The sequence below is a fragment of the Moschus berezovskii genome, chromosome 3 (assembly GCF_049115385.1).
Source record: "Moschus berezovskii isolate FMDL1 chromosome 3, NW_MosBer_1.0, whole genome shotgun sequence".
Taxonomy (NCBI): domain Eukaryota; kingdom Metazoa; phylum Chordata; class Mammalia; order Artiodactyla; family Moschidae; genus Moschus; species Moschus berezovskii.
Window position 1 is genome coordinate 11758702 of NC_142462.1, and position 288358 is coordinate 12047059.

Below are 288358 nucleotides of genomic sequence, written 5' to 3' on the forward strand. Positions count from 1 at the left end.
CCCTTACCACTCCTCCGAGAAACAAGGGTCCCCCATTTGCTTTCTTCAGCATGAGGCACCAATAATGCAAATTGTCCAGCCTATTCTTTTCCTCAGTTTATGGCATTATGTAAAGTCATGCTTCGAAGAAGTAAACTATGTGAAATGACATATTTGTGTGCATCTAGGAAAGGTTGGGGGCGGGAGGAGAAGGGGACGACAGAGCATGAGATGGCTGGATGGCTTCACCAACTCTGTGGACATGAATTTGAGTGAACTCCGGGAGTTGATGATGGACAGGGAGGCCTGGCGTGCTGTGATTCATGGGGTCGTGGAGAGTCAGACACGACTGAGCGACTGAACTGAACTGAACTCATGGACCATAGCGTGGGAGCTATGAATGAACAGAAAAATAGTGTATTAGTTACCTTTGTACCTGCATCTCCCAAATGACTGAGCATGGAGATAATAAAAGCAGAAAGTTACAAGAAGGAAGGATTAATATTTGTGTGAATTAGACCGGATCTTTTCCCTGGTGGCTCAGAGGTAAAGCCTATGCCTGCAATGTGGGAGACCTGGGTTTGATCCCTGGGGCAGGAAGATCCCCTGGAGAAGGAAATTGCAACCCACTCCAGTACTCTTGCCTGGAAAATTCCGTGGCTACAATCCATGGAGTCGCAAAGAGTCAGACACAACTTAGCAACTTCACTTTCACTTAAGAATCAACACTACATACATCTCTGTAATGAAACAAACAGGATCCCACCTGAAACTATCACAACATTGTTAATCAGCTATACTCCACTGTAAAATAAAAAGTTAAAAAAAAAAAGAATTTGGACAGGATCTCAGGAAAAATCCATTCTCTTATCTCATGATCCATTCATGGGTACAGTATTCTCAAGATTTGAAGGCGCATCAGCAACCGCAAATAACCTCGTGTGATGGAATCAGGACTGAAAAAGAAAGGCAGGTACACAGCTCGGACAGTTGACAGCACAGCATTTTTAATCTGTATCTATAGAAAACATGTACAGAAGCTCTCTAATAGAGGGATTATAGAAATACATTTCATATATAATAGTGGACTTCAGTGGACTTACTGTGAAAATAGCACATTTATTTAGAGACGGATTTTTTTTTTTTTTTTGCCCAAAGTTCTTGTGGATGTTTTGAAATATGTCCGGTTCTTTCTCTTGCAGTCTTTGTGACCCAGAAAAGCAAAAGGACCAACAGTGTTTCACGATTCCTCATCGAAAGTCTTATCCGTTTGGCCGGTGTTCCCCAGAGTCGCCCAGAAGGCCCAGGCTGGGGCCGGGTTCCGGAAGGCCCAGGCTGGCGGCGGGTTCCGGAAGGCCCAGGCTGGGGCCGGGTTGCGGAAGGCCCAGGCTGGGGCCGGGTTGAGGAAGGTCCAGGCTGGGGCCGGGTTCCGGAAGGCCCAGGCTGGCGGCGGGTTCCGGAAGGCCCCGAGGCGCGGGCGGCCGGCCCTACATCTGCCTGCACTCGTGTCTGGTGCACATGGCCTGGCGCTCGATCCTCCAGGTCCCCTCCTCGTAGGTGCAGTGACAGATGGTGCACTCGTCTGTCTTCACCTCTCTCCCGGCAGGGATGACCGCAGTCTCCGCAAAGCAATTTGGGCCTGAAAAGAAGAAACAGGCTGTACTGATGTATGACCCGTGTGCATACGTATACAACAGATTTAACTGGGGACTTTGCTCTCCCCTACAGGTTTTATCCACTCTCTTTCAGAAGGACAGTGAAAAAGTTACCATTTCAGCCTATGAACTGCTCCCACTTTTTTCCTGAAATGCAAGCCAGGTTGTTGAAAAGTTTTATGAGTGACAATCCTGTGATTTTCATCGACAGACTATTCAGTTCTGGGGCCAAATCTGCAATCGCTTGATTGAATTAAGTCCAAGTCATCACAGAAAAAGTTGATTAATTGGGACTTTCAGAGAACCAGGCTTATTAGGAGAGATAGAAGAAACAAGCAAATTGCTCAAAGTGACCTAAACTCAGTGTTACCGCCACACCTCTTAGAGCAGGTTTCAAAGGTCAGCAGATGGAACAGCCACCTGGAGGACTCTGGAAACCCTGACTGCTTGTCCCAGGACTTCTGACTCACAGGTTTGGGCTGGGGCCATGGAACCTGCTTGGATAACAAGTTCTGGGTGATGCTGATGCTGGTCTGGGACCACATTTTGAGAAGCAGCAGCTTAGCCGGGACCAAGGGTCCATTGTCAGTAGTCTTTCTTGAGAACTGAGGACCATTCAATTCTCAATCCACACCCCATACACGCTTCCCTACCAACAGAGGTGCCACATGCATTTTACTCCATGTAAAATCCAGGACACAAAGAGATGGGTATCAGGGAGATCTCCAGTGTGAAATATTTCCATTGAAGCAAATGGTTTCTATATTACGGTTCACACCCCCAACTCAGAGAGGAGCAACTGTGCAGACTCCAGACCTTCTAAAATGAAGACTTAGGTCCTCACTGCAGCCCGTCCTGACTCTGAATTTTAGCCCGGGGCTCTCATGCTCATTCTTCCTTCCTTTGCTTCTAAAGTCTCTGATAATGTGCTCACACCAAAGCATGTTCAATGCCACTTTTCAAGTCATCAAAAAAACAATCACAAAATTAAAAAAGATAAATTACTCCACTAAAACTCCAGGATAAAAACTGGCCTTTTTATAATTCTGATTAGAATAATTCTAAGCAGAGTACTCATGCTTCAGTGGCTGCGGTCACTGTAGGACTCTGGATCACTTTGTCAATGATTTGCAACCACTGCAGTCTTTATATTCAATTGTCCCCAATTCAGCTGGTGAGAGAGGCCAGAACGTCAGGCTGCCCTGCTCCCAGGTCCTTTGACTAACTCCGTCAGCTGCTCTCAGCTTCCTCCATGTCTGTACCAACAACACGTTTCAGCTCACCTTGGCTCCTCTGGAATCAACCTCTTCTCTGAGGGGCCTGGGGTCCTTTGGTAGAAAGGAATATTGAGGATCCGAGACCTGATTATTGCAAGTGCCTGATATTACTGTGGTGATACTGCTCCAAGCCCCTCTCAGTGGGCACAGGTGGGAAGGAACACACACACACACACACACAGGTTTTAAATTGTAAGTTTACGTTATTAGAATTCAAAATCCTTTCCTCTTAGATTTTATATATGTATATATTTTCTCTTACAATGAAACACTTCAAATTTAACATAGTTATTTGAGTGATTCCATTAACTCTTCGTTTAATTGTACTTGGATTTTAAATTATTTACCTTCTCTTGCACTGAGACTCTTGTTTATTAAAACCATATACATGTTTGGACTTCCCTGGAAGTCCAATGGTTAAGACTCCCCACTTCTACTGCCGGGGATGCCGGTTCAATCCGTGGTCAGGGAACTAAGATCTCACATGCCGCATGGCCAAAATAATAATAATAATTAACATATTCATCTATTTTCTCTCTTACACAGTTACATAAATGTTTTAAAATGACACCGTGTTATTTCTAGTAAACAAATTTAAATTTTTATAGTTCTTACAGTCAGTGTATTTTATTCACAAGTCGCTCAGTCTTCTGTCTGTGTGGTCCTAGGGACAGTGATGTGTGGAGTGAGGTTCACCTATTTCACTGTATCTTCCCCCTCCAATCCTTCCTCCTCTGCCACCTGCCACCCCAGCCACTGCAGTAACCACTTTTACTATTTCTAATTTATCCCCTAGTGTAACTTTTTTTTAAAAGAGTAAGCAAATTATTCATCTTTCTTTCACAAAAGATAACATTCACAAAAGATAACTATGTATTTGGCTTTTTCACTTCTAATTTGTCTCAGGGGGTCACTTCATCTGTACACAGAGCTCATGTGAGGCAGCGGCCCTGTGTTCCCCAATACACGTGGTCAGTGGGGACTTGGAGACAGCCCCCTCACCCTGTCATATGTAGGAAATGCTTAAATGCAAAGTGAGTTTGTTATCATTTGTCTCAGGCAAGGAAGAGCTATGGTAGAGCCAGGCTCACAAGAAGCTGCCGATAGCCTCCTAGTAAAATCTGTACTCATGAGGAAAAGCGAAATCCCACATAAATACCACATGTTCAAAAAGGAAAATTAGGGCGATTCCCTGGCCGTCCAGTGGTTAAGAGCCAGCCCGTTCACTGTTGTGGGCCTGAGTTCGATCCCTGGTCAGGGAACTGAGATCCCGTAAGCCCAACGGTGAGGCCAAAAAAAAGTAATTTAAACACATGATCCGAGAAGGGGACTGCAACAATTCACACTGTCTTATATAGGAAAGTTTTTGCTCTATAAGCTTTCAAAATGCTTATATATAATGTCATCTCCCTATTGCTGATTGATGAATAGTGAGAAGAAACTCTGATTCTCGGCCTCACGGAGATCAACTCTGGATAAAATTCGGGGCAAAGTGCTACAAGCATCTGGACCATCAGAGGTTTATCTCCCAGGCCTGCAATTAAAAGAGTAATTATTCCTGGTAAAATTTTATTATGATATAATTCGTATATTTTTGACCATTGTTTCCTGTGGATTATGTCCTATAACCCCTTCCCAACACCTTGTAGAACCATCTGTGTTGGTACACACACCATGAGGGGACGGTTTTGTCCAACATGGCAAGATTGACAGAAGGGGAGAGGGATTTGTGTTCCAACCATGTGCATTTTGTTCAAAAGTCACTTAACTTTTGTCTCTGTGTGGTCGTATCAGTGACACACAGTTAGGCTGCATAAATGTTGACCCCTGAAGAATTTATAAAATAAAATTTATATATATATATAAAATTTATTCTATATATAATTTATTTATGCATATATTTTATATAGGTTTATATATATATATTTTATGGGCTTCCTTGGTGGCTCAGATAGATTTATATAAATATATAAATACAGATTTATATATATATATATTTATATAGATATTCATATTTTTCTGTATATATCTCTATATAAGTCTATATAATATATATATATATATATATGTATGCATATATGGTGGTGCTTTAGTCACAAAGTCTTGTCTGACTCTTGCAACCCTTGTTCTGTACCTGGCCAGACTCCTCTGTCCATGGGATTTCCCAGACACGAATACTGGAGTGGGTTTCCATTTCCTTCTCCAGGGAACTTCCTGACCAGAAGTTGGAATCCAGGTCTCCTGCACTGCAGGTGGATTCTTTACTGACTGAGCTGTGGGGAGCCCCGTACATGTATAGATAGATAGATGTCCTCACACATATACCAAAGGAACTGATGGGTACAGTGGGTGTGTACACGTCTGTGTCACTTTGTCACAGGTGTAGCTCTGTGTGACCACCACCAGAACCAGGACAGAGCTGTTTCATCACATTAAACTCAGAGTTGAAAACCCAGGTTAGGTTTTCATCAAGTTTTCCTACTAGGCGCTGATTCCCACGGAGCTCTCTGCTCTGCTGAGTTGTGACACTGTATATCTGTCTCTATATGTCTGCAATTTTAGGGGGATTCAGTTTGCTTTGTGATCTTACTTTTCTGATGGATCTAAAAAATATTACTGATGTTTCAGTTTGTAGAGCTTCTCACTTGTGTTTAGGAAGAAAAAGTGACTGGAAATCCTATAGATTGATTTTTGAGGCCAGTTTGCATTCCTGGATAAAACAATCCCACGTTGTCAGAACATAAAATTCATTTCATATATTGTTGCATTTGACTTGCTAATATTTTGTTGAGAAATTGTGTTAGCACATATTCATTAAAGATACTGATTTGTACTTTTAAAAAATATTGTTTTTGTTGAGTTTTGGTATCAGGATAATACTGACTTCATAGAATGAGATGGGAAGTATTTCCTCCTCTTCTATTGCTGGAGGGCATGATATAAGTGATATTAATTCTTTAAATGTTTGGTATTTTTCTCCAGTGAAAACCGTAGGACCTGGAGTTTTGAGGGGAGTTTAAAATTATGAATTCAATTTCTTTAATAGCTTTTACACAGATTAAAAAATTAGCTGATCAATAGTGTTGCTCTTTGCAACCCCATGGACTGTAGCCCACCAGGCTCCTCTGTCCATGGGATTCTCCAGGCAAGAATACTGGAGTGGGTAGCCATTCCCTTCTCCATGGGATCTTCCCAACCCAGAAGTTGAATCTGGGTCTCCTGTGTTGCAGACAGATTCTTTACCATCTGAGCCACCAGGGAATCACCCTTCATATAGATTATCTGTATCGTATTAAGTTGAGGTAGCGCATATTTTTCAAGGAGTTGGTTCATAACTTCTAAATTGTTAAATGTGTGTGTGCAGAACTGTTGTTAGTATTCCTTTATTATCCTTTTAATTTCGTGAGATCTATAACAACATCTCCTGTTTTATTCCTAATCTTAGTAATTTGCATCTTCTCTATTTTTTTCCTATGTCTTCCTAGGTGTTTATCCATTTTATTGATCTTAGAAAACCAGCTTTTTATTTCATTAATTTTTAAAACTGATGTTCGGTTTTGCTATCTTTTTGTTCTTCTCTTTACTATTTTATTCTTTCTATTACTTTTATTTAGTTTACTTTTCCTTTTCTAGTTTCTTGAGTTGATGGCTTATATTATCAATTTGAGAATTTTCCTATTTTCAAGTGTAAGGTTTACTTCCATAAATTTCCCTTTCAATTCTACTGTAGCTGTGGTTTCATAAGTTTTGATGTGTAGTTGTTGTCTTTTCATTTTCATGGAACACGTACTTTAATATTATAGACTTGTAGCCCAAGAACCACTAAGAGACTTGAGAAAAAATACTGCATATGAGAATTTAACGAACTAAAAGATAAGTCACTGAAGAGAACCATGACATACAAAAGCAGATTCTGGTCACCACAGTAATTCAGTGTCAAATAAAACTTCATTAGAAAGTAGGGGAACAGAGAAAAATAGTTTTTAATCTTGACTAACTAATCTAACTATAATATCTAACTTTCTTATTTATATGGTACTTTAGAAGAAATATGAAGCATGCAGAGTTTTATAAATATGGAAATGAGGTTTAGACCATTAGTCCAAGTCACATGGCTCATAACTAATTACTGATACATTAAATTCTGTTGATCTGGCCTGGCTATTATTCAAGGACCCTCAGGCTAAAAATGGCTAATTTCGAAATGAACACATCATATAATGTTTTCTTGCTGAAGATCAGTTGTGCAAGTAGGTAGCTGACGGGCATTGCTGAACTGAACTTTTCTGTGTCCCTCTGACTTCAGAGCAGGGACTGCTCATGGTGGGGGCTGGCTGTTGTTCACATCACCTGGACCGTGTTAATATGGGCACCCCTTCACTGTGACTGACACACAGTGTCAGAACAGTTAGTGTCAGGCCCAGCCCAGGACCCGAGGTGCCAGTGCAGGGGCTGAAAGACAAGGAGGTCTCTCCCCTCGTTATGGGCCCAAATCAAATCTCCTGAAGGGAGTCTGTGTTGATTCCCCAGCTTTGTCCTAATTACCAATGTGAGTAAAAAGGCGTGGCTGCCATATCATTACACAAAGGATACTGCAGCCATCAAGCCATCACATTACAGCCTCCAGATGTGAGCCCTGGGGGAACACAGCATGGAGACAGGAAGCCCACCATCTGGCCCTCATCCACTGCTGCCACCCCAGCCCACCCCCCAAGATAGACCCTGAGGAGACTCAGGTTGAGAAAGCCCAGGACACTGGCCCCAGGTAGCTAAGGTGTAGATCAAGGGAATGATTTCAGTGAGCCCAGACCTTGCATCTTCCCACAAACAGAAAAGTGCTAAATTCCTTAACTTGAGATGTCTGGTTTTCCTTAATTAACAGTAATCGTTTGATGTTCTGACCAACTTGTCTCTGTGGCAAAAGTTCTTATATATCCTGGTTCCTCCCTTACCTCCTCTGAGCAGTCCCTCAGATTACCCTGAGAGGCTGATTCCTGGGCTTAAGTCCTCAGTTTTGTCCATCAAATAAAACATCATTCTCAACTTCTAGGTTGTGCTTTTTTTTTTCAGTAAACATTTGTACAACCCAGCCCAAGATAGGTGCATTCACTGAACTAACAATAAACTAGGCTGAGACTCATGAATTTTAAACCCAGCCTGGTCGGCTGACACCTGTAATTAAGCATTCCTCCTGGCTGCTCCTGTGTCTCCCACAGAGCTGCCTATCACCGTGCCCCCTGCTCCCCATGCTCCCCTTGCTCTCCCTGATGGGGTGCTCCTGGGAGCCAGAGCCACGATCACCTTGGAGTTGAATCCCAGGGTCCAACACTGCACCTGCACAGAGCCAGAGCTCAGGACGGGTACACCTGAGTGACAGTTTTAGAATTAAATAATGAATTGACACAAGAAAAATAAAATCCCTGTGGCTATATTGATGGGTAAGCTGCCAACATGGTATAGATTTTACAAGGACTGGTGAGTCACAGGAAGACAGGATGTTAATGAAGAAGGCCCAAATGGGTACCTGGGGGCTCCTCCTCCTCCTCAGAGACTGAACACTGAGGAAGAGAAACCCAGGCAGCTGACCTTGTATAGGTTTCAGGTGACTTTAGATATGTCAATTAAACAAATGCACTGTCTGAAAGTCGCAATTATGTTTCATTTGGCACATTTTTGAGGACTGTAGCCCAGGAAGCAGCCTCTCAGTGAACTCCAAGGGTTGGTTCTGAAGAGATAAAGGAGGAGCCAGGACACATGGGAATTTTTGTTGAAAAAAATATGTAGTTGAACATCAAAAGATTATGCTAATCACAAAATCCAAACATCACAAGTTAGTGATTTTAGCACTTTTATGTGTATAGAAAGATGCAAGAGTCTGGGTTCATTGAAAGCACCCCTTTGATGTGCATCTTGGCTATCTAGGGCCATCGTCCTGATTTTCTCCATCCTGAATCCACCCAGAGGGTTCATGTCAGGGGTGGGGGGGCAGCTACAGTGGGCAATGCCTTGGTGGCCCCAAATTTGTTCTTTACTGGAATGGCAGGTGACATATTTTTGTCCACAGATATATGAATTGTATTTGGGAAAAGGACTATTTCCTGGAGTTGCCATTTCTTCCACTCTTTATGATGCTGCTGAGACTTCTGTTTTGAAGGCTAAACTTGATGATGTACCATTGTATTGAGTAAAGCTGGGCCTAACTACCAGAGGAAGATGAATCATTTCAACAGCCTGGCCACAGCATCTGTGTTTCCACAAGTAGATGAATGTTTGCACCCTGTGTGTGGGATCAGAGGGAAGCAGGGGAAGGCAGAAGATGCTGTCAGAATCTGGGACCTCTGCCAGTAGACTGGTCCCTTGAAGGAGGAGGTCCCAGGACCTGGGGACCCAGAGCTGTCACGGGAGAGGAAACCAGGAGGCGGCTGCAGGCTGGTGGCCTAGATGGAATCTTTGGACACTAATGGGCATCCCTTTGGATCCTGCTTGCACCCCAAGAGTGGAGAGTGAGTCCCAGGAGCTCAAGCCTCCCTCATCAGCTTTCCACATTGACCACTAACACTGTACTGGAAGAAATGGTGTAAGTTGGAAATAAGTGACAACAGTTAACGTAACCTCTAAATAGTCTCTCTGAATTCAGTAAGCCATAGAAGGCCTTTGGCAATGGCAAATGTGTACCCTGTGTTCGTCATTCACATGTAGGATTCTGAACTAGGAGGGCCAGCTGGCATATTAGATTATACCAGAAACTTTGCAGAGAAAGATATATGTTTTGCAAAAGAAAGTCAGATATGCAGTCTGAATTCAAATCTCTAGATTTCTCTAAGTTTCAACTTTCCCATCTCTGTGTTGAGGGAGTCTGAATAAGAGATCTCCAGAATCTAATATTAGTAGTGTGAACATTCTTCACCTCAATTTTTCCACCTTGCAGTTAATACTCAGGCATCTCTTGTAGAAGAAACGGAGAGTGAACAAATAAATGGAATATTTCCTGTCATATCAGTAAACAAAGATGTCACAGTCAGCAGGAATTCCAGCCACCACAGATGATGAGCTGGTGCGCCCTAAGGAAACTCAGGAAGGAAGGAACACCCGCCCTCTAGCAGCCATCAGACTGCAGCCACTCCCTATGGTGAGCCCTGAGGAAACTCAGGATTTGGAAACACAGGATACTGGCCCTAGATAGCTGAGGTACATAACAAAGGATTGATTTCAGTGAGCTCAGACTCATAGAAAAGTCCTAAATTCCTTAACTTGGGATATATGATTTTCTTTAATTCACAATAATCTTTTGATGTTCACACTATCTGCCCTTTGCTGAAAAACTTCTATGTAAACTTGATCCTCACCTTGCCTCCTCAGAACAGTTCTCTCAGGGTCACTTGAGATGCTATCTCCCGGGCTTTAAGTCCTAAAAGTTCCCACTATATAAAACATAACTTTTAGGCCGCATGTACTTTTTCAGTCAACACTGTCCCACAGGGTTCCTTATCATCTTCTCCTTACTCATTTGGGAATTGATAGTGTTGAATAAAAAAAAAAACCACAACCTAAACGTTGAGAATTATGTTGTATTTGGTGGACAACACTGAGGGCTTCAGCCTGGGACACAGCCTCTCAGATAACAGTGAGGCTCAGAAGAGGCAACAGGTGGTGGGACAGATTTTAAAACAAGACCAGGGAGTTGGAGCACCGAAAGATTACTACTAATTAAAGAAAAGTGGATATCCCAGGTTAAGGAATTCAGTGTTTTTCTATCAAGGGAAAGATGCAAGAGTCTGGGCTCGCTGAAGTCATCCCTCTGATCTGCACCTCAGTTCTCTGGGGCCAGCATCCTGTGCTCTCTCATCCTGAGTCTCATCAGGATGCACTGAGTGGCAGCGGCTGAGGACTTGCCAGCAGGCAGGCAGCCTGTTTGTCTCCATCCCGAGTGCCCTCAGGCCTCGCCTTTGGGGCAGCTGTAACGTGATGATGGCTTGATGGCTGCAGCATCCTTTGCTTGGCAGTGACATTTTCCATTCACACCATGATAGAGTGTATGAAAAACTCTCCCATTGAGATCAACTGTAAGGTTTGGATAAAATATACATGCATTAAAAAAAATGGTTTGACGATGTCAGACAGCAAAGGACTAGGAGGTCTAGCCATCAGAGAAAAGGCTGGTTCACTGAACTGAACTCCACACTCACAGCCCCAGTGCTCAGGGTGCAAACGCAGGATCTGGAGCAGAGATGCATGTCTGCTGAAAACGGAGCTCAAGGTGGCAGCCTTCTGACTGAGCTGGGAGATGGGAGTTAGCACTGGAGCTGCCAGGACAGCTGGGATCTGAGAGGGAGGCTGTATCTGAGAAGAGGAATCACAAAAAAGTGAAGAATTTTCCTTCCAGGCATTTACAGACTGCAGTTCTGCGATGTGTCATGCAAGACAAGCAGAACCCAAGCAGAAAGCAGTGACTGGGTGGCTGGAGCTTGCAGAGACCCACCAGGACTGCAGTGCTCAGGAGGGAGAGTGGAAGGGCCCTGACAAACAGCAGGGGTTTGCAACCAAGACTTCAGAAAGGCTGTGTCCTAGGAGGGGCAGGGGGAGGTGGTGGGAAAGACATGCCTGAACAAAGCCTCACATCCATCCGCAGCCAGATCACTGTGCCCTCCTGTATTCTATCAGCCCAGAGGCTCCATGCAGAGCCTGTACAATGGCCCTTTCACAGTATCTGTAATTTAATTAAAAATAGCCAGGTAAGCCAAGAAATAACCCCAAGCCAAGAGATACACAAAATAGGAAATGAGAGACTCACAGGTTATCAAGATATGTAACAGGTGACTATTACAGAAGGTTTTTTTAAGCAATAGATTAACATGATCCAGAAAAACAGAAGAAAAGTTGGAGAATTTCACTGAGAACTGCCTATACTGAAACAGTTGAAACTGCAAGATGCAATAACAAATTAAGAATCCAGTAGAGGGTTTGCTGAAAAGATGAGGCAGAGCAGAAAAGGGTATTATTGATCTAGAAGACTGGGCTCCCGGCAATACCTGTGAAGTGAATGTGGTGAGATCAGAAATACGAGGACAGCCCCCTGGGATGCACCAGCAGCCACAAAAGATACTTGTCCTGTGAACGCCTGGCCTTGCAGTTCCACATGCAGAGTTGGCTGGTCCATGCAGTCCATCCATCCAGGCATGATGGGATTCTGAGCAACCCCCAAGGTGGTTCCTGGATTGGGTGGACCCCAACCACCACCACCACCATACTGGGCTTCTTCAAAGGCCTAGAGGGTCTTGTTGATTTTTAATGGTAAGCTGTGCAATCAGTAATAATGTTATGAATTAGAAAAAAAAATCTATACTCTTAATGGCATAAAATGTATTGCAACCAGAGTTTTCCTCACCCTGTTTTACACATAAATTGATATCTGAAAAAGAACTGGATTTAGGAAACCACTGAGCAGCTAAACAACAGCCACAGAGCTAACCACATGGATCAACACTAGGTTATTATTAACAAGTATCGCCGAAGAATTGATGCTTTTGAACTGTGGTGCTGGAGAAGACTCTTGAGAGTCCCATGGACTGCAAGGAGATCCAACCAGTCCATTCTAAAGGAGATCAGTCCTGGGTGTTCATTGGAAGGACTGATGCTAAAGCTGAAGCTCCAATACTTTGGCCACCTCATGCGACGAGTTGACTCACTGGAAAAGACTCTGATGCTGGGAAAGGTTGGGGGTGGGAGGAGAAGGGGACGACGGAGAATGAGATGGCTTGATGGCATCACCGACTCGATGGACATGAGTTTCAGTGAACTTTGGGAGTTGGTGATGGACAGGGAGGCCTAGCGTGCTGTGTTTCATAGGGTCGCAAAGAGTCGGACACGACTGAGCGACTGAACTGAACTGAAGGAAAAGGAAACCAAGGACTGTCTCTGTCACATGAGCCAGGATTCAACCTAAGCAGGGAAAAGCTGAAAGGAGATCTAGTGTAGGTCTGGAAAACTTTTAGCAGGTGGCTCTCAGATACGAAAGGAGAAGGAAAGAAGACCCAGGAAACTGAAGCACCATTTATATGTTTACCACATCCACCCCAGAGCTGCAAACACGTGACTCCGGATGGAGCCACAGACTTGGAGACAGATGTGACCGACCATGTGGGCACAGAACCCAGGCTGTTCAAGTCAGAGAACAGTGCCATTAACATGACAATTATTTGATAATTCTAGTCAATTCTATGGAAAGACAAATTTTATGGCATACAAAACAGGAAATTACGAGACATTTTTAGTAAACCCAGACATATTCCACTTCATTGAGAGTTTAATGAAAGTTGCAGTTGTACAAAGTATTCTCCTATAACTTTAAATTCAGCCCTACAACTATTATATCCTCCTTATATTCCCTAATTTTATCAAATTATGTGCGTGCATGACTGCGTGTGTGCTCAGTTGTGTCAGACTCTTTGCGACCCTAACGACGGTAGCCCGCCAGGCTCCTCCATCCATGGGATTCTCCAGGCAAGTATACTGGAGTGGGTTGCTGTCCTTTCCTCCACGGGATATTCCCGACCCAGGGGTTGAACCCTGGTCTCCTGTATCTTCTGCATTGCAGGCAGATTCTTTACCACTGAGCCACTGGCAAGTCCTAATTTTATCAATTTAGTGTTTTTCATCTGTTTTTAATTTGATATGTTACCAGTTATGATTTTATTTTTTGGTCACAAAGATAAGTTTTTTTGTTTTGTCATTTCTATTTTTTAAAAGTTTCTAATTCACTATTTTTCTATTTGTTTTATAAGCTACTAACTTCTGTGTTATTTTTAGACTTTCTGTTTTTCCTGTCTGTTGGAACCTTTGCTTGATTTAATTTTATCCTTGTTTAGAAACGGAAATATTTAAGACAGTGAATTCCCTGAGGAATAGTACACGTTCACAGCTGACTAACTCGTGGGTTTTTTGTGTAGAATCTCTTCCTTCATTCGGCTCTGTTCTCTCTGTCCCTTTAGTTCAAACTGACCATGTTCCTGCTGATATAACCCGTCTCTATCCCTGGCTTTCACTGGGGTGGCCGATTTAGTCCAAGAGTCACCAGCATCACTTTTTCAAATGGTTTCAGCCACATCCTTAGTCTTCTCTTTAGAACCAGCGTTCTCATTTTTTGAAATACAGATACACTGAGAATGTTACAAATTCCCACGTTCTAACTCCCTTCTGCTTCACAGTTGTTGGACTCTTCCTTTCATAGTTCCAGAAATTCAAGTGTTAGCTACTTTATGTCCACACATTGGACCCTCTTCAGTGCTTTTCACTGACGCTCGGTGAGCCATTTCCATTAACAAACTGAAACCTCTCTTCAACCGGAACCTTTCAGGACTTAATTTGTGTTCATGAGTTCACTGTTCTGATGCCTCCTTCAGGAAGTGAGATTGCATGCTCTTCCTGGCTTTCCTGTCATCACATTCCCCTCCATCCTTACACCGTTTGCCCAGCCACACTTCTGAGCTAGCTCACTTGCCCAATCCTATGTGTTTGCCACTCCAATTTTTCATTTTTAGATAATGGCAAGTAAGATTTCAATTTTCTAATGGGTTTCCTAATCTCCCTGAGTTATTTTAAATCTAATTTCATAGATAGGTCATTCTTTTCATTTATTTTGAAAACTCGAATTACCTCGATTCCATTTTTCCCCCTGATTGTTTAGAACATTTATTTTATTTAGTACATTTACTTTTGCATGTGAGTTTCTGTTTTTGGATCCACAGGGTACCTGGCCACACGTCCATCAGGCTGAGCTGCTTCTCCATGGCAGGGCCTTGCTTTAATGTCCAGTGACTGATTAGTCTCCTTAGACCGGGTTTCTGCTTGTTGGTTCAGATGACCTCACCTCCTTTTTTCCCTCTGTCCTCAAGAACAGACAGCTCTAGGGCCTCCCTCTTCATTTCCTCAAAGATGATTCTTTTTGAAAATCTCCTGTCTGTCTAATCCTTTCTTGGTGTCTGTCTCAGAGGGTCCGGATCAGCACAATGAGGAAGAGAAAGTCCAGGTAACAAGGTTGGGGGTGGGGTGGGCAGAGAGCAGGGACATGAAACACTTTTAGACATGTTGAGAGGACAGAGTGGGAGTGGCCTGCTGCTTGACGGCAGGTGAGGGGCAGGAAAATGCAGACAAGAAAGTGATGTAGATGCAGCTTATGAATCATCTCAATTCCCTTTAAGAAATTAAAGAATCTGATTCCTTTTAATAATTTTTTGCTTGTGCTTGTGGAATGAGACTATTCTGATCTCAGGGCTTTAAGAGACCCATATTAGTCTCTTCAACTGCAGTCTGGGGGCGGGGACACTACAAGCTTTCAGGAAACTGGACACAATGACTTCCTAAACCTTTCCTGTCTCTCCTTCCCCATCTACCCCTCCCTCCCTCCCCTGCATTCCCTCCTTTCTTCCCCTACAAAGCTTGCAGAATTGTATCCAAATTACAATATTGACACTCTGAATTACAGGGACCAAAGCAGAAGTGACGCCAGCGACTCCGAGCATGCAGAAACGAGGCCAGCGAGGCCGACTCTGGCACCGACCACATGCAGAAGCATGGCTCCAAGAGGAGCACAGCCAAGGTCAGGGGCAGCAGCCGAGAGGAGCAACCCCACGTCCAAGTGGCGGCGGCTGTGCGGGCGCAAGAGGGCCAAGAGGAGCTACTCCACGTTCAAGGTCAGGAGGGGTGGCCGTGAGGAGATATCCCTCTTCCAAGGTAAGGTGCAGTGGCTGCGCTTTGCTGGAGGAGCCATGAAGAGATATACTCCACGACCAAGGTAAGAGAAACCCAAATAAGATGGTAGGTATTGCAAGATGGGTTCAGAGGGTAGACACACTGAAATCATAATCACAGAAAACTAGTTGATCTCATCACACAGACCACAGCCTTGTCTAACTCAATGAAACTAAGTCATGCCATGTGGGGACACCCAAGATGGGTGGATCATGGTGGAGAGATCTAACAGAATGTGGTCCACTGGAGAAGGGAATGGCAAACCACTTCAGTATACTTGCCTTGAGAACCCCATGAACAGTATCAAAAGGCAAAATGATAGGATACTGAATGAGAAATTCTCCAGGTTGGTAGGTGCCCAGTATGCTACTGGAGATCAGTGTAGAAATAACTCCAGAAAGAATGAGGGATGGAGCCAAAGCAAAAACAATACCCAGTTGTGGATGTGACTGGTGATAGAAGCAAGGTCCGATGCTCTAAAGAGCAATATTGCATAGGAACCTGGAATGTCAGGTCCATGAATCAAGGCAAATTGGAAGTGGTCAAACAGGAGATGGCAAGAGTGAACGTTGACATTATAGGAATCAGCGAACTAAAATGGACTGGAATGGGTGAATTTAATTCACATGACCACTATATCTACTACTGTGGGCAGGAATCCCTTAGAAGAAATGGAGTAGCCATCATGATCAACAAAAGAATCCAAAATCAGTACTTGGATGCAATCTCAAAAATGACAGACTGATCTCTGTTCGTTTCCAAGGCAAACCATTCAATATTACAGTAATCCAAGCCTATGCCCCAACCAGTAATGCTTAAGAAGTCAAAGTTGAACTGTTCTATGAAGACCCACAAGAACTTTTAGAATTAACACCCAAAAAAGATGTCCTTTTCATCATAGGAGGCTGCAATGCAAAAGTAGGAAGTCAAGAAACACTTAGAGTAACAGGCAAATTTGGCCTTGGAGCATGGAATGAAGCAGGGCAAAGGCTAATAGAGTTTTGCCAAGAGAACGCACTGGTCATAGCAAACACCCTCTTCCAACAACACAAGAGAAGACTCTACACATGGACATCACCAGATGGTCAACACCGAAATCAGATTGATTCTATTCTTTGCAGCCAAAGATGGAGAAGCTCTATACAGTTAGCAAAAACAAGACCAGGAGCTGACTGTGTCTCAGATCATGAACTCCATATTGCCAAATGCAGACTTAAATTGAAGGAAGTAGGGAAAACCACTAGAACATTCAGATATGGCCTAAATCAAATCCCTTATGATTATACAGTGGAAGTGAGAAATAGATTTAAGGGACTAGATCTGATAGACAGAGTGCCTGATGAACTATGGATGGGGGTTTGAGACATTGTACAGGAGGCAGGGACTGAGACCATCCCCATGGAAAAGAAATACAAAAAAGCAAAATGGCTGTCTGAGGAGGGATTGGGGGTGGGAGGAGATGGGGAGGACAGAGAATGAGATGGCTGGATGGCATCACCGACTCGATGGACATGAGTTTGAGTGAACTCCGGGAGTTGGTGATGGACAGGGAGGCCTGGCGTGCTGTGATTCATTGGGTCTCAAATAGTTGGACATGACTGAGCGACTGAACTGAACTGAGGAGGCCTTACAAATAGCTGTGAAAAGAAGAGAAGAGAAAAGCAAAGGAGAAAAGGAAAGATATAAGCATTTGAATGCAGAGTTCCAAAGAATAGCAAGGAGACATAAGAAAGCCTTCCTCAGTGATCAATGCAAAGAAATAGAGGAAAACAACAGAATAGCAAAGACAAGAGATCTCTTCAAGAAAATTAGAGATACCAAGGGAATATTTCATGCAAAGATGGGCTCGATAAAGGACAGAAATGGTGTGGACCTAACAGAAGCAGAAGATATTAAGACGAGGTGGCAAGAATACACAGAAGAACTGTACAAAAAAGACTTCAGGACCAAGATAATCACAATGGCGTGATCACTCACCTATGGCCAGACATCTTGGAATGTGAAGTCAAGTGGGCCTTAGGAAGAATCACTACGAACAAAGCTAGTGGAGGCGATGGAATTCCAGTTGAGCTATTTCAAATCCTGCAAGATGATGCTGTGAAAGTGGTGCACTCAAAATGCCAGCAAATTTGGAAAACACAGTTGTGGCCAGAGGACTGGAAAAGGTCAGTCTTCATCCCAATGCCAAAGAAAGGCAATGCCAAAGAATGCTCAAACTGCCACACAACTGCACTCATTTCACAGGCTAGTAATGTCATGCTCAAAATTCTCCAAGCCAGACTTCAGCAATACTGTGAACTTCCAGATGTTCAAGCTGGTTTTAGAAAAGGCAGAGGAACCAGAGATCAAATTGCCAACGTCCGCTGGATCATGGAAAAAGCAAGAGTTTTCCAGAAAAACATCTATTTCTGCTTCATTGACTATGCCAAAGCATTTGACTGTGTGGATCACAATAAACTGTGGAAAATTCTGAAAGAGATGGGAATACCAGACCACTTGATCTGCCTCTTGAGAAACCTGTATGCAAGTCAGGAAGCAACAGTTAGAACTGGACATGGAAGAACAGACTGGTTCCAAATAGGAAAAGGAGTACGTCAAGGTTGTATTTTGTTACCCTGCTTATTTAACTTATATACATCATGAGGAACGCTGGGCTGGAAGAAGCACAAGCTGGAATCAAGATTGCTGGGAGAAATATCAATAACCTCAGATATGCAGATGACACCACCCTTATGGCAGAAAGTGAAGAGGAACTCAAAAGCCTCTTGATGAAAGTGAAAGCAGAGAGTAAAAATGTTGGCTTAAAGCTCAACATCCAGAAAAGTAAGATCATGGCATCTGGTCCCATCACTTCATGGGAAATAGATGGGGAAGCAGAGGAAACAGTGTCAGACTTTATTTTGGGGGGCTCCAAAATCACTGCAGATGCTGATTGCAGCCATGAAATTAAAAGACACTTACTCCTTGGAAGGAAAGTTATGACCATCCTTGATAGTATATTAAAAAGCAGAGACATTACTTTGCCAACAAAGGTCTGTCTAGTCAAGGCTCTGGTTTTTCCCGTGGTCATGTATGGATGTGAGAGTTGGACTGTGAAGAAAGCTGATCGCCGAAGAATTGATGCTTTTGAACTGTGGTGCTGGAGAAGACTCTTGAGAGTCCCTTGGACTGCAAGGAGATCCAACCAGTCCATTCTAAAGGAGATCAATCCTGGGTGTTCATTGGAAGGACTGATGCTAAAGCTGAAACTGCAATACTTTGGCCACCTCATGCGACGTGTTGACTCACTGGGAAAAACTCTGATGCTGGGAAAGGTTGGGGGCGGGAGGAGAAGGGGATGACAGAGAATGAGATGGCTGGATGGCATCACCGACTCTGTGGACATGAGTTTGAGTGAACTCCGGGAATTGGTGATGGACAGGGAGGCCCGGCGTGCTGTGATTCATGGGGTCACGGAAAGTCGGACATGACTGAGCAACTGAACTGAACTGATTCAAAAAAGATACCAAGGCCAGGTAAACTAACAGTTGATTTTAAAGTAACCTTTAACCCCAGTGTATTTAAATTATCCTGTCATAGGAAAAAATGAAGACCACCTCCCAAGAAGTCAGGAAAACTTTACTACAGAAGCCTAATAAAGACAATAATGATATCCTGAGAAATGCAAGTATGGATCAATTTAGAAAATTTATTAATGTTTCATATTAATATGTATAAATTTTATCATGAGATAATTTGATAAAATTTAGCAGATATACTTTGTAAAATATTGCAAAAGCAGAAAAGTTCTTAAATTAAAAAAAAAACTATTTTACCAAAAAAATCTAATTAGAATTATCTTCTTAAATGATGAGACACTAAAATCATTTCAGTTAAAATCAAGGACTGAAAACAAGCATAAAACAAGGACTAGAAAAGCATGTCCCCTGTCATAACTGTTTTATTTATATTTGAAGACTATAGATAATGAAAAGGGACAAAGAATGAAATCACTCAACAAATACTGGGAAACCACCAAGGAGTCTAACATCCTGCTGCAAGTTAAGATGAGACACACAGAAAACCAAATAACTCTCCTTTTGTAAAAGGAAGTAAGAAACAATTCCATTGACAATAGTGATCACACTGAACGATTCTAAGAAATGATATTAGCAAAGTCAGCAAAAGCTTACTGAAAAAGATAACTGCTGAAAGAAATGACACAGGAACAAAAGAGAAGGATACACTGTACACCAGCAATGAGATGTCTTACATCACAGATACTGTGGCTTGGGGCCTGCCCACTGCGGCTGGGGCAGGGCTGCTTGCAAAGGCCACCATCTTTGAGTCAGGGCCCTGAACTGCTGCCCCTGGGAAGTAAAAGTGAGATAGGAGTAGCTGCGCCCTCGTGGGACAGAAGCGCTCCTTGGTCAGCTTGATCACAGTATAGCAAGCTGGAACATGCAAACAGAAACCCAACATCATCTTTAGTCTCAAATGATTTCTGCAATTTTGCCAAGAGTATGTAGCAAATAATAAAAACGAATAAACACATAAGGAGATTAGTCAACAAGAATAAAACACACAGAATAGAAACATAATTGCTTCAGATATTGGAATTACCTGACACAGAAATTTTTTTTTATACTCAAGTTTAAGGTAATATTAAGCGTATAGTTACTATTATTGCATTTTATACAAGACTGTAGTTGAATCTGTATGGAGAAAGAAAATCCCATCTACTTTTCTGTCTCTAGTCCCAGATCATGTTAGAGGGTTTACGGGACATAATTGGCTATACTTAGGTAACTGTACTTCCATCTCTCCATGTCCTGAGATAGAAATTCTCCAAGACCAGAAAGGAATGAATGTAAACTCAATACATTAGTATAGATCTCCCACACACACGAAAATGTCAATCATAAAGGAGACTGATCATCTATATCAGCACATGAAGAAAACAGTCACAAAGATGAATGTCCAAGGAAGTCACAATAATTTGAATCTTATAAATAGTCCCCCTGGTTCTAAGTCCAGGCTCACTATGCAGACATTTTTGATTAGTGTTATACCTTTCAATTGTTTATGCATTATAAAAGTGACAGAGAATTTAAATGCAATTTGCTCATTATAATAAAGAAGGGAAAGGATAAAAATTGAGAGTTTTGGCAGAGACTAGAAACTATAGAGAAAGAATCAAGTGGAAATCCTAGCACTATAAAAGTAGTACTTGATACTGTCGTGGCATGGGAAGAAATAACACAGAGCAAGCATATCTGAAGACAGAGTGAATGAGCTGGAAGACAGTTTGGAGGGAAATATGCAGAATGAGTCACAAGCAGACGAAAGAGGAAACCCATGGAGAGCACGCAGCAGACACGAAGGGCTCGAGAGAAGATCCAATCAAACAGGGCTCCACACGCCATTTCTTAAAGCACCACAAGGAGCAGACGTCCTCCGCCTGTGAGCTAAGCAGTCTCCAGCACACTCAGCTCCGCCACTGGGAGCATGAAGCCAGCCAAGCACAACACAGGAATTTAAGTACAGCTGTGTTCCAATAAACTTTATTTACAGAGACAGGCAAAGGGTCAAATTCAGTCAGCCAGCTACATTGCTGAATCCTGGTCTAACCGATGAAAAATTAAAATACCAGCAGTCAAGGAGAAAATATGCATAAGCGATTTTTTAAAAGATTATGGCATAGAGACATAGGCAGACATAGAGAACAGAATTTGGGCACAGTGGGTGGGGGAAAGGATGGGAGGAATTGAGAGAGTAGCACTGAAACATACACATTCAGTTCAGTTCAGTCGCTCAGTCATGTCTGAATCCTTGCGACCCCATAGACTGTAGCCCGTCAGGCCTCCTCATCCATTGCCAACACCCAGAGATTACTCAAACTCATGAGTCAGTGACGCCATCCAAAAATCTCATCCTCTGTTGTCCCCTTCATCTCCTGCCTTCAGTCTTTCCCAGCATCAGGGACTTTTTTTAATGAGTCAGCTCTTCGCATCAGGTGGCCAAAGTATTGGAATTTCAGCTTCAGCGTTAGTCCTTCCAATGAATATTCGGGACTGATTTCCTTTAGGTTGGACTGGTTGGATCTCCTTGCAGTCCAAGGGACTCTCAAGAGTATTCTCCAACACCACAGTTCAAAAGGATCAATTCTTTGGTGCTCAGCTTTGTTTATGGTCCAACTCTCACATCCATACATGACCACTGGAAAAACCATAGCTTTGACTAGACAGACCTTTGTTGGCAAAGTAATGTCTCTGCTTTTTAATATGCTGTCTAGGTTGATCATAACTTTTCTTACAAGGAACAAGTGTCTTTTAGTTTCATGGCTGCAGTCACCATCTGCAGTGATTTTGGAGCCCAAAAAAATAGTCTGACACTGTTTCCATTGTTTCCCCATCTATTTCCCATGAACTGATGGGACCAGATGCCATGATCTTAGTTTTCTGAATGTTGAACTTTAAGCCAGTTTTTTCACTCTCCTCTTTCACTTTCATCAAGAGGCTCTTTAGTTCTTCTTCGCTTTCTGCCATAAGGGTGGTATCATCTGCATATCTGAGGTTATTGATATTTCTCCCGGCAATCTTGATTCCAGCTTGTGCTTCCTCCAGCCCAGCATTTCTCATGATGTACTCTGCATATAAGTTAAATAAGCAGGGTGATAATATACAACCCTGACATACTCCTTTCCCTATTTGGAACCAGTTGGTTGCTCCACATCCAGTTCTAACTGTTCCTTCCTGGCCTACATACAGATTTCTCAAGTGGCAGGTCAGGTGGAGAATTTTCCAGAGTTTGTTGTGGTCCACAGAGTCAAAGGCTTTGGCATAGTCATAAAGCAGAAGTAGATGTTTTTCTGGAATTCTCTTGCTGTTTTGATGATCCAACAAATGTTGGCTATTTCATCTCTGGTTCCTCTGCCTTTTCTAAATCCAGCTTGAACATCTGGAAGTTCATGGTTCACATACTGTTGAAGCCTGGCTTGGAGAATTTTGAGCATGACTTTACTAGCATGTGAGATGAGTGTAATTGTGTGGTAGTTTGAGCATTCTTTGGCATTGCCTTTCTTTCTTTGGGATTGGAGTGAAAACTGACCTTTTCCAGTCCTGTGGCCACTGCTGAGTTTTCCAAATTTGCTGGCATATTGAGTGCAGCACTTTCACAGCATCATCTTTTAGGATTTGAAATAGCTCCACTGGAATTCCATCACCTCCACCAGTTTTGTTCATAGTGATGCTTCCTAAGGTCCACTTGACTTCGCATTCCAGGATGTCTGGCTCTAGGTTGGTGATCATACCATCATGATTACCTGGGTTGTGAAGATCTTTTTTGTATAGTTCTGTGTATTCTTGCCACCTCTTCTTAATATCTTCTGCATCTGTTAGGTCCATAACATTTCTGTCCTTTATTGTGCCCATCTTTTCATGAAATGGTCCCTTGGTATCTTTAATTTTCTTGAAGAGATCTCTAGTTTTTCCCATTCTATTGTTTACCTCTGTTTCTTTGCATTGATCACTGAGGAAGGCCTTCTTATCTCTTCTTGCTGTTCTTTGGAACTCTGCATTCAGATGCTTATATCTTTCCTTTTCTCCTTTGCCTTTTGCTTCTCTTCTATTCACAGCTATTTGTAAGGCCTCCTCAGACAACCATGTTACCTTTTTACATTTCTTTTCCTTGGGAATGGTCTTAATCACTGCCTCCTGTACAATGTCACATACTTCTGTCCATAGTTCTTCAGGCACTCTGTCTATCAGATCTAATCCCTTAAATCTATTTCTCACTTCCACTGTATAATCATAAGGGATTTGATTTAGGTCATACCTGAATGGTCTAGCGGTTTTCCCTACTTTCTTCAATTTAAGTCTGAATTTGGCAATAAGGAGTTCATGATCTGAGCCACAGTCAGCTCCTGGTCTTGCTTTTGCTGACTGTATAGAAATTCTCCATCTTTGGCTGCAAAGAATATAATCAGTCTGATTTTGGTGTTGACCATCTGTTGATGTCCATGTGTTGCATCTTCTCTTGTGTTGTTGGAAGAGGGTGTTTGTTATGACCAGCGCATTCTCTTGGCAAAACTCTATAAGCCTTTGCCCTGCTTCATTCCATATTCCAAGGCCAAATTTGCCTGTTACTCCAGGTATTTCTTGACTATAATGAAAAGGAAATTTTTTGGGGGGTATTAGTTCTAGAAGGTCTTATAGGTCTTTATAGAACTGTTCAACTTTAGCTTCTTCAGCATTACACATTACCATATGTGGAGGTTGCTGTATAGCACAGGGAGCTCAACTCAATGCTCTGTGACAACCTAAAGTGTGGGGGGACCTAGAGGAAGGGTACACATGTATACCTGCGGCTGACTCAGGTTGTTGTACAGCAGAAACCAACACAACATTGTAAAGCAATTATCCTCTAATCAAAAAAAAAAAAAAGACTATAGCAGAAAACTTCCAAAACTTATGAAAGACATTATGTCACTGATCAAAGAACTCCTATAAAACAAAAAGTATAAATTTTTAAGAAATTAGTAAACAGCTTGGAATACCATTATAAAAATGCTCAGAAAAAACAAAAACATGCAAAAAAAAATCAAATACAAAATCTTAACAGCAACCAGAGAAAAGCAGCAAAGAGTAGCCTGAATGTAAAGCTGAATGCTGGGAATTAAATGATCGAAAACAATGAAAAAGATATGCTCAGAGTTTTAAGAGAAAATGACAGTTAAACTAGAGGACACACTGAGCAAACATTATTTAAAAATTATTTCCATAAATTTTGGGAGACTTTTGGAGGTTTCACATTTGGGTGGGTTTCAAATGAACAAGTACTGAGGAAATTCATGACTACCAGGACCTTACTAATGGGCAATCTTTCAGTTCAGTTCAGTTCAGTCGCTCAGTCGTGTCCGACTCTCCGCAACCCCATGAATCACAGCACGCCAGGCCTCCCTGTCCATCACCAACTCCCGGAGTTCACTCAAACTCATGTCCATCGAGTCGGTGATGCCATCCAGCCATCTCATTCTCTGTCGTCCCCGTCTCCTCCCACTCCCAATCCTTCCCAGCATCAGAGTCTTTTCCAGTGAGTCAACTCATCGCATGAGGTGGCCAAAGAATTGGAGTTTCAGCTTTAGCATCAGACAATTACTTTCCCAGAAGGAACTCAGACTGGCAGAAACTCAGAAGAGCACCAAAATAATAAATATGTGAGTGGATACAAATGAACATCATCTGAGAAAGTGAAAGTATTAATGTATTGCTATATATAAAATAAAGCTGGAGGCAGGTTACCTGATTTCAAATTATATTACAAAGTTATAGTGATAAAAACATAATGGTATTGGCATTAGAGAATGATATATAGGCCAACAGAACAGATGAAGTTGCCCAGAAATAAACCCACACAAATAAACTCAACTACTCTTCCCAAGAGGCTCAAGAATATACAATGAAGAAAGGATAATTTTTTTTCAAAAATGACATTGGAAAAACTGGATTTACAGATGATAATGGATAAAATTGGACCTCTAATTTATACCATACAGAAAAATCAACGCATAATGAATTAAAGACCTAAAAATAAAACTTAAACCCATAAAACTGCTAGAAGAAAACTTAGGTAAAAACTCCTTTGACAGTGGTCTCAGCACTGATTTCTTGGATGTGACACCAAAAGCACAGGGGAAAGAGTAAGAATGAATAAAGGAGGCTATGTCAAATTGAAAAAAAAAACACAACAACTTCTGTACGTAAAGGAAAACATTAGCAAAGTGAAAAGGCAACCTACAGAGTGGAAGAAAATATTTGAAAAATTATATTTTCAATAGGGGTTAATGTCCAAAATACACAAGGAATTTATATCACTCAGTCACAAAATCAAATGAAGAACCCAAAGAAAGCAACTGGCAGAGGACCAGCAGAGACACCTTTCTAAAGAGGGACTCAAATGACGATGAAAAGATGCTCAACATCATCAGGGAATTGCAAACCAAAACCACAATGAAATACCATGTCACATCTGATAGAATGCTGCTGCTGCTGCTAAGTCGCTTCAGTCGTGTCCGACTCTGTGCGACCCCATAGATGGAAGCCCACCAGGCTCCCCAGTCCCTGGGATTCTCCAGGCAAGAACACTGGAGTGGGTTGCCATTTCCTTCTCCATCTGATAGAATAGCTATTCTTAAAAAAAAAAAAAAAGTCTTTGCAAAATGTGGGGGAAAAGGAACCCTTGTGCACTGTTGGTGGGGACGTGAGTCAGTGCAGCCACTGGGAAACAGTATAGAGGCCCCCAAGGTTTAAAACAGTTCTACCATATGCTCCAGTAATCCCGCTCTGAGCGCACATCCAGAGGAGATACAATCACTACTCTAAAGAGGTATCTGAACTCTCACGTTCATTGTGGCATTACTCACAATATGCAAGATAAGAACCAACCTAAACAGTCACTGCTGGACAAAGAAAACGTGGCTTATATACAGTGGATTACTATTTAGACTTAAAAGGAAATCCTGCCATTCTACAACAGCATGGGTGTAACTGGATGGCATTACGCTAAATCACCTAAGCCAGACATATAAAGACAAATACAGCATGATGTCATATGTGAAATTTCAAAACATAGAAACTCATTGAAACAAAGAGAAGAACTGTGGTTACCAGGGATTGGGTGTGGGGAGATGTTGGATAAAAAGTTCAAACTCTCAGTTATAAGATAAATAAGTTCTGGAGACCCCGTGGACAGCATGGTGACTAAAATTAATAATCATTGCATGTTTGTGATTACCTTAACACAAGGTCACCATGTGAAGTGATGGACAGCTTGAGGTAATGGAAGGTGAAAGCAGTAAAAGACCCCCAAACAACCAAAATAAATCAAGAAAGGAGAAGCAAACTTAAGCCAAATGACACAGGATGCAGGAGGCTGACCCCTGTAACATGGGAATACGTGCTCTCCCACAACATTCACAAAACTCAGCACACACTCCAGGGGAGGGAGAAGCAGACGGGGCAGCCACAGGTGCCCACCAGGGGTGGTGGGGAATGGTGGCAGCATGGAGACCACTACCTGCTTCAAAAAATACTGATCAAGTCTTCCATAGTGCAGGCTTTGCCTGAAGAATGACAATGGCTCTCCAGGTGTAAAGGACCAGATAGGAGCTTCTCTGTGTCATCTCCCTGATGGAAACATCACAGCTAAAGACTAGTATTTGTCCATCCACGAGTCTGGGCTTTATTCACGGTAGGGTCCTGACGGAGGAAGGCAAAGGATGGATGGATGGACGAGTGAGTTGGGGAACATCTCTGAGCATCAGCTGTGTGCCAGGAAAGTGCCGTGTTCTTTCTTCCAGTGTATTCTCATTGGGTCTTCACACCACAGCGATGGATGCTAGTGGTGACATCTTTCCTCCTGCTCCCTTCTGGCAGCATCTCTCGTTCTGGCAGAGACTGACATTCAAATAGAAAGTTCTGCAACTCCAGGGTGTTGTGAGGAATAAATGTGGCTAAATGCACTTGAACCCCCCCAAGCCTGTCAGAAGGGATTGGGCAAAACCACCATGAAATGAGCACATCAAAAGCATCTTGCTGATAAATTTAGACTTTGTGTTTTAAGTTGACTTGGCAGGTCGTGTCATATTCCTTGGATATGAAGGCTGAGCAAATAAAGGAACTCTACCACAGTAATTAAGAGCATAGTTTTCTAGCTAATTAAGCCATATTTATGCATACCTAATGAAGCTGTGTTGACAGGTAATGACTGAACACAGATATAGGCTGTCAAGAGAAAGCAGGGGAAGGGGGATCTGAAAATAGGATAACGTGTCAAGGACTGTGAAAGGAGACTCTTCCCCTGACCCTCGCCCTGGAGCTGCTCCCCATTAGTGCTCATACACTGCTTCAAATAGGTATTTAATTGAAGTACTGAATTAAACATGAATTATATAAAAAACATGGGCTTCCCAGGTGGCTCAGTGGTAAAGAATCTGCCTGCCAATAAAGGAGCTGCAGGAGATGAAGGTTTGATCCCTGGGGTGGGAAAATCCCCTGGAGGAGGGCAGAGCAACCCACTCCAGTATTCTTACCTAGAGAATTCCATGGACAGAGGAGCCTGGAGGGCGACAGTCCATGGGGTCGCAAAGAGTTGGACACGACAGCATGTACATAACGATATATAACAAGCCTATCTCTGAATACATCTTGAGAGCTACCTTATATTTATCTATGAGTTTGTAGTCTTAAAAGGGCTTGTACATATGTTTGATTATTTTTAGAACTCCATGAGGCAGGTGTTCCTTTCCCATTTTACAGATGTGAAAACCAAGGTGTGAAGCTGTTAAGCTATTTGCCAATGTGTCAATCACAGTGTGGCAAGCAGAAAAATCAAAATCAGGACTCTTAAATGAAAAGCATATGTATTTTCCAGTGCACCAACCATAACTGCTGCCCATGTGGAAAAGTCCCCTGTTTTGTCTAACTTTCTTAGACAGTGCATCTCAGTGTCCTTCCATGTGGATGTGACTTAGCCACTGACCCTGGACCCACTGACCCTGGAGTCCAGGTGCTCAAGAGTAACTCACACTCCTGAAACAGCTCCTGTATAAGTCGAGGCCTATGAAGTAGATTATTTCCTGAGAATGAACTTACAGAAGTAGAATCCCTGGGTCACCCATTCTGAAAGTTTTTAATGCTTTATATATGTGATCAAGTCGCGTTTCAGAAATGCTGTGTGATTCCCCATTCCTGGTGCAGAAAATGAGGGCTTGAGTGCAATACAGTATCGGGGCCTTCTGCTCCTTCTTAGAGCTACTTGTTAGCTGTGGTAGCAAATGCCAAGGAGACAGTGGTGGAAACCATGGGCATGATTTCCATCCTGGTGGAACCGAGTCTGGGGTCCGGGCGGGGCAGACAGACGCTTTGACAGTGGTAGTAACAGGACTCCGTCTGGGAGTACTGACTGTGGCCAGCTGTGTCCCAGGCACTGAGTACATAGTCAGTGATGCCACCCTCATCCGCTCTCATCAGACCACTAATACACCCCCTCACTGTACAGAGGAGAAAAGTGGGTACTGGGGTGAGGTGCTGACCCTGAGCCTCAGAGCTGAGAAGGAGAGGGGTGTGCTCCCCTGACCTCTGACTCTCCTTCCTTTAAGGGAGTGCAGTAAGTCCCCGACATAACAATGAGTTCTGTTCTAAGAGCACATGAGTAAGTCCAGTTTGTTCATAAGTCCAACAAAGTGAGCTGAGGAACCCAAATAACTCAATCGGCTCTGTAGTACAGCACTGTAATGGGGTGTAATTCTTTTCACACAAATAAGACTTTAAACACACAAACAATAAAGCATGTTTAACCTTGCAGTACAGCACCTTGAAAAGTACAGCAGTACAGTACAGCAGCTGGCCTACAGGGACTGGCATTGAGTGACCAGCCTGGAGGGGATGGGAGATGGCAGAGCCGAAGGATCGTCAGCAACAGGAGATGGAGGCCAGCCGCGATCTCATCCATGCCTGTGTCGATAGAATGCATGTTTGCACCTTCAAAAGTTCACAACTTGAAGGTTTCTATGCAGGGGACTTACTGTGATCACTCAGATGGATGCTCCCCCTTGCAGCGTGCTCCCCAAGGACACAGCTTTCCTAGACCATTGCTAGCTCAGCACTGGGGCCCCACATGGTAAGTGTATTGGATCCAAATGCTTGTATTTTTCCACTGTATAATTCCATTAAAAATTTATTTCCCATAGAAACAATATCATAAACAGTCTCTAGCCTTGTCCCCCAAACTTATTTTACTCATCTGAAATGATATTAGAATGCTAAAATTATTTTAACTACATCTTTGTGCAATTTAAAACTCATTTGCATAGAAGTTGGGAATTCCAGGAATCTGGTTCCTCCTACAAAGAGGGGCGGGTGGAGGGCAGGTTGGAAAAGATGGACTCAGAAGATATAAAGCCCAGGGCTGACTCATCACCCCACATCCCTTAGAAGGAGGGTGGCCTGCCCAGAGCTGCCAGGGGGGGTCTTCCACGTGTACAGTGAACTTCAAACCCCAGGAAAGACAACAGAGTAAGACAAATGCCCAAGGTCCCCTCACCCAGACTTGACAACTCTGATTGTTTTAGATGTTTGTGTGGTGTGCGCCGTTCCTTGATTTTGCAAACTGTGGCTACAACACCTAAGGTGAGGGTCTCTTCTCCCCACTAATTCCAATCCCATTCTTCCTCATCCCCAGAGAAAGCCTGTATCAATCTCTACTGTGTGTGTTCTGGCTCCATCAACAAAACCACATACACACGCACACACACACACACACACACACACAAACACTCCAATCATAATAATCCACCAATTTTAATTTGTTCAGTTTTTACATTTTAACAAGCATATTATAAAATATGGGCTTCCCGGGACACTCAGTGGTAAAGAATCTGCCTGCAATGCAGGAGACACAGGAGATGCAATTTCAATCCCTGGCTCTGGAAGATCCCCTGGAGGAGGAAACAGAAACCCACTCCAGTATTCTTGCCTGGAAGTCCCATGGATAGAGGAGCCTGGCGGACTGTAGTCTGTGGGGTCACAGAGAGTTGGATACGACTGGAGCAACTGAGCATGCCACAGCATGGTACAGCACGCTATAATGTATGGCATTAACATATCTTGCTTTTAACTTTTTTACTTGGTTATGCCCTGACATTTCTCCATGTTGACATACATTCAAATTCTATAAAGCAGTACATTTTGTGTTTGTACTGTTTGGTAATGAATGTACCCCAATGAGCTCATCCACTCTTCTGCTGATGAACACCATGTAGACTGTTTCCATTTTCTGTATCAAAAACAATGATTCAACAAGTATACATGTTCAAGTCTCCTTGTACTAGTATGAAATCCAGGGGGCTCTCTGTGTACCCAGAATCAGAAATACACGTTCACTGCACATTGCCTTGCTATGTGTGTGTGCTCAGTTGCTTCAGTCGTGTCCGACTCTATGCCGCCCTACAGACCTGTAGCCCACCAGGCTCCTCTGTCCATGGGATTCTCCAGCAAGAACACCAGAGTGGGTTGCTGTGCCCTCCTCTAGGGAATCTTCGCAACCCAGGGATTGAACCTGTGTCTCTTATGTCTAGCAGGTAGGTTCTTTACCACTAGCACCACGTGGGAAGCCCGTTGCCTTGCTATACATATTTACAATTTAAAAATCTTCTGCCAAACTTCCCCCAAAGCAACCTGCATGCTCACCCCAGCTATGTGCAGCATCATTTCCCTACGGTGAGCCAAGAGCTGTTACTCTAATTTTCCAAAATACTGGGTGAGAACTGGCTTTCTTCTATATTGTTTTGTAGTTCCCCCTGAAAACTAAGGTTGAATATTGTTTGGTATAATTTTTGTCTCTAGTATCTGCTTTCTCCTCCTACTCGTTTCCCAAATATTTCTTCTTATTAATTTATGATTTAATTCATTTGAGGTACCAAATCCTTATTTTCATGGTATTTTTGTATTCTATTATAGAAAAATATTACAAGCAGATATATAGTTTTTAACCTTGAGAAAAATTTCACCATCCCATATGCTATAGATTCTTATAGGTGCAATGCCTGGTTTTCACAGATGGAATCCTAAACCATCTGGGATTGGTGTTTTCATCTGGAGTTAGGATCTGCGAGCCCCAAATGTCCACTTGTTGGCCGCTGCCCCACAGGCCTTTTCTCTCGGGGTTCCTCTACCTCCTCTCCAGGCTGGGATAGGCTAAACCAGGGTGTTCCTACACATACTGGGATATCCCGACTGTTGAACATCATGTTTGTCTTTTTAAAAATATGTATTTATTTATTTGGCCGTGCCAGGTCTTAATGGCAGCCTGCAGGCTCTGCAGGTTCTGCAACTCTGTTGCTGGATGTGGGACTGGCTTCCTGACCAGGGATTGAACCTGGGCCCCCTGCATTGGGAGCATGGAGTCTTAGCCACTGGACCACCAGGGGAAACCCTATAAGTCTTTTTCTTTGGGGACATTCTTGCAGATCCTTCCTGCAAGAGCTTTGCTTTTCTGACTGAGGTACGTCTTCCCTACATCTTCCTGACATAATTCGAGGGCTTGGTTCTTGTAGATGAAAAAAATGCCTTCACTTCAGCCTTATTCTCGAATGCGAGTTTTAATCACTACTGAATTCTAATTTACAATTCTTTTCTCTCCACACCTCCAAAAATTTAAAATGCATGTTGCCTGTTCACATCCATTATCGTTGGGGGATGAACTGATGTCACTTAATCCACTGGTGTTTTATAGGAATCAGCCTTTTCTCTCTGGGACTTTGCAGGAAGCTCTCCTGAAGCAGGGTCAGTGGGACATGACTGGCGGTGAGCTCTTGCTCCCAGGACACCCAACCAGATACTTGGTGGACACTACCGGTGCCAGTAAGCTTTTCTCAAGACACACTAAACTGACATCTATAAGCTTTCCCGAAGCTTCTTCATCAGCTGCCTGTCTGCTGCTGCACCCACTCGTCCTCCCTGCACTAACTTGCTCTGCATTTGTCACTAATCAATTGGAGTTTTTTAAAAAAAGAAAGTGGTTTTTAAATTTTTATTTTTAAAGTATAGTTGATTTAAAATGTGCAAATTGTACAGCAAAGTTGATCAGTTATACATATATTCTTTTTCAGACTCTTTAACATTACAGGTTACTACAAGTTATTGAATATAGTTCCTATGCTATAAAGTAAACCCTTGCTGATTATCTATTTTATATAAAATAGTGTATATGTGAATTCCAAACTACTCATTTTTATCCTCCCTACCCTCCTTTCCCCTTTGGTAACCATGTTTATTTTTTTATGCCTGTAAGTCTGTTTCTGTCTTATAAATAAGTTCATTTGGAAGGAAAAAGGTCAAATTGTCATTATATTCTGATGACATGATGCTACATATAGAAAACTGTAACAACTCCACACACACACAAAATAGAATTGATAAACAAATAAGGTAGCAGGATACAAGATTAACATACAGATATCTGTTGCATTTGTCCATACTAACAATGAAATATCAGAAAGAGGAAGTTAAAAAAAATCCCTTTTAAAAGTATATCAAAAATAAATAGTCAGGAAAAAGCTTGACCAAGGAGGTGAAATACTTATATGCTAAGAACTATAAAACATTGCTAAAGGAAACTGAAGTTGATTCAAAGAAATGGAAAGATATCCCACGCTCCTGGATCGGAAGAATTGATACTGTTAAAATGGCCATGCTGCCCAAAGCAGTCAGCTTTAATGCAGTCCTTATCAAGTGACCCACGACATTTTTCACAGAACTAGAACAATAATCCTAAGAGTTATGTGGATTTTTAGTTTCAATGAGCGTATATTTCACTTGTAGGATTTTATTTTTACTTCTTTCTATATCTTAACTACCTTTTTCTGTTTCATAGTTTGCTGTTCTTTCAATGTTTTATCCTCCATTACTTTTAATTTTGTTTGGTTTTTAAAAGTTTTCCTATGTGTTGTCTTGTTACTCTTTCTCCTTCTCTCTGCTCTTTCCCCTCTCTCTCTGTCTCTGTGTGTGTACACACACACACACGTGTACATGGATGTGTTTGGGGGTGTAATTTCCCATCAGCTTGATTATGAGGTGTGCTCTACTTTCTGTGGTCACTACTTTTTTTTGAAGAAATCATTTGTTTTAAGTTTTCTCCTCCACCTATTCATATCTCTTGCCTCACATCTGCACAAACCCAGGCATCACCCCGTGTTTCCTTACACAATACTCCATTATCACATCCTGTGGTAACAAAATGAATAAAAGCACACAGAGGTTTTCGCTTTGTTTTCTGCAGTGCTTCTCTTAGGAGAAACAACTTTTCTCTCACCTATTTTTCTACCTAAAAAGGTAATATGGAATCTCCACCAAGCAACTCATCTATAACTAAGTCGTCCCTTCTAATTACTCTGTATTTGTTCATGCGTGCACACACCATATTTCCTTTAGTCTTTCCATTCACCACAATTCATTATTTTTTCTGACTGTACCAATAACATATGAAAAAGAAATCCATGTCATGTCTGGAGGTTTCACTGTATGGTGGTCTCAGGGGTTACACTGTTGGGTTGAAAGGCACATGAGATTTCAGTTCTAGGCAATCACACTCTGCCTTTTACCCAGGAGGCAGTAAAAGTCTCATAAAGATACGAATGACTGGAACTTTTCTGGTTGCCCAGTGGTTAAGAATCCTCTTGCCAATGCAGGGGATGTGGGCTCCATCCCAGGTTGGGGTATTAAGACTCCACATGCCATGGGAAAAGCCCATGTGCCAAAACTAAGACCCAACATAGCTAAATAAATAAAAATAATATTTTTTAAAAAGATACAAGTGATAGGTATCAGCACTCACTTTTATTTTCACAACTCAAATCCTGCTATAAATTGATACTATATTTCTTGATCACTTTATTTTACAAGTACTTTCTTCAAGTCCATTTTGGAATGTCCCGCTCTCCGGACATCCTTAGGGGCAAATCTCCAGTTTGTTGGTTCTGTGGGATATTTTTCATGGCTTTGTATTTTTTTTTAGTATGTTTTACTATTGTTGATAAAAACTCATATTCCAAAGCAGTTGGAGAGCCTAAGAGAGCCCAATCCATGCCCTGGAGCTGTTTCATGGACATTTTGCCTGGGCACTAAGGAGTTCACCTGCTTTAATCAGCTTTTTGATAGTTTCTTGAATTAAGGTTGCCCCACTAAAATCATTATGAAAGAAGTGGTGGATCTAACTTTCCCTCTTGAGGGTGACTCTGTTCCAGTCCTGGCTTACTGTGCATGATGCGTCTACAGCTGTCTAGATGGATGCAGGGCAGGAATTTCTGTTAGTTACTCACAGTACTGTCATGGTTGCCCAGCTCTTGCTTTAAAAGGAGAGCTTTCTCTGAACTTCTTGATGCACATGGGCTTCTAGAGCCTCAGCTCACCTGTGCAGGTGTGAAGATTTCAACCTGCAAGATAGACCCTATCCTTTATTACCCAAGTAACTATCAGACTACCATCTACTCATCATTTAAAATGTTTAGCTATCTATATGCATGCATGCATGCTAATTTGCTTCAGTCATGTCTGACTGTTTGCGACCCCATGGACTGTAGCCCGCCAGGCTCCTCTGTCCATGGGATTCTCCAGGCAAGAACACTGGAGTGGGTTGCTAGGCCCTCCTCCAGGGGATCTTCCCCACCCAGGGATCGAGTTTGCGTCTCTTACGTCTCCTGCATTGGCAAGTGAGTTCTTTACCACTAGCACCACCTGGGAAGCCCCGGTTTTCTGTATAGTAGAAGATATAAATGTTGCAGGTTGATGAATATTTGCACACGTACATACTGGTGAAGCTACCACCCTGATCATAAACTACGACGTTTTTATGTCCCCAGGAAAGTCCCCCTCACGCCCCTCGCACCACGGTGTTCTTCTCTCACCGCCCATTACTTACCTTGTTCTTGAACTTCAAATAAATGGGATCATAGGTTATGTACTCTTTTTTAAGGCCTCTTTTATTCAGTGTAGTATTTTTGAAATCCAACCGCCTTGCATGTAAGAAGCAGTTCATGCCTTATGACAGCCGAGTGGTTCTCTGCTGTAGGAATTTGTCATAGCTTGTTAATCCGCTTGTCTCTTGATGGGCACCGAGGCGGTTTCCGGTCTGGGGCTACTCTGACTGAAGCAGACACATACATTTCTATAAACATCTTTCAGTGGACCTGTGCATAGTTCATGGGCATGTATCTAGGACAGCTGTGTGCATTCGGAGGCTTGGGGTTAAGTTTGCAACATCAAGTTAAGAGAACACCAGGTGCTTTTCTGCAGCAGTCAGGATGGTGTGATAGGATGGTGTGATATTGGCACAAAAACAGATGCATGGGTCAATGGAACAGGAGAGAAAGCCCAGAAATAAACCTGAACCTGTGGTCAATTAATCTGTGCCAAAGGAGGCAAGAATATACAATGGGAAAAAGACATTGTCTTCAGAAACTGGTGTTGGGAAAGCTGGCCAGCTGCATGTAAATCAGTGAAATTAGAACATTTCCTCATGCCACATACAAAAATAAACTCAAAATTTATTAAAGATTTAAACATAAGACAATGCCATAAAACTCCTAGAAAATAACATAGGCAACATGTTCTCTGATATAAATTGTAGCAATGTTTTCTTAGGTCAATCTCCCAAGGCAATAAAAATACAAATAAACAAATGGCATCTAATCAATCTTTCAAACTTTTGCACAGCAAAGGAAACCAAGAACAGATTGAAAAGACAGAACTACAGACTGGGAGAAAATACTTGCAACTGATGTGACTGACAAGGGCTTACTCTCCCAAATATACAAACAGCTCAGACAACTCAACAACATAAAACAACAGACAACTCAATCAAAATATGGACAAAAGAACTAAATACCTATTTTTCAAAGAATACATACAGATGGCCAATAGGCACATGAAAAGATGCTCAACATTGCTAATCATGAGAGAATACAAATCAAAACCACAGTGAGGTACCACCTCATATCACTCAGAATGGCCAGCATCAAAAATTTACAAAGAATAAATGCTGGAGAGGGTGTGGAGAGAAGGGAAAGCTGTTACACTCTTAGTGGGAGTGTAAGTTGGTGTAGCCACTGTGGAGAACAATACAGAGGTTCCTCAAAAAGCTAAAACTAGAACTGCCATCCATAGCCATCCAGCAATCTCACTCTTGGGCATATTTCCAGACAGAAGTATAATTAAAAAGATACTTGCACTCCAATGTTCACAGCAGCAATATTCACAATAGCCAAGACATGGAAACAACCTAAATGCCCATCTTAGAGGAATAAATAAAGAAGATGTGATTTATGTACACAGTGAAATATTACTTGGCCACCAAAAAGAAGGAAGTCATGCCATTTGTAACAACATAGATGCCCCTTAAGATTGTCATACTGAGTTCAGTAAATCAGAAAGAAAGACAAATATCAAATGCTATCACTTACATGTGGAATCTACAGACAGAGGGAACAGACTCACAGACGCCGAGAGGAGACTTGTGTTTGCCAGTGGAGGTGGGCAGGGTAGGAGAGGGAAGGACGGGGAGTTTGGGATGAGCAGATGCAAACTCCTGTATACGGGATGGATAAGCAACAAGGTTTCATTGTATGCCACAGGAAGCTCTATTCAATATCCTGTGATAAATCATAATGCAAAAGAATATATAAACATGTACATATGTGTATAACTTAGTCACTTTGCTGCCCAGCAGAAATAAACACAACATTGTAAATCAACTACATTTCAATAAAAAAGAGTTTTTTAAAGAACCAGCTGCTACACATCCTTGAGATCACTTTCTATTGGCAGGCTTTTTAAAATTTTAACCATTATGGGGAAAAACATATCCTTTTTTAAGATATCTTTTATTTTAACTCCTTTGACCAAAAGATATCAAAATAAGGATTTAACATTTTGCAAAAGGTTCAGTATAAAAATCTAAGCAATTTAAAACTTGGAAATAATCAGGACACAGAGATTGCAACACCTATTTGGCAGTATCTGAAAGTCGCTCAGTTGTGTCTGACTCTTTGTGACCCCATGGATTATACAGTCTGTGGAATTCTCCAGGCCAGAATACTCGAGTGGATAGCCTTTCCCTTCTCAGGAGGATCTTTCCAACTCAGGGATTGAACCCAGGTCTCCCACATCACAGGCAGATTCTTAACCAGCTGAGCCACAAAGGAAGTCCAAGAATACTGGAGTGGGTAGCCTATCCCTTCTCCAGGGGATCTTCCCAAACCAGGAATTGAACCAGGATCTCCTGCATTGCAGGTAGATTCTCACCAAATTTGAAGCATCTGAGACCATTCTGTTTTCCTATCTGGAATTTTCCTACCCTACTGGAGGCTTTGATTTTCAGTCTTTCAATCTATCTGAATAATCCTTCTCCATTCTCCACCTGGACAGATGGACACAGCCTTTCGGATGACCCGACCATACCTCCCTGGAGTCCTGGGTGGTGTGAATCCTCCACCCACTGTGTTTTTTGAAAATGCTTAATTTAATTATCACATGGAATTATGGTCAATATTGCCTCTTCTCCTAAACTTTCGGATGACATATGTTACTTATATTTACAGCCACAACTTACTGCAGCATTTAAGCACCTACTGTTTCATGAATTTCATGGAAAAAATGAATGAAAAAGTAAATGATCCCTCACTTTCAGGGTTTTCAAAAATTTCTTGTCATTCAGAAAGATAAACAACTGATATTCTTCTAAGTTGTGGTTTCTTCCTCTGGAGATTATATGCTAGGAAACCCTATATACATTTGAGACCAAAAAACCCTTCCATATAATACCTTTCTTACCTCCCTACATGAGACTGTTTAAATGAGGCATGTGGATGCTTATAGAAACTGGGCATAGGCATATGATCATCCATGCATAGGAATGTTTGTAGCCACTTTCTCTACTAGGTGATTCTGATGTTTTACAAAATATAATCCTCTGTGAAATAAGCCAGAAAGAGACAAATGCCATATGATATAATTTGTATGTGGAATCTAAAATATGCCACAAATGAACAGAAACAGACTCAGGGGCAGAGAGAGAAGACTGGTGTTCGCCAAGGCAGGAGGGAGGTGGGGGAGAGACGGGGCGGGACTTAAGGATTGGTGGATGCAAACCGTTATGCAGAGAATGGATGAACAGCAAGGTCCTGCTGCATGGAACAGGGAGCTATATTCAACATCTTGTGATAAACCATAATGGAAAAGAATGTAAAAAGAATCCATATATGTATATAACTGAATCACTTCGCTCTACAGCAGTAATTAACACAACACTTAATCAACTGTACTTCAATAAAAAATAAAAGCACACTGTGTCCAAGTAGACATGGTGGCCCCGAATTAGATGTGCATCATCTCACAGTCACTAAGTGGCATCCTCAGCTGACTTGTGAGCAAGGAAACAAATCACCAATGGATATTTTGAAACGTATACAAAATTTATTTGGCAAAAGAAGCTGGTGTCTGCTTTAAAACAAAGCGTGCATGTCTGTTACTAATTAAACCGAATCGTTCCTTAAGCTCTAGAGAATCTATGTGCGTTATCACAAAAGATAAGAACACAGTTATCATAAGGAAAATGGATTATTACCTGAGTCTTCACCCCTTTGATGGAATTTTCCTGACATAAAACCCATGCTGCTGTAGGCAGTGGGCACCTGAGTCTGTTTGGGCAAATCTCGCTCCCTGCTTCTGTACACGGGGCCTTGGGAGCAGTCCCATGCCCTCAAGTTCATGCTTGATTGACAGGTGTACCTCAGGACTCGTCTCCTGTGTCCTCAGCCCAGAGCTCAGAGGAGCTGGTGCCTTAGGCTTTCAGGCCTTCAGGCATAGCCCAGGACCTGGATGTCTCTGTGAGCTTTCCATTCATTTTTTAAAATTTATTTAATTGAAGTATAGTTGATATACACCATTGTGTTAATTTCTGCTGTACAGCAAAGTGACTCAGTTATACATGTATATTAATATACGCTTGTTCATATTCTTTCCCATTATGGTTTATCAAAGTATATTGAATAGAGTTCCGCGTGCTTTACAGTCTTATTTTTAACAGCAAGTAGGTGTCAGTGCGTGGGGCATGTTTCATTTAGTGTGGAGCATCACTCTGCTAACATTTTTCTCAAGCTGGGCCGTGCAGCCCCACCCTTCCTGGTCCTGACATCTGGGCCATTACTATGCTCTCCCCGCTCCCACCCCAGTCTTTGCTGAGCGGCAAATTTTGACACAAAATAGATTAATGAGAACATAGCCTGTCTCATTTTCTCCCAACTCTCCCTTCCCAGCGATCTCCAGGAATGAAGAATCTTTAAACGTGTATTTTAGTGAGGACTTGGTCAATATCATTTCCTTGTGGAATTGTTCAAGGACGTGGACAAATACAGTCTCGATCTCTTTGCAGGAAGTTGCTACAATGCAAAGGCTTTCTTCCCCACTCTTCTGTGTCCAGTGAACCCTGGGGAGACAGCCATGGGATATGCGCGGGAACTTTGGGTGTTGCCATTTAAATTTCATGAGCCTCCTGCTCTCCGCTGTGAGTTACGAGGATAGCAACGCCCTCAGTTCTGGATGATCCCTACTCTGGGCTAATGTCTCATTTGGGAATCTCTTAGAAAGAGGAGGACGCAGAAGGCTTCCAGATCTCTCTATCCTGGGAGGAAAGGGGGCTCTGCCTCCCCCTCCGCTCACTGGGACTACTCTAGGCACATTCCTGCCCCAGAATGTCCAAACTAAAATGAAGCAAATGCAGAGCCAATCCAGCAACAGAGGAACCCACAGGTCCTAAAGTGGAGCTGGACACTGCCCAGAAACAGCCCCCAAGGTGGTGTTTACAGCCATCCTGTGAAGTAGCATCTCATTTTATCCCCTCCTCCTAACAAATGAGGAAATACCAGCATCCCTGACACTCGCAGCGACCCGTAGAAAAAACCTACCTCTGCCTAAGCGTCCTTGGTCCCCCTGGTGGGACAGAGGTGAGCCAAAGGAGCAACCATTTAGCTTAAGGCAGAATTTAGAGCAAAACTGGAGCAGCTAGAACCTTCTGAATTGAAAAACAGTTTCACATTTCTAATATCACCAACTGGCAGGAAAGTCTCAAAGGAAGAAATGGCCTTGGAGAAAAACATAAAATCGAGGCATGGCCTTAAGGTCTTCGACAGACCTAAGAAAGATCTCAGGTGGTGTCGTGCAGAGTTTCTGCTGGACAATGGGTGCTGAGAACCACAAGGACCTTCTCTCACAGTCGAGATGCTGCCATAGTAGAGGAATTCCTGGGTGCTGAGACCTGTGTGGTCCAGGTGAACTGGGAGGAGTTGAGAGGCAGCTCTTTACTTGAGTGTTGGCGATGGAGGCGGGTGGATCATTGGTGTTGTGGTGGTCGGGGCTGGGCTGCTGCCATGGCTGCCCCCTTGTGGACACTTCTCCAAACTGCACCCTTACATGAAAGTGAAAGTGTTAATCTCTCAGTTGTGTCAGACTCTTTGCGATCCCATGGATTGTAGCTCACCAGGCTCCTCTGTCTATGCAATTCTCCAGGCAAGAATACTAGAGTGGGTTGGCATTTCCTCCTCCAGGGGATTTTCCCGACCCAGGGATCGAACCTAGGTCTCCCTCATTGCGGGCATACTCTTCACCCTCTGAGCCACCAGGGAAGCCACATCCTTAGGTGGTCTCCACCAATCTGATTCTCTACTCCACATGTGACTTGCTTTTGATAACGTGATAACAGCAAGAGATGTACAAGCAGAAGGAGGGTTGTCTTCTCTTGCTGTTTTTCAGAACCCTGGGCCCCTCAAGTGAAGGAGCCTGGGTGAGCCTGCCTCCCAGAGAGGGAGGGGCCACCATTTTTTTAAAGAGGGGGGCTGGTCCTCAGGCTTGTAGGATGTGGGGTCTTAGTTCCTGGACATGGGATCAAACCTGGGCCACAGCAGTGACTCCTAACCACCGAACGGTCAGAGAATGTAAAATGTACATGCTTTGGGTCATGTTTTCTAACTGAATTTTTTTGTGTGTTGAAATATAATTGATTTTGTACACTGATCTTTTAAGAATATGAAAAGGAGAGACCTTTAAGAACATGTGGAAAGAAGCCTCGCATGCTAGCCACCCCCTCACCATCTGCAGAATCATGAGCTACAGAAAATAAGTTTCGCTTGAGACACTAAACTTTGTGGTGGTCGGTTATACAGCAAAAGCCAATTGTTCAGTACTCATGTTATTCCCATTTTTCAGCTGAGAAAACTGAGGACCAAAAGTTTAAGTAATATATCAAAGATGACAAAACAGACAGGAGAGAACCCGTGATTTGGTCCAAGGTGATCTGATTTCAGAGTCCAGCTCTTGAATCACCACCCATGGTCCAGTCCTCCTAAACTTCATAATCATACAAAATCAATTACATTTCTATACAACAAAAATCAGAAAACATAACATCCCATTTACAATAGTTTAAAACAAAAAATTAAATCTTTAAGAATAGAGAGAGAACAAATGCATGAACACCAAGGGGGAAGAGGGGAGAGCGGGAGGGATTGAGAGATCGGGACTGACATATATACACTGCTGTGTGTAAAATGGGCTGCCCTGGTGGCGCAGTGATAAAGAATCTGCCTGCCAATGCAGGAGACACATGTTCGATCCCTGGATTGGGAAGATCCCCTGGAGAAGAAAATGGCAACCCACTCCAGTATTGCTGCCTGGGAAATCCCATGGACGAGGAGCCTGGCGAGCTAGGCTAGTCCGTGGGGTCACAAAGAGCTGGACGTGACTTACTGGACGAACAACAACAAGTGCATAAAATAGTAACTGATGGCAGCCGACTGTGAAGCGCGGGGAACTGTACTCGGCGCTCTGTTGAGACCTAAATGGGACGGAAATCCCCAAAAGTGGGGATGTATGTGTCCGTGTAGCCGACTCACTTTAGTGGACGGTGGAAACCAACACAACTTTGTAAAGCAACTCTACTCCGATGAAGATTAATAGGAAGAATAGAGAAGGGTGTCGGCGAGAAAGCGGAGGAGACAGCTTTACATCCACCCCCACAGAAGCCAGCGGCCGCCGGTCAAGTCTGCCGGCGTCACAGACGGCTTCCAGAGGCTTTCAGCGCCAGTGAAGCAGGACAGAGGGAAGTAGTGGCTGAAGAAAAGCCCCGGTGGGCTTTCGCTTGCGGTCCCCAGTTCAGCCTCGGTGTGGAAGCCTGCGGCCCGCCTGCCCGGGTGGGGACGCAGCCCGTGGTTTCCCGGCAGCAGAGCTGACCGTGTCTGCACAGTGTCGTGTGTGTCTGTTTGAAGCTGTCTGGGGCAGCCCGAAGGAGCCACACGGGGCCCCTGCTCGGCTCACTCATAACTCACGAGGGCAGAGAAGCAGCAGACTCTGTAAGACGACGAACAGCCTGCAGCCATGGAGGCAGCACGTGACTGCTGACGAGTTTCTGCGGGGTCAAACGACCACAAGCACCAGGCCACCGGAGCACGGAGGACCGGCCTGTGAAGAGTCTACGTGGATGTTAGGGCAATCAAAAGGGTCCATGCTGATGGGAGTTCTGGAAAACCACGCAGAAGCCCAGAGCAAGACACACGGTCAGAAGTTCCTAAAACTGCAGGCTGATCCCTATGCTCCGCAGAAGCCTCGCTAAGGCCTGAGGGAGGGCCCCAGCACAGACCCAGGCAGTCTGCAGAGACTGGTTTTTTTCCTATCTCTGCTCTGACCTTGATGCTGGAAAAGACTGAGGGCAGGAGGAGAAGGGGATGGCAGAGGATGAGATGGTTGGATGGCATCACTGATTCAAGGGACATGGGTCTGAGCAAACGCCAGGAGACGGTGAAGGACAGGGAAGCCTGGCCTGCTGCAGTCCATGGTGTCGCAAAGGGTCGGACACGACTGAGAGACTGAACGACAAACACAAATTCTCAGATAACATAGGAAATCCTGGAGAATCCACGAGTAAGCTGCTAGAGTTAATAAGTGAACTCAGCAAAGTTGCAGGTTACAAGATGGACACACAGAAATCATTTGTATTTCTATATACCAGCAAACAATCCCAAAGAAACGTAAGTTAGCAATTCTCTTTAAAATAGCATCTAAAAGAAGAAAATTTTTAGGAATAAATTAAATGACTAGGTAAAAAACCTGTTGACTGAAAGCTATAAAACATTGCTGAAAGAAATTCAGGAGTCTACAAACCAACAGAAAAAATCCCATGTTCATGGTTTGGAACACAATATCGCTAAGATGGCAATATTCTTCAAAATAATCCATAGATTCTATACAATACCTTCAAAATTCCACCAAATTTTAAAAAATAGAGATACAAAGCCAAACATTAAATTCCTATTGAATTGTAAGAGGTCTCAACTAGCCACAATAATCTTTAAAAAAAAGTCATAAATCCTCACTTCCCAATTGCAGAACTTAATACAAAGCTATAGTAGTCAAAACAGTGAGGAGAACAAAAAACAATGAAACACAATTGAGAGTCCAAAAAGAAACCCAGACATCTATGGCTACTGATTTTTGAAAAAGTAAAGTGTTAGTCTCTCAGAAGTCTCCGACTCTTTGTGACCCCATGGACTGTAGCCTGCCAGGCTCCTCTCTAGGTCCATGGAATTCTCCAGATGAGCATACTGGGGTGGGTAGCCATTCCCTTTTCCAGGGGATCTTCCCAACCCAGGGATTAAACCTGAATCTCCCACATTGCCGGCAGATTCTTTTTCAGAGATCCATAATTCCCGCATTGTGGCAGATCTGAGCCACCAGGGAAGCCCCTGATTTTTGACAAGGATGCCAAGTCTATTCAATAACATGAACAGTCTCTTCAACAAATGGCATTGGGAAAAGCAGGCAACCACATGTAAAAGAATGCAGTTGGAATCCTACCTCATACAATATACAAAAATGAACTGTAAATGCACTTTGACCTAAATATTTAACAGCAAAACCATAGAAGTCATAGAAGAAAGCAAGTACATCTTCATGTCCCCAAATTTGGCAATGGATTCTTAGCTAGACCACAAAAACAAGAGCAACAACAGCAAGCAGATAAACTGGATTTCATCAGAAGCAAGAACTTTTGTGCATCAAAGGACATTTTATCAGACAATGCAAAGATAACCCAAAGAATGGGAGAAGATATTTGAAACTATCTCTGATAATGGCTTAATATCCAGAATATAAAGAATACCTATCATTCAGCTCAAAAAGACAAACAACCTAATTTTTTAAAATAGACAAAGGACTTGAATGGCTTCACTGTGACTTATTTACTTGTTTATCAATCTCCCATCTCCTTTCTGCCTTCCCATCCTATCAAACACCCTTCTTTGAATAGAAGCCCCAGGAGAGCAGGGAACTCGTCTGCTTGGAACTCATCATTGATCAGTCTACCTCTGTGTCTAGAGTGGGAGGCTTGGAATAAATATTTGCTGAATGAACTGTATGAATGAATAAATAAACTCTCCTTTTGTTCCCCAAAAAGAACAACAACAACAAAAAAAAACCCTGGAAGTAAAAAAAAAAAAAAAGAATGCAAATCACATTATTCGGGCCAGAAAGCTTTATTGATGGGGAAGGGCAGAATGTCTGTTGGTAATCAATTTCATTCTCATAAAAGAAATCAAGTCTGTGGACAGCAGCTGTCCCAGGCATGGACTGATCTGAGATAACAGGAGGACGATCTAGAAAGTTCTGAGGAGGGTGTTTGTGGGCATGGAAGGGGCGCCTTACACACCCGCACAAAGCGGAGGCTGGGTAAACTGCAGGGCCTGTTCCTCGCTGGCTTGAGTCTCCTCTCGCCCTGGCTCCGGCTGGACCCTGCCTGCCTGTGAGGAAGGCGGGCCTGTCCAGGAGGCAGGGAGCCTGGAGGCTGAGGACCGAGCTGGCCCGAGGGGACGATTCTGGCTGAGTGACTGCTCACATCTGCTACCACAAGACCCCCAGGAACGGTTGTGGAGAACTGCCCTGCCCTCCAGCTCAAGCACCAATCCTGATAACTTAAAGGAGCAGGATTTTCCTCACACCATCCTGACTGGCCTCCTATTGTCACCTCTCCTGGACCCTACCCTCTTTCACTCCTGGACCAATCAAACCGAACCCTCATCCCATGAAAGGTGAACTCCCATTCAGAGGCAGTAGCTGGGTCCCTGTCAAGTCCGTGTACCCCACCATTAGCGATGCAGTGTCTAATTAATCCAAGCTGTCAGGGATAATGAGAAGGATCCTGAAATATCGCTAAGAGAGAAAACGGACTGTCAGGAGACTATTACCAACCACTGTAATCGATGATTGTGAAAAATCCCAACTTCAAAGACAGTAACATGTCCAAAAGAAAGCGGTGCCTTTTGGAACTATGAGATACACCCTTTATTCTAGTAGGAACCAGATGTGAGCAAGCTTTCCACACCATCATCTCACTGATTTCTATTTTCCCAGCTTTACTGAGGACCACAGTCATTTCTGTTTTAAAATATGACAGCTGAGAACTCCTCATCTCTCCCAGATAGAATATCGTACCTGGTCTCGCGTCTCTACAGTACGTCCTATTTCTCTCGAGACAGTGAGTAATACTTCCTTCCCTGACCCTGAACCAGCCAGTCACCAATGCCAGTCACTGGACAAATAAGCTTTGTGAGCTTCAGCTGCCTCATCTGAACAAGTGTGGATGACAGCAGTGCTGTCACTCAGCGTTGTGACAGATGAGACCCGGTTAGAGCGCTGAGCACATGCTTGGCTCATGCAAGAGGTACAGCAAGCGACAGGCAGAAAAGCAAATGTACTAAACGCCCTTTATGTAAATCCTCTCATTCAGCCTCATCCTAAGGATCGGGTGCTACCACCGTCAGGAAATGTTCGCACCTGGTTTATCACACTGCATCCTTGGAATGGCGGACACAAGACTCAAGAGTCTGGAGTCTCAATCTTCTCCCAACAGGCAGAGCAGATCAGCCCCAGGGAATCCACCCAGGCCACGGCCCATTCACGCAGACCCCCATGGGCCCTGGGAAGGACAAGGTGGACACCTTCACGGTGGTGCTGGCGATCAGCCACCCTCCTGCAGCCGCCTGGGAGGTCTGCTCCTCAGAGCCTGGGCCCCCCACCCAGCAGAGGGACCCCGGTTTTCTGGGCTTGCTCCCTGCTTCTAAGGGGATCCAGGGGACACAGCACAGCACAGCCATCCCTGGGGACTGTCCTCACTCAGAGACTCCCCCCGCACCCCTCACTGCATTTTGAATTCCTGTGGCTTTTGGTTTGGTATTTGTTACTGCAGTTGTTTTCAGTGTGAAGAGGAATGAGAAGAGGGTTGGGTTGGAGGTGTGTAGTAATATGGACTCTTATGGAGGTCGAATGACCGCCTCTCCCCCACCGCCAGCTTCTCACTGTCACCGGAGTCGTCAGAGGGCCACCCTCTGCAGGCGGTAGTCTGCGCATGCAGTTCAAGGATGCTGCCAGCAGATGGCGTCGCTGTCTAGGTCGTCCCCTAACACTCGTTCTGTTTGGGCTCTGTTGACCGGCTCCTTGGGGCATGGCCTTGGCTGACCCTCCAGGGCGGGTCCCGGTCGTGGGTGGGTGGCGGTGCCATGCCCGCTGCATCCCCAAGAGGCTCACACCACACGTAAGAGTGTGGTGCACGACTGCAGGACCCTTTCACTTTCCGGCTTCCCCAGCCAACATGGTCCAGGGCGACGCAGGGCATCCAGCATCCCTAACAGATGCCTGTAGGATTTCTCCCTAGAGGTTGGCCCAGGCTGGTACCCACTCCGAGAAGAGGGCTGTGGGAAGGGCTGTTCCATCATCCAGTCTTTATCTCCTGTGTTCTGAGGCTTTGACTTCTGGTTGCTGTTGTTCAGCTGCTAAGTCGTATCCCACTGTTTGTGACCCCATGGACTGCAGTGCACCAGGCTTCCCTGTCCTTCACCCTCTCCCGGGGTTTGCTCAAACTCATGTCTATTGAGTCTGTGATGCCATCCAACCATCTCCTCCTGTCGTCCCCTTCTCTTCCTGCCTTCAATATTTCCCAGCATCAGAGTTTTGGACATCTGACATATATGTGTGTATATATGACCAGCTTCACTGGTGACTCAGATGGTAAAGAATCCACCTGCAATTGCAGGAGACGTGAGTTTAATCCTTGGGTCAAGAAGACCCCCTGGATGAGGGCATGGCAACCCACTCCAGCAGCCTTCCCTGGAGAATCTCATGGAGAGAGGAGCCTGTCCATAGAGTTGCAAAGAGTCAGACACAACTGAAGCAACTGAGCATGCAGGGATGTACACACACACACGTACACCCACTCAGAGCCCTGGTCTGCACCACCTGCTCTACGGGCCACCACTCAGACCACCGCTCCCTGCCCTAATTCCCCAGGGCTGGGTACCAGACAACCAGGGGTCGCCCTGTGCCCCAGCCCTGAAATGATTCGAAGTGTCAGTCCTAAGCCTTGCCACCCCCCCCAGGGGACCAGACAGCAGAATCAAGCCTCTGGCCCACAGCTCCTGCTCGCTCAGCCCCCAGTGGCGCACGTGCTCCTTCCTCCTGGGAATCTATGTTTCTGGCTCTCTTGTGACTAGCAGTCATCAGCTGACCTGCTGGCCTCACCATTCCAATAATCACAAAACCGACATGGTGAAGCCCATCCCTCCATGGGGTCACGGGTCTGGCCTGGGGCTGGCATACACAGAACACCACGCAGGTCTCACTCACTGTGTGAACCTCTAAAACTCTACAACACAGACAACGTTGTGGTGCCAATTTCAATAGGAAAAACCGGGTCTGACAGTTAACACGCACACTGTCCGAGTGCACGCAGCTGACACCAATCAGAGAGGGACCTGTGATTGGTATCGCAGCCTCATCAGTCATTAAGTTAGCAAATCAACTTGTTTTTCTTTCCTAACACTGCATCCCACAGAAGACTCTTATTTCCTGGCAGTGACTTCTACTTTTTTCATCTACTCTTTTAACAAGATCATCGCTACATCTTCTGCTGTTTTGAAGCACCTTGCGAATAATAAGCCAACATTTTCAAAGACATCCAAGGTTTGTAACACAGACCTTCTGCTCCCTGCAAGCTAGAGAGTTAAATTCTACATGTAGGAAATTCACAGCCTCACACTGAATAATTCACGTATGCAATCTGTCAAACTGCTAATTATTCCTTCAAAGAAAAACAATCAGATATTTCTATCATAATATTTTACCTCATCTAGGTAAAACTGCCAAGGTGTCAGCATGATTATGAAACGTACTTTCCTGCCTGTCAAGTGATGCTTGGGGAAATTTACATATGCATCTGTACACAAGAAGGGGAAACGTGCTCCTTCTTATGTTATGAAATTGTGAGTTCATTCGACACATGCGGTGGGGGAGGCTAATGTGTCAGGACCTCTGGGCACCATGGATACAAGACGAAAGTCTGTCTGCTGCTCATGGCCCAGGACAGGAAGTGAGTAAGGCAGTACTAGTAACACAGCCTGATCAGGACACAAGGAAAGAGCGGTCTGTCTTAGACTCCCAGGCTTTCTGCATTTTGCAGGACCACATCCAAATTAGGAAGGTGGGGAAGGGCATTCCAAACCCAGGGAAGGGCAGGTGCAGAGACAGAGGGGAGGGAAACTCTAGCTGTTTTCCAGATGTCAGAATATCCCCTGGGGAACAGGGCGCAGAGCTCACGCATAGAAGCGAGAAGCCTCCACGTGTGACTGTCCATCCGAGGCTGCCCAAAGTAGGAAGCGCTTGTAATGGGCAGGGGTGAGGTCACGTCTCATCTTAGGTGATGGCTCAGCTGTGGGTCCTGTGGCAGGTGAACGGGAAAAGGAGATGGGAGGTCAAAGTGATTGGGTTTGACGGGTGGAGAAGAGAGGAGAAATGCAGAGACGTGGAGGAGGCAGGGAATACAACAGGCAGGACTAACTGGATGAGGGGCAGCTGTGGGTACCAGGAAGAGAAGGCAGAGAGTCCATGAAGATTTCTGGGTTTGGGCCAGAGGAGAGGGTTCCTGGTGCTCCCAGGGAAGCCCTGGCTGTGGAGGAGGATGGAGTATGAGTCCTCTGAGGGCAGTCGTGCTAATCGCTCCACCTTTAGAGCAACTCAGAACCCGCAGTGTTCCATCTGGGCCTCTTGCTTCAGTCCTAAGGCCCCGTTCTGTCTGCGCAAGGGAAGAAGCCCGTTGGGTTGGTGGGCTTTGCTCCAATGGAGTCAGCTGGCTCAGACATCCTTCTGAAACCTTCCTGTAAACCCTTCCCTGGGCCATCTCTACACCACATGACTCAATGAATTGCATGCTCATTAATGAATATAAATGGCTAAAAGAATGTGCCTGGAATGCAGGAGATGCAGGTTTGATCCCTGGGTTGGAAAGATCCCATGGAGAAGGGAATGGCAAGCCACTCCAGCATTCTTGCCTGGAGAATCCCATGGACAGAGGAGCCTGGTGGGCTGCAGTCTATGAGGGTCACAAAGAGTGGAACACAATTTCGTGACTGAACAACAACAGAACTAAAACCCCTCAATAAATGGAAGATGTCAGCACTCTTCATTCTTAAAGATCAGAGTTTGGTAACCTCGGGAAGCCAGGTTAAGGAGTCCCGGCCCTGCACACACCCTGATCCTTATAAGCAACCTTGCCCTTGGACCACTGCTACAAAACTCCTCACCAAATCTCCCTGGGTTGGGACATACAGTTTATGAGGCAGGAGTCTGCTCTTTCCCCCTTTGTTTGGCAAAGCAACAAAGCTATTCTTTTCTATTTCACCAAAGCTCTGTCTCTAAGATTTGATTCGGTACCAGTGCCAAAGAAGAGGCTGGGATTTAGGCATTACTGCTGCGTGAGTATTGGGTTATCTGTTTAAGGAAGGATCCTACAGGCAAGACTCACTGTCATGTCATGGAGGTGGCCTTCTCCAACATTAGTATCCTGACCCTAATTTGTTCTCACCTCAGCTCTAAACTTTTAGGGTTTTCCTTATATTGTTTAAACTACTGTATAGTTTCAGTGGTCACACCTAACAGGCATCCACTTAAAAACGAATGTGACAGCATATTTGTTTTCTTTCTTACTCTAAGTGAGCTAGAGTGGATGGGTCATATATTTTTAGATTTTTTTGTTTCCTGAATGATCTATTCTCATATATGCTGTGGCGTTGCAACAGCCACTTTTTTCATTCATGTCTGTACACTAAACTTTAGCATGCATTTATTGAGTATAATGTTAACAACAGCACTTAAAAGGGGTTAAAAGGTTCTCCTCATGAGAGCTGCACATTGTCTATGAAGCACGTGACATAAAATTCATATTTTGTAGCAAGACAAGAAAAACGTAAATATAAAGGTTTTTGTCTGCCCTTTGGCCCTCTGTCCCCCCAGCACTGTGAACTGTGTGTCTGCAATCATGCATCCACCAACGTCCCCCACAGGCGGGAAGACCTGCTCGAATGCACACAGCGGCATTCTCCAAGTGTCAACAGGACAACTTCTTAACATAACATTGCTTCTTGACCTTATAAGTGGCCACGTGACCCACCACGATGATGCTTAGATCTGGATCATGTAAACTGTCAATAAATGTAATTAGATGTTGAGCCCTCTGTCTCTAAAAGTTATAGAACTGTGCCTTGACTTCTAATGGATGGAACAGCTCTCAGAACTTTCTGAGATGCTCTTCCTGGGTTATAATCCTCAAATTTGTCTCGAATAAAATTTTCCATGTCTTAGATCAACTAATAAATTTCCCTTGACAAATAGAATGTAAAATTTGTTTGGTGATCACTCAGAACTGATGAGAAAAGAGGCCCTGCACACAGGCTCTCCAGGCTAAGAAACTGTAATAGGCGAACATGATTTCCTAAAAAATAGGGCTCTATGAGACATGTCTCCATAGACTTACACATCGTTGGACACATGGATGAGAACAGTGAATGGGAAGAGGGATTACAAGAGAAACAGACCTTTCTGAGTCAGCCTGCACCACAGCCTTGTTAGGGAACCGCCGACTAAAACTGCCCATCTTGGCTAGCACCATGATGACAACTTGGCTGAGTTGTCTCACAACAGGAAGTCCCAATATGGAACACAGTGCTGATGGTAAGAACTAATTGGAAGTATTCAGGAGGGGCAGAAAGCAGGGAGCAAACACTAGCTCATAACATGCCCTGCCAACCTGCCAGAATCCTTTGCACTGGAATCCATCTTGGCTGAGAGATGAACACACCACCATACCAGGAAGGACCCTGAGTCTGAATGAATATGGGCCAAGTAAGATGACTGTCGGGAGACAGCCTGGAAACTAGTCCCATCGCCATAAAGTCTGAGACTGTGAGCTCTGTTGAAGCGTGGTTCTCCTGGGTTCCCTTGCCCTCCTCCTCTCCACCTGGGCGCCTCTTCCCAGTCAGGTTTCTTGATTCTCGTCATGCGTGTCTCCTTGGACAATCCATTTCTGTGTGAGACACAGCCCACACTCGGGTCCTGGAAGGGATCCCCTTTCCTGCGGGCCCATAACCGCTCTCTCTTACCAGAATGTCTGAGGGAAACAACTCCACATCCAAACCTGTTCTCAAAGCGTGTGACCCATTCTGCGGTCTCCAGTCACACTGGCAGGTCAGAGAGGGGCCATGAGCTTCCGAGGTAACGATACCTACAGCTGTGTCAAGGGAGGACTTCACATCCAGATTTAAACAGTGAGCCTGTCCTAAAACTCACCAACACATTTAATTTCTGCTCCCCACTCTGAAACCTTTTACTTTTGCTCACCTATAGTTCTGTGCACGCTCAGTTCTGCTTACTGCTTTTGCCAGATTCTCTTAACAAAAATGATGTGTAAACATCTCAGACTGTCTCAACAAACACTAGTGTTCACAACAAAGCCTCGGCCTTGGTTGTGTTCTCATGGGCCAGTAGGGCGCTGTCCCTGCTCCTGTCCCTGAGGCTGCCACACAAAGGCCACTGTCTCTGGAACCCCTCCTGGGCAGACAGACAGCTTTGCTCCTGTGTCTTATGTCTCATCACTGGGACAGAAAAACCAAGACACCCTCCTCCAGGCACCCAAATCAAACCAAGTGTCTCAGCTCTCCTCTTTACAGGGGTCCAGTCAGGACGGAAGCGTTTGTTCTCCTTCTCCTGATGCCCTTTCAGGCTGCCCGTCCCCCTCCCTCTGGTGCCACTGGCTCAGTCCCAGTGACCAGCAGCAGTGCTGACCAGAGACTCACGCTTGGATTGGGTCCCCCACTGACTCAGGGCTAGAGAGAGGGCAAGAGAAACCAACCAAATACGAAAGGGGCTTGACTCACCATGAACTTGAGGGCCCCTGAAGCTACAACTGGACATTGACGACAGTCTTCCAGAATGGCACGCCAGTGTTCACTGCAGCACTGTTTACAGTAGCCAAGACTTGGAAGCAGCGTCAGTGTCCACTGACAGGGGAGTGGATAAGGAAGACGTGGTACATATATACAGCGGGCTATTGCCCAGTCATTACAAAGAATGAAATAACGCCTTTTCAGCAACACAGACGGACCTAGAGGCTGTCACAGAGTGAAGTCCATCAGACAGAGAGAGGGGAACATCGGATGATGCCCCTGGACGTGGGATCGATAAGGGAATTATACAGATGAGCTTACAGAACAGAAAGAGACCTACAGACTTACAGAACAAACTTAGGATTGCCGGGGAAAGACGGGGTGAAGGGGCAGTTAGGGAGTTCGGGATGAACATGCACTCACTGCTGTATTTAAAACAGATAACCAACAAGGAGCGGCTGTCAGCACAGGGAAGTCTGCTCAGTGATATGTGGAGCCTGGATGGGAAGGGAGTTTGGAGGGGAATGGATCCATGTGTATATATGGCTAAGTCCCTTGGCTGTTAATCTGAAACTATCACATTGTTATTGGCTATACCTCATACAAAATGAAAAGTTTGAAAAAGAAAAAAGAAACAGTAAAACAGTGAATAAGCAGAATATGCTGCTTATTGTACATAAAGTTTTGAACCGTCACTGAAGCAAGTTTCTTAGATATTTGGGAAGAAAAAGTACTAATTTTGAAAGCAGGCAGGACCCGTGGGGACCTCCTGGGTACAAAAGCCCCTTTGTTTCCTTTTCTTGTTTGTTGAAAAAGACTTTAGTCTTTGAGGCCTGCCCTGAGTTCCAAAGAGGAGATTCAAACAGTTGCTAATTAGGGGAGTTAGGGGATGCAGAAACAGAGGAAAAGCAGTCAAGCAAGGAAAGAAACGACAATAGTTGAACATAATAATACCTCTGAGTGCTTCTTCAGGAACCAAGGCCCCTGCCCCAGTGGAGGACGGTGGCTTCAGACTGAGGCCCCGCACCTGGAGCACTGCCTTCTGATCTCACCCCCAACCCATATGAAGAAAGTCACACAGCTTGCAGCCCTCACCTCAGTCTGCCTTTGAAAACTCTTCCCTGAAACCCCTCCAGGAGTTTGGGTCTTCTGAGCATGAGCCACCCATGTTTCTTGCTCAGCCTTGCATAAACCTTTCTTTGCTCCAAACTGACTGACATTTCCATGTGTTTAGCCTCCCTGTGTGCGTCACGAACATAAACTTACGCTCCACGGTGTTATCAATATACCTTCTCTTCCCGAAATAAGTAAAAGCAAAGGAACTCCCCAGCGATTATTGATTTGGGCGCCTGACACCCTGCTCTGTGCTCAGTGACCCCCAGCACCCCTCCCACGCGGGACCTCATCATTCAGCAGGGACCTTGACTAGAGCAGCAGAGCGGTCCCGGAAGCCATGGTGGACACAGAGTCGGTCCTGACAAGGTAGGACATGTAGTCCCCACCACGCAGAAGCTCCAGGAGAGCTGTGACTTCGCTGCCGCTGGAGTGTGTCTGCTACCACGGTTAGGACACTGCACTGGCCACCCCGACACTCAGTGCCGTCTGCCCCTCACCGTGCCCTCCAAAGCTCTAGAACACGATGAGGATTCTAATGGTTTGCATTTGGCTTACAAAGAAATGTGTATTTCTCTACCCGCTGCCTTAGGAAATAGAATAGCTTTCAAGATTGACTCTACCTTCAACCTGAGGATCCTGGCTCTTCTCAGGCAGCCTGTCCTCATGGGGAGAGTAAGGTGGCAGGAAGGAGGGACTTCAGGGCAGGCCCTGTGGGGTGAGTGGTCCCTTACGTGAGAGAGACACGCCCCCGTGTCCATCTCCCAAAGAAAAGCATGATGTCCACTCCAGGGGACTCGGCACGGCCTTGACGTTAGGAAGACACAACTTGGAATCACTCATGTAGCAAAATCATCAATAAAATCTTAGTTCAGAAGCCACTACACTACATCTGTTTAGAATACTTCTAACGTTAGGTTCTTGAAACCTGGGATCTCACAATTAGCAACGTGGTTCCAACCCCAGCGTTCAACTTGGGCTCCTGTCAGAAGACTCTTCCTTTGTGACTTTCTTTCTCATCTTAAAACAGGAGGGAAGGGGGCAGGGCACAGCCTTTAACAGAATGAAACAGCCATCGAGGACACGACAGAAATTGGTTAGAACCAGCTAGGTCCAAGAGGACAGAAGTTTCGACTTCCAGTGGACCCTGAGCCTCCTGATGCGTTTGCTGTAATACATCAACTCAACGACACACCAGCAGGCGCCGTGACTGTTCCACGGCTGACCATAAAAGGCCAAGAAGCAGGCAGTGGCCCAACTCCTGAAAACCTCTGCCCCTTCTCCAAACCAGCTGGAATAATCCTACCACTCGTTAGCCGATGAAATTACCAGCCCATAAATCTAATCACCCCATATTTCGGGGCCCCTCACCTTCTGCAGTGGCCCACACTCTGTCCATGCAGTGGGTTTCTCTGTAAATAAATTCACTTTTTACCTATCACTTGGTATCTCACTGAATTTTTTCTGCAATGACACATTGAGAACCTGAGCTTCGTTAAGACCTGAGACCAGATGCGTGATCTCAGAGAAAAGGCAGTGGTTCAGGTCCCAATCTGGGCTGAGTGGTTTCAACCTTATAATGTTTTCAGCCATTTTGGGGCTCCTGGCTGCACTGGTCCAACATACCTGGTCCTGGACCTTTCAGGCCTGGGCCACATGTGGGGACTTTGATCTCAGGAAAGGAAAGCAGACCGAGATTCCACAGCCCAGCCCTGCCTTTACTGAAGGCGCCAGCCTCCCCAGCTCTCCTCTGTGATAAGCCCCAGGCTTCTCTCCACTCCAGTCAATAAGAATGTGAAGCACAGTTCAGTGCAGGCAATTCTGGAGGGACTCCAGACATTTTGGAACAAGCGAAGCCTGGATGCCCCTCCGTGCTGACGTTATGAGAGTGTGTGGGACAGAGCCTTGCAGGTGACAGGGTGTTGCTGACGGCAAGGGGGCACCACTGCCCAGGGGGATCCCAGCAGCACTGAGGACCTCAGGACACACGCAGACTGCACCCATGCTCTGCCTTTGCATCCTGCCTTACTCAGCTCAAGGGGCCATAACAAAGCAACACGGACTGGGAGCTTTAAACAACAGAAGTGTGTTCCTCAGAGTTCCACGAGGTAAGAGGTCAGGGGCTGGTGATTCCGCTTCCGAGGGAGCCCTGGGCTGCAGATACCTCCTCCTCCTCGTGTCCGCATGTGGCAGCAAGGGGGTGTTGGTGTCCCTTCCTTTTCTGGTAAGGACCCTGATTTGATAGGGTCCTCTGCACGACCTGTTTGAGCCTTCCCACCCCTCACAGGCCATCTTCAACCACAGTCATATTGGGGGTGAGGGCTTCAACACAGCATTGCAAAGGGAAACTGTCCAGTCCCTAGCAATCCTTAACAGTTGTCTGACATGGGCACCTTATACACCACTGCTAAGACTTGTTTTTTTGATTTGTGAAATGCACATTATATTTATTTTGTAGACTCACTGTGAGGCTTAAAGGATAGATTAAAAATTCACAGACAATCCCGGAAAATTTTGGGTCTTGAAGAATACATTACAGTTATTTTCATGACATCCTAACTTGACGAGGATGTTGGTTATGCTGGTCAATCTCTCCTGCAGGTTTGATCACATCCTGCTGCCCTGTCCTCCAAAAGCAGACAGAAACCGCAGGCAATTTCTAGGAGGAAGGCCCTGGGGGGCTCCCCACCCCCACATGAACGGTAAGGGTCCCTGCTCCCACATCCTCTGCAAGGATCCCAGCTAGGAACATCTTCTCCACAGATAAGGCCTGGAGAGACAGGAGTCTGCTCAAATCCTGTCCTGGCTCACATGCCACTGCCAGCAGCCAGACCCCCTGAAAAGTCCAAGCAGTTCTCCTAGAAAATGAAACCGAGGACTCATCTGCCAAAAAGACACTCTTTAAAGAAGAGATTATAGGTAAATCTGACTGCAAGTCTTTAACACAAGACCCTTCAGGAGTCCTGGATGAAAATGTCTCACATCCGAAGAGCAGCTCACCTTTCCTGGTTCTGTGTTCCTGGCACCAACCAGAGACACTGCCCGACCCTGCCTCCCAGCGCCCATCACCAGGCTGGCCCGCATGGAAGGGCGCCTTTGGGACCCCCTGGCCTCAGCCCACCGCTGCTGTAAAGTAATACTCGGATTAACCAGACCATCTGAGACTTGCTTATCTGCCCGGAGAGGCAGCTTCTCCTGGATCTGCTTCCACTGAGCTGTTCGGCACGTTCCCATCACAGACACAGAAGGTGGAAAGCAGATTTTCAAACTTTATGCTTGCATTTCCTGCAAGGAGTTCCAAGATGTTTTTTATTTTATATCCCAAGAACTTAATGGGAAAATTTCTCTGGGGCCTCAAAAAACAAACAAACAAAAAGAGAAATTGGTATGCCCCTCTTCCAGCAACGCATTTATTTACATTATTAACACCATGGATCATGGAAGGTATTAGATTTCCCCCCTTTGGCTACTAGTGAATGCAAAACAAAATGTGTATTCTGTCTCTAATAAGTGTATATGACCTTCAGAAAGCGTTGGGGGGTCCTGACTTTGCTATTAGATTTATTTTTTTCCTCCTCTCTTTCAAATTGCATCAGTTTTTAAATCTTAAATCGCTTCATATTCTGTATCTTTCATTAGCCTTGTCAAGTACTTTTTCAAATGAAGTGGAATGAAGCAGATGAAACTCCTTTTTCATGCAAGTTTCCCAACTTTGACCGAAGAACACACACAAGCCAGTGATTCCCGCAGGGCTGGGCCAAGGGCAGGTGGCCTATTCTGATGGGGTGGTCAGGATCCACACCCTAAACTCTCCACTTCCACGCCCAGTCTTCAGGGTTCCAACGCAACAGTTCACGTGAAGGATGACTCTTCACTTTAAGCCGGTAAGAGAGGACCCTCAAGGTCCTTCCTGTGTCCTGGAGATACCCATTCTCCCACCTGGTATGGCAAGTTCATAACTGAGGTTATCTGTCATTTCTGGCTTCTTTGTATTTAATACTAGTGTTTTATTTTTTTTTGTATCTATCTTTCTGATAGAGAAAATTTCCAACAGTTATTCTAAGATGTCTGAACTTAATTAAGTTATGAGAAACATTTGCATGGTTCATTGAGTTTCACAGAGCTCTTGTTATTTTAATATCCCTCATTGAATATTGCAGTTGCAATTCTTAAAGTCCTCACATCTCTATGGAATATGTTTAAAATATATTTGAAAAGAACTGGGTCATTTTTTTAAGGTTCTCCATTCACTTCAATAGCTGCCACATATTTTCATCTATAAAGCCAATTTTTAATGTCACACAAACCAAGAAACTGAGACTTCAAAGACTCAAGTTTCAAGTCACTAGTGACTGCATTCTTCAGCAATTAATTGTGCACCCGTCCTTGTCTTTTGAAATTTTGTTCACAGGCAGAACAAAGGTGGTGTGAACTTTTAACCTGGCTTCTGAGAAAGTTGATCTACAGGTAGCTATATCTATAACTAAACAATGGTTTATTTTCTTTTTCAGAATACACAAATAGATAAAATTATTTTTTTGGCACCCAAAACTCTGAAAGAATGTTGCCTGACTCCAAGAAAAAAATGTGTGAATTCTGTGCATGCCTAAGCATAGATTTTAAATATGGTTGGAAATAAAGCCATAGACAAGACATTACTTTCAGTGTAAAAATATTAATGAATGCCAACCTACACATTATCTATTTTAATTAATTTTTTTTTTTTTTTTTTTTTTTTTTACCAGTTGAAGCATCCTTCTTTAGTTACTGGGCTAAAATAGTCTGTCTAAATTAAATTTGATGACTTGATGCTATATTGCATAAATATGGGGACAGAATCCCAGACTTCGGTTAAACCCAGAATGAATATGAAATACCCAATATGTCCCTTTCTCTGGCTTCTGTTGACGATGTCTTCATGTTATCACTGAATGTCCACGAATGGATAACCAAAGAGTTGTATTTTCTCCTAAAGCAATTTAACTATCTTCTACTGTCTTGTATAAGGAACTTAGTCATGATGTTATTTTAGAGGCTTTGTTTTTGTAAAAAAAAATAATAACAATAATAAACAGAAACAACAAATAAATAGAGCTGGGGGGTCAGCAGGGGGAGCTCTCACACCCAGAGACCTCAGCCTGAAGCACAGAAAGACCCCTCCTTTTTTCTGGCAAAGACTCAGCCAATGAGAAGCCAAGGATTCTGTTTACTAAGCCCTCCCACCTTCCTTTATCCTCCATTAAAAGCATCTTCCTCCCCGTGTGGAAACTTGCACCTGGCTCCCCAGGGTTGCAGACTCTGTTTTGCAAGTCTCTGCTGATCACAAATAAACCCACAGTCTATTTATTTCAGGTTAATAATTTCTTCTGGTTTAAAATACAATGGTCATTATAACAAAGTGAAAGAAATATGTAAATAAAAAGCCAAAAGGTTTAATAACTTTCTAAGACAAACAGCCAATACCATTGGCTTGTATATGTCCTTTTGGTGAGAATAAACAAATCTCTAGCCTATTTTATCACACTTTCTGATTAGTTGGACCTGGTTTACAGGAATACTACTGACTTTTTTGTATCAACAATTTAGTGAACTCCTTTATTAGTTGCAATGGCTTATCAATAGATTCTTTGGATTTTCTACATTTTGTCTTCTGTGAATGAAATGTTTTTCTTCCCCTTGAAATTTTTACTCCATTTATGTTTACTTGTTTCATTATATTTATTAGAATTCTCAATAAGGTTTTGAATTTTTAAAAAATGATGAGAGTGGTTATTCTTTTCTTTTCCTTGAAAAGAATACTTATTATGCACCTTTAAATATCTTTGCTTTAGGTTTTCTTCATACTACATCCAGATTGTTAAACTTTGTTCTTGAGATGATTTTTATTCTTTAGCCATGAATGGGGACAGAATTTTGTCATATTTTTCTATTGAATCTTTTGAAGCAATCACACATTTTCCCATTTAATGTTTTAATGTGACTGATACCTCACTGACTTTCTCGACTATTTGTAAATTAGGAAGTAAACTCTACCAGACATAATTCAGTTTTTGTTTCATATTAATGGATTTGGTTGGATGGTATTTTATATAGTAATTGTTTTATTTATGTTTGTAAATAAGATTGAGTTACAGATACTGTCTTTTATCAAGGTTTTCTGGCCTCTCAATTCTTTATGAATTGGGAGAATTTCCTATCCCTTATTCAAAGAAACACAAAGTTTGTCTCTTTCTGGGAAATTTGATGAAGGTTTCCTGTGAAACAAATGAGACCTTATTTTTGTGAACAGATTTTTAAAAACTAAATCATCAGTTCTATTTTTTTTAAAGTTTACATTGCTATTTAGGGCTTCACATTTTTTCTTCAGTCAATTTTGGAAACATGTTTCTCAAAAAATTCTTTTTTTACTTAAGTTTCAATATTTTCACATAAACTATTTACTGTATTCTTTTTCTAAAAGAAAAAGAACACATTGCATTTTTTTATTAAAACAATAATGCGTTGTATTCTCTTTTATAACCTTAATTACTGTGGTAATTGAGTCTCAGATCTTTTCTCCTAAATATCACCTGTCTTTTCTTGATTTTCTGCTCAAGCTTGTGAGTTTCTTACTATTTTGAGTTGCAGTGTCACCTTCAGTGCAGTTTGATAATTCCCGGGATTATTTCCTTATTTCTGACTTGTGAAAATGCCATCACACGGTCTGCGCTGTCTTCTGCCAGAATCCCCCATGTCTGCGTGTTCACCTGTGATCTGGGAACAGCCGGGAAGCGTGCTGGGCCACCGAGCACGGCGCTGAGACCAACCCGTCCGTGGCCCTGCTGCTACCTGTGCTGCTGTCCCCAGGGCCACCCCGGCCCCCTTATTCTACCGAGTCTTCGCTCAAAAAAATGCAAAGTTGTTAAAGGGCCCCTGTCCAGCCCAGAGCCCAGCCACACGGAGCGACTCCCCACCACGCATCTTCTGCCGTCTTCCGTTTCTCCAGGGTCCACATGCCCTTTCTGCTCTCTCTCCTCGCCTTAGAAACCTCCCTCACCTTCCTCCACCTGGAGGTGACGTCCTCTACATTGGTCTCTCCCACTGCCCTGGCCTGAGATCAGTCTTGCTGTCTTTAATCAGTGCCTAGTGTTTTGCTCGGGCTTCCCTGGTGGCTCAGAGGTTAAAGCGTCTGCCTCCAATGCGGGAGACCCGGGTTCGATCCCTGGGTCAGGAAGATCCCCTGGAGAAAGAAACGGTAACCCACTCCAGTATTCTTGCCTGGAGAATCCCAAGGACGGAGAAGCCTGGTAGGCTACAGTCCGCGGGGTCGCAAAGAGTTGGACACGACTGAGCGACGGAACGGAACGGAGTGTTTTGCTCATTGACGGTCTTCAATCCTGCTTTTTTCTGCTCCCCGCTCCTCACAGCAACATTTGCACCCCTGGCCCAAGTGTGTGAAGAGGAGCAGAACAGGTCTCTTTGGAATAAAGATGTTGGGGACTGATCATTTTGAGAGGCTGCCAACCCAGGAGAGTCTCAAAAAAGCACAAATTATGCTTTTGTGAAGGAAATCTATATTTATATGGGAAATCTACATTTTAGGGGTGTTTCCCTCTAGGTATCAGGAAGAGAAGGATAACTCATCAGAAGAAACTCTCTTTCACAGAGAAAGCTCTCAACTTAAAGTCTGCAGGACAACCTAACCCTTGTTTTCTGTGCTTTTCCTGGTCATATGCTAACTGACCCCCACTCACCACCCTCAACCTCATTTGCCTTTAGTTAATAATTCTGCTTTTCTCCTGTTAATCTGTTATTATAGGGGGTCTCAGGCAAGAACTTCCAAAGGGAGTGGAAAAATTATTTTTCCTTCCTTACATGTGTCACCTGTTGATATATCTCCCCCCTCCACTCACCACTGAACACAGTCTATGTTAGGAAACTTTATTGAAAGGGTGTGTTTTAGGTCTTCTGAGTCACAACATCTGCAGACAAATTTCCTGTCCACACAGGAGGTCACAAGCCAATCCTTGGGTCCTCCACAGTGCTGTAACTCAGTCGTGTTCAACTCTGAGACCCCATGGACTACAGCTCACCAGACTCCTCTGTTCATGGGATTTCCCAGGCATGAACACTGCAGTCGGTACCATTTCCTACTCCAGGGGCTCTTCCCAGCCCAAGGATTGAACCAACATCTCTTACGCCTTCTGCATTGGCAGGTGGGTTCTTTGCCACTAGCGCCCCCTGGGAAGCTCCAGCCAGTTTCAGGCTGCCAGAGTCACTGGCAGCGGTTGTCTGATATTCCTTTAGAGTTTACTTCTTTCTTCACCTGTAGCCCTTGTGTGATTTTACTTACATGTTTCCTTTCAAATGAAATTATATTTTTCAAAAAGAAAAAATCTGTATTTACTCAGCATTTTGTATCTGCCGTAGGAGAGGTTACACCCGCTGTGTTGCCAGAAATGCTTGCCTTTTCCATGGATTCTTCAGCATATTTTACAGACACTTAGTGGGACTAACAAATCTGCTGAATAATCAGTTTCTTATTAACTTGTTCCAGGCATTTCTATGTATATAATTGGAATCCGACTCTGAAAGCTCTGAATGTTGTTGCCAGCCTGGGCTTCTTAATGTGTGAAGAAAACTCTCTGCCCAGATTCATCCTCCATATAATTGAACTATTGGATTCCCACAGAGTCCCTCATGGAAATGAATTAGCCTCTGGGGATGATGAATAGAAGACAAAGAACATACAAATGAACCATATCAAGTCAGCCTTGAAATCTGCCCCAAGGCCTGCATAAGCCACACAGTTATTCAGTGGATCAGAGCAGTCCTACTGCAGAATGAGGGAAGAGTTGGAAAGTACAAGTGGCCATCACTCCCGAATCCTACACATCAGCCTGGACCTCTGCTGGTCTCACCCTCCCAAGGTACCAGCCCCCATGTACAGGTCCACCTTATAGACCTTGGCTATGCTAAGGGTCGGACACGACTGAGCGACTTCACTTTCACTTTTCACTTTCACACATTGGAGAAGGAAATGGCAACCCACTCCAGTGTTCTTGCCTGGAGAATCCCAGGGATGGGGGAGCCTGGTGGGCTTCCGTCTATGGGGTCGCACAGAGTCGGACACGACTGAAGTGACAGCAGCAGCAGCATGATGACCCAAAAGCCACGTCCACAGACACCTCTCTGGCCTGAACTCCTCCTCTGAGTTCCAGAATAGAAATTCCTACTTGATAAAACCACCTGGATTTCTAATAGGCTTATCAATAAGCTTATCTAATAGGCTATCAATAATAAATAATCTCATCCAAAAGTGAACTCCTAACCTGCCTGACCACCACCCTGCTGTGCCCACATCCTTCTCAGAATCAGCACAACATCAATCCCTGCATCTTGTTGCTCAGGCTGAGGTCCCTTCAGGGTACCTGGACCTCTTTCTGTCTTGAATCCCTGGATTCAACCCATCAGCAAAGATGACTGTTCTGATCTTTGATCTTCAGCCGTCTCTGATCATCCTAATTTCCTGGATTTTGCACATTTCCAACTCAAGATATACGTGGTCCATAGCTGTGATTCTAGAAAAGTTCTTCTCCCTGGGACATGTGTACAGTGTGGTCTCCTTGAGGACCACACTTAAACCCCGGGGCCTGATGAAGTCCCTGAGAGAAGCAAAAGAACCCCTGGGAACAGTTAATTGTCAAGAAGCTAATAGAATCTGAGAAAGTCTTGCTAATGTTGAATGTCATTTGAAAGTCAAGAAATCCCCCTATTCTTTTGTGTTCTGGTAAACAGTGGACTGTAAAGCATTCCTCTTCCCCAAGGGACAGATGAAACTCACAGAGGACCCCTTGTTACCCAGGAAAAGGTCATACCTAAACCCTCCCATTCTTGTCTCATAAATGATTAGCTCAACTGCTTTATCCCCAAGGATCAAGCAGAATGAAATGTATGCTAACCTCTCTCCCAGGCCTTGACATCATATTACATCTTCTAATTTGATTTGCAGATGGTGAGAAAATGATCCATAAATAAATAGTAAATAAAATGAAAATTTTCATATTAACTGAAAATCCTAAGACTAGACTGGCTACAAAGAATCTGGATGCATAAACAGAATCAAGCATTTATATTTTATTGTGAGGAAAATGATCAATTAAAAATCATGGTTATAAGCTCTTTAGTCAAATTATTAAAACACACACATTTATACAAATGTGGGCCAATAAAATAAAAAGGAAGTTTTTCCAAAAATACTTTTTCTTACTTCCAAACTGTCTCTCAGTTCCTGATGGAGTATGATAATGCATTACCTTTCAGCCTGAGCAGCAGACAGCCCCCCAGAGGACAGCCTGGCCTCAGGTAGAATGTTCTCTGACCTTCTGTCCAGTCATCCTCCTTTCACTGCCCCCATACCCAGACCCAGCTCTGTCCGCCATGATCACTCTTCTCCTATCAGAGCAAACCTACCTGGCTGGGCTGGAGACACTTGCAGGTGTGATGGTATGATATTGCAATGGTCCTTTTTCCCCCTTGCAATAATTCTACTGAATAAATGTCTCTTCTCCCTCACTTGAGAGTTTACTGGTAGTCTGTTGTCCTGTTAATAGAACAGGATGGTATCATCGTTGCCCTAGTTGGGCCTTGCTCTCACTGTCACAAAGGCATGGCCACCCAGTCTTCACCCACCCCTCCAGTGCTGGAGGTCATGGCCCCCCAGTGTCTGTCTCAATGGGGAACAGCCCCCATTACTGGGAGCATCTCTTTACACTGAGACAAAATCTGCCACCTGTTTATTCCACACATGTAGGCCCTCAGAAGCTAAGAAAAACAAATCTAATCCCTTTCCCAGGAAATAAGTACTCAAATATTACATTTCTTCCTTGAAACCTCAGTAGATTCTCGTGTTCAGGTTAAAAAATTTAAAAAAGACATACACTATTTGTCATATTGTTCCTAAATCCTGGTGTCTGCAGCATGGCATGATCCTCTTTAGGACTGCCACTGAAAAAAATATTTAAATTAAGCTATCAACAATCTGAAGCACAGGATATTATTTCACAGACAGAACATCCACATCAAAATAAATTAGAATGGCTCCAAAGAGTGATAAGAGATTAAAAAACCAAAACCACCCATGACAAACCAGTTTGATGGGAACACAGGAGCAGAGTGGGCAGTACAGGACAAGGACGCTCCACTCAGGGCCCAGGAGAACCTCCTCAAAGCAAAAGAACGGTGTTCCCTGGAAAAAGGAGACAAGCAGATGCTACTGCTCTAGCCATGCTAAAGAAGGGAATTCCAGGGTACTTGACAATTAATAAACTTTTCCATGAAAAATACTGAAAAGTGAGAAATAACGAGAGTAACGTCAAATAAACAGCAGCCCAGGAAAACTATCATTGGCCAAATAGACGTGTGTGTGTGCTTCGTCACTTGGTTCTATCCAACTCTTTGCGACCTCATGGACTGTAGTCCACCAGGCTCCTCTACCCATGGAATTCTTCAAAAATGCTGCAGTGGGTTGCCATTTCCTTTTCCAGGGGATCTTCCTGACCCAGGGATCGAACTCATGTCTACTGCATTGCAGGCAGATTCTTTACCATCCAAGCCACCAGGAAGCCCCCCAAATAGACACGAATCACAGCAATAACAAGGTGAGCTTGCACATTTGAAATTGCTTCCAGGTAACCCCATGTGGGTAAAATCAGAGCCTCAGCACAGTACCCAGCACCCCGAGGAGGAGGGACTCTGAAAGAAACTGCTTCTGTCTTCTTGCAGGACTCATCAACTTGGAAAGGTATTTTTTTAAACTTTAAAAAAAAAAAAAATGAAGATCCAACAACTTGCCAGGAAAAAAAGGAGAAGGCGTCAGGTTTCCTCCTGGGGAGTTTAAAGAAAGGGTTGCGATGAGCACGGTGAGAAGAAAGCGAGGCCCCCCTGCAACTACGCATCCCATGATGCTGACTCTTGGTTTGAAGACAGAAGAAAAATGTCTCAGTTGCTGGAGGACATGAGAAAAATCTGTAAACACATTCCTGAGACTGTAAAAAAAAAAATCACTACACGCAGCAATAGAGATCCAAGAGCAGATCAACTAGAGAAAATAACACTAACTCAAAGGACAATGGATGAGAGTCAAAGGAATCACGATGAAGCTTTGCCTTCAGTTCAGTATAAAATGTCTCAAGAGAAGACCATTCCCACCCCACAGAGAAGGAGTTGGGGAAACTATAAAACCTCCGCTGGTTTGTTGTGGCTGTCATTTGTCTAATGTGTTAAGCATTAGAGCTGCGTCTGCAGAAAGACCCAAGTGAACTAAATCCAGAAAGGGAGAGCCTTGTATGAGACAAGAGATGCCTTTACAGTGGCAGAGCGAGGAGGAGGCAGTCAACGTGGTCACCAACTGGAAAGATCGTGAGATCAAGGACCAGCCTGACACTCAGACCCCAGGAGAACACCTGCCTTGGAGGTGCGTGCCCACCGAGGCCTGCAGAGCAGAGAAGCTGCTGAAGATAAGGAAGCCAGCACCTCAGCTGGGGCACAACACTCAGAGCCCCAAAAAGTCAGTGACCAGGTTGTAAATGGAGAGAGACTCAACGTTTCAGAAAGTTGGTTGTTGGAATTTAACACTCAGCAAAACACAAACAAAAAACCTCCAGGCAAACTGTGTTCAAATCCCAAGCCTTGCGAGAGGGCAAGTCCTGACCCCACCCTGAAAACATCCAAAGCCAGTAGATGGCTTGACCCCACCTGGGGGACAGCAGGGTGAGGACACACTGGGGGGATCACCACCTGCCAGCTGGAAGGGCTGCACTTAGAAAGTCACAAGATCAAGTGCTAGTGAAGGGCGGGGTTGACGGAGGCAGAACATGGCGAAAACTCTTCTTGTGACTTTAAATACAAACCCAACCCACAGCCCACTCCATATATACCTGAGTCGTGGAGGGCATGCATATGTTTAGGGCAAGACCAGCACGAAGTCCACAGCACTGAGCTCAGCACAGCCCAGACCGGAGGGGCCCAGAGGCCCATCAGATTGTAGGCTGTTTATACAATAGGTATTATTCTGCGAGAAAAAGAAGCTGAAAGACAAATAGCACCGTGAATGAAGCTAAACATGTTACCCTGAGCAGAGGAAACCAGATACAAAACTTCTCTCCATGTGTATGAAGTCTAGAAACACACAGAAATTACCTCTGGAGACAGAAACAGGGACATACGTTCCTCTGGTGAGTGGGGCAGTGTGGGGATTAAAAACGTGATGAACGTGACGAGATTTTCTGGAGTGATGGTTAGGTGGCTGGACATACTTATCAACACTAAGACGGGCTGATTGAGACCGTGCGTTGCATCATACCTAAACTGTGTCTCACTAAAAGCTTGATCTCAATAGAGAAGCAGACAAAATTCATTCCAGAAACGTATGCACAGAAGAGCTTGGGGAAAGTGTTGCATTTCATGGTGGAAAACTACAGGACCAAAACGTGACGAGCTGTCCAGAGGGCCTGTCCCACCACAGGAGTCTCCCAGTAGGACGGTGGGGACCCAAGCCATTACGTGCCAAGACCGTAAGATAGTTCCTTGTACAAAGCAGGCTTTCTAAATGTGATTACTCTTAAAAATAGGATGTAGGAACTTCCCTGGTATTCCAGTGGTTAAGACTGCATTTTTACTTCAGGAGGCATGGGTTCCATCCCTCGTTGGGAACTAAAATCTTATATGCTGTGAAGCACAACTGAAAAAAAAAATGAAAAGTAAAAATAGGGTGTAATGGTAAGAATGGCAGAAAATAATGAAAGCAGCTTTTTCAAATGCAATAAAATCCGACAGATACATTTGGCACAGTGTGTGGGTTCAGTTGTGTCTGACTCTTTTGAGACCACTGGACTGTAGGCTGCCAGTCCATGGGATTTCCCAGGCAAGGATACTGGAGTGGGGTGCCATTTCCTCCTCCAGGGGATCTTCTCAACCCAGGGATCGACTTGTGTCTCCTGAGTCTTCTGCATTGGCAGGGGCTTCCCCACGTGGCACTAGTGGTAAAGAACCTGCCTGCCAGTGCAGGAGGGCACGCCACCCCACTCCAGTATTCTTGCCTGGAGAATCCAAGACAGAGGAGCCTGGTGGGTACAGTCCACAGGGTCTCACAGAGTCGGACACGGCTGAAGTTACTTAGCACCAGTTAGTCACACGATAACCTCTTTTCTCTTACAAAGAAAAGAGGGTTACTGCTCCAATGATAAATAAATACAGAAACAAAAAGAGACTACAAAGGCTGGCAACAAAGTTGAACACATCCGAAAATGGGTTCAGTGTTGATAAAACACTCTGACGAGCTGGACTCTTCCACGAAAAGGAAGATACTGCTGCATTTCAGATGAATAAAACAAATTAAAGATGGTCAAAACAATTTCACTGAGAATAAACACAAAATCAAAATAAATATTCTAAAGTTGTAGAATGGACAAAGGTTCACTCTATTTGCATAAGTATAAAAGCTTCTGAATTGACTATCAAACTCCAAGATTATTAAAAACTACATAAAACCTCAATATAAAAAGTCCAAGACCTACTCAAAAATACAACTGCAAGCTGAGATATCTAATTGGGTGATCAGAGTATGAAACACCAGGCTAAGCAAAGATAATAAAAATATTTGAATATTTAAAAGACATATGAAAACATGTAAAAGTAATAAGGAGGAGATGCCATTGATGTGCAAGTGACTATAAGACCAGGAAACAATAATTGTGGATAAAAACTTTTTCTTGAGTGGCTAAAGATGAACGTTTTGCCTAAGAAAATATATCAAATTCACATAATATTAGGTTTACCATAAATCAAATAATATCAAGTACTTTCTGTGAAAAAACACACATTTTTATTTATATAATAAACCTATTAAGTGTCAGCCTTCATTAAAGAACTTAAGTTGTCTTTATGATGTTTTCCAAACGTTCAAACAAGTACTTCAAACAATAGATTTAGAGACCTAAACAATCTGTTAAAGACTTTTTAAATGCTGAAAACCTCACACCAGATTTGCAGTATATAAAAAACATTAATAATAAAAATATCACTGGTTTTGACATGTAATATTTATTTCCATTTACTTCTAAACAGTGTACAATTTCAGTATGATTTCTTTTTTAAGCTAAAAATAAGTGAGAGAAGGCTTTTCCTGTTTTTCATCTCAGACACGTACTCCAGCCTGTGGATCTGCAGACTGTACCCTTAGAATCACACCTGGATTATCATGAGTCTTCAAATGAAACTCGTTGAATCACTAACTATAAATTTCACACTTTAAAATCAATGAATAATTCATTTGTGCCTAGTTCAGTTCAGTTCAGTCGCTCAGTTGTGTCTGACTCTCTGTGACCCCATGAATCACAGCACACCAGGCCTCCCTGTCCATCACCAACTCCCGGAGTTCACTCAAACTCATGTCCATCGAGTCGGTGATGCTATCCAGCCATTTCATTCTCTGTCGTCCCCTTCTCCTCCCGCCCTCAACCTTTCCCAGCATCAGAGTCTTTTCCAGTGAGTCAGCTCTTCGCATGAGGTGGCCAAAGTATTGCAGTTTCAGCTTTAGCATCAGTCCTTCCAATGAACACCCAGGATTGATCTCCTTTAGAATGGACTGATTGGACCTCCTTGCAGTCCAAGGGACTCTCAAGAGTCTTCTCCAGCACCACAGTTCAAAAGCATCAATTCTTGGACGATCAGCTTTCTTCATAGTCCAACTCTCACATCCATACATGACCACGGGAAAAACCATAGCCTTGACTAGACGGACCTTGGTTGGCAAAATAATGTCTCTGCTTTTTAATATACTATCTAGGTTGGTCATAACTTTCCTTCCAAGGAGTAAGCGTCTTTTAATTTCATGGCTGCAATCAGCATCCGCAGTGATTTTGGAACCCAAAAATATAAAATCTGACACTGTCTCCACGGTTTTTCCATCTATTTCCCATGAAGTGATGGGACCAGATGCCATGATCTTCGTTTTCTGAATGTTGAGCTTCAAGCCAACCTTTTCACTCTCCTCTTTCACTTTCATCAAGAGGCTTTTGAGTTCCTCTTCACTTTCTGCCATAAGGGTGGTGTCATCTGCATATCTGAGGTTATTGATATTTCTCCCAGCAATCTTGATTCCAGCTTGTGCTTCTTCCAGCCCAGCGTTCCTCATGATGTACTCTGCATAGAAGTTAAATAAGCAGGGTGACAATATACAGCCTTGACATACTCCTTTTCCTATTTGGAACCAGTCTGTTGTTCCATGTACAGTTCTGACTGTTGCTTCCTGACCTGCATACAGGTTTCTCAAGAGGCAGGTCAGGTGGTCTGGGATTCCCATCTCTTTCAGAATGTTCCACAGTTTATTGTGATCCACAGTCAAAGGCTTTGGCATAGTCAATGAAGCAGAAATAGATGTTTTTCTGGAACTCTCTCGCTTTCTTCATGATCCAGCGGATGTTGGCAATTTGATCTCTGGTGCCTCTGCCTTTTCTAAAACCTGCTTGAACATCTGGGAGTTCACGGTTTACATACTGCTGAAGCCTGGCTTGGAGAATTTTGAGCGTGACTTTACTAGCGTGTGAGATGAATGCAATTGTGCGGTAGTTTGAGCATTCTTTGGCATTGCCTTTCTTTGGGATTGGAATGAAGACTGACCTCTTCCATTCCTGTGGCCACTGCTGAGTTTTCCAAATCTGCTGGCATATTGAGTGCAGCACTTTCACAGCATCATCTTTCAAGACTTGAAATAGCTCAACTGGAATTCCATCACCTCCACTAGCTTTGTTCGTAGTGATGCTTTCTAAGGCCCACTTGACCTCACATTCCAAGATGTCTGGCTCTAGGGCAGTGATCACGTTATCGTGACTATCCTGGTCGTGAAGATCTTTTTTGTACAGTTCTTCCGTGTATTCCTGCCACCTCTTCTTGTGCATATACTTGTGCCTAGTATATGACTTAAATGTTCTAAGCTGTTTAGCCATTGATTTTCTTTGTTGACTATTAGATTTTTCTTGTGATAAAATAGAGATAGCTTGTTAAAGAACCTTCATTCTGAAAACTCAAAGTAGAAGATTTCGCTAACGGTGGTGGTAGAGCTGCAAAATCCTCCTACAGAGGAGAACTAGATGACATACTAACAATCAGAAGGCACTGGGAATCAAAAGCGGGAAAATGTCCGAGAGACTTTACTCTGAGTACACACTGAGAACAGAGGGTGAGAATCATGCCTTTGCATCTTTCTGCTGATGGAGAGCCCAACACGCACTTTCCACTCCACTCAGAAATATCAGTGCTACTGCCTCCAGGAGAGAGTCAGGGAAAGCTGGAAACCGGGCAGGGAGGGCCCTGCAGTGCGAGAATCACACAGAGGTGCAGCATCTGAGCCCTGAATCTGTCTCCCTGGGACCAACAAAGAGGGATCTGCAGGCAAGAGTCTGAGGAGCTGGCCTGAAGGAGGTGTGTGAGAAGGGCATCCATCCTGAAGGACAGAGCACCCTGAAATACCCTCCTGTCTGAGGACGCAGGTGTGATGCGCAGGGGAGTGGGAACACGGGGAGAGGAACCTGAAGCAGGAAACAGAGGCAGGATGGGCTGAAACACGAGCATGGACAGCACAGGCGCATGGCCCCCAGAGGGCACAGGTAGACCCCGGGATGTGGGACTCTGGAGGGGGAGCTGAGGCATGAAGGCCTGGGCAAAGCCCCTGCAGGGGCACGAGAGACACACACGTACAGTGGGAGTCCAGGAAAGCCAGGGCCCCCTGGGCAGACACCAGCAGTCCTCAGACACACAACAGATCTGGAGGCGCTGAAGCATCCATCTACACTATATAGTTTTTAAAGAATTTTTAATTGAAGTATAGTTTATTTACAAAGTTAATTTCTGCTGTCAAGCAAAGTGTTTCCCTTATACACATATATACACTCTTTTAATATCCTTTTCCATTCTGGTGTATCAAAAGATCCTGAATACAGTTCCCTGTGTTGTATAGTGGAATCCGGTTGTTTATCCATTTTTAAACAAAAGTAAATAGCCGTAAAAGAAACAACCTCAAATACGTCTACCCGATGCTGGAGGGTAAAGGCTGGAGGAATTAACTCTGACAGGATCTAAATGTTGGATGTGCAAAGACAATAAAGCAGCTACTAAAGTAAGCAGAAAGAATTTTTTAAACGTGGTCTTAATGAGTCAATGAGAGAACATATATATTCAAAACTGAAAACTGAGAACTGCAAAAATATTTCTGTAAAATCTCTAGAGCTGAAAGGACAATAACTGAAATGAAAAACTCACTAGATTAACTCAGTAGCAGACTGGAGGGGGCAGAAGAAAGAACCAGTGAACCTGAAGGTGTATCAGTGGACACTGTCTAAGCAAAAAACAGAAGAGAAAAAGGTAAAGGACTAATGAGCAGATTCTCAAAGCTCTGTGAGACAATGTAAGACATTTTCACACGCGCACTCGGAATCCAAGAAGGACAAAGGAGAGAAAAAGAAGCACAATGAATAACTAAATTAAAAAATCTCACAAATTTGGTGAACTTAGCAAGGTGGTAAGACAATGATTAATAAACAGAAATAAAATGTATTTATACCTTGAAGCAGCAAGCAAGTGGAAAGTGAAATATAATAGTATTTGCATTTAATATTAGAGACAATAATATAAGAAACTATACAGCTCACTGAAAGAAATTAGAGACCTAGATAAATGGAAAGAGATGCTATACTGGTCACCTGGAAGACTCAATCAGTTCACGGTATCTATTCTCCACTATTAACCTGTAAACTCAGTGCAATCTTAACCAAAATCCAAATAGGCTTCTTGTAGAAACTGAAAGTTGACTTAAATTTTTTATGACAATGCAAAGTCCAAAGCAATCAAAAACACAAGATTTATAATAATTCCATAGGCATGCAGAGTCCAACACTAGCAGAAATGTCAGTGTAACAGAATAGATGGTCCAAAAATAGGCCAAACTTATATGGTGAGTGTTTTTTACAAAAATGTCAAGGTAATTAAATGGAAATAACAATCTTTTCAACAAATGATTCTGGGACAACTTGGTATCACTATGGGGGAAAAAACAAATATTACCCCTTACCTCTCACCATCTACACCAAGTATGAACTACAGATGATGTGTCTGAGACATGAAATAACAAAAATTCTGAAAAGCAAAACAAGAGAAACTTTAGCAATTTGTGTTAGCCAAATGCACCATTGAAAGATACAAAAAATATAAACCACAGAAGGAAAACTGATACAGTCCGTCAGTTCAGTCTCTCAGTCATGTCCGACTCTTTGAACCGCATGGACTGTAGCATTCCAGGCCTCCCTGTCCATCACCCACTCCCGGAGCTTGTTCAAATTCATGTCTATTGAATCGGTGATGCCATCCAAACATCTCATCTTCTGTTGTCCCCTTCTCTTCCTGCCTTCAATCTTTCCCAGAATCAGGGTCTTTTCTAATGAGTTGACTCTTGGCATTGGGTGGCTGAAAAATTGGAGTTTCAGCTTCAGCATCAGTCCCTCAATGAATATTCAGCTCTGATTTCCTTTACGATTGACTGGTTTGAGTCTCTTGCTGTCTAAGGTCTCTCAAGACTCTTCTCCAACACCACAGTGCAAAGCATCAAATTTTTGGCTCTCAGCTTTCTTTATGTTCCAACTCTCACATCCATACATGACTACTGGAAAAACCACAGCTTTGACTAGACAGTTCTTTGTTGGTAAAGTAATGTCTCTTCTTTTAAATATGCTGCCTCGGTTTGTCATAGATGTTCTTCCAAGGAGCAAGCGTATTTTAATTTCATGGGTGCAGTCACCATCTACAGTCATTTTGGAGCCCAAGAAAATAAAGTCTTTCTCTGTTTTCATTGTCTCCCCATCCATTTGCCATGAAGTGATGGAACCAGATACTATGATCTAGTTTTCTGAATGTTGAGCTTTAAGCCAACTTTTTCACTCTCCTCTTTCACTTTTATCAAGAGGCTTTTTAGTTCCTCTTCACTTTCTGCCATAAGAGTGGTGTCATCTGCATATCTGAGGTTATTGATATTTCTCCTGGCAATCTTGATTCCAGTTTGTGCTTCTTCCAGCCCAGCATTTCTCATGATGTACTCTGCATATAAGTTAAAAAAGCAGGATGACAATATACAGCCTTGACGTACTTCTTTCCCCACTTGGAACCAGTCCATTGCTCCATGTCCAGTTCTAACTGTTGCTTCTTGACCTGCATACAGGTTTCTCAGGAGGCAAGGCAGATGGTCTAGTATTCCCATCTCTTAAAGAATATTCCACAGTTTGTTGTGATCCACACAGTCAAAGGCTTCGGTGTTATCAATAAAGAAGAAGTAGATGTTTTTCTGGAATTCTCTTGCTTTTTCTATGATGCAACAGATGCTGGCAATTTGATCTCTGGTTCCTCTGCCTTTTCTAAATCCAGATTGAACATCTGGAAGTTCTTAGTTCATGTACTGTTGAAACCTTGCTTGGAGAATTTTGAGCACTAATTTGCTAGTCTCTGAGATGAGAGCAATTGTGCAGTAGTTTGAACATTCTCTGGCATTGCCTTTCTTTGGGATTGGGATGAAAATTGACTTTTTCCAGTCTTGTAGCCACTGGTGAGCTTTCTAAATTTGCTGGCATATTGAATGCAGTACTTTAACAGCATCATCTTTTAGGATTTGAAATTTCTTAGCTGGAATTTCATCACCTCCACTAGCTTTGTTCGTAGTGATGCTTCCCAAGGCCCACTTGACTTCACATTCCAGGATGTCTGGCTCTAGGTGAGTGATCACACCATGGTAGTTATCTGGGTCATTAAGATCTTTTTTGTACAGTTCTTCTGTGTATTCTTGCCACCTCTTCTTAATATCTTCTGCTTCTGTTAGATCCATACCATTTCTGTCCTTTATTGAGCCCATCTTTGCATGAAATATTCCCTTGGTATCTCTAATTTTCTTGAAGAGATCTCTAGTCTTTCCCATTCTATTGTTTTCCTCTATTTCTTTGCATTGATCACAGAAGAAAGCTTTCTTGTCTCTCCTTGCTATTCTTTGGAACTCTTCATTCAGAGCATATATCTTTCCTGTTCTCCTTTGCCTTTCACTTCTCTTCTTTTCTCAGCTATTTAAAGACCTCCTCAGACAACCAGTTTGACTTTTTGCATTTCTTTTTCTTGGGGATGGTTTTGATCACTGCCTCCTGTACAATGTCACGAACCTTTGTCCATAGTTCTTCAGGTACTCTATCAGATCTAATCCCTTGAATCTGTTTGTCACTTCTACTATAAAATCGTCAGGGATTTGATTTAAGTCATACCTGAATGGCCTAGTGGCTTCTCCTACCTTCTTCAATTTAAGTCTGAATTTGAAGCTGAAACTCCAATACTTTGGCCACCTCATGCGACGAGTTGACTCACTGGAAAAGACTCTGATGCTGGGAAAGATTGGGGGTGGGAGGAGACGGGGACGACAGAGAATGAGATGGCTGGATGGCATCACTGACTCAATGGACATGAGTTTGAGTGAACTCCGGGAATTGGTGATGGAGAGGGAGGCCTGGGATGCTGTGATTCATGGGGTCACGGAGAGTGGACACGACTGAGCGACTGAACTGAACTGAACTGAACTTGCAATAAGGAGTTCATGATCTGAGCCACATTCAGCTCCTGGTCTTTTTTTTTTGCTGACAAAAATATATAGAGCTTCTCCATTTTAGGCTCCAAATAATATAATCAATCTGATTTCTGTATTGCCATCTTGTGAAGTCCCTGAAGTATAGAGTCATCTCATGTGCTGTTCAAAGTGGGCATTTGCCATAACCAGTGCATTCTCTTGGCAAAACTCTGTTAGCCTTTGCCCTGCTTCATTTTGTATTCCAAGGCCAAACTTTCCTGTTACTCCAGGTATCTTTTGACTTCCTATTTTTGCATACCAGTCCTCTAAGATGAAAAGGACATCTTTTTTGGTGTGTTAGTTCTAGAAGGTCTTGTAGGTCTTCACAGAACCGATTAACTTCAGCTTTTTGGCATTAGTGGTTGGAACATAGACTTGAATTACTGTGATATTGAATGGTTTGCCTTGGAAATGAACAGAGATCATTTTGTCACTTTTGCAATTGCATCCAACTATTGTATTTCAGACTTTTGTTGACTGTGAGGGCTACTCCATTTCTTCTAAGGGATTCTTGCCACGGTAGTAGACATAATGGTCATCTGAATTACATTTGCCCATTCTGTCCATTTTAGTTCACTGATCCCTCAAATGTCAATGTTCGCTCTTGCCACTTCCTGTTTGACCACTTCCGATTTACCTTGATTCATGTAATGCTTTTTACGACATTTGACTTTACTCCATCACCAGTCACATCTACAGCTGGGCCTTGTTTTTGCTTTGGCTCAGCCTCTTCAATCTTTCTGGAGCTATTTCTCCACTCTTCTCCAGTAGAATATTGGGCACTTATCAATGTGGGAAGTTCATCTTTCACTGTCATCTCTTTCGCATTTTCATACTGTTCATGGGGTTCTCAAGGCAAGAACATGGAAATGGTTTGCCACTCCCTTCTCCATTGCACCAAGTTTATTCAGAGCTCTCTACCATGACTCATCAGTCTTGGGTGGCCCTACATGGAGTGGCTCATAGTTTCATTGAGTTAGACAAGACTGTGATCCATGTGATCAGCTTGGTTAGTTTTCTGTGATTGTGGTTTTCAATCTGTCTGCTCTCAGCTGGATGAGGTAAGAGCTTGTGGAAGCTTCCTGATGGGAGGGACTGGCTGTGGCAGAACCCGAGTCTTGCTCTGATGAGTGGGGACACGTTCAGTAAATCTTTAACCCCATTTTCTGTTGATGGGTGGGGCTGTGTTCCCTCCCCGATACAGCAGATGCCACTAAAATTAAACTACCTCTGCTCTTTGAAAGAGGCCATTAAGAGAATGAAAATATAATCTACTGACTGAGAGAAATATTCACTATATATCAAAAGATTTGTATTAATCTCTTTAAGTCAGTAATAAGGATCACATAACTCTATAAAAATTGAGCTAAAGATCTGAAAAGGTTCTTCACAAAATGAGCTGTACAAATGGTATTTGGCTACATGAAAAGATGCTCAGTAGTCAAAAGGAAAAAGCACATTTACCTCTACCTGAACTACCAGAATTTCTAAAAGTAAACACTGCCAAACCAAACGCTGGTAAGTCTGTGGAGGTAATGGTGTGATATGGTATGGCACAAGGGTTGTGTTGACCCTGTTCTGAAGTTGGGGCTGAAATCTCTCAAGTACCCGCCCTGTGCAGTAATTAAGCTCCTATCCTAACTTTTTCCCTTCTCAGGCTCTGACACTGCTAACTTAGAATGCACATGCTCCACCTGCCCCGACACTGTACACTCAGGAATGGCCTCTTCTTACGGGCACACGGGATTATTCAACATCCCAACTGCTAGGAAGCCAACTAGCTCCACCTGCAGGCCAGCTCAGTGCAGGCGCTCAGTCCTGTCCAATTCTTTCCAACCCCATGGACTGAAGCACGCCAGGCTTCCCTGACCATCACCAACTCCCAGAGCTTACTCAAACTCACGTCCATGGAGTCGGTGATGCCATCCAACCATCTCGTCCTGTCGTCCCCTTCTCCTCCCACCTTCAATCTTTCCCAGCATCAAGCAGGGTCTTTTCAAATAAGTCAGTTCTTTGCATCAGGTGGCCAAAGTATTGGAGTTTCAGCTTCAACATCAGTCCTTCCAATGAATATTCATGACTAATATCAATAACCTCAGATATGCAGATGACACCACCCTTATGGCAGAAAGTGAAGAGGAACTCAAAAGCCTCTTGATGAAAGTGAAAGAGGAGACTGAAAAGGTTGGCTTGAAGCTCAACATTCAGAAAACAAAGGTCATGGCATCTGGTCCCATCACTTCATGGGAAATAGATGGAAAAACAGTGGAAACAGTGTCAGACTTTATTTTTTTGGGCTCCAAAATCACTGCAGATGCTGATTGCAGCCATGAAATTAAAAGACGCTTCCTCCTTGGAAGGAAAGTTATGACCAACCTAGATAGTATATTAAAAAGCAGAGACATTACTTTGCCAACCAAGGTCCATCTAGTCAAGGCAATGGTTTTTCCCGTGGTCATGTATGGATGTGAGAGTTGGACTGTGAAGAAAGCTGATCGCCGAAGAATCGATGCTTTTGAACTGTGGTGTTGGAGAAGACTCTTGAGAGTCCCTTATACTGCAAGGAGATCCAACCAGTCCATTCTAAAGGAGATCAATCCTGGGTGTTCATTGGAGGGACTGATGCTAAAGCTGAAACTGCAATACTTTGGCCACCTCATGCGACGAGTTGACTCACTGGAAAAGACTCTGATGCTGGGAAAGGTTGGGGGTGGGAGGAGAAGGGGACGACCGAGAATGAGATGGCTGGATGGCATCACCGACTCTGTGGACATGAGTTTGAGTGAACTCCGGGAGTTGGTGATGGACAGGGAGGCCTGGCGTGCTGTGATTCATGCGGTCGCGGAGAGTCGGACACGACTGAGCGACTGAACTGAAATGAACTGAACTGAACTGAACTTCCTTTAGGATGGACTGGTTGGATCTCCTTGCAGTCCAAGGGACTCTCAAGAGTCTTCTCCAACACCACAGTTCAAAAGCATCAATTCTTTGGCGCTCAGCTTTCTTTATATTTCAACTCTCACATCCATACATGACTACTGGAAAAACCATAGCTTTGTTGGCAAAGTAATGTCTCTGTTTTTTAATACGCTGTACAGGTTGGTCATAACTTTTCTTCCAAGGAGCAAGCATCTTTTAATTTCATGGCTGCACTCACCATCTACAGTGATTTTGCAGCCTAAGAAAATAAAGTCTCTCACTGTTTTCATTGTTTTCCCATCTATTTGCCATGAAGGGATGGGACCGGATGCCATGATCTTAGTTTTTTGAATGGTGAGTTTTAAGCCAACTTTTTCACTCTCTTCTTTCACTTTCATCAAGAGTCTCTTTAGTTCCTCTTCACTTTCTGCCATAAGGGTGGTGTCATCTGCATATCTGAGGTTATCGATATTTCTGCTGGCAATCTTGATTCCAGCTTGTGCTTCATCCAGCCTGGCATTTTGCATGATATAATCTGCATAGAAGTTAAATACGCAGGGTGACAATATATAGCCTTGACGCACTCCCTTCCCAATTTGGAATCAGTTTGTCGTTCCATGTCCAGTTTTAACTGTTGCTTCTTGACCTGCATACAGATTTCTCAGGAGGCAGGTCAGGTGGTCTATTATTCCCATCTCATTCAGAATTTTCCACAGTTTGTTGTGATCCACACAGTCAAAGGTTTCGGTGTAGTCAATAAAGCAGAAGTAGATGTTTTTCTGGACCTCTATTGCTTTTTGGATGATCCAGCAGATGTTGGCAATTTGATCTCTGTTTCTTCTGCCTTTTTTTAAGTCCAGCTTGAACATCTGGCCATCCAGAACCTGCAGGTCATCCCCATGTGTAAGTTTCCCCAGGTTCCTGTCACCCTGCCCCTGGAGGCAATCCCTCTGGAGTGGTAAGTGACAAAGAGTTCTGCCTTTCATCATTCCAATGTCTTTTGATTGTGTTCTTCCATTCAGGGACCCCAGTATCATTTAATTATGAAACAGAATGGAGCATTCATATTTACTGAAGAGAAAACAAAATGGAAAAACCACTTTGGAAAACTGTTGGGCAGTTTCTGACAAAGTTAAACATGTTCATGCATTCACACTTAGAAGTTTCAATTCCTTGGAATCTACCCAAGTTATCACATTTCTGCACAAAGGCTTATATGTCAGTGTTCGTATCAGCATTAGTGATATTTGTCAGAGATGGAAAACAACTCAAAAGTCCATCAAGTGGTAAATGGATAAATTGTGGTATACTCATAAATGGGATGCAACAAATATGCGGTTTATCCGTACAATGGAATATAAAAAATGTGGTACATTTGTACAATGTAATACAGTAAGATGTAGTTTATACTTACAACAGAATATAATAAAATGTGGTATATCCCTGCAAAGGAGTATAATAAAATGTGAGCTCCTATAATGGAATATAATAAGATGTGGCATATCCATCCAGTGAAATATAATAGGATACGGTGTGTTTGTATGATGGAATGATACCCAACAGGAAAAGAATGTGGCTGATACATGCCACAGTAGTGTCGATGGGTCTCAGAACATGATAGATGAAAGAAGCCTGACAGAGACCCATCTCTCTGACTGCAGTCACATGAAATTCTACAGAAGGCTACTTGAAAACACCATCACAACAGAAAGCAGGTCGGCAGCTGCTCGGAAACAGAGTGTGTGGGTTAGGGGGTTAGGGGTGAGAGCCAAGAATGGAACTGCAGAGCCAAAAAGAGGCCTTTTCTTACATGCAACTAAAAATGCTAAACAAAACAACAAAACAAAAAAACCACACATTAAAACTAAAGTAAAAACACTACATAATTTATATATGATGAAGCAAAGTTGACTGAACCATGAAGAAAAATCTATACAAACAAACTTGTTAAAGCCACCCTTATCTTCCTACTTAATTTATCATTTACTACCCTTAGCTCCAAACTCTGTCTTGTCAACTCTTCAAAAATGTATGGTTTATTTGTCCAAAGGTAGAAGAGCCTCCTCCTTGATCACTTCATTGGATCTTTAACTCTCTTGTGAAGGCTCCCACATATGTGTAAAATTTTAATATAGTCTGTATAATTTTCTCCTTTTAATCTGTCTTTGTCAGTTTTCTTTTCAGACACAGCCATGAACACTAAGAGGATCAAGAAAATGCTTTCCTCCCCTACACTAGGAGTAATTATTTTTGGTATAGTTCATAAAATCTATTCAATTTCTTAACTATATAATCTCAATTTGAGAGATCTTTTTAAGTTACCTATGTTTTAAAATATTTCATCAAATTATCTGGACTTTTTTTTTCCAGTTACATTTTATGTTAAATGGGAGACATCTTCCTTTTTAATCGCTACTTTAATGGATATGCCAAATATTTTCACAGGTAACTATACAACACTGTATAGGAACTTTCCTTAATAAAAAGGTTTGAAGACAAAAATCATCAAGCAATTCATCTCTATTTGTGATTTTTTTTTTTGAGTGCTCACTGAATTCAAATGTTAGAAAAGTCATGGGCTTTCTCAGTACAGAATATCTAGAGATCCAGCAAAACATATAAGCTCAATCAAAGCATTCTGCGCACAAACTGATATAGCCTAAAACACACTAAGAAAATTTGAAAATTAAATGTTAAACATACGGGGGGCCCACTGTATGCTTGGCTCAGTTGCTCTGGAGACATCTCAGTACTGTCTGATTCACAGGTTTTGTTGCAACAATGGTAATATTTTCAGACTTCAAAAGCAGATTTTTTTCCTACTGTTGAATACTGACTAAGGATCTCCAGTTGCTTTCAAAAGAAACATGCAGCCAAAATACAGAGAATTCATCTACAAAAATAAATCAAAAATTGTTTTCAAGCACTTAGCTTGACTTCACAGTGGTTCTTCCCAGGTTCAGAAATTTCTAAAGAAAAAAATCCAGCTGGCAAAATCAGCGCTATTGCCAAGCTGAGTTTTTATTCACAAAAAGACATGCTTAGAAAATTATTTAATAATTTTGACAGTTATAGCTTCTGTAGTTATTTCTAGCATATCAATTTGTTGGGACACAATTATGAATAATATATGCACCACAATCAACTTCAAATCTACCCAACTGATTCCTTAAGTTAGGTAGGTCATGTTTTTATAATGATGCTCTTTTCTGCAAAATTGAATTCATAGTAGCAGTTAAAAATAACTTTACTTTCAACATCCAACTTCTCAAAATGCACCTAAAATAGAATTAGCAATCTCACTAGATGTTTTGTCTTTGATGAAATTAATTTCCAAAAGCTTGGCTTTGATTCATGAAACTGAATTGTAAAAAAAGTCAACTGACTTTGTTTTTGAAAATAGCTGAACCGATCTATCTTAAGCACATGAAAAACTGATATAACACTGACATTATTTAATTTTTTACTGTTTTCCTATTTCTATTGGAGACAACTTATTGATAGCTGTTGTTTTACTTTCTGTACAGATACATGAAACCCTGCAGTTGAAAAGGAGTAAAGTTAATCCGGATAGATTAAGTGACTCTCTTTTTTTTTTTTTTTTTAGGTAATTAATTTATTTTCTATTGGAGGCAAATTATTTTACAATATTATATTGGTTGGTTTTGCCATACATTGATATGAATTTGCCCCGGGTTTACATAAGTTCCCCCTCCTGAACCCCCCTCCCACCTCCCTCCTCCCTTTATCCTCCCTCTGGGTCATCCCCACATGCCAGCCCCGAGCATCCTATAACAGGCATTGACCCTGAACTAGTGATTCGTTTCACATATGACAACATATGTGTTTCAATGCCATTCTCCCAAATCATCCCACCCTCACCCTCTCCCATAGAGTCCCAAAGACTGTTCTATACATCTGTGTCTCTTTTGCTGTCTCGTATACAGGGTCTCTCAATGAGAACTCACAGCTCAGAGAATGAGAGCTTTGTCACGTCTTCTACTGTTAAATCACTGTCTTTAGATGGTCTTCTTAAAATGACTACCAACTTATGAACTAGAAGCTGATGCTTTTCAAATAGATGGATGTTTTCTAGTTGATTCCTATGTGTTTGGTGAGCTTACTACAACCCTCCAAAATAACTAGATAAAGTTTGTGCGAATTGCAAGTTCATCACCAATAGCTTTGAGAAACAGAAAATCAATACTAAAGGTTTTTTAAATGTTCACTTTCTTCCTAATTTCATTCCTTTAAAAATTTTTGTTTAAGCCTGATGCTAAGAAAATCATTATTTACCGGCTGAGCCACAAGGGAAGACCAAGAATATTGGAGTAGCCTATCCGTTCTCCAGGGGGTCTTCCTGACCCAGGAATCAAACCAGGGTCTCCTGCATTGCAGGCAAATTCTTTACCAGCTGAGTTATCAGGGAAGCCCTATTTCCTAAACAGTGAAGAGCATTATTCAGACTTGCATGGCAGGGGTGGAGGAGTCAGGAGAGTAGGGGGGCAAGGCTCAGCTGCTCATTCCCGTCCAATCACCTTCTCCGGGAGTCCCATCCTGCCAGACTACTGCTCCCCTTGGGGCCCGTGTGTGTGCTAAGTAGCTTCAGTCGTGTCCGACTCTTTGCGACCCCGTGGACCGTAACCCACTAAGCTCCTTTGCCTGGAGAATTCCTTGGGGTAGAACTGGCCTTTTTCATCTTTTTATCAATTTCAAAAATTTTTTTTGAAATTCTGGATTTTTGCCCATTTAGTGAGGTGTTGTACATCACTGTAAGTCTAAATGATGGGGAAGAAGAGCCAATTTCAGCTTTTCTTTGCATTCCCAGTATATGAACACGCCATCAGAACACAGAACAAAAACTAGATTCTTCTCTGTTTGATTAGAATTTGTGAAGAAAATGTTCCTAGTTAAGCATTTCCCCCACAGGTAAAAGACCACTTGGAGGGCACTGGATTTCATTTTTCTTTTTTTTTTTAAATTTACATTCTCTCCAAATTTCCTCTAAAGTAAGACCAGACTGGATGAAAATAGCTTTCCTTAAAACAAATATCCTTTTATTCCCACCCCCCACCCTACCCCGGCTTATAAAATCTTAATGAATGAGCCCTTCCTGGAGGCTTTTCATTACTCAGGGGCCAGAGGGAACAGCCTCACATCTTCATTATTTCGATGCTGTATCTTACATAATGAACAGCAGGCGGCCTTGGTGATCATGATTTCCTGGAGCCTGGGGTTTGAAGCAGTTGGTGTGAGATGTTACTGGCACTCAAGATGGGTCAGTGTCCGGAGAGACAGTGGGGCTGAGGGTCAGGAAGGTATTTACCAGGGCTGAAAAGACAAAATTTCTTTCCAGGGTTCGGGAGCTTGGTATAGTCACTCTTTCGAAGTCCGGGCAGGGAGACTGGTCTTATTTAGAAGGAAATAAGATCCCATAAACATATAAAAAATTCTGTAATTGACATTTTATTCTCAACAGCTAAGAATGGACAATAAAACAAGCAATCCCCTGACCTCGGGGCCGTTCACGGCTGCACAAGAAGGAACCAGCCAACGAGGCGTCTCTCCTAGGGAAGCCAATGTCCGGGGGCTGCAAGGTTCTCTGTGAAGGAAGGTGAGAAGCGTGCATCATACAGGACACAGACATGGGCACTGGCCCTGGAAAACAGGTCTGTTCCAGAGTGTTCTGACGCAATCCAGGTGGAGGGAGCAACTACAGCAGAGCAGGTGAGGGATACGGCTGAAGTTCTGGGCAGGGTCAGCGCAAGCAGGCAGGATCTGCGGGACAGCCGGGAGGCTGTGTGCTGGGCCTCTCCAAGGGGTGGCGAGGGGCCTTCGAAAATCTAAATATTAGGAGATAACTGAATTGGGGACTTTTAGGGGGAAATGTATGATACTTTTGAAAATATTAATCACTTATTTCCTAAGGCATGCTGCTGCTGCTGTTAAGTCCTCCTTTAAATTTTATATATATTTTGTTGTTATTCAAAATAACAACATGTGGTTCAGTCACGTCTAACTCTTTGTGACCTCATGGACTACAGCACCCCAGGTTTCCTTGTCCTTCACCATCTCCTGGGGCTTGCTCAAACTCATGTCCATTGAGTCAGGGATGCCATCCAACCATCTCATCCTCTGTCATCCCCTTCTCCTCCTGCCTTCAGTCATTCCCAGCATCAGGGTCTTTTCTAATGAGTTGGCTCTTTGCATCAGGTGACCAAAGTATTGGAGCTTTGTTTTCAGCATCAGTTCTTCTAATGAATATTCAGGTTTGATTTCCTTTGCGATGGACTGGTTGGATCTCCTTGCTGTCCAAGGGACTCTCAAGAGTCTTCTCCAACACCACAGCTCAAAAGCATCAGTTCTTTGGTGCTCAGTCTTCTTTATGGTCCAATTCTCATATCCATACATGACCACTGGAAAAGCCAAAGCTTTGACTATATGATTTCAGTGTTCTCACCAGAGAAGAAGAGCGCACATCCTTCTAGCCCACCATCTTTAGTATACACATATACACACATACATAAATACATATACACATGGCTTCCCAAGTGGTGCTAGTGGTAAAGAACCTGCCTGACAATGCAGGAGACATAAGAGATGCAGGTTTGATTCTTGGGTTGGAAAGATCCCCTGGAGGAAGAAATGGCAACCCACTCCAGTATTCTTCCCTGAAAAATCCCATGGACAGAAAAGGCTGGTGAGCTACAGTCCATGGGGCTGGTCGCCAAGAGTCAGCCTCAACTGAGCATATGAGCATTATATATATGTAAAATTTATAAAGGCAACTCCATATATATTCTCCCCCATTTTGTTTATCGCCTTTGACATAATGAAAGTGAGGTCCAGATGAGCAGCACAGGAGCATGGCGGAACCCAGAGCCAGCAACCCTGCTGCTAGCTCTCGGCCCCTGGGGAGGCTCCAGTCCCCCTGCCTGGATTTTACACGTCTTTCTACTCACTTTAGGGGAAGGTGATACAGGATCTTCTCTCTGTGGGTATTCAAAGAGGAAGTGTTTTAACTTTTATCTTGTTAATCTATGGAATGACTTGCTGATATAAGGACGATGGGAAAAAACAAGCCAACATCTGAATTAACCAAAGAAACGAATCTTGTTCCTGCCACGTCCCCAAAGTGGACTGTTGAGTAAGGCTGCCTGGGACAGGTCTGCATTAGTGTCAAAGAATACTAGAGTTATTATTATTGTGAGACACTAAATATATAGTGTTGGTATATACATAGCGTCAAATAATAACAGAGTTTAAGCACTGAAGGGCTCTTCGAGTCATCTGGTCCAATTTGGAAAGTATTTATTAATCTCTGAATCGGGCTCCTCAGCCTCTGAACACTGCTGAGGAATAGTTCTAATGGTCAGAAAAGAGTACTGGGCATTGCATCACTGTCTGCCCTCTTTCAAAGTCCAGCCATTTTTAGTCAGTCCCCTCCAAAGGACCTGGATGCAGGGGTACCAGCATCTGGTGCTCTTGAGGGGTGAAGTTTAAAGTGTTCTTTGGTACCCACGTGACCGCACATCCTCAGGTGACCAAAGCATTGTTCAAACTACTGCATTTTCATCCAGTGTTATGAGAATCAGGGCATCACATAGGTTAAAATACAGACGGTCTATTCAGAGGCCCACGCCTCCTATTGTCTAAAGCATGTGAGTGCTCCTGATTAAAGAATGGTGATGTCTCTTTCCCTACAATAATGCTTTACTCGGTGATGGCTGACATGCTTCCCGTACACACTCAGAAAATGTGTGATGAAAGATAAATTCAGTTCACAGCTGTCAGGATTACCAAACTGTAACTGCTCTTAAGTGAAGGCATTTGTCTCAGAAAAGATGAGATGCAATTTTCAGAACCAGTGGTTTATGGGTACCTCCCAGGGTAATGGGCTCTTTTATACCTGGAGTTTATCTTCCTGAAAGACAAATAAGAGCTTTGGGTTTTGCAGTTAGTGTAAGAGCAGAATGTGTCTGCTGATCATCAAAGAGGATATTTTACATCTCACGGACGCACCCATTGAAGGTCTTCGAGGAGAATATTCATTGGCTTGTTCTCTTCGGGATGGAGACAGATTGGGTGAGCTGTCCATGGGGCCATTTGTCTCAAACTGTCAGCCAGTGACAGCTCATTTCTACCAGAACACATCCCATGGAAGGGTTCTGAAAGCAATTCAAGTTACCTCTGGTAATGGCAGTATTGATCAAGCTGTGAATGGGGTGAAGGTACCTGCCCGCCTTGGATGAATGGCTTTATTGTATCTTGTGACAATTGATTTCCCTTTTGCTGAGGACACAGGCTGGAGATATGTGAGACAACAGTATTAATGACCGAGCGGCTTTTAACAGATGAATGATGGCGAGGGAGTATGTACGGATAATCTTACAGAGGACAGATAATCTTGCTCGTGAAATAAGGAGGAAACGTGACCTCTTTTACAGCTGGGGTCCTCACTCCTGGCTGAGGCTGGACAAGCTGCCAGAGCATTTGTGGTACAAATTTAGGGTTTTCTTGAAAGAAAAACTGGTGACAGAAAAACAGGTGGAATTTTTAAGAAGCACAACATTTTTTTTAAAGTATTTTTAAAACCATTTTTTAATTGGAATATAATTGATTTACAGTGTTGTGTAGTTTCAGGGATAGAAGAGCAAAGTGATTTAGTTATATGCACATATATACATTTCTAGTTTTCTCAGATTCTTTTCCCATATAGGTTATTACAGAGTATTGAGTAGAATTCCTTGTGTTTTACAGGAGGTCCTTGTTGATTATCTATTTGATAAGAAGCACAATTTTAAATGGAGCCCCTAGGAGGCCAAGGATGGGAGAAAATGGCTCTGAGGCTTGACTGGGCAGCAGGCACTTTGCATTTAATCCTCATGACAAGTCTGGTGGGTACCTAGGAATAAGCATCCTTCATCCTAAGTAGGTGAAGACAATAAGCAAGTCCAGTCAGGGGACAGGGGTTCAGCTGGAGACTCACATGTGTCCAGCTCCAAAGCCAGGGTTTTCCATACTGCCTCTCAAGTTTAGTCTAAATTGACAGCTGCACACGCTGGACAAAGAGTATCCATGAATCATGGTCTTTCTTCCAACAGAACCTTCAACCTTCCCTTCTGAGCACCCTGGGTCTCACCAGCAGAATAACTGCTTCTGTTCAAATACAAGTGCACCTCTTCCACCCTCCAGGCCCTTCTCTGGTGCCCTGAGGCATTAAATCAAGTTACCTCTGGTAATGGCACTATCGATCAAGCTGTGAATGGGGTGAAGGTACCTGCCCGCCTTGGATGAATGGCTTTATTGTATCTTGTGACAATTGATTAAAATCTGATTTTAATCAGATTTAATACCTCGGGATTAAATCTGATTCCCTAATATGCCATAATGGGCTTCCCTGGTGGCTCAGAGGTTAAAGCGTCTGCCTCCAATGCGGGAGACCCGGGTTCGATCCCTGGGTAGGGAAGATCCCCTAGAGAAGGAAACGGTAACCCACTCCAGTATTCTTGCCTGGAGAATCCCATGGACGGAGAAGCCTGGTAGGCTACAGTCCACGGGGTTGCATAGAGTCGGACACGACTGAGCGACGGAACGGAACGGAATATGGCATAATGGTCATTCGAGAGCTAGTCTGTGCCATCCTCCTGCCTCTGCCTCTCAGGACCCAGCTGTGCCTCCACTGGCAGGCCTGTGGGGCTAACCCAGCCCACAAACAGGGGCATCTTCACCCCTCCATAGCCTCCCAGGACTGCAGTCCTCCCTGCCCCCATCACAGCCTCCTCCCCCCAGCGAGATCACTCTGGTCCCTCCTGTGATCTTCTCCATCTGCCATCTTATCTCCTGGAACACAGCAGAGGATCAAATAGTATCTGCTGATTGGATAAATGAAAGTCATCTAAACCCACCTCCTTACTTAACTGTCAAAAAACATCCACAGATGTAGCTACATTTAATATGCTCATTTTCCAGAAAGGATTACAGAGAAATGAGGTTACTTGATCAAATTAGTATTCTGAAGACCTCATTGTATTCCAGGGCAGTCCAATAATTGTTTTTTAATATGATTTAAAAAAATATTCATTTATTTTACTTAGTTGCAGCATACTGGCTTAGTTGCCCCTCAGCATATAGGATCGCAGTTCCCAGACGAGGGATCGAACCCTAGTCCCCTGCATTGGAAGGCAAATTCTTAACACTGGAGCACCAGGGAAGTCCCCCAAAATTGGATTTCACATCAATGACTTTCAACCATCAAGAACCACTCAACCTTCTCTTTAAAGTTATTTTGTTAAGAATGTGGAGGAGTAGAACAGATTGAAAGAAAAAATATCATCAAGCTATTGTCGAGTTTTTGGGCTTAATATTCAAACCATGAACACTGTTTTCTATAAATTAAATTAATACAAGGCTAGCAATTTTATCACAGAACCAGAGGTTTCCCATTGTATATGACCTCCTATAAAACAACATGGCGATATTATCAGAGTGATAAAAATGTTCCAAGCCTTTGCCCTAATCATCTCACTCCTGGGAGGTCATCCAAAAGAAATAATTCAAAGCAAACAGAGGCCGTACACTTGGTGATGTTTCCTGCAGTTATTCCCCGACTTTCCTCACCACTGTCATCATCATTCAAGGAACGCAGCAGACACAATATTTACAGACCACTTCTCCTCTAGTTGATGAACTCATTAAGGGCAGGAACCTGACTCATCCTTGAAAGTGATGTAAAATATATAATAAGTGCCTCCATGTTTTATAAAAGCAATAAATATGCACACACACACACACACAGAGACTCCTCTACAAAAGTCTAAAAAAAAAAAGTCAAATATTCAACAAAAGAGCAGTTTTAATTACCTGTCTCCATCTTTCCTACATAAGAAGACAATGTGACTCAAGCTCTGGGCTATGAGAAGGACCCACAGGGGAGTTAACCTGCTTCAGGAAGCAGGTTAGAGAAGGTTTTCCGAGTGAGGACATTTGTGCTCACATCTTTATAAGGATGGGGAGGCTAGCAAGGGGCTCCAGGCCTGGTCCTCTGCAAGTTCACAGAGCGTGGTGCAAAGTGCAAGTGGCCGAGCCTCGTGGAGGCTGGTCTGTGACCTGAGTCCTAGCACTGTCTGAAATCCAAGGTCAGACGCAGCTGGACTCTAGGAAACACTCAAATAAAGCCAGAGTCGTGCACTTTCTGCCTAGAAGTTTCAACATGCGCTTCACTCAGAAAAGCACTGCATTGTGATAATCAGGCAACAACTTTGTGGCAGTCTCTTAAAAACTGAGATTATGCCCAGTGTTTGCAAACAAAAGTGTCATCTTAAGCTATCCACAAATTTGCGATGAGGAGCTGATGATTCAAAGATCTCATGAGGAGATGGAATCAAATTAAGCTCCTGAATTCAAGAGATCAAACCCGACCCATCTCTTCTCTTTGTCTAACGTGTCAGAAGTGAAGCGATCTGAGAGCCGTCTGAGCTCAGGACACCAAGGACCCTGGCCTGGCGTGGACCTTAGCAAACCCAGAGCTGATCTTAGTTCGCGAAGGATGAGGAACACTGTGGGGCAGGTGAATGCTTCTCTACAACATAAATATGGGTGCCCACTGGGTTTTGGGAGGATTTATGGAATAGCCTCTGAATCATTGCTCCCACAAAACCAAAGTGTAAGTAACACATGGACTAGAAAGATGCTAGCACTTTGGAGTTGAGCTCTTGGGAAATGCTAACAAGGAGGCGAATAAAGTTTTTACATTAAAAATACTTAGAAGGGAGTTAAAAAGTATAAACTTTGAGCTATAAATTTAAAAAGTTATAGGGATGTTTAACATATAGGATGGTGATTTTACTTAATACTGTGTTGTATATGTGAAAGTTGCTGAGATTAGATTTTTAAATTTCTCTTCAAAAGAAAAAATCTGTAACTGTATGATGTTGGATGTTAACCAGACTTATTGTAAAAATTTTGCAAAATACACAAATATTGAATCATTAAAAAATATTTTAAAATGCCATTTGCAGCAACATGAATGGACCTAGAGATGATCTTACTAAGTAAAGTAAGTCAGAAAGAGAAAGGTAAATACCACATGATGTTATTTATATGTGGAATCTAAAATATGACATAAATCAACATATCTACAAAATAAAAACAGACTCATAGACATATAGAAAAGACTTGTGGTTGCCAAGGAGTTGCAGGGGAGAGGGAAGGATTGGGAGTTTGGGATTAGGAGATGTAAGCTGGTATACATAGGATGGATAAACGACCAGATCCTAGTGTATAGCACAGGGAACTATAGTCAATATCCTGTGACAAACCACAATGAAAAAAAGATATATCTGTACACCTGAGTCATTTTGGTGTATAGCAGAACTTAAAACAACATTGTAGATCAACTATACTTCAATAAAATTGAAAAACAAAAGCATACCAAACCAGGGAAAAATATACCACATGCCTCATATCAGCAAGTTACTAAATCACTGTGATCAGATTTACACTGTCTTCATTTTAGTGTTTTGTTTAATATAAAAAATAAGAACAATAGTAAACAATTCTATGCCCCCAGAGACTATAAATTGGAGTGAGAAAAAAAATTTAATTATGTATTATTTTAAGGAAAATTGTTCAGTAGGAAGTAATTTTCTCTGGGGCATTTCTTTTTGTAGGTAATATTTATTTTCTGCTTCGGCTACTAGAAAACTTATAGTCATCTCTGCAGCCTGTCTCTAACAATGAGCTGTTGAAACACAGGGTGTTAGGGAGCAGCGATCTGCACTAAACCATCCAACCATCTCATCCTCTGCTGCCCCCTTCTCCTCCCGCCCTCAATCTTTCCCAGCATCAGAGTCCTTATCAATGAGTTGGCTCTTCGCATCAGGCGGCCAAAGTACTGGAGGTTCAGCTTCAACATCAGTCCTTCCAGTGAATATTCAGGGTTGATTTCCTTGAGGATGGACTGGTTTGATCCCTTTCATGGATCACAGCCTTGTCATGGCAAAGGGGTTTTCATAACTCAATGAAGCCTAGAGCAGTGTTGTGCAGGGCACCCGAGACAAAGGGGTCATAATGTCGAGTTCTGACAACTGTGGCCCACTGGAAGAGGCAATGGCAACTCACTCTGGTATTCTTGCTGTGAGTACCCCACAAACAGTATGAAAAGGTAAAATAAGATTACATGTTACATATTTCTATAAACTCTGAAATCTCTAGAAAAACAACAAAATGCTTCACAACCTCAAAAAGATCTCATTCATGCATAAAGTTGTACAGCTCCACGGTATGTTTCTTTTCTTAAGTTTGGGAGGAAACATCAAAGAGTGAGAAGATGAATACCTCAAAGCAACAGTTTTCCAAGGATGGTCCCAGACCAAGAGCACCAGAAGCACCCAGGGAGGCACACACTAAAAATGCACACTCTTCGGCCCTGTTCTGGTGCTTAGTTGCTCAGTCATATCTAATTCTTTGCAACCCCAAGAACTGTAGCCCACCAGGCTCCTCTGTCCATGGGATTCTCCAGGAAAGAATACTGGAGTGGGGTGCCATTCCCTTCTCCAGGGGATCGTCCCAACCCAGGGATCGAACCTGTGTCTCCTGCATTGCAGGTAGATTCTTTACTGTCTGAGCCACCAGGGACGCCCTCTCTGACCCCAGCCCTGACCAGCTGGATACAGAACTGTGCAGAGCGGGAGGGATTAGTGAGTCTGTGTTATAACAAGCCTTGCAGGTGATGCTCACCAGGCCTGAATGGGGTGAACACTGCATTCTGGGGTCTGGGATCCCCAAAGAACACAATATTTGCATGAGATCTGGAGGCAGCCAGCAACCTCCATTCTCAGGGGATCTGCAGCCCCGTGTCCTAGGAAGCTGGATCACCAAGAAGAGTCTAGAATGGCATGGGGCGTGAGGCCCTGAAGGAGGGGGAGAGGTGTCTGCACTGTAAGTGAAGGGTACAGGACAGGAGGTTTGCACACCTACATCAGGTGCGGGGCTTCAGAGCCCAGAAAGTCCAGCAAAAGCCACAACCCTTTACGGGCTTGTGTGCCTGCAACTTTTCACAGCCTCCAAGCCCTTCAAGGTACATAACAGTACTTAGGAAGGTCTCAGCTAAGGCACCAGCACAGGTTTGAAAGGCTTTAAGGAAAGATGAAAGGCTGTGTAGTCAAGGTTGGCCTTAGAAGTCAGCCAAAGGAAATTATAAAAACTGCACTGGGCCATCTTTTAAAGAGATCTGTCTATATTTCTAACAGCTTTATTGAGGCATATTTGAAATACTATAAAACTCACTCAATGCAAGCGTACAATTTAATGATCTTAGTAACCAAGCCAATTAATAAACATTCCATCACCTCAGTAAATTCCCACACACCCATCTGTGGTTAATTCTCTGTCTGATCCCAGGGGCTTTCTCCCTGTAAAAAATCTGTCTTCTCTACACATTCCAAATAAGTAGAATCATACAATATGTGGGCTTTACCATTCGCTTCTTTCATTCAGGATGTTTTTGAGGTATAACCATTTTGTAGCATGCATCGTTTGCTGATTTCTTTTTTAAAGTTTTTTTTTAATGTTGGCCATTTTAAAGTCTTTATTGAATTTGTTACAATATTGCCTCTGTTTTATGTTTTGGTTTTGGGGCCACAGGCATGTGGCATCTCAGCTTCCACAACAAGGGTCAAACCAGCAGCCCCTGCACGGGAAGGCACAGTCTTCACCACTGGACAGCCAGCAAAGTCCTTGATTTCTTTTAATAGACCCTGATTGGGAAAGATTGAAGGCGGGAGGAAAAGCGGATGACAGAGGATGAGATGGTTGGATGGCATCACCGACTCGATGGACATGAGTTTGAGTGAACTCCGGGAGGTGGCTGTGGACAGGGAGGCCTGGTGTGCTGCAGTCCATGGGGTCGCAAAGAGTCGGACATGACTGAGAGACTGAACTGAATATTCCACTGCATGGAAATAAACACACACTGTTTACCATTCACCACTGGAGGACATTTGGATTATTTTCATTTTTTTGGCTATGAAGGATAATCCTGTCATATTTATGCAACACCTTTGCATAGATGTATGTTTAGTTTTCTGGGATTGAATTCCAGGATGGAATTGCTAGGATAGATAGTAAGTTTTCTCTTCACTTTTTTTTCTTCCTATTTTGGCCATATCACGAAGCCTTATGGGATCTTAGTTCCCTGACCAGGGACTGAACCTGGGCCCTGGCAGTGACAGCTCTGAGTGCTAACCACTGGACTGCAAAGGAATTCACTTGCTTCACTTTTTAAGAAAATGCCAAACTGTTTTCCAAAGTGTATGGACTATTCCCACCAGCAATGGGTTCTAGTTGCTCAGTCTAGTTTCTCCACATCTTCCACATCTTTCACAATGCCTGGAATTGTCTTTATTATTATTATTAAAACTGTTCTAGCGGGGTACACTGGTATCTCACTATGACTTTAATTTCTATTTCCCTAAGGACTAAGGAGGTTGAGAATATTTTTATGTGCTTATTTACATTTGTTTATCTTCTTTGCTGAACTATCTGTTGAAATACTCTGTCCAAATTTTATTGGGCTGTTTACATTCTCATTGTGTTATATGAGTTCTTTATGCATACTGGACAAAAGACTTTTATCAGAGATATAATCTGTAAACATTTTCTCACAGTCTGTAGCTTATATTTTCACTTTTGTAGTCATATGTTCTGAAATATGGAAACTTCTCATTTCTATGGCATTCAATTTATCAGTTTTTTCCCCTTTTTATGAGTTATGATTTTGGTGTTGAATCTAAGAACTCTTTGCCCAACTAAAGGTCATGACGATGTTTTGTTTGCTATTATATAAAAATTACACAGTTTAAAGCCTTACATTTAATTCTGTGATTCATTTTGAGTTAATGCTTGTATGTGGAGTGATCTAAGCAAGGATATGTGGTTTTTTTTTTTTTCTTTTTACACAAGGGTAAATGGGGCCCCAGCCCCATTTGTTGAAAAGACTTTCATTTTTTCCCCACTGAAAATGCCTTTGTATGTTGGTGAAAAATAAATATGTAAGGATTTACATTCTGGACTTCTAGACTTTCAATTCTGTTCCATTACTGCATGTCTATCCTTGTACTAACATCACAGTTTTCGATTTTCAAGACTTCACAGTATGTTATGACATTGGAGAACACCAATTCTTCAGTTTTGTTATTTTTCAAATTGTTTTGTCTCTCCTTTATGATCCATAGGAATTTTAAAATCAGCTTTTCAATTTTTAACTCAATAAGTATGCTGGGATGTGTACAGAATTTCATTGAATTTATAGATCAGTTTTGGAAGAACTGCGATCTTGATGATATTGAGACTGCTATTCATAAAATCTCTCTCCATTTATTTACATCTCCTTTCTTTCAGTAATAATGTGCAGCTCTCAGCGTACAAATCTTGCACGTTTGTTGTTAAATTTATTCCTTAGTATTCTACTCTTCTTAATGCTATTGCAAATGGAACTATTTTCTGTTTCATTTTTATAGTCTATTGCTAGTGGTTCACAGATTTCTACCTAAAAATAGACTTTTTAATACATTAATCTGATGTTATTCTTCATTAGTTCTAATAGTTATGTGTGTGTGTGTTTATGTGTGTACTTTGGAACTTAATTTGCTTTATCATTTTTTTCTTCTTTTTTCCCCCATCATGTAGAATATCCACTATAGTAATGGATAAAAGTGGCAAAAGTGGGTAATCTTGCCTTTTCCCTGATCTTACTGACACAGCATCCAGTCTTTCACTATTATGTATGATGTTACCTATCGCTATGGATTATTCTCTGGTGGCTCAGACAGTAAAGAATCTGCCTACAATGCAGGAGACCTGGGTTCGATCCCTGGTTTGGGAAGATCCCCTGGAGATGGCTACCCACTCTGGTATTGCTGCCTGGAAAATTCCATGGGCAGAGGAGCCTGGTGGGCTACAGTCTATGGAGTCTCAAAGAGTCAGACACAGCAGGGCAACTAACACTTTCATAGATTATTTTTAGCTGCACTGTATCAGGATGAGAAATTTCACTTTTGCTATTTTGTTGGGAGCTTTAATCATCAGTGAGGGATGAATATGGTCAAATACTTTTCCTTCATTTTTGAGGTCATTTTTTTTATTCTTCATCTTTTTGATAATACGTAAATTACCTTGCAATCCTGGGATAAATTTCACTTGGTTATATTGTATCATCCTTTTTATGGTGCTGAATTCAGATTGTTGATATTTTGTTAAGGATTTTTCCACCTATAATCACAGAAAAAATTGACCTGTAGTTGTGTTTTCCATGCTTCGCTTTAGTACCAGGACCATAATAATTCCCATTTAAAAAGTTCATTTGCTTCGTTTTCACCGTGCTGTGCCTTCACTGCTGCGCAGGGGCTTTCTCCAGCTGCAGTGCGCAGGGGCTACTCTCAGGCTGCAGCGTGGGAGCGTCTCTTCGTGGCAGCTCCTCCCGTGGATCATGGGCCCTGGAGCACTCGGGCCCTGCTGTCCCACAGCATGTGGGATCTTCCCAGGTCAGGGCTCAAACCCATGTCCCCTGCATTGGCAGGCGGATTCTCAACCACTGGACCACCAGGGTCAACCACCTTGTCGATTTTCCTAGTGATTTTTCTAAGCATTGAAATATGCATCTCAATTTAGCATTATCTACTCCAGATTAATACTAGTTTAATTTCACTAAAATAGGAAATTCAATTTACTTTACTCTTGTGACTCTGTGCACCAAGAACATACCCTATCACAGAATGTTACGAAAATAGTGGTGAGTAGCAGCATCCTAGTATGTAAAACTCACTGAGAAAACTTGTTTGTATGATTCATGGAACTAGAGGAAGGACACTGAGGTCCACAGAGTGGGAATTCCTTTAAATTTCTCTCTACTCTTCATCCCTGCTTTTCCATCTCTCTGTTTTGATGAGTTAGAACGGTTTATTTATTTGTCAGATATATGCATTGCATACTTTCCCCCACATGTGGGCTGCTTTGCATTGGTGTAACAGAGTTGTTTGATGAATAGAGGTTCTTAATTTTAATAAAATTCAACTTATCAGTTCTTTCCATATGGTAAGTCTTTTAAGAATCTTTTAAAATTCAACTTTGCCAAATCAAAATGATAAAGATGTTCTCTGTTTTCCTCTGAAAGCATTATTTTAACTTTCATATTTAAATCTGTAATATATTTGAAATTGATTTTCTAGTACTATGTGAGGAAGGAGTCAAGATACCTTTATCTTCAGACTGCTACCCAACTCACCCAGTACCATTTACTGGAAAGAGCACCCCCTCCCCTGTGCTACAAGATCAGCATCATCATACATCTGGTGATCTTTTATGCTTGAGTCTTTTCTGACTCTATTCTGTTCCCATTTGCCAGTTTTCTGATCTTTGAGACAATACCACAGTGTGTTCATCACTTTTAGAGTGTAGATTTTACAGCTCCATTATTCTTCTTCTGTATTCCACTGGCCAGCTTTTAACTTCTGTATTTCCATGTAGATTTTAAAACCAACTTGGTAATTTGCATATAAAAGTCTTTGTATTTATTTTTTATTGGCATTATGCTGAATACATAGATTTTATTTAACAGAATAATTTGAGGCTGCCAACATCTTTATATTACTGAGTTTTCTGAACATTATATTGTCTATCTATCCATTTACTGAGAATTTCTTTAATCTCTCTCAATAAAGTTTTAAGATTTTTAAGTGTGGCAATCTTGTCCAAGTTTGTTATATTTACTTCTAATTATTTGATATGTATGATGTTATTTGAAAGAGTAGTTTTTAATTCATTTCTATTTGTTTGTTGCTGGTATTTAGACATAACAGCTGATTTCTACATACCAACAGTATAATCAAGTATTAATTCTGATACTCATAGTTTCCTTTATTTTTTATGGACAAAACTGTAGTATCTTAAGCAATGACCAAGTGTTTTCATGAGACAGGTACTATTTCTTTGGTAAAAATTTTAGAAAAGTATAATGTTGAAGCCATGTGGGAATGGTCTTTTCCTTATGAGAAGGATATCTTGCACACACACACATCATTCGATGTTGTCCAACTCACTACATGTGGTTTAATTATGATCTTATCCTGCTGTCTGAAATACACAAGAGAAAAAAACAAAATCCAACTGTGTCTAATTCTTAGCGCCTCACATATTTTCCAAGAAAGTGCTTCTAATAGTGTGAAATCTCTGTGTTTATCTTAAAAGTTTCGTAAAACTGTCCTTTTCCTCTAAAAAAATAGCCATCCTTGTTCTCTGGTGGAAACAGAGCTGTAAATAACTAACATCAGGTAGCACTGAATACTTCAGGGAGATCCACAATCCCTGTAAATTGTGCTTTTGGTGTACACATGCCCCTCACGGATAACATTCCGCATCGGAGAACCAGAGTTAATCCCAACAAGACTCTCACATTTCAACGCCAACGTCCTACACTTGTCAGCTTTCTTCCTCTGAATGCTCAAAGTAAGAAAACATGCACACACGCAGGATGGAGTCTTCCGATCCGCGGCTTGAAGGGAATGTGTGCCCTCAATGTGAACCTCACCTGAGGAGCACGAGCGCCAGGGAGGACCCGAAATCCTGAGAGTCAGCAGAACACTCACTGTGTCGTGGAAAAAATCCGCCAGTCCCACACAAACAACCATTTTACCAGAGCACATCCTTGGGAGATTGATCTATACAAGTCAACAAAGTGAATATTTTAAGTCGTACGTGATTTGTGATCATTTATTTATATTCCAGGCATTCTTGATTTCAAACTTCTGCACCTTTGATACAAGTGATTTTGGCAGCTTACAACTGAACTGTTATTATCCTTCTGTTGGGAGAAGAAGTTAGTTAATGCCAAAGGTTAAAATATTGGAGTGTGAAAGTGAAGACTGATTTCCCAAGATCAGGAGTTAAAACCTTCACGTTCCACCCAAGTTAAGTCTATCCAAGCATGTAATTTTATATTAGGCATCGCTTCTGATGTCCTGTAATCTGTAATCTATCAGATGTGTAACTTTTTGTTAAGAAGACACTGATTTTTCTGTGCAGCTACAGGGACAGACAGCCATAAATTATTCACTGATCTCAACCAGCTATTCAGGACTTTCATTTCTGGGAGAAACTGTTCTCATGTTTCTAGCAAAATTTTCACTAAGAATTCCAAACACCATCTGCCCTGTCAAGGTCAAAATGCCCTATACCTAGAGATAGATGAAAGCCAGATTATGTCTAATGAATATGTTATAACAAAACTTAAAGAGAACTTACATGATTAGGCACATTTAAATTTATTTCTGGGTCCATTTCTGAAAATAAAAAGTTGTTGTTTTGCTATAATTGGATCAAATCTTTGAATACAAATCCTTTTGTATTAATCCTTCTTAATCTAGCTTTTAAAAAACATATTCATCCTCCTTCTAAGATTCTCTAAAATAGTTCTCACCAAATCCTCCCTTATTTCATCTTATGCTGTCTCTCAAGGTTAGAGGCAGAGCATTTAGAAGTTTGACTTCAGAGCAACCATCTCCTCTCCCCTCAGACCATCAGTACATTAAAACATCCCATGGTCTCTGACCAGAACTTATTTATACAGATTTTACTTTTGAACATTGTTTGCTTATCCAAAAAATAAAATTACATCTTAATAATAAAAACTGAACCAAACAGAAATAAGTGACTTTAAATCTTCATAAGATTTCAACATATCCACACAAGATAAAGAATTAATTCAAATAAACTGGGATATATCTTAAGGGCAAAAAGAACTGCAAAAATATCATGAACTTTGCCCAGTAGGTTTCATGCTGATTGTGGTACAAACAGAAGATATCCTGTGTGTTTTATGGAAAAGAACAACTAAGCAAATATATTGATAATATTGAGTTATATACAGAGATGGGGACAAAGATAGAGATCAAAAGACATAAAGCAAATGAAACAGGAAAATGTGAACAATGGGTATATATCGTGACGGGAATATCTCTGTTCCTTGTGCTATTTATCAGTATTCTGTAGGTTTGAAATTTTTAATAAAGCTTTGTGGGTTGAAAAAAATCTTCAAGGATGCAAGTCACGTTTTCCTATCTTTTGTAAACATTGAGATGAGGACTCCCTGACTGTCTAAGGCCAAAACTTTGTTTATCATAACTGACAAGTGAGACACAGTATCTTGGATACTCAGGACGCCAACTATTTGAGCCACTTGTATTGAAGCTATTCACTAAATACTGTTGACTCGGGGAAAGGCGGAACCCGGCCGCCAAGCGCAGCGTACTGCAGCCTGGACCTCGAAAGTCCTGGTCCCAACCCTACGCAGATACCAGCTCCCCCTTCTCCAGGCTCCCTTCTCTCCATAGCCCACCGAGATGCTGCTGCATCCTGCTCCCACAGAAACTGCACCTCCTCTCCTCTTGACTTCTCTCAAGAGTCTAAAAATCTCCCACGGTGGCATCTGGGTGTCTGCGCATACCTGGAGGTGTCCGTGGCACCTCACAGCCACACAGTGGCGATGGGCAAGATGGCAGAATCTCAGAATGGCCTCAGACACTAGTAACAGCCCAGGTAACCGGCCGCCACTGACAAGGCCCACATCTCCTGGCTTGATGTTCAGCAACTCCACAGCTGAGAAGCTGGTAACCTCACAAGTAAGCTCATCTCTTCTTTGACACACTCTGGCTGTGGGGGAGTTGTTTTCATCTTTCTGAGACACCCTGCTCTGGCCTCATCCTTGCATCATGGCCTTGGGGCCACACCCGCCTCCCAAGACAGGACCCCCCTGTACCTGAAGATGTGCTTGCATGACCACAGTCAACTCTCTTCCAACGCTTCATCCACCCACATACCTGGGTCACAGTTCTTCACCCCACCCTCCTGAAGAACCCACTCTCATCAACACCCTCATAAGGGATGTCCAGACAGGCTCAGAGCTCAGGTACAAAGCAGTTTCAATCCCACAGGCTGAGGAGATACTCTCACTTGCTGACCACCATTTCTCATGCCATTTCTCTTTCACAAGGCACAGGAGACTTCCGCTCTCCCCTGGCCTCTCACAGGGAAGAAGAGAGGCTTCTTTCTCTTCCTGCCGAATTTGCTTACGAAAAATATTCAACGATGTTCCACGTTTAATTCACTTAGTAATGAAAAGTAAATGAGCCCAACCGGCATGTTTGATTTGCGGCGGAAAAAGAGAAACTGCTTTGCAAGAACAAACAAAGTTAAATTAAAGTAAGCGACTCGCCCCGAGAGTGGAAATTGAAATTTTCCTCCAAAGAACTTAACACCTTTAAAACATAGGACTGATACCGATAAGAGGGCAGGCTTTACTGGAACCCAGCTCCCCTGGGTTCCCCGGGGCCCAGAGGGCAAGGACTCGTGTGCCAGGGCGTGGATGCAAATATCGAAACTCACAGGCGTCCCTCCTGCACCCCGTTCTTTATCCCGTCCTGCATCCCGTCGCGCCTCTCCTCCTGCATCCGTGGAAGGCGCTCGGGAAGCCTTGCGTCACCGCGGGCGCAGGGCCAAGCGCGCATGCACCTACCGTTTTTGCAGATGGGGCAGCACTGGTCCGGCTCGTACACGGGGTCCACGCACTCGGTCTGTGGACACGCGGATACCGCGCACAGCACTTCCCCGCTGGCCTCGCAGCGACACCGCTCGCACGGCGACACCTACAACACAGGCCACCACGATCAGGGGCAGCGTCTCCCTCCTCGGCTGACACCTCACACTTCCCCAGCCCGTGAGGACAGGGATTGAGTTTGAGGAGGCTCCCCTGGGCGTGAGTACACCGACCTGACGGGACCCCAAGGGTGCTCTCTCCCTCCCAGCTCCACACCGGGAGCCTCTATTTTTATTAACCCACATAGTGAGCTTGTTTACAAGCTTTCTTTTGAAGAAAGAGTTTTGTTTCTCTAAAAATTACACAGCGGGTTGTACTGAATTCTTGCCCACCCAGGCATCCTGTAGATCCTGCATAGCCCTGCCCAGGGCCAGATGGCGGTCAGGGCCCACTCTTACCATTTCTGCTGAGTGAAGACAGCAGAGCAGGACAGGAAGTGGAGGGGTGAGGGAAGGAGAAACCTAGGGCTTCCCAGAGCTGGGCACCTGGCCAGGGGCTGTCCCAACATGATCTCATTTAACCCTCAGGGCAGCAATAACCACACCTACTCCAATGATGGCCCTTGTTTCTGGCAAGGAAACTGAGACTCGGGTGTCAAGCAACTGGCCACAGGTGGGGCAGACCTTTCATCAGAGGCAGGGCTTTGGCTCCAGAGTCCAAGGTCACTCATGGGCCATCGCTTCCATCACCCAGTGTCACCATGTCCTTCACATCCTGGCTCCAACCGGCCTCGCTGAATTTGCCAGCCGCTGGCCCCAATGCTACCTTTTTAGATCTCGCCAATCAAGCACAATAAGGGGTTTCCCAGGTGGCACTAGTGGTAAAGAACCTGCCTGCCAAAGTAGGAGATGTAAGAGACGTGGGTTTGATCCCTGGGTTGGGAAGATCCCCTGGAGGAGGGCATGGCAACCCACTCCAGTATTCTTGCCTGGGGAATCCCATGGACAGAGTAGCGTGGGGGGCTACGATCCCTAGGGTCGCACAGAGTCGGACACTACTGAAGTGACTTAGCACTCAGTCAAGCATTATGGCCATTCCTGGCAAGGCTGAACACTGCCAACAAATCCCCCTGTAGTAACTCAGACAGGTCGTGGTGGGGATGATATTTATTTTCCTGGAAATCCCCAGTGGAGTGAGTTTTCATCTGGGTTGACCCATGACAAAGTGAAACAGGACATGCAGACCCAGCAATGATGTGGAGACCCACTGTGATGTGGGGTGCATGCTTTAAAGGACAGTGCATATGGGGGGAGGACTGTCAAACTGAGTTTTCTGGAGAGGGAGGTCCTGCTTCACTTTTGCCGGTAATAATACCTGTGGCACAGCCAGCACTGCACAAACGGCTCTCGTGGCTGCTCCCTCGGACTAAACAGTGCAGACACCCTGAACTGAACTCCCCACTCAATGAGCTGACATCTCCAGCGAGTGGCCTGGCTACTGCATGAAGCAAAGCTCTGTTTGTACTTAAAGGCATGGTTTTCAGGCCCTAGACCTCCATGTAGCTGAGAGTCAGGAGTGAGGGGGGTGTGAGTGTGTGTGTGTGTGTTCACACTTAGAAAATAAGAGAAATAAAACACTGAAGAAACACTTTAGAGTTGCCCCGGACAAAATCTTGACTGGTTTGCATTACAACCTCAGAAGTTAATCTGCCAACAATGTAAAGGCACATATTTGACGAGCAGCACTGGCATGAGAAAGTTCTCTGGCTTCCATAACGAGCGTGGCTCCGCTGCTCCCCTTCTGTCCTCTGTCTCCTACCAGCTCCCCGCTCAGCCTCTAGCATCCTTGTGTGCAGGGTGGGTTTACTCAGTGAGCAGGATATGAAAAGAATTGTGGAATTTTCAAAAGCAGGGATCCTGAGTTGCAAGGGCTACAGCTCACTACAGGTCAGAGGCTCCAGAGGGGAGGCATAAAGCGCTGAGTGGGTGGGTTAGACAGAGGGGAGGCACTTCCCACCCCAGAAGTGAGGATAGTCCCATGGGGAGGGCTGGAGACTCAGGGAGGAGCAAGAGGGCCGGGACTCACTGCAGTCTGTCCTCAAGAAACGGGCACAGGGAGCTCCCTGGTGGGCCAGTGGTGAAGACTCCATGCTCCCAATGCAGGGGCACAGGCTCGATCCCCGGGGTCAGCTCAGATCCTGCATGCCTCATGGTGTGGCCAAAGAAAGGGTGACAGCCAGGCACCACACCCCACCCTGGCCGTCATGCAGGAAGCAGGAAAAAGCCCCATTTGGGTTTGGGAATTTGAAAGGAGACAAGGGCCCTCCTGTCCTGTACCCAGGACAGGGACAGAAAGGCTTCGTCACAGGTCCTAAGTAGCCCCTCCTGAAAACCCGTCTTCTTCCTGCTCTGCGCCTGAGACAGCGCCCTGCCCCACCGCAGAGCCATACTCAAACCACACAAGCAGCTTGGGCTGTTGTTTTCTATAAGGACTGCAACTTGGGACTTCCCTGGTTGTCTGTGTTGAGTCCTGCCTTAAGGCCACAGGTGCGAAGCCTTTTACTAAGGCCACAGAAGCAGAGCCCAGAACCAAAGTCACCTCTGAGGCTGACTGACCCCCTTTGTAACTGCTGTCAAAAGCTCCCGTGGTTTTCATGAACAGACTAGGTGACTCTAAATAAGCAAACGTGCCCAACAGGTGGTGCCAGTGAAAAAAATCTGCCTGCCAATCCAGAGACATAAGAGATGCGGGTTTGATTGCTGGGTGGGAAGATTCCTGGAGGAGGAGGGCATGGCAACCCACTCCAGTATTCTTGCCTGGAGAATCCCATGGACAGAGGAGCCTGGAGGGCTACGGTTCATAGGGTTGCAAAAAGTTGGACACAACTGAAGCGGCTTAGCACGCACACACACCACCCTACACTGTCCTAACCAATTGCCTAGTGCCAACCTTCCAGCAGGAGTTTTCTTTGTTTGGAGGCTGTAACAATCAGTTACAAACCTACGAAAACTGTCGACTTTGCCCGGTCTGTCAGGAAGTCTGTCCGCTGTGCCCACAACGCCCACGTTACCTTTGCTCTTTGTTCCTAATAAACGCACTCCCTTCTGAAAATGCTCTGTGTCTGGAAATTATTTTCCAAGCCATGCTCGAACTGCCTCAACAGTCCAGTGGTTAAGACTCTGCACTCTCAGTGCAGAAGGCCTGCGTTCAATCACTGGTCAGGGAACTAGATCCCACATTCTGCAAGCCACAACAAAGATAGAAGATCCCATGCTGACTTGGCACAGCCAAATTAACTCATGAATAAATTAAGTAACTTAAACTAATATATCAGTTTTCTAAAAAAGGGTTTACAACTTGATCAAAGATTGGACTGTGGGTTTTACTATCACTAAATATTTGGAAATCCTGGTTCAACTATGTGGAGGTTTGTTTACTCCTCAAAAATCGGAGTTTAGGCTTACAGTCAAGATCACAAGGGTGTCCCTCCCAGACTTCAGCCCCTGCTCTGCCTTCCCCAACCATGTGTGTGGCTGAAAACTCCCTTGCCCAATGGTAGCAGGTGGGGGCACAGACTCTGGTCTCTAGGACCCTGGTGGGAGGTCGGCCTGCCCAGGGCCTGATCGGATTCCACAGGGCTGCTCTGACTCCAGGCACCAGGTCTGAGCACTGCCCGAGCCAAAGAATCCTCAGCTACCAGCTCAAGCACCAAAAGGCCTCCTGCCACCCCACGATCTCTGTCCTTCAGTGCAAACTGAAGGCAAGGATGCCTAGTGCACTCCTGACTCTGCGAGCAGCAACGTAAGCGTCTCAGGTGCATTTCTGCAGTCTCTCCTGTTAGCAATCGCAACCTACACTGTGTATAACACATCCAGTGACTGAAATATCACCCTCTGCAGTCTTCCAGTTACAAATCCAGTTTTGCACAGATTAGAAATTAGATGCAGAGCCTGGAAGGACACTTGGTCATTTGAGGAAGAGGAGTCCACTTTCAAGGAACCCACCATGGACTGGAGTAGTCAACTGTTGTGTTGAAGGAGAAGAACACGATTTTTCAGAATGAGAGTAAAGATAAGCTCTACGTCGTTCATTCATTTATCCCAGTCCTGAGGCCAGACGATGGGCCCCCGCTGTGCTATTTCCAGAAAGGTGGGAGCATGGATCATGGCTGGGAGGGGGTGACGGCTAGGAAGGCCAGTGAGGGGCCGGCAGTTGACCGGCCTGGGATCCAAGTCTGGATGCCGAGGGCCACTCTGTCTCACAGGCCTTCTCTGCTTTCAGAGTCACCCCAGTAACCGTGACTTACAAACAACTTCGAAGTGGATCTCATCTGAGGGCTTCCCTGGTGGCCCAGATGGTAAAGAATCTGCCTGCAATGCAGGAGACCCCGTTCAGTCCCTGGGACAGGAAGAGCCCCTGGAGAAGGAAGTGGCAACCCACTCCAGTATCCTTGCCTGGAGATTCCCATGGACAGAGGAGCCTGGCGGGCTATAGTCTATGGGATTGCAAAGAGTTGGATACTACTGAGCAACTAACACTTTCACTTTCAACCTGAAGCAAAACCATGAAGAACAGACTTGTTGGAACATGTTTTCGCTGAACCATCTATGAACAGATAAAAGAAAGATATTAACTTGACAGTGACTGAAGTGTTTTCATAGTTAGATAGAACCTTAGAATGCTCAGTAATGACGTACACGTCTGTATCACAAGTGCATAGGCAGTAAGACTCTAAAATACTGAGTTTATTTCTAAACAATTAAGTAGGAACAAGCAATGTAATTTACACATGAAATGATTCTTAAATGCAAAATGAGGCCTTCATGATGGATACTGCTTATATCAGTCAACTCATTCATAAATGATCCATATAAGTGAGCAGTGATTTGGGGAGAACTTCTGCACAAGTCATCGATGAGCAGTTGTATTTTATCCCATATATTTCACATTCACGAATGCAGGTGCAGTCAGAGCTCGGTCTGTAAGGAGCTTTGCCTTGTGTCATTTCATAACCATGGTTATAATCATTATAACCATGAGAAGGACCAGGCTCTGAAATACAGCAGAAAACTATTGTGTTCAAAGGCTGAATTTGAATCCCACTCTTGTCTGTGTCCTAAACGTCTTTCTATTCTCAAGGCAGCAACTTATTTTTGACAACAGGTACTCTTTTATTTTTTTACTTCTTTTGCTCAGCATTGTGCCCTTGAGATGTGCCTGTGCTGCAGCATACCATTCCTTTTGATCACATTCCATTGGATAGACATGCTGCAGCTTATGTATCCATTTACTTGCTTATGGACATTTGGGATGTTTCTAGTTTGGGATTGTTACCCGTAAAGCTGCAATGAAAACTCAGGCACACAAAAAAGAAACTAGTTTCCAGACGTTTCCTGCTGCTCCATCCCACCTACACAGCACCTTCTCCTCACCATCCGGCAGAATGTCCACCTACTTGGGAATGCCAATGTACTTTTCTTAAATCCGGTTTCTACACATCTTTCTGTCCTGTACCACCAGAAGGCCGGTGGCCCAGGTGAGAAGTCAAAGACGCCTTGTGTCACCTGAATTCTGCTGTCTGACTAACAACCAGCATTATATTTCCAATGTGGAACTTTGTCCTGGGGTTGCTGGCGTGGAAGCCATGAAACCCCACTAATTCTATGCTTAATGCAGATGCTTCTGCCAGAACAGACAAATGAAAGACCATGAAAATCCTAGTAAAATGTCCCAAGAAATTGTAACATTTTCACAGATGGGATTAATTTATGCATGAGATGTCAGCCCAGACCTTTCTCAACTAAAATCATTCAACCTGAAATAAACTCTTCTCTTTATTTAATCCATCAGCAGAGAGATCCTCTTTATTTTTCTGTTGGATTCTGCAAAGTAAGATTAACATGAAAACAAAGAGAAACACTGAAATCTGGGGCTTCCCTCTCCCTTCCCCTTTCCTGCTCCCCCATCCTCTCCTTTCTCCAAATCTCTGTAAGCCCCAGGGCCCCTTGAATTCCTCCAGGCGCACTGGCCGAGAGTTCAGTCCTCCTCCCAGCCTGCAGTCAGCTGCTAACTAGATTCAGCACAACTCAAGAGCCAGGGCTGAGTCCCTGCCACATCGGGGCAGTGACAGCCACTGAGCTGGTGCGACATGCTGGGCAGGTTCAATGAACAGTGACTGAGTCAAGGAAAAAACGGGTGGAAAGACACAAGAGCTGAAATTAACTCGCAAAGCACATGGGAAACAGAAAAAAAAAAAAAAAGAAATCTACAGCTTTGCTTCAGAAAGGGCCGGTCACCACCTGGTAGGGAGCTCTGGAGGATTAGATACCCACACACGAGGCAAAGGGAAGACAGATCCTTCTATTATGAGGGATCAAGATTTGGATTACATGCTTAATTCACAAACGGAAGAGAACATACAGACGTTAGAATGATATAAACACAACAATGGAGACTTACAGAAAGGATCCGACAGTGCACAGAGGGATGCATGGAAATTGGGCCCCTACACCCACAGCCTGACATCAGTAAGCAATCCTGGAGGTTCCGGAGCAATCCAGTTCTGCACGTGGGGAGCAGGAGTCCCACCAAGCTCTCCTAACTGTTCTACTCTGTATGCCACGGTTTCCTATAAATAGCTAAAACTATGGAATAGCTGAGGACTCATACTCTGACAACCTGGAACCAAGATTGCTGGGAGAAATACCAATGATTTCAGATATGCAGATGATATCACTCTAATTGGTAGAAAGTGAAGAAGAACTAAAGAACCTCTTGATGACGATGAAAGAGAGAGTGAAAAAGCTGGCTTGAAACTCAACATTCCGAAAAGTAAGGTCATGGCATCCAGTCCCATCACTTCATGGCAAGTAGAAGGGGGATAAGTGGAAACAGTGATAGACTATTTTCTTGGGCTCTAAAATCACTGCGGACAGTGACTGCAGCCATGAAATTAAAAGATGCTTGCTCTTTTGAAGGGAATCTATGACAAACCTAGATAGTGTATTCAAAAGCAGAGACATCACTTGGCTGACAAAGGTCCGTATAGTCAAAGCTAGAGTTTTTCCTGTAGTCATATATCGATGTGAGAGTTGGACCATAATAAAGGCTGAACGCTGAAGAATTGATACTTTCAAATTGTGGTGCAGGAGAAGACTCTAGAGTCCGTTGGACTGCACGGACATCAAACCAGTCCATCCTAAAGGAAATCAACCCTGAAGGACTGATGCTGAAGCTACAATATTTTGGCTACATGATGCTGAGAGCTGACTCACTGGAAAAGACCCTGATGCTGGGGAAGAGGAGAAGAGGGCAGCAGAGGATGAGATGTTTACATAGCATCACTGACTCAATGGACATGAATCTGAGCAAACTCGGGGAGACAGTGGAGGACAGAGGGGTCTGCAGTGCTGCAGTCCAGGGACTTCAGACTCAGACACAACTTAGCAACCAAACAACAACAAACATACTCTCTTACCCAATGGACTGACTTCAAATCCAAATATGGAAGTTACCAGATGTGGACACACCCACCCTGCAGACTGGGGATTATGCAGGCATGGGTCCTGGGACAGAAACACAGGAACAGGCTGCCCAGGACCTACCACCAAATCCTCTAACCTCCACTGGCCGATCCCATAGGCTCCCTACCTAACAGAATCCTGTATCTCACAGAGACATACAAAGACATGCCTAAGTCATTCACCTCAGTGCCCAGTCCGGCTGGGAAGTTGAGAAACTAACAGAAAAGCAGACAATGGCAGGTGCCAACTGAGCTGTATGCATGTTACAACTCCTAAGGGCAAAGCTGTCACTAGGGGTTGGAGGGAGAGGAAAGAGCATGGACTGGAACGTGGGTAAGTCAGCTGCAGAAAAGGCGGCAGGCAGAGAAGGGGCACCGTCAAGGCAGGGAGGGTGTCTCACTGCTCCTCAGTTCCCTCCTGGGGCCAAGAACCTACCCTAAAGAGATTCGGAAATCTAACCTGGTGAGAACAAACATTTCCTACCATCAGCAGAACTAAAAGAACTGTTCTAAAACTAAAGAACAAGAGCTCAGTGTTGGTACATCTGAGTTTTACTTACATATTAGTCATTCAGTTGTGTCTGACTCTTTTGTGACCCCATGGACTGTAGACCATCAGAGTCCTCTGTCCATGGGATTTTCCAAGCAAGGATACTGGAGTGGGTTGCCATTGCCTTCTCCAGGGGATCTTCTGAACCCAGGGATATACTATGACCTTGTTTTCTGATAATTATTCTGATAATCTCCAGTTAAGGAACAAGTTGCCATGCAGAGAAACGTACAAATTTTAACTTTTTTTTTTTTTTCAGGAGCAGTTTTTCAATAGTTTTAAAATAAAACCTAAAGTAAGTGTTTTGAAGTTTGAGATACTATATCACTTTCTCATTTCATTTTTTTTAATCTGCAAAACAACAATCTAAAGTTTTGAAATCAGAAAATTTTCTTAAGAGAAGAGAATTCCTCTGTTCACATACTATCTTTTCTCTCCGCCCCCCGAATGGATAGTAACTTCTTTAATAACCAGTCTTTACTTTCCTGATGTTATATTTTCATAGGATAAAGTTATTCTAAGAAAAAATTTAATGTGATAAAAGTAAATGTTATCAAAACTAAAAAAAAGAGCGAGAGAGAGAAAGAAAGAAGAGGCAGGAGCTAAAACTGCCCTTCCCTAAAAGCAGTCGAGGCTTGGCCCGGGATGACAGCATCCTCGCAAAGCCACTGCCACGCTTCTGTCACCAGATGGCGAGAGTGGCTTTCCAGCTGCCAAATGTCTTCCCAAAGGCGCCCAGAGCCACACTTGTGAGCAGCATGCACTGAAGGGGGATCAAAAAGTCCCTTCTGCTTAAACCACAGGTCTCATCAGCTTCTGATGACTGGGAGCTGGGTTATTTTGCAGCTGGAGGAAAAGGCAGGAGTAATGCTTTTCAACTCTGTTTTTGTATGGAGTGAACACACACTGCAGGGCTGATGAACTGCCAAGAAACCTGCTTAGCAAGTCAGGGCAGTGGCTGGAACTGAGAGTCTGGTCAAGGTACTGGGTCATTCAGGTACCAACTTCATGAGTATGTCCTGGGCCATTCTTGCTACTCTGACCAGTATCTCCTGACTCCCAGCAAGAAGCCTGAAAGATGTCATGCGGGTCCCAGCTTTCTTTCAACAATCACTTTGGACTAAATCCTTCCCCAGCCTTACTACAGGTTCCATACCTGAAACTGTCTTCAATTACAGCAGGGCCTCACGAAGCCCCTAAGCAGCAGAGGCCTGCCTGGGACATGGGGGCACCAACCAGAAGCCTGCATCTCCCAGGCTCCGAGCACTCTCTGAGCTCCACCCCTGTCCATCAGGGCCACAGGGGTGGCCCACTCCCTATAAGGCTCTCTGTCCTCCCCCTGCCACAAGGACAGTAGCTCTGGAGTGAAATGAACCTGATCCATGGCCAGCTTCCAGTCACCACAGTTGCCAATGGCCTGGTAGCTACAGCAAGCGGCTGCTTCCTCTGCCTTTAGAGGGTTTTGTTTTGTTCTTTTTGTCTTTCCCCTGGCTGTCAGAGGATGGATTTGCACACAAAGGGACTTAATTAAGAACTGTCCTCAGGAGCTGCCAGTTTCCAGTCTCAGGAAGAACACAACTTCACCCACCACACACACACACACACACACACACACACACGCACGCACACACACACTCACACACACAGCAGATGAACAGAACAACAGTCTGACAACCGGACAAGGCCCTGCTTTATTCTCAGGCACCAAAAACTGACTTTTTCTCCTTTATAGTTTAGCTTGAAGCAGGACCCTCTGTCTAACATCTTTCAAAACTTCCTGTGAATAAGTCCTTCAGATAAATTTGGATCGTGCAGGAAGTCACTTACAAGGGGGAAAATTGTGGACAGTGTTTACATGGTATATTTCACCTGGTGGCAAGCAGTCAAATAGTTGGGATGAGAATGAAGAAGGCTGCTTCTTCTGAAATGAAGATCCAGACCCGGTGAATGTCCTGGAAGGGTCCCGATCTGACAGATCACACAGTCAAATAAGATGCGGCAAAAAACCTGCCGGCCTCCTGTTAAGAGCTGAACCTTTGTAAATTCATATGGTTAAAATTCATACGGTGAAGCCTTCACCCACAGCGTGATGGTCTCTGGAGGCAGAGCCTGTGGGAGGTGATAAGGGTAAGACGAGGCCGAGTTCATGAGGGTGAGGCCCTCAGGGTGGGGTTAGTGTCCTCCTAGGAGAGGAGGAAGGCCCTCTCTCTACCACGTGAGGACATGGTGAGAAGGTGGCCATGTATAAGGCAGAGCAAGCAGAATTAGATCCTGCAGGCAACTCAATCTTGGACTTCAAGTCTCCAGAACGAGCAGATTTCTGTTGTTTCAGGCACCCATTCTCATACATTTCACTCTGGCAGCCTGAGCTAAGACACCACCTGCACCCCCATTTCTGCAGTGGAGAGAGGTGTGTGTCCACGTGGACCCAGCCCTGGCTTCCAGCTCTTGGCTTGCTGCAAACAGAGCTGGCAGAGAGGAGGCAGGGCCAACAAGGTCTGGAGTGACCCCAGGGCCACAGGCAGCCAGGCTCAGAGCCCCAGCCTGGACCCCACTCCCACTAGGGAAGGCCTCTCTCCTCCCACTTGGAATCACAGGGGATGGTGAGATTTTGGTGGAGCAGCTTTAATACTTTACCTATTCACAGATTTCTAAAATTAAGACCTTAATAGTTGGGACATGAGGCCAACTGGGCATGATCACCCACTTGGGCCAATTAGGGGGAAAAGGCCAGGGGAGCAGTTATGTTAAAGCCAAACTCCTTCTGGGACCTCCCTGGTTGTCCGGTGGTTAGGACTCAAGGCTTCCACAGCCAGTGCCCAGGTTCAGTCCCTGGTCGAGGACCCAAGAGCCCACAAGTTGAGAGGTACAGCTAAAGAAATTAGAAAAGCCCAACTCCTTTTAAATAATGAGAGGATCTAAACTCTTTTGTTTTGGAATTAGCATAAAGGTTAAAGATAAGTAATCCTTAGGAGAAAGAAGCAATAAAATGAATGGGCTTCCCTGGTGGCTCAGTGGTAAAGAATCTGCCTACAATGCATGAAACACAAGAGACATTGGTTTGATCCCTGTGTCAGGAAGATCTCCTGGAGAAAGAAATGGCAACCCACTCTGGTATTCTTGCCAGGAAAAATCTCAGGGACAGAGGAGCCTGGTGGGCTACAGTCCACGGGGTCATAAACAGGTGGACATGACTGAAGCAACTGAGCATGCACAGCCTTCCTTTAATATACAAATAACAAAAACTAAGTGTCTTCCAAGAGCAGGCTTTCAAAAGGTGGGTGTGAGTTGTGATGAGAGGATTGGTTTCCTTGGGGATACAAGTTCAGAAATGAGGCAGTGAACTGGTGATAACAGGGAGTGGTGGGGACTCTGGCAAACGGAGAAAGCACTTAACACACTGGAACCCATATGTGTGTCTCTTCCTCACACACATACATGCACACATACCAGAATCAAACAAAATCATGCTGCTTTCTTTCAGCATTCTTCACTGCAGATGGAAGTAATGACGCTTAAACGCTAAACCGGGAGAGATGAAGACCTCCAGAGGCGAGCTGACTCGGTGGAGCTGGAGGGAACAAGGGTCACGATTGCCAACTAGAAAGTGGCCCCGTGGACACATCTGAAGTTGGAGCCTGGCTCCCAGAAACCTGCCTCAGCTGTCAATCACCCAGCAAGTGCTGGACCACGGGCTGAGCCTGGAGCACAGGCATCCTCAGCTCACACCTTTGGCCCCTGCACTTCCCCTTGAAGCTCAGCCTCTTCCACAGCATCCTGCAGTTACAACAGGCCAGCCCAGCGGTTTCTCCAGTTAATGAGGTCCCTTCCCACAGAGGTTTAAAACACCATGGGGCTCACTCAAAAGAAAGGGACCATCTCTGAGCTCAGACATGTCCCTGAGAGCGGACCATTCAATTGTGCCGGTGGCCCCTCACTGTTACCCTGGAGCAAGATGAGCTTACTTCCTTGGCTCCCTGGAGGGCACAGGAAGCCTGAGGGGAACCCTATTGCCAGCGGGAGGTGACCTGAGCCGAGTGGTTGACATCACAGCACAGTTTATCCCTCAGGCCATTGGCGTCCCTTGCTCCTCACAGGCCCAGGCAAAGGCAGCAGGCTTGTCAGAATTCTTTCTCTTCCTGCCTCCCAGACCTTGACGTTTCTGCAAGTGTGACAAGACTGAACTACTGGCCAGTGAGGGTAAAGGTGCTCCAGGTGGCCCTGCTTCCCATGGGAATGGACGGCCAGCATCCTGGCCCCCTGGATTCCCTGCACTGGGGTCTGGGGGACAGAGATACCCCTACAACAGCATCCACCAGCTGGGAGCCCTGTGTCCCCAGAACATAACTGTCCACAATTCAAGAGTGTGACCAGGCTTAAAACTATGGCTCCTGACATCTTAACAGGGATGAATAAATACGAGTCCTGGCTTGCTGAAATGAACTTCGTTTCAAGCCTTTTGAAACAAAACTATGGAGATAGATTTGGGGGGGGGGGGCGGGAAACTCACAGAATTTAAAAGTAAAATGGAAGTAACAATTTTTTAAAAGATTTTGTGACATGGACCATTATTAAAGTCTTTTTTGAATTTGTTAAAACTTTGCTACGTTTCAGGTTTTGGTTCTGGGGCCACAAGGCAGGTGCAATCTGAGCCCCCCAACCAGGAATCAAACGGGCACTCCCTGAGGTGAAAGGCGAAGTGTTAGCCCTGGACCACCAGGGAAGTCCTCAGGGAACCTTTAAAGTTGGACCAGGGACATGTAAACGACTGTACCATGTCAACCTCCAACGAAAGCAAAGACACAAGACAGAAGGTCCAACCTGTCTGACAGAGTGTGTGTTACTGTTTATTTCTGAGCTGCCTCAGGAGCCGAAGGGCCATATCACTAAGAAATGGCACCACTAGCTGTAGTTTTATACATGTGTGTATACACATAGGTGTGTATATATATATATACTTAAATATATTATGTATGTGTGTGAGTGTTAGTCGCTCAGTTGTGTCTGACTCTTTGTGACCTCATGGACTGTAGCCCACCAGGCTACTCTGTCCATGGAATTGTCCAGGCATGAATACTGGAGTGGGTAGCCATTCCCTTCTCCAGGGGATCCTCCCAACCCGGAGATCAAACCCACGTCTCCTGCATTGAAGGTGGATTCTTTACAGTCTGAGCCTCCAGTTTTTGTTGTTCAGTTGCTCATTAGTGTCGGACTCTTTGTGACCCCATGGACTGCAGCACGCAGGGCTTCCCTGTCCATTACTATTTCCCAGAGTTTGCTCAAACTCATATCCATTGAGTCAGTGATGCCATCCAGCCATCTCATCCTCTGCTGTCCCCTTTTCCTCCTGCCTTCAATCTTTCCCAGGAACAGGGTATTTTTCAATGAGTTATCTCTTTGCATCTGTTGGCCAAAGTACTGGAGTTTTAGCTTCAGTATCAGTCCTTCCAATGAATATTCAGGGTTGATTTCCTTTTGATCAATTGGTTTGATCTCCTTGTTGTCCAAGAGACTCTCAAGGACCTTCTCCAGCACCACAGTTTGAAAGCATCAATTCTTTGGTGAAGCTCGTATAATATTATGTACACTTAATATATAAGTGTGTATATAAACATACACACACACATATATCTTTATTTAGATTTATTGGGATTCCTGAATCAGGAAATAGGGGCCTTTCAATGAGACAGTCTTCAGCACTATCTCTTCCTTTTCCCATATTCTCTGCCACATCTCTCAAAATTCTAACGGCATGTATCTTACCTTCTCTCTCAACCCTCCATGTACCCAAGTATGTCTTTCCTACATTCCATCTGTGGACCTGTGTTTCATCCTGGGCCACTGCTTCAAGTCTACACCCAGGTTCACTAGTTTATCTCAGAATCTGCATCTGTCATCCTGCCAAACTCTCCCCTTGAAATAGAGGTTCTATCTGACTCCTTCCTAAAGCTGATGAGTACTTTGGATATAGTGATATTGTTTACCCATCCATTTTATTCCCTCATTTATTTCTCTAGGCATAAAAAATAATTCTCATTTATATCCTGACATCTGAGTCTGATCTGCTTATATCCTGACATCTGCTTTTGTCTCAGCTGCTCTTTCTCCTTATATGTTATTGTTATTTTGACTCATATTCCTTGGAACTGTATTTGTGGGGAGTCTCTAAGGCCAGAGAGTGTTTGCCTCTGCCCGATACCTGTGGGCACTGCCACTCTGGGGCCTCTTTAAATGAAAATATTCCACATGGATTATCCAGAGTACTCAGGGAAGCATGACCATAAGCTCCACATCCACAGGAGGGCATATGCAACTGCTGACCACAAGCCTCAGCTCTGCCCACACTGAGGCTGTCCAGGGGCTGTGTGTGCACTGCCCTCCTACAGGACAGACTCTTCTGGGGACCCTGCTTTTATGAGACATATCCTGATCTGACTCTCTCCACCTGTGGTCCTGGACTTGCCATGTGCCCTAGCCTGACCATAAGTACCAAGCGTCCAGGTCCCAGGCATTGGTGATGGCCCTCAGCTAGCCACCCCTGAAGCCAGCCACCCCTCTGGCTGACTTTCCTCTCTGGATTCAGATGTCCACCTCCAGAGACTAATTTCTCTGTGACTGTGTGTGTGTCCCTTTTTGCCATTTCTGCTGTGCTTTTAAGAAGATGTGCTTTATTGTATGAGATCCAAGACTTCATGATTTTTATAAAAACAGTGGGTTTTCAGGCTATAAGTCTTCCATATTTTCAGGCAAAATCACCTCTGCCATGATCAGAAATGCACAGAGTCTTAATTTTCCATCGTTCTGTTTTTACCATGGGCCTAGGGCCTCCCTGAGAACTCGAAGGGCCATGGGCAGATGCCTGACATCATTGCTTTCTGCATCCATTCGAAAGGCACTCTGTGTCCTGGCTGCACCCCAGTGCCCGGCAGAAATAGAAAGAGAAGTGAAATCCAGCTGGCAGGATCTCAGCCTTGGAACAGATAAGCAGCAAGAAGGATTTCCGGCTACGTGGTCAGAACCATGCCATGAAGGATGGCTACAGGGGCTGCAGACTTGAGTGGAAAGCTGGATCCTTTACTCTAGCTCACAGCTGCTCTATTTGAAACAGGCTTGGTCTTTCCCCCTGAAATCGGCCCCGGGATTCTTCTGCCATTTAAAGATAAACCGTCAACAGCCGTGGAGTCTGAATAAGCGGCCTCCACCGACCTGCCCGGCAGACGCCCCACGACCAACCTCTGGGCACATCTCTCTCTGCAAGGCCCCCACCCCTTGACTGGAAGGACCCGGCAGTTTTTCAGCGTATCGCCAGGGTCTAGACCAATGCCTGCAAAGATTTATTCAAAAAAGTATTTTTGAAAAAATAAATGCAAGAATGAATTTTCTGTTGGGATGTATCAGATCTGAGAAGGAACTATTTACGGGAACACACAGCCCCCTAGAGTCACCTCCTAACAATGAGGGCTTGGTCTCAAGTGCCTCACTGGGGGCAGGACCACTCCTGAGATGCTTACCCCCCAGGCCACAGGAGCGGCAGGCTTTTGCTCTGCCATTCGTACAGAGCTCTGTGGGTTCTCACATCTCTCACCCCCTTCTTATAACATGAGAGACAAGCAGGGTCCGCTCTACAGTTTCCTACCACCTAATAAGGAGGCTCTGTCGCCTGGGCTTCCCAGCTGGTGCAGTGGTAAAGAATCTGCCTGCCAATGCAGAAGACATGGGTTTGATCCCTGGGTTCAGAAAATCCCTTGGAGGAGGAAATGGTAACCAACTGCAGTATTATTGCCTGGAAAATTGCATGGACAGAGGAGCCTGGCAGGCCGCAGTCCATGGGGTTGCAAAGAGTAGAGGGTCACAAAGAGTTGGTCATGACTGAGCGACTGAGCATGCACGAGTATCATCCTTGGGCATAGAACAAGGGCTCACAGTGACTTCAAGGACTTCTTGAAGTCCTAAAGACTGACTATCCATGCCAACTGAAGCACAAGGCTGGAGAGGGTGGCTAGGGTCCCTGGGCCGCCTCTGATGCAGGCTGGCTTGTTTGATCTTGAAAAAGCTGCTGGTTTTATATGGTGACACCTCTTCACTTGTGAACAGACAGCATCACAAAGCCACATGACTGCAGGACCATGGGAAAGCCAGGCCAGGGGTGAGATGGTCTCCTGGGGAGCCAGTGCCCTTCTCAAAGAGCAGCTTGGCCCTGGCAGATGGCTACCATCTGGGACTCCCCCTGTTCTCATGACAAGCTGGCAACTGAAGTGTCTGTATGAACCTCTCACTTGTTAAATATCTGCTCCAGCGACACAAACAGCTGATGTTCTGCAAGCCAAGCAGAGCACCTCCCTAGGCCAGGGCTGGTTGTCAGGCCACCAGTCTATCCCCCCTGACCTGATGACCTTTGAGGTCCTACCCACTGCTCAAGATCTGGAACCCACTGGAACCTTCCTCCTTGCCCTCAGGGAGCTCCTGGGGCTCAGAGCTCATGTTCTCCTTACAACTTCAAATTTCATACTTTGAAGCCCACAGATGCTCATTTTGTTTCCTATGACTTTGTCCCCTGTGTTTAACTGAAACATAACATACATCCACATAAACACAACCAGATCCATTCAGTGTTTACCAGGCCAGTATAAGCCTTTCCTTTTCCAGGTACCAGAAATTCTCCCAGCCACACACAAAATGCCCCTCCACCCCCTGGGATCAGGAAGATAAGGAGGCAGGGCTGGAAGGAAATGTCCAACAGACCGGGACTCAAATCCTGCCCCCCTCCAACCCCATTACTAGCTTGATGACTTTCATTAAGTTACTTAACTGCTTTGAAACTTAGTTTTCTCTCCTTAAAAAAAAATACCACCAACTTTGTGTAAACCACACCCCCAACATATAAAACATATAAGCCCTGGATAAATGTTGGTTTTCTTCTTGTTGTCATAAAAGACTAAACTTTTAGGTTAGCAGATATTGGTCCTGTCTAAAACATCTGTAAGACAATTGGTCCACGCCAAAAGGCCCTTAAAATGTGGTCCTGTCCACAGAATCCATACCAAATGATATGGGACAGGACCAAACAGCAGGTACTTCTTCCTTTTCTAACGAATACGGTTGATTTACAATTCTGTGTCAGTCTCCAATACACAGCAAAGAAGTTCAGTTATATATATATATAAATATAAATATGTATATAGATAGACCCTTTTCATATTCTTTTCCATCACTGGTTATTACAAGATACTGAATACAGTTCCCTGGGCTATACAGGAACGTTCTTGTTAAATCACTATTTTCTATATAGTAATGTATATGTGTTAATCCAAAACTCGTAAATTATCCCTTCCCAAGCCTTCCCCTTTGGTAACCATAAGCTTATTTCTATGTCTGTGCGTCTAGTTCTCTTTTGTAAATAAGTCCATGTGCATCATTATTTTGGGGATTGAACACACAAATGCCATCAATATCATATGATATTTGTATTTCTCTGCCTGACCTTCACTTAGTGTGATAATCTCTAGGTCCATGCATGCTGCTTCAGGGACCTCTTGGCATGGAGCCAATATCTTTTGAAAGTTTTGGACTGGACCAAGTGATCACGCAGATATCAAGGACATTTTGGCACAGATTGAACATCTTGTGGCCCAGAGTTTTTCGGCAAGTTTGGATGTGAACAACTGTCCTGCAGGAGCGTTCACAGCACTCATCTCATGTGAGCGTGTAAAGTGCCACAGGGAGCAGGGAAACAAGCAGCCATTCACATTGCGTTTCTCCCACCCAAGTTAGGGACCATCCGAAAGGTCTAGAGAAACCATATGGACCCTCCTTGCTTTAAAAATAAAATTGTTACCACTTAAATGGCTTTAGACAGAAAGGCCGAAACTAAGAAGCCCAGAATTCATCAAATCTTACTAGGAACCAAAACAAACTCAGTTGTAGCACCAGCATACACATGAAACTGACTTCCAGAAAAGAACATCCACTTGACACAACTCAGTTCACTTTCCTTTGCAAAGGAAAACAATAATTGTATTATTTTGATTTAAGTAGCATCAGTGGATATGATGGTCATTTTATATTGATTTACTCATATTTATTAAGGCTATGCTAGGCATTTAATAGGAGAAGGCAATGGCACCCTACTCCAGTACTCTTGCCTGGAAAATCCCATGGACGGAGGAACCTGGTGGGCTGCAGTCCGTGGGGTCGCTAAGAGTGGGACACGACTGAGCGCCTTCACTTTCACTTTTCACTTTCACACATTGGAGAAGGAAATGGCAACCCACTCCAGTGTTCTTGCCTGGAGAATCCCAGGGACGGGGGAGCCTGGTGGGCTGCCGTCTACGGGGTCGCACAGAGTCGCACACGACTGAAGCGACTTAGCAGCAGCAGCAGCAGCATCAGTGGAAAGAATATAAACCCCATTAGACTGAGAAACATGGAGAACTGCGTCTTTTTCCTTCTTGGCACTTTCTCATAATTGCGTTACAGATCTGTTGAGATGATGCTTTTGATTCCAAGTTTCATGTAGGTTGTTTTCCATTAATAAACTCCTAGGAAGGAGATCTGGTAACAAGTCAGATGCTGAGGCCCCAGGAAAGGCATGTAACTAAGTGGTCCCCAATCATCTCACCCGTGACTTCCTCATTCACTGATTTCCTGTCCAACTTTCCCGTGCTTTGAAAGACAGCCTAGCAAGGAGCACGTATTAATGATTCATTTTCTCTTTTCTTCAGAGGCTTACACAATTGCCAATCAGAGCTCCCGATCTGCCATAATAACCACTGTGGACACACAGAACTGATGTCATTCCAACAAAAGCAAAGTGAAAGTTCAGTTCTCCTAAGTGGCCTTATCTAGGGGAGTCACATGTTCCATGAGATTCTGTCAAACAGGGAAACACGCTTGCAGACCCCAATTCTGTCCTCACAGTCCCCCAGAAATAAGGATTCCCAGGAGGGGAACAAGTTCTTCTGTTGCTCTAAATGGAATCATTTTTTAATGAAAGAATTTCAAATCTGACTTGCTGCTTGTCTGCATGGAAGTTCTCAGCGGCAAATTTAGAAGCGAGGCCCTCACATGACACAAGCACCCACTGATTTAAGTAGCATGAAAATTCCTAACATGGTGCTCCAAATGGAACAGATACCGAATCACCGTGATCTGTGTGGGCAGCTTCATTGTGTTCTATTTATGTCTATCCGGCATTTTGTGCGCTTCCCATCCCTCTGGGCCATTTCTATGAATTCGTTCTTCCAATCACTCTTGCTGATGCCTCCTTGTCCCACCACATTTCTTTACATCTCCCTGGACCCCAGCCTATGAGGTCAACTCTGATCACTGACACCCGATGTTACAGGCTGGACTGGGTCCCCTCCCAGATTCAAACGTTGAAATCCTAAACCCAAGAGCTCAGAATGCAACTGTACTTAGAGACAAGGTCTTGACAGAGGCCGTCAAGGTGAAATAAGGTCATACGAGTGGGCCCTAATCCAGGATGAGTGGTGTTCTTACAGGAAGAGGAGGTCAGCTCAAGATACACACAGAGGGATGACTACATGGGGACACAGGGGAAGACAGCCATCTACACGCCCAGGAGGGAGTCCTCGGGGGAAACCAGCCCCACCCACTCCTTGATCTTGGACTCCCAGCCTTCAGGGCTGCGAGACAATAAACTTCTACTGTTGAAGCCACTGCGTCTGTGGCATTTTGTTAAGCAAACAGAACAGTGTTCATGTATAAAAAGTAAAAACCAAGAGACAGGCTTCCTTACTCAAAGTTGGAGACTTGCTGCTGTAAGAACAGGATACTAGGTATGACTTGAGAGGCAATGGAAGAGATTCTAGCAGTAACTCTGTTTTTATCTGGATATACAGATGAAATTGCAAACACCCCTGGCGGGATGCAGGTATTACTCTAAGTATTATTAGCAGCTCAAATGGTATTTCAGTGAAGAGTGAGGTCTTCAGCTGACATCTGCCCAAGATCAACTAGGCTGTAAGGAATGAGGGTTTCAAGGGGCACAGAGCCTGGAGAGAAGGGAAGAGACAGACTAAAGTACAGAGAAAGCTGGGCAGTGAAAGTGAGCACGGCTCTGGGCCTCCCAGTACCAAACCTTTCCATGTCTTACTTCTCCTCTGCAGGACAACGATTTCAGCCTCCAAGACCTTCCCCGAGTTCCAAAGGGCAGATTCAAACACCAATAATTAGGGGCATGAAGAACGCAAAACAAACAGTAGTGCAGATGGAGGAGGATCCTAGTTCCTCCTGGGGCATGGACACGGACCTCTGATAGATATCTTTGAATTCCTTTGCAGGAACTAAGGAACCCACCCTCCTGGACAATGGTAACTTCAGACTGGGCACAAAATTCCTGGAGCACCGCCCTGTGACCTCACTACCAACCAATCAGAGGAGGGTTACACACCCAGCAGCCTACCTCCCAAATTTTGCCAAAATATCTTGTCTGAAACCCCTCTCCCTCCCTGTTCTCCCTGCATTGCTGTTACTGTCTTTCAGTCACTTCCGTTCCGTTCCGTCGCTCAGTCGTGTCCGACTCTTTGCGACCCCGTGGATTGTAGCCTACCAGGCTTCTCCGTCCATGGGATTCTCCAGGCAAGAATACTGGAGTGGGTTACCGTTTCCTTCTCCAGGGGATCTTCCCGACCCAGGGATCGAACCCGGGTCTCCCGCATTGGAGGCAGACGCTTTAACCTCTGAGCCACCATTCTGTGCGACCCCATGGGCTGCAGTACGCCACCCTTCCCCATTCTTCACTATCTTCCGGAGCTTGCTCAAACTCATGTCCATTGAATCGGTGATGCCATCCAACCATCTCATCCTCTGTCATTCCCTTCTCCTCCTGCCTTCAACCTTTCCCAGCATCAGGATCTTTTCTAATGAGTCAGCACTTCGCATCAGGTGGCCAAAGTATTCGAGCTTCAGCGTCAGTCCTTTCAATGAATATTCAGGGTTGATTTCCTTTAGGATTGACTAGTTTGATCTGCTTGCAGTCCAAGGGACTCGCAAGAGTCTTCTCCAACACCATGGTTCAAAAGCATCAGTCCTTTGGCACTCAGCCTTCTTTATGGTCCAACTCTCACATCCATATATGACTACTGGATGCATGGCCCTTTATCTGCATCTTTAAATACACCTTTATTTGCTCCAGACTCTGAGGTTTCAGTTGATTTGGCTCCAGTGTGCACCTGGCACTGTGACTGCAGACAGGCCCCCAGGACAGACCCACAGGAGGGCTGGGAGGAGTGATGCTCTACCTGGGGTCACCTGCACATCACAGGCACAAGGATCAGCTCTGTCAAGCTCCCAGTCTCCATCAGTAATCTCCCCTCTCTCAGAAAGTAGATTACAGACTACCAAAGCACCTGTGTGCCTCAGGGAACGCGTCCAGAACCAGCCTCCCTTTCACCTCCAATTTTGCCATGGTCAGCAGTGTTTCATGCATGACCCTTGAGACCACAACCTCCACTGAACTGCATTTTTTTCAGAGAAGCCCCCAAAGCTTCAGATATAAAATGCTTTCCTTTTCTGTTTTCTCCACTATGCAACCTGCAAGCCCTGACGGATCTCCTGGAAGCCCAGAGGACCCAGGCCAGGCACGGGAGCAAACCCCGTGGACTCACAGCTGACCCTGTGTGCTCAGTGGCTCAGTTGTGTCTGACTCTTTGTGACCCCATGGACTGTGTAGCCTGCTAGGCTCCTCTCTTCATGGGGTTCTCCAGGCAAGAATACTAGAGCGGGTAACCATTCCCTTCTCCACGGGATCTTCCTGACCCAGGGACTGAACTCAGGTCTCCTGCATTGCAGGTGGATTCTTTACCAATGAGCCACCACAGCTGACCCTAAACCCTTCTAAGCTCAACCTCCCAACACCCCTGACAAAACCCTGTATCCTTTTGGTCTTGGAAGGAAACTTGCACAAAGCCACACTAAATCAGGGAAACACCTAGAAATGTTCCTGATACTAACAGAAATGAACAAGCACGACATATACAGTGAAATCCTTATGCAATTGTACATATCATAGGAGCCGGAATACAGTGGAAATTTTGCAGCAGCTGCTCAACCCTCATGCATGTGTCATCCTAGCAGCTGGTAATGATTGGATGAAAGTTAAGAATGAAGTGTCACTTGAAGATGAAAGATGCACTTAATACTCTAAAAATAGCTTTATTAATATTTTGCTTCTTCCCAAGATAATCATCTCTCCAAACTCCCTTTTCTTGCTAAAATCTCCCCTCTCCAGAGTGGGAAACACATTCCACTTTCATTTGTTTATTCTCATGCTTAGTCGTGTCTGACTCTTTGCGACCCTATGGACTGGAGCCCTCCAGGCTCCTCTGTCCATGGGATTTCCCAGGCAAGAATTCTGGAGTGGGGTGCCATTTCCTCCTCCAGAGTATCTCACAGACCCAGGCAGTGAACTTGAGTCTCCTGCATTGCAGGCAGATTCTTTACCAGCTGGGCCATCGGGGTAGGTACTAATTTTTGGAAACAGGAATCCAACAGGGGATTCTCCCACCAGCCATATACACAGACAGTCCATGGCATCCAGCATTTATCAATGAATAACTCAAACAGATTTGAATTCTTCCTTCTGCCTGTGATGGCTGCTCTGTGATGTGTTTGGGCTTCTGAGATTAAAATGTTAGTAATTCCTCAGCCCACCTCGTGGGATACATAAAAAAATGATTATGTTACTACACATAGTGCAGACAATAAATACTATTAATAAAAAACTAACTCCTTGTCTTTGATCTTATAACACTTTTTGATGAGACTGAAACTCCAGGGAATTGTTTGGCTACAGGTCCATTCTGGCCAACACAGAAGGTGTCTCCTTTGGGTCCCACCAGCTCCCAGGACCAGCTTTGCTTCTGTACTTCTGGGCTGCACCTAAAACATCTGGAGAGGCATCTGCCTGGCTCTTCAGTCCTCTAGGAAAATTCTCCTAGAGTAGAGTTCCTGACTTCTATTATATGGCCAGGGCCTGGTTCCTATAAAGTTCTCATCAAAGTTGTCTGGTCCTCCAAAGGGCCGAAGCCAAGAACTGTCTTCAGCTTGTTTGCCTGGAGTTAGACCCTGAATGTCAGGTGGTTAGAACTCCAGGGAGCCTTAAGGAATGGCTAGCCTTACTTTACAGATGAGGGGAAAGAGAGTCTTTCTACAGCACTCAGGAATTCATTCCTGAAAGTCACTACCTGCTGTCACACCCCGGCCACATTCTCAATCTGTAGATCTCAGAGGCTCTGTTCTGGAGACCCTGGAGGAGATTCCTCCCCATCTTCCTCCTCGCTCAGCTTTGGGGGCTGGAGGTCCCAGGACACCCTCTGCTGCCCAGGAAAACTCCAGCATGCCAAGTCAACCGGACAAGTCCAGGCAGGCCAGAGGCTGAGCCAACACAGGGGCTGAAAAGGCTGCGTAGTGGTGCGGGTGGTCTCCCAGGGCCGTTAGAGAAGAAGCAGGGCTCTGGGGGGAGTTAGCCCCTGGGCAGTATCTCCATCCAGCACCCTGTGGGGCTGGGCTTCTGGTTTAAATAGAGCCTAGAGTATAAAAGCAGGCTTGTGGCACCGAATCTGCTTCTTACCAGCTGTGTTGCCCTGGACACCTTATTTAAATATTCTGTGTCTCAGTTTCCTCTTCTCCATCAACTGGAGATAACAGATCATAATCGACTGTATAGCCTGGCTTGAGGTTTAACTAAGTTAGTATAGGTGAAAATGCAGCCTGGGGGTGTGACATTACTGTAGGCATTCAGGAAATAGCACTACTACTATTATGACCAGTGCTCACCTAACATAAAACCATTTTTAAAACCATAACCTGTACTTGGGCTTCCCTGGTGGCTCAGAGGTTAATGCGTCTGCCTCCAATGCGGAGACCCGGGTTCGATCCCTGGGTCGGGAAGAACACCTGGAGAAGGAAACGGTAACCTACTCCAGTATTCTTGCCTGGAGAATCCCATGGACGGAGAAGCCTGGTTAGGCTACAGTCCACGCGGTCGCAAAGAGTCGGACACGACTGACCGACGGAACGGAACCTGGACTTATTTTTGCCATGGACCATGTTTTGGCATCCAATCAGCAAGAATTTTGTTTTGTTTTAATTTCGAGAACATCTGCTGATACCCAGCACATAATCCAGGGAAATGGCTTATTTATACGAATAGTCTCCCTTAATGACTATTAACTGAAGAATACATCCCAAACAGCAAGGTAAATTGCCCTGTGTTTGAAAACAAGGTGAACTTTTCAGCAGCAACACTTTTAACTCCGGAGCAGCCAATTAAGGTTAAAAGCTCAGCCAGTACTTTTGCTTGGGCTTTGGGGCCACCGGCTTTACTCTAAGGAAACCCTTTTGGAGCAAACGCATGTCAGCTGGGCACGTGGCTTTCAAAAATTACCTCTGCACTGAAAAAGAGAGGGGACAAAGGCACAGCGCCGTCCACCTCTGAGAACCACAGGGCGCCTCTTCTCCAAAGTGGGGGCGAGGTGCCAGCTCGCCCGCTCCTGGGACGTGCAAAGTCGCCCGGGCGCTGGCCTCTTACCACGAACTCCTCCAGGGTCTGGTAGGTCTTGCCCCGGAACTCGCAGTAGTTCTTCCTCTCCTTGCACTGCGGGCAGCACTGGCTGGTGTCAACGTGGATGCAGCGCGGGTGCAGCCGCGGGCACTCGGGCTGTGCACACAGCGGTCCCTCCTCGGTGCACAGGCACGGGCAGGCCGAGGGCCCCGGAGCAAACTTCTCCCCGATCGCGTACACGAAGCCGCTCTCGTCCACGCAGCCCTTGCCCCGGTAATCCGGGTATGCATACTCCTCGGGCGGCTCGGGCGTGGGCTCCGACTCCGGACCCGCCACGTCCTGGGCGGCGGCGGCCGGGGGCTCCTCGTGCGGGGTGTCCCCGCGGGGCCGCCCCTGCAGGTCCCCGGCCCCGGCGCCCCCGCCCTGGGCGGCCCAGGCCTGCTTCTGTCTGCTCCACGCCTCCCGGCCGGCCAGCCCGCGGCCGCTCTTGCCCTTCCAGTCCCGGCCGCCGCCCTCGTCCCTCGCCGGGCGCCCGAGCTCGCTCACCCGCCCCGGGCCGTCCCGAGACGCGTGCTCGCGCTTCTCCTGGCCCGGCCGCTCCGGCGCCTGGGCCAGCTTCTCCAGCGGGATCCTCGGGCTGCACAGGGCCACCATCAGGCAGCAGGTGAGCAGGAGGGAACTGGACAGCGCGCCAACTGCCATCGCAGTGGAGCTGGGCATTCCCTACCGCGTCCCGGCGGGCGGCCGGCCGGGGAGCGCGGCCGAGGGGCGAGTCGCATTCACAGCCCGGGGGCGCGCCGCCGCCAGCCGGGAGCCGCCGTCCCTGCGGAGAGAACAGCACACAGCTGAGCCCCGCGGCCCGCGCGCGCCCGGCCCCCGCCCGGCCCCGCGCCGCCCGGCCCCGAGGCTCCCCAGATGGACTCGCGGGACCACGAGGGCAGGGGCTGCATTCCCGGCGCGCGGGCGCCGCCGGGGGTCCTGCAGATCCCAGACTGCGGGCCTGGACACGGATGCGAGTCCCAGAAAAACACCGCCCCGCAGTGTGCCCCCTGTCGTCGTTATTAGCGGGTGGTGGGGCGGTGGGGCTGCAGCGAGCTGGGCCCGCGCCCCCGGCAAGGCTCGGATGGAGCCACATAACTCCAGCGCCTGGCGCCCCTCTTCAGGTCCCGGCCACACTTCCCCAAAGGTCGCGCAGTGGAGAATTCCGCAATGGAGTGGACGGTGAAGACCGTGCAGAAAAATAAGAGGGAAACCCTTCCTCGCTTGCCTGAGGGCGTTTGGGGAAGAGGGGAGGGAAGCAAGGGAAGAAATGTTGCAGGGCCCGGTGATTCATCTGCAAAACTTTTCAAACGCCGCCAGTGCGGGGCGCAGACGCCCCTTCCCCGCCCTCCAGCTCAGACTCGGCTGCCTGGGGAAGAAGGTCCCCGACTATCCCCCCAGCCCACCCCCAGTTCCCGGCTGCGGATCGGGGATTCCGCAGGCTTCTCTTCCTCCGCCAGCCATCGGGCAGCGGCTCAGCGACTCCGGGCGCAGACCAGAGACCCCCGTGAGCCGCAGTGCTCAATCTCCTAATTTCTTTGACCCTGGAGGGGGTCGTGGCGTTGGAGCAGGAGCGCCCGGCAGAAGGTGGGCGGTGGAGGAGGCTGGAGACGCAGGGCGGGGGCGAACGCCCCTCAGTCTCCAGGTCTCGAAATCCTCTCTGGCTCCCAAACTTTCTGCGGCCCACAGGGGCCGACAGAACCCTAGACTAGACGCTGCAGGGTACTGGCCGCCCAGCCTCTCTCCACCTAGCCGTCCAACTCCCCACATCTGTGCGCCGCGGAGTGGCTTCCTCTGCCTCCCCACCCTCTTCCAGTAAGCAGGGCTCCTCTGTGCCCTCTGCTCATTTCCAACCCCAGCCCGGTGGACCTCAGCCCGGGCGATTACCCATATTTACAAACTTGGGGTCTGGGGTGGGGGGACTCCTCCTGAGCAGCAGGGAGGCGGAAGGGCGCCCGGGCCGCGGACACCCAGCATGCATCCTCATCCCCGAGGGCGGGCGCCCAGGCTACATACATGAGCGCAGGGCGCCGGCCGGACGCCGGACTCGCGGCGGGCTCAGGGGCAGCAGCGGCGGGCGCGGACCCTGGGCGCCGGCGCCCATCCTCCGGCCGGCGAGGGCCCGGAGCGGAGCGCACCGCCGAGAGCTCAGCCCCACCTGCGCGCGCTCCGCCTGGCGCGTGCACTCGGCTAGGGCGTCTCCGCGGTCTGGCTCGTCGCGCCGGCGGCCGGGAGCCGTGGCCCCAACTCGCGTCAGTTTCTGCGCCGCCTTCCGCCGCTCATCCTCCGATCTGGTCCCAGCGTCTCCGCCACGAATCGCGCCCAGGGCCGCCCCAACTCGTTCTCGCTCTTGTCGGGCAGGCGCGGAGAGCTCCCCGGACCAGGCAGCCTGGAGGCTGGGGTGTCCGCGGCGCGGAGGAGGCAGAAGAGACGGCCGGAGCGCGGCGGGCGGGCCACGGGCCCCGAGGCCGGAGCGGGAGCCCTGTCTCCCGCCGCCCTGCCGCAGCCGCCTCCCGCGCCGCGCGCTCCCCGCCCTCCTCTGCGGCCGGGGTTGGGAGGCGTCGCCGCGGCGGCCGGCGCTTCCCGGGGGTTGGCAGACCTCCCGCCCCGCCGCCCCGCTCGCGGCCGAGACCCACCTGTCAGTCTCCCGCGCAGCCGCCTCCCCACCGCCGCCGCCGGCTGCCATCCTCAGCCTTGTCATTCACCCTCCGCTGGACCTTCCATCTGGGCTTTTTCCTCTCCTTTATTCTCCCCTTTAATTCCTTCGTTCCTAATTGGCCCCCTCTGGCTTTCCTCCCCGCGGACAGCCTGGTCTTGCGACTGTTGAAAAACCCGAACCAAACTGTGTTCAGTTTGGAATTCGAAGGCCGTGTTAGCTTAGCCCACCAGCTTATGGGGAGGTTTTTTTTTTTGGCTTCTCTCTTTACACTCAGAAACCCAGAGGTACAGGCGTGTCAGAGTCAGGAACCCATAGCAATTTCAGACTCTGAGCATCTCTCCCCTCCTCTACTCCCCAGCCCCACCCCGGTCCCTCTGGCTCCCCTTTGCTGGGTGACGGACTCCTTTCACGGAAAAGAAACATCTGCCAGGTTAGCTTCGCTGGAATGCTAAGCTGTCCAGCAGAAGCCTGTGCGGTTCAGAGTTGCTTTTACTCTTTGATCTTGCTCAATGAACATGCGACTTTTCTTGGATAGGAAAAGGAAACTGTTCAAATTAACCCCTAAAGTGAAAATTTTTGTAAAGGTGTCTATTCCCAGGCAGTGGTTCCTACTGTGTCATCTTAAAATCACTGACAATACTCAGAAGTATAAACACAACAACCTTTATCCTACAAGGTCAGGCCTTGGCCTGGGGATGGGTGTTTGAGAGCAATTGCTTTCCTCCTCCACAGGAGATGTGGCTGGATCCCTGGGTTGGGAAGATCCCCTGGAGGAGGAAATGGCAACCCATTCCAGTATTCTTGCCTGGAGAATCCCATGGACAGAGGAGCCTGGTAGGCTACAGTCCATAGGGTCCCAAAGAATTGGATATGCCTGAGCAACTAAGCACGCAAAGCACCCACCTCTTGATAGTGAACAAACTATATGAATGAACTGCGGAAAGGCTCTCTCTCCCAGCCACAGAAAGACTGGGCAGAAGAAGTTTCTCCTGATTCACCTAAGCAACCTCCCGCCACAGCCAACCCCGCACCAAAAAGAAAAAAGAAAGAAAAGCAGTTGGGTGAAGCGTTTCAACGTCCAGAAAGATTTAAGCCCTTCTGCGTTTGCATCCTGTCACTTCAAGAGACTGGTCACACTGGCCTGTGGGACTGAGCAGCCTGGCCACCCAGTCATTTCACATCATGTTTGTCTTTAACACCAAAGAATCTTAGATGGTTACACTGACGTAACCCCTAGTAGATGTGACTAAGAAAAATAAAGCTTTAACGGTATGTGTGAAAGATTCTACTTGTAGCTAACAGGTTGGTTGGGGGTCGGATGGAGGGCATCACAAAGCCTCTTCTGATCTCACCTCGGTCACAGAGCCCTTGAATCAGAAGACTTTGTGCGTCCGTGTGTGGGCGCGGGGGAGAGCTGTGGTGAGAGACGGTGGCCCCTCACAGGGGCCTGGCAAAAGGAGGGGCTGGTTACACTGCCCAGTGTCCCAGCACTGCCTCACGGCCGGTGACTCCCAGGGGTGCTGCTGGAGGGCAGGTGAGGTGAGGGGAGAAGCAGTTTTAGGGTTTCTGTCCTTAGTGGAGAACAACGCCCGTGCCACCATGACTAGCTGAGCAAGGCGATATCCCGGAAAGGAGGGGTCTGAGCGCCTCCTCTGTCTGTCTCCTTCTTTCTGCCCCCATCCTCCTTCCCCCCTCCCTCCCTCGCTCCCTCTCTTCCTCCCTTTCTCAATTTTGTTTCTTCCTTCCTTCCATCCTCTCTCTTATCTAAGTTCCTCTCAGGTTGCAGAGTCGGAGGGAGCGGCAGAAAGGTTTCTGGCTGAGGCGTAAGGCGACAAGGTCTCATCAGGTCCCACTCGGGGCAGTTCTGTGACCTCAGACAATTCCCCTGCTGTCTCAGGGCCACCATTTCTCGTCTTTAAAAGGAAGAAGAAGACGACGGTAAAAAGCGCGTCTCTGAGTAGGTAGCAACCCCAAACAGCTCTGGGCCCATGGCATGTTTCTGCCCCACCCCCCTGACCTGTTGTAACTGACTTTATTAATCTTAAACCAACCAACAGGAGACCTGAGTCTGTGAGTCTGTCCACAGCCCCCGGGCCCATCCTGAGCAGCAGGCAAGGTGGGCGGGTCCCAGACCAAGTTCAGAGTTACTTCATCCTCAGTTTTTCTGTTTCCTGAGGTGTAACTCATTTACTTTCCTTTTCATCAAGGCTTCTTTCTGGCTCTGTCACAGGCCTTGTAGCCACAGACTGTGTCTGAGCTCCGGGGTGTCTGCACACACCTTTGAAAAGGTGGCTTATTAAACTAGGGTCTCCTGCTGGACTTGATTCATCTTCTCGTGCTTTCAGCCCCGGAAGCAGATGCGGAGGGAGGGGTAGGAAAAGCTGGGAGAACCGTGCTTACGACTCTCACAATCCTGGGCATGTTCACAGCCGTCTCACTCATTCCATGCGGCACGCCTGGGACACCATTGCTGCTCGCCGTTTTGCCAGCGGGGAGCCACACCTCAAGGAAGCTGTGAGCTGGCTAAGGTCCCGACTCACAGGGCAGAAGCCAGGTGACACTGGAACCTCAGACTCTAACTCCAGGGCTGCTGGGCCAGCACCACAGCTGCCTTGGTGGTGCTCTGCCTGTGACTTAACTGCCCATGTCGTGGGGGACTCCCAATCCAGCTGATCCCTCGTGACTTCGCATCCCGGGTCCGACTCTCCTGAGAGCACACAGTGGCAGAAGGAATGGGAGGGATCAGAGAGGGCTGTGTGCCCTGTGGTCAGTTCCAGGGACATCCTGGTGGTCACGTGTGTATGTCAGGTCAAACTAACCTACCTAGGGGCTCAGTCTGTTTCTGTTGAGGAATCAGGGACAGAGTGATACCTGCATAACTGAAGGAAGGTAACTCCTTCGAGGAAAGAATTAGACCAGATGCACTGGAATGGAGGTGCATCAGGAGATAAAGTGGCAAGTGATGCCGTGAAGCTTGGGTCTGCTCCCCGCTGCCCTAAAGGGATGAGACAGGGTCATTTGCGGGACTCGAGGGGAAGAGGCGCTGTCTGTGGCTTGAGAGCAAAAAAGAGACTATGGAATGAGGTTACACGCGTACGTGCCAGTCACTGCAGTTGAATCCAACTCTTTCCTACACTATGGGCTATAGCCCGCCAGACTCCTCTGTCTGTGGGATTCTCCAGGCAAGAATACTGGAGTGGGTTGCCGTGCCCTCCTCCAGGGGATCTCCCCAACCCAGGGATGGAACCCTCATCTCTTCTGTCTCCTTCATTGGCAAGTGGGTTCTTTATCGCTAGTGCATGTGGGAATCCCATGGGATGGGGTTAGGATGAACGAATAAACAGCCATGGTACAGAGGGTCTGATGGAGACTAGCAAGTGGATGCCTGGGGGCCTAGCATCTTGTGCATTTTCTCCACAAGCCAAGAGGTGATTGGGATGCAGGGAGAGCTTCTCCAGGGCTGGCCATGGATGGGAGGGTGCTGCCAGCACTACCAGCCCTACTGGGAGGGGATGCAGAGTCATTTCTCTGGGAAGGAGAGCCTTCTGGAAACTCCTGTTCCAGTAAAGGTGGGGCAGAAAACGCAGAGCTTCGAGCCTCTCACTACATCCTGCTGGTTCCTGCCTGTCTGGGCCCAATGCCTAAGGGTTGCCTTTATTGCGTTCACACCTTTGCTAAAGTTGCATTTATCTTGAATTCTGGTCTTGGGCCAGGGAAAAGTCATAAAATCTCTGACTTTCCAAGTTGGAGGGACTGAAAGCCACTTGGACCTGAAATCAGGGGCAGCTGGATGATTGTGGTCAAGCAGAAGACCGACCACTAACTCAACCTAATGAATGAGAGAAGCCACCTTGGCCACTCAGATGCCTTTTTATAGTTGTTCCCAGAGCAAGCCTGGCTATTAAGGGAGCCACCAGTTAAAGTTTGACTCTGGATCAGGCTACACAGACAGCAGCTCCATCCCATTCAGCCTCTGATCCATGGCCAGAGCGGAGAGTTACTGCTCCCAGGCCAGCCCGCTGCACAGGTGGCCTGATTACCCTACACCTCGGGGACTCATCCCTCCCGCTGTTCTGCCCAAAGTCAGCAGCATCTGTTCAGATAATCAAATGGATGGCTTACAGGTATTCTTCTGAAATCAGTGGCAAAGCATATTTCTTGAAAGGAGGTGGCCGGGGATCCATTTCAAATACACTGTAAAGACCTGCACTGCATTTACGTCCCAGATCCCCCAGACTACAGACACATGGATCCATACAGAATTTTCCAAAACAATCCTAATGGAACCAGGGCCCCTCAGAATTGATTGGCCTGAGAAGGACAAAATGGGGCTGTGGGCTTCTGTTGGCACAGGCAGTGCTCTCGGAGGAAGGGCCTGGGTGGAACAGAGGTGAAAAGCCTCAAGTGCCACTCTGTAAGGTTTTCCTCCTCCTTTTGGACAGTTCCAAAGGAGGCAGCCTGTCAGATGCCAGACGCCATGCCATTCTGGGCAAGGTTTTCCTTGCAATTGATGAAGGGAGTCTGGGGTCCACTCTGGAGCACTTCTGAGATGGGGGTGCATTTTCTCATGACTGCATATTTGGCCCCTGGTCTTCCCAGGAGTCAGGCACCAGACGGGGCCGTGGCACAGCCAGGGACCTAGCTCCGTTTATACTCTGCTACTGGGTCCCCCAGAGTGGGATGAGAGCCCAGCACAGCAGGAAGCAGAAGACCTAAATAGACATTTCTGCAAAGAAGACATACAAATGGCCAAGAGGCATATGAAAAGATGTTCAGCAGTGCCACAATTGTTATAGAAATGTAAATAAAAACTATGTGCCATTGTAACACTCCAGTCAGAATGGCCATCATCAAAAAATCCATGGACAATAAGTGCTGGAGAGGGTGTGGAGAAAAAGGAACACTCCTGTGCTATTTGTGGGAATGTAAATTGGTGCAGCCACATTGGGGAACAGTATGGAGGTTCTTTAAAAACTAAAAATAGATCTACCATATGATCCAGCAATCCCACTCCTGGGCACTTTCCTAGAGAAAAACATGGTCCGAAAGGATACATGCACGCCAATGTTCACAGCAGCACTATTTACAATAGCCAAGACATGGACACAGCCTAAATGTCCATCAACAAAGAAATGGATAAAGCAGATGGGGTATGTATACCCAGGGGAATATTACTGAGCCGTAAATATTACTCAGCAACACAGATGAACCTAGAGATCTTCATACTGAGTGAAGTAGGTCAGGGAGAGAAAGACAAATACCACATGACATCACCTGTATGTGAAATCTATAAAAAAAAGGATACGAAAGAGAAACAGTTGCACAGTGAACGAACTTATGGTTACTGGAGGGGGGAAGAGCAGGGGGAGGAATAGTTAGAGAGCTTGGGATTGACATGTACATACGGCTATATTGAAAACAGAGGAAAAGAAAGCAGAGTACGGAGCAGAGGGTATTCCCAGGAGGATCAGCACCACCAGTGGGTGGTACATGTGTCTTTGGTAGAGTCAGACGACCTGTCTTCCTTGGATGACTTCTTCCCTGGACCCCAGACTGATTGGCCTCTTGATCCTTCCATGGTATGCCAATCTCTAGGGGATCTCAGCATTCTCCAGATATCACTAGCTACTGGAGTCATGGACAGGAGGGGGACGGACCCTCCAGAGAATCGTTTTGGAAATTGTGGCCCAGGACACTACTGGGGCTCAGACCCTGGGCTTCTGATGTGAGAGTGTATGTCACGACGATCATAAGGAAGTTCCAAACTACTTCCACATAGACCCCGAACATGGCAACATCCAGACATCTGGGACTTAGGGGTAAAAGGACGATGACTGAGTCACAAATCTGAAATAAAAGCAGAAGGAGATGGTTAAGGGGTGGTGCGTAAACCAGGAGGAATCAAGGACCCAGGGAGAGTGTGGGAAGCCTGTGATGGCAGGATGTCAGTCAATGTCATCCATCATGTATTTGATGTTAAAAGTCCGGAACATCCTGCTGCACACAGAGCCTTCCCTGGAGTCCATTTCTGCTGGTCCTCCTGGGCTAGTGGGTGGTGATTTGGAACTGCAAACCAGAACAAGGCTGACATCATATGATGGCCCCCCACAGGGCCAAGAGCTTTTTATTATCAAATCTGCATTCCTGAGCATTTGCGGAATAGTGTTGCTTATACTTGTTTAATGATGCTCTTCACCTTCCGCAGCCCAGCCCCCTTACCATAAGTCACTTCTGTGTCTCTAGCTCCTGTGGCCTCTGCAGTATATAGCCGGGTTGTGACAAACGTTTGTCAGATGAATTAGGGAAGAATCCAGACAGTGTGAGCTCTGAGGGTCGTGCCTTGCCTGAATCTCCTGTGACTCCCCAACCTTCACACTGGGCTGAGCCACTTATCGCAGTCCTACAGGTGCACTTGAGGGTTTCCAGACTTCCTTTTCCCCTCACTAGAGGTTGTGCAAGTGAGGTTTTATCTCCAGCTCTTTAGAGAAACCCCTTTCTTCCAGGACCAGCCAAAGGAAGAGTGACGCTTCTCTGTATTCTTGACCCAAGAAGAAGCCTTGTCCACTGCTCTGTTGTTGCCCTCTGTGCCCCTTTCCTTCCACTTTCTTGCAAGATTCAAGAAAGAAACCCTTTAAGGAGTCAACTGAGGGTTGAGCGGTGCAAAACCTGGTCCCCACCACTGGTCAGTAAAGAGTCAGTCAGGCATCCACCAAAGGTGGCTCCTTGAACCTTCATTCCTCCTGGGTTAGGCGCCAACCACTGACCATTTCTTTCTGCTTTTCACTGACTAAAGCCTGGTCAGTGAAGAGTCACTTAGGTGTCCACTGAAGTTGGATAGCCAGCAAGGGTTCTCCATAGTGTACTTGTGGAGTGGTCATCTGTACATCTGTACTCCGTCTTATTCTTTCCATCAAGTTATTCAACTGGGTCCTTTATTCTCACAAGCCTCTTTCTATCTTCCTATAAACTGGCTCACCAGCGGATGTTTGTTTCACCTGGAGATGTGAGGAGCACAGCTTTGCATTTCTATGGCCAAAAGTGGGCCATCTCAGGGCACTACTGCTGGCTTGCTTCCAGGTGGAAACCAATTCACTAATTGGGATTCTTGGAATAAAGTTTTTTAAACAATTCCAAAGCTACCACCTATTCAGTTCAGTTTAGTTCAGTCACTCAGTTGTTCTTTGCAACCTCATGGACTGCAACACACCAGGCCTCCCTGTCCAGCACCAATTCCAGAGCTTACTCAAACTCATGTCCATTGAGTTGGTGATGCCATCCAACCACCTCATCCTCTATCGACCCCTTCTCCTCTTTCCCAGCATCAGGGTCTTTTCCAATGAGTCACTTCTTTGCATCAGGGGGCCAGAGTATTGGAGTTTCAGCTTCAGCATCAGTCCTTTCAATGAATATTCAGGACTGATTTCCTTTAGGATGGGCTGGATGGATCTTCTTGCTGTTCAAGGGACTCTCAAGAGTCTTTTCCAGCACCACAGTTCAAAAGCATCAATTATTTGTCACTCAGTACTCTTTATAGTCCAACTCTCACATCCATACATGACTACTGAAAAAACCATAGCTTTGACTAGACAGAACTTTGGTGGCAAAGTAATGTCGCTGCTTTCTAATATGCTGTGTAGGTTGGTCATAACTTTTCTTCCAAGGAGCAAGCATCTTTTAAGTTCATGGCTGCAGTCACCATCTGCAGTGATTTTGGATCCCCCCACAAATAGTCACTGTTTCCACAGTTTTCCCAACTATTTGGTATGAAGTTATGTGACCAGACACCATGATCTTCATTTTCTGAATGTTGAGTTTTAAGTCAACTTTTTCACTCTCCTCTTTCACTTTCATCAAGAGGCTGTTTAGTTCCTCTTCACTTTCTGCCATAAGGGTGGTGTCATCTGCATATCTGCAGTTATTGATATCTCTCCCGGCAATCTTGATTCCAGCTCGTGCTTCTTCCAGCCCAGTGGTCCTCATGATATACTCTGTGTATAAGTTAAATAAGCAGGGTGACAACATACAGCCTTGAAATACTCCTTTCCCTATTTGGAACCAGTGTTGTTCCATGTCCAGTTCTAACTGTTGCTTCTTGACCAGCATACAGATTTCTCAGGAGGCAGGGCAGGTGGTCTGGTATTCCCATCTCTTGAAGAATTTTCCAGAGTTTGTTGTGGTTCACACTATCAAAGGGTTTGAAATAGCCAATAAAGCAGAAGTAAATGTTTTTTCTGGAACTCTCTTGCTTTTTGGAAAATCCAACAGATGTTGGAAACTTGATCTCTGGTTCCTCTGCCTTTTCAAAATCCAGCTTGAACATCTGGAAGTTCACGGTTCATGTACAGTTGAAGCCTGGCTTGGAGAATTTTGAGCATTATTTTGCTAGCGTGTGAGAGAGTGCAATTGTGCGGTAGTTTGAGCATTCTTTGGCATTTCCTTTCTTTGGGATTGGAATGAAAACTGACCTTTTCCAGTCCTGTGGCCACTGCTGAGTTTTCCAAATTTGCTGGCATATTGAGTGCAGCACTTTCACAGCATCATCTTTTAGGATTTGAAAAAGCTCCACTGGAATTCCATCACCTCCACTAGCTTTGTTCATAGTGATGCTTCCTAAGGCCCACCTGACTTCACATTCCAGGATGTCTGGCTCTAGGTTTTTGATCACACCATTGTGATTATCTGGGTCATTTTGAAGGAGGTCATCATCTTTATTACCTCCACCATAGTTTGGCCTCAGGTCAAATAACAGGGAAGGAACACAACCCCACCCATCAACAGAAAATTAGATTAAAGTTTTACTGAGCATGGCCCTGCCCATCAGAACAAGACCTAGTTTCCCCCTCAGTCAGTCTCTCCCATCAGGAAGCTTCCATAAGCCTCTTATCCTTCTCCATCAGAGGGCAGACAGACTGAAAACCACAGTCACAGAAAACTAACCAATCTGATCTCATGGACCACAGCCTTGTCTAACTCAATGAAACTATGAGCCATCACATGTAGGGCCACCCAAGATGGACAGGCCATGGTGGAGAGGTCTGAAAAAAACATGGTCCACTGGAGAAGGGAATGGCAAACCACTTCAGCAGTCTTGCCTTGAGAACCCCATGATAGTATGAAAATGCCACTGCCAATACTTAAATTCAAATCATCTTTCTCTCTTTTGTCCCAAAGTTATTGTTATTATTTCATTCATTAGAGGCTTGTTTACTAGTTTATGCTCATACTGATTTTACTAGAGATTGCATGCAGTCAAAGAGATAGCCATCGATATATCAAAGTTTGCCACCCAATATCCATTCCCTCTCTTCTAATAATAAACGTCACCCTGTTTTCCTCTAGAGAAGAACCAAGCCCTACTCCATCCTCAACCCCCTGCTTCTCAGGCAGAACTGTCAAATGGGGCAAGGGACCAGGTCTGGCCCGCATCATGGTCCTCCAACCACAGAGGATGCTTCACGGATGTTCATGTGGTCCTTCCAAAGCTATGAGAGTCACGTCTACCTCTTCTGCTTGAATCATCTGAGAATTAAAGTTTTTTTCTCTTTCTCATTGACTTGAGTCTTGTGAAAATCCAGCCTGGACCTGTCAGGGTTTTTACCTGAAATGGAGACAACACAGAGGAAAATGGAATCAAGAAAAGAAGATAGATTCAGTCTTGAAAATATTACATGAGATCCTCACAGTCTTAGAGAAGGCTGGTGTCTTCCATGGTCAAAGCCAATACACATTTTTTTTTTTTTTTGCCCAAGTATATTTGAATTCAAGTTTCCCATCCCTTGCAAATTGGAAAGACTTGGCAAGTATAATGGCTCATTGATGGAATTCAGCAATGTCATAATTCTAATAGCAGCCCCCATACATCTGCAGGCACCAAAATCCCACCATAATGGTTAGACTGTCAATGGTTTTAGTCCTTTCCTTAGCATTCGAAAAAGTACCCTCTCACTTAGAAATGAAGCCACTGCTTTTTCTGCACAAGCGTTCCTTTCATGCCGTCCCAGCACACCCTCCTCTGTGCGCTGAGGCAGAGCTGCGTCTGAATTGCACAAAGACTCACCATTGCCAGTGCCGCTACATTATTTTCTGGCAGCTCCAGCATCCAATCAAGATTTCTGGGTCTCTTCCAATTATAACACCATTTAGAAATACTGAGCATCTCCCAGCCTTGAATAATGTATTGATCCCTTTAAAAGAAGAAATACTCTCACAGACCCCCAACGTTTGCTTCAGTTCTTTCACTGTAAAAAATGTATGCAAATAGAAAACATGACAAACTCTTAGGCCTTTCGCTTGTAAGTACCTATTTAAAAAAACACCTATAAATTTACCGATAGGATATAAAATAAACTACAAAACCAATGGAACTGGAAGCACATTCGTCTGAGGGGACTGAGGAGGACCGCTCCTGAAGATCTGTGGGCAGGGTTGGGGGCCATGTCCTCATTTATGCAAGCTCTGAGCCCAGCATGGTGAGAAGGCTCATGCCTGGCAGGGTGTGGGTCCTCTAGCATTTCTCTGTGTACAAATTACTTCAATGAGCATGGCTTCTTGCGAAGCCTCTACCTATCACAACCACAACATTCATTTATGAAGGCTCACTATTTCTTTTTTTTAATAGCCACTTTTAAAAATTAAAATATAGTGATTTATAATGTTGTGTTAGCCTCAGGTTTAGTAAAATTATTCAGCTTTACATTTCAGATGCTTTTCCATTATAGGCTATTACAAGACATTGAGTATAATTCACCGGTATGCAGTAGGCCCTTGCGTTTACCTGTTACGCATATATAGTAATGTGTATTTGTTAATCCCACACTTCTAATATATCCCCCCGATCTCACTAATTTATCTTTCCTCCCTGCTTCCCCTTTGGTAACCAGAAGTTGTCTTCCATGTCTGAGTCTTTTCTGTTTTGCCAGTAAGTTCATTCCTTGCTCTTTCTTGTTGGGTCTGTGAGCATTAAAATTGTACCAAGTGTGGTGTCAGCGTAATGAGGATCGTAACAGAGCTGTGGTGTGTGAAAAATGTCACCATCCTCCCTGAGGCGATCCCCTGGGGGTCTAGATCACCAACCATCTATAAACAATAACTTGCACAGATTTTATATTTTGTGCTACATTTTGATCATACTTGTGTCACCAGACGCCTGTCAAGATATACACGATTACACCTCACAAAGTGCCTTATTAAACCTTGAGTCAATCCCCATCTGACTGCCAACACCAGCCCTCACTTCCCTCTCAGAAAACTTCTTTCCTTCTGCTGTTCAAGACTTCCTTTGCCTGGACTCATGCAACCCCACAGAGCCTTCCATTCTTGGCTTCTTCCAGTAACTCTCACATGTCTGCGGTTCCTGCATATCCTATGGGACCAGGGGGACGTTCATCCTCATTGCTGAGTTCAGCTTCTTCTAGTAACTGTCACATGTCTGCGGTTCCTGCATATACTGGGGGACCAGAAGGACGTTCATCCTCGTTGCTGAGTAACGTCCTTTGTATGGCTCTGCAGTAGCTTGTTTTTGTGCTTGCTTGCTAATGGACGTTTAGCGTGTTCGCTGGCTTTTAGAATAAAAGCTGACATGAACATTTTTATACAAGTCTTTTTTGTGGGTACATGTTTCCATTTTTCCCCCCAGTAGAATTGCTGTGTCTATGATAAGTGTGTACATAGCTTTATAAGAAATTACCAAACTGCTTTCGCAAATGATTGCAAATATTATACATTTCTACCAGCAGTAAGAATGTTCTCACTGTCCCATCTCCTTGTCAACACTGATGTGATCCATTTTTAAAGTTTTAGCCACTCTAGTGGTGGTGAATCAGTGCGGTTTTCATTTGCGTTTGCAATGTTAGCTGTTATTATTAACTTAGCTAAGTTGGATTCTTTTCATGTGCTTTCTTGGCTTTTGGTATATCTTATGTTTTGAGAATTGCTTGAAATTGCCCTTTTTGAGTTGGTTATATATCTCATTGAATTTCTGGAGTTTATACATTTTTGATGGAATCCCCTGCAGAAAAGTATTGTGAATGCTTTCTCCCATTTTCATTCTTTAAAAATTTTTTAAAAAGCTTGCATTTTCAACAGGTTTTAACAATGACATGAAGATAAACTTTTAAAAGTTCATACTCTCATTTTTTGAACCAAAGTCTCTTGAAGAACAGTAATTTTTATAAATTCCGGCTTATCAAATTTACTCATTAGTGCTCTTTTTTTGTGTATGTGCTTTGTAAGACATCTTTGTCTACTCTGTGATTGAGAATAGTTTCTGCATATTATCTCCCAGATGCTTTACAGTTTTAGTTTTTATGTTCAGGTCAATATTGTTTTGTGGTTTATCCAAGGTTGAGGTCAAGGTTTATTGATTTACTTTTCACATAGATATCTATTTTTTCCAGCACTGTTGTTAAGACAACTTTTCTTTCAAAATTATTGATAGAATTGTCAAAATTCTATCAACCAATGTATTTTTGAACCTCTGTTTTGTTGCATTATTAATACAAACATCCTTTGGCAACAACCTATCACGTCCTATTTTAGTAACTTCATTCAGTTCAGTTCAGTTGCTCAGTTGTGTCTGACTCTTTGCAACCCCATTGAACCGCAGCATGTCAGGCCTCCCTGTCCAGCGCTGACTCCCAGAGTTTACCCAAACTCATGTCCATTGAGTCGGTGATGCCATCTAACCATCTCCTCCTCTGTCGTCCCCTTCTCCTCCTGCCCTCAATCTTTCCCAACATCAGGGTCTTTTCAAATGAGTCAGCTCTTCACATCAGGTGGCCAAAATATTGGAGTTTCAGCTTCAGCATCAGTCCTTCCAATGAACACCCAGGACTGATCTCCTTTAAGATGGACTGGTTGGATCTCCTTGAAGTCCAAGGGACTCTCAAGAGTCTTCTCCAGCACCACAGTTCAAAAGCATCAATTCTTCGATGCTCAGTACTCTTTATAGTCCAACTGTCACATCCATAACATGACTACTGAAAAAACTATAGCTTTGACTAGATAGACCTTTGTTGAGAAAGTAATGTCTCTGCTTTTCAATATGCTGTGTAGATTGGTCATAACTTTCCTTCCAAGGAGTAAGTGTCTTTTAATTTCATGGCTGCAGTCACCATCTGCAATGATTTTGGAGCCCCAGAAAATAAAGTCAGCCACTGTTTCCACTGTTTCCCCATCTATTTGCCATGAAGTGATGGGACCGGATGCCATGATCTTCAGTTCAGTTCAGTTCAGTTCAGTCGCTCAGTTGTGTCCGACTCTCCGCGACCCCATGAACCACAGCACGCCAGGCCTCCCTGTCCATCACCAACTCCCGGAGTACACTCAAACTCATGTCCACAGAGTCGGTGATGCCATCCAGCCATCTTATTCTCGGTCGTCCCCTTCTCCTCCCGCCCCCAACCTTTCCCAGCATCAGAGTCTTTTCCAGTGAGTCAACTCGTCGCATGAGGTGGCCAAAGTATTGCAGCTTCAGCTTTAGCATCAGTCCTTCCAATGAACATCCAGGATTGATCTCCTTTAGAATGGACTGGTTGGATCTCCTTGCAGTATAAGGGACTCTCAAGAGTCTTCTCCAACACCACAGATCAAAAGCATCGATTCTTTGGCGATCAGCCTTCTTCACAGTCCAAATCTCACATCCATACATGACCACGGGAAAAACCATTGCCTTGACTAGACGGACCTTGGTTGGCAAAGTAATGTCTCTGCTTTTTAATATACTATCAAGGTTGGTCATAACTTTCCTTCCAAGGAGCAAGCATCTTTTAATTTCATGGCTGCAATCAGCATCTGCAGTGATTTTGGAGCCCAAAAAAACAAAGTCTGACACTATTTCCACTGTTTTTCCATCTATTTCCCATGAAGTGATGGGACCAGATGCCATGATCTTCGTTTTCTGAATGTTGAGCTTCAAGCCAACCTTTTCACTCTCCTCTTTCACTTTCCTCAAGAGGCTTTTGAGTTCCTCTTCACTTTCTGCCATAAGGGTAGTGTCATCTGCATATCTGAGGTTATTGATATTTCTCCCAGCAATCTTGATTCCAGATTGTGCTTCTTCCAGCCCAGCATTCCTCATGATGTACTCTGCATATAAGTTAAATAAGCAAGGTGACAATATACAACCTTGAGGTACACCTTTTCCTATTTGGAACCAGTCTGTTGTTCCATGTCCAGGTCTAACTGTTGCTTCCTGACCTGCATACAGGTTTCTCAAGAGGCAGGTCAGGTGGTCTGGGATTCCCATCTCTTTCAGAATGTTCCACAGTTTATTGTGATCCACACAGTCAAAGGCTTTGGCATAGTCAATGAAGCAGAAATAGATGTTTTTCTGAAACTCTCTTGCTTTCTCCATGATCCAGCGGATGTTGGCAATTTGATCTCTGGTGCCTCTGCCTTTTCTAAAACCTGCTTGAACATCTGGGAGTTCACGGTTTACATACTGCTGAAGCCTGGCTTGGAGAATTTTGAGCATGACTTTACTAGCGTGTGAGATGAGTGCAATTGTGCGGTAGTTTGAGCATTCTTTGGCATTGCCTTTCTTTGGGATTGGAATGAAGACTGACCTCTTCCAGTCCGGTGACCACTGCTGAGTTTTCCAAATCTGCTGGCATATTGAGTGCCGCACTTTCACAGCATCATCTTTCAAGACTTGAAATAGCTCAACTGGAATTCCATCACCTCCACTAGCTTTGTTAGTAGTGATGCTTTCTAAGGCCCACTTGACTTCACATTCCAAGATGTCTGGCTCTAGGTCAGTGATCATGTTATCGTGACTATCTTGGTCGTGAAGATCTTTTTTGTACAGTTCTTCTGTGTATTCCTGCCACCTCTTCTTAATATCTTCTGCTTCTGTTAGGTCCATACCATTTCTGTCCTTTATCGAGCCCATCTTTGCATGAAATGTTCCCTTGGAATCTCTAATTTTCTTGAAGAGCTCTCTTGTTTTTCCTATTCTGTTGTTTTCCTCTATTTCTTTGCATTGATCACTGAGGAAGTCTTTCTTATCTCTCCTTGCTATTCTTTGGAACTCTGCATTCAGATGCTTATATCTTTCCTTTTCTCCTTTGCTTTTCACCTCTCTTCTTTTCACAGCTATTTGTAAGGCCTCCTCAGACAGCCATTTTGCTCTTTTGCATTTCTTTTCCATGGGGATGATCTTGGTCCCTGTCTCCTGTACAATGTCACGAACCTCCGTCCAGAGTTCATCAGGCACTCTATCAATCAGATCTAGTCCCTTAAATCTATTTTTCACTTCCACTGTATAATCATAAGGGATTTGACTGAGGTCATATCTGAATGATCTAGTGGTTTGCCCTACTTTCTTCAATTTCAGTCTGAATTTCGCAATAAGGAGTTCATGATCTGAGCCACAGTCAGCTCCTGGTCTTGTTTTCGCTAACTGTATACAGCTTCTCCATCTTTGGTTGCAAAGAATATAATCAATCTGATTTCGGTGTTGACCATCTGGTGATGTCCATGTGTAGAGTCTTCTCTTGTGTTGTTGGAAGAGGGTGTTTGCTATGACCAGTGCATTCTCTTGACAAAACAATATTAGCCTTTGCCCTGCTTCATTCCGTGCTCCAAGGCCAAATTTGCCAGTTACTCCAGGTGTTTCTTGACTTCCTACTTTTGCATTCCAGTCCCCTATAATGAAAAGGACATCTTTTTTGGGTGTTAGTTCTAAAAGGTCTTGTAGGTCTTCATAGAACCGATTAACTTCGGCTTCTTCGTTTTCTGAATGTTGAGCATCCAGTCACCTTTTTCACTCTCCTCTTTCACTTTCATCAAAAGGCTGTTTAGTTCCTCTTCACTTTCTGCCATAAGGGTGGTGTCATCTGCATATCTGAGGTTATTGATATTTCTCCCAGAAATCTTGATTCCAGCTTGTGCTTCTTCCAGCCCAGCGTTTCTCATGATAACTTCATAGTAAGCCTTGAAATCAATTAATGTCTTTCCAACCTTTAAAATTTTTTCTTAGTTTTAATAAGTCTTTTGAATTTTCATTTGAGTAGTTGAATCAATGTGTCAGTTTCTATAGAAATGCTTGCTGGAATGGTGTTGAGACTATAGATGCATTTGAGAAAAACTGACATCTGAGTAACACTGAATCACCTAATCCATGAACATAGTATATTTCTGTATGTTTACCTCTATTTTCTCTGTGGAATTTTAATGTAAAAATCCTGCACATACTTTCTTAAATTTATAATAAAAATATTTTCTGTTTTTAGATGCTATCATAAATGATATTTTAAAATTTTATTTTCCAGGTGTTTATTGCTATATAGTAATGCAATTGGTTTTTGTATATTGACCTTATATCTTATGACCTGGTTGTCATATTAGAATTATTAATTCTAATAATTTGTATATTCCTAAGAATTTTTTAAGCAAAAATTATATTGGATTCAAAGACAGTTTTATTTATTTTTCAATTATTATGTTGTATTATTTAATGTTTCTTTAGGGACCTCCAAAAACTTGTGGGAAAAATATTCAGAGCCTTGTCCCAGTTTTACATGGAAAGCATTCAAATTACATGATTGAATGTAATGTTGGCTTTAGGTTTTATTTATGGTTCGTCTTTATTAGATTGAAGAAATTTCCATTTTTTCCTTTGCTGGTTGTTTTTATGATGAACAAGTGTTGAATTTTATCTATCTAATTTATATGTCTGTTAACCTTCATTTATGATTTTCTCCTAATGTGAGAATTACATTGCTTGCTTTTTGAATGTTGGACAAATTTTACATTTCTTGGATAAACCTAACAAGGTTAGGATGCTCATTTCAATTTTATAATGTTTAATAAGGACTTTTATGTACATGTTCAAGAGAAATATTGATTTACATGTTTTCTTCTAAGATCTCAATCAGGTTTTGCTCTTAGGTAATGCTGGCTTCACAGAAGATATTAGGAATCATTTTCTCAATCTCGTTTTTCTGAAAACATTTAAGAAATGCTTAAATTCATTAAAGCTTAATGAATTTAAATGCTTAAATGTTATTCATTTAAAGAAATGCTTTAAATGCATAAATTCATCGGAGAAGGAAATGGCAAGCCACTCCAGTACTCTTGCCTAGAAAATCCCATGGATGGAGGAGCCTGGTAGGCTGCAGTCCGTGGGGTCGCTAGGGGTCGGACACGACTGAGCGACTTTACTTTCACTTTTCCCTTTCACACTTTGGAGAAGGAAATGGCAACCCACTCCAGTGTTCTTGCCTGGAGAATTCCAGGGACAGGGGAGCCTGGTGGGCTTCCGTCTATTGGGTCACACAGAGTCGGACACGACTGAAGTGACTCAGCAGCAGCAGCAGCAGCAGAACTCACCAGTGAAGCCATCTGTACTTGAGGGTTCCTTATTGTTGGAGGAAGTCATTAAGAGGACATGACTGCTGGACCAGGGTAACTAGGGGTTCCTCAACTCCACCATTCCTCCTTAAAACATATGATCTGCTTGTATTCCCCTGGATAGAAGCTGCTGGAGGACACATCCTTGAGATAGTAGAGTGTTGTTGAGATCATTTGGATGATACATGTGATTGAATCCAGGTAAGTCCTCTTGGTAAACTTTCAAGATTCTGGTGGGCAGGTGCTGAGAGCTACTCATCTTGAGGTGCCCAAGAAAAGCCTCATATGTAAGTTCCCTGCCTACTGAGCCTGCGACCTTCCCATCTGGAGAGTCTGCCACTTTCTTTGTTTTCTCCCTGCCCTCTGAGTGTGAAGACCAGGTTCAGAGTTTCTGAGGTTGCAACCCAACACTTGTGAGTAGAATTTCAATGATAAATTCTACTTGAAAAATAAATATATCACAGGTAAGTTTTCTAGTTTGTGCCTCTTTGGTAAGATATTTTCAAGAAATGTGGTCATTTTATCTAAGTTGTCAAATTTTGGCATAATGTTATTCATACTAGGCCTCTGTCATCCTGTTAATGCTGAAGCCATTTAATCTTAGTTGTCTCTCCAATTTCATTCTTCTAGGTTGTGTTTTCTTTCAATTTCCTTGAAATTTTAATCTTTTCAAGGAACAATGTTGGGATCCATTGATGTGTTCTGTAGTTTATTTTCTGTTCCACTGGCTATGTTGTGTTCTGTTTTTTCCCCTAGTGTTTGAAAATTAGAAGCTTAGGTAATTAATTTTATATTCTTCTAGTAAAATATAACCATTTAAAGCTACTAATTTTACTTTGAAGAACACTATATCTGTATCTTATATATGTTGATATGTTGTCTTCTTACTGTTGAGTTCAAAATATTTTAAAATATTTCTAGAGATTTTTTCTTTGATCTAGTTCTTATTTGAAATCTCCACAATACACCAAATATTTGGAAAGTTTCTAGTTATTTTGTTGTTACTGACCTTGAATTTTAATATAATTTGCATGTCAGAGAACATAATACTTAGGACTTTGGTGTTGTGAAATGTACTGAGACTTGTTCCATGGCCCAGTGTGTTATCTGCCTTGATCAAAACAGTCTTAGAGCTCTAGAAAACACTGTGTATTCTGAAGTTATTAGGTGTAGTGTCTTTCAAACGTCATTTATGTCAAGTTGGTTGATAATATTATTCATATCTCTATATTCTTAGTGATTTGTTTTTTGTTTATATTGCCTATCATTTACTGAGAGTTAGGAATTACGACCTTTAACTATGACCATGTATTTGCTTTTAATATCTTTAGTTTTGTCCATTTTTGCTTTCTGTATTTTAAAAATATTATACATTTTCGTACACATTTAGGGTTGCTATGATTTCTTGTTTACTTGACCTTTTTATTATCATGAAATTATTCTCTCCTGGCTGGCTATGTTTCTGTTTGAAGTTCTGTTTTGTTTGATATTAATATAGTCACATCTATTTTTAATTTCTTAGGCATGGGTCGACAATGCCCTGCCACAAGGTCAGGGGCACTGGCAGCAGCAGTCCTGGGGGGCACAGAGTGCTGGCATAAGTCCTTTTGGAGGAGGTTGCCATTATTCCTACCATAGTGACTGCAAACACTAGTTTGGCCGCCTCACACCAAACTACAGGGAGGGAGCACAACCCCACCACTTAGCAGAAAATTGGATTAAAGATTTACTGAGCAGGGCCCTGCCCACTAGAGCAAGACTGATTTTCAGCCCCCCACCCCCAACCAGTCCCTCCCATCAGGAAGCTTGCACAAGCTGCTTATCCTCATCTATCAGAGGGCAGACAGAATGAAAACTGCAATCGCAGAAAACTAACCAAACTGATTACATGGACCACAACCTTTCCTAACTCAATGAAACTATGAGCCATGCTATGACCCAAGATGGACGGGCCATTGCAGAGAGTTCTGACAAAATGCGGACCTCTGGAGAAGGGAATGGCAAACCACTTCAACATTCTTGCCTTGAGAACCCCATGAACAGGATGAAAAGGCAAAAAAATAGGACACTGAAAGATGAACCCCACTGCTTGGTAGATGTACAATATGCTACTGGAGAAGAGCTGAGAACTGGCTCCATAATGAATGAAGAGGCTGAGTCAAAGTAGAAATGATGCCCAGCTGTTGTTGTGTCTAGTGGTGAATGTAAAGTCTGATGCTATGAAGAATAATGCACAGGAATTTGGAATGTTAGGTCCGTGCATCAGGGTAAATGGGAAGTGGTCACACTGGGGGGATGGCAAGAGTAAACATCAACATTTTAGGAATCGGGGAACTAAAATGGACTGAAATGTGTGAACTTAATTCAGGTGAACATTATATCTACCACTGTGGGTAAGAAGAAATGGAAGAGACCTCATAGTCAACAAAAGAGTCTGAAATGCAGTTTTTGGGTGCAGTCTCAAAAACGACAGAATGATCTTGGTTCATTTCCAAGGCAAACCATTCAGTATTACATTAGTCCAGATCTATGCCCCAACCATTAATGCCAAAGAAGCTGAAGCTGAACGGTTCTATGAAGACCTAAAAGATCTTCTAGAACTGACACCAAAAAAAAGTGTCCTTTTCATCATAGGGGACTTAAACGCAGAAGTAGGAAGTCAAGAGATACCTGGAGTAACAGGCAAGTTTGGCCTTGGAGTACAGAATGAAGCAGGGCAAAGGCTAATAGAGTTTTGCTAAGAGAACACAATGGTCATAGCAAACATCAGATGGACATGGACCTCACCAGATTGTCAATACTGAAATTAGATTGATTATATTCTTTGCAACTGAAAATTGAGAAGTTCTATACAGTCAGCAAAAACAAGACCTGGAGCTGAGCGTAGCTCAAATCATGAGCTTCTTATTGCAAAATTCAGACTTACATTGAAGAAAGTAGGGAAAACCACTAGGACATTTAGGTATGACCTTAGTTCAATCCCTTATGATTATACAGTGGAAGTGACAAATAAATTTAAGGGATTAGATCTGCTAGAGTGCCTGAAGAACTTTGGATGGAGTTCTGTTACATTGTCCAGGAGGTGGTGATCTAAACCATCCCCTAGAAAAAAATGAAACAAGGGAGAATGGTCATCTGCACAGGCCTTATCAAGAGTTGAGAAAAGAAGAGAAGTGAAAGGCAAAGGAGAAAAGGAAAGATACACCCATGTGAATGCAGAGTTCCGAAGAATAGCAAAGAGAGACAAGAAAGCCTTCTTAACTGAACAATGCAAAGAAATAGAGGAAAAGAGTAGAATGGGAAAAACTAAAGATATCTTCAAAAAAAGTAGAGAACCAAGGGAACATTTCATGTAGAGATAAGAAAAATAAAGGACAGAAACAGTATGGACCTAACAGAAGAAGAAGATATTAATAAGAGGTGTCAAAATACACAGAAGAACTGTACAGCAAAGGTCTCAGTGAACTGTATAACCACAGTGCTGTGGTCACTCATCTAGAGCCAGACATCCAGAAGCGTGAAGTCAAGTGGGCCTTAGGAAGCATCACTATGAACAAAGATAGTGGAGGTGATGAAATTCCAGCTGAGCTATTTCAAATCCTAATAGATGATGCTGTAAAAATGCTGCACTCAATATGCCAGCAAATTTGGAAAATTCAGCAATGGCCGCAGGACTGGACAAGGTCAGTTTTCATTCCAATTCCAAAGAATGGCAATTCCAAAGAATGCTCAAACTATCATAAAATTGTGCTCATTTCTTGTTTTAGCCAGGTAATGCTCAAAATCCTTCAAGCTAGACTTCAGCAGTATGTGAACTGAGAACTTCCAGATGTACAAGCTGAATGTAGAAAAGGCAAAGGAACCAGAGATCAAATTGCCAACATCCGCTGGATCATAGAAATAGCAAGGGAATTCCAGAGAAACATCTGGTTCTGCTTTACTGACTATGCTAATGTCTTTGGCTGTGTGGATCACAACACACTGTGGAAAATTCCTAAAGAGATGGGAATACAGGATCACCTTACTGTCTTCCTGAGAAATCTGTATGCAGTCAAGAAGCAACAGTTAGAACCAGACATGGAACAATGGACTGGTTCAAAACTGGGAAAGGAGTATGTCAAGGCTGTGTATTGTCACCCTGCCTATTTAACTTATATGCAGAGTACATCATGTGAAATGCCGAGCTGGATGAAACAGAAGCTGGAATCAAGATTGCTGGGAGAAATATCAACAACCTCAGATATGCACATGATACCACCATTAGGGTAGAAAGTGAAGAGGAACTGAAGAGACTCTTGATGAAAGTGAAAGAAGAGAGTGAAAAGGCTGTCTTTAAACTCAACATTCAAAAAACTAAACTCATGGCATCTGATCCCATCACTTCATAGCAAACAGATGGGGCGAGAATGGAAACAGTGTCAGATTTTTTTGAGGGGGGGCTCCAATATCACTGCAGATGGTTACTGCAGTCCTGAAAATAAAAGATGCTTCTTCCTTGGTAGAAAAGCTATGACAGAGACAACACTTTGCTGACAAAGGTCTGTATAGTCGAAGCTATGGTCTTTCCAGTAGAATGTGACAGCTGGACTGTAAAGAAGGCTGAGTGCTGAGGAACTGATGTTTTTAAACTGCGGTGCTGAAGAAGATACTTGAGAGTTCCTTGGACAGCAAGGAGCTCAATCAGTCAATCCTAAAGCAAATCAACCCTGAATATACTTTGGAAGGACTGATGCTGAAGCTGAAGCTCCCATACTTTGGCCTCCTGGAAGGAACTGACTTATTGGGAAAAAAACCCTGATGCTGGGAAAGATTGAAGGCAGAAGGAGAAGGGGACAACAGAGGTTGAGATGGTTGAATGCCATCATTGACTCAATGGATGTGAGTTTGGTCAAACTGTGGGAGATAGTGAAGGACAGGGAAGCCTGGTGTGCTGCAGTCCATGGGGCTGCAAAAAGTCAGACACGACTGAATGACTGAACAACAGCAACCATTTGTACAGTGTATCTTCTGTTTTTGCAATCTTTCTATACACTTTACTATTTAACATTCATCTCTTGGGACCAGCATAAAGATGGGCAAGACCAACCTTGCCATTCTGAGGCATGAACAACTGTGTCCCTTCTTTATGGCTTTTTAAATGAAAAATTCCGCCTTTCATTTAAAGAAAGTGAAAGTCTCTCAGTCATGTCCGACTCTTTGCAACCCCATAGACTATACAGTTCATAAAATTCTCTAGGCCAGACTCCTGGAGTGGATCGCTTTTCCCTTAAGTTTATTGCAATTATGCACGTAATCAGCTTCATGTTTGCTACCTGTGTGTCCTTTATTTTCATTGCTCCTTTGTTTCCCCTTTGTTGTTTTCTTGTGGGTTCATTAGGCATTTTGCATCATTTCATTGTGTCCCTTTTATTGACTATAGGTACATGTTTTTGTATTACTTTTGTCATGGTTGCCATAGGGATTACAATGATTATCCTTAACTCGAACTTCCAGCTTGACTAATGTTGCAGTACTTTACGTGTAAGGTAAGGATTTACGACAATGTAATTCTACTCGCACCCCGTCCTATTTCCCTGCCATCATTGGTAGACATTGTGCTTCTCCGTATGATAGAAACCCCAATATAATCAATTAATATATGTATAATATGGATATATATATATTGCTTGGAGAAGGAAATGGCAACCCACTCCAGTGTTCTTGCCTGGAGAATACCAGGGACAGGGAAGCCTGGTGGGCTGCCGTCTATGGGGTCGCACAGAGTCGTACACGACTGAAGTGACTTAGCAGCAGCATATATTGCTTTGAACAGTCACAAAAGTCTCTAAACAGAAAAGAAACAAAACAATATTTCTATTTGCTCCCTTTCTCATGCTCTCTAGCGCTCCTCTTTTCTTCTAAACATAGAATTTTCCATCTGGTATCCTTTTATAGTTTCTTTCTAACTTGAAAAACTTCCTTTAGCTTGTCTTATAGTACAGGTCTGCTGGCAATAAAAATCCCTCAGCTTTCATTTATCTGAACATTTCATCTTTGTTTTAGAAAATTCTTATCACTGGATATTAAATGATAAACTGATAGATTTTTATTTTCCCTGGAAATTTTAAAGATGTTGTTTCACTGTTTTTGATCTTCCATTGTTTTGAATGCAAAGTCTATTATTTTTCAAACATTGTTTACCTGTATCTAATATGGATTTTTGTTTGGCTTCTTTAAAGTTTTCTATATGTGCTTTTAAGTCATTAAACTCTGTTGTTCTTAGGTGTCATTTCATTTATACTTCTGTTTAAAGATTCCAGAGCTTTCTATATCTCTGGGTTGCTGTTTTTGATCAAGTTTTAAAAAAAATGATCAAGATCAGGAAACCAATTTTCTTTCCTCTTTCTCTCCTCTTCTTTTCTCCTCCTGTGAAATGATGTCTTAGCCCTTGATCTCTAGGACAATCTGTAGTCTCATCCTTTTAAATTTCTTTGCATCCACAGCACCTCAGTGATTCATTAAAGCACTTTCTTATGATTTTTCATTGATATAACAGGTCTGATTTGTTTTTAGCATCCTTCTAAATACTAAATGAAGTGGAACCTACTCATCTGATTTTAAAAATTATTTGATGAATGAAAATCAACTGAAAACCAATGAAACAAATACAAAAGCCTCAATGTCTATGTGCCAAGTTTTCAGGATCCTCAGGTGTCACATTGGAAAAAGTGTTATTTTAATCAATCACATCTCCCTGGGAAGTAAAGTTAATAAGGAACTTTTCCTCACCTTGGAAGCCTTTACATAGAATATTGGAAGAGTCAGCAGAGAGCCCTCTTTTTTAACACATAAAACTGAGAGCCAGATCATCCTCAGAGCCAGGGTAAGAGTCTGAGCTAAAGAGTCAGGCTTCTTATTCCTGGATTCTTTCCTCTTGGGATTGCCAGACAAACATGCAAAATACCTTATGAGATACACTGTATCAAAAATATTGTATATTTATTTATCAGAAATTCAAATTCAACTGAGAATCCTGCATTTTTGTTTGCTAAACCTGACAACCCCATTTCCATTGATTGCATAATGCTGACTTTTTGTGTTAAGAGTTTCTATAAGAAGACATGATAATGACAGCTTTCCCTGTTTTCCAAGTCAAAAGGTAAAAATAAATGCCTATTTTAACATTCTGCTCCTCTCTGTGATCAGAGCTTTGCTGGTAGAGATTTTGACATTTAGTGAAATCACTTTATGGTCCTGAGTTCTGGGGAAAGGATCCAAGCAAATGTTTGTGAAACTGAAGTTTCTTTTGTTATACTGTAACCTCCTTGAGGACAAGGACACAGTCTTCTTACTGCTATTTGAACAGCATTTAATAAAAGATTAAACTTGCTCATTTAAGAACATTTGGAGAATTAAAACAGTGCCTAGGAAAGCAATAAACACTGATTAGACCACTCGAGAAAAGCTTCTTCATCTTGACCCATTCCTTTCACTCTTTATATAGACAGAAGAAGGGTGTGTGTATATAATTTTAGAATCACTATGTCTCAGACTCCAACAGTCAGCCTGTGAGCAAAGTTATATGCCTATATACAGAAATAGTTTCCTGTCATAGCCTGCAAGGTAACTTTTAAATGCTGACTACATACCTATTTACACACAGATGCAATTCTTAAGGCTTATGATTACTCTCCCTTTTGTGTCTTAGTAATTGTTGTTTTTTCTTTCATTGTTTTAAATTTGGAGGTGGTTAGTTTTTGCATATTTTTTATTGAAGTATGGTTGGCATAGTGTGTTAGTTCCAGGTGTATGGCAAAGTGATTCAGTTTTATACATATATATTTTTGTATATTCCTTTTCAATTGTTTTTCCATATAGATTATCACAGCATATTGCATGTAGTTCCTTGTGCTCTACCATAGGTCCTTGTTGGTCATCCATTTTATACACACTAGTGAGTATCTGTAGATGCCAACCTCCCCGGCCCCCTTTCCTCTTTGGTAACCAGAAGTTTATTTTCTATGTCTGTAAGTCTGTTTCTATTTTTCTAAGTGCTGGCTTTTTATTAAATATTTTTAGCATTTTAAAATGTATTAAATATTTATTTATTTAGTCAGAACGCAGAAGTGTGCTCCCCGACCAAGGATCAAACTCTTGCCCCTGCTATGAAAGTGTGGAGTCTTAACCACTGCAGTGCAAGAGAAGTCCTTGTTTCTGTTTTGTGAAAGTGAAAGTGTTAGTCCCTCAGTTGTGTCCGACTCTTTGTGACTCCAGGGACTGTAGCCACCAGCCTCCTCTGACCATGGGATTCCCCAGGTAAGACTACTGGAGTGAATAGCCATTCCCTTCTTCAGGGGATCTTCCCAACCCAGGTTTCCTGCATTGCAGGCAGATTCTTTACCACTGTGCCACCAAGGAAGACATGTATTCCTGTTTTGGAAATAAATTCATCTTATCATTTTTTTAGATTCCTCATATAAGCTATATGATATGATAATTGTCTTCTCTGTTACCCTAGATCCCTTGCTTCTCCAAATAATACAGGCAACCTTGATCCTCCCAGTTAGAATCTCCCTGATCCCCCCTCACGGAAACCCACCTTTCCCATTGTAGCAGCTACTTGCTTGCTTGTTTGCGGCTTTGAGTCTGGCCATTAGTGGGCTTTCCCACCCCCTTGACCTCGTTCTTGGCTGTGTCCATTCAATGCCAAAGCGGGCTGGAGTCATCTAGAGTGGCAGCCACCCCATCACTGAAGAAACCTTAAAACTGGCCCCAAGGAGGAAGACGTTGGAATTCTTAGAGGTAGGCTTGGGTCATCTCAAGTCTGACTTTTGCTTCCCTTTGTTAGAGGATGAATGTTGTCTACAGATGTGTTGCTGCAGTGACAAACAGTAACTGCAGGGCCCTATGGACCTCGGCATGGTCCATATGTGCAAAGAGCGTTTCTGTTATAGCATGATGCTTCAGATTAATCTCTTTATTTGGTAGGTGGCCCTGGATATGTCTTTGCTTTGAAAAAACCCATCCTGAAAAAGCTAGTCTCTCCACAGATCATGGACGTTGGGGAACCATAGCACAGAAACTAAAGGAGGCCTTTGCTTTCAAAAATATGTGCTCCTGTGGGCTGGAAATAGAACTTAAATGTCAGGAGTCTTGATTACCAGGGAGTCCTGTTTGATATTCCCCCAATTTTTTCTTCAAATATAAATTCTCAAGAAGGCTTCCAAGTCTCACAAATCCACCTGCTTTGGGGAACTGAACAAAGTCATTTCCATACTTGGTCCCAAACTCACTGAATAAATATTTCTCCACCTGCCAAGTGTCTGGAGCTTGGCCATATTCCTCTCCTGCTGCAAATCTCCGCCGGCCTTCAAAAATGTCTTGTCCCTGAATGCCCAGCTCTTTCAGAGGCTCACAGCAGAGCTCTTGTGGCTGTGGGTGACACATAGATTTCAGCTGTGCCTTTTGCTTCCTAAAACAAAAAGTCCCCATGGACGGTGAGAAGATCAGGCCCTGGAATGGTCAGTACAGGTCCGCATGCTCTCTGCTCAGGTGCTTGGGGTTTGGCTGCAGATTTTCCCAAGTCCAGCTTACCTGGATCAGTCTGAAATAATGTAAGTCATGATTTAAGTAGGGTCCCCCTTCTTCCCTGGGTGGGGCTTCCTGGGTAGCTCAGCTGGTAAAGAATCCGACTGCAATGCAGGAGACCTCGGTCGATTCCTAGGTCGGGAAGTTCCGCTGGAGAAGGGATAGGCTACCCACTCTAGTATTCTTGGGCTTCCCTGGTGAGTCAGATGGTAAAGAATCCATCTGCAATATGGGAGACCTGAGTTCAGTCCCTGGGTCGGGAAGATCCCGTGGAGGAGGGCATGGCAACCCACTCCAGTATTCTTGCCTGGAGAATCCCAGTGGACCAAGGAGTCTGGCGGGCTACAGTCCACGGGCTTGCAGACTCAGACACGACTGAGTGACTAAGCACGGCACAGTACAGCCCCTTCTTCCTTGGATACCATGTGCCCTGGAGACTCTGGGCCTCTCTCAGACTGCTGTTTGAAATGTGGCTGACGTAATGGGAAAGAGGTTCTGCTAGGATTCTGTGGCTTGTAAGAGGGCCCCTTTTCCAGACAGTGGAGTTGAGAAGAAGCATCAGTTAGTGGTCCAAGCCTGTCAGCTGGACTGGGTCTTGCTGCTGCTGCTTTCTCTTCCTCTTTTCATCTTCATCTTCAGACCTCCTCCAGGACTCCTCCATCAACCTGGACTCTCCTTTCATTGAGAAGCTCATTTCAGGTGACTGCCTGCATGTAAATCACTTTCAGGGTAGCAGTGATGGGATTGAAATAGTTTTTGGAAGCTGATGAACATGACTTTCCATGGGTTTCTGTCACTTCTTATCTGTAGCTTGGAGGACAAATTTGATGAACTTCAGTATTTACAAAACTCAAACGGTGGGTAATGAGGCTATGTGATTTGTGCATGCATGCTAAGTCGCTTCAGTCATATCCGACTCTTTGCGACCTTGTGGACTGGAGCCCATCAAGCTCCTCTGTCCATGGGATTCTTCAGGCAAGAATACTGCAGTGGGTTGCCATGCCTTCCTCCAGGGGATCTTCCCAACCCAGGGACGGAACCCATGTCTCCTATGTCTCATGCATTGGCAGCTGGGCTTTTTACCACTAACACTGCCTGGAAAGACTTTTCCCACAAGAGGAAGTCATTTGCAAGGGCGCTAAGCTACTCCTTCTCTTCTCTTCTGTCCAGTAAATCTCTTGGGCAATTGTGAGTTTTGTTTGTGGAGCTCCTGATGAATTCATTGCCAGCTCTGATCTGGTGACCACCCAGCCCCTCCTTCCCACGCAGCTGGTGCCGCCTTCGGACCCCAGGATTTGGCCTCTCTCTCCTGCCCTGCCTTCTGCACAGGCTGTTCTCTCATCATTGGGGACTTTCCTAGTCGATTTGGGCCTGAGAATCATCACTGTGAAGCACCCAATAAAATGCCATCTTTTCCAGAAAACCTCCCTCCAGTCTCCCAGTGGGACATAGCTGAAGTATCTGTACAATCATGACGCTTTTCTACACCCATCTCACCCTCCATAAAAGTCTCCTTTGGCTCAGAGGATAAAGAATCTGCCTACAATGAGAGAGACCTGGGTTCGATCCCTCAGTGGGGAAGATCCCCTGGAGAAGGGAACTGCAACCCAGCCCAGTATTCTTGCTTGGAGAATCCCATGGACAGAGGAGTCTGGCGGGCTACAGTTCATGGGGTCCCAAGAATCAGACACGACTCAGTGACTAACACTTTCACATTTCACTGGTTATGTAGCTTGTTAAATAAATGTTTCTTTGAAAAACTTGACTCTGTAGCTCTTACATAGTAAACACTGTGAGATCAGAATCCCCTTCGGTTTCATCTTTATTTATTTCGCAGAGGGTCACCATGTGTGCAGAATACTCACTGCAAACGGTTTTTAGAAAATTGATTCATTTATTAAAATATGAAGTACTTGCCCACATGGTCTCCCAAGATCTTTTGCCGTTTTGTATCCTTTAAAGTTCATCTTTATTTAGAGCTTCTCTCACCTCGAGCTAACAATTTTAAAAGAAATTATGGGATCCTCAAAGCAATAGTTATTTAAAATGATAAAGCTATTTTATTTATTACAGGGAAAGCTTTGTGTTTAAGAGAGAAAGGAGATTAGTAAAGACAGAGAATTATCATACAGGCACATGCATATTCACCCAAACTGACATGTCAGTGGTGGTTCTTTCTGGATAGTGGGATTCTATGTTACATTTGCCCATGTTTGCTCACCTGCACTTCCTGGTCTCTTACTTGAGCTTATTGAAAAAACAAAAAAAGAAAACAATGAAATGCACAGCTTAAAGTAAAAGCAAAACAAAACAGGAAGACCATAATGTGGGGGCATTTATCTGTCTCTCAAGTGTAAGGAGCTGTCGTGCAGAGCTTGGTGAGTCTCTCTTCTCATCCTTTGTGTTCCTGTTATTCTTCAAGTATGATGGTGGGGACATTCTAATGCCCTTTGTTCTATGCCTGTTTCACACATGAGATTAGAGCAGGAGCTGCAGTGTGGCCGGTCCTGCTCACAAGAACCCCCATCACTGCTCACATCAGGGAGCTGCTCAAGGAGGCTTTCCACCCAACCTGGGTTTTCACCTACTGGCAACCCTGGCAGTAGGTCTCCCCTCAAATTTCCCAATGACCTATTACTCCTGAACTGTCACACTATCTATTCAAAATATTTTATTTCATTGTACTGTGGTAAAAATACTTAAAAAGAGATACATGATGAATGATATTGATTGACTTTGGAACGTTGAACCAGCTTGCGTTCTAGGGATAAAACACACTGAGTTGGGATATATGACAGTCTTTACATGGTGCAGGATTTTATTTGTGAGGATTGACTAAGTATGTGTGCATTCATGTTCCTAAGTGATATTGTTCTGTGATTTTCTTTGCCTAGTTTGGGTATCAGAGTAAGGTTTGCATCACAAAGCACATTCTCTCTTTTTGTGTTCTGGATGAGTCTGTGTAGTTTGGGTATCATTTCTCTCTTAAGTGTTTCTTAAAAGTTGAACAGTGAAGCCATCTTCTGCAGTTTTCTGTGCTAGAAGATGATTAACTGTCAGTTTAATTTCTTTCATAGATACAGGACAATTCAGATTATCATATTTTAAGCACAATACCCTCTAGGCCTACCCATGTTGTTACAAATAGCAAGACTTTTAAAAATGAAAATCTAATATTTCATCATATATGTATTTCTTTTTCCATTCATCTATGCATGGACACCTATTTGCTTTCATATCGTGATTATTGTAAATAATCCTGTAGTGAATGTACAGGTTTGTATATCTTTTTCATTTAATGTCTTTTTTTTTTTTTTTTCAGAAAATTACCCAGAATGAGAATTGCGGGGTCATATTGTGGTTCTATTTTTAATTTCTTGAGGCACCTCCAAACTGTTTTCCTTAGTGGCTACAGCAATTTACATTCCTACCAGCAGTGAATGAGGGCTCCCTTTTCTACACATCCTGGCCAAAATTTGTTGCTTGCGATAACAGCAGTTCTGACAGGTGCCGAGTGATGTCTGCTTGTGGTTTTGATTTGCGTTGCCCTGATGATCAGTGATGTTGAGCATCTTTCATGTGCCTGTTGACCATCTGCATGTCTTCCTTGAAAAAATGTCTATTCAGGCGCCCTGCCCACTTTTTAAGCCAGTGTTATTTGTCCTAATTTTGCCAGTCTCTCTGTGTTTGTTCCTTTGTATCAGATATATCAGCTACGTGTCCTAGTCTTGAAGGGGCGGCCTGATATGGAAGATGTCCTGTTGGATCCTGTGGTGCAGTGCCCACTCGTCACCAGAACTGGTTTCCCCAGGGTCATCCCGGGGTGGGGGGCGACTGTTGTGGTTTGCCTGTGACTGCTGCAGGCATCCTGGTGGTGGAGGCTGATCCCCCAGGTGGGAGCACTTTGGAGGGCCACCCTGGGGTGTGTGGGTTGGGCAGGACAGGTCATCAGAGGAGCGGCCAGGCAGGGCAAAAAGGGTGAGCTTGTATGACGGAGAGTGACAGAAATAGGGTCCACCAGACGGGTCACAGGTGGAAGGAGAGAGAAAAAAAAGGGGCCTTCCCATACTTCCATCCTCAAGGAGTTTTCAGGAGGTCCTTCTCTCCCTGCACCCTCTTTAAAATTAGTCAAAGTATCTCCTGCTCCTGAGGCCCAGGTGCCTTTTAAGCTGCTGCCTCTGCTCTGGAACTCAGAAGGAGGGAGTCTGTGCGGGAGCCCTTCAAGTCTCAGCCTCGCTCAGCCCTCAGGCGCTCCAGGATGGAGCCTCGCTGGTTTCTAAACTCAGAGGAATGGGGCAGGGGTGGTTCATTCTTCTGGCAGAGTTGCCCCGGCAGAGGCAGAGGATCCCTGTATGGGGCTTGGACTCCTGGCTCCTGGGGGTGGGGGCCTCCGTGGTGGTGATAGTCCCCTGACTTGTAAGTCTGTGCTCTTGAGGTGCTGGTTCTGACTGGACCGTGTCTCTGCCCTTCCTCTGCATCCCCATGTGGCCTTTTCTTTATATCCCTAGTCGTAGACAACTTGTTCTGCTGGGCTCAGTGCATTCTCAGAGGTTGTCGTCTATATAGTTGTAGTGTGGGTGTGTCCCTAAGCTCAGGGCCTTGCTACTCTGCAGTCCTGATTAGGTCTTACCTGGAAATTCTTCTCTTCTGCTTTCTAGTCACCCTATCATATCTTCCTTTATTAGGGTCTCTTTACTTTTTGCTGAATGTAATATGTATAACAGAAATGTATGTCCCTTTTTACTACTTTAACTTTGAAAGTTATAGAAGCTATTCATCTCAGAGTGAACTTTTAGAGCACATTGTGGAAACAAGGCGTACTGAAACACTGTGAACGAAAATAATCTTTACTCCTCATACGTCTATTGCAGTTTGCATGGTTTCTGAGAAAAAAGAAAACAAAACTAAGTATGGTATGCCTTTTAATTTCATTAAGAAATATAGCAGGAGAAAAAGATGTAGAAATTATGTATTGCGTATTGAAACTCCTTACATGTCTCATACTGCCCTCTAAGGAAGCTTTCAACCTGGAAAATATTCATCACAAAAGAACCTCTAAAGTTACTTACATAAGTGTGTACAGCTGAATATTAGTAATAGTGTATATTAATGCTCTTTTTACTGAACAGCACTAGTGGTAGCATGATATCTGAGGTGATAATTACTTTGCCAACAAAGGTCCATCTAGTCAAGGCTATGGTTTTTCCCGTGGTCATGTATGGATGTGAGAGTTGGACTGTGAAGAAAGCTGATCGCCAAAGAATTGATGCTTTTGAACTGTGGTGCTGGAGAAGACTCTTGAGAGTCCCTTGGACTGCAAGGAGATCCAACCAGTCTATTCTAAGGGAGATCGATCCTGGGTGTTCATTGGAAGGACTGATGCTAAAGCTGAAACTCCAATACTCTGGCCACCTCATGCGACGAGTTGACTCACTGGAAAAGACTCTGATGCTGGGAAAGGTTGGGGGCGGGAGGAGAAGGGGACGACAGAGAATGAGATTGCTGGATGGCATCACCGACTCTGTGGACATGAGTTTGAGTGAACTCCGGGAGTTGGTGATGGACAGGGAGGCCTGGTGTGCTGTGATTCATGGGGTCGCGGAGAGTCGGACACGACTGAGCGACTGAACTGAACTGATGCCATGTACCGGCCCCACCCAGGTGGGGCTAGCGGTAACCAGCTTATCAATACAGGTAGACCTAAGAGATGCAGGTTCAATAGCTGGGTTGGGAGGATTCCCTGGAGGGCATGGCAACCTACTCCATTATTCTTGCCTAGAGAATTCCATGGACAGAGGAATCTGGTGGACTCTGGTCCACAGGGTTGCCCAGCACACATGCCATGTATATGTCAAATATGTATGTATATTTTCTGTGCATAGAATTCTTATTTATAGACAATTATCTATAATTATGTAATTAATTGTATATATTATATACACAAGATAGATGTCACATAGGTACCATATATATCTCTTCAGTTCAGTTCAGTCGCTCAGTCATGTCTGACTCTTTGCGACCCCATGAATCACAGCACGCCAGGCCTCCCTGTCCATCACCAACTCCCGGAGTTCACTCAAACTCATGTCCATCGAGTTGGTGATGCCATCCAGCCATCTCATTCTCGGTCGTCCCCTTCTCCTCCCGCCCCCAATCCTTCCCAGCATCAGAGTCTTTTGCAGTGAGTCAACTCATCAAATGAGGTAGCCAAAGTATTGGAGTTTCAGCTTTAGCATCAGTCCTTCCAGTGAACACCCAGGATTGATCTCCTTTAGAATGGACTGGTTGGATCTCCTTGCAGTCCAAGGAACTCTCAAGAGTCTTCTCCAACAGCACAATTCAAAAGCATCAGTTCTTTGGCAATCAGCTTTCTTTATAGTCCAACTCTCACATCCATACATGACCATGGGAAAAACCATAGCCTTGACTAGACGGACCTTTCTTGGCAAAGTAATGTCTCTGCTTTTTAATATACTATCAAGGTTGGTCATAACTTTCCTTCCAAGGAGTAAGCATCTTTTAATTTCATGGCTGCAATCAGCATCCGCAGTGATTTTGGAGCCCCCAAAAATAAAGTCTGACACTGTTTCTACTGTTTTCCCATCTATTTCCCATGAAGTGATGGAACCAGATGCCATGATCTTTGTTTTCTAAATGTTGAGCTTCAAGCCAACCTTTTCACTCTCCTCTTTCACTTTCCTCAAGAGGCTTCTCTTAATTATCTATAATTACTGGCTTCATTTATAGGCTAGTTCTTTTCTTTCTCTGAGCATGTTAATGTTTGTTATGTTTTAGTTTTTCTTCTCCTAGCATGGTCCCTGTTGCCTCCAAGTTGTTTTTATCTTTTTGTTTGTTTATTCCTGTTATTTCAGAAAGTCTTTCTTTTCTCTGAGAGGAGCTTTCTTCAGATATGTGATCATACATGGCTATTGTTTGAGGGTTGAAAGGGCTGAAAAGCTGCTCAGAGGCTCTGTCGTGGGTGAGGCCTGTTAGTTTTGATCTCAGTTGTAGCGGAGCTGTTGTGGGGTAACCGCTGACATTTCGTTTCTAGGTCCTTCCTGTTGGGTTCACTGAACTAGCCAGAGAAGAGCCTTTCCATCATGGTGTAAGGGCCTTCCTTCTCCCATCCCTGGGGAGCCTGGTGTGGGAAGTGGGAGGGGGCTCTGTTCCCAGCAGAACCCTGTCAGTCACTGAACTCTCCTTCGGTGGTGTGTACCTGTGCTCCCAGGTGAGCTTCAGATCCCCAAAGGCGTTTTCAGGCTTTGGGCTGCTGCATGGCCATGTAGAGTGGAAGGCCTCTCAGGGCAGAATGGCTTCTCTTCTTGCTGTCGCTCAATCCTCTCTTAAAAAACGTTTCCAAAAGTTACTTTTCATTTCAAATAAAATATCTTTTATAAATTTGAAGGACACGCTCAAAGATGTAGCTCCTTCCCCAGGTTCATTATAAAAGGGAAGGGAGCTCTGGGTGTCCCAGTGACCACGTGAGGGAAATACATGGCCTCTGAACACACACAGGACTTGTGCGTCCACTCCCAGGTGAAGCGAACACACACATGAACAGAGCAAAGCTGCGTGCAAGGTCAGAGACTCACAGAAAGGGAGTTTTAGGAAAACATATCTTGTTCAAGTATAGTTGATCTGCAAAGTTGTATTAATTTATCCTGTACAGCAAAGTGACTGAGTTGCACACATATACATCGTATTGCAGGCAGCTTCTTGACTGCGTGAGCTACTAGGAAAGCCCCCACATACACATGAATACATTGTGTTTATTGTTCTTCCCGTCATGTTTTGTCATAGGATATTGAATACAGTCCTCTGTGCTGTGCAGTAGGGTGCTGTTTATCCATCCTACAAACACCGGTTGGCATCTGCCATTCCCATCTCCCATTCCAGTTCTCTGCCACTACCCTCCCACTTGGCAACCACAAGTCTCTTCTCTATGTCTGTGAGTTTGTTTCTGTTTTGAAGTACATTTGTGCTATATTTTAAACTCCACATATATGCATATGACATTTGTTTTTCTGTCTGACTTACTTCACTTAGTATAAGGTCTCTAAATCCATGTTGCTGCAAATGACATTATTTCATTCTTTGTTATGCCTGAGTAGTAGTCCATTGTATAAATGCACCATATTTTCATTATCCATTTATCTATAAATGGTTGCTTGCATGTCCTGGCTATTGTAAATAGTGCTGCTATGAACACTGGGGTGCATGGATCCTTTTGAAGTATGATTTTCTCAGGGTATATGACCAGGAGTGAGGTTACTAGATCATGTGGTAGCTCTATTTTTAGTTTTTTGAAGAATATTCATACTGTTTCCACAGCGACTGCACCGATTCACCTCTCCACTAACCATGTGAGAGGGTTCTCAGAGGACGGGGTTTGGGACAGAGTCATCAGGTTCTGGAGTTTGTCTAGATTACTTTCTCTATACATTTGCCTATTTGTTAACCCATTTGTACATTATGTGAATATTTTGGGGCTTTATTTAGTCCATCCATCTTTATGTCTGTAAATGGGATGTTGTTTTGAATATTAAATTGATGAAAAATACTGAAGTTCTATATGACAGTGAAGGAGGGAAAAGGCCTAAAGTGTGAAAAGAAAAACTTTGTATGTTATAGAATACTAACCAGTAAAGAGTGGTTCACTTTGTTTCTATAAATTCTGAAATATTTTGAAATGTGAAATAAAATATTCATCTATGTCTAGTATTAAAAATGTCAGTCACTCATTCGTGTCCGACTCTTTGTGACCCCATGAACTATAGTCTGCCAGGCTCTTATGTTCATCGGAGGCAAGTATTCCAGGCAAGAATACTGGAGTGTGTAACCATTCCCTTCTTCAGGCGATCTTCCCTACTCAGGGGTCTAACTCAGGTCTCCTGCATTGGAGGCAGATCCTTTACTGTCTGAGCCACCAGGGAAGCCCCGTGTTCAGTATTAGTAATGGTTATAAATCCTGTAGCTCACCTTAATTGTATGTTAGCACCAGTCTTGACCAGAATTTCATAAAACACATAAGCTCATTAGTTTTATACATGTTACATTATCTAATACATTTTGACAAATATTTCAAAAATGCAGGTTAACTTCATTTTCGCTTCATTTTTATATAAGCTAACGAAGTGGACATGTGATTGGAAATTGCTAAAAGCACTCCAATAAAGGTAGTCATCTTAGTTTTTCCTGAGAAATACTAAATACATACTTTGAAGTCCCCTCTAGGGACTTTCCCAGGAACTCAGCAGTAAAGAATCTACCTGCAGTGCAGGACACCCAAGTTTGGTCCCTGGGTCAGAAGCTCTTCTGGAGGAGAGCATGACAAACCACTCCAGTATTCTTGCCTGGAGAATCCCATGGACAGAGGAGCCGGGTGGGCTGCAGTCCATGGGGTCGCAAAGAGTTGGTCAGGACTGAAGGGCCTGGGCATGCACATGCACCCTGGGCTGTCCCAGATCCTCCTGTCATCTGCAGGAGTGATGAGTAAAGCGGGGGCACAGCTGAAGAAGGGATGGACAAAGCTGGCTGCTCCACAGCATAAGAAGTCCTCAAGGAAGCCTGTCAGGCTGTGGCTTAGGTGAGCCCCTCACGTCGCTGCTCCATGCCATCAAGAGTTCTTTGCAGTGAAGGTCCTTGCTGTGTGGGGCCATGCCCCTACCTGGCCTTGGGATAAGGGAGCTGCTGAAATCTGTTTGTCTTTCGGGTCAGAGGGGGCCCCACTCTGGTTTGATACTGAGGGGTTCTCTGGTGGGATTGGAGGTCTGCCAGGAGTGCCTGACTGTAACTGTTGGGAGGAGGGTCCATGTGAAAGATGGAGAGACGGCCTGCCTCCCTCCTCTGTATGCAGCCACATCCCTGCAGCAACTCTGATCACAGAGACTGGAGTCACAGTCACAATACACACACTCAGGATGTTGCTCCGTCAATCATTCAGCTTCCAGCCGCCTCCTGCTCTGGACTCTCTCTGCCAGGTCTCTGAGGTCAGCTCCCACCCCATCCGTCTGATTTGAAGCCTTCAGTATCTTCCGTTCTTATCTCCTTACTTGGTCTCACTTTTTCTGTAGGTTTATGTGTTTTCTCAAATGAACCTTCATTTTCAAAGTGTATCTGGAAGGAGCATGTTTCAATACCTGTGTTTAATCTTCCATTTAAATCCAGAAACTGAGTGCACTCTGCCTGAATTCCAACCCCCATCTCCATGGTTAGCAAAGTGTATTTTGAAAATGAAGACGATAGGAGATGACCTGTCTCATTCTTTATTAAAACATATATTGTGTGGCTTGCCTGTTGCATCTAATGATAGATCTAATGATAGGAAAGACCCCAAAAAGAAATTTTGTCGTTGAAAGTTATATTATTTTATTTTTTATAATTGGAGGATAATTGCTTTACGATGTTATATTGGTTTCTGCCATACACCAATGTGAATCAGCCATAAGTACACATATATCCCTAACCTTTTGAACGTCCCACCACACCCCACCCCATCCCAGTCCTCCAGGTTGTATAGAGCAGTGGGTTGAGCTCCCTGTGTTATACAGCAGCTTCCCACTAGCTGTGTTACATGTGGCAATGTGTATGTTTCCCTGCTACTCTCAATTGGTCCCACCCTCTCCTTCCCCTGCTGTGTCCGCAAGTCTGTTCTCTATGTCTGCATCTCTGTTCCTGTCCTGCAAATAGGTTCATCAGGACCATTTTTCTATATTCTAAATATATGTGTGTTGGTATATGATATTTGTTTTTCTCTTTCTGACTTACTTCACTCTGTTTAACAGGCTCTAGGTTCATCCCCCTCTCTAGAACTGACTGAAATTCATTCTTTATATGGCTGAGAAATATCCCATTGTTTGTACGGACCACAACTTCTTTATCTGTTCCTCTGTTGATGCACATCTAGGTTGCTTAAGATCTCATTTTTAAAACTAAACACATGCACACACACACACAACAGCCCAACAACACATGTACATGGATAGCAATTAAGAGATCCCAGATGATCAATGAAATAGAAGCTCTTTAGAATGAATTTTAGTATGCATTCTCAGTCATTTTGATCATATCTGACTCCTTGAGACCCCATGGACTATAGCCCACCAGGATCCTCTGTCCATAGGATTCTCCAGGAAAGAATACTGGAATAGGTTGCCATTTGATCCTCCATGGCAAATGGACCTAGAGATTGAATCCATGTCTCCTGTGGCTGCTGCATTGCAGGCAGATTCTTTACCACTGAGCCACATGGAAGACATTTAGTATAAATAAGGCCTTAATGCATTAACAAAGAATAATTGCAAATCAACAAAGCAGAGAACACAAAGTTGGAAATAGAATGTTAATAAGTGAAGCAGTTATGTATGTTTAAAAATAGTATTTTAATATATGTTTTTAGAAGAGTTTTAGGTTCATAGCAAAATTGAGGGGGACAGAGAGGTTTCTAGTATACACTCTCCCCCAGCATACAAACACAGCCTGCCCTGTGGTCATGATCCACTACCGAGGGAGGGTGCATTTGTGGAAATGGATAAACCTACACAGACACATCATTATTACTGTTAGCTGTTGATGTTAACTGTTGATGCTGTGTATTCTATGGGTTTGAACAAATGAAAAATCACAAGAATATATCATTACGGTCTTGCATAGTATGTTCCCTGCCCCCAGACTCCTCTGTGCTCCGTCTGTTCATCCTTCCTTTCCTCCAACCCTAGGCAATCCCTGATCATTTTACAGTTCCCATGGTTTTACCTTTTCCAGAATGTCATATAGTTGGAATTATATAGTGTGTAGCCTTTGCAAATTGACTACTGTCACTTAGTAATGTGCATTTAGGATTCCTTTCTGCCTTTCTGTGACTTGATTACTACTTTATCACGGAGTAATATTCCATTGTCTAAACGGACCACAGTTTATCTATCTACTAACCTGCTGAAGGACATGCTGGTTGCTTCCAAGTTTTGGCAATTATGAATGATGCTGTAATAAAAATCCATGTGCAGGTTTTTGTGTGGACATAAGTTTTTCACTCCTTTGGACAAATACCAAGTAATATGACTGTTGTCTCATAGTAAGATAATATTTAGTTCTGGTGGAAGCCACCAAACTGCCATACAGAGTGGCTGAACCATTTTGCTCTCCCAGCAGCAATGACACTCCTGTCAGCATTTGCTGATTTCAGTGTCCCAGGCTATGGTTATTCTAATATGTATACAGTGGTTCCTCGCTGCAGTTTTCATTTGCATTTCCCTGGAGACATGATAAGGATCATCTTTTCATATCCATGTTTTCCACCTACATATCTTTGGTGGAATGCCTGTGAAGTCTTGGCCCATTTTTTGATTGAATTGATTTCTTATTGTTGAAAGTGAAAGTGAAGTTGCTCAGTCGTGTCTGACTCTTTGCGACCCCATGGACTGTAGCCTACCAGGCTCCTCAGTCCATGGAATTTTCCAGGCAAGAGTACTGAGGTGGGTTGCCATTTCCTTCTCCAAGGGATCTTCCCAACCCAGGGATCAAACCCAGGTCTCCTGCACTGCAGGCTGACGCTTTACCGTCTGAGCCACCGAGTTTCATGCGTTCTTTGTATATTTGGATAATAGTCTTTTGTCAGATGTGTGTATTGCAAGTATTTTCTCCCAGTCCGTGTTTGATCTTCTCTTTCTCTTGATATTGTCTTTCATAGAGCAAAAGTCTGAAAGTTTAATGGAGTCCAGCTTGTCAGTTATTATTATCTTCATGTCTAATAGTCATTATTGTACCCTAGGTCATGGAAGTTTTCTCCTGTGTTATTTTCTAGTTTTTGGTTTCTTTTTTTTTATATATATATTTCAGTCTATGATCAATTTTGAGTTACTTTTTGTGAAGGGCATAAGGTTTATGTCTAAATTTGTTTCTTTTGCATATGGATGTAGGTTGTTTCAACACCATTTATTGAAGAAACAGTCTTTGCTCCATTGTGTGGCCTGTGTTCATTCCTCGGAAACCAGTTGACTATATTTCTGTAGGTCTGTTTCTGGATTCTTTATTCTGTTCCACTGATCTATTCATGTCTGTTCATCTTCTCTTTTGCCAGAACCACACTGTCCTGATGACTGTAGCTTTATACTAAGTCTTAAAATTAGGTAGGGTCAGTTCTCCAGTTTTGACTTTCTCCTTCAATATTGTGTTCAATCTCTGTGTCTTTTGACTCTCCATAGAAATGTTAGAATTGTTTTTCAAGATCCACAAAATAACTTGCTAGGATTTTTACTGAGACCACACTGAATCTGTAGATCAAGTTGGGAAGAACCAGCATCTTGATGATGGTTACTGGAAAGTTGACAGTCTTCCCATCCGTAAACATGGCAATTGTTATATTTTAATATAAAATAATTATATATTAGAACAAGTAAATGAGCAATTAGCTGATGTTTGTGATGAGACTTTTCTTTCAGAGCAAAATCAATAGATGAAGTCAAGAAAAATGTGTAACTGATTATAAACATTTTACATTTTCTGTCGTCCCAGACATTCTCATTGTAACGTTATTTATTATTTTTTCTACCTTTCTGTAAGCTCAAATATTCTACATGGCATGAGTTATATAATAATACAAATTGCCACAACAGTTTACAAACGACTTAGAGGCTTCAACTGCCTGAACTTCTAAATCACAAAATGAATGTAAGCTAGGGTTTTACTGTTTGAAACCTTAAGTTTCTTATTAATTCATACACCTTTTTCTATATGAACGTCTGGGTTTTTCCACTAAATATTATCTGACAAGCACTACTTTATAGACAGACTGGCATAAACTGTAAATTGTTTTCCTTCCAAAGTGAAGTTGAGCAATGTCTACACAACTGCCACTTTAGCAGCTCTATAAAATGTCCCTTCTCTCTTAATTGTTTTCCTGTCAAGGAAAAGATAAAAGGAGGACATCAAACACAGATCATCCTTAAATACCTTAAGTGCTTACAGAGACTAAATGTTTTATTCTTATCTTGAACTGTGAGACTGTAATGTTTGTTGCTGCTGCTGCTACTGCTGCTGCTGCTGCTAAGTCACTTCAGTCGTGTCCGACTCTGTGTGACCCCATAGACAGAAGCCCAACAGGCTCCCCCATCTCTGGGATTCTCCAGGCAAGAACACTGGAGTGGGTTGCCATTTCCTTCTCCAAATGTTTGTTAGTAATTCACATTTATTCTAGTAATTACAATTGGTAATAGGAATAAAGAGAAGAAAGACTGTCCTGGGATAGCTTATATATGGAGGTGGGTTGAAATGACAAAAGGGGTCTCTAGTGCCGTGAATACTGAATAATATGATTTATATGGTGTCAGGGGTATGGTCTTGGATGGTGTTGGGGTGGAAGCAGGTTAGGGTAAGATTAAGGTTTACTCCACTGCAGCAGGTGAAAACACAAGGGCCCTCTGGTCTGCTGGCAGGCTGAACTCCTTTGCAAGCTAAGTGATTTGCTTCCACTTGGCCTCAATCGTAACTCAGCCAAACTACAAGTGTTTACAAGACGCCCACAAAGCATGTACATGGATGTCTATGGTCTATATTGTTGAGTAGACTTGTTTTGAACCAGGGCCAAGATGCAGCTAGTTCAGTCTGAGAGGCTATCATAGTTGCTTTATAATCATCATTTAACATTCTGACTGATCTCCAAGTCCATTCTAATTGATTGGTGTCTGTTCTACAGCAGTGTGAAATGTTTTGAACATTGCTAGGTTTATGCTGCATGTATGCTAAGTCACTTTAGTCATGTCTGACTCTTTGCGACCCCATGGACTGTACCCCACCAGGCCCCTCTGTCCATGGGATTCTCCAGGCAAGGACACTGGAGTGGGTTGCCACGCCCTTCTCCAGGGCATCTTCCAGACCCAGGGATCAAACCCGGGTCTCTATGTCTCCTGATTGGTAGGCGGGTTCTTTACCACCAGCAGCACCTGGGGAGCCCAGGTTTCCACTGCAGGGAATTTGAGTATCTACAGATGAGCTTTGAGGTGAGTTTGCCGTTGGAAATTGTGCAGAGTTGCTCACTGCTTTGCATAATAAGCTAAAAGGAAGCTAAAGAGGGGAGACAGAAGGGGAAGCATGTGGGAAGCCAGTGACATGGTCTGAGCTGGGGATACATATGGGATGAAGTGTCCACCCCCTTGAGTGGGCAGATGGCTAAATGACCATTTAACTTTATTTCACTTAAATACTTTTTTTTTTTTTTTAGTATTATCCGGTAGGTTCAAAGGAAATCTAAATGCTGTAAAGTATACAACAGTCCAAACACCCAGGTCTTCATCACCTGCCTTAAGGGCAGGAATGGCCCCCTTGGACCTCTTTCATCTTCTACCTTCCCTCCAACTCCAGTGAGAAAGCCACCATCCCGGATGCTGGGTAGTTCATGATTATTTATGGTTTTATCTCAGTCGTCTAAATTTCAGTTACTGTAGCCTGTTTGAAACTTTGCATACATGTACTATTCAGTATTTTTTTATCCAGTATCTTTCTCATGAGAAATATATTTTGTCATAGTGGCAAAATGTAACCATGGTTCTTGAATTTTAGTCCTACACTCCCTGGTGACCAGAGGGATGGGATGGGATGAGGGAGGAGGGTAGGCTGGGGAGGGAGGAGATGTGTGTATAATTATGGCTAATTTGTGTTGCTGTATGGCAAAAACCAACACAATATTGTAAAAAATTTTTAAATTTAAAAAATGGAAAGAAATACAACATTCCTCACCCTGATTCTCCTGTTCTTAGACGTTTTTCCCCACTTGTTTGTTTCTTAACAATGTTGTCTTAGCTTGCGGTACACAGCTGCCAGAGATTCTCTAAGGTGCGTGATTTGGAAAGAATGTGCTGGATTGTGTGAGATACAAGTCTTCGGCTTTACTCAAGTTCATCACATTGTTTTTGGAATTGATTGTACCAGTTACACAGCAACCAACAGTGGGTATCAGCTCTTGTTGCTCTGTGCCTCTCCCCAACATTACAGGCTACAAAAGAGTCAATAATGGTTTGATTGATACTTGTTTCAAATGAAGATGAGTATATATTTATGTATTCATGTGTCATTCATGTTTTCTCTTCCCAGAAATAGCTGTTTGAGTAGTTTGCTTATTTTCTCTTAGATTGGTTTTCAGATTGCCACTGAATTGTAAACATTCTTGATATGTTTTTTATATTGTCCTTTGTTGGCTATATATGTGGCAATATCCTTACCAAATTCTTGGTTTCACTTTTCTTTCTTTTTTTTTTGTAAATTAATTTATTTGTTCTAATTGGAGGCTAATTACTTTACATTATTGTATTGGTTTTGCCATTCATTGACATGAATCAGCCACGGGTGTACATGTGGTCCCCATCCTGAAACCCCCTCCCACCTCCCACCCCATCCCATCCCTCTGGGTCATCCCAGTGCACCAGCCCGAGCATCCTGTATCATGCATTGAACCTGGACTGGCAATTTGTTTCACATATGATAATATACATGTTTCAATGCCATTCTCCCAAATCATCCCACCCTCGCCTCTCCCACAGAGTCCAAAAGACTGTTCTATATATCTGTGTGTCTTTTGCTGTCTTGCATACAGGGTTATTATTACCATCTTTCTAAATTCCATATATATGTGTTAGTATGCTGTATTGGTGTTTTTCTTTCTGGCTGACTTCACTCTGTATAATAGGCTCCAGTTTCATCCACCTCATTAGAACTGATTCAAATGCATTCTTTTTAATGGCTGAGTAATACTCCATTGTGTATATGTACCAAAGCTTTCTTATCCATTTGTCTGCAGATGGACATCTAGGTTGCTTCCATGTCCTGGCTATTGTAAACAGTGCTGCGATGAACATTGGGGTACATGTGTCTCTTTCAATTCTGGTTTTCTCGGTGTGTATGCCCAGCAGTGGGATTGCTGGGTTGTATGGCAGTTCTAGTTCCAGCTTTTTAAGAAATCTCCACACTGTTCTCCATTATGGCTGTACTAGTTTGCATTCCCACCAACAGTGTAAGAGGGTTCCCTTTTCTCCACACCCTCTCCAGCATTTATTGCATGTAGACTTTTGGATAGCAGCCATTCTGACTGGCGTGAAATGGTACCTCATTGTGGTTTTGATTTGCATTTCTCTGGTAATGAGTGATGTTGAGCATCTTTTCATGTGTTTGTTAGCCATCTTCTTGCTAGCCTCCAAAGAAGTATGTCTTCTTTGGATAAATGTTTATGTTAGTTTATTTGTTTAGCAGAAGCTCTTACTTTTAATGTGGTTAATATAGGAACAAATCGTTTTTCTAGCTTTTTATTTTAAAATCATTAGATTCACAGGAAGTTGTAAGTAGGTTGCATGGACCTTCCACACAGTTCTTTCGATGGTTGCATTTTACATTACTGTAGTGAAATATCAAAAGCAGGAACTAACACTGGTGCAATGTGTGTGTGCTGTTGTCTGCCATTCTGTCGCATGAGTACACTTAACACCATGGCCAAGATAAGGAACGGATCCATAACCACATCGACATCCTTCCTGCTCCCCTGTTAGTGTCACACAGTACCCACTTTCCTGCCACTAACCCGAACCTTGACAAGGTAACCACAAAAGCCCAAATGGGCCCAATTCTGTTTCTAATGATACTGAGCTGTTTTTTAGATATTTCAGAGACAACACAACAATAGCACAAGACACATAGCTCACGAAGCATGAGCAAAGAATAATAATAATAATAATACTGGGATGATCATTTTTTGAATCACTGTTTGGGGTATATATGCTTGTATTTCTGCTTGGATACATACCTAAACTCAGAATTTCTATATCACATAATACATTATTTTTTTAAAAAAACATCTTCTATAATATAGAAGATGTTTATTTTTTACAAAATATTCTCTACCTTGTTGATGCTATGTGGCTATGATAGCATTTGTAGGTTAATTGTATATCTAGCATTCTTGTTATACTAAGAATTTTTTCATAAGCAAACGTATTATCTATATATTTTATTTTTATTGTCTCCAATCTTGATAGTTTTTATTTTATTTTCTTGTCTTACTGCATTGAGTAACAATACTAGCTTGCAGTATAAAGTTAATGATCAGTGTCCCTGCACTTTTACTTCACTTATAATGCAAGTATTTATGGCTGGATTTTCTTTTAAAATTCATTGGGTATATATTAGTGTTAACTATCATTCAAAATAAATACTTTCAAATTGTGTTTCTTCTCTGAATCTGAGTGTTTAAAACAGTTTTTAAAATTTTTGAACATATGAACTTCTTATTTGTGTCTGTTATTGATATCTACATAATTGTATTTTCATGAGAAAAAAAATTGTCTCTGAGTCAAAGCCTTAAAATGTGTTGAGGTGGCTGAAAAGGAATGAAACAAATCTGTGGTTTGATTTGTTCATTAGGTCAAGGTGGATATTATAACTCAAATCTTCTATAGTGTTACATATTTCCTATGAGCACTCAATCTATCAACTACAAACAGGGTAGGCTCGCCAAAATGTTCTATGAAGATCGTCCTTATTTTGTGTGTGTGTCTTATTTGAAGGTCAGCCTACTTCTTACCCTATAATTTTAGTATAAATATTTTCAAATATACAAGATTGAAAGCATTTTACAGTGCAGTCCTATAAAATTGCCACCTAAATATTACAGTTAACATTGCACTATGCTTGGTTTTTCACATATATGTTCATTTCTTTCTCCACTTTTCAATCCAGCTTATTCTTTTGACACATTTCAAAGTAAACTTCAGTGCACTTTTTGCTTCTGCTGCTAAATTGCTTCAGTCATGTCTGACTCTGTGTGATCCTATGGACTGTAGTCCACTGGGCTCCTCTGCTCATGGGATTCTCCAGGCAAGAATACTTGAGTGGGTTGTTATGCTCTCCTCCAGGGGATCTTCCCGACACGGGGATTGAACCCGAGTCTCTTCTGTGTCCTGCATTGGCAGGCGGGTTCTTCACTACTAGCGGCACCTGGGAAGCCCAATATTTCAGCATGTATTGTGTATAACATTGAGAGGAGCTCCATGTTTACTCACTTTAAAAGAGTTGAGGTGAAATCTACTTGCATAGGTGTGTCTTTGGTGAGTCCCCGTGACTGTGCTCACCCGTGCAAATAAAACCTTTATCAATATGTAGGCATGGTCATTGCCCTGGTGTCTCCTCCTGATAAATCCTGCTCAACCCAGGCAAATATTCCTCTGATTGTTTTCTACCCCATATGTTTTACCTGTTTTTGACAGTTATATATGTAATTATACAGCATTTTTTATATGGCTTTTTTCACATAGTATTGTGATTTCGAGATTTATCCATGTTGTTTTGTTTCTTCCTTTATTGCTGAATAGGATTCCATTTTTCCTATATCTGTACCACTGTTGTATTATTGATTTTTCTATGGATGGGCACCTGGGCTGTTTCTAGTCTGGGGACATACATATATACAAATTCACATCTGTATATTTTATTATTATTGATGGATTGTACCTGTTATTAGAATGTTGAAAATTTGTCTCTAGAAGTGTTTTTTACCAAAAGACTATTTTCCATTTACTAATATAACAGCACCATTTTATTTTTGGTTATTATATCTGGCAGTAATTCTCCACACCTAAATTTTGATCTCTCTGGATTTTGATCTCTCTTTGCCTGAGAATCTGTCATTTATTAAGAATCTCTGATTCTTTTATGTTTATTTTTAATTTATATTTTTGAATTTATTTTTCATCTTTGTATTGTGCTATTTGTATTTTAGACTAGATCTCTGTCTTCTTTTGGATTGATTCAGTTCAGTTCAGTTCAGTTGCTCAGTCGTGTCCGACTCTTTGCAACCCCATGAACCGTAGCACGCCAGGCCTCCCTGTCCATCACCAACTGCTAAAGTTCACTCAAACTCATGTCCATTGAGTTGGTGATGCCATCCAATTCATCCTCTGTCGTCCCCTTCTCCTCCTGCCCCCAATCCCTCCCAGCATCAGGGTCTTTTCCAATGAGTCAAAACTTCGCATGAGGTGGCCAAAGTATTGGAGTTTCAACTTTAGCATCAGTCCTTCCAATGAACAACCAGGACTGATCTCCTTTAGAATGGACTGGTTGGATCTCCTTGCAGTCCAAGGGACTCTCAAGAGCCTTCTCCAGCACCACAGTTCAAAAGCATCAATTCTTTTGCACTCAGTTTTCTTTATAGTCCAACTCTCACATCCATACATGACCACTGGAAAAACCATAGCCATGACTAGACAGACCTTTGTTGGCAAAGTAATGTCTCTGCTTTTTAATATACTATCAAGGTTGGTCATAACTTTCCTTCCAAGGAGCAAGCATCTTTTAATTTCATGGCTGCAATCAGCATCTGCAGTGATTTTGGAGCCCAAAATATAAAGTCTGACACTGTTTCCACTGTTTTTCCATCTATTTCCCATGAAGTGATGGGACCAGATGCCATGATCTTTGTTTTCTGAATGCTGAGCTTCAAGCCAACCTTTTCACTCTCCTCTTTCACTTTCATCAAGAGGCTTTTGAGTTCCTCTTCACTTTCTGCCAGAAGGGTAGTATCATCTGCATATCTGAGGTTATTGATATTTCTCCCAGCAATCTTGATTCCAGCTTGTGCTTCTTCCAGCCCAGCGTTCCTCATGATGTACTCTGCATATAAGTTAAATAAGCAAGGTGACAATATACAACCTTGATGTACTCCTTTTCCTATTTGGAACCAGTCTGTTGTTCCATGTCCAGTTCTAACTGTTGCTTCCTGACCTGCATACAGGTTTCTCAAGAGGCAGGTCAGGTAGTCTGGGATTCCGATCTCTTTCAGAATGTTCCACAGTTTATTGTGATCCACACAGTCAAAGGCTTTGGCATAGTCAATGAAGCAGAAATAGATGTTTTTCTGAAACTCTCTTGCTTTCTCCATGATCCAGCGGATGTTGGCAATTTGATCTCTGGTGCCTCTGCCTTTTCTAAAATCTGCTTGAACATCTGGGAGTTCACGGTTTACATACTGCTGAAGCCTGGCTTGGAGAATTTTGAGCATGACTGTACTAGCGTGTGAGATGAGTGCAATTGTGCGGTAGTTTGAACATTCTTTGGCATTTCCTTTCTTTGGTATTGGAATGAAGACTGACCTCTTCCAGTCCTGTGGCCACTGCTGAGTTTTCCAAATCTGCTGGCATATTGAGTGCCGCACTTTCACAGCATCATCTTTCAAGACTTGAAATAGCTCAACTGGAATTCCATCACCTCCACTAGCTTTGTTTGTAGTGATGCTTTCTAAGGCCCACTTGACTTCACATTCCAAGATGTCTGGCTCTAGGTCAGTGATCACGTTATCGTGACTATCTTGGTCGTGAAGATCTTTTTTGTACAGTTCTTCTGTGTATTCCTGCCACCTCTTCTTAATATCTTCTGCTTCTGATGTTCATATCTCACCCCTAAACACAGGTCACCATTTAGACTCCCAATGCTAGGACTGCTCAAGCTTTCAATACCTGTTCCTTACAGAAGTACTTTAAAGAATATTACTATGAATTTGTTTGTGTTGCTAAAACTAAATTCTTCTACCCTTCCTAAGAAGTTTTCAATAAATTTGGTTCCGTAGTTGTGTTACTTTGTTTTGTGCCTATGATTCTTTTTGTCAGTATAAGACAGATGGAGAGGACACTTGTGGAATTTCTAGGCAATTGAATGGTTAATCATTTCAGTGGAAACAGTAGTTCAGAACCAGAGATTCCCTTACCAGTGTAAGGTCTCAGAGAAATTGCTGTTATATTACGAAGTTTTAATTGCTATAGGCTGTAGCTTATATACTATAAAACTGTTTTTTTTTTTCAAGATACGGGGACACCGTCAGATTTCTGACCAGAAGCAAGTCATTTCTTAATATAGATCTTAATTTTCTCTCTTTTATTTGAATTTGTGTCCTATTCAAAAATCTACCTCAAATTTTACAGACAATACAATTTCCGCTCTCTTCTCCTCTATTGAAGTCAACTGCAATACTTTGGAAGACAATTATTCCTTAGGTTCTTATTTTCCTTTATCTAATGGTTAGTGCAGTTTATGATGAGAGTCTGCACATAGAAAACACAAGCAATGATTGTTGGATTGATTGAAACAGAGTTTAATCATGTAAGTTATCTTTTGGTTTACTGTGAACTTAAAGTCTCTACACAATTCAGCATAACCGTATTTCAAAGTCATTTTTTGAACATGAGCATATAAAATGGACAATTCTATGCTAAATAATAATTAAAACAACTACTTTTAAGAATGAAACTAACTCATTGTTAAATAGTTCATGTTTTAATGTTTAGATCTGTAAATAGTAAAGTGTTACATAAATGTTTGATTTTATTTAACTCAGATACTAATTTGGCCTTTTTGCCAAGCCTGCTTTTAATTGCTGTAGAATTACCAAATGCCTGCCATCAAAGAGAAAATACAAGTAATCAGACCCTCTGTGAGCACAGCAAGTGCAGGAAACAGAAAGTAGAGGAAACAGAAAGTAGTAGATACCCATCCACAGATTCCTCTCCTAGAAAGAGATTTCAGAGTTCAGCTTGGGATTGTGCAAACAGCATATGGATTTGCTTCGACGCTGAGGATCTAGTCCAAGAGCTGATTTGCTTAATTGAGATCATGTATCTATTGTCTTAAAATACCCATCTGGAGAACTTGCTAATTCTACAGGCAGATAATATAATGCATGTGAAACTGATTTTAAAACCGGTAAGTCATGACACAAATGCGAGTCATTGTTATAACCATGATCTATAACGTTTTATTTGGCTCCTGAGCCTCTATCTGCAGATGTTTTTTCTTAATATTCAAATTTAAAACTCAACTACTCAAACTGAGTGCTTTAACCTTGTTATAGTTTCTGAGCAGTGGACACACCCACAATTTTTTGGTTCAAATTTTCATGGTAGTAAAATGATGATGGATAGCAATAACAGTTATTTTTTAAATTGAAGTGTAAATAACATATACTAGTCTCCAGTGTACAGTGTAATGAGTGAATATTTGGATACACTGTAAAGTGATCACAGTATGTCTAGTTAACATCTATCACCACACGTGCATAGTTGTAAACTTGTCTTTGGTTCAAATTTCATGCTAATAGAATGGCCACAGAGAGCAGTAATAATTGTTTTTAATTGCAGGAAAACACTGTCATTATTCTCTGCTCTGTCCTAACAGCCAGGCTATCGGTAATATTGAAAGTTAGCCCTTCCTTTGATTTGTTTTTGTGCTCCGAGGTACTAACTGGGTTCTCCCCTCAGTTTCGACTTGAAGTAGGAGATTATGGGAAAACAATAAGACGCATGGGGAAATGTTTGTGCATTAAAGGTTTGTGAGTAAACAGATTTGTGGGTAAACATAAATTTCTGTGTGACAAGAGTTTATGACAGTAAAATATTAGAAGCAACTTTTCATCCAGTTTATATGGATTAAATAAAAGTTGATATATCCATATGGTAGAATATCATATGGGATTTCCCAGGTGGCACTAGTGGTAAAGAACCCACCTGTCAATTCAGGGGATGTAAGACATAAAGGGGGGGCTTCCCTGGTGGCTCAGAGGTTAAAGCGTCTGCCTCCAATGAGGGAGACCCGGGTTCGATCCCTGGGTCGGGAAGATCCCCTGGAGAAGGAAACGGTAACCCACTCCAGTATTCTTGCCTGGAGAATCCCATGGACAGAGAAGCCTGGTAGGCTACAGCCCACGGTTTCGCATAGAGTCGGACACGACTGAGCGACGGAACGGAAGACATAAAGGTTCGATCCCTTTGTCAGGAAGATCCCCTGGAGGAGGGCATGGCACCCCACTCCAGAATGTTTATGAGGAATTTATGACATTATGTGTATATATATATGATGTAATTTTCCGTGAAAAAGCAGTAGTCAGGGTCGGTCACACATTAAGATTTAAATGTTGTGTAAGAGGTGGTGGAAACAGTGGATGGAATATGTTCAATGACTTTTCTATTTTGCCTATAATATTGTGCAGGTGGTGGGACCTTTGTTCCCCAACCAGGTACTGAACCCTGGGCCATGGCAATGAAAGCTGAGTCCCAACCACCGGACTGTCAGGGAATTCCCTATCTTGCCTAAATTTTGAACAATAAGCACATTTTTGTTGTTGTTGTTCTTGTCAGGAAAAAGAAAGAAAATATTGCTTAAAAATGTAAAGCCTTTGCACTAAAACAGTCATTGGCCAACTACAACCAAACCCAGCCAGCAACCTGAATTTATAAGTGAAATTGATTTAAACACAGCTTCACCCACTTGCTTATCTGTTGTCTGATTCTCTGTGTTCAACAGCTGCAGAGGTGAATAGTTGAACAGAGACCATATGGCCCAGAAAGCCTGAAGTATTTATTATCTGGACCTTTACTGGGAAAAGTTTGCTGATGGAAATCGTAGGCTCTTATCTTGCTATTGGAGAAGGCAATGGCATCCCACTCCAGTGTTCCTGCCTGGAGAATCCCAGGGACGGGGGAGCCTGGTGGGCTGCCATCTATGGGGTTACACAGAGTCAGACACGACTGAAGCAACTTAGCGTGCATGCATAACATCCTTCTATTAGTCTCTTCCTGGCGATTCATTTTTTAGAAACATTATTTCCTTTTTATTGAAGTATGTTCGTGCATGTATGCTCAGTTGCTTCAGTCGTTTCCGAGTCTTTGTGACTGTATAGACTGTAGCCCTCCAGGCTCCTCTGTCCATGGGATTCTCCAGGCAAGAATGCTGGAGTGAGTTGCCATGACCTCCTCTAGGGGAATCTTCCTGACGCATGGATTGAACCCACGTCTCCTGCTTTGCAGGCAGATTCTTTACTGCTGAGTCACTGGGGAAGTTCTTATTGAAGTATATTTCTTTTGCTTGTTCTTTGGGTTTTTAAATTGAAATATAGTTGATTTACAATGCTGTGTTAATTTCCGGTGTAGAGCAAACTGATTCAGCTATATACATACATACATATATATATATAAAATCTTTCTCAGATTTTTTCCCCTTGTAAGTTATTATGAAACGTTGAGTGTAGTTCCCCGTGCTATGCAGCAGGTCCTTGTTGAGAGTCAGTTTTATAGTGTGTGCATGTTAATCCCCAATTCCTAACTTAGCCCTCCTCAGCTTTCCTCCCTGGTAACCAAAAGTTTGTTTTCTATGTCGGTGAGTCTGTTTCTCTGTCTAACTTACTTTCTCTAGGTCCATCCATGTTGCTGCAAATGGCATCATCTTTGATGACGGCAGTATTCCAAGTGCAACTCTACTACAGTTCTGATCCTGCATTTGAGCAGTGCTCAGCTAGCTCTGCTCCCCAGATCCCTTCCTTACCCACAGCACAACTTCTCGCTGGAACTCATCACTGTTCATTTTTGGGGAGCTCAAATCTCATGGTGCACCGTCAGTTATATCTGGGAGGTTTTGGGGACATGGACAGCAGCAGGGCTCTGCTTGGAGCCAGCACCCCCCGAGACGCCCCTTTAGCCACTTCCTGGTGGATGTTGTGCCTAGAAGCCCCGTCACTGCTCTGCTCTTTTGGAGGCTGAGGCTGACGCAGTACCGCCCCCTGGTGTCCACCTCCAGAGAGGCAGCCCCTGCACTGACTGCCCTGCGTCCTGGCTGGCTCTGTGAGCCTCTTCAGTTCTCTCCAAATCCTTCCTCACACTTTTTGGAGCCCAGTGGATCTGAGACAACCCCACGTACGAGCCCTTGGCTGCGTCTCGGTCCCTAATAAAGTCTCAGTGCTACAGGCTAAACCCTGACCAGGCAGCAGGCCAGCAGAAGACAGGCCCGGTCAGACACTTGGCCCTCCCAGCTCAGTGGCAGCAGGAAAGAAAATAGATTTTCCTATTCACGAGGAATGCAATAGGCACTGACTGTCCTTCAAGTGAAAACAACAGCAACAGACATGTCCGGACATGTACGTTCGTTCATGTCCGGTGATTATAGGCCTATGCAGACATCTTTTGCTTTGTGTACTTCACTGCACAGTGTTGTTGCTGTGCAACATGAGGCGCTTACTAACGAAAACCTGATGGAATTGGAGACAAAGAGAGACAAGACGGTGAAGAAGTAACTGAAGAACCCAAGAGGTTCATGATGCAGGAAGTGGCAAGTGGATCTTCTCTAAGGAGGCACTGTTGGTTTTGGCAGCTTCCCTGGTGGCTGAGGTGTGGTATAGGACCCGAATGTAGAGCAAACAGTACCTGAAAGTCGCAGCGTCTGTTCAGAATGCAATTCAGTACAGTTGTGTCATCTATGATAAGCAATGAGAGTTACTGCCCAAATAGCACTGGATCGTTTTTTCAGGATGGTAGATGGAATTGAATTCAGCAAGGAAGTAGAACCTGTGCCATCAACGGCAGTTGTGAGTGAGAGTGCAGCTTGCCCTTTATCTCCTGATGCTGACCATCCTTCAGCTCCACCGCCTTTCTCCTCCAGTCAATAGCTCTTTTTGCCTGTTTGCTTGATGTCAGTCCCTGTGTGTTAGCTATTGTACTGTTCAGTTCAGTTCAGTTCAGTTCAGTCACTCAGTCGTGTCCGACTCTCCGCGACCCCATGAATCACAGCACGCCAGGCCTCCCTGTCCATCACCAACTCCCGGAGTTCACTCAAACTCATGTCCACAGAGTCGGTGACACCATCCAGCCATCTCATTCTCTGTCATCCCCTTCTCCTCCCACCCCCAACCCCTCCTAGCATCAGAGTCTTTTCCAGTGAGTCAACTCGTCGCATGAGGTGGCTAAAGTATTGGAGTTTCAGCTTTAGCATCAGTCCTTCCAATGAACACCCAGGATTAATCTCCTTTAGAATGGACTGGTTGGATCTCCTTGCAGTATAAGGGACTCTCAAGAGTCTTCTCCAGCACCACAGTTCAAAAGCATCGATTCTTCGGCGATCAGCTTTCTTCACAGTCCAACTCTCACATCCATACATGACCACGGGAAAAACCATAGCCTTGACTTACCTTTGTTGGCAAAGTAATGTCTCTGCTTTTTAATATACTATCAAGGTTGGTCATAACTTTCCTTCCAAGGAGTAAGCGTCTTTTAATTTCATGGCTGCAATCAGCATCTGCAGTGATTTTGGAGCCAAAAAAAATAAAGTCTGACACTGTTTCCACTGTTTTTCCATCTATTTCCCATGAAGTGATGGGACCAGATGCCATGATCTTTGTTTTCTGAATGTTGAGCTTCAAGCCAACCTTTTCACTCTCCTCTTTCACTTTCATCAAGAGGCTTTTGAGTTCCTCTTCACTTTCTGCCAGAAGGGTAGTGTCTTCTGCATGCCTGAGGTTATTGATATTTCTCCCAGCAATCTTGATTCCAGCTTGTGCTTCTTCCAGCCCAGCGTTCCTCATGATGTACTCTGCATATAAGTTAAATAAGCAAGGTGACAATATACAGCCTTGACGTACTCCTTTTCCTATTTGGAACCAGTCTGTTGTTCCATGTCCAGTTCTGACTGTTGCTTCCTGACCTGCATACAGGTTTCTCAAGAGGCAGGTCAGGTGGTCTGGTATTCCCATCTCTTTCAAAATGTTCCACAGTTTATTGTGATCCACACAGTCAAAGGCTTTGGCATAGTCAATGAAGCAGAAATAGATGTTTTTCTGGAACTCTCTCGCTTTCTCCATGATCCAGCGGTACTGTACTACTATACTATTCAAGATACTGTACTGTAAGATTAAACATGTCTTATTTTTTTGCTTGTTTTTTGTGTATTATTTGTGTGAAAGCATTATAAACCTATTAGAGTATAGTACTATATAGCCAATTGTGTGAGTTGGGCACCTTGGATAAGTTTGTTGGACTTAACAAACAAATTGGACTTAATGAACATACTCTCAGAATGGGACACGTTCATATTTGTAGGGGACTTACTGTATATTGTGATTTTCTGGGTTTATGATTTTTCACGTTATTTTTTTTTTTTTCTGGGATTTTCCAAGTTGCTAGTAGGAAGTCAAATTTTTGAATGTTGATGTCGTGAAGTAAGGCTACCAGGTCTGCTGATGTGAAGATTCACGTCTTACACACATGGGCTCTGAGTCATAGCTGCCCACTAAGGACTCCTTCTCGTATAACTTCCTGACCAATGGACTGCCCTACTCGCATCTCTGGAGCAAAGATCTCCAGGTTTTCTGTGTAACACTGGCTCAATCCTGTACATCTGGGAACCTTGACTTTTGTCCCTTGAGATATGCACACTTGTATTTTGTTTGAATAGTTCTTACTTCCTTTGAATAGAACTTGGGTCTCTTATGGCCATGAGTTCCAATTATTCAGTCTTTCCTACATCACATTTTAATAATCTCCTTCCAGTTGAATATTTTGTCCATTGGTTAGTATCTGGTGAGGTTGTTATTCTTTTTTACACTTGATTTTGGAAGACCACGTTTGGCCCTTACTCTCATAAGCCTGGGAAGGGGTGATTGCTTTGATCTTCACTTTCCTTCGTGGGCATCAGTTCTCAAGGGTTAAAGTTTTAAAAGCTCTTCCCACCAGCATACAATTCAATTAGAATTTTGTTCATGCCTTCGAGGTTCTATATGACATTGCTGTTCAGTCTCTCAGTCATGTCCAACTCTTTGCAATTCCACGGACTGCAGTATGCTAGGCTTCCCTGCCCTTCATCAGCCCTGGGGGTTTGCTCAAACTCAAGTCTGTTGAGTCAGTGATACCCATCCAATCATCTCATCTTCTGTTTTCCCCTTATCCTCCTGCCTTTGATCTTTCCCACCATCAGAGTCTTTTCCAGTTATAGTTATTTCTGAACAGATAAAATGAAGCTGAGCAAACACTTTGAACTTTGTCAGTATTATCAGAAGGAAGCTCAGACAAAAGTAAAAAATGTTCAGAGATGCCCCATGTCACCCTAACAGGCATCCTCAAAAACAGTCATGCCCAAAGAAGTTCTATGCCCAGTTGTAATGCTGAGCCTCAGGGCTCTTTGTGGTGGCTGGTCCTCTCACACAGGCTGTTAGGCGTCAGCCATGCTTCCTTTACAAGAACAGCAGACTTTTTAAGTATACAAACCACACCCAGCCTGATTGCAGATCTCCCTTGGGAAGGAGAATACAAATACTGCTGAATATGTATTTTATTTCCCGAAATTCACTCACTGACACTCCTAGTCCATTAATCACCTTTATGTGATTTTATTTTTGCAAGAAGGGATGTGGTGGCTGCATCCATCATTTGAAGTCATCCTCATAGCCTTCATCAATCTGAACATGGACGTGATGTCAAAGACAACTAGCATGTAGAATGTAGGCATCATTTACCTGGAGTTGGGGAACAGGATCCCTGGATGTTTGCTGTTCCTGCAGTAGATAAAACTGGAATAGATGCCCTTCTCTAGCCTTGAGTTTAAGTTGTGTTTTTGTCACATCAATCACTACTATTTAGGCCATTTTACAATACCAGAGACCCAGGTTCATTCCCTGGGTTGGGAAGATCTCCTGGAGAAGGAAATGGCAACCCACTCCAGTACCCTTGCCTAAAAAACTTCATGGACAGAGGAGCCTTGTGGGCTACAGTCCATGGGGTCACAAAGAGTGGGACACGACTGAGTGACTTCACACGCACTCACTAACCACACCCTGATGGGCATTGCCCTCTTTAGGAAAGAACTCAGCTGTTCACTCACTTCTACTGCAGTGAGTACTAACCAAGGGTCCTTTAGAGATCAAGGTCAAGAGATGCTTGAGTGGTTCCCTCAACCTCAGAAGGCAAAGATGCTGGATCATAACCCCCAGCAAAGACCTGGGAATCCCACGAGGTAAGGCTGATTCCCCAGGATGAGGTGGTCTCCAGCAACCTTCGATACCTCTTACTTTACCATTTTAAGCTTTTCGTAAGAGAATATTGTCAGTGAGACTATTGACTTTTCAAGGAATAAAAAGTGGCTGGCCCCCAGTGAGGAAGGCTGACTGAAATGGCATATTGTGTACCAGGTATAATGTCACACTGAGCCCAGGGGTTGGACTTCTGCTCACTGATCACTCAATATTGTCACAATTGTAGAGCTGACTGAGCTTAAAGGATGTTGACTTGTGTTAACTCAACACCTGAGGGAAAGAATTGTGCACAGCACATATTCAGGTTCTTGTTGGTGGTTTAGTTGCTAAGTCATGTCTGACTCCTGCGACCCCACGGACTGTAGTCCCCACCAGGCTCCTCTGTTCATGGGATTTTCAGGGTAAGAATACTGGAGTGGGTTGCCATTTCTTTCTCCAGGGGGTCTTCCTGACCCGGGGACTGAACCCAGGTCTCCTGCAATGCAGGCAGATTCTTTACTGACTGAGCTACCAGGGAATTCCTCATATCCAGTTCCCAGAGGATTGACTTTTCCTTGGGATGCACTTTCAGTCCCTTCACCATGGAGAGAGTGGACAGTTTGGAGGGCTTGCATCATCGGGGAGTCACTTCTGGAACTTAGAACTGACTGAGCTGCTTTATTGTCTAAGGTTGAATCAATCACCGATAGCCAGTGATTTAATCTATTTTGTATATGTAATGATGGGCTTCCCAAGTGGTGCTAGTGGTAAAGAACCTGGCTGCTGGTACAGGAGACATAAGTGACAAAGGTTTGATCCCTGGGTCAGGAAGATCCCCTGAAGGAGGGAAAGGCAACCCACCTCAGTATTCTTGCTGGAGAATCCCACAGACAGAGAACCCTAGTGGGCTACAGTCTATAGGGTTGCAAAAAGTTGCTGAAGTGACAGCCTGCACGTATGTAATGAAGCCTCTATAAAAACCCAACAAGGACAGGGTTGTTCAGAGAGCTTCTGGGTTGATGAACCAGAACACATTCACTTGGCACAGTGTGGGACCTCAGACTCCATGAAGACAGAGGCTCTTTGTTTAGGATTCATCCTCTGTATCTCTTCACCTCTCTCTATCCTTCAGTGCCCTTTGCAGTAAGTGGGTCATCTAGTAAGTACATCAGTTTCCTGAGTTCTACAAGCTTCTCTAGAAAATCAATCAAACCTCAGGAGGAGTTGTGGGAAGCTGTTGTATAACCAGTCTGAAGTACAGATAAGTGCCTGGTCTTGTGATGGTTGTCTGTCTGAAGTGGAGGGAGGTTTTATGGGACTCGCTTCCCTGGTGGTTCAGTTGATAAAGAACCCACTTGCCAATACAGAAGACAAAAAAGACTTGGGTTCCATCCCTGGTTTGGGAAGATCCCCTGGAGAAAGAAATGATAACAAGTATTCTCGCTTGAAAAATTCCATGGACAGAAGAGCTGGTGGGCTACATTCCATGGGGTCACAGACTCAGACACAACTGAGCACACACACCTATGCCCTGTATCTAGCAGGTCTCATGTCTCTGGGCAGACAGTGTCAGAACTTCTCCAGGGGATCTTCCTGACGCAGGGATCAAACCCGGGTCTCCCGCATTGTAGACAGACGCTTTATTGTCTGAGCCACCAGGGAAGTCTGAATTGAATTGTGGGACCCCCCAAAGCTGCAGTCTGGAGCATTGCTTGGTGTTTGGGGGGAACACCCATTGCACCCTCCCAAGCAATGGAATTGGGTACTGGACCCTAAATAGTGTACTGTGCAGATGTCCTCATGGAGGGGCCCAAGCTTGGTTTAGAATGCCACTCTCACCTTATTAAGTAAGAGACCCTGTCATTCCTTTGCACCGGGCCCCATAGATTTTGTGGCCAGATGCACGTGGAAACACACAGAATTGCTTCCTGTGAAACATGAAGAAGGCTTTGCCCTTGAGGATTGCCTGCCAAGGGCTCTGGACATGGAGTGGGACATTCTCTCAAACATGTAGATGGAAGGACAGTCTGGAGCATCACCAAGGGGAGGGGCTATCCTCGTGATGGGAGGTACTGGACAGCATCATCACTGAGCTGTGAGGTATGATTATAAACGAGCTGGCCCAGAACAAAGTCAGAAGCTGGAAAAAGTGGCATTCCTTGGTGAGAAGTCAGTGGTTTGCTCCTAAACCGTGATGAGTGTGGGATATTGGAGCCCTGATGTGGGCGGTGCTTGAAAGCCTTAAACGGCACGTCCAGGTACTCACGTTTTGTGGTGGACTATTTTTCCTTATTGGATACATTAGAGTGTAGAAGACCCGGTTTCTTTCTCTATACAGTAAAGTTACTGCCTCATCTCAGTAACTGAAAACTTTTTTTCATTTTGTAGCCCAGTCATCCTAGATACCCTGGAAGAATGTCAGCAATATTTAATTTAAAAAGTTTAATCTTTTTCAACTGACCCATGGATAGCAGGTAAAAGTCAGCACTGCTACCTCTCGAGAGATGGGCCATATCATCTTGATCCACCGACTCTTTGAAAAAGGCTTATATCCAGAAGATTATAAGGCTTATAAACTCTCAATGGGGAAAAAAATCTAAATCAGTCTTTGCTTCTAATTTACAATGAAAATAATTGCCAACATTTATATGAGGCATGCTTGGGCTCCAAAATCACTGCAGATGGTGACTGCAGCATGAAATTAAAAGATGCTTGCTCTTTGGAAGAACACCTATTACAAACCTATAGAGCATATTAAAAAGCAGAGACATCGCTTTGCTGACAAAGGTCTGTCTAGTCAAAGCTCTGGCTTTTCCAGTAGTCATGTATGGATGTGATAATTGGAACATAAAGAAGGCTAAGCACTGAAGAAGTGATGCTTTTGAGCTGGTGCTGGAGAAGACTCTTGAGAGTCCCTTGGACTGCAAGGAAATCCAATCAGTCAATCCTAAAGGAAATCAGTCCTGAATATTCACCAGAAGGACTGATGCTGAAGCTGAAGCTCCAATACTTTGGCCACCTGATGCGAATAGCTGACTCATTGGAAAAGATCCTGATGCTGGGAAAGACTGGGGGCAGGAGGAGAGGGGGACGACAGAGGATGAGATGGTTGGGTGGCATCACCGACTCGATGGACATGAGTGTGAGCAAGCTCTAGGAGACAGTGAAAAATAGTGTGCTGGTGTGCTGCAGTCCATGGTCACAAAAAAGAGTCATGCATGGCTTAGCAACTGAATAGCAACAAATGTTTTAAGTACTATGCTAACCATAGATACTTCTACTTATTTGTATAAAAATACCACGAGGTAGGACCTATCAGTATACTCATTACACTGTTCAAAAACTGGAGCTTAGAACATAGAGAACAGACTTGTGGTTGCCAAGGGAGAGGAGAGGTGGGGAAGGAAGGTTTGGGAGTTTGGGCTAGCAGATGCAAACTGTTATATACAGGATGGGTAAACCACAAGTTCTCGTTGTATAGCACAGGGGGCTATAGTCAGTATCCTGTGATAAACCATAATGGGAAGGAATATTAAAAAAGAACAAATATACGTGTGTGTGTGTGTGTGTATGACTAAATCATGTTGCTCTATAGCAGAAATTAGCACAACATTGTAAATTAATTATAGAAATTAAATTTTTAAAAAACAGGGGCTTAGAGAGTGAAACATTTTTGAAGGTTATATAGATAGTAAATGTTGGAGCTCAGCAATCTGACTTGGGAGAAGTTCCCTAACTTCTGTATTCAATGAGAAACATAAACATAATTCTGACTCCTCTAATGTACTTATTTATACTGAACTAGCCTAAGACTATGCCAAAGCCTTTGACTGTGTGGATCACAATAAACTGTGGAACATTCTGAAAGAGATGGGAATACCAGACCACCTGACCTGCCTCTTGAGAAACCTGTATGCAGGTCAGGAAGCAACAGTTAGAACTGGACATGGAACAACAGACTGGTTCCAAATAGGAAAAGGAGTACATCAAGGTTGTATATTGTCACCTTGCTTATTTAACTTATATGCAGAGTACATCATGAGGAACGCTGGGCTGGAAGAAGCACAAGCTGGAATCAATATTGCCAGGAGAAATATCAATAACCTCAGATATGCAGATGACACCACCCTTATGGCAGAAAGTGAAGAGGAACTCAAAAGCCTTTTGATGAAAGTGAAAGAGGAGAGTGAAAAAGTTGACTTGAAGCTCAACATCCAGAAAACGAAGATCATGGCATCTGGTCCCATCACTTCATGGGAAATAGATGGGGAAACAGTGGAAACAGTGTCAGACTATTTTGGGGGGCTCCGAAATCACTGTAGATGCTGATTGTAGCCATGAAATTAAAAGACGCTAATCCTTGGAAAGAAAGTTATGACCAACCTAGACGCTATGGACTGTAGCCCACCAGGCTCCTCTGTCCATGGGATTCTCCAGGCAAGAATACTGGACTGGGTTGCCATTTCCTTCTCCAGGGGATCTTCCCGACCCAGGAATTGAACCCGGGTCTCCTGCATTGCAGGCAGGTTCTTTACCAACTGATCTATGAGGGAAGCCCCACCCACATCAAATGAAGGGGTGGGTGGTGGGCTGTGTATAATTCCAGGCTGGAGTTTGGGAGATTTGGGGGGTCGCAGAGTCGTGCTGCCCTTTTGAAGGCTGACGGATGCCCACCGCATTGTCCATGCTCTCTCTGCTTCTGCAGTCATGATGAGCATCCTTCTCTTAAAAGCCTCCCCTTTCCAAATGGCTGGCTATTTTTGCTTTTATGAACAAGGCTAAAGGGAGATCCTTCTCCTTTGTTTTTCTATTCTTGACAACTTTTCCAGAAATTGAGGATTCCACAGGGAGATTTTAGGGAATATGGTGGCTCAGAAGGTAAAAAGCCTGGCTGCAATGTAGGAGACCAGGGTTCGATCCCTGAGTCGGGAAGATCCCCTGAAGAAGGGACTCTCCAGTATTCTTGCTAGAAAATCTCATGGACAGAGGAGCCTTGCGGGACACAGTCCATAGCGTCACAAAGCGTCAGACACAACTGAGCAGCTAACACTTCACTTTCACAAAGGCTTTCCAGCCAGCAGAGCCATCCCATTCTACTCAAGACATTTTACTTTCTGTCTTCAAGGAAGCCCTGGGATTTGGAAAGTTGAGTAGAGATTCTTTGTTGATTCTGGGCGAACCTAGAAGCTTGGTAATTCTTCTGTGTTCCTGTCCTACTGGAAAGGAAAGCTTTCAGTTTTTTGCATTTCTCCTTCCAATGCCTGCCAAGTTAACATTTTTTGACTTCAGGATAGTGGGGAGCCAGGAAAAGGCACTTCTTTTATTTAAGGAGTATACTATTTTATTTCTTTCCCCAAAGTTTTTTTTATTAAACAGATTTTGCTTTTCTCATTTCCCTCCAGTCAAGTTACTGGGAGGAGATGATGCCACAGAAACTGTTGCCTTATTTGCTTTTCTTTCTGACTCACAGGGTAACATGCTTAGTCACTAATAAAAAGGCCACGCTCCATCAAATTCACCTTCTGATTGCACTTGATCATTACTCATGTGCAAGTCTTATCATGTAGTTTGGGGAGGTGAAGCAAAGCAAACTGATCCTGCCATGAAATAAAATAAAAGCTTGACTGGCTCTGGTTAAATCCCAGCTCTGACATTCTCTAGATACAAAATCTTGCATACGATCCTTTTTCTCTCTGAATCATATCTCTTTTTTTCTATAAAAATAGAGCTGCTCTGGAGGCCTGTCATTATTTAATTTAAAACAAGCCTCTGTAAAGCTTCCATAATAGTGTCTGGTAGTATAGCAGCTGTGCAACTCATGTGAATGTCCTTTCAAATTTTCTTTTTGAAAAAAATTTTGGCCACAACCGCATAGCGTGTGTGACCATAGTTCCATAGTTCCATGAACAAGGATCAAACCTGCATCCGCTGCGTCCAGAGTCTTAACTGTGGACTACCAGGGAAGTCCATGTCTTTTCCAGTTTTCTGTGTTAGAAGCTGGATATCAAACATCTGTGTAGTGTAAGCAGGTTGCAGCTGTCTGGATTGATCAGCTGTACTGCCTCTGCTTGGAAACTCTGGTGGTAACTCACGACCCTCCGACCCTCCGTGGAGTCTCTTCTAAGTCCTAATTGTAGAGAGCTCGCTCTGAGAATGAGTTGAAGAGATGTAGTGGAATTGGGCAGGGGTTTCATGCAATTTTGGATTTCGCTTGACTGTCTGTTGTAGCATTTCCTTTCCACTCCCCAGGTAGAGGCCAGGTGACTGCAAATTCTTGGATAAGCTCCCAAGGGGCCCACCTCCTGGATCGCACATGCTTTCTTGTCCTTCTCCACTTTAGTGTGGGCAGGGTCTCTCTCCAACAGGAGGTGGCAGAGGTGACGTCACTCCCATGATGACATTTGGCAAGATCATAGTGTGTGTCTTTCAAGAAGATTCTAGGGGACTCACGTGAGTAGCCTGCTCATACGCATTCCACAGCACAGAGTGATCCTTACCATCTCCGCTCAGTGTTGGAGGAACCTCTCAAACATGGGACGCTCTGTTCACAAACCTGCCCCGAACCAACTGTGCCTCTCTGCCGCCTGCCCTGAGCTCTGGGTTGAAGATCCCTCTTCCCACATTATTTTTGTCCCTGTCTCCTGCTTTGGTTGGAGAAGGAAATGAAAACCCACTCCAGTATTCTTGCCTGGGAAATCCCATGGACAGAGAAGCCTAGCAGGCTACAGTCCATGGAGTTGCAAAAGAGTCAGACATGACACACCACCACCAGCAGCTTTGGCATCCCAGTTCTCTGATGCTCTTGAAGCTGACCTTGCTTTACCTGAATACTCCAGGTGTGCTTCTTGACTTGTAGTTGAGCATTTTTTGGACAGAGGGACAGATTTGCAAGGAGAAAAACAAACAAGCAAGCAAACAAACAGTTCCTTTTCCCTTACCCAAACTAGGGCAGGGAATTTCATCCTCATTAATTTTCATCACGTTGGCTTTGCCACTGCTATTAGAATCATTTGAGATGCTGGCATTCAATAAATTTGCTAATTACTCTGGCTTTTGTCCACTCCAAAGAAACAATGAGTGCACTGTCCAAATATTCAACTATGTCTACGATACATTTGTCGGACAAATCTGGACAAAGCATAGAGTCTTTTCCTCCAATGTAATGTTAAAAAACCCAGATATTTCCTTCCTCTGAGGTAAAGCAGACATAAGCAGAAGAGCTGCTCAGACATTGTTGGGAGATCTTGAGAAGAACTTAACACTCTTGTGTTTAAGGGATTAAATCCAAATACATTGTCTCCTTTCGTTTATGGTTCACAGTGATTAAGGTTTTATGCTTTTTGATGTTGTTCTTGTTTGTGTTTGGAAGGGATGGACCTGACCTTCAAATGTGTGTGATAGAAACTTTGTCAAATGTGGGCCACATCATTACTATGGACTTGCTTTTCACACTGTAAGAACATAACGTCCAGAGTTCACCGAACTGCTGATGCTACATAAGAAGATGCTTAGTTCTCTCTATTAAAAGAGACTGAAAGAGAGAAGCCCGTGTGTGAGGTCCTCTCTGCTCCTCCCGCCAGAGATGCTGTGCACCACACATCAATATTCTCAGTGGATCCTTTATCCATCTCAGGATTTCTGAGCATCCCCTGAAGTTACAGACATTCATTTTAGTAGTCCAGACATATGTCTCCACAGCCCTAGATGGAGAGTCCCACGTTCTTTATTGCAGGCCATCAGGCTGTAATAACTTTTAGTCTTCAAAATCTAGATTCAGACTAAACAAGAAAAAGAAAATGCCATAGCTTGTTTTTGAAAACTTATTGCTTGCCTGACGGATGCTTAAGCAACAAAACAATATTCCTCCTGATTGTTGTTACTTTGAAAGGACTGGCAGTGGCTCATCCTCATCTAGAGAAGTCTTTGAAGTGTTGTAACTGTGTGTCCACTTTTAACTGAGTGGTACTACCTTCATCATCACCTTTGTCCCCTTTGCTGGAGGCCCTGTGCCAGGATTGATTCTGGCTATGCATCTTTTGTAACACCCACAATTTCCTTAATATGCAGGTTTTAGTATTTTTCTTTTGAAAACAAGGAAACTGAGGCTCAGAAAAGTTAAGTGTTCAGATATGTGACTTCAAAGTCCAAAAACATGAAGATGATGTTCATTTCAAGCATGCATGCTCAAACATTTGGGTGAAACAGTCATGTTCAAGTGGTGGGTAAAGCTGGGAGTGGGCTGTAAAAATAATTGTGTCAATTTAAAGACACAGTGGGAGAACCACACACATTTATTGAATGGAAATATACATACTGAATAAAAATTAGTCAGTTGGTAACTTAACTGTCTATTGAATAAAAGTACAAAACTACATAAAGGTATTAAATATGTTGCTTAATTTGAAACAGATTTGAAATCTCATCCCAGTTCCTTTTTGGCTTCTTTGTCTTTGAACAAGTGGCTATAAAAACTCCAGGAAAATGCTTCCAGTCAAATAATTACAAGAGTCAGATGGGACAAATGTGTGTTATCAGATCACAGAAGCCATCTAAGTGCATCGGGCATGTGTATTCCATCCATCCTCCTCAGCCGGAATAGAATCTCTCTTTCTAATACCACACATTCTTTTAGGAAAGGGAAAAAGTTATTCCCTTAACCAAGCATCCCCAAAACTGATTTCTTCTTCTAAAGTTCTTTTTTTCTCCCTAAAACAAATCTATTTCAAACTGGTGAGTAAAAGCTGTAGTGGTTCCCCAGAAGCTTCTCATGAAGTCAAATTTCTTTAAATGCTGTGATGTGATATGTGTGTTTCTCATACCTCACTGTCTTTACATCCCATAATTTTTCACTTTGATATTCTTCCCACAAAGACAAAGTCCACTTCCCTCCCCTTCAGCTGTGGGCTGTGCCCTGTGGCTAGTTCTGACCATTAAGGTCACAGATGACCTCAGGCAGGGGCTCCTGCCGTCAGCTGCACAGCTAGGAGGGCTCTCAGAGCGTCTTCCAGGAACTGGGATAGAATACAGTCTGGTTCTGCGTGGAGGGTGAAAGACACGTGGACCAGAGTTACCCCTGCTGATGCACTAACACGTGAGTAAGAAATAAACGCTTACACGCATATGTCTGTGAGGTGCTGAGCTTGTCTGTTACCCAGTGAGAGCTGACCATTACAAACCTCACAGTACTTCCTCGACCCGGTCCCTCCTAATTCCTTTGCTTCCTCTCCCTGCTTTTCCCTGGAGATCTTTCCCCAGGGGCTTCATAGGCTGGCATCTCCTTGAGCACATAGTGTTGTTACGTTGTTTCCCTGTTGGCCTGCATGCCTGAAATGATTTTCTTCAGACTTTTGCCTGCCCACTCTTCCAAGAGACGATGATAACCACAAGAATTTACAGAATGGTTTGGGGAGTCAAATGGCCCTGCATGGTAGAGATGGACCAGGCCACTTAAGCTTGAGTGCACGTACCTGCTCTAACCTCAGTTTTCCCATCTGGAAAATGTGGACCACAACATCTCATAAGCCTTTTACAAATAGTACAAAGGAATAAATCATTTGTTATGCAAATTTGACCTGCTCAACGAGATTTGCTTATGGTATTTATGATTAGCTAATGTACTTAACTCATTTGCTTTTATTTTGTGTTTACTTTCCTCTATGGTTATTTTTCTGTCTAACTTTCATTTTGAGAGTCCTCACTTTGGGGAAGGAAATGGCAACCCCCTCCAGTATTCTTGCTTAGAAAGCTCCATGGACAAAGGAACCTGGCAGGCTACAGTCTGTGGGCTCAGACTTAGCATCTGAGCACGCACGTGCGCACGTACACATGCAATTTGAATTAAAGGCTGTAGGTATTCCCTGGATCCACAAGAAAACTCTTTCCCCATCTTTCTCAGCGTCTCCAGGTGGATCGTGTAGAAGCACAACAGAGAAAATACATTTTGAGGGGCATGATGCAGATCATCAGGTTTCTGTCATGGTATGTCCTTAGTGGTTGAACAGAGGTTGAGAAATGGTTAAGGATTCTAGAAATGTCTTTGCCTACTCATGTTTACACTTTTTTGGTTAAACCTTTAAATTGAATGCATTCTACACTCAATTCCCGCCCAGTGACTCAGTTTTCTTTTAGATGTTTCTTTCCACCCAGCTCAAGTTGACAGTAAACAGCCAAATTTTCACTTATGATTGCACTCATAGCTATTATAGAATAATAGCATTTGATGCTCTGTTCTAGCCATGAGGAATGAGGAAAGACACATACAAAGGTTGCTTCTTTTATACAGCTTGCTTTGTGGAATTTGTTTTTAATTATTATTTCCTGCAGATTTATAACCTCATAATTCCTATTCAATATTTGAAAATATTTTAAAACTGCAAATTGAGTAAATTCTAAATAGCTTTACAAATATAGGGTAATTTTATCACAGTTAAAAAATCTATATATAGGTCATTTTATTTTTGGAATTGTTTATGCCCATCTCTTTGTTTTCTGTCTCCCTGTTCCCCGTGAATGAAACTCACTCCACTGAATCGGAATTAAGGAAACTATAAACTCTCTGCGGGGTGGGGCAGGCTGAGATAGTTCTCATCCCTGCTGGTTGGTACATGGTAGGGTCACGTCTTTCTTGTCTTCCTGAATTATCACTTCTTACTCTCTTATGACCAACCTAGATAGTATATTAAAAAGCAGAGACATTACTTTGCCAACAAAGGTCCATCTAGTCAAGGCTATGGTTTTTCCCGTGGTCATGTATGGATGTGAGAGTTGGACTGTGAAGAAAGCTGATTGCCGAAGAATCGATGCTTTTGAACTGTGGTGTTGGAGAAGACTCTTGAGAGTCCCATGTACCGCAAGGAGATCCAACCAGTCCATTCTAAAGGAGATCAGTGCCGGCTGTTCACTGGAAGGACTGATGCTAAAGCTGAAACTGCAATACTTTGGCCACCTCATGCGACGAGTTGACTCACTGGAAAAGACTCTGATGCTGGGAAAGGTTGGGGGCAGGAGGAGAAGGGGACGACAGAGAATGAGATGGCTGGATGGCATCACCGACTCTGTGGACATGAGTTTGAGTGAACTCGGGAGTTGGTGATGGACAGGGAGGCCTGGCGTGCTGTGATTCACGGGGTCGCGGAGAGTCGGACACGACTGAGCGACTGAACTGAACTGAACGGAACTGAACTCGCTCCATCTATGCACACAAACTTCCGGGGGCAAACTCCATTGTCTCTGTTCCGTTTCAGACCCTCCCTCCTCGTTCCGATTGAGCTTTCTGTTTACTTCTTAGAACCGGGAACATTGATCATTCTAGTGTGTTTTCTTCCCTTGGAACACCATGGACATGATTATTCATATGTAGGAGTAAACAAATTCAGCTTTTCTTCTGGGAACCAATAAACCTAGAAGCTATTAATTTAGACCAGAGAAGAGGAGTTTGAACAGCATTTCCCTTTTCAGTGATGCTTTCCTTGTAATTTTGTTGTATTACATTTGGGAAATAACAGGAGAGTCCTCTTGTGGCTAATTTAACACCTGTTCTGGAATGGAAAGGTCTTTTTTTGGGTAGTCATTTGTGTATTAATTATGTAGCTTTCCTAAAGAAGAAAAAAATAGATTATGTATATTTTGCAGCAATTAACAAAAACTAAATTAAATATGAGTTCTAGGTAGTACTGCACTATACAAACATTTTCAGAAATATCAGAGTCAGTAGATGGTGAATCATCATTCCTACACAGTGTGTTTCTTTCTGACAATTTTCACAATGTCCTTTGGTGTATTTTTTTGTTGTTGTTATAAATTATGAGAAGCTTGCAACTTTGCTTTCCATAAGATTCAGTAGCTTTGAAGCAAAAAGTTAAGGATTTGAATGACTAAAGAACAAAACATTATGTGTATAGGAGAAAAGAGTTACCCTTTTGAAGCCAAAGAAAAGTGAATTTGGACAACTTATTAATAAATCGTGCAAAATTGAAAAATATCCTCTCTGCATCTCAGTTTCTTCAACCCTAAAATGGAAATAATATTAAAGACAGGACAAACCTATTGTGGGATTAAATGTACAGTCTCCAAAATATATTGGTTCCTTTCATTTGAAGATTATGTTTGGTTAAGAACATGATGGAGAGCTCGCTGCTCCATCATTGTAAGAGGAGATGACATTGGGTTTCGGATCCACCCTTCATCGGCTACGTCACCCTGAGAAGATCACCTGCCCCCCGACGTGGCAGCCTCACATTCCTCCACCACGGAGAGGGGCAACCATTAAGCCAATTTTGTGAGGTTATTTGAGTAGGAGAATATGTCAGAAGGTGTGATTATCAATTGAAATGGCATTTCTTTCTTTCTTTCTTTTTCTTTGGAAAGATTCAGTGAGCTATAATTTATACACCACAAAACTCACTACTTAGAGTGTGCTTTGCACACTTGTTAGCACACTTATTCAGAAATCAGCCACAATCTAATTTTAGAAAATTGTTATTAATCCTCAAAGAAACTTTGATCTACTGGTGGGGAGGCAGGGAAGAGCAATATAGGGGTGGGGTAAAGGGAGGTACAAACTATTTGATGTCAGACGGCTCAAGGATGTATTGTACAATAGGAGGAATCTAGCCAATATTCTGTAATAACTGTAAATGGAAAGTAACCTTTAAAATTGTATAAAAATAAGTTTTTGAAAAGTATAAGGCTTTCCAGAGTCACATTACAGTAATAAATTTAAAAGTAGCTTATAAATGTGAATAGGATAGAAAATGAACCTAAAAATAATTTTTAATGAGAATATTCTATTTCTGGCACACATCTATTGAAATATAATATTAGTTTTGACATTAAATTCTGATTAAAAATCCAAAAACTGAAAATATGGGTTTGATTTAATCTTTGTAAAAGGTAAAAAATGCAGCTTTGGTTTGTGCAGGTCTAGGTTGTTTTTAAAGGTACTCTTCATTGGAAGGACTGATGCTAAAGCTGAAACTCCAATACTCTGGCCACCTCATGCGACGAGTTGACTCACTGGAAAAGATGCTAGGAGGAATTGGGGGTGGGAGGAGACGGGGACGACAGAGAATGAGATGGCTGGATGGCATCACCGACTCAATGGACATGAGTTTGAGTGAACTCCGGGAGTTGGTGATGGACAGGGAGGCCTGGTGTGCTGTGATTCATGGGGTCGCGGAGAGTCGGACACGACTGAGTGACTGAACTGAACTGAACTGAATGGCAATTGAAACTAGGAACCTCATGATACAACTTATTTAAATGAAATAAAAGATGCAACAAAACTGCCTTTGACCATCAGTCACTCCTCATTTCTACCCACGATTGCCTCCATCTCGTTGACCCAAAGCTTTAGGCAGCACTAATCAGCCTTTATCTCTAAATTTCATCCATCACAGATGTTTCCTATGATGAAATCATACATATGTACCTTGTTTGAGACTGGCTTCTTTCACTTGGCATAATATGTCTGAGGCTTATTCATGCTATTACATGTATCTTGCATCTCCATCATCTCCATCTTGCAAGTATCAAAGTTTTAATTTCTCTGCATCTTTGCCAACATTCACTATTTTCTTGTGGGTTTTTTTTTTTTTTTATTTCAGCCATTCCAGCGGGTGTGAGGTGATCTCATTGTGCTTTTGAGTTGAATTTCCCTTAATGACTAATGATGCTGAGCATCTTTTCATGTGTTTATTGGCCATGTGTATATCTTGACTGGAGAAATTTCTATTCAAATCTTTGCCCACTTTTAAATTCTTTAAGAATTATTTATGTATTCTGGGTACATGTTATTGGATATAGTATTTGTAAAGATTTTTTTCTTTGTATGCATGAATGATACTAGAGGGATAAAAGCAAGACAGCTTCTATTTCTGCAGGGTAATAGGGATCCTCGACTATTACAGGAAAACCTACAAATAAGTACCTATTTTCTGCCCTGCTGTCCCCCACCAGCACAAGCTGTGAAATGACAGCACAGCTCCCCACACCTACCTGTCTCAGGTGGACGGTGGTTTGTTGAGACAGAAAGAATGTGGCTCAGGAGTCCAGCAAACCTGTATTATTTCTCTATTGTTTGCAAATCACCTCTCTTTTCTGAGTCTCAGCTTCTGTCAACAGGGACAATAACACTGTTCCACATAAGCAATAAGATTAGATGAGATGGTCTGTGTTAAAGCACAAGACAAACACGGAGTCGGTATAAATATACAGTTGCCTGTCCCCTCTGTTATGTGGATTGAGGGGTGTGGATATAGATGAAACAGATTCGCTGCTAGGCAGCTTCCGGCCCCCTGTGACTCTACTCAATCTTGTGTGCCCACTGAGCGGGCACCCAACAGAGCCTCAGGTAGTGCTTAACAGAGCAGGTGTCCCCATGCTCCTCCGTAAGGGATGGGACTTGTTCAGTGCATTCAGCATTCTTGTTTGTAAATTCGAACAGAAATCAAACAAAAACCCATACTAAAGCTATTTGGAAAAGCATGGTGGTCCTGGCTGGGAAGGGGCAGAGGCTGGAACCGGAAATGTCAGGCAGGCTCTGGTTGGGGTGCCAGCACCAACATGACCATCATTATACACGTGCTTTCTGGCTAAGCCCGGTCCCCGCACAACCTGGGCAGGACCACATTGTTGGAGCTCAGAGGGTGGCTCTGCCCCACTCACCCTCCCTGCTTCAGGCGTGGCCTCCCCAGAGCGAGGAACCTACCTTTCCCAGGAGCAAACAGTGAGAGTCCCCTAAATAGGAAGGACCAATGGTTTATACTTGTTTACCCATTAGCTGACTTAGTTAATAAATTAAAATTGCTTTGTAGACAGATGAAACCAAGTGTACTGGATATTAGTCCAGGATGCCCACGTGGACTGATACCCAGCACAGACTCTTAGGTTTAGCAGGGTCTGTTGTGTGACAGGTGCAGGTGAAGACATGAGTGAAGGATTAAGATCCTGTGTAGCATCATGGCAAAGATGAGTATCCAAAACGTCAGGGCCGTTGATGTCTGTAGGCTTGTAAATTTAGTAGCATAAACCTAACATTTTTACACCTTCTAATTGTCATGGGTTACATTCTTGGAACTTGTGGTAAAGGGAAATTTTAGTGACTGAGGGAAGAGATCCTTTTGTAGACCTGAAATCTGTCCTTGGCACAGAATCTGGTTTTCTAGGTGATGATGTACTAAAGATCCAGCCTTAGATGCTCCCTGCTGCCGCTCCTAAGTCGCGTCAGTGTGTCCGACTCTGTGTGACCCCACAGACGGCAGCCCAGCAGGCTCGCCCGTCCCCGGCATTCTCCAGCAAGAGCACTGGAGTGGCAAGAGCCTTCTCCGTAGATGCTCCCTAGGTGACATCGTTTCCTCTCTGTCATCTGCTATCCTGATTCCCTCTTACCTGCACTGGTTTTCCCTGGGCCTCTTGTGTCCACATCCTATATAGTGCCTGGGGTGGCGTATCCCACTGACACCTTCCTCATTTCTTCCTGGTTAATTCCTACTTAATGACCCTGTTCAATGTCACCTCCTCCAGAAGCCTCTCCTGCCTGCTCTTACCAGCATGTTGACTGAAGCTCTTCATTCACCTGCCTGAGCGCCCTTCTTAGATCATGGGTGTTTCAAAGGTTGAAAGTTACTCATTGTTAGTTCTTGCCTCTCACAGTCACACCGATTCACCCCACAGAGTTTGCAATTCCTAATCCGCACTCGGCTCAGGGATGCTTCCCAAGGGAAGCATTCGTGACTGCTGGACACCTCGCCTCCTCCGAGGGCCAGTTGTTGAGATTCCCAGCCACCCTCTCTGAAGGTTTGAGGTTGTCCCGGGCTCCCAACTGCTCTGTCTCTTTTAGATTTTAGACTCTATAAGCGACAGATGATTTTGGCAACGCAAGGACAATCTCCCAACAAAGACTCCTCTCATTCTTCCTTTCTGCTTTCATGTAAACATTTGTACTCACCGACATGATTTCTACTTACTGTTTAGTTCTCTTTTTACCAAATGAGGTAGTTACTGCCTCATTTGCATACAAGATGCAGGACTTGAGAAGTGTACACAAATCACGATAATTAGCACTTCTGCACACTCAGTTTCACCTATCTACAAAGCAATTTAAATTTATTAACTAAGTCAGCTAACAGGTAAACAAGTATTAACCATGGGTACTGTTCTCAAGAGCAGGAATTGAGATGCAGAGGCTCTGAGTGATTTCTGAACTGTTCAGCAAATGCAGTGCAGAGAGAGTCTGCACCAGGCTGGCTGGCTCTGAGCCCCACATCAGACTGCTGGCACAGTCCGGGCTGCAGGGCGGGGAAGGAGGGTGATCAGCTATGCGAATCAGGCCATTACATCCTACAGAAACATCGCGGTCCTGAAGGACTGTTTCAACCAGCTCAGTGGGGCAGGGCTCAGTCTTGGGGAGATCAATAGCATCTCCTCTGCTATTGGGTTGTGTAAAGAACCTCTGAGTCCTCAAACTCAGGATTGTTAGAATTGCCTTTTGTAAATGAAAGGCTTTGTCCCTTTGAGGAAAGTCAGTTAATCATTTAATAGATACTTTAAAAACAAAATATTGGTTAAGCTATTCCATGTGGGTATTTGGGAGAAAAGCTTAAAAAAAAAAGGCAGTCTCTTTCTTTATGAGAATGCTGTTGTGTTCCAGATGCCTTTGGATGTGTGGGGTACTTTCATTTTCCCAGGGAAACTCTGGGAGGTGTAATTATTTGTGGTAGATTGAGAAACTTGCCCAGAATCAAAGGTAGACATGAACAGCATTTGGCGATTTAGACTCAGGTCCATGTGATTTTGAATCACATGCATTTTTAGTGAATCAACAGAAAATAGTACAGATCAAAAGTGATACATTTTTGGAAACGGATCTAAAATAGAATATAAATATGTATATAGACACATAGATATGTATATGTATATACATGGAATCATCTTGCTGTGCTCCTGAAGCTAACACAGCATTGCAAATTAAATAAATACTTCAATAAAAATTGTTATTAAAAAAGCTGAAAAAACGACACATCTTTGCAAAGTGAAAACACCTAAGCATCCAACATGAATAAAAATCACTCATCAACAATCAGAGTGATGTTTTCAGGCAGTTGTACAAGATATTCACTGTTCTGGAGCCCATATCCATTTTAAAAATTTGATTTTTATTGGAGTAGAGTTGTGTTACAATGTTGTACTAGTTTCTGCTATACAGCAAAGTGAGCCAGCCGTGCATATACACATGTTCCTCTTCCTTGCATTTCCTTCCCATTCAGGTGCCCGCAGAGCGCTGAGCAGAGTTCCCTGTGCTGTACGGTCGGTTCTCATCAGTTATCTGCTTTATACACAGTATCAGTAGTGTGTATGTCAATTCCCATCTTCTAATGCATCCCACCTCCTATCTCCCCCCTTGGTGTCCATGTTTTTTTTCCACATCTGTGTCTCTATTTCTGCTTTGCAAATAAATTCATCTGCATCATATTTCTAGATTTCACAAATGAGTGGTATGGTTATTTTTTAAAATTTTATTTATTTTTAATTGGAGGACAACTGCTTTACAATATTGTGTTGGGTATGATGCACCCCCAAGCATTTAACTACTTTTAAGTGGAGGAGACAGCCTGGCAAATGCAGATACATCCTTTCACCGGATCTCTTAGTAACCCTGCCTGTGCTCTAGTCTCCTCATACCAAACAGCTGGATAAGATGATCTCCATCTTGACTTGCAGCCATAAAGAGGCTACAGTCCTGTCTTGTTTCGAGAGGGTGACTGTTGAGCGTGGCAAGGACCATGAAAGCAGCCAGGGTGGTCAGAACACAGATTTGGGCCATACCTACCTATTCACAGATCGTTCTCTACAACTTGTTGGCCCTCTGTTTTGGGGCCAGTAATTTAGACACTCTTGTTTTATGTTACTTCATCTGTAAAAATAGAGACAATGATAGTAAAATCTATATAGTATTTTTTGTGGATTAAAAGGATGAATATTTGGGAAACATGTAGAGCAATGCCAGGCATCTAAAGCCTTGTTATCATGTCCTTCAAGTCCCCTGGGGGTGGGGCTGTGACCTCCTGGTTTTCAGCCGTCTTTCCAGGGCAGGGTGTGTGGTTGGTACTTGCATATGCTGAATGCAGGACCCGAGGTTTGGTGGAAGGAATGTTACAGAGACCCGACTTCATCTCAGGGCTCTGTCATTACGTCTGTCATGACCTTGTCATCTCCTTTGTTTATTCTTTTGAGCATAGTTCATAGAAGGACTTGTCTTTTTCTGCATCTTTCCTGAACCTGGGAATAATCCTAACTGGGCTTCCCAGGTGGTAAAGAACCTGCCTGCCAATGCATCAGACATAAAAGACAATCCCTGGGTTGGACAGCGGGATTCAATCCCTGGCTCGGAAAGATCCCCTTGAGGAGGGCATGGAGACCCACCCCAGTATTCTTGCCTGGAGAATCCTATGGACAGAGGATCTTGGCCTGCTACAATCCATAGCGTTGCACAGAGTTGGACATGACTGAAGTGACTTATCATGCACAACCCTAGATAGCTGTTCTTAAAGCACAGGCTGGACTTCTTGGTAAGTAGAGTCCTGAGAAGAATTAGAATGGGACTTACTTTTTAGGCTTCTGAGGATGTGTTCCTGGTCCCCCCTGGCATTTCCTCCATCACCCTGTGGAATGGGAAGGCAAAGGGGGTAGGGAAGATGGTTCTGGGAAGCAGTAAAGGCAGAGATGTTAGGAAGGAATTGCATTGACCAGACAGAAAGGAGGCGTGTTTTGTAGACCTGCGCATCCCTTTGTAATATTTGCTTTTGGTGTGGATGTTACATCCGTGGCCTCAAAAAGGGATGTAAGGGTGTTGGCCTAAAAGAGAAAGTTAGGAGGTGCTTTTCAGCATTCCTGGCAGCAGCTGCTCCAACTTGAGAGACCTGGAGTGAACCTGATGGGTGTTCTGGGAATAATGATAAAATATAAAGTCCAGAAAGCAACCACATTGAAACAAAATAATGGCTACCCAGGAATAACTCTAAGAAGGCAAATGTTACCCTTGGTGAGAGTATCAGACCATTTCATCTCTCACTGTGGAGAACAGACCATCCTCTTACATCTTTGCTTTGCAGATTAATTTTTTGTTATTAAGAAGATAAATAGTACACAATCAACACTTCAATCTAGATGATGCTGAAAGCAGCCGATTAATTTAAAATGAAAGGACCATACTCAAATGAACTTACCCTGCAAGGAGAGGCTCATGTTTCATGAAGAAAGAATCATATTAAAATGGGCAAGCTTTGAAATAAAACTAAAGAACCAGGCATCTGGGAATTCAGCCAGGGAGATGCTTGTGGCTCCAGGTGTTCAAGAGAAAAAAATAAAATTTTAGGGTGCCCTGTAACAGGTGTTCTGTAAGGTAGGGTTCTATTGGCTGATGAGAATGCCATTTCTTAAAGAAAGAGACATATTTGTATTTACCTGAGAAGTTTATTGTGATGTATTTATGTGGAACTTGTTTGTTAAGTTTTCTGCAGGACTGAATATTGATGGATGGATACTTAATAGAACTGAGTAGCACAGTCTAACGGAGAAGGCAATGGCAACCCACTCCAGTACTCTTGCCTAGAAAATCCCATGGGTGGAGGAGCCTGGTGGGCTGCAGTCCATGTGGTCGCTAAGGGTCGGACATGACTGAGCGACTTCATTTTCACTTTTTACTTTCACACATTGGAGAAGGAAATGGCAACCCACTCCAGTGTTCTTGCCTGGAGAATCCCAGGGACGGGGGAGTCTGGTGGGCTTCTGTCTATGGGGTCACACAGAGTTGGACACGACTGAAGTGACTTAGCAGCAGCAGCACAGTCTAAAAATTTGAGAGATGATAAATAAGTCTATATTAACAAGTAATGACAGAACCAATATTATGGGTGCCATCTTGAATATATTAAGTATTAGGTTGTTTTTTATTTCTCTTCCACTAAATATAACATGTATTACTCATTTAAAGCAGTCACTTGAAAGACTGTACGTATTCATTATAATATGGCAAACTTTCTTTGGAATCTGTAATTTAAAAACTAATATGTATGTCCTTTCCATCATTAAAAGTACATCCATAATGCCACATGTGGACACTCCTAATACTTTCATGATTTTTCAAAATTTTCACCACTATTGCTCTGTAAAGTTTATTTCATGTAAATATAATCATATCACAAGCAGACTTTTACTTCAAACCATCAGTTTGATATGAGTGACTGCATTTCATGACTGTGCAGTAACTGAGTAAGTAATAAACCATCATTTAGTTACTGATTCTTCTGCTGTTGGGCTCGCCCCCCTAATTTCCTCTCCCATAGATCAGTGTCTCCTCACCAGTGTGCAAGTAGGTGAGTTTTACTTGGAACCAGCCAGGAGACTTTCACACTCATGTGCAGTTTATAAACAGTCTTTATAATTTTAGCAAATCCTTTCCATATTACCAGGCAGTCAACTAGATGTCCTTCTCCCACAGATTCATCACCACACAGCTCTCTGGCCACAGCCTCTCCCATTGACCCTTCTAGAGTCGGCTACTAGGATAAGATTGGATTGGAACATCATAACGTAGAAGCACAGGTGTTAGGGCTGGGAAGCGTCACAGAATGTGGAGACTTGGTGGTGGTGAGGGAATGTGGGAGTTTTACTTGCCTTCTTCGAATCTATGCTCCCCTTCTTGTGTGTGGCCGTCATGTGTTCTCATCTGGGTAGACTCCACCTCTGACTCAGGAGGGTCAATCAGCATAATACGGTGACTGGTTGGGAAGTGGGCTTGTGGCTTGAGATGCTCCCCATATAGTGAAGCTGAAGACATTTTATGATAGGTTTGGAAGAGACATAGTGTTTCCCCAGATGGGCGGCGTGGCACTCTGGTAATACTAACAGCCATCTTTGAGGGGCAAAGGCAACACGTTTAAGAATCTGAACCTCGAGTCCTCACAGAGAAATAGCCGTGGCATCAACAGTACTGAGAAGACTAAGCGTGAAACCTATGAGCCTCCAAACTGTCTAATCACTGAGCTGGTAAGACTCCTTCCTGACTTGGCGCATGTGAGGGGGCTTTTTGTTCCTTCCCCCTGACAAGATGGTAATGCAACAGGATGATGGTTTAGCCTGGGATGAGGAGATGGAGAGGTTATTTGAAGATAAATCCTGGTAAGGACGGGTAGCCACCAAGACAGAAAAGGGTCAAGAGCAGAAGTCACATGAAGGCAGACAGGATCCATATGTGATAGGGAAACAAAAGGAGGGAGAACATTCTGTGGGGCTGGCCTTGCTATCCCTCATAAGAAACTGAAGCTTAAAATTTTCAAATCGGGTAGAGCATTGATTAAGTAATGCAGCCAAGAATTGAGCCCAGATCTGGCTGGTTCCCTGCTTCTTTGCTTTTTCTACTATATTTTCAGCTCATCACCTTTCATAGGAAACCCACATGCCTGGCTATAAGGGAAGGTATAGAAGATACCTCTGCAATAGGCGGGTTTACAAAGAAATGTTCTCTCAAGCCTGTCTCTCCCACCGATGACACTGGCACGTTTGTAACCAGAGACAAGCATAGGTTGAACTTGACCTTCTCAGAGGTGGATTCAGCTGGACATGCAAGACTTTGCACCCATGGAGCTTCCATGTCCATTTGCACAGATCCGCTTGTCCTTTGAGTTATGATAATACAAACAGCCGTCCAGGGGTGAACACCATGGACATTGTTCCATCTAATGCAGTGCAAGGTTGGCAACTACTTTACTGGGAGAAAACTCACGACTTTATGTTCTTCTTTCATGGACACACTGGAAACTCTAGGATGAGCTCTGCAGCACTGGCATCAATGGGGTAGAAGATTTTGAATGTGGGTTTAATTCTGGAAATAGACGATCACTTGCCACCAGTGCCCGCCCCCTGCCCCCCGCCCCGAATTCTGGTGGCAAGTGTTCTGTAAAGTGCTCAGTGAGCCAGGAAGCAAGGGAATCCTTAGGAGGAAACCCCCCTTGCTGTGCTGACTTCTACCTGTCTCAGCCTTCACTCTAGGGGCTGAAACTCAAATGTGGTTTTTTAGAGAAAAAAGCCCTGATGACACTTCTCTGTTCTGTTATTGTTCTTGACCTACAGTCATTAAGTTGGATTGATTCCTTAGGGAGAATTGAAATGTTTTTGCTAATGTGAACTTCAGCCCCTCCTTAAGCAATCAGTTACACAAGAGTCAGGGGGCCACAAAGACATATAGATGGAGACTCTCCAAACAGCATGAGGGTTTCTCTACACAAGCTTGAAATATCTGAGTGGATGATTAACAGACGAGACAGGGAAGCGTGAGCAATTCAGCTTTTATGATGTGCCAGTCACAGTGCAATAGTATTTATAGGCATTGCTTCATTGTGTCCTCACAATAATCTCACAAAGAAAGCCATTTAACCACCATTTTCCAGATGAGGAAAATGAACTTCTGGAAGGACCAAGCATGCAGCTGCACACAATTGAAACCCCAACCTCTGAATCCAAAGCTACTGCTCATGTCTCCTACATCAGGCAGACCCAGGACATAAGTCTAGTTCATGAGATTCTAAAGCTTATACTCGTCTATTAACAAATATAAATTTAAAACAATGCAATAGAAGAGAGTTATGATTAATGCAATAGAGTTTGGGAAATCAGAGTTTATGTTCACATTAAAATATTAATGCTATTAAACACATAACCCTTTGAAAATTGATTCCTGATATAGACTAGATTTAATAAAAGACCATACTACTGAGTACAAAACATACTTACCAGTCCATTATACGACATTCAGAGTGAAAGTTACCAGTCCATTATAAGACATTCAGAGTGAAGGCGGGGATTCGGGCGTGTGAGTACACATGTTCGAGTGTTTTAATTTTTCACTTGTAAAGTAGGAACAATTTATCTTTTAAACAGATTTAGCATTAAGAACCTACTGCATTCCTGTCCCATTGTATGTTTTCAGAAATACTGAGCATTTTAATATTTGAGCTGCCAAGAGGCTTAATTTAAGCAAGACATCAATCTAAAACAAAAATTGGAGATACTTTCTACTAAATAAACTTGCACAAATGTCAAAAACCAATTACAAAACGACCATTTTATTTTAGTGATACATTTTAGTTCTTGTTCTTTTTCAATAAGCAGTAAGTCTTCAGACTTCATATTAGAAAGTTCAGCTAAGGAAAACAATAAAATAAAAATCATTATTAGCCAGAACCTTTAGAAATAAAATGATTTTACTATTAACTGGAATATAATTGTACTTATTCTTGAGCCCCACAGCTTATCAACAGCTACGTAAAGAGGAGTGAGGGGAGAAACCCAGGCTGCTTCCCCTCACCAGTCATGCTCTCGGCGGGAGATGAGGTGGTGTCCCGATGACCCCAGAGCGATGTGTGTCGTGCGCGGCCTCCCATCATCACTACTGAGGAGCTGTGCTTGGCTCCAGGCAGAAGTGGGAGCATCCTTCATCCTCCACTTGATGTTGGTGCTGGGCGAGGTGCCTGCAGATGCCTGGAGCATGCACACTGCTTCCTCTCAGAGGCAGCCACTCTGCCTCTCTGAGCGAGGTCCTTAGTTCCATAAAGCTCAGCCATGGTGCAAGCTGTGCAGATTTATAATTCATTTTTTATAATTATGATATATAATTATATTATGTATTTTATGTAATGATGTATATCAATTTATATAATGATATATATTAAGATATACCATTATATAAAATATATAATATAATTATATATCATAATTATAAAAATGAAATATATATATTAATATACATCATATAATTCATTCCTTCTCCCTGCTGCATAGATCCTGAACCAGTTGATAAATGGTCTCAGAGGCAGGTGAGAATTAAAATATCAGAGTGATTAGTCCTGCTGTGTTGTTGAAGATGGCAAGGTTTGGAGATACAGTTTCCTCTGAGTTCCTTGAAATGCCAGCCATAGCCCTGCTGGTCGCCCTCCACTGGACCGGTCTGCTCCCTGCTTGTTCACTGCAGAGATGAGGGAGTATGGGGCTGGGCAGCTCCTGCCTGTAGGGAGCTTCCGAGGCAGAGCCAGGTGCCCCATCACAGGGAACACGATAAAACGGCAGGTGGAGGGCACTCAAATGCGAATTTAGCACAGTGCTGCTTAGAGAGAAAAACAATGCCACTCAAGGAGAATGGAGTAGAAAAGCCCCCAGGACACATTCAGAACCCTTGTCTCCTAGATGTTGCCAGAACTCCCATATCGCACCTGGCAGCTCTTGGCACTTGGCTGGTGCTGGAATGACCTGAACAGTGCTGGACACAAATGTCGTGTGCCGCCTCCAGGCAGTCCGAATGAATTTACCTGGACGTGGATGACATTTCCGCGTTTTCAAAATTCTCCCCCAGGTAATTCTAATAAGAAGCCAAGGTTGAAAAATCCAACAGGACCCTCAAAATGATTCCAATTCTATTTGATGTATTTAAGCTCTACTTAATTAGACAAAACCATCTGGACCAAAGGCACAAGGCCATGGATAGACACACAGAAAGGAAGTGACCTGCTCTGAGGCTGATGGTGATGGTCAAGTTCAACACTGAACAGGTCAGCAGGATTGTCATTCTGCCCCATGGCAAAGGCCGTCCACGGTGTGAATGTGAGTCAGAGAATGGTTGTCAACGAGAGTGAAACACATCCATGAGGGGAGCGGTCATGGAAGGATAATTGCTGACTGTGACATTTACTAAGCAGTATCAAACACGTTATAAATGTGACTCTGGTACTGAAGAGAAGGGAAGGGAACCACTTCCCAGGGTTGGATGTGTTTAGTAGCAGATATTTAATTTGCTTATGAGCGAGGGAAGCCTCATAGGAAAAGAATCAGATAGAGTTTGAACGTGTCAATAAACAGAGCTGAAGACCAGCACTGTCATGTAAGTGTGGTTCTAATCAGGATGAACTCACAGTTATATCATGTGGACTCAGAAAAGGATGGGATGAAAAAAGAAAATTCAAAAAAGAGTTCAGGCCTGGCAATAACTGAAGCTGTTTTAAAAACTTCATAAACTACGTGATACCAATACTTTCAGGTAGAAATTGTATTACATCTATAGATTGCTTTGAGTAGTATGGACATTTTAATGTACATTCTTCTAATCCAAGAGAACAAGAGCTTAAACTTTGCATCCTTCCAGGGGGGAAAGGCTATTTTATTCAGTTTTTCTCATTATGTGCCAGTGTTCTGGGCTTCCCAGTTGGAACTAGTGGTAAAGAACCTACCCGCCAATGCAGGAGCTGCAGAAGACACGGGTCCGATCCCTGGATCGGAAAGATCCCCTGAAAGAGGGCATGGCAATCCAGTCCACTATTCTTGCCTGGAGAATCCCAAGGACAGAGGAGCCTGGTGGGCTACAGTCCATAGGGTTGCAAAGAGTCAGAAATGACTGAAGGGACGAACACATGTGCCAGTGTTCTAGGAAGCTCTTGAGTTTACTGGAAAGTATTGAAATAGCTTCCCTGGTGGCTCAGACAGTAAAGAGTCTGCCTGTAATGCAGGAGACCTGGGTTAGATCCCTGGTTTGGGAAGATTTCCTGGAGAAGGGAATGGCTACCCACTCCAGTATTCTTGCCAGGAGAATCCCATGAACAGAGGAGACAATCCATGGATCATATAGAGCTGGACATGACTGAGCTACATGCAGCAGCTCTGTTTTGCATTTTGCCCTATTCAACATACCAGGGTTTTGAATCAGATTTTTCTTTCTTTTTTTTAAGGGAAAAAATGTTTGGTGCTTTAAGAAAGCAGCCAAGAAGACTCCATCTTAATGCTAAATGTACACTGTTATAATTCCAAAGAGTGAACCCAAACATTCTAAACAAATCCTTTACTTGTCACCTTCTATTAAATTACCAGGAACATTCACTCCCAGGGCTATTGCTCTAGATGAAGTAGGCTGGCTGGAGCCCACCCTGATTGCAGGGCTCCAAGGGCAAAACAAGTTATAGAGAGAGACTTTAGATACAGTTCTTTTTGGACAAGTATGCTTCTGGCTATACATCAGTGTGTTTTTTTAAGCTAATTGTCTTTTATGAAAGTATTGTTATTTAGTCACTAAGTCATGTCTGACTCTTGTGACTCCATGGACTGTAGCCTGCCAGGCTCCTCTGTCCATGGGATATTCCAGGTGAGCACATTGAAACTGGTTGCCATTTCCTTCCCCATATTAAAGTATAGCTGATTTACAATGTTGAGTTAGCTTTTGGTGTACAGCAAAGTGATTCTGTTATACATATGTGTATTTTTTTCAGATTCTCTTCCATTACACAAGGTTATTACAAGATATTGAATATAGTTCCCCGTGCTATACACTAAGATCTTGTTGTTTATTTTTTAAGTTAATTTTTATTGGAGTATATTTGCTTCACAAGTTTTGTTGGTTTCTACTGTACAGCAAAATGAGTAAGCTGAACGTATACATGTATCCCATATCTTTTGGATTTCCTTCCCATTTGGGTCATCACAGGGCACTGAGTAGAGGTCCCTGCTGTGCAGCAGGTTCTCATTAGTTACCCGTTCCATGCACAGTCTCAGTATGTGTCCATGTCAGCCCCAATCTTCTAATCCCTCTCAAACCCCACCCCCTCCCCTTTTGGTGTCCGTGTTTGTTCTCTACCTCTGTCTCTATTTCTATTTTGCAAATAAGATCATCTATACCATTTTTCTAGATTCTACATATTGAATCTGCATTCAAATGTTGTTTAGAGTACTAAACATTTGGGCAATAAAATAAAAGGAAGAAACACTAACATACATTAACATAAGCCTCTTCGTTCCTGTGTACGGATAAAAACAGAATACACACACTCAGCTCTCCACTCCCATAGGAAGACATGCGAGTTAAGTGAATGTGTTTATACACTCAATCAGAGACATGATTGCAGCTCTGTTTGAATAAAGAGTAAAGTGATCCAATTTCTTCTTGTTCTACATCAGCTTTTCTAAATTTATAGGTAGTCTGCACTTAGGCAAGAAAACACGACTGGAAACTCCTAAGCAAATGCTGATGGGCTTTATAGCATGGAGCATGGGAATGAGACCATGGGTACGGGAGACAGAAAGCACATCTGAAGAAGCCCGCACCTGCTTGTGCCTGGCTCACACGTGTGTGTGTACACACCTGGATTCCCTGGTTTGACAATGGGAGACGTTTCTTGCGAAAATTGGATCACGAGCCCTAGGTGGACAGGCATCGGACACCCAGTGCATCTCTTCCATGACTGGGATTTAGTAGCTAATCTAACTTAATATCTCATTCAATGTCTCACCAAAGCCTGAGGTTGGGAGACCTGCCTTGTGTCTGGGATCTGAGCTCCAGCAGAGCTACTCTTCCAGCTGGGACCACTGCCTTCACCCTCCTGCTGTGCCCACTGTTTGTGCTAGTCTCTGTTTTGTTTTTTTTTTTAATACTGTTTATGCCTAAACAATAACTGTTTTATCCCCTAGAGAGGTTCTCCAGCTGGCTGAAGAAGAATCATTCTTATCCCATGTCTGTGAATCCGGATTAATTCATCTGAAGTGGTCTCAAGGATATGATTAACATTTTTGGTGTGTAAGCAGGTTTGGAAGCATAGCTTTCTGATTTTCATAGCAGGATTGAAAATTTAGGAGGTTGTGATATTTTATTTTAATTTTACTCTACATAATATGTTCCATTGAGGATTCTTTGAAGCCTAATGAGCCAGCACAAACAAGTCATTTCCCATAGGTCAGGGCTGCAAACGGTCCAGCATTGCCCCTCCTCCTAACCTTTAATTTGAATCTCTGCTGTTAGTCTCAGTTCAGTCGCTCAGTCCTGTCCGACTCTTTGTGACCCCATGAATCGCAGCATGCCAGGCCTCCCTGTCCATCACCAACTCCCAGAGTTCACACAAACTCATGTCCACAGAGTCGGTGATGCCATCCAGCCATCTCATTCTCTGTCGTCCCCGTCTCCTCCCACCCCCAATCCCTCCCAGCATCAGAGTCTTTTCCAGTGAGTCAACTCGTCGCATGAGGTGGCCAAAGTATTGCAGTTTCAGCTTTAGCATCAGTCCTTCCAATGAACACCCAGGATGAATGAAAATATTTTGTGGCATGTTTCTTTTATTTTTTAAGGATGGAAAATTGCTTTACAACATTGTGTTGGTCTCTGCTGTACAACAATGAAAATCAGGCAAGAGGAAAATCCTCTTCGTTTTGAGCCTCCCTTCCCTCCCCCATGCCACTGCTCTAGACCATCATAGAGTGCGGGCTGGGCCCCTGTGTTATACAGCAGCTCCCCACTGTTTTACCTGATATGTACATAGGTCAATGCTCCTTTCTCAGTTTGTCCCACCCTCACCAGCCCTGCTGTGTCCACAAGTCCGTTCTATACTAGGTTTGTCTTTTTCAATAAATGTCTTCATGTTGTCTTATGTTAAAAAGTTTTTGTTGTTTAGTTACTAAGACGTGTCCAACTCTTTTGAGACCCCATGGACTGTAGCCCACCAGTCTTCTCCGTCCATGGGATTTCCCAGGCAAGAATACTGGAGTGAGTTGCCATTTCCTTCTCCAGGGGTTCTTCCCAACTCAGGGATTGAACCTTGGTCTCCTGCATTGCAGGTGGATTCTTTACCTCTGAGCCACTGGAGAAGTCCTTATGGAATAATTGTTTCACAAAAGATTGGTTTAGTGAAACCAGGAAATCTGAAAGGATCATTGGCAAACTAGCAGATCACAGCATCAAAAAGGTGGGCTTGGGCTCAGGGGGGTTGACAACTCAGATCACGTAGGTCAGACCACTCCATTCCCCTCGGAGCCCAGGCTTTCTCACCTGCTGTTCATCTTTCATACCAATCCCCCACCCTCTCTCCCCTTTCTATCACACTATATTTCTTTCTCTCAATTTTTTTCTTGTCTTCATAAACCCGGCTTCATCAGCCTTAGATTTAAGGAGTTTCAGTTTAAATAGTTATTTGACAAACTTTAGTTTTAATATCCTGATTAAATTGCTGGAGGAAGAAATGGACTTTGCCAGCTTGCACTCAAGGTCCATTGCTGCTGTGGTCATCAGCACCTTTAGGGGAGTGTGCCCATTTGTAACCATGAGAGCTGATTTCTAACTGGAGACGTGAGCAGAACCATGGTGACATACTGTGCCTATGAAAAAGGCACTGAAGGCAAACTCTACACAGAACTTTTCAGAGTCAAGTTTCAAACAGCATTTGTTTGTAACAAAAAGGAAAGATGGTAAAAGAAGACTTAAAGTATAAACCTTTGAGTTCAGTTCAGTTCAGTTCAGTCGCTCAGTCGTGTCCGACTCTCTGAGACCCCATGAATCACAGCACAAGTAAAAATTACTGAGGAAAAATACGAAACAAGACATAACAATGGAAAGAAAAGACTGACATGTTTGTAACATGAGAGATACTTCACCTAGAAGATATTTTTCATCCCCAAAATATTATATAGAAACATTGTGGCTATCTATCTATCAATCATCTATCTCTCCAGAGAATCGGAGAGTTAAAAACAGACCCCTCTCACCCACACAGATGCACAGTTCCAGGGGGTTGAAAGAACCTGAGAAAAGGAGAGGATGTTCTTCGTCATCAACTCCCTCAAGAGACCGAAACGGAGAGCAGATGAATGTAAGAAGTGGGAGCGTTGTTTGACAAGTTCTCCCATGAATCTGGGACCTACTGTTGCGTTTTCGGAATATATAACTCCAGCATTAGGAAATGGGTTTGTGAGGCACACCACTCCAAGTGATATCGACTTACTATTTGGCTGCGCGCACACTCTTGTCATGCACCCACTCAGGCATGTGTGCGCATTCTGTCGTGTCTGACACTTTGTGACCCCATAGCTCCTCTGCCATGGAATTTTCCAGGCAAGAATACTGGTGTGGGTTGCCATTTCCTTCTCCAGAAGATCTTCCTGAACCAGGGATCGAACTCGTGTCGCTTGCATCTCCTACATTGGTAGGCAAGTTCTTTAACCACTGAGCCACCGGGGAAGTCCATAATTTGGCTGTATCAGTCTTGATTGCAGCTTGATGGCTTCTCTGGTTGCGAAGTGTGGGTTTCTCTCTGGTTGTGGCAGGTGGAATCTTAGATTCCCTGACCAGCAATCTAACCCACGTCCCCTGCATTGGAAGGCAGATTCTTCACCACTGGACCACCAAGGAAGTCCCGCAAGTAATTTATATGATGCAGATTCTTAACTTAAAACTATAAATGTAAAAAACATTCTAACTATTCTCTACCTGGTATGCAAAATTGGATTTACACAAATATTTAAATTCTCTCTTCTAAGACTCATGAAATCATAAAAGATTTTTGCCTTCATGTATATGTTTTGCTTCAAAGGGAAATGTTATATTTTAAAGTACATAGCTTAGTGTCAAGTTCAAAACTAAAATTTATTTTCTGATAAATATTTTAATTGTGAACAATTCATGTACCTTTTATTTCAGTTTTAGAAAAAAAAGCCAATAAGTTTCAATAACTTACTCAAGAGGAGTTTTATCTTGAACATGGCAACAAAGGTCTTCATTTTTCTTCTTCTGGAAATTATTTAAAAGTAAAATAAAAAGAAGCAAAAAAATTTTTTTAAACTCAGGTTTTAGTAACATAGAAAATAGACATAATTAATAGGTTCCAAAAACATTCAAGAGACTAACCAGTAGTGGAGGGAAAAAACAAACAAACAAACAAAACACTAGGCTGAAATGGATAAAGGAAGAGACCAGTAACGTCAGGTATAAGAAATACATACTAAGAAACACTAGTGTTGAAAGGGAAGATCATAGACCTGAGTGTGAAAGTCTAGCAGTTGAAACATTCTGGATCGGCTTCAGTCAAAGAGCAGAGAAGGTGGCAGGAAGAGCCCTGGGTACACGAGAAGCCTCTCTGTCCTCCTCAGCTAGTAGGAACTGAATTCCAGGAAAGTCGAGTTATTACATGATGAGGCATGAAAGAAATATAGTATTTGTTAAGGAAAGTATAAGAAAAAAATGAAGAAAAGAGCAGCAAAGATTACTAGTAGATAAACAACATCACTTTGCTGACAAAGTCTGTATAGTTAAAGCTATGGTTTTTCCAATAATCATGTATAGTTGTGAGAGTCGGGCCATAAAGAAGACTGAGAGCCAAAGAATTGATGCTTTTGAACTGTGGTGCTGGAGGAGACTCTTGAGAGTCCTTTGGACTGCAAAAGATCAAACCATTCAATCCTAAAGAAAATCAACCCTGAATATTCATTGGAAGGACTGATGCTGAAGCTGAAGCTCCAATATTTCATCCACCTGATGCAGAGAGCCAACTCACTGGAAGAGACTCTGATGCTGGGAAAGATTGAAGGCAAGGGAGGAGGAAAGGGGGACGACAGAGGATGAGATTGCTGGATGGCATCAGTGACTCAATGGAGATGAGTTTGAGTCCCTGGAGGAGGACACGGCAACACACTCCAGTATTCTTGCTTGAAGAATCCACATGGATAGAGGAGCCTGGAGGGCTACAGTCCATAGGGTCACAAAGAAACAGACAGACATGAGTGGGAGATAGGGAATCCTGGCTTGCTATAGCCCATGAGGCGCAAATGGGCATATCTTTCCTTTTCTCCTTTGCTTCTAGCTTCTCTTCTTTTCTTACTATTTGTAAGGCCTCCTCAGACAACCATTTTGCTTCATGAATTTCTTTCTCTTGGGGATGGTCTTGATCACTGCCTCCTATACAATGTCACAAACCTCCGTCTTCAGGCACTCTGTCCATCAGATCTAATCCATTGAATCTGTTTGTCACGTTCACTGTATAATGGTAAAGGATTTGATTAAGGTCATACCTGAGTAGTCTGGTTGTTTTCCCTACTTTCTTCAATTTCAGTCTGAATTTGGCAATAAGGAGTTCATGATCTGAGCCACAGTCAGCTCCCAGTCTTGTTTTTGTGGACTGTACAGAGCTTCTCCTTTGGCTTCAAACAAAATAGTCAATCTGATTTTGGTATTGACCATCTGGTGATGTCCATGTGTAGAGTCGTCTCTTGTGTTGTTGGAAGGTGTTTGCTATGACCAGTGCATTCTCTTGGCAAAACTCTATTAGCCTTTGCCCTGCTTCATTCTGTACTCCAAGGACAAATTTGCCTGTGACTCCAGGTATCTCTTGATTTTCTACTTTTGCGTTCTAGTCCCCTATAATGAAAAGGGCATCTTTTTGAGGTGTTAGTTCTAGAAGGTCTTGTAGGTCTTCATAGAACCGTTCAACTTCAGCTTCTTCAGCATTACTGGTCAGGGCATAGACTTGGATTACTGTGATATTGAATGGTTTGCCTTGGAAATGAACAGAGATCATTCTGTCATTTTTGAGATTGCATCCAAGTACTGCATTTTGGACTCTTTTTTGACTATGATGGCTACTCCATTTCTTCTAAGGGACTCTTGCTCACAGTAATAGATATAATAGTGATCTGAGTTAAATTCACCCATTCCAGTCCATTTTAGTTCACTGATTCCTAAAATGTCAGTGTTCACTCTTGCCATCTCCTGTTTGACCACTTCCACTTTACCTTGATTCATGGACCTAACATTCCAGGTTCCTATGCAATATTGTTATTTATAGCATTGGGCTTTACCTCAATAACCAGTCACATCCACAACTGGGTGTTGCTTTTTCTTTGGCTCCATCCCTTCATTCTTTCTGGAGTTATTTCTCCACTGATCCCTAGTAGCATATTGGGCACATACCCACCTGGGGAGTTCATCTTTCCGTATTCTATCTTTTTGCCTTTTCATACTGTTCATGGGGTTCTCAAGGCAAGAATACTGAAATGATTTGCTACTCCCTTCTCCAGTGGACCACGTTTTGTCAGAACTCTATCATGACACGTTTTCCTTGGGTGGCCCTACACATGGCACAACTCATAGTTTCTTTGAGTCAGACAAGGCTGTGAATTTAGAACAGGTGGTAAGAATACACAGGAGAACTATACAAAAAAGATCATTAAGGCCCAGATAACCACAATGGTGTGATCACTCACCTAGAGCCAGGTATCCTGGAATGTGAAGTCAAGGGAGCCTTAGGAAGCAGCACTATGAACAAAGTTAGTGAAGGTGGTGGAATTGCAGTTGAGCTATTTCAAATCATAAAAGATGATGCTGTGAAAGTGCTGCACTCAATATGCCGGCAAATTTGGAAAACTCAGCAGTGGCCACAGGACTGGAAAAAGTCAGTTTTCATTCCAATATCAAAGAAAGGCAATGCCAAAGAATGCTCAAACTACTGCACAATTGCACTATCTCACATGCTAGCAAAGTAATGTTCAAAACTCTTCAAGCCAGGCTTCACAGTACGTGAACTGTGAACTTCCAGATGTTCAAGCTGAAATTAGAAAAGGCCAGGGGAACCAAAGATCAAATTGCCAACATCTGTTGGATCATACAAAAAGCAAGAGAGTTCCAGAAAAACATCTACTTCTGCTTTATTGACTACACCAAAGCCTTGACTGTGTGGATCACAATAGACTGTGGAAAATTCTGAAAGAGATGGGAATAGCAGACCAGCTGACCTACCTCCTGAGAAATCTGTATGCTGGTCAACAAGCAACAGTTGGAACTGGACATGGAACAACACACTGGTTCCAAATAGGGAAAGGAGTACATCAAGGCTGCATATTGTCACCCTGCTTATTTAACTTATATGCAGAGTACACCATGCGAAATACCAGGCTGAATGAAGCACAAGCTGGAATCAAGATTGCCAGGAAAAACATCAATAACCTCATATGGAGATGACACCACGCTTATGGCAGAAAGCAAAGAGGAACTAAAGAGCCTTTTGATGAAATAGAAAGAGGAGAGTGAAAAAGTTGGTTTAAAATTCAACATTCAGAAAACAAATATCATTGCATCTGGTCCAATCACTTCATGGCAAATAGATGGGGAAACAGTGAAAAGAGTAGCAGACTATTTTTTTGGGCTCCAAAACCACTGCAGATGGTGACTGCGGCCTGGAAATTAAAAGAAGGACATTAAATTTCCTTCCTCCTCGAAAGGAAAGCTAAGATCAACCTAGATGGCATATTATAAAGCAGAGACATTACTTTTCCAACAAAGATCCACCTAGTGAAAGCTATGGTTTTCCCAGTAGTCATGTATGGGTATGAGAGTTGGACTATAAAGAAAGCTGAGTGCTGAAGAATTGATGCTTTTGAACTGTGGTGCTGGAGAAGACTCATGAGAGTCCCTTGGACTGCAAGGAGATCCAACCAGTCCATCCTAAAGGAAATCAGGCCTGAATATTCATTGGAAAAGCTGATGCTGAAGCTGAAACTCCAATACTTTGGCCACGTGATGTGAAGAACTGACTCACCTGAAAAGAGCCTAATCCTGGTAAAGATTGAAGGTGGGAGGAGAAGGTAACAACAGAGGATGAGATGGCTGGATGGCATCACTGACTCGGTGGACATGAGTGTGAGTGAGCTCCGGGAGTTGGTGATGGACAGGGAAGCCTGGAGTGCTGCAGTCCATGGGATCACAAAGAGTCAGACACAACTGAGCCACTGAACTGAACTGATGGGGTCACAAAATGCTGGACTGACTTTGTGACTGAACAAGAACAATGAACAGTCACTGGAGGAGATAAAAATTGTAATTAAAACACTGCTTAAGTTAAAAACAGTACACCGAAACATAGTGAGTAGTTGCCTGTGAGGAAAGACCGCAAAACAAGAATAACTGGAAACAGTCGAGGACAATACCTGACAACGGAGGAAATGAGGGATGAGCTGAGAGAAACATAGCTGTTATAGAAATGAAAGAAAAGGCAAAAGGGGTCCTGCGGGAAGCAGAGTAAAGGACGGAGGGGGGAAAATGGAAACAGTAAGCAAAATAAACGAAAAATAAAAAGTTCTTGAGAAAGAGAGAGAGTTCAAACCGTGAAATACAAGGAAAGGTAATCCAACACATGCAAAATTGGTGTTTGCATAGAACAAAGCAGTAAGATGGAAAACAGATTTAAAAATATACTTGAAGAAATAAGATTAAGATTCCAGTTTATATCTAGAAAGATTACACTGTATGCCTAGCAAGACTTTTCCTAAAATGTTTAACTGTGAGGCACAAAATAATAAAGCTATTGGAGCTCACACACAAGTGCCAGGCACAACTTGTTTTACTGTGTTTTACTCTATTTTACCCTAAGGATATTGCTTTTTTCCCCCCACAAATTGCCAGTTTGTTGCATCCTGGTTCCAGTACCAGGACCATTTTCCAACAGCATTTGCTGCCTTCATGTCTCTGTGTTACATTTGGTAATTCTTGCAATATTTCAAGCGTTTTCATTACTATTACATTTGTGGTGGTGATCTATAGTCTCTGATGTTACTGCTAAAACTGGCTGAAGGCTCAGATAATGCTTAGCATTTTTTAGCAGTAAAGTTTTTTTCCTTTGAGCATTTTTAAGATTTATTAAATTCAGAACTATACATACTATAAGCTTACAAAGTAATTTGAATGTTTATTTGTATTTTTATAAACTACTTACTGTTGTAAATTTTATTTACTATTTTTAACTGAAGTATAGTTGCTGTATGATTTTATACAAGTATACAGCATAGTAATTCACAATTTTTAAAGGTAATACTCCATTTATAGATATTATAAAATATTGGCTATATTCTCCGTGTTGTGTTATATAGCTTTTGTATGTAGCTTATTTTATATATAGCTTACATGTAGCTTATACTGCTTACTTCCTCCCCTACATCCCTTCTCCCCTTCCTTCTCCACAGTGGTAACAATAGTTTATTCTCAACATCTATCAATCTGCTTCTTTTCTGTTATATTGGCTAGTTTGCTGTATTTTTTAGATTCCACCTAAAAGTGATACCATACAGTGTTTGTCTTTTTCTGTGTGACTTATTTCATTTAGCATAATGTCCTCCAAGTCCACCTATGTTCCTGAAAATGGCAAAGTATTGTTCTTTTAATGGCTAGAAGTATTGCATTCTGTGTGTGTGTGTGTGTGTGTGTGTGTGTGTGTGCATCAACGTGCATGAGCACGTGTATCCTTTACCCATTAATCTGCTGATGAACACTTAGGTTTAGATTGCTTCCATATCTTGGCACTCGGAGAAGGCAATGGCAACCCACTCCAGTACTCTTGCCTGGAAAATCCCATGGATGGAGGAACCTGGTGGGCTGCATTCCATGAGGTCGTGAAGAGTCGGACACGACTGAGCAACTTCACTTTCACTTTTCACTTTCATGCATTGGAGAAGGAAATGGCAACCCACTCCAGTGTTCTTGCCTGGAGAATCCCAGGGACAGGGGAGCCTGGTGGGCTGCTGTCTATGGGGTCACACAGAGTTGGACACGACTGAAGTGACTTAGCAGCAGCAGCATATCTTGGCACTTGTAAATAGTGCTGCTCTGAATATTTCTAATTAATCTTTTTTTTTCTTTTGATATATACCCAGGAATGGAATGGCTGAGTCATATACTAACTATTTTTAGTTTTTGAGCAACTTCCATAGTGTTTTCCACAGTGGCTGCACCACTTGGCATTTGCACCAACACTATGGGAGCGTTCCTTTCTCTCCACACCCTCTCCAGCACTTCTTATTTGTAGATTCTTTTTTTGATGGTCATTCTGACAGGTGTGAGAGGACATCTCACTGTGGTTTTGATTTACATTTCCCTGGTGATTAGTGTTGTTGGGCGTCTTTTCATGTGCCTGTTGGCCATGAAAAAAATGTCTACTCATTTCTTCTGCCCACTTTTGAATGGGTTATCTGTTTTGCTGATGTTGAGTTGTATCAGCTGTTTATACAGGTTGACTATAACCCCTTATCAGGCAGGTCACATCATTTGCAAACATTTTTGTCGATGCCATAGGCTGTTTTTTTATTGTGTTGATGGCTTCCTTTGTTGTGGTCCCATTTGTTTATTTTTCCTTTTATTTCCTTTGCATTAAGAGACAGATCCCCAAAAACATTTTTATAATTTATATCAAAGAGTTTTCTGCCTGTTTCCCTCTAGGAGTTTTATGTTATTTGATCTTACACAAAACGTTTAAGGTTGTATCAAAAAAGAAACAGTAACAAAACACACTGTACAGGAACAGATCAGAGCAGGTAGGTTAGTTCTAACGGATACGGAACACTTTTGTAGAGCCTTTATAATTAAAATAGAGTGGTATTTTTCTTCTAATATCATGTAGACTAATGGAAGGATATTTTAAAAAACTTCTACCCTCACAGATGTTCAGTATTAACTAAATACTTCCCTGCTGGCTTAGTCGGTAAAGAGACTGCCTGCAGTGCAGTAGACCTGCATTCGATTCCTGGGTCAGGAGGATCCCCTGGAGAAGGAATTGGCACCCAGCTCTAGTATTCCTGCCTGGAGAATTCCATGGTCAGAGGACCCTGATGGGCTCCTGTAGTCCATGGGGTCTCAAGATTTGGACATGACTGGGTGACTAAACCCACCTACCTTGTACCTTTCTTCTACTAACATCATGTAGACTAGTAGAACTATATTTGAAAAAACCCTATACTTACAGATATTTGGTATAAGCTAAAGTTGGTGTCTCAAATTAGTTGTGAAAAATATGGACTATGCAATAAATATTATTGAGAAAATGAGGCTAGCCATCTGGAAAGAAGTTAATTTGGATCTCCACCTCCCAGTGAACAGCTGGAACAACTCTATGTGGGTCAAAGATTTAAATGTAATTAATGAAAATTGGAATTTATTTATAACCTAACCATGGTAAAGAACTTTCTAACTGTAACTTACAATCCAAAAGCCATAAAAAAATCAGTCTGACAAGTTCACTACTTTAGAGACAGTAATGAAACCGCAAAACATATACTTGATCAAAAACAAACAAACATAAACTGAGCATAGTCACAATTTTAATGATTAGATCTTCTTGCTAAATAAAAAGATGCAGCAGGCTATGTGATTGAGTTTCCTCAACTCTCTATAAAATTTGGCAAACAGTTGTCAATATCCTCTACTAGTAAGGGTGTGGGATCAAGGAATCACATATATTGGAAATGTGGAAATATAATTGTTCTATAGGAGAGAAATTTATCAGTATTGATAAAAATTATCATCAATGCATACCCTTTGGCCTATCAATTATACTTTCAAGGATATGTCCCAGGAATATATTCACATGATAAAAATAGCATATGTACTGTATAATTTGTTGCAACATTATTTTTGATAGCAAAATGTTCTGAATTTTCATTAATACAGGATGGTAAGATGAATACAAGTCCTTTTTTTTTTTATTGATCTATAAACTGCCACTATGAAATAATTTAAAAAATAAAAGAACCCACTCTGTTGTATAATAAAAATATCTCTGGTGTCTATAATAGATGAAATAAACCAGGATCCAGCCCACTTTGGGCCATATGCTACCACCTGTATTAAGAAGTTGGAAGATGAGATAGCATTATAAGTTTTGCTTATGCGATCCTGAAAGTATGTATAGAAGGATATACAAGAAAATAATTATAGCAGTTAGCTGGTTGGAGGTAAGAGGGGTGTTAATTGGGTACAGGGGGTGCAGAAGTGCTAGGGTTGTTCTTTCATTTTGTTATGTCTAGAAAGGTTATACCATATGCCAAGCGAGAATTGTTCACTTTGTTCTTTTACTTCTTATTTTGAATCATAAGAATGTATTATCTTTTCAACAATTTAGTAGCTACTGTGAACATAAAAGTTATAATACTTTCATGTATGTGCATGGGTGTAATAATTCTGAATGAACCTGAGTAGATTCATTGACACCTTTGTAATATATTCTAGATTTTTTGGCTTTCTTTGGTATGGACATTTCCAGTTGCTTCATTCTAAATGTTTATGTAAAGGAAACTATTACTTTTTCCCACAGACATTTTGACAATTTTTGCCTAAAGTATCAATTATTCCTGGGATGTACATTTTTTTCCTTTGCACATTAAATTCTAATTTACTAATGATGTTTGAGAGTTTAACATTAATGGGTTTAATAGTTCTAATGGCAATGGGAATTGTCCGTTTTAGTCATATGACAAGAAATGTAACTGCATATTATTTGTACTATTTATATAAGTGGAATAGAATATGTGGTGAACACAGTCGTGGGTTGACTATAGATGTATGAAATCTGAGAGATGAATTTGAGTTCATTGCTGGGTTGGCATTATTGGGAGTGACCCATAACCTAATAGAGAGTGTTTTTATGGCTGAACTGAGGTTTTGTAGCAGCCTCTGGAGTAATCAAATAGGAAATGGACAAATACACAGTCACTTAGCTGGCCAACTCTGGCCCAGGGAGGACACAGGTGTGGCAAACCATTTCATGAGCCTGTGTGTTGTTACCATTTAAGTCTAGGAAATACTTTCTAATTTCCCTTTGCTTACTTTTTGATCACTTGGTTATTTAAGATGAGTTAGTTAGTATACACATTTGAGAATGTCCCAAATTTCCTTTTAGAGAACTTACTTTGTATGAGTGCAGTCCTTTCAAATTCACTGAGGCTTACTTTGTAGATATTGAGTGAAATTTGTGATTTATTACTTCTAAGTATAGGTATTAAGAAATAATGACAACAAAGAATCGAGCATTTCAAAGATATTTCTATAAAAAGTAGCTATATACAACTGACTCTTATCACGTTGTAAATCATTTAAAGACCAAAGTGAAAATACAGAGTCTGGAAATATGGCACAAAATGAAAATCACATCATCTAAATTTAGGAGCATCTGAGAACATGAATGCAAGCTAGTTTCCATCCTTGTTGGATAGATGTCTTCACAGACTGTTCATTTCCCTGTTGGGTAATATGATGAAAACACCATAGCTTCATATGTTTTTGTTTTATTCTTACCCATGAGTCTTTTCTGCACGAAATAGCCCAGATCAGCCACTTTTGATTGATGTATTCTCATACCACAGATGATTGCAGTTGTCTTTCCTCAGGTTTCAGGGATTTTCACGACAGAGGATTCTACATGGAAAGATGAATTCTGTAGTGCTTCTAGCAGAGATGTGATGTATCACAAATCCCACTTCTGTTTCTTCCTGGACTGACTTCTAGACCAGTAGTCTAAGTTTTGTTCTCAGAGTCCCTTTACACTTTGAAAACTTGTTGATGACTCTAAAAATGGTTTTATTGGTGTGTATTCTGTGTATTTATATTTACTATAGTAAAAAAATACAAAAATAAACCTAGCCCGTGTTAATATAAATAATAATTATCATGAAATATAACTATATTTTCTATAACAAAAATAGAAAAATGGCATTTTGCATGTATCTACAAAGCAGAAACAGACTCACAGACATAGAGAACAAACTTGTAGTTACCAAGGGGGAGGGAGGTAAGGAGTGATGGATGGGAGTTTAGGATTATCAGGTGCAAACTATTATATACAGGATGGAAAAGAGCAAGGCCCTACTGCATAGCACGAGGAACTCTATTCAATATCCTATGATAAACCATGGAAAAGAAATGCAAAAAAGCAAAATGACTGTCTGAGTAGGTCTTACAAATAGCTGTGAAAAGAAGAGAAGCGAAGAGCAAATGAGAAAAGGAAATTTATAAGCATCTGAATGCAGAGCTCCAAAGAATAGCAAGGAGAGATAAGAAAGCCTTCCTCAACGATCAATGCAAAAAAATAGAGGAAAACAACAGAATGGGAAAGACAAGAGATCTCTTCAAGAAAATTAGAGATACCAAGGGAATATTTTGTGCAAAGATGAGCTCGATAAAGGACAGAAATGGTATGGACCTAACAGAAGCAGAAGATACTAAGAAGAGATGGCAAGAATACACAGAAGAACTGTACAAAAAAGATCTTCAAGACCAAGATAATCATGATGGTGGGATCACTCACCTAGAGCCAGACATCCTGGAATGTGAAGTCAAGTGGGCCTTAGAAAGCATCACTATGAACAAAGCTAGTGGAGGTGATGGAATTCCAATTGAGCTATTTCAAATCCTGAAAGATGATGCTGTGAAAGTGCTACACTCAATATGCCAGCAAATTTGGAAAACTCAGCAGTGGCCACAGTACTGGAAAAGGTCAGTTTTCATTCCAATCCCAAAGAAAGGCAATGCCAAAGAATGCTCAAACTACCACACAATTGCACTCATCTCACACGCTAGTAAAGTCATGCTCAAAATTCTCCAAGCCAGGCTTCAGCAATATGTGAACCGTGAACTCCCAGATGTTCAAGCAGGATTTAGAAAAGACAGTGGAACCAGAGAACAAATTGCCAACATCCACTGGATCATGGAAAAAGCAAAAGAGTTCCAGAAAAACATCTATTTCTGCTTCATTGACTATGCCAAAACCTTTGACTGTGTGGATCACAATAAACTGTGGAAAATTCTGAAAGAGATGGGAATACCAGACCACCTGACCTGCCTCTTGAGAAACCTGTATACAGGTCAGGAAGCAACAGTTAGCACTGGACATGGAACAACAGACTGGTTCCAAATAGGAAAAGGAGTACGTCAAGTCTGTATATTGTCACCCTGCTTATTTAACTTATATGCAGAGTACATCATGAGGAACGCTGGGCTGGAAGAATCATAAGCTGGTATCAAGATTGCTGGGAGAAATATCAATAACCTGAGATATGCAGATGACACCACACTTATGGCAGAAAGCGAAGAGGAACTCAAAAGCCTCTTGATGAAAGTGAAAGAGGAGAGTGAAAAGGTTAGCTTGAAGCTCAACATTCAGAAAACAAAGATCATGGTATCTGGTCCCATCACTTCATGGGAAATAGATGGGGAAACAGTGGAAACAGTGTCAGACTTTATATTTTTGGGCTCCAAAATCACTGTGGATGCTGATTGCAGCCATGAAATTAAACGATGCTTACGCCTTGGAAGGAAAGTCGTGACCAACCTAGATAGCATATTCAAAAGTAGAGACGTTATTACTTTGCCAACCAAGGTCTGTCTAGTTAAGGCTATGGCTTTTCCAGTGGTCATGTGTGGATGTGAGAGTTGGACTGTGAAGAAAGCTGATCATCGAAGAATTGATGCTTTTGAACTGTGATGTTGGAGAAGACTTTTGAGAGTCCCTTGGACTGCAAGGAGATCCAAACAGTTCATTCTAAAGGAGATCAGTCCTGGGTGTTCATTGGAAGGACTGATGCTAAAGCTGAAACTCCAATACTTTGGCCACCTCATGCGAAGAGTTGACTCACTGGGAAAGACTCTGGTGCTAGGAGGGATTGGGGGCAGAAGGAGAAGGGGATGACAGAGGATGAGATGCCTGGATGGCATCACCGACTCGATGGACAAGAGTTTGAGTGAACTCTGGGAATTGATGATGGACAGGGAGGCCTGGGGTGCTGTGATTCATGGGGTGGCAAAGAGTTGGACACGACTGAGCAACAGGACTGAACTGAACTGAACTGATGATAAACCATAATGGAAAAGAATATATATATATATATATATTTGAATCACTTTGCTTCACAGGAGAAATTAGCAGAACATTATAAATCAACTATCCTTCAATAAAAAGGAAATAATAATATAGATATAAATCCAGAAAACTAGAAATATCGTATTGTTTGTTTGCAAATCTCTTTTATGTCTAGATTAACAGGACAATGCTATACCACCTGTTTCTAAATTCAATCTGTTGCAATATATTATTTTGGTTAAAGTAAATACAAAGGAAATATGACCTCAGATAGACTTGCATGTAGCTTGAAAATGGACTAGCTTTTTAAGAGTATTCTCATTGTAGATATTAATTGTGGTTATAATTATAGACTTTCTTCTTTGATTTTCTACCAAAACTGAGCATGGAGTAATTTTTTCTTTCTTCTTTTTTTTTTTTTTGGCTGGAGCATGAGGAGCCATTCACATTGCTTGCTGGGTCTTAGTTCCCTGACCAGAGATTGAACCTGGGCAATCGCATTGAAAGCTCAGAATCCTAACCACTAGACCAGCAAGGAATTCCTGAGATATTTTGTCTTTTTCTTAAAGGTTAGTTGCCAAGAACTTTACATACACTGCTGCATTTATTTAGCTTGTTCTCTGGATGCATCTTTTTTTTTTTTTAATGTATTGAATACCATGCATGATTTTTGTAACAAGAAGTGTCAGTCACTTGGAAAATATGAGTTCACTGGCTTGTGCAAATCTGCCTTCAACTGTTAGAAATGCAAAAGTATGAGACACTTACAGTCCCACAAACTATGAGTCAACTCTAGAAACTCAGCAGCCAGGTAAGAAAGCAAAATCTGGAATGACCAGTCTGATGTGGCCCAACAGAGTGAAAACAAGTGGAAAGTTTTAAATTGGTGGAGCCATGGGATGTGAAGAAGAGAGGACTGTGGAGATCCTTCCCCAAAACAAAAGTGGAGATAATCAGGGAAATTCTCCACCCATCAGGACCTGGGAAAGCTCTGGATCTAGGAGAGCAGTTTGTCCAAGGCACTGCGGGAGAGTGGGGAGCCCTGCACACAGAGCATAGGTGTGTTATGATCATACGGCCACCTTGTTGACAGGTCATCAACCAACGAACAGCCCATCTGCACTTGAAGGTCAATATCCTGTATCACCCAGAAGCTTCGGAATCTCAACTGATTTTGGAATTTAGGTAAGAAGTGAAGTGCATTCCTTGGGGTAGGAGTGAGTATCCCTTTGTTTGAGAGGAAGAATGAAATAAATGCTTGGGCACAAGAAGAGAGGACTAGGGCAGGGACTTCCAGGGTTTCCTCACCATTTCCTTTCCCCTGAATCCAGAGCTGGGCTTGATTTCTGAGCACTCTTCAGGGTTGCTGCTGCTGCTGCTGCTGCTAAGTCACTTCAGTCGTGTCCAACTCTGTGTGACCCCATAGACGGCAGCCCACCAGGCTCCCCCGTCCCTGGGATTCTCCAGGCAAGAACACTGGAGTGGGTTGCCATTTCCTTCTCCAATGTGTGAAAGTGAAAAGTGAAAGGGAAGTCGCTCAGTCATGTCTGACTCGTAGCGACCCCATGGACTGCAGCCTACCAGGATCTTCCGTCCATGGGATTTTCTAGGCAAGAGTACTGGAGTGGCTTGCCATTGCCTTCTCCGCTCTTCAGGGTTAAGTGGGGCTAAAGTGGTGACCATATGGCAGTGTTGTCATACAGAGACATTAATGCTGGCTTAACTAAGTGAAAATGACACTGTGGTGTTAAACCACAGATTTACCTAGTGCTATCATTGTTGTAATACTAATCTTATTTAGCTGGCAATGCTAACACAGTGGATTGCACTTTCAAAGTTTACAATCTACTTATGTCATATATGAAGTCATTTCTGTGAGCCATTCAGTGGCTGAGTTGAGTAGTTCAATGAAAAATACCATGTGGAGGTGGTATTTTATTTATTTATTATTATTATTATTTTATTTTACAATATTATATTGGTTGGTTTTGCCATACATTGACATGAATCTGCCCCGGGTGTACATGAGTTCCCAGTCCCAAACCCCCCTCCCACCTCCCTCCTCACCTTATCCTCCCTCTGGGTCATCCCCGCATACCAGCCCCGAGAATCCTGTAACATGCATCGACCCTGAGCTGGTGATTCATTTCACATATGATAATATACATGTTTCAATGCCATTCTCCCAAATCATCCCACCTTCACCCTCTCCCATAGAGTCCCAAAGACTGTTCTATACACCTGTATCTCTTTTGCTGTCTTGTATACAGGGTTAAGGTTGCCGTCTTTCTGAATTCCATATATATGCATTTAGTATATTGTATTGGTGTTTTTCTTTCTGGCTTTCTTCACTCTGTATAATAGGCTCCAGTTTCATCCACCTCATGAGAACTGGTTCAAATGCATTCTTTTTAATGGCTGAGTAATACTCCATTGTGTATATATGCCAAAGCTTTCTTATCCATTTGTCTGCAGATGGACATCTAGGTTGCTTCCATGTCCTGGCTATTATAAACAGTGCTTCAATGAACATTGGAGTACATGTGTCTCTTTCAATTCTGGTTTCCTCGGAGTGTATGCCCAGGAGTGCGATTGCTGGATCATATGGCCGTTCTATTTCCAGTTTTTTGAGGAATCTCCACACTGTTCTCCATAGTGGCTGTACTAGTTTGCATTCCCACCAACAGTGTAAGAAGGTTCCCTTCTCTCCACACCCTCTCCAGCATTTATTGCATGTAAACTTTTGGATAGCAGCCATTCTGACTGGTGTGAAATGGTATCTCATTGTGGTTTTGATTTACATTTCTCTGATTATAAGGGATGTTGAGCATTTTTTCATGTGTTTGTTAGCCATCTTTATGTCTTCTTTGGAGAAATGTCTGTGGTTGTATTTTATATCACACTTAATAATTAATGTATAGTCAATCATCTGAGAAAATTCGATTGATGTTTAGGGTTGTTAGGAAAATCGTCCATTTGAAAATCTTTCAAAAATAAAGTTATAGATTGCTTTTTATTTGTTCTCAATTTGATTGGAAGAGTATTTATATATAAAAAATTGGCAGAAACAAAGAATATATTGAAAGGAAGACTTTAATTAACTGAAGAAATTGGATTTAGAGGCAATTAAAGAGTAGAACTAAGCTTGCAGAAAAGTTAATCAGTGATAATTAAGATAAAATTAAGAAACACTATGGATCAAAGCAAGTTTAGAAAATATAATGAAATATAGCTTAATGTCGCTTCATCTAAGAAAGAAAGGAACTCCTGATGAAAACAGAGAAAACAAATGATAATGTATTATGAAAGGTTGACTAGAAAAAGACATTTATTTATCCATAAATAAGCAAACCTTTAAAATTATCTAGGAGAAGGGATTGACATTTTTAACAAATGCAAATAAAGAATGTATAATTAAGAAGCATGATGATTCAACAATAAAATGGATAAAGGAACTGTGATATGTCCATGGAATGGAAAATCATAAAGTGATAAATAAGGAATGACTTGTTTTCCAAGTGTAATTGAGGGAAAGAAGCCACACCTAAAGAAATATGTACTTTATAACTATTTACATGAAGACATTATATTCAGGATCACAGGATTTTTTAATTTTTCCATTTTTATATGTGAATACATTTTACCATTTCTAATACTAATGCCCTCAGTCAATGGCCTGTGCTAATATTATTGCTCATTACCAATATATCATCATGGGTTTGATTGTTTCCCTGTCTGAGTATCTCAAAAGAGATGCAGCATAATGAAAGCGCTGGCTCTGTCAGGACGATTTAAGTCCTAGCCTGCCCTGTGCCACACTAGCAACATATAGTCTTGGGGAAAATCACTGTTTCTTTGGAGATCAATTTCCTCATCTGAGTGGCTTATGAACCAAGGGCATCAATCCGACTCTAGTGCCAACATAACTGCAACTATATAATTTGACTTAACAATGACAGTGACACCATTTTCTTTACTAATTAGAAAGACAAGAACCTCATCCTTAACTACCTGAGTTCAGTACAGTTCAGTTCAGTCGCTCAGTCGTGTCCAACACTTTGCGACCCCATGAACCGCAGCACGCCAGATCTCCCTTCAGTTCAGTTCAGTTCAGTCATTCAGTCGTGTCTGACTCTTTGCGACCCCATGAACCACAGCACCCAAGGCCGCCCTGTCCATCACCAACTCCCGGAGTTCACTCAAACTCATGTCCATCGAGTCGGTGATGCCATCCAGCCATCTCATTCTCTGTCGTCCCCGTCTCCTCCTACCCGCAATCCTTCCTAGCATCAGACTCTTTTCCAGTGAGTCAGCTCTTCGCATGAGGTGGCCAAAGTATTGGAGTTTCAGTTTTAACATCAGTCCTTCCAGTGAACACCCAGGATTGATCTCCTTTAGAATGGACTCGTTGGATCTCCTTGCAGTCCAAGGGACTCTCAAGAGTCTTCTCCAACACCACAGTTCAAAAGCATCAATTCTACGGTGATCAACTTTCTTTATAGTCCAACTCTCACATCCATACATGACTACGGGAAAAACCATAGCCTTGACTAGACGGACCTTGGTTGGCAAAGTAATGTCTCTGCTTTTTAATATGCTATCTAGGTTGGTCATAACTTTCCTTCCAAGGAGTAAGCGTCTTTTAATTTCATGGCTGCAATCACCATCTGCAGTGATTTTGGAGCCCCCCAAAATAAAGTCTGACACTGTTTCCATTGTTTCCCCATCTATTTCCCATGAAGTGATGGAATCAGATGCCATGATCTTTGTTTTCTGAATGTTGAGCTTCAAGCCAACGTTTTCACTCTCCTCTTTCACTTTCATCAAGAGGCTTTTGAGTTCCTCTTCGCTTTCTGCCATAAGGGTGGTGTCATCTGCATATCTGAGGTTATTGATATTTCTCTCGGCAATCTTGATTCTAGCTTGTGTTTCTTCCAGCCCAGCGTTCCTCATGATGTACTCTGCATATACGTTAAATAAGCAGGGTGACAAGATACAACCTTGACGTACTCCTTTTCCTATATGGAACCGGTCTGTTGTTCCATGTCCAGTTCTAACTGTTGCTTCCTGACCTGCATACAGGTTTCTCAAGAGGCAGGTCAGGTGGTCTGGGATTCCCATCTCTTTCAGAATGTTCCACAGTTTATTGTGATCGGCACAGTCAAAGGCTTTGGCATAGTCAATGAAGCAGAAATAGATGTTTTTCTGGAACTCTCTTGCTTTCTCCATGATCCAGCGGATGTTGGCAATTTGATCTCTGGTGCCTCTGCCTTTTCTAAAACTTGCTTGAATATCTGGAAGTTTATGGTTCACATATTGCTGAAGCCTGGCTTGGAGAATTTTGAGCATGACTTTACTAGCGTGTGACATGAGTGCAATTGTGTGGTATTTTGAGCATTCTTTGGCATTGCCTTTCTTTGGGATTGGAATGAAAACTGACCTTTTCCAGTCCTGTGGCCTCTGTTGAGTTTTCCAAATTTGCTGGCATATTGAGTGCAGCACTTTCACAGCATCATCTTTCAGGATTTGAAATAGCTCAACTGGAATTCCATCACCTCCACTAGCTTTGTTCATAGTGATGGTCTCTAAGGCCCACTTGACTTCACATTCCAAGATGTCTGGCTCCAGGTGAGTGCTCACGCCACCGTGATTATCTTCGTCGTGAAGATCTTTTTTGTACAATTCTTCTGTGTATTTTTGCCACCTCTTCTTAATATCTTCTGCTTCTGTTAGGTCCATAGCATTTCTGTCCTTTATCGAGCCCATCTTTGCATGAAATGTTCCCTTGATATCTCTAATTTTCTTGAAAAGATCTCTTGTTTTTCCTATTCTGTTGTTTTCCTCTATTTCTTTGAAATGAAAGTAAGCCATGCCATGTTGGGCCACCCAATACGGACGGGTCATGGTGGAGAGGTCTGACAGAATGTGGTCCCCTGGAGAAGGGAATGGCAAACCACTTCACTATACTTGCCTTGAGAACCCCATGAACAGTATCAAAAGGCAAAATGACAGGATACTGAATGAGGAATTCCCCAGGTCGGTAGCTTCCCAATATGCTACTGGAGATCAGTGGAGAAATAACTCCAGAAAGAATGAAGGGGTGGAGCCAAAGGGAATCAAATACCCAGTTGTGGATGTGACTGGTGATAGAAGCAAGGTCCGATGCTGTAAAGACCTCCCTGTCCATCACCAACTCCTGGAGTCCACCCAAACCTATGTCCATTGAGTCGGTGATGCCATCCAACCATTTCATCCTCTGTTGTCCCCTCTCCTCCTGCCCTCAACCTTTCCCAGTGTCAGGGTCTTTTCAAATGAGTCAGCTCTTTGAATCACGTGGCCAAAGTATTGGAGTTTCAGCTTCAACATCAGTCCTCCCAATAAACACCCAGGAATGATTTCCTTTAGTATGGACTGATTGGATCTTCTTGCAGTCCAAGGGACTCTCAAGAGTCTTTTCCAATACCACAGTTCAAAAGCATCAATTCTTTTGCACTCAGCTTTCTTTATAGTCCAACTCTCACATCCATACATGACCACTGGAAAAACCATAGCCTTGACTAGATGGACCTTGGTTGGCAAAGTAATGTCTCTGATTTTTAATATGCTGTCTAGGTTTGTCATAATTTTCTTCCAAGGAGTAAGCATCTTTTAATTTCATGGCTGCAGTCACCATCTGCAGTGATTTTGGAGCCCAGGAAAATAAAGTCAGCCACTGTTTCCACTGTTTCCCCATCTATTTGCCTCAGTACATACCTGAGTATAACTACTTTAAAACTTTGTACTCTCCTGAATGCATTGAGATATAACCAATGCTCTATTGATATAGAGCATATGTAAGCATCAAGCAGGCAATTCCAATAGCACACATCTGTAAATAGAAACCAGACTTAACTTTATGCCTGGTGGTCTTTTCCATAGTAAAATGTACATATTACTAAAGCAAATAGGAACTGTAACAGCTGCAAATTCAGGACTTGCCAGTTTGTCAGTTCTGTGAAGACTGTGCAAATTATTAGCACTTGTACTGTGCTTGGAAGCCACTTCGCAAAAGAAAAAAAAAATAGGAAGCAATTTTATCCTAACATGGACTTTAAAACAAGTGTATTGTCTTGGAGGGCACACAGTGTGGATTCACATCAAACTGATAATTTGGACAAATAGCATCTTGGGAAAACTGGGTGTCACTGACTTTTGTACCTGTGATCAGGTTTGACCTTGAAGAGGCAAAATAAAATTTTCTTTTCAAACAAAATTGGGTATACAAGTGTGTGGATTGGATAAGCAAAAACTCAAAAAGAGAGAATTCCTATAACAATGGATGAATGATCCTTGTATGCAATTTTAAAACTGTGGATGTTACAAAGAAAGTTCTTGACTTATAATTCTTATTTTACTAATAACTGTTAGCTATGGCTATATTATTTTCTATGTCACTTGTTTCACTGAGCCTGTGATATAATGCTGAACTGACAGTTCCATATGAGATCAATAATTGTAATAATGTGACTCTGGGTATGGGAAAAAGCAACAAGAGGAAATATTTTCCTGGACCAGGAGGCTAGTAAGACAGTGGTCCAGAGACTTTTGCTACTTGCAAGGCCTGGTCCAATTTTAGCACACCGAGTGGCCCATCACTTCCCTAGACCTGGGAATGAGCCTTCCCAGCACCGCGGGACACAATGGCCATGAAATGGTGTCACATGGTCAGATATGTGGCTATGAAGGGACCCTGCTGACTGGAAGTTGGTACTTCCCAGCTGCCTTTACAAAGATTACATCATGACCATTGCAAGCTGTTGACCTTCAACACCCCCTGAAAGAAGTTCAGGGTGAAAATCAGAAATGAGGCACTCTGTGCTCTGAAAACAAACAAACAAAAACTGGGAGAACAGGCCTTCAGATAGTTAGATCTTTTCAGAGAAAGGTTTTATGAGTTCCAATTCTTGCATCTTCTCATACCTAGAAAAACACTGACGTCATTAATGGTGAAATCTGCTTTGGCTATTAAATTTTTTTTTTTTTTTTTTTACAATTAAAAGTCAAAATAGAGTAGCTATGGTTCAGACATCCTGGGAAATAACTATTTCCCAGATATCCTGAAAAATGATATTATGGGTGTGATTTCAGATTAGACGCTGTGACCTAATGTAGAACTTAATGCTCCTGTAATGCAATCGGAGAAGGCAATGGCAAGCCACTCCAGTACTCTTGCCTAGAAAATCCCATGGATGGAGGAGCCTGGTAGGCTGCAGTCCGTGGGGTCGCTAAGGGTCAGACATGACTGAGCGACTTTACTTTCACTTTTCACTTTCACACATTGGAGAAGGAAATGGCAACCCACTCCAGCGTTCTTGCCTGGAGAATCCCAGGGAAGGGGGAGCCTGGTGGGCTTCCGTCTATGGGGTCTCACAGAGTCGGACACGACTAAAGTGACTTAGCAGCAGCAATGCATTTTTGCTTCTGTACTTTGCTTGCTGCTCGTAAAACCAAAGTTATTCCATTTTAAGATAAGGTTGTTTTTAAGTAAAGATTCCTAAAATTGTTTTTGAAAAAAAGAAAAAAGAAAAAATGCAAATCAAATTCCACCTCTTTAAGAGATGAAGAGTTATGATATACTTTTATAAAATTGGAATCATTTAGCATATTAATTTTCCATCCTTGTTTTTCACTTAACATTCTATCATATGAATTATCTACATCATTTACTTACTTTTAAAAATAAAGTTAATTTCATTTTGTGACTGCAATTTATGGGTAAACTATACTGTATTTAACCATTATTTTATATTGGAGATTCTCCTTTTTTGCTCTTATTTACAAAAGTGTGGTCAATTTATAAATATCTGCCTGTATTTCTGATAAACTAAACATTTTTTTTCTAGAAGCAAATGAAACTATTGGGCCACAGGGTGTCTTAATTTTAAGGTTTTAAAGCATATTTTGGAATAAATTTCTAGAAACCATTTTATCAATTTTGTGTTCACAGCAGATGTGAATTTTTAACTTTGTCCACGATTAAATTAGTATGGATTCATACAAATGGTTGACTGTAAGGTTCTTTGATACTCTGGCCTTAACACAGGTTGGAGGAAGTTCTTTTTTGTGAGTCTGATGCTGGGAGGGATTGGGGGCTGGAGGAGATGGGGACGACAGAGAATGAGATGGCTGGATGGCAGCACCGACTCGATGGACATGAGTTTGAGTGGACTCCGGGAGTTGGTGATGGACAGGGAGGCCTGGCGTGCTGTGATTCATGAGGTCACAAAAAGTCGGACACAAATGAGCGACTGAACTGAACTGAACATACAAATGAGTTCCATTCTGAGAGTACCTTAAGTTCAATTTGCTTGTAAGTCCAACAAGGTTAGTCTAGGTACCCAACTAACACAATCAACCACAGACTACTATACTGTAATAAGTTTACAATACTTTTCACACAAATAATACATAAAAAACAAACACAAAAAATAAAACATTTTTAATCTTACAGTGCATTATCTTGAAAAATACAATAACTGCCATACATTGTCTGGCATGCATGTTCACATGTTTGAAAGTCTGCGACTTGAATATTTTCTGTAGGGGACTTGAGACTTCCCAGATGGCTCAGTAGGTAAAGAATTTGCCTTCAATTTGCCTGCAGGAGATGCAGGAAACACGGGTTTGATCCTGGGTTGGGAAGAGCCCCTGTAGGAGGGCATGGCAACTTACTCTAGTGTTCTTACCTGGAGAATCCCATGGACAGAGGAGTTTCTTGGGGTAAACTCCATAGCGTCGCAGAGAGTCAGACATAACCAAAGTGACGGAGCATGCATGCATGCACATAGAGGGCTTACTGTATTCAGATTTCCCTTGACTACACTACCCTAGGACCAGGCACTCATGGGTGTGTCTGAGGATAAACACGCTTTACTGGTCAGAGCAGCTTTGAGAACAGGGATTTAATGGAAGTAATGGAGACTCTGTTTCTTGGGAGAGCTGATAATTAGAATCTATTTGTCTCTGTGGTAAAATATGTATTTCTCCAGAGATATTTCAAAGAAAGTAAAGGATATCTTTTTCTGGTAAGTTCATAATGTGTGCTCCTCATGGTAGAGGCATATGCCGTGTAATGCTTAAAATATCAAGAACATAATTTCATCACAATAAGAGAGAAATCCTTTACTTCCACTTGCAGTCCTTCCTCTGGGTTAGTTGTATGACCTGGTTTCTGTGTTATTTCTGTAAGGATTTTTGTCTTTTCTAATTGAAAGAAGAAATGAATACATCAGCTGAATGCTTATAAGAATTTTACTGGTGAGAATGTAGCTACCAGATTTAGTTCCAGAACAGTTAAGAGAACTTCTTAACCGTACCAGGTTTTCTTCTTTAGAGCTATTTGAAGAGTTGAGCATTGTCTAATTCATATTCCATTTTCTCCCAACCATATTTAGTGTCGAATTGATGAAGGTAGCAATTTATAAATCCATAAAGTGGTTTCAAGACTTGGGATTCAAAGACTGATGTAATCTAAACAAATAAAGTAGAAACATAATCATAAGATTGATAGCTTAAATTTTAGAAAAATGTAATTAAATATACCAAATTAACATATGCTATCACTTTATATCATAGAAATCACTTTAGCATTCCCAAATAGGAAGAGTTTATCTCTTATTCCTCATGTACTTTCTATCTACCTCAGAGCCATCACCTTGAAGCAAATTTGCTTCATATTCTTGGAGATGATTGTCTTTATATCTGACAAGTATTTATTTGTTTGTTTGATTAACTTTTTTGTTCCTTTGTTTTAAAAATGTTTGCTTTTTTAGTGGTAGCAGTCAATTGGAAACCTATTTATTCTTTAACTCCCATTTTATTTTCTTTAAACTCAGAAGTAACTTAGTAATTCACTACTTTAAACACCCCATCCCACCTCTTCCTCTAAATATCTTCCAATGACACGTGCTGAATCTTGCCAAGGAGATGCTTACAGTGTGTATCTCCAGGCCATGGCTTTGTTCCTTTTACCAAAAAATGAAAACTCAATTCCACAGTGCATCCTAAGGGTTTGTTCCAATTTTCAAAAACAGGAAAGAAAGTCTTTAGGACAGCTAGCCAAGCTGAATTTTAAAAAAATTCATGCAAACCCAGCTTGGTTGGGACAGGATTCCACTCCCATGGCCCATGAATCCTTGTAATTAATCCTCCCTCTCAACTGCACATTATGATTTGATTAGAGAACATTTATTCTAACTGAAAAAAAAAGTAATATCATGATAAATTGGCCTTTGTTCTCATTGAGCTGAGGACCATCCATGCATCACTGTAGGCTGACTTTTGGCACAGGGGAGAGGAATAGGTACTTTTCAAGCTGTTGTTGTTCAGTCACTAAGTCATGTCTGACTCTTTCCACCCCTGTGGACTGCAGCATGCCAGGCTTCCCTGTCCTTCACTATCTCCGGAGTTTGCTCAAACTCATATCCGTTGATTTGATGATGTCACCCAACCATCTCATGTTCTGTCAGACCCCATCTCATCCTGCTCTCAGTCTTTTCCAACATCAGGGTCTTTTCCAATGAGTTGGCTCTTCGAATCAGGTGGCCCAATATTGGAGCTTCAGCCCAATACTTCAGCTTCAGCGTCAGTCCTTCCATTGAATATTCAGGGTTGATTTCCTTTAGGATTGACCAGTTTGATCTCCTTGTAGTGCAAGGGACTCTCAAGAGTCTTCTCCAGCACCACAGTTTGAAAGCATAGATTATTTGGCACTCAGCCTTCTCTATGGTCCAACTCTCACGTCTGTAATGACCACTAGAAAAATCATATAACATAAACAGTATATAAGAATTTATAATACAAAATCAAGGGCTGTTGCTCTCTTCCTCTCAAATGCTTTCTTTCAATGAAAGAGTCATAATTTTGAACCTATTTTAAAAAATTCTTTGGGAAATTGATTCTTTATCTGATAAATAATTATTTATTAGTTTTTGATTGATTGCTTGAGTGACTTTGCACATATACAGTGAATTAGTAAAGACACCCTTTCCTACCCAGTGAGTAGGCTGGTGCCAGAGTACAGAGCTTAATAATGGGAGGTGGGCTGGAATTCAGCCCCTCTGGGTGACCCTCTGTACAGTTCACAACCACTGCAACTGCAGCTCCAGACAGTAATAGACAAGAAAAGGGCTTTCCTCTCATCAGCCTTCTGGTCCTCACCTTAGCTTATTTCTGACTGTCCCTCCCAGGCATGGGTCTGCTAAGCCTGGGTGATATTTGTCCACCCAATTTCTTTGTAAGTCTTCCTACCAGGGATAGGTGACCCCAGTCATTTGAGAGCATTTCAACATAATGTGCCCCTTATTTTTCGTCTTGCGGCTTCCAAGCCCATGCTGACAACTCAGAGAAAAACTAACACATGGAGAGAGGTAATTTCAAGAGGCTCCTGGCTTATGATTTCCCAAACACGCTGCATACTGAGTGCAGCACGTTCACAGCGTCATCTTTCAGGATTCGAAATGGCTCCACTGGAGTTCCATCACCTCCACCAGCTTTGTTCGTAGTGATGCTACCTAAGGCCCACTTGACTTCACATTCCAGGATGTCTGGCTCTAGGTGTGATCATACCATCGTGATTATCTGGATCGTGAAGAACTCTTTTGTGCAGTTCTTCTGTGTATTCTTGCCACCTCTTCTTAATATCTTCTGCTTCTGTTAGGTCCATAGCATTTCTGCCCTTTATTGTTCCCATCTTTGTATGAAATATTCCCTTGGTATCTCTAGTTTCTTAAAGAGATCTCTAGTCTTTCCCATTCTATTGTTTGCCTCCTTTTCTTTGCACTGATCACTGAGGAAGGCTTTCTTATCTCTCCTTGCTATTCTTTGGAACTCTGCATTCAAAGGGAGTATATCTTTCCTTTTCTCCTTTGCCTTTCACTTCTTTTCTTTTCACAGCTATTTGTAAGGCCTCCTCAGACAACCATTTTTCCTTTTTGCATTTCTTTCTCTTGGGAATGGTCTTGATCACTGCCTCCTGCACCATGTTGCAAACCTCTGTCCATAGTTCTTCAGGCACTCTGTCTATTAGATCTAATCCCTTGAATCTATTTGTCACTTCCACTGTATAATCATAAGGGATTTGATTAAGGTCATACCTGAATGGTCTGGTGGTTTTCCCTACTTTCTTCAATTTCAGTCTGTCTGAATTTGGCAATAAGGAGTTCATGATCTGAGCCACAGTCAGCTCCCAGTCTTGTTTTTGCTGACTGTATAGAACTTCTCCTTCTTTGGCTGCAAAGAATAATAATCAATCTGATTTTGGTATGGACCATCTGGTGATGTCCATGTGTAGAGTCTTCTCTTGTGTTGTTGGAAGAGGGTGTTTGCTATGACCAGTGCATTCTCTTGGCAAAACTCTATTAGCCTTTGCCCTGCTTCATTCTGTATTCCAAGGCCAAATTTGCCTGTGACTCCAGGTATCTCTTGACTTCCTACTTTTGAATTCCAGTCTCCTATAATGAAAAGGACATCATTTTTGGGTGTTAGTTCTAGAAGGTCTTGTAGGTCTTCATAGAACTGTTCAACTTCAGCTTCATCAGCCCTACTGGTCAGGCATAGACTTGGATTACTGTGATATTGAATGGTTTACCTTGGGAATGAACAGAGATAATTCTGTCATTTTTGAGATTGCGTCCAAGTACTGCATTTTGGACTCTTTTGTTGACTATGATCGCTACTCCATTTCTTCTAAGGTTCTAGCTAAGGTTCTTCTAAGATTCTAGCATATTGGGCACCTACCAACCTGGGGAATTCATCTCTCAGTGTCCTATCTTTTTGCCTTTTCATGCTGTTCATGGGGTTCTCAAGGCAAGAATACTGAAGTGGTTTGCCACTCCCTTCTCCAGCGGACCATGTTTTGACAGAACTCTCCACAGTGCCCCATCTGTCTTGGGTGGCCCTAAATGGTATGGCTCATGGTTTCATTGAGTTAAACTAAGCTATGGTCTATGTGATCAGTTTGATTAGTTCTCTGTGATTGCAATTTTCATTCTGTCTGCCCTCTGATGAATAAGGATACGAGGCTTATGGAAGGTATAGCACAAGCCCTCTTGGAGGAAGTCACCATTAACCCCACCACCAGAGAGCCACCATAACTTACACAGGACTGGGGAAACAGATGCTTGGAGGCACAAACAGAACCTTGTATGTACCAGGACCCAGGAGGAAGGAGCAGTGTCCCCACAAGAGACTGACCCAGACTTGCCCGAGACTTGCTCTTGAGAGTCCCTTGGACTGCAAGGAGACCCAACCATTCAATCTTAAAGGAAATCAGTCTTGAATATTCATTGGAAGGACTGATTATTGAAGCTGAAACTCCAACACTTTGGGCCACCTGATATGAAGAACTGACTCATTGGAAAGACCCTGATGCTGGGATAGATTGAAAGTGGGAGGAGAAGGGGATGACAGAGGATGAGAAGGTTGGATGGCATCAGCAACTCTATGGACATGAGTTTGAGTTGGTGATGGACAGGGAAGCCTGGCATGCTGCAGTCCATGGGGTCGCAAAGAGCCACTGAACTGATATGACTTGAAGGAAGTCCTTTGTATTGAACTGAACTCTTCCTTATGCCAGCTTAGCCATCTGAGTCATAGATTTTGTCAGGTTTATGGTTCTGAGTATTAGAATTAAACTCTTTTTTGTTGTTGCTCAGGCTTAATTTATGATTCATGACCAGGGTGGCAGTCATGCACTGGTTGAGTGTCTATTAGCCAGAGACCCTCAGGCTTAAAAATAAGCCATCCTTATAAAGTATGAAACTTTCTCTGATCTGGGCCCAAACCTAACTATGCAGAGTTATATGATTAACAAGCAAGAAGTGAAACACCGAAAATGGCATATGTTTGGATATCAATGGATCCTGAAAACAACCTTTATGTGCATCTGATCAGTTTGAATAGTAAGATACCTACCATCCACAATTCTGTAAGTTTCAGAAAGTGAGGAAACACAATGTTCTGTGTAAATTTCCATAGTCTTTGCTGAGGTGGAGTCAAAGTATTTATTACATTTTCCAACATTACAACAATCTTATGGATGCCACAAATAAGAGTGGCCAATTTACCATGCACTGACTTCACCATTTCATATATATTGGTTCATTGAATAAATTCAGTTTAGCCAGGACACTGGAAAATTGGGATCTGAAGCCCCTTTTTCTATCTTTCACGTTCTTCATGATACATCTCATCTCTGAATCTCCCTATTCCCCAAAACTGGAAAGTAAGAATCTGAAACCCCCTCTTTTGTAAGTTTCCGGGGTTGTGTGGTCTCTGCTGTGTCTGTGTCTCTAGTAACTGTTCTCCTGCCCCCTTTATCTGCACATGGTCAGGATGACCTGCCCAGACTTGACCTCTAGGACATTTCAGCTCATCTGACCTGAGGCAGCAGTCTGGCTGACTCAGCTTTGTCTGTGGCTTGGCCTTTCTGGGTCAGTCATTGTCAGAAGTCTGGGAAGCTATGGCAAAACAGACTGGGTCATGAATACAGACATTACCAGACACCATCCCACAGTGACTTCAGGCTTTGGGAGTGGGTGCCAGGGGGTCCAAGCCACGACATGACCTACTGAAGAGTGGGAGCCCTGAAACAGGGAGGGGTCCTGGCCAGGTGTCCAGGTTCACTCAGGACTTTGTCAGTTTCAGCATTGATAGAACCGAGGAAACCTATCATTCCCAGGCAAACACGAACTACTAGTCACCCTCAGTTAGTGTGTAGGCTTTCCATCATGGAGGTCTGTTGCCTTCATCTTGAATGACTCTAAGGAGCAGGGCACTAGGGCAGAAGAGATGCTCAATAAACATTTCCTGATTAAGGAATGAATGGATTAATTGCAAAAGGATGAACATTAGCCAGGAAAAACCAAACACAAACAAGATTCAAACTGCTGATTATACTGGGAGTTTCCCTGAAGCCCCGTGGAATACTGGAGCTGCAGCTTTAACCTGAAAGCTTGCATCCCAGTGCTAATGACTAGATGGCAGTACCTGATTCCCCGGGAAGAGAGAAGTGATACTGAGAAAGCTGCCCACTTTTGTGTCTATTGCATTTTAAGTAGGCAGCAGAGACTGGAGCAGGATGCTCCAAGGACACAGTTAAACCTGCTTCTAGCTCTGGGCTGGTTCTATTACTCACTTCTTGCCTTGCTATTGATTTCATTTATTTCACTCCCAGATTTGTGGCAGTATAATTTCCACAGAGTTTACTATTCAGCAATGGTCCTTGTAACCGTAGAAGTCTCTCTTTTATCACTGGTCTTCCCAGTATTCCAGCCTGGTTGTGGATCTAGTGATGGAGTAGGGGAGGAGGTTGAGAGGGAGACTGTGTGGGCCCATCTGTACAGCAGTTGCTTCATTTCCACCATTTGCCAGATGAACAAACACACACTTGGCTCTCTTCTGTGCCAGGAACTTTCTTTGACTGTGGCTCCCTCCCCAAAAAACCCAAGTTTTGGGGTCCTTGTTGGGAGTTTGAGCCACTAGACCAGCTGTGGGAGAAGCCCGAAGCCTTGAGAAAGGATCGTGGAGACCATTCGTAGCAGGAAACTGTCCAGTGAAGTTGTGCATCCAAGAGGGCTTGGCAGAGAATCTTGGTACCAGGAGGTAGGAGAGAAACTGGGAAGGTGCTTTTTGTGTAAGTGAGCAGTTTCAGGATGGAGAGCTGAAAGCAGAAACTGGAGAAACTTCTAGATCTGAAATATATAATCTAGACAAAGCAGTCTTTTTATTCCTGGACAGGGAAGGCCACTTTAGACCAGCGAAGATTGGCAATCATGGGATCCAAGCCTGAGTCCTGCCTCAGACCCCAGGGGGCGTTATTTAAAGTCACTGAGTCTAGTTTCCTTGCCTATAAACTGAGGCTGAGATGCATGGTCTCCTGGCAGTTTCGGGTAGTTAAACGCAGTGGGTTATGCATACTGCAAAGTGCAGACTTGCTGATGGTTGCTTGTTATTGCTCATTCAAGAATCTTTTTCGATGATGCTGTAGTTGGGTGTATCGTGAAATGTGGGCCTGCAGGGCCTTGTAACATCCGCTTGTGCTGGCAGGAACTCTTCCTGCAGACCGGGACCCTGCTGGTGGGTAAGAAATACACAACGAAAGCTAAAACCTGTTAAGTCTGACAACCAGAAGCACAGTTAAAGTGACATTCAATTTCAAATGAGGGAGAGGACTTTTCCTGCTTAGGAAGTCTTCACAGAACAGTGGGGTTCATGGAAAGGTAATAAAGGGACCAGTGGTTTCCCAGTTGGCTGGTATGTATGGAACTTTCAGATATTAAAGATGTCTGTCTCTGCCTCACAACTACTGATCCTGGGGGCCAGTATGTCATCATGTGCTGTGAAGTAGGGTTGGGGCAGTGTTCAGATGCCTTTTTCCAACATAGGTGGGAACCCAAGGAGAAGAGGGCAGAGGAATCCAGACAGAGGGCTCCAGTGGGAATTCGTAGGGCCTCCATGGCCAAGGACTAGCGCTTTGGTCTGGATACACACAACCAGAAGTTATGGAGAAGGTAGTGTAGTTAGGCTCACACTGTTGTTGCTTGGAAAAGACTGTGAGGGACCATTCACAGACTTCGAGCAGGAAGATAAGACACTAATTAGATCTCAACTTCAGAAAGTCTCACCTGAAGATGGAGAGCCTGTGTCTAGAGGCTACAGAAACGTTCCAGGTGAGGCATGAAGAAAGCATCGGTTAGTGGGCTCACTGTGGGATTCAAGGGAGGGTAAAAGCACCTTTCTGCAGAAGCAGTTTGAGGCTCTTACTTGGTCATTTCTGTGTGCTCACTTCTCTAGGGTGGGGACTGAGATGTGTACATCAGTTGGCATGCAGGTGGTGACTTAAGACACAGAAATGTCTGATCTTGTAGTTCTGAAGGCTAGGAGTCTGAACTAGTTCTTACCTGGTTAACATCTAGGTGTTGTGGGCTGCATTCTTTCTGGGAAGCATCCATAGTCTGGCTTCTTCTCCTGGAGGGGTGACTGCATCCTCCAGCTAACAATGGTGGGGTCAGTCCTTCTTATCCGGCGCCACTTTGGCACTGACTCGGATTCCATGTCTCCCCTTCCCGTTTCAGGGGTCCTTGAGATTACATTGGTCCTGCCAGGACAGTAATGGGTCATATCTTCATTCTAAAGTCAGCTGATAGGCAGCATTAATTCCATCTGTAACCTTACTTCCTCCTTGCAGGTAATACCGTAATGTTCACAGGTTCCTGGGCCTTTCCTAGTGGCTCAGATGGTAAAGAATTTGTGTGCGATACAGGAGACCCAGGTTTGATCCCTGGGTCAGGAAGATCCCCTGGAGAAGGGAATGACAACCCACTTCAGTATTCTTGCCTGGAAAATCCCTTGAACAGAGGTGCCTGGTGGGCTACAGTACACGGGGTCACAAAAAGTCAGACGTGACTGAGTGACTGACACACTTCAGGCGTTAGGACCTGGTCGTCTTTGTCAGGGGGACATGATTCTGCCTCCTCAGTACTGGACTGAATGGAGCTGGATGGAGCAACAAATTGATCAGATGCTTGCATTTCTGTGTATATATGCGTCTGCACACACACACAGTTTCAGGCTGAGGAAGGTTGCAACTGACAGTAGCAAAGAACATGCTGTGATGAAGAAGAAAAATGGGAGATGCAGAAGCAAGTCTCTTGGAACAGGTGACATCCACTCCCAGTTCTGGTGGTGGAGGCAGGGCCTTCTGCCTCAAGTCAACACAGGAGCACAGCTTGGTGACCAGCCCTTTCTGGGAAAGATCTTTGGGAAAGCAACTTGGACTCTTTGCTCCTCCAGATTTTCATTGCTAGGGAAAGATAACAATGATTTATCTTTAATGATTGTTTTAAAGATTGAATGATGTAACAGTTTTTATAAAACATCTAGTGTTACTGCTGATTCCCCAAGCCTAGAACTTCTGTGTAGAGAAATTCCTCAATATATTCTCGTTGAATGAAAGAATTCATAAAGATTTTTGTCCTGGTACAGCAGGACTATCATTTTTGGAATTGTTTTTAAATGAACTGTCATATTCTGCCTTTTTTTTTTTGGCCCTAGAGACTTTATACCCATTAAAACAATGTTTCAGAGGGAAAGAAGACACATCTGTTCATCAATATACTTCCTGACCCAGGGATCGAACCCGAGTCTCCTGCATTGGCAGGCAGATTCTTTACCACTGAGCCACCAGGGATGCCTATTAAGAAACAGTACACAGACATAAAGTTATTTTCCAATACATTCAAAGTTGTATAGATATTTTTATGTTTTAATGTTAATGGTTAAACTCAGAATTTGATGTTTCCAATATGCAAAGGAACTACTCTGAGAAGGAGGTCCATGGGTCATGTTTATTTTCTTCTTTATGCTTCTCTGCTTTTACTAAATTCACCTATTTAGTGTTGGCACAGGCTCTGGGATGAAGAAAACACGATGCAAGTTAAGTGTACATGAATATTGGCCAACATCCCCCTATTAAAGAAACATTATTGTAAACGAAATTTATTGCTTTAAGGAATGTGGCCATGAGAGCTGCAATGATCAGAGCATGGGGAGGTAGGAAAATAATTGAAAGGACCTAGCAAACCGTGGCTGCATAATACAAGCAAATGCCAGTGCTGAGAAATAAGAGCTCCAAGCCCTGCTCCTGTCACCTGAAAAGCCCTGTGAGGTGCAGCCCTTGCCTGGCAGGATGTAGGAAACTGACAGTAAGGTGGATGTCAGGGTAATAGGGAAAGATGGCCTCATCAGAGGTCATGATGTTTCCATTTCAAACACAGCAGAGGTGCTCTCTGTATAGCTGGTACAGAGGATAATGGAAAATGGAAATACTTAGGAACATTGCCTGGTCTTGCTTTCCTCTCTTTTATTGTGTGGGCCATGGGCACTTGGGGACATAGAAATAGATGTCGACACAGACATAGATGTACGAGGCAATGCTGATGCAGACACAGAGCTGGGGGTGGAGATGGGGAAGGAGATGCAGACCTCTATGTGAAAATGACACAGATGTAGCTGTAAATACAGATGCAGATGTCCTGTAGGTGGGTGTAGAGATGGATGCCTCATGACCTGCCTATTCAGCTACTCTCCCTCCTCATTGTAGAGATCTATATATTTTTTTTCTGATTTGTACATACATGTATGCTGCTTCATGCTCCCTTGCCTTTTCTTACACTGTTTCCTTCACTTGGAAATCTCTTCTCTCCCTCTCCAGGCAACTTTTTCAAGAGGTAGCCCAGAGGGACACTTCAGAAAACCTTTCATATACTCTTACGGCAGATGGGTTGGCGTTCTGTACCATCTCCTGATTCCTGCATTTTGCTTTGTCTTGGTATTTATTACACAGTGGGGATTAGTGCCTTTCTGCTTAGGATTAGAATTGGTGGGAGGCGGGTCAGCATAATGAAACGGTTTTCAAATTGGGTCCAGATTTCTCCAGGAGATTGCTAGCTGACACCTGATCACAGCCAGGAGCGTTTAGTGCCCACATATGGGTTTGTGCTCATAATTGCGTTGGTGCCAAGGAATGTTTCTTTCACTGTCACTGGCTAATGGGAAAGTACTAGGGTGATTTAACTTATAAGAGATGTGCTTTCATCTAGAGCAGGCCAGATGGCACCACGGCACACTCACTAATGAAGTTTCACAGTCGATCCAATACAGGGAAGTGAGGGGAGACGTGAATCATTGAGGACACAGGGCAGTAGACACAGCAATGCAATTCAAGACAGCATTCTCTGCCGCATCCAAGTACGATTCAACTTAAATTATATTGGTTTTGTGTTTGGTATGTTATTTGTAGGTGTTTTCCATATCACAGTTTCATGAGAGCTAAAGGAATTTATACTTGGCCTTAATATTTTTAGATGTTTAACATTATAACAAAATGCATTGTGAGAAGGCTGTGTGAGCCCTTCCCCTCCCATTAAAGAAGTTTGAGAAACACAACCCAAATGCCTCCTTTTCCAACTGCTGTACAGGTGACCTTGGGAAAATTCCTTAAACTTTTTAAACCTTAGTGTTTCTCTTGGAAAACATGGATAATATTGGTTCCCACTTTATATAGTTTTAAAAATAAAATTAAATGAGATAGGTTTTGATAATTAAATGATAAAAAATTAAATGACAAAACTAAAAAATGTTTAGTACAGTGAGTTATATGGTTATAAACTAAATGCATATTATTATTAATATTACTAGGCAAAGTGAAAGCAAGTGATACATATGAAGCAATTCCCCCTGAATAAATTCATATGCTTGGAATATATCTAAAGTGTAAAAATGTTCATTAAAATAAATTCCTTTTCTCTGTAGTTTTGCAAAACCAGGTTTCTTGCAGAAAGGTTTAGTGCTTCAGGCCTGAATGAATCAGAAAATATGTTGATGGCTCCGTCTTTCAACTATCAGCCTTTTAATGAAGCTACCAGCCCCGCTTAGAATCAGTTCAGTTCAGTACAGTTCAGTCGCTCAGTCGTGTCCGACTCTCTGCGACCCCATGAATCACAGCACGCCAGGCCTCCCTGTCCATCACCAACTCCCGGAGTTCACTCAAACTCATGTCCACAGAGTCGGTGATGCCATCCAGCCATCTCATTCTCTGTCGTCCCCTTCTCCTCCTGCCCCCAACCTTTCCCAGCATCAGAGTCTTTTCCAGTGAGACAACTCGTCGCATGAGGTGGCCAAAGTATTGCAGTTTCAGCTTTAGCATCAGTCCTTCCAATGAATGACCAGGACTGATCTCCTTTAGAATGGACTGGTTGGATCTCCTTGCAGTACAGTGGCCCATGAATCCTGGAATTCCAAATGGATTCCAGAATAGCCTTTGCTGCCAGGAAGCCCTGGATGCTTCTGCTTTAGAAAGTGATTTTTTTAATTTTATTTTTTATTTAATTTTCAAAATTTCATATTGAAATATAGTTGATTTACAATGCTGTGTTAACTTCAGGTGTACAACCAGATGAGTGAGTTATATATATATATATGCCTATGTATATTATATAAATATAATCAAGATTGCTGGGAGAAATATCAATAACCTCAGATATGCAGATGACACCACCCTTATGGCAGAAAGTGAAGAGGAACTCAAAAGCCTCTTGATGAAAGTGAAAGAGGAGAATGAAAAAGTTGGCCTGAAGCTCAACATTCAGAAAACGAAGATCATGGCATCTGGTCCCATCACTTCATGGGAAATAGATGGAGAAACAGTGGAAACAGTGTCAGAGTTTATTTGGGGGGGCTCCAAAATCATTGCGGATGCTGACTGCAGCCATGAAATTAAAAGACGCTTACTCCTTGGAAGGAAAGTTATGACCAACCTAGACAGCATATTAAAAAGCAGAGATATTACTTTGCCAACCAAGGTCTGTCTAGTCAAGGCTGTGGTTTTTCCAGTGGTCATGTATGGATGTGAGAGTTGGACTGTGAAGAAAGCTGATCGCCTAAGAATTGATGCTTTTGAACTGTGGTGTTGGAGAAGACTCTTGAGAGTCCCTTGGACTGCAAGGAGATCCAACCAGTCCATTCTAAAGGAGATCGGTCCTGGGTGTTCTTTGGAAGGACTGATGCTGAAGCTGAAGCTTCAATACTTTGGCCACCTCATGGGAAGAGTTGCTGCTGCTAATGCTGCTGCTAAGTCACTTCAGTCGTGTCTGACTCTGTGTGACCCCATAGACGGAAGCCCACCAGGCTCCCTCGTCCCTGGGACTCTCCAGGCAAGAACACTGGAGTGGGTTGCCATTTCCTTCTCCAATGTGTGAAAGTGAAAAGTGAAAGTGAAGTCGCTCATTCGGGTCCGACCCCTAGTGACCCCACAGACTGCAGCCTACCAGGCTGCTCCTTCCATGGGATTTTCTAGGCAAGAGTACTGGAGTGGCTTGCCATTGCCTTCTCCGTGGGAAGAGTTGACTCAGTGGAGAAGACTCTGATGCTGGGAGGGATTGGGGGCAGGAGGAGAAGGGGACGACAGAGAATGAGATGGCTGGACGGCATCACCAACTCGATGCACGTGAGTTTTAGTGAACTCCGGGAATTGGTGATGGACAGGGAGGCCTGGGGTGCTGTGATTCATGGGGTTGCAAAGAGTCGGACACAACTGAGCAACTGAACTAAACTGAACTGATAGTTATTTAATATATAAATATATGAGCTATTTATATAGCTCAGCTGGTGTAATATATGTAATATATATTATATATAATTTATATGCATATATTTGTATATGTATCTTTATATATATAATGTAAATATATGAGCTATTTATATAGCTCAGCTGGTAAAGAATCTGCTTGCAAATCAGGAGATCCTGGTTTGATTCCTGGGTCAGGAAGATCCCCTGGAGAAGGGATAGGTTACCCACTCCAGTATTCTTGGGCTTCCCTGGTAGCTCAGCTGGTAAAGAATCTGCCTGCAATGCTGGAGACCTGGGTTCAGTCCCTGGGTTGGGAAAATCCCCTGGAGAAGGGAATGGCTACCCACTCCAGTATTCTGGCCTGGGGAATTCCATGGACAGTATAGTCCATGGGGTCGCAAACAGTAAGACACGACTGAGTGATTTTCACTTTCGCTTCCCAGGTGGTGCTACCGATAAAGAATACACCTGCCTGTCAACGTAGGAGACTTGAGATGCAGGCTTGATCCCTGGGTCAGAAAGATCCCCTGGAGTGGGAAACGGCACCCCACTCCAGTATTCTGGCCTGGAGAATTCCATGGACAGAGGAGTCTGGTGAGTTACAGTCCACTGGGTTGCAGAGTCAGACACAACTGAAGTGACTGAGCACATACGTGCATATATGTATTCTTTTTCAGATTCTTTTCCCTTATAGGTTATAACAAAACATTTAATGCAGTTTTCTGTGTTATACAGTAGGCACTTGTGGTTTATTTTATGTATGTGTATATTATTTTAGTGTGTGAATATGTTAATCCAAACTCCTAATTTATACTTCCCCCAGTTTTGCCTTTGGTAACCATAAATTTGTTTCCTCTCTATGTGAGTCTGTTTCTGCTTTGTAGATTAGTACATTCGTATCATTTTTTATGAAGATTCCACATGTAAGTGATATCATGTGATGTTTGTCTTTGTACGCCATTTCACTTAGCATGACGATCCTTCCATCCATGTTGCTGCAAATGTCATAGAAATGTGAGCCCAGTGCATCTCTAAATCCTGACCTGACTTACAGCCATCCCCACCCTCCTTCTCTTTGTTGACTCAGGGGTATTTGATTGTAGGGACCCCCAGCGTCCATCCCTGGGACTGCAGGCTCCACTTACAGAGGGCCCTCCTCCAGGGCAGTTTTTCTGACTTCATCCTGGTTTAGTGGACAGATCCAGGAGAGGAACATGTTCCCACCCTTTGTTATGCTCTCATGCTTGGATTGCCTCCACTGCGTCCTCCTGTGGCCTGAATGACACCTGGATGGTTGAAACTTGGAGGTTCTGCTGGATCTACCAACTGCATAATTCTAAAGGCCATCATTAGACTCCAGTCAGACATCTAAAATATATCCTTATTCCAAAGGGCATGTTTTGGGCCAGACTCTGGCTTCCCCTTCTCTTCAGCTGCCTGAAGTTGCCTTTAGTGTGATAAAGACTTGCCCCAAAGTCGTAAAAGGGTAAACTTCCTTGCAGATGAGGACAGTGTGGGGACTCGCACAGGGTTAGGGGCCTGGAAGAGGTTGCACTCTTTAAGCAGGAGATGCAAAGGCAGGTCTCCGTGACAGGCTCATTACCAGCATGGATGACTGACAGAGAGGAGGTATAGGCAGATACCAAAAAAATGAAAATGTGTATTAAGTAAACCCATGCACAGGTGTGTAACAGCATGATCCAAGGGAGAGATGAAAGCAAAGACCTGATGAGGTTGTGTTGCACACTCAATCTATAGGCACAGAAGAGCAAATTCTGGAGGAGATGTGCAACCACAGGGCTCTCATCTGCTGGATAGAATCTTGGTGCAGTATCTCTGGGAAACAGGTAGGCTTTAACTCCTGGAGTGAAATATTTGCATGGCTTGTGACCTTTGCAGTTTTACCTGTTGAAACATACCTGAGAGAAACATTCACAGAAGAAAGCCAAGAATGTTCATGGCATCCTGGCCCATGATGGCAAAACTTGGATCACTCCGGGGAAACTTAGCTGGAGAATGGACTGGTCAGCTCTGTGTATTCCTAAGTGGAAAAACTTATGCCATCCTAACAAACAAATGCCAAAACATGTGAAACTAAGGATGAATCCCACAGCATCAGATTAACTGAAAAATTCCCCCAAATTATATATAACTTGATACCAGATATACAAAATTTGAAATAATGTAAGTTAATATTGTTTGTGTATACATATGTGTGCATACTCAAGCTTCCAGTTATGTCCGACTCTTTGCAACTCCACAGACTGTAGTCTGCCAGAGTTCTCTGTGGATCCAGGCAAGAATACTAGCATGGGTTGCCATCTCTTACCCCAGGGATCTTTCCGACCCAGGGATTGAACCCACATCTCTTGCATTTCCTGCATTGCAGGTGGATTCTTTACCACTGTACACACTGGACTTCCCGATGGTAAATATAAATACATATGAATATAATCTATTATAATATTAATGTTTTATATATGAATATAAACGAATAATTTAAATATATGCTAAGCCACTTCAGTCGTGTCTGACTCTGTGCGACCCCATAGACAGCAGCCCACCAGGCTCCGCCGTCCCTGGGATTCTCCAGGCAAGAACATTGGAGTGGGTTGCCATTTCCTTCTCCAGGATCCCTTAGCTACTTGGTACTAATGTTGCTTTGATTATATATTATATATTAAATATATATATTTAAATTACTCATATAAATATATATGAATATATATTTAAATATATATTATATATAAATATATTAATATATAACTATTATATGTAATACATTAATATATATTATATGATACCATATGCAATATATTATATGTTATAATATATTTTAATATTAATATTTTATAAATAAATATATGAATAATTTTAAATATGAATTATATATAATGTTTATATAATTTTGTATATGTTTATTATATATTATATGTATAATATATAAAATATATTATGTATTATATATAAAATAACACATGATATATAAAATACATAATATTATATATGTATAATTCATATTTTTACATGTAAATATATAATATATATTTTTATATATAATATATGATATACATGTATATATGATACATAATACATTATACATAATATAATATAATGTGCATATTATATATGTATTAAATATACATGTACTTATATATTATGCATTATATATGTATTAAATATAATCATTATATATATAAATATATAGCTATATATACAGTCATATATATCATATATTATACTATATTATATTGTTATATAACTATACTTATATATTATATATTAATATAGTCATTATATAATATATATTTATAATGACTATAATAATATAAATATATATTATAATATATATAATATATATATTTATAACTATACTTATATATTATAAGTATATATAAGTATTTATACTATATATTATATTAATTATTATATATAATATATATAACTATATATTATATTAATATACTATATATTATATTAATATATTATATATATTTATAACTATACTTATATATTATATATTAATATAGTCATTATATAATATATATTTATAATGACTATAATAATATAAATATATATATAATATAATATATTAATATATTATAAATTATAATGATGTTATATAAATTATCATGATTATGTAATTTATAATATAAATTTTATTATAATTAATATAGTATATATTATATTATATGTATTTAATACATATATAATGCATAATATATTAAAAAATGTATAAGATAATATATCATATTATTATGTAATATATAGAATTATATATTATATATTTATATCATATAATGATTATATATTATATTTTAGATAATTATATATATTAGATAATATAATACATATTATATTATATATATAATATATTAATTTATAATATATAAACATATCATGTATATACTATATGTATTTATATATACATATAAATATATATAAGCAAATATAATATATATATGTACACACGCACCCTGCCCTTTCCACAGTGAGGCTTCATGTGGGCTGCCTGCCCTGGGGGCCCTTGAGTATGGCTGCCCTCAATGCAGGGCAGAACTCCAGACATCACAGTCATCTCTGTTCACAGTATCTCTCCACTCTCATGTCCAGGCATCAGTTTTAACTAGTTTAGTCCAGCTCCAGACTTCTGACTTTCAGATCCATATCTGCACAGGTGTGACACTGTCCTAGCAACCCCAGACCAAACACCCAGGTGAATGGACACCTTGGTGCATAGTTGTTCTCTCAACTCATCACTGTCTCCTTTCATCCTCCTTCTCCCCACTGAAGTTTCAAGTGTGGTTCTGTTGATTAAGCGAGCTGAGTAACTGATCGGTTTACTCGTGTTTTCATTTCCAAATATTTATTAAGGACCCAATATGTGCCTTCCATGTGCTGAAACAGACTGTGGGAAGTCTCTTTGTCTTCCCCTGAATGTTGTGAGCTGGGGGCTACAGGCAGAGACCCCAGCATTGCAGACCCTCTACCCACATTTTCCTCCAGGGCCCCCACGTCCTTCCGTTCATCTGGGAGGTCCATTTAGGATTCCTAAGACATACTGTGTTTAAGGTGAGCAGAACAGCCCAACAACCTTGACTTTGAAGGAGGTATTTTAAAATTGCTACTGAAATCATCACAGCCATTTCACTCTGAAAAGTATTTGAGGCATTTTCCTTCTGTTTCTCTTGATCCTCCTGGGCCCCTGTGTTCCCTGTGGATCAATCTCCGAGGCTAGGGAGGTACAAATCATTTCCTCCAATTAAGACAGAGTGTGGGCTGTGGAGGGGTCCTGAGAGCTTTTTAAAAGGCTCCTTTTGGGAGCTGCTTGGTGCAGGCTGTCCGGCATCTAGGGGCATCTGTCTCCACAGGAAGCCCAGGAGGATCCACCCTCTGGGAGTGGGTGGATCCCACTGTGGTGCTGTAAGATCCGGGGAAATGAGCCTGCAAATCCTCTGATTGTGACAACCACACAATGTCACTTCAGAAGCCAAATCGAGTCAGTATGTGTCTCCTGGGAGTTTCCTGAAGGTGGACCATGAGGATTGCCTGGGAACCTACTCAGGACCCTGAACTGGGATGTGGCCAGTAAGGAGAGAGGCCCCTGGAGCCCATTGTTTAGGAAAGAGACAGATTCCTAGTGCCTTGGAATAGTCTCCGTAGACATTCAAGTTTTTCAACAAAGAAGAAAAACACTGTCCAGAAAAAACACAGTGTTGGGAGAAGAGGGAGAGGGCACAGGCTCTTCGATATGTCAGATATGTCTCTGATACGTCAGAACAGAAGGAAAGCAAAGAAAACATTTATCTTAGGGTCTCCATTTTATAGATGAGCAAATTGTGGGCCGGAGAAGGCAATGGCAAGCCACTCCAGTACTCTTGCCTAGAAAATCCCATGGACAGAGGAGCCTGGTGGGCTACAGTCCATGGGGTCGCTACTAGTCGGACAAGACTGAGCAACTTCACTTTCACTTTTCACTTTCACACATTGGAGAAGGAAATGGCAACCCACTCCAGTGTTCTTGCCTGGGGAATCCCAGGGATGGCGGAGCCTAGTGGGCTGCCGTCCATGGGGTCGCACAGAGTTGGACACGACTGAAGTGACTTAGCAAATTGTGGGCAGAAAGATGATGTGTGTCTATGAACCAGCACAGTGCCTGAAATGACTTCGGATGAAGTTTTTCACAGACATTTTTCATCACAGATGTTTATTTGCTGATGGTGTCCTATAGAGGTTTTGGAGGCAAAATTAAAATCTGGTGCCTGAAACCACACATGGGGAACCCTGTGCTGCACACACAGGCTTCTTTTCTGCCAGTAGATACGCTCTGATCTTAGAGAAAAGATCAGAAATGATTGATTACATGTCATTTCATAAACTTGCCAGAGAATTTTCCTCCAAAATCTCCCATTTGGAAAAACTCTCAGGAAAAGTCTCAGGGCTCAAACATGCAACTGCATCCTGGTTCTATGTTTACTGGTTGACCACTAAGACAAATGCCTTCACTCTCTAGCTCTTGTTTTTTCCTTTTCTCTCTTTGGAAAATGAACATAAAACAGCTAATTCTATGATTTTTTTGGATGAGAATTAATTTTTAAAAAAGGGAATTCAATAGAGAAAGGATAGTCTTTCCAACAAATGATGCCAAAACACAAAACAGTAAATCTAGACAAAGACCTTACATTTCTCACAAAAATTAACTCAATATAGACTATAGATCTAATGTAAATTGCAAGACTATAAAGCTCTCAGAAAATAGCAAGAAAAATCCAGGACACATTAGATTTGGACATAACTTCCTACAGACAATGGGCTTCCCTTATGGCTCAGCTGGTAAAGTATCCACCTGCAATGCAGGAGACCTGGGTTCAATCTTTGGGTTGGGAAGATCCCCTGGAGAAGGGAACGGCTACCCACTCCAGTATTCTGACCTGGAGAATTCCTTGGACTGTATAGTCCATGGGGTTGCAAAGAGTCAGACATGACTGAGTGACTTTCACGTTCCTACAGACAACAACAAAAGCATAACCCATGAAATAAAAAATTGATAAGTTGGATTTCATTAATATTAAAATGTCTGTTCTGTGAAAGACACTGTTAAAAGAATGAAAATACAAGCCACAGGATGGCAGAAAATACTTAAAAAGACAAGGCTCTGATAGAGGGCTGGTGTTCAAATTATATTTTAAAAATCTCTTAAAAGTCAAAATTAGAAAATGAAAATAGCATATAGAACAGTCTTTGGGACTCTGTGGGAGAGGGTGAGGGTGGGATGATTTGGGAGAATGGCATTGAAGCATGTATATAATCATATGTGAAACGAATCACCAGTCCAGGTTCGACGCATGATACCGGATGCTTGGGGCTGGTGCACGGGGATAACCCAGAGGGAGGATATGGGGAGGAGGGAGGTGGGAGGGGGGTTCAAGAAGGGGAACACATGTACACCCGGGGTGGATTCATGTCAATGTATGGCAAAACCAACCAATATAATATTGTAAAGTAATTAGCCTCCAATAAAATAATAAATAAAAAGGAAAAAGTTTGAACAGACTTCTCACAAGGAGGACAGGCAAATGGAAAATGCACACATGGAGAGCCATTCCACGTAATTTGTCATCAGGAAAATTCAAATTAGAACAATAGGCAGATCCCTCTACACACCTGTCAAAATGACCAAAATTCAGTACACTGACATCACCAAAAGCTGGTGAGGAGGTGGAGCAACAGGAACTCTCACCATTTCTGGGGGGAGTGCAAAATGGTGCAGCCATTGGAAGATAGTTTTGCAGTTGCTCAAAAACTAGGCATACTTTTATCATTTTATCCAACAATCACTCTCCATGGTATTCATCCAAAGGAACTGAAAACTATGTGCACACAAAAACCCACACACAGATGTTTACAGCAGTTTTATTCCTAGTTGCCAAAACTTGGAAGCAACCATGATTTCCTTCAGTGGGCGATGGATAAATAAACTGTGGTGCATCCAGACAATAGAGTATTATTCAGTGATAAGAAATGATTTATCAAGCCACAGAAATACAGAATGAGGAAACTTAAATACCTATGACTAAGTGAAGGAAGTCAATCTGAAAAGGCTACACACTGTTGGATTCCAATAATATGACATCCAAAATGGGTAAAACTATGGGGACAATAAAAATATTAGTGGTTGCCAGGGGTTGGGGACACCTGGCCGACAGAGGATGAGATGGTTGGATGGCATCACTGACTCGATGGACGTGAGTTCAAGTAAGTGATGGACAGGGAAATCTGGCATGCTGCAGTCCATGGGGTTGCAAAGAGTAAGACATGACTGAACGCCTGAACTGACCGAGGGGTTGGGGGAGGGATAAACAGGCAGATCACAGAGGAGTACAACTATTCTGTATAGTACTATAATGGTGGATACACGGTATTATCTGTTTGTAAAAACCCATAGAAAGAGTGAACCCTAATGTAAACTGTGGGCTTTAGCTAAAGTTAATGTACATATTGACTCATCACTCCTAGCAAATATGCCACAGGATGCAAGATGTTGCTGGAGGAAATCATATGTGTGGGGTGAGTGTAAGGTACCTGCAAGCTCTCTGGACTTTCTGTATTTTTCCCTAAATTTTTCTGCAAACCTAAATTTGTTCTAAAAATAAGGTTTATTAATTAAGACCCTAAAGAAAAAATGTGTGTAAAACACTCACTGGCAATATCCAGTAATGTGGCTCCTTTAGGTGAATAAAATGTCTCCCTCACTGACCTCTGATGCCCTCACCTGGCATGGGAGAGTTGTCCATATGCTGCCTTGCTTTCTGCTTGGCCAGTTCTGTCTCAGGACCCCTTGGAAAGAAATACACTGAGAGTGACAGAAAGCTGTCAGTCACTTGTAGGGAGTCCTGAAATGTGTAGGCACAGCACGGTCATGTGTGAATCATCTTGTGACCGTTTGCTGATTCGTCTTTCTGAATCCCCTAGAGCACAAATCCTGTCTACACAGGGAACTTCACTTCTGGCGTTTCAGTATGAAAAGTTGCTGTGAGCCCTGGCTCACAGGGTGCTATCATTCTGACTCATATCACTGGTTTCTGTCCAATAAAAATGATGCAGATAAAGGTGACAAATTCTGCCTTCATCTGAAATGCTCTATTTTGTCACCCAGCGGAGGGAAAGATAAGGACATTATTAAAGGCAACGAAGAGGATTTAGCATCAACCCATTCAATCCACAGATCATCTGTTCCCACCTCCAGGAACCAGGAGAAAAGACCCAAGAGAAATAAATGATATTAAGTCACCTTCAGCAGTGCTATGGAACAGAAAAGAGTCCCGTCTGTGGGCTATACATTCTGCAAGTTTCTATTATTTTTTATTCTGTTGGGGAGTTGGCATGAGATCTGGTTTTCAAATTAAGTTCCCATTCACCAGAGCTTCAGGGTGTCAAGATATGGGGGTAATGGAGAGATGAGGATACTCTCAAGGCTCAGCTCAGAACAGTCTGGCCTGCAGAGAATGGCTTCCATTCTCCCTTTCTTTTTTAACACAGGCGCACCTGCATCAGAACAGCAGAGGAGGCTGGAGGTCAGATACAAAGCAGCAGGGGGAGTCACAAAGCCCAAGAAAACTGTGTGCCTGTACTGTAAGGCACTCCCCATAGTCAGGTCTCAAGACTCTGGGCTTATTTATCTACTCTGTGTCATCATTTACCTGGGCAATGGGAGTATCCACTGTGGACATGATTGTCAAAGAGACTGAACTAGACAAGTTGCTCCCATCTCTTCCTTTCACAGGGGTCTTTATGCCCAAAAGGTTGAATGAATCACAGGCCAGGTAATACCTCACTTCCTGTTGGGACATGTTGATGGAAAAACAGCTCAGAGCTGAGCTCACAGAATAAGCTAACAAGGCTGCCTGCTAACGTGCCCTGGAAAAGTGAAGGCTGGACCAGCTTCTCTGATGCCCCTCAAAATCAGGGCATCAGGAGTGTGCTTCATGTGTAAAAGAGACATAGATGTAGAGATTAAAGTTCATTTCATTTCAGTTCAGTTCATTTCAGTCGCTCAGTCACATCCGACTCTGCGACCCCATGGACTGCAGCACGCCAGGCTTCCCTGTCCATCACCTACTCCCTGAGCTTACTCAAACTCATGTCCATCGAGTTGGTGATGCCATCCAACCATTTCATCCTCTGTTGTCGCCTTCTCCTCCTACCTTCAATCTTTCCCAGCCTCAGGGTCTTTACAAATGAGTCAGTTCTTTGCATCAGATGGCCAAAGTATTGGAGTTTCAGCTTCAGCATCAGCTCTTCCAATGAATATTCAGGACTGATTTCCTTTAGGATGGACTGGTTGGATCTCCTTGCAGTCCAAGGGACTCTCAAGAGTCTTCTCCAACACCACAGTTCAAAAGCATCAATTCTTCGGCACTCAGCTTTCTTTATAGTCCAACTCTAGAAAGCAGAGACATTACTTTTCCAACAAAGGTCCGTCTAGTCAAGGCTATGGTTTTACCAGCAGTCATGTATGGATGTGAGAGTTGGACTGTGAAGAAAGAGAACAAACTTATGGATACCAAAGGGAGAGAGAGGGGTTGGACATCAAGAATACAGTGATGGATTCTGTGATGGACTGAATTGCGTCCCCTCTAAATTCAGCTGAATGTTGGAACTATGAGATGGTATTTGGAGATGAGACCTTTGGGAGTTAATCCAGTTTAGATGAGGTTACAAGGGTGGGGCCCTCATGGTGGATTCAGTGGGCTTATGTGAAGGACACTGAAGACCCCAGCTTCCTCTCTTTTTCTCTCCATTTTATGAGGACACAACTGAACTGTGGCTCTTAGCTTCCCAGAAGGCTGTCAGCAGGAGCCAAACTGGAAGGTACCTTGATCTTGCACTTCAGCCTTCAGAACTGTAAGCAATGGATTTCTACTGCTTCCTGCACCCTGTCTGTGGTACTTGTAGCCTGGGCAGACAAACACAGGGATGAGTTGGCAACCTCAGGAGCAGCTCTCACATCTGTATTTCATGTTTTTGCTAAATACTGTGGGTCAGAGGCATGAGCCTGACAGCCATGCAGAAGGATCTACCTCCTGACTAAGCTCAGGCCAGTGGTTGGAAAATCAACTCAGAGGCTGAATTGTCTAAACAGCTCCACTCCCATGGCAACGCCTTCCCTATGTCCCAAGGGGTACAGCCCTCTTGCCCTTTCCCGGTACTTCTAAGAGTCACCAGGTGGGACTGGGCATGTGGGCTCAGAGATCAGCTACCAGGGAGCAGCACGAAGCCTCTGAATGGCACTCACGCCCTGAACATGGAAATGGCGCTGGCTCCCCAGGGCCTCTTATTGAGGCAGAAGGTTGCTTGCATGGGTGGGGGCTCTGGTGCCAGAGGATGTGCAGGAGGGAGCCAAAGGTGGCCACCAGCAGAGGGCTCTGACTAAGCCAGAGCTCAGCTCTCCATTCATTTACCTAGATAAGGAATCCATCATCCCTTGAAGAGAATCAACATCTCAACAGAAGCAGACCAGGCTCATGAGGCAGAAAGGAACTGACCCAGGAAACAGTAAAGAACATAGGAAGCCATTACCTTGAATGAGATTCAGACAAGATGACCTCTAGAGAATAAGAATAAGAAGTTCTGAAGAATGAAAAAAAAAAAAAACTAGAAAATTGAAAGCAAGAGGGAATTCTTGGTCTTCCGACATGCAATTAATAAAACTATAAAATTGGGCTTGAGTGAACTTTGCAGAAATAATGATTTAGAAAAATGTTCATTAGATAACAGCCCAGGAGCCAAATTCAGAGTGAATTTTCATGAATCCCTCAAGCACATGTGGCCAAAATTCAGAAACATGGTGATATTTGGGGGCTGGTGTCTGAAAAGTGCTCAGAAATGAGGGAACAGGGCATATGAAAGAGAAATGGTGAGTAAAAATATGGAGACAGCTTCCCATCAGAAGGGCTCACTTAAGGCCATGCAGAACACTGGAGAGAGACATACATGGACAGATCTTAAATCAGGTTCAGTTTCAGAATGTAAACATAGAGAAAAAACCCACAAGCTTCTCACTGAAAAAACATTTCAACAAGTCAATGGGTTAGGGTATGAAAACAAGTCAGAATATCACCAGCCTTGCCACTCTTAGCACTAATTCTTGAAGACACCAGCTCAATACTTTCACTTTTCTAAGAGGAAGCAGATTAAAATCCTTACATTCCATGTTCACTCAAATTATTATTCACCAGGGAGGTCAAAAGATGATATTTTAGTAGTAGCAAAGACTCAAAACTATCAGAGTGCATTTACTATTTCTGACATCATTAAGCAAATATTTCAGATAAGGATGAAATAACCAGAATGAAATGTTCAAGAAAGGTGGGAAGTGCACTGAGGACACATCGGTTATTGAGGAAGAAATAGCCTAGTGTAAGGGATTCAAGTAATCATGATGCATGTTTACAAGATGACAGAATGGAGACAGTGTGAACATAGGCATGATTTAGCTGTAGATTAAACTGTCTTCTAAGCAGCTCTATGGAATGACCTTGCTCTGCTGACATCTGCCACGTGCATCTTCTCTGGGTGGAAAGTCCTGGCAAAGATGAGGGCAGTGTTATTTGAGAGCTCCTAGAAAGTTCATCTGCTTTGCTCCCTGCAGGAAATGGCCCACATTCTGTCTCTTGTCCTTGGCGTGTGACACCATTTGTCCTTGGTGTGTGACTACTTCTTGGGGCTTTACTTTCACTTTTATGTGGCTCACAGATGTTGACCCATCACTCCGAAGCCAGGGCATTGTTGATTCCAGTTATTCTTCTCAACTGATCTCCTGTCCACAGCTTCCTTAAGGATCACTTTTATTAGGTAAGGTTCACAAAAGCAAAAGGAGGCAGTTTGCACCTGTCCTGGTAAATGTCATGTTGATAGAGATGATTTATTACGAAAATTTCCAATTGACATGTCCCCTGTCTGGGAAATGCATCACCCAATTCTGGCCAATGAAACTCTTCAGTTAAAACTAATTAGTTGACAAAGAGTCGCCCTGGATCCCCATGTATAAACGGCATGTGCCAGTGCTTGGGTGGTAAGATGGAGCATGGATGATGTCAACAATCATTTATCTGTGAAAGGCTTGGTGTGTGTCATTAATTGGCTATACATATTTACTTTCATTGTCTTATTTAGACTTTAAAACATTCTACTACTTGAATTTTCTCAATCGGAACATAAAGACATGACAAATGAACTTATTTACAAAGCAGAAATAGACTTACAGACATAGAAAACAAACATGGTTACCAAAGGGGAAAGTAGGGGAGAGATTAATAAGGAGTTTGGGACCAACTTATATACACTACTGTATATAAACTGGGTAAACAAAGTTCTACTATAAAGAGCAGGGAACTACACCTAGAACTTTGTAATAACTTGTAAGGGAAAACCATTACTGTGAACACACCTAGTAAAAGGTGATGGAATGCCATCTGAGCTATTTCAAATCCTAAAAGTTGATTCTGTTAAAGTGCTGCACTCAATATGCCAGCAAATTTGGAAAACTCAGCACTGGTCACAGGACTGGAAAAGGTCAGTTTTCATTCCAATCCTAAAGAAGGGCAATGGCAAAGAATGTTCAAACTACTGCACAATTGCACTCACTTCACATGCTAGCAAGGTGATACTCAAAATGGTTCATAGGCTTCAATAGTATGTGAATGGATAAATTCCAAATGTACAAGCTGCATTTAGATAAGGCAGAGGAACCAGAGATCAAATTACCAACATCTGTTGACTCATAGAAAAAGCAAGAGAATTCCAGAAAATATCTGTTTCTGATACATTGACTACACTAAAGTCTTTGACTGTGTGGATCACAACAAACTGTGAAAAATTCTTAAGAGATGGGAATACCAGACCACCTTACCTGGCTCCTGAGAAACCTGTATGCAGCTCAAGAAGGAACAGTTAGAACCAGACATGGAACAATGGACTGGTTCCAAATTTGGAAAGGAGAACATCAAGTATGTTTATTGTCACCCTGCTTCAGTTCAGTTCAATCTCTCAGTTGTGTCTGACTCTTTGCGACCCCATGAATCACAGCACGCCAGGCCTCCCTGTCCATCACCAACTCCCGGAGTTCACTCAAACTCGTGTCCATCGAGTCAGTGATGCCATCCAGCCATCTCATTCTCTGTCATCCCCGTCTCCTCCCACCCCCAATCCCTCCCAGCATCAGAGTCTTTTCCAATGAGTCAACTCGTCGCATGAGGTGGCCAAAGTATTGGAGTTTCAGCTTTAGCATCAGTCCTTCCAATGAATACCCAACTTATTTAACTTATATGCAGAGTACATCATGCAAAATGCCAGGCTGGATGAAGCACAATCTGAAATCAAGATTGCTGGGAGAAATATCAATAACCTTAGATATGCAGATGACAACACCTTAATGTCAGACAGTGAAGAGGAACTAAAGAGACTCTTGATGAAGGTGAAAGAGCGGAGTGAAAAAGCTCGCTTAAAACTCAGTATTCAAAAAACTAAGATCATGGTATCCAGTCACATCACTTCATGGCAAATAGATGAGGAAAAAATGGAAATAGTGACAGCCTTTATTTTCTTGGGCTCCAAAAATCACCGCAGATGGTGACTGAAGCTTTGAAATACAAAGACACTTATTCCTTGGAAGAAAAGCTATGGCAAACCTAGATAGTGTGTTAGAAAGCAGAGACAGCACTTCGCTGACAAAGATCTGTATAGTCAAAGCTGCAGTCTTTCCAGTAGTCATGTATGGAAGTGAGAGATGGACCGGAAAGAAGACTGGACACTAGAGAACTGATGCTTTCAAACTGTGGTGCTGGAGAAGACTCTTGAGAGTCGCTTGGACTGCAAGGAGATCAAACCAGCCAATCCTAAAGGAAATAAACCCTGAATACTCATTGGAAATTCTAATGCTGAAGATGAAACTTCAATACTTTGGCCACCTGATGTGAAGAGCAGACTTATTGGAATAGACTCTGATGCTGGGAAAGAATGAGGGCAAAAGGAGAAGAGGGCAGCAGAGGGTGAGACAGTTAGATAACATCACAGACTCAGTGGACGTGAACTTGGGCAAACTCTGGGAGATAGTGAGGGACAGGGAGGCCTGGCGTGCTGCAGTTCATGGGGTGGCAAAGAGTTGAGTTAGCGACTGAACATCAACAAATATACACATGTGTTGTGCTTAGTTGCTGTGTCGTATCTGACTCCTTGCAACCCATGGACTGTAGCCCACCAGGCTCCTCTGTCCATGTGGATTTTCTAGGCAAGAATCCTGTAATGGGTTGCTGTTTCCTCCTCCAGAGGACTTTCCCAACCCAGGGATCAAATCCAGATCTCCTAAAATGCAGGCCAATTCTTTACCATCTGAGTCACCAGGGAAGTCCCAAATATACATAGACTCATAAATGTCTGTATGTATAACTAAATCATTTTTCTGTAAACCTGAAACTAACACAATATTGTAGCAACTCTCTTCAGTAGAAAGAAAGAAGAAAGAAAACGTGAGCTCACGAGACTCCTCCCTCCTTGAAACTTTCCCACATACTTTCAAGCATTAGAGAAGAAAACACCTGGATACTGACCTTGACTCTATTCCAACATGTGGGTACAGTCTTGAGTGTCAACATGGTATTTCTCTTCTCCAAATTCTTTTCATGGATTATAGCCTGAAACTCCCTACCAGGTATTTCCTATCTCACAAGTGAGTGTAAACATCTATATTCACAGAGGATGGTCTAGAATATTCCCTACACCTGTTTCTCCAGGTGCTCCAAGCTGACTCTTGGCTGCAGTCAGAGGAGCAACAGATTCATGAGGCTCATGAGCTGCACCCTCTGCCAACCTGTGCTGTCCTACCTGCAAGCTTGCTTGTATTATGGGTGGTCTGTGGTTCCTGTAGGTGAGGCGCTATCTGGAGCTCCCTGCCACTTTCACACCTGGGGTTTTGTTGAGGTCTCTGCTTACTGCATCACACAGGTGCCACAGTGGTGCTGCAAGCAGGTAAGTGGAGGTCAGTGTCTAGAAGCCAGTGGTATGCAGAGATGACGAAGCACGGAGACCTGCGGGGAAGAGGTGGTGGTGAGGGCAGGCGGGGCCGTGACCCTGAAGAAAGATGGTTGCTGGAGAGAACTCAAGGGATGCAACTGGTCACCGAGGGCAGTAGGAAGGCTTGGGCCCTGAAATTGGTACCAGATTGAAGTGGTAAGAAATGCATGAGTTTTTAAATCCAAAAGCCTGACTTCAACCCAAGGTCCTTGAATTTTCTGAGCTTCAGCTTTTCTCTATCACATGGGGATAAAATTCCAACACACATGGTTGTCTTGAGGATTAAATAAGATGATGCAGGGGAGGCACATAGGATGACCATAAAGCTCAAAAACAAGATGAAAAACTACAAGCTTTACCACCTGGCAGTGTGGGTACCAGAGCAGAAATTCTGAACATATATCTGCCTTCAGAGAGTCTACTGATACTGTTTTCTCTTGGCATTGAGGATGTATATAGAGCCTGACAAGTGTAGCAGGATCCGAAAGTGATCCCAGGTGGTAAGAAACGGTCCATAGGACCAGCCCTTCCATATCCCTCCCCCAATGCGCTCTCCTCCCTGGTATACTCTTACACAGGCTCAGTTTGGAACAGCAGCTATACAGCCCATCTCTCAGATGGCAAAACAGGCAAGCTCTCAGAGAAACGTCTGTGCCTAGTGAAATAATTTCCATGGGGGAAAAAAAAAACAACAAAAAACAAACAAAAAACATTTGGAGATAATGAGATAAATTCTGATGGGGTTCTTTTAGTTATTGAAATTCTTCCTCTGCTTGGTTTCTTGCTACATTTATGCTTTACCTAAATCTTCTTTCATAAGCTTCTATCTAGAAAGAGACATCCCTTTAAATAATTGAATTCTTCTGCTGTAGCCCAGTTTCCCTTTATTGCTTTGGAAACCTGACTCTACTAATTCTCCTCCAAAATGAAAATAACTAGTTGGTCTGATTTTCTTTAATTTCATGAGCTCTAGTTCTAAAAAGAGATCATGTACTAAAGAACATCATACTTGAGCAGTATGATCTTACCTTTATGTCCCAAAGGAAGGAAAGAAGGAGATTTAGTTTAGTATTTACTTTCTATGTAAGAGGAACTGTGTAGGTAATTTCACACACATGATCTTAAATTTGGGGTCACAGTCTCTCTGAAGCAATGATTATTGTTTTCCTTCTCTACATGAAGAAACAGGCTCATAAAAGCCAAAATTAGCTAAGGTTTGAAGATCAATCTATTTGATTTTCAAACATGTTCGTGCCTGTTTAGAGCTGTCAAAACCAAATAAATACAAGGTCCTGTGATGTTATGAAAAATTTAAACACATTTCTGGGAAGCGTGTTGTCATCGTGGGGCTCTATGGGCTTTGCAAATACTGAAAACTTGACTCTCTGCCTTCCAGATACTGTTTTTTTTTTATTGATTGCATTCATTTTCACATGGTAAGCAGAATAGAAGGCTCAATTAAAGGTTTTATGAAATGCCATAATCACTTTGGGAATCTGAGACTTGAATTCCCATCTTCCTAGATGCCCAAATGAGGTGGAATGCGGTCAGGGGCTGAGCAGAGTTGGGGAGGGGCAGTCTTCAGTGGGAGAGCGTGCCCATTCTGACTACACTGTAAGCCAGGAAAAGGTCTATATACATGCACGCACACATGTTTGTACGAAGACTTCCCGGGTAGCACTAGTGGAAAGAACCTGCCTGCCAATGCGGGGGAAATGAGAAACGAGGGTTTGACCTCTGGGCCAGGAACATCCCCTAGATGAGGGTTTGGCAACACATTCCAGTGTTCTTGTCTGGAGAATCCCCATGGACAGAGGAGCCTGGTGGGCTACAGTCCACAGGGTCACAAAGTGTTGGACACGACGGACATGACTTAGCACAGCACACACGTATATATGAAAAGTCCACTCTGTAGGGGAGATGACCAGATACTTTCAAAAGCAAAAATTTATGTGGGGAGGATCTAAATGCAACTTTGGGGAAAATGGACTGAAAATAAGCTTTTACATTACACGTCAAGAGACAGTTTCCACAGATCCTTTATCACTACCTTGCTCCTTTTTGCATGGAGGGTCAGAGAGGATTTTTATCTTCAAACTCAAGGGTGTTTAACTCAAAACTCGCTCGGCTTCATGGTCCACTGAGCCAGTGTTCTGCTGAGATAAGCATTTTGTCTTTGGAGACTTTTCCAACCTTAGAAACAGAGCTGAGGGTGGTTAATAAAACAGTTGGATCCTAGCCCTCTTGAGGCTTCCTGTGGTGGTTGTTCATGGAGACTCAATTTCTGTGCTGGGAAACTTTTCTATCCAGAAAGAGGTGGGCAAAGGAGGAGGCTGGGGATGTTTGAGTCATGATCCCACTGCTCTGGCTTGTGACATGAGGTCCTTCTCCAGTGCATCACATTACTGACTGCTTGTTGCTATTCATTTGCTCAGTCATGTCTGGTTCTAACTGTTGCTTCTTGAGTTGCATACAGGTTTATCAAGAGGCAGGTCAGCTACTCTGATATTCCCATTTCTTGAAGAACCACAGTATGTTGTGATCCACACAAAAAAAGGCTTTAGCATAATCAATGAAGCAGAAGTAGGTGTTTTTCTGGAATCCTCTTGCTTTTTCTATGATCAAGTGGATGTTGGCAGTTTGATCTCTGCTTCCTCTGTCTTTTCTAAATCCTGTTTGTACACCTGAAAGTTCTTGGTTCACATAGGACTTGAAGGATTTTGAGTATGACCTTGTTAGCATGTGAAATGAGTGCAACTGTGTGGTAGTTTGAATGTTCTTTGACATTGCCCTTCTTTGGGATTGTAATGAAAACTTACCTTTTCCAGCTCTGTGGCCACTGCTTAGTTATCCAAATTTGCTGGCATGTTGAGTGTAGAACATTAGCAGCATATCTTCTACGATTTGAAATAGCTCAGCTGGAATTCCATCACCTCCACTAGCTTTTTTTGTAGTGTTGCTTCCTAAGGCCCACTTGACTTCACATTCCAGGATGTCTGGCTCTAGGTGAATGATAATTATGGTTTGTGGTTATCCAGGTCATTAACATCATTTTTTGTATAGTTTTGCTGTGTATTGTGGCCACCTGTTCTCACTACCTTCTGCTACTGTTCAGTTCAGTTCAGTCGCTAAGTCATGTCCGACTCTCCGTGACCCCATGAATCACAGCACACCAGGCCTCCCTGTCCATCACCAACTCCCAGAGTTCACTCAAAATCATGTCCATCGAGTCGGTGATGCCATCCAGCCATCTCATTCTCTGTCATCCCCTTCTCCTCCAACCCCTAATCCCTCCCAGCATCAGAGTCTTTTCCAGTGAGTCAACTCGTAGCATTAGGTGGCCAAAGTATTGGAGTTTCAGCTTTAGCATCAGTCCTTCCAATGAACACCCAGGACTGATCTCCTTTAGAATGGACTGGTTGGATCTCCTTGCAGTCCAGGGGACTCTCAAGAGTCTTCTCCAGCACCACAGTTCAAAAGCATCAATTCTTCGGTGATCAGCTTTCTTCACAGTCCAACTCTCACATCCATACATGACCACTGGAAAAACCATAGCCTTGACTAGACGGACCTTGGTTGGCAAAGTTATGTCTTTGCTTTTTAATATACTATCTAGGTTGGTCATAACTTTCGTTCCAAGGAGTAAAGGTCTTTGAATTTCATGACTGCAATCAGCATCCACAGTGATTTTGGAGCCCAAAAAAATAAAGTCTGACACTGTTTCCACTGTTTTTCCATCTATTTCCTATGAAGTGATGGGACCAGATGCCATGATCTTCGTTTTCTGAATGTTGAGCTTTAAGCCAACTTTTTCACTCTCCTCTTTCACTTTCATCAAGAGGCTTTTGAGTTCTTCTTCACTTTCTGCCATAAGGGTGGTGTCATCTGCATATCTGAGATTATTGATATTTCTCCTGGAAATCTTGATTCCAGCTTGTGCTTCTTCCAGCCCAGCGTTCCACATGATGTACTCTGCATATAAGTTAAATAAACAGGGTGACAATATACAACCTTGACGTACTTCTTTTCCTATTTGAACCAGTCTGTTGTGCCATGTCCAGTTCTAACTGTTGCTTCCTGACCTGCATACAGGTTTCTCAAGAGGCAGGTCAGGTGGTCTGGTATTCCCATCTCTTTCAGAATGTTCCACAGTTTATTGTGATCCACACAGTCAAAGGCTTTGGCATAGTCAATGAAGCAGAAATAGATGTTTTTCTGGAACTCTCTTGCTTTCTCCATGATCCAGCGGATGTTGGCAATTTGATCTCTGGTTCCTCTGCCTTTTCTAAAACCTGCTTGAACATCTGGAATTTCACGGTTCACATATTGCTGAAGGCTGGCTTGGAGAATTTTGAGCATGACTTTACTAGCGTGTGACATGAGTGCAAATGTGTGGTATTTTGAGCATTCTTTGGCATTGCCTTTCTTTGGGATTGGAATGAAGACTGACCTTTTCCAGTCCTGTGGCCACTGCTGCGTTTTCCAAATTTGCTGGCATATTGAGTGCAGCACTTTCACAGCATCATCTTCCAGGATTTGAAATAGCTCAACTGGAATTCCATCACCTCCACTAGCTTTGTTCATAGTGATGCTCTCTAAGGCCCACTTGACTTCACATTCCACAATTTCTGGCTCTAGGTGAGAGATCACGTTATCGTGACTATCTTGGTCATGAAGATCTTTTTTGTACAGTTCTTCTGTGTATTCCTGCCACCTCTTCCTAATATCTTCTGCTTCTGTTAGGTCCATACCATTTCTGTCCTTTATTGAGCCCATCTTTGCATGAAATGTTCCCTTGGAATCTCTAATTTTCTTGAAGAGGTCTCTTATCTTTCCTATTCTGTTGTTTTCCTCTATTTCTTTGCACTGATCGCTGAGGAAGGCTTTCTTATCTCTCCTTGCTATTCTTTGGAACTCTGCATTCAGATGCTTATATCTTCCCTTTTCTCCTTTGCTTTTCACTTCTCTCCTTTTTTCAGCTATTTGTAAGGCCTCCTCAGACAACCATTTTGCTTTTTTGCATTTCTTTTCCATGGGGATGATCTTGGTCCCTGTTTCCTGTACAATATCACAAACCTCCGTCCAGAGTTCAGCAGGCACTCTATCTACCAGATCTAGTCCCTTAAATCTATTTCTCACTTCCACTGTATAATCATAAGGGATTTGATTTAAGTCATATCTGAATGGTCCAGTGGTTTTCCTTACTTGCTTCAATTTAAGTCTGAATTTGGCAATAAGGAGTTCATGATCTGAGCCACATTCAGCTCCTGGTCTTGTTTTTGCTTACTGTATAGAACTTCTTCATCTTTGGCTGCAAAGAATATAATCAATCTGATTTCGGTGTTGACCATCTGGTGATGTCCATGTGTAGAGTCTTCTCTTGTGTTGTTGGAAGAGGGTGTTTGTTATGACCAGTGTGTTCTCTTGGCAAAACTCTATTAGCCTTTGCCCTGCTTCATTCCGTGCTCCAAGGCCAAATTTGCGTTACTCCAGGTGTTTCTTGACTTCCTAATTTTGCATTCCAGTCCCCTATAATGAAAAGGACATCTTTTTTGGGTGTTAGTTCTAAAAGGTCTTGTAGGTCTTCATAGAACCATTCAACTTCGGCTTCTTCAGCATTACTGTTTGGGGCATAGGCTTGGATTACTGTAATATTGAATGGTTTGCCTTGGAAACGAACAGAGATCATTCTGTCATTTTTGAGATTGCATCCAAATACTGCTTCTGTTAGGTCCATACTATTCCTGCTCTTTATTGTGCCTATCTTTGTATGAAATGTTCCCTTGGTATCTCTAATTTCCTTGAAGAGATCTGTGGTTTTTCCCATTGTGTTGTTTTCCTCTATTTCTTTGCATTATTTACTTTAAAAGGCTTTCTTAAAAAGGGACCCAGAGCCCTTGTCATTGGATGTTGGATTAACTCAAGAATTATGTCTCAGGCTCAGGACCTGGGCATGGGGACTTAACAGTGTGGGGACATTTAGTCCTTCTCTGAGATGGTGTCAGACTGTTGACAAGTTTTGGAAAAGTCTCTTTAAGTTCAAGGATGTGCTTGTTGTTGGAACACCTGGAGGAACTGAGCTCTGACACCCCTCCTTCCTTCTAGGAGAAGGCTGGCGTTCTTTGGGGTAGAATTATCTGCCTACAGCCCTCCATCTGTCTCACTGGTCCTCAGTCATCTTCCTGACTTATACTCTCTCTCCCTGACTATTTTCTCTGATTCTGGGTTTTCTGCATTTTTCCAGGCTGTCCCATATAGTCTCCCGCCTGCAGCCAGCAGCTTCCTCCCCACTGGATTGATCCCCATTTCCCTTCCTTTGTGACCCTAGACAGGCTTGGACAAGTGCAAGTTTTTAGCTTTTTTTTTTTTTTTTTAATTCTAGTGAGGGAATAAGAACACATATATGCACAACTGAATTATTTCCTGCAAACTTGTGCAATTAGAAAACAGCGAAAGGATGATCCTGGGATTTATAATAATCTCTTGCATTTGGAGGGATATGGAGATACCATTCTGAAATGAGCCCTGAGTGCCAACTGGGGGTCCCAGTGCTAATTAGAGTCCTCCCACTTCCTGGGGACAGTTGAGCTCATTTAACCCTTCTTTCTTCTGGCAGCTTTCCTTTCAAGTGAGGTAGGCACGCAGTTCCCTCCAGTGGTGTGTTGGTAAAAGCATTACTTCCCTCTTCTTTTGGTGGGTTGCATTATTTTAGTCACTGTGTCTGATGTCTTGCTTTCCCCAAACACTCTTAACTCTGTCTTCTTGTCACTGGACAAAGAGATTGTCACAACAAGTGCCCCTCTCCCTGTTTCTGCTGCTTTTACCTGTGCCTTTGTTGGGAATCCTGAGGAAGTACTGGGAGTCTTTCTTCCTCTGACCTTCCTTACTCTGGCATCACAATGGATGAGCTCCTAAGTCACAATGCACTGGAGAACATTACTTTGCAAGTCACTCATCTTCATCTTTTCAGTTAGACTGAGGGCTCAATCTTTGGGCCTCTAGCAAGCTCTCAACCACAAAGCAAAGAGGGTTTTCCTGCAATTAAGTGTAGATCCTGATTCTGTTACTCTGACTTCTAATCCAGAAGCACATGGCTGCTTTCTCTTTCCCTGCTGCCTGCAGGCCCAGGACAAGTGGTCAGCACTTGGGCTGACAGGGCTCCCCGCCCGTTTGTCTTAGCTTCTCTATGTGTGTTCCAAGGCATTCTGTCCTCACATGCAGGTCTGTGAAGACCCCTCACACACACTCCCAGTCTTATACTAAGACAAATGACACTCTTTCATCCTCTAAAGTTAATTTCTTCCATATTTCCTACTCAAGGAAGCCTCAACAACACATCTCACTTAATTCAGGATACAGGTGTTAGGGTGTAGGGTTCCTACTCTCTAATATTAAAAGCAGTGGAGTCCATGGAGGTCAAGAATCTCTGTAACATAACAAGTTGAATTTTACTCAGCTGTGTCAGGGAAGAAAATAAAACAGAATAAAAATAGAATGAAACCCTAACTTCTGATGGGAGTGTATTTGGAGATGGGGCATTTAGAGAGGTTATTAAGGTTAAGTTAGGTTATCAGGACTCCTTATCCAATAAGACTGGTGTCCTTACAAGAAAAGGAAGTGATCAGAGGTGTCCACAGTGAGAAAAGTCCAGATGAGGACAAGTGAGAAGGTGGCTACCAAGGAATTTAAGAGCTCTGTGTGAAGAAACAGGACCAATGACCGAATGTTTTAATAGAACCAAAGGATACTCCCAATGTTCTTATCACTCAGGAAATTGCAAGCATTTTTGGAGCTCTGTGCCAGGAACCAGGAACAGATGGGATGACAATGACGGCAATGATGTTGATGGTGATGCTGACTGTGTATTTACAAAATATAATTTCACATGTTTTATTGTTTTAATATTTTTAGTCAAATTTTACTGACTGTTTCAATGAGTTAAGCTATTGCAATTTTAATTAGTCCTTAAAAAGACACCACAAGCCAACAGGTAGTGTCTGCTAACTTAGATAAACCCCTCAATGTGTGGTGGAGCGTGTGGTACTAGGGAGCAGGGAGTAACTTATGTAAGGTGGGTACCTGGAATGGAGATGCAGTTCCTTTGTACCCTAGGATTTGTACACTAGATTGACATGGGGTCAGTCCCTCAATCTCTCCATGTTTTAGTTTGTCATTTGTAAAATAAACATTATTTTGCTAATTAATTATTATAGCATTAGCAATTATTCTATTACTAATGTATGAAAAATATTTGCAATACTATGTGCCTTTAGAGATTTGAAACTAAAAAGTTCCCCAAGAAAGTGTGCTTTTCACAGTTCTAGGGAAAGGTTCACATAGAGTGTGTCTGAAGCTCAGCTCAGTAACTGATATGGAGACAATCCTGAGGATGGCCCATAGTCGGATGAGCCCTCCCTCCTCATCCACAGGCTCCCCATCCATCCTCAAGTTCTCAGCTGCAACGGTGGGGCTGTCATCCCATCACTACAGTGCGAAGGGAGATTCTGTGCCCGCTCACCCTCTCCAGCTGGGTGGGGATGAATGGTGAAGTCCTTCCTCTGGGGAGAAGAAACAGAGCGGGAAAGCGCTCAGCACCTTGGACAGCAGCGCAGAGGGCGATCCCTTGTTTCAGTCACTGATGTTCTATGGGGACTGCTCCCCTTCTGTTTTCACAGTCTGCTCTTTATCTCAGCGCTCGCGCAAAGAAAACAGAATGAAATGAGGAGAGAAGAGAAGAAAATTTAAAAAAGGGAAGCAAATGACCCTTTGGTGTTTTCCAAAACAACCAACACAGCGGGTCTGAGCAGGGCTTCACTCTGCAGTCAGTCTCCTCTCGGGAGCCTCTGGGAGGATGTGGGTACTTATCTGGCAATTTGTGGGGATGCAGAGGAAAGGCAGCCATAGGAGCTCTGCTTCCACCATCCTCAAGTCTCTTCTCTGAATTCCATTAAACAACACTCACAAGTATTCTGAAAGTGAGCAAATTCTCACTCTGTATGAGAAGCCAGCCTGCATCAGCTAAGTCCCACATCCAGTAATGTCTGAAACTGATTAAAGCACCCCAATATGTGGAGGGTTCTCCTCCTCCCTGGGGAAATGGAATAGGGCACAGGTGTCTTCTCCAGGCTCCACGGCTAGCACTGGGACTCAGCCCTTTCTTTGAAAGCACCTGGAGGAAAGAAATTTTCTGGAGGTGTGGGAGATCTTGCCCAAATCAAAGGTAGGAGGCTTGACGTTTTACAAATAACTGAATCCCTCTAAAGTGTTCTGTGAGTTTCCTTTCTGAGGTTTCCAACTGGCTATCTACCATTCCTAAATTAACCCCCTAAAGGTAGTCTCCCTGGGTTGCAGAAGGCATCCAATCTCGTTATGTCTAATTATAACAATATAAAGTCTATCTGTGAATGAAATTAATCATATAAAATGTATCAAAGTCATGTCCAAGGACTGCAGGGCATATTAATTTGCTTCCATGCATTTTAACTTGGCAGTTCCCGTTAGCATTATTGAGATTATTAAGTTAAATTCAGTGCCATGAACAAAGAACAGTCATCAAACAGGCACAGGCAATTCATATAAGAAAAAAGTTTCCATAATAATACCCATTAACTGTGTGTATTAAACTGGAATTGCAGTGAAGAGAAATTGTGTTATTCAAGAACTTGTTCATAAATCTAAATGCTTGCAGAGCCACTGCTAGTCACCTAAGCATGTGATTGTGACAAAGCGAGCCTGTGACCCTTGCTGGTGATTATTGCTCAAGGGAAGACACTTTCTGTTCCAAGGATAGATCATTAAAAATAACATCTGTTTATCCTATATTATCAAGATGAAACCTTTGTTTTCAGAAGATGAAACTCCAAGCAAGATGATACTACAATAGGTGCAATTTGTCTGCAAGCTTAATTATTTCCAGAGAAATCAGCTTCTGACAAAAATCATCTTGGCAATCTATCAGGAAGAATTATTTGTGCATTTAGGAGCAAAACGCAAAAATAGCTTCTAAAAATACACTCTTCCCTGAGTGCTTACCTCATATTATTTTTTCAAAACATAATGGGAACTGCAAAATGAGGGTCCAGAGGAACTGAAATGTCTCTCTCCAGTGCATGAGCTCTTCCTCTGCTGGTCTCTAAGGCTGCCCCCACACAACATCACCGTTTGGTTGGCTTAAATCACAGTTATTTATTTTCTCAGGATTCAGAAAGCCAGAGGTCCAAGATCAAGGGGAGGGCAGATTTTGCTTCTCCTGAGGCCTTTCTCCTTGTTTTTCAGGTGGCAGCCTTTTTGCTGTATCCTTACCTGGTCTTTCTATATATCTGCCCACCCTTGGTGTGTCCAGTATCTTCTTAGAAGGACATTAATCAGATTGGATTAGGAACTAATTTCAACCTGATCATTTCTTTAAAGGCCCTGTCTTCAATACAGGGACATTCTGAGGTAGTGGGGGTTAGGACTTCAACTTGTTAATTTTGGGAGCATGCAGTTCAGCCAGAATTCTATCGTTCATCTGTGTATCTATCCGTGTTACCTACCGATCACCTAGCTATTATTCTCTCTAGTTTTTAAACCTATCATTTTTGAAGTTGTGTGTGCTTAGTTGCTCAGTTGTGTCCAACTCATCAGGCTCCTCTGCCCATGGAATTTTCCAGGCAAGAATACTGGAGCAGGGTGCCATTTCCTACTCCAGAGGATCTTTCTGACCCAAGGATCAAACCTTTAAAACTGGATTGCAATAACATTGAGAATTCTTTGAAAAATAAAACAAACATATATATGTGTTTTTATTGGAGTGTAATTGCTGTACAATGTCGTGTTAATTCCTGCTGTATGGCAAAGTGAATCAGCCACATCTGTATACATATATCCCTCCCTTTGAGCCTCCTCCCTCCCACTCCCCTACCCCACTCCTTTAATCGTCTCATGGCACTGAGCTGAGCTCCCTGTGCTGTCCGGACGCTTCCTCCTGGCCATCTGTCTACACACCGTGCTGCATATGCCGGTGGTGCTCTCCAAGGCCGCCTCACCCTCCTGATCCCCTGCTGCCATGTCCACAGGCCTGTTCTCTACATCTGCACCTATATTCCTGCCTTGCAAATAGGTTCATCTGTACCACTTCTCTAGATTCCACATATGCATGTTAATGCATGTTTATTTTTCTCTTTCTGACTTACTTCACTCTGTGTGACACCCTCTAGGTCCTTCCACATCTGTATGTTTTTGTTTCAAGATGAGGCAGTTCTGAGTTTTCACCTTGACTCTTCTTTCTTCTGGGAGTGATCGTTTTCTATTGAAATAGGGAGTCGTCAGCTTCTACTTCAGGAGATTATTGTATTTACTAATTTAATACATGTGAAAACACCTAGCCCTAGACAGACAGTCATCAATACTTGCTACTCCTTCTACTTTTGTATGTACTATTCCTTTAGATTAAAACAAATGAGAAAAAAAATCCCCATTTTCAAATACACGTTTAAATGAACATTGTGTGGGCAAATTTTCCAGACAAGACAAAGGACTTAAACTTTGCTAGGTCCTACTTAGTCCATTTCTCTTAACTGAAATTTTAAGTCATTATGAACTAACAATTCTTTTCCTTCTTAAAAAAGATATGTAAATATTAAAATAATATAAATTTATTTCAAAAATTTTGAATTTTACCAAAATGCAAAGAATAGAGAAATCTACCATAAATTCTATAACTCAACGGTAACCACTGCTAGTATTCTTGAGACACTCTCCTATTTTACTTATTTGCACATAGGTGAAAAACACACACTTCAAATAAATGGGATCATTGAATCAGATTATCTAATGATTTTAAATGTTTAGGTTATTTTACTAATAGAGTTGTTATAATGGATCCTCTTCATGAGTTTCGAGATTGAGATTCTGCACTGGCATTACCTTTAAAAAGAATTGCACACAAGTTTACTCAAATAATAAAGCATTCAGTAAAAACACTTGTAGAAGGCATAAGAGATGTGGGTTTGATCCTGGGTTGGGAAGAACCCCTGGAGGAGGGCATGGCCACCTACTCAAGTATTCTTGCTGGGAGAGTCCCATGGACAGAAGAACCTAGTGGGCTATAAAGAGTCAGACATGACTGAAGCAATTTAGCACACAATCAGTAAAGAGTTATTGAGCATGAGTGTATGTTAGGAGCCAAAGATTAAAAAAACAAACAAACAAACAAACAAACAAACACATGAACAGGATGTGGTGTCATGGGGGCCTGAGGAAGTGCTGGCCCTAACCTAGGAGCTGACTTTCAAAAGCTAGAAGGGGACCTGGGAAGAGCAAGGAGCCTAGAGCAGTGCAATGAGCTTCAGCAGCAATGCCCAGGGCTGAGTCTGCAGAGGTGGCCAGGGTGGTAAATCCTCCCCACAACACAAAGTCAGCAAGTTTGGTGTCATGTGAGCAGGCAGCTCAGACAGGTGAGAGAGGCCTAATCAATGCACATTTACTTGTAGAGGAAAGAAAGGAAAAGCCAGGGGATGGCTCACAGATTTTGAGTTTTGGAGTCTGGGAAAACTAGCAGTGCCATCACTGAGATGAAAATGGGTGGAACTTCTGGACTATGTAGATATTTCTTCCTGTCACACAGAATGGAGGCTTAAAGAGACGCATGTTATCATAGTGAAGACATAGTGGAGAAAGAGGCTGGGGCTTCGTTTTTTATTTATTGATGGAAACTGGGCCTTTCAGACAGAATCTGGCAGTGAGTCTAGGTACTGCTCCTTACTGTTATATGCTTGATGTCCACTGGCTGAATTACTCTCATTAAGTCCATTTCTCCCTTGGTGGGGACTTCTACTGCTGCCTCTAAGAAGGCTCATCTTTGGGCTTATACGCAGTCACCTGTGATGACACTGGAGTTAGCAGTTTCCCTCTGTCTTCTACTATGACTCCCTGTCTTCCTACCAAGTTTTCGTAGATTTTTTCAAATACTTGTTTCTTCAATCATTGTATACTGTGTCCTCGGGGCCATTTCTAGAAACATTAAATGGTTTTACTTTTTAAAAATACTTTTTACAAGTTTTACTGGGGATTTGGTTTGTCAAGGTTCTGTGTTGTCATTCTGAAAGTATAACTCCTTAAAAAAAAATAGTCTCTATTTTTAAAAACTTTGCTAAAGATTGCCTGAACCTTTTCCCCCTTCTCTTCATATGCATTTGACATGGCTGAGTGTGTCTTGAACATGAGGGTCATTGGATTGAGATGGCCATTAGACCCTTGTATCACTACCAGCTGGATGTGGTTCATGGCTGGTGGATTTGTTATGTATTGCTAGATACCAAAATAACACAGACTTGGAGGCCTAAAATATACATTTATTATTGCATAGTTTCTGGGTGTCAACTGTCCAAGAATGACTTAACTGGATCCTTTGCTTACTTCTCTCTCACAAGACTGAAAGCAACATGTTGGTGAAGGCCATGATTCATCTCAAAGTTCAAACAGTGAAAAATTCACATCAGGGCTCATGTAGAGTTGACCCTGGAGAGTTCTATATCAGTTGTATGCCTAAGGCTTGAGTTTCTGGCTGGCTGTTGGCTTGTCCATCCTCTATTCCATGTTACATGGACCCCTCCTTTGGGACTCTTTATGAAACGGTTTTTCAGTGTATTGAGATGACCAAAAAAAAATCGAGACTTTACTCTGTTAGTGTTGATTGAAAGTATTAACTGAATTTTTTAAAAATGTCAAATCCGTATTCTATTTCTGGAACACATCTGATTTGATCATGATGCATCTTCCTTTGTATACCATGTTCTGCTTGGTTTAATATCAAGTAAAGAATTTTGCATTGTCAATTGAAAAAATACACAAAGCATAAAAATTGAGAGTTATGTTTTATTCATTGGAAACTTTTACAACTTAAGCCTGGGAGGCAGCATCTCAAGTGAACCTGAGAGAACCGCTCTGAGAAGGCAGCAGGTTATATAAGAGTTTTGCAACTAAGGGCAGGTAGCATGAACATCAAAATGTTCTTGTAGTTAAAGGCAACCAAATATCCCAAGTTGAGGAATTTAGTGCTTTTCTATGTATGGGAAGTTGCAAGAGTCTGGGTTCACTGAAATAATTTCTTTGATATGCACCTAAACTATCTGGGACCAGAATCCTATTTTCACATCTTGAGCCTCCTCAGGGCTGACCGCAGGGAGTGACTGCAGTCTAATGGCTGCTAAATGGCAGGTATTTTTTCCTTCCTGAGTTCCCTCAGGGCTCACCAGCTCACTTTCTGTGGTGGCTGCAATCTCTGATGACTGTGACATCGTTTGTTAGCCAGTATGGCAGAAAATATTCCATTTTGTATCAGTCATCAGTGATACTGACCTTTCCTTGGGAGTCCTGTGTTTAACTTGTTTACCTGCCCTGACTTACAACTTAGACTTCTGAAAATGAGTCCAATACAGATAAATGTAAATTACTAAAAAAGTACTCATGACTGTTATTAATTTGAGAGATGTATAGATACAAGAGGAGTATTTTAGTAGTAGCTGCATTAAACGAGCAATGACGATGATGGCATAAGTGCTAGCATATTCTTTAAAGTAGTGAGTATAATTTTATTTATGATTTTATGGGCCTGGAAAAGGCCTGAAAAAATTGCCACTCTTTTATTAAAATCATCATGAATTTCTGCTTTTATAAGAGAAGCTTGTGAGAAGTGGATTATTTCCTGCCATATCAGTAAACAAGGATGTCACAGTCATCAGTCATTTTTGTTCTTGTTCAGTCACTCAGTTGGGTCCAACTCTTTGTGACTCCATGGGCTGCAGAACAGCAGGCTTCCCTGTCCTTCAAAACCTTCCAAAGCTTGCTCAAACTCATGTCCATTGAGTCAATGATGCCATCCAACAATCATGTCTTCTGTTGTCCCCTTCTCCTCCTGCCCTCAATCTTTCCTAGCATCAGGGTCTTTTCAAATGAGTCAGCACTTTGCATCAGGTAGCCAAAATATTGGAGCTTTAGCTTTAGCATCAGTCCTTGCAAAGAATATTCAGGGTTGATTTCCTTTAGCATTGACTGGTTTGATCTCCTTTCTGTCCAAGGACTCTCAAGAGTTCTCCAACACCACAGTTCAAAAGCATCAATTCTTTGATGCCCAATATGGTCCAACTCTCACATCCATACATGACTACTGGAAAAACCATAGCTTTGACTAGACAGACCTTTGTTGGCAAAGTAATGTCTCTGCTTTTTAACATGCTGTCTAAGTTTGTCATAGCTTTTCTTCCAAGGAGCAACAATCTTTTAATTTCATGGCTGTAGTCACCATCTGCAGTGATTTTGGAGCCCAAGAAAATAGTCTGTCACTGTTTCCATGGTTTCCCCATCTATTTGCAATGAAGTGATGGGACTGGATGCCATGATCTTCATCGATTGAATGTTGAGTTTTAAGCTAGCGTTTTCACTCTCCTCTTTCCCTTTCATCAAGAGGCTCTTTAGTTCCTCTTCATATCAGCCACTGTGGTCCTCCAATATGAGCTGGTGAACCCTGGGGGACTCAAGAAGGAGAATACCCGCCATCTTGTAGTCATCAGACTGCAGCCACTTTCCACATTAAGCCTTGAAGAACTCAGGATATAAAAAGAGGATACTGAATCCCAGATAGCTGAGATGCAGAGCAAAGGGATGATTTCAGGGAAGCCAGAGTCTTTCATCTTCCCATATATAGCACTAAATTCCTTAACTTGGGTTATCTGGTTTTCTTTAGTTTACAACCATCTTTTGATGTTCAGGGGCTTCCCTGGTGGCTCAGCTGGTAAAGAATCCACCTGCAATGCAGGAGACATGGGTTCGATCTCTGGGTTGGGAAGATCCCCTGGAGAAGGGAAAGGCTACCCACTCCAGTATTCTGGCCTGGAGAATTCCATGGACTGTATAGAGTTGGACACGACTGAGTGACTTTCACATTTGGTGTTCAGACCACCTACCTTTTGTTGCAAAAGTTTCCGTGTAACCTGGCTCTTCCACTCGCCTCCTTGGAGCAGTTCTCAGGGTTACTTGAGACGCTGTCTCCTGGGCTTAAAGTCCCCAAATTTTCCACTGAATAAAACATAACTCTCAGCTTTAGGTTGCTTGTACTCTTTTAGTGGACACTTGGATGCTGTGTCTCACTAACAGTCCGCCTAAGGGCGTTAGTTGGCGAGTCCCCACATCTTTGTAGCAGCGAGACACACAGACAGTCACGGTGTGGAAGGGATGAAACAGCTTCTTACCAGTAAAAGGAAGCTGGGTATTTTCCTTCATCCTATGTTTGGCGTATTCCCTCTGTGTTGATGTTTTCCTCCCATTAGCAAACTTTCAGGTTGATTTTTCTTCCTAGGAAAATATTAGGAAAACTGTACAGTCTCAAAGGCACGAAGCTGTGAGCAGTCAGCTGGTTACCCCTCATTGATTCATTCGGCTGTTTCTTCCTCCGCTCACCAAGCGGTGAGGCACCATGCTCCGTGCAACAGCTGAGGATGCGCATTTGCATTCCACCCCCTCTGTTCACCGTGCTCCTCACTCTTGCCTTCAGCTCTGACCAGTGTCTGCTTCCTAAATTGCTCCGACTTAATCTCACAGCAGACTGGTTCCAAATAGGAAAAGGAGTACATCGAGGTTGTATATTGTCACCCTGCTTATTTAACTTATATGCAGAGTACATCATGAGGAACGCTGGGCTGGAAGAAGCACAAGCTGGAATCAAGATTTCCGGGAGAAATATCAATAACCTCAGATATGCAGATGACACCACCCTCATGGCAGAAAGTGAAGAGGAACTCAAAGGCCTCTTGATGAAAGTGACAGAGGAGAGTGAAAAGGTTAGCTTGAAGCTCAACATTCAGAAAACAAAGATTATGGCATCTGGTCCCATCACTTCATGGGAAATAGATGGGGAAACAGTGGAAACAGTGTCAGACTTCATTTTTTTGGGCTCCAAAATCACTGTGGATGCTGATTGCAGCCATGAAATTAAAAGACGCTTACTCCTTAGAAGGAAAGTTATGACCAACCTAGATAGTATATTAAAAAACAAAGACATAACTTTGCCAACCAAGGTCCGTCTAGTCAAGGCTATAGTTTTTCCAGTGGTCATGTATGGATGTGAGAGTTGGACTGTATAGAAAGCTGATCGCCGAAGAATTGATGCTTTTGAACTGTGGTGCTGGAGAAGACTCTTGAGAGTCCCTTGGACTGCAAAGAAATCCATCCAGTCCATTCTAAAGGAGATCAGTCCTGGGTGTTCATTGGAAGGACTGATGCTAAAGCTGAAACTCCAATACTTTGGCCACCTCATGCGAAGAGTTGACTCACTGGAAAGGACTTTGATGCTGGGAAGGATTGGGGGTGGGAGGAGAAGGGGGCGACAGAGAATGAGATGGCTGGATGGCATCACCAACTCGATGGACATGAGTTTGAGTGAACTCTGGGAATTGGTAATGGACAGGGAGGCCTGGCATGCTGTGATTCATGGGGTCACAAATAGTCGGACACGACTGAGCAACTGAACTGAACTGAATCTCTTTAGAGAGTCACATTTACTCTGGGTTTGCTTTTGCTCTCTAGGTCAGGGTGACTATAATGTGGAGTATATCTTAGAATGCGGAGTACATCTGAGTGTCTAACTTCTCCCTAGGGAGACTGTTTGCCCATCCTCCCATGTCCATCGCCGCCTGGGTACCCTGGCTTCATTCCTCAGAGGCCCTGGGCCTCCCACGTGTCAAGCCAGCCCAGCATTCTGAAAAGTCACCAGTGCCCTTGAACTTTCTCCCCCAGCAGCACCACATCCAAGGACCCCCATCCGCAAACTCAGCTGCCCACCTTCTCTGCTGCTCTGACACCTTCTTCCTGCATCCATCTGTTTTCCATCTCCCTTTTGTAATGGCTTTAATCGTGTTCCTCTCTCTAAATCTCTTTCCCTTTTTCCTACAGGACCATACATTTCATAGCTAGTATCTCATCATATTTTGTTTGTATGAAATCTTAAAATTTTATACAGAAGAGCCTTCCCTTCAATTTCCATTGCCACTGTCAAGGAGCTTTAAGCAGATGATTTTAAGCAGGTAAGTCACTTAAGTTGCATTTTAATATACTTCTCCAAGTGTACAGAGAAAGTGTTTGAGCTGGGGTGAAAGTGTAGCAGTGTGGACATCAGTTAGGGGATTGTTACATTATTCCATGAAAGACAAGGTGATGGTTTTTTTCTTTTTCCAGGGATTATTGAAAGGGGATGAGTAAAAATGGATCAATTCCTTTGGGAATTATTTGAGATTTGGAAAGGAAGTTTAGAGAATTTTTGGCTTTACCTTCAACACATAAAGATCTTGGAAATAGTCATTCTGAGGTAGAAGATAGATGGGCCCCTAGGCTGGACAGCTCGTATTTATCAGGTAGAGTAAAATTCAAGCTTTGTTCTCACCCAGACACTCCAAGGATGAAGCTAGTGACAAAAGCTGAGCTCTGCTGAAGGAAAGACATGAGGTGCCCACTCCTGAGGTCAAAGAAGATTTACCCGTGTGCATATGAACAGAAAGACTCCTTGGGGGGCAAGAATTGGGGGCACCCCATAATAAGCATGGACATGTACCTACAGGCCTCTTGGTGGGATCCACCATAGAAAAAATTTGCACAGGCATCTTGAGGAGGGGCTAAGAACCAGTCCGAGTTGAAGAAAGACATGAGGTAATTGGACAAATGTCCACAAAGACCCGGAAAGACTGTCCTGTATAAGTGGCTCATATCACCTCTTTATTACAATGCTCATTCAGGATGCCCACACCCCTCTCTGGGTGTGTGTCTCTGCCTTGCTTACTGCACTCCTCACTAGAAAGCATGCCCAGATCCTTTCTCTCTGGGCATGTATTTCTGTCTTGCTTCAGTCTTAAATAAACAGTTTCTCTGTCTGCTCTCCCACATATTATGCTGTGTCTCTAATAATAAACTTTGTACCTTTTTTTTTTTTTTTTTTTTTACAGTTTTGCCTCCTTGAAACTTTTTTTATTTCAAATCAGAGAAGAGACAGGGCCACTTTCTTTCTAACCTAGCCCCTGGTGGTCTGGTGGTATTTTCATCCAGGCTACCCAGGTTCAGTTCCTGGACAGGGAACTAAGATCTCTCTCTAGGATCACTGCTGTCCCTCTGAGATCAATTCTTCTCCATAAAACAAGAGAAAGTTAATCAGGTGAAAAATCAAAGATTTTTCTTGAATTCATAAAAGAATAAGTCACAGGGGAAAACCCAGCCCTAAATCTCAAGAGACAAGTAAATCCAGAGAGTCACAGTTGACATGCTCCTGGGAGCCATAAACCCATAGGAATGCTAAATAGTTATTTTGACAAACTAATGGAGGCTGGGTGTGGACTCACAGGAAAGTGAGGAACTCCTGGGGCCCTATGTATGATATCATGGGCTCAACCTCAAGGAACCCCACAGCTAAGACTCAGAAATATTCACTGTGGCTCTGGCAGGGGGAGGGCCAGAGTACATTGAGAAATATCCTCAGAGCATGCTTCTCAACAGAGACTCAAGCTTTAGGGTAAAAGACTGAAGGAAGGGTATTTCTATGACTCCGGTCTGGCTCCTTCCTTCTCACTTAAGAAGGTGAACAGAAAACTAGGAACCCTTGTGATGGTCAGAGCCCAGGGATGCAGGAGCCCAGTAGTACTGAGATGTCATCCTAAGGTCATAGAACTTCCTCCCCGCCCCCACCAGTCCTTACTCCAAAACCAAGGCTCCAGGATCACAGCAGAGATTACAAAGGAAAGAGCTGAAACAAGCGCATGGTACCCAAGCAGGAGTTCTAAGGTACAGTCAAAGCCAATGGAGGAGACGTAAACCAACCAACCTTCACAAGAATGAGAATTGACAGTCTAAATGTGTATGCACCTGAAACAAGAATGAGGCATTATTTGGTAGAACTACAAGGAAAAATAGACAAATCCAGTATTACCATCACAAACCCTTTTTTCAGTAATTGGTAGATCAAATGGAGAGAAAAATCAGGCAGTATAATAATTAACTACATTGGTTGATATTTAAAGAATACTCCATTCAACCACAGCTGATACATACTTTTTCAAACTTGCATGGCTTAGTGGCAAAATTAGCTAACATTCTGGGCTATAAAACATATCCTAATAACTCTAAAGGGATGGAAATCAGAAATTATGTTCTCAGACTACAATGAAAGGAAACTTGAAATCAATAACATAATATCTCGAATATCTCCAAATAATAGGAAATTAAACAACACATTTCTAAATAACATTGGTCATTTATTTTTCTGGGATTGAGCTGCAGGAGTTGTTTGTATATTTTTGAGATTAACTCTTTGTCAGTTGCTTCATTTGCTATTATTTTCTCTCATTCTGAAGGCTGTCTTTTCACCTTGCTTATAGTTTCCTTTGCTGTGCAGAAGCTTTTAATTTTAATTTGTTTATTTTTGCTATTATTTCCAGTATTCTGGGAGGTGGGTCATGGAGGATCCTGCTGTGATTTATGTTGGAGAGTGTTTTGCCTATGTTCTCCTCTAGGAGTTTTATAGTTTCTGGTCTTACGTTTAGATCTTTAATCCATTTTGAGTTTATTTTGGTGTATGGTGTTGGGAAGTATTCTAGTTTCATTCTTTTACAGGTGGTTGACCAGTTTTCCCAGCAACACTTGTTAAAGAGATTGTCTTTTCTCCATTAGATAGTCTTGCCTTCTTTGTCAAAGATAAGTTGTCCATAGATGCGTGGATTTATCTCTGGGCTATTTTGTTCCATTGATCTATATTTCTGTCTTTATGCCAGTACCATACTGTCTTGATGACTATGGCTTTGTAGTAGAGCCTGAAGTCCGGCAGGCTGAAAAGGACCAAAGAACTAAACAGACATTTCTCCAAAGAAGACATACAGATGGCTAACAAACACATGAAAAGATGCTCAACATCACTCATAATCAAAGAAATGCAAATCAAAACCACAATGAGGTACCATTACATGCCAGTCAGAATGGCTGCTATTCAAACGTCTACAAGCAATAAATGCTGGAGAGGGTGTGGAGAAAAGGGAACCCTCTTACACTGTTGGTCGGAATGCAAACTAGTACAGCCACTATGGAGAACAGTATGGAGATTCCTTTAAAAACAAACTGGAAATAGAACTGCCATAAGACCCAGCAATCGCACTCCTGAGCATACACACCGAGGAAACCAGAATTGAAAGAGACACATGTACTCTAATGTTCATCGCAGCACTGTTTATAATAGCCAGGACATGGAAGCAACCTAGATGTCCATCTGCAGATGAATGGATAAGAAAGCTGTGGTACATATACACAATGGAGTATTTATTACTCAGCAGTTAAAAAGAATGCATTTGAATCAGTTCTAATGAGGTGGATGAAACTGGAGCCTATCATACAGAGTGAAGTAAGCCAGAAAGAAAACCACCAATACAGTATATTAATGCATATATACGGAATTTAGAAAGATGATAATGATAACCCTGTATGCGAGACAGCAAAAGAGACACAGATGTATAGAACAGTCTTTTGGACTCTATGGGAGAGGGTGGGGGTGGGATGATTTGGGAGAATGGCACTGAAACATATATTATCATATGTAAAATGAATCGCCAGTCCAGGTTTGATGCATGATACAGGATGCTCGGGGCTGGTGCACTGGGATGACCCAGAAGGATGAGATGGGGAGGGAGGTGGGAAGGGGGTTCAAGATGGGGAACACATGTACACCCAGGGCAGATTCATGTCAATGTATGGCAAAACCAATACAATACTGTAAAGTAATTAGCCTCCAATTAAAATAAAAAAAAACAAATTTCACCCCAGATTAAAATAAATAAATAACATCGGTCAAAGAAGAAGACTGAAGAGAAATTAAAAATACTTTGAGCTAAACGAAAATGAATATGTAACTATCAGAACTTATGGGATACAATGAAAGAATGATTTGATTAGAGAGAAATATATAGCACTAAATGAATGATTTATAGAAAATAAGAAATACATAAAATCAATAATTTGAGCTTTCATTTTAGGGAACTAGAGCATAAGAAGAGTAATTTACAGTAAAAAAAAAAAAGAAAAAGAAAATATAAATTAAAACAGAAGTCAAGGACACTAAAGAAAAAGGAAAACATTAGAGAAAATTAGTGAAAGCAAAAGATACTTCTTTGAAGAAATCAATAAAAATTGATAAACTTCTAGTCAATCCAACCAAGAAAGAGTGAGAAATTGCACAATTTCTTACTATCAGAACTGAAAGAGATTTCATTACCACTGATACTGTGAACATTAAAATGATAATAAAGAAATACTGCAAATAATTCTCTGCTAACAAATTTGATTGCTTAGGTGA

General features: G+C 43.0%; 1 protein-coding gene across 1 annotated transcript; it reads right to left on the minus strand.

Moving 5' to 3' along the window:
* Positions 1–1022: 1022 nt before the first annotated feature.
* VWC2 (von Willebrand factor C domain containing 2) lies at positions 1023–126215 on the minus strand. Its single transcript, XM_055420382.2, has 3 exons — positions 125429–126215; positions 100784–100913; positions 1023–1618 (listed from the first exon to the last, which is right to left on the minus strand). The coding sequence occupies exons 1-3, from the start codon at positions 126119–126121 to the stop codon at positions 1467–1469; spliced, it is 975 nt and encodes a 324-aa protein (XP_055276357.1). The 5' UTR covers positions 126122–126215; the 3' UTR covers positions 1023–1466.
* Positions 126216–288358: the final 162143 nt, after the last annotated feature.

Bases quoted from the DNA above. Each gene is read 5' to 3' on its own strand.
- VWC2 (XM_055420382.2), bottom strand. From the start codon at position 126,121: ATGCCCAGCTCCACTGCGATGGCAGTTGGCGCGCTGTCCAGTTCCCTC. The intron at 100,914-125,428 runs GTAAGAGGCCAG...CCTGTGTTGTAG, and splicing joins AGACCCTGGAGGAGTTCGTG to GTGTCGCCGTGCGAGCGGTG. The intron at 1,619-100,783 runs GTAGGTGCATGC...TCTTCTTTTCAG, and splicing joins CTGCCCCATCTGCAAAAACG to GCCCAAATTGCTTTGCGGAG.